Here is a 288,358-nt window from a genome sequence, read left to right on the forward strand (position 1 = left end):
TTTGTCCATGTCATGCATTTCATATCATGTCATCATGCGCATCTCATTTGCATACATGTTCGTCTCATGCATCCGAGCTTTTTCCCCGTTGTCCGTTTTGCAATCCGACACTCCTACATCCTCCGGCGCCCCCTTTTGCCTCTTTTCATGTGCGGGTGTTAAATTGTCTCAGAATGGACCAAGATTTTGCAAGTGGCCTTGGTACACTACCGGTAAACCGCCTGTCAAGTTTCGTGCCATTTGGAGTCAGTTTGATACTCCAACGGTTAACCGGGGAACCCTAAAGGCCTCGTGTGTGTTGCAGCCCAACACCCCTTCAAAACGGCCCAATAACCCATCCAAACTTGACCCATGTCCTCCGTCGTCAGATCACGATCGCGTGGTCGAAAACTACACCTCATTTGGACACTCCCACCTCCTTCTATGTATAAATATGTCCTCCCCGTCCAAATCCGGGTTGAAACCCTAGCTTCCCTTCCCCTCGCGCCGCCGGACATGTCCGTCCGAGTCGGACACGTCCGCGCCACCGTGCCCGGCGAATCGCCTCCCGCCACATCAGCGCTCATCGCCCCCACATCGCCGGCCCCCGCGGCCCGTTTCTCCGCCGCCGCCGCCCGCGGGTGACCGCGCCCGAGGCCGCCGCCCGTCCCGCGCCTTCGCCGCCCTACCGCCGCACAGCTCCGCCGCGACCCCGCCCACCGGTGCACCACCGCCACTCGCCCCGGCATCGCCTCCGCCTCCGCACCGCCCCACTCCGGCGTCCGTAGCCCGGATCCGGCCGATCCTACTCCGGCGACTCGGATCCGGCAGGTTCCACCGCCACCGCGACCCTGAACTCCGGCGAGCCTCTGTTCATCCTTGATTCGCGTGCCATGAAGAACCCTAGATCTAGAGGTCTATTTCATCTCTAAGTCTTTTCCCCTAGCATTTTCAACCCCTGTTCATCATGCCGTAACTTATTGTGTGGTGCTCCGTTTTGTGCATGCAATATATCAAAGTGTTCATCATGATGTGCTCTTAATTTTGTTCCATTGTGCCATGCTTGTTTGAGTACATATTAATGCCCAAATAGTTGATGCAAGAGTGCTATAAATTGTTAGGTGCTGATTCTTATCAGAGTATGAGGATTTGTCATTTTTGCTACATTTGTTGTGTGCTGCATATGGGCATGAGCTCTACATGTGTTTTGGTCTATGCCATGCCATCTTTACAGGGGTTTATGCCATGTATTTTTGTGATCTTTGTGGTGACTAGCACAAGCATGCAAAGTAGCCTTCATGGTATTGCTGATTTCAGGGACTTTGGATTTCACAAAGTCATTGCTCTGTTGTTATTTTTATGCCATGTATTCATGTTGCTACAGTGAGATCCATGCTTCTTTTGAGTATCTTCAGTAAGGATGTTTTGGACATATGGTTGTGCTCTATCCATCCATGCCCCTGTTTGCAATTATGGAGTTCTCTAGCATGTCTTGATCCTGCTCTACTTTTGCTATAAAATGTTCCTGGTAGATTGTTTACATGTTAATCAATTTTGCCATGGTTGTTGTAGTTGATCCAAGCATGCTATAAACTTGTTCTTGCTTTGGTTAGCGTCATGATCATGTCTTCTTGCTGTAGGTATGCTTAGCTTGTCATGCAATTCCTTGTGATGAGTGAATCGAGCTCACAAAGATGCCTTCATATCTCTGTTTTTGCCATCCTAAGTTTTTCTCCTAAGTCTGAATCTGTTAACGAAACTTGCTATGTTTACATGGGTGCCATCATATCTTTTGTGCCTTTTTGGCTCATGGTCAGAAAGGGACTTTTCTTCTATGCTTTGAGTAGATTCATGCTATGCCTTTGATTGCTATGATCTGATCCTGTATCATGTTGTTTGCCTGCTCTAAACATTGCTTCCTGATGTTAATTCCTGACATGTTAATATTTTAACCAAGTCTGTGATGCTGATATCTTTTGCACTTTTGCCATGCTTGTTTGAACCTGTTATAGTGTGATTTAGACATAGCTCAGTGTTCATGTTTTGTCAAGCATCTTGAGTAGATCACTGGCATGTGATTTGTTGTCATGTTGGAGTGCAGTAGCTTAGTTTCTTGTTGCATTCTAGATGGCATCGTGCTGTTAATCGCATAATTGTGCCATTATTGTTTTTCTTGCCATTTGCAAACCGTGCATCCAATTCCGGTGATCTTTATATCGATTTTGACTGAAATCAACTCATCTTTTCAGCGGCACACGTGGTTTGCCAATTTGATGCCTTGATCAATCTTTTCCTTCCGGAGCTCGCATATGCATTGCATATCACATTTCGGATATCATACCATGTTTTGCATCATGTTGCTTGTGCATTGCACCATGATTGATTGTTGGTCCTTTGCTTGTGTTCTTTCTTTGGGTAGATCCGGGAGATGAGTACGTGATCGAGGAAACCGTTGAGTACGCTTACGAAGATCAAGCTTTCGTCAACTTGGAGAACTTTGCAGGCAAGATGACCATACCCTCGAAATCACTTCTATCTTTGCTTGCTAGTTGTTTGCTCTATTGCTATGCCACGATACCTACCACTTGCTATATTATGCCTCCCTATTGCCATGTCAAGCCTATAACCCACCTTTCCTAGCAAACCGTTGTTTGGCTATGTCACCGCTTTGCTCAGCCCCTCTTATAGCGTTGCTAGTTGTAGGTGGAGATGAAGTTTGTTCCATGTTGGAACATGGAGATTATTGGGATATCATTATTATATCTTGTTTACTTTAATGCATCTATATACTTGGTAAAGGGTGGAAGGCTCGGCCTTATGCCTGGTGTTTTGTTCCACTGTTGTCGCCCTAGTTTCCGTCATACCAGTGTTATGTTCCTAGATTTTGCGTTCCTTACGCGGTTGGGTGTTATGGGAACCCCTTGAGAGTTCGCGTTGAATAAAGGTCCTCCAGCAAGGCCTAACCTTGGTTTTACCATTTGCCACCTAAGCCTTTTTCCCTTGGGTTTCGCAGACTCAAGGCTCATCTTTATTTTAAACCCCCGGGCTAGTGCTTCTCTAAGTGTTGGTCCAACCTGAGTGATGTCCGGCGCCCCCTGGGAAACCAGGTTCTATGCCAACCCAACGTCTGGCTCATCCGGTGTGCCCTGAGAATGAGATATGTGTATCCCCTATCGGGATTTGTTGGCACATTCGGGCGGCTTTGCGGGTCATGTTTTACCATTGTCGAAATGTCTTGTAACCGGGATTCCGAGTCTGATCGGGTCTTCTTGGGAGAAGGAATATCCTTCGTTGACCGTGAGAGCTTGTGATGGGCTAAGTTGGGACACCCCTGCAGGGTTTTGAACTTTCGAAAGCCGTGCCCGCAGTTATGGGCAGATGGGAATTTGTTAATATCCGGTTGTAGAACACTTTACACATAACCTAATTAAAATGAATCAACTGCATGTGTAGCCATGATGGTCTCTTTTCGGCGGAGTCCGGAAAGAGAACACGGTCTCGTGCTATTCTTGAACGTAACTAGTTTTCAGGATCACTTCTTGATCATTTTAGTTTCTCGACCGTGCTTTGCTTCTGTTCTCGCTCTCTTTTGCGTAAGTTAGCAACCATATGTGCTAGTGCTTGCTGCAGCTCCGCCTGACTACCCCTTCCTACCCATAAGCTTAAATAGTCTTGATCGCGAGGGTGTGAGATTGCTGAGTCCCCATGACTCACAGATTAGTTCCAAACAGATGCAGGTGCCGATGTTGCCAGTGTAGGGGACGCTACCAAACTCAAGTGGGAGTTCGACGAGGATTCGGGTCGTTACTATGTTTCTTTTCTGAATGATCAGTAGAGGAGCCTAGTTGGGGCGATCGGGGATCTAGCATTTGGGGTTGTCTTTACTTATGTTGGTTCCATAGTCGGACCTTGATTGTATTATGGATGATGTATGATATATTTATGTATTGTGTGAAGTGGCGATTGTAAGCCAACTCTTTATCCCTTTCTTACTCAGTACATGGGATGTGTAAAGATTACCCCTCTTGCGACATGCCTAGTATGCGGTTATGCCTCTAAGTCATGCTCCGACACGTGGGATTTATAGCCGCATCGTGGGTGTTACAATATCCAAGAAGGATATAATAAAAACTTTCATGAAGATCATTGGACAAAATAAACTTGATTCTTAGTAATAGTTTTGAGATATCATGATGTGATATGTGATTCATCTTGATGAGTAACTATGCTTTAGTAAGAATATTGGTGTTAAGGTGTGTGATTCCCTATGCAAGCATGAAAGTCAATAGTCATGCAATGAAATTATATCCTACTTGTGGTGCATTATTCGGTGTTAATTATGCTTAATGCTTGCTTATGAGATTATTCATTTCTTGGTTGGTCGCTTCTCAATATTTTGGTAGCCTTCGTTTTGCACTAAGTATGATCTCTACTTGTGCATCCAAAAACCTTTAACCCAGTTTTGCCACATGAGTCCACTATATCTACCTATATGCGGTATCTTTTGCTATTCTAAGCAAATTTGCATGTGCCATCTCTAATTTTCAAAAAATAAACTTCTCTTTTGTGTGTTCGTTTCGCTCGCGGAGTGGTGAAAGGTGGCTAATATTTTCCATGCTAGATGTGCTATTCTCAAGATGAGTGTTTATTCACTTGTCATTGCACGAGAGTAAGGCAAAGGTATTTGGGATGCCCAGTACCGAAATGAAAAATGAATTTACTTTATGTTGTCAAATAATAAATTCCTTGGAAAGTGTTGGTATGGAGGGCAACCGTGGATACGGCTAGCCATGGAAAGTGAAAGTATGGTGGAAAAAGGAATAAAATTTATTTTCCATTTGGGAACTACCTATGATATATCTTAGCATGGAAAGTATTGGGAACTCTAAGTCGTTTTCCTTGCTGGGATGGATACACCTCCCAAAAAGTTTTTATCTCTAAGTTTTTCGCTTTGAGCTCTGGCACCTCTACAAATCCCTACTTCCCTCTGCGAAGGGCCTTTCTTTTACTTTATGCAATTTTTATTTTTGAATTTGAGTCTCCATCTTCTCTTATAAAAGCACCAACTAGGAGGCAATATGATCGTACTTAAGTATTGGGTGTAGCTAATATTCGAGTGTGTTTCATGAATGGATCAATGATTGAGCATGATGGGCTAGGGATAGCTTATTTTAGCATTGATATTTTGAAAGACATGGTTGCTTGTTGATATGCTTGAGTATTTAAATTATCATGTCAAAACTAGACTATTTCTTTGAACAATATAAAAGTCCAATTGTCCATGCTATAAAGAAAAGAATTTGATAACTAAACTATTGCTTTGAACAATATAAAAGTCCAATTGTCCATGCTATAAAGAAAAGAATATGATATGACATGTTAGGAAGCATTCCACATCAAAAATTATGTTTTATCACTTACATACTCGAGGACGAGTAGGAGTTAAGCTTGGGGATGCTATGTCGGTGGGAACGACACCTATGGGATCACTGGGATCCCTTCTACGGTTGGCGGGCACGGGGTTGTGCAAAGAGCGGGTCTAGTAGCCAGCACAAAGATCGTTTACCCAGGTTTGGGCCGCAAGGATGCGTAATACCCTAGTCCTGCTTTGGTGTATATTTGAGTGTGCTTGAGATTTTCGAACTAGCTGCGGTGCATGCGTAGTCCAAAAGATCCGAATCCTTCTCCAGTACGCCTCAGGCCTCCTTTTATAGTCAAAAAGGGGTCGCCACAGTGGCACATAGGAGGTGGAAAGGTAAATATCGTACATGCTTATCGCCTGTCATTACGAGACAAGGCGCATTAAATGCGCCCCTTAGGTGTCCCGTTGCTTTATTGGGGACAGTAAGGAAGCCCGTCCCGTCCGTCGCCGTTCCGCATCGCTCCGACACGCGTCTAGGCCAACGAGGCATGCAGCGCCACGTAAGCTGGCAGGCTGCTGAGATGGCGTGGTGGTAGGGTCTTCACGAAGATCTACATGCCACCATGCAGGTGCTTGACTAGCTGGATTAGCATCCACGTACTGCCACGTGGGTACTAGCTTCAGTTGGTGGGTTGGCCGTTGAGCTGGGGTAGTGACGGGGCGATAAGGTCTTGTCGCGGCCCCGCGTATATTCCCGGCAAGGGTCTTGCCGGGGTCTTGTGGTCGCCCTCGGCAAGAGTCTTGCCGGGGTCATGCGAGTGTTTTCGGCATGGAGCCTTGTCGGGGCCTCGGGGGCATCCTCGGCAAGGGGGCGTGCGATTGTCTTGTCTTCTGGTCATCGTCTAGTCTTGTGGACTCTTTATCTCCACAAAGATTTGTATGTTACCATGGAGGTGCTTACCAAGCCTTGGGTCCAATGCGGTCGATCATGTTGGAACCCTTGGGCTCAAGGGCGGCGCGCTCCGCCGGCGTTGGGTAAGTTGCCCCGACAAGGCTCTTGCGGGGGCTGCGGAGGCTGCCCCGGCAAGGGTCTTACCGGGGGAGTCCACCTCACCCTATTGCTCTTTGTGTCTCTGGTCTTGGCATTGTTCTAGTTTTCTTGTGCTTGTGTTTCCTCCCTTCGCCCCGCTAAGCATGGCCGCAGGCGCGGCTCTGACAGCACGTGCACAAGTAGAGGGGTAAAAAGGAGAGCCCCTACTTTTGTACACCGACTGGAGCTCCCGGGCCTGGGCCACACATAAGCGTAACGCGTTGTTGGGCCGGGCCCAGAACGGTGCGCGAGCATGTGGATGGAGGTTTACTACGGTAATTCCCTCGCCCGTCGCGCTTCCCCATGACCCATGTTGAATACGTGACGTGGGGGTCGTGCGCGGAATGACCGCAGCATGCTTGCGTCATCCATGGTGAACAGTAAAGAGGCAACTTGCATGTTCTCTCAAAACGGTGGAGCCGCCGCTCATTTACTCTCTTAGTCTCGGAACCGTCGTTCCATGTTTCCCACTATGCGTACTCTTTACGCCATATACGCCACATGCATAGCACGGGGTAGGTGACAGATGCATGGAATATGGGAAGGCGTGCGTGGGTCGATACTCATGTGCCTTCTATTAGGCGGGGAGGGCGGTCGATGGCCTCGCTTGTTGCCACTTTAATGAGCCGGATTCGAGCGGGCTCTTCAGGGGCGTAGAGCTAGCCTTTCGGCCTCCCCTCCCCAACTATAAAAAGGGAACTCAGGGGCAGGAGGAAGAGCATCTCCCTGCATCTCTCCTTCGTCTCCATCCCTACTCACGGTCATGGAAAGGGGGCGTGGCCGCGGCTGTTCTTCTGCGGAGGCGACTAGGTACTCCTCCCGCCAGAGGGCTGCGGTGGCCAAGGAAGAGCCGGATGCCCAGGGTGACGACCATGCTCGAGGCGGGGCCGCCGGACGGGGCCGCGGTCAGCGAGGCGGTCGAGGCAGGGGCGGCCGTGGAAGGGGGATGCCTGCGTCGTCTTCGTCTCCGTCGCCATCTCCTCCGCCAACTCCTCCTGCTTCGCCAAGTGGCCATGTCGGGGATTCGGGGTTCGAGTTTATCCTGCAGCTGCGTGGGCCGCCGCGCCGCCTCCTTCGTCTTCCCCGGACGTCCGCGAGGGTGCTGGAGATCGACCAGCCACCGCGGCTGAGGCTTCACATGAAGGGGTGTTGCCATGCCGACATGTGGGTGAACACAGGGTTCCCCGCCCCTCAAGTGATGCTCCTTCGCCGGGGTTGGAAAACTTTTGCATGTGCACATTGCTTAATGTATGGGCACGTCCTCTGCTTCAAGCTAGGGAAGAGCGGTTTGCTCTCCGTCAAGGTCTTCGGGGGCTCGGGACACAGGCTAGGGTGCTGTGCAGAGAGCTCGACTGATGGCGAAAGCTCCTATTTGGGCGAGAGTGACGAGGAGGACAGTGACAGCGACGACGAGGGTAGTGGGCAGGAGGATGACGGGTCCGACTAGGCATCGGGCACACCGTTCCTGGGCGACACCAGCAGCACCATCATCTTGGGCGGTTGGCGTTGGAGGGATGGGGAAGACGAAGAAGGCGGGTGGTGGGCTGTCAAGTCGCAGTACGATGGCCTCGACGCCTTTGTCGCGTATTGCCGAACCGCTGCCTCATCTTCCGGCTCTTCCTCCGGCACCGTCATCACCGACCTCTTTTTGGATGATCGCCGATATGTTCTCTTGGCGTCTTCTGCTACTCTTACCTCGCCTAGGCACTCCTTTTACCCTATCGTGATCTTTTTCTGTTTCCTGAGGGGAGGGACAAGAAAGGGATTACGGGCATCTTATCTCTTTTTAGTTTTTAAGCCTACGGGCATTTGTAAGATTTAAATCTCATAACCCCCTTGCTCATGTATGCATTCCGTACGAATTGTACTTGTAAGCAACGTACTAATGAGGAGAAGGGTGTTTTCCGGGTTTTGTTTGCGCGTGGGAGAGGGCCACACCAAGGAACAAGTCCTCGTTATCTTAAGATAAACACTGTACCCCGGCAATAGGCCTTGCCGTCTTTCTTCTCTATAGCTCGGCTACACTCACGCCCTTGGTGGAGGTAGGGGCTGAGTAGGATTAGGCCCTTCGCCCGTCCTCTTCCCATCGCACTACAACCAAGTTCTGGCCCAAAGTAAGGTTTCCGGACACGGGACAGGGGGAGAAAGATGGTATGAGAGCAAGTGAAGTCTTGTACGTTCAAGTTTCATACGGAGGCACAAAGTGGGGAAAGAAACTTATCTGATGTCGCAACCCCCGGCAACCTTGGCTTGCCGTGATCGGATCCTTAGACCTGCAGCCCCCGGCAACCTTGGCTTGCCGGGGTCGGGGCGTCGGCCTGTTCTCTTTCTTCAAAAATAGCTCAGTAGTAATGTCCATGCACCCTGCGAACCAAAAAGGACAGGAAGGAACAGAGAGATGCATACTCGACCTCTATGCTATGGGTTAGTTGCTGCCAAGCACTATCAACCCTAACACAGAGAGAGACTCAACCTAGCATTGCATGCTAAATCTTAGGGCGCCACGCTTCATTTATTTATGCTCAGGGTCTGCGCCTGGCTTTGGACAAAGGGTTACATGCCTTGCCGACAAGGCTTGTACAAAAGGTGGTTTGACGGAGAGCCCGATAAACCACGCCTTATGAGTAAAACTTGCGAAGATGTTCAATGTTCTTGGAGTTGTTCACTGGAATACCATCTTCGGTCTCCAGGCGGACTGCGCCGGGCATGGTGACTCGTATTACCCGATATGGTCCTTCCCACTTCGGCGTCAACTTGGAATTCTTGGCCGACTGAATGTGCCGAAGAACAAGGTTGCCTTCCTCAAGGCTTCGGGCATGAACCTTGCGGATAAGATAGCAGCGCAAGGCTTGCAGGTAGCGTGCGGCTCGCATAGCCGCCCGAAGACAATCTTCCTCAAGGAGCGTTGCGTCATCTTGCCACAACTGCTCTTGCTCAAGCTCATCATAAGCGAGCACTCGAGGTGACCCATGCATGAGTTCCATGGGGAGAACTGCTTCTGCCCCGTAAACCAGGGAGAAAGGGGTCTGGCCGGTGGCTCAATTGGTGTCGTTTTGATTGACCAAATAACCACTGGCAATTCATCAATCCAGCACCGTCCGCACCTGCATAGCCTGTCAAAATTTCTTGCCCGGAGGCCTCGCAATACATCAGCATTCACCCTCTCAGCCTGGTCGTTGCTTCGTGGGTGTGCAACAGAAGCAAAACAGACCTTGCTGCCAAGGTCCTGGATGTACTACATGAAGGTGCGACTCGTGAACTGCGTGCCATTGTCGGTGATGACTCTATTTCTCACACCAAAATGGCTGACTAGTCCCATGAAGAACTTGAGGACCGACTGTGCTGTCACCTTTCTCACTGCTGCCACCTCCGGCCAATTTGTGAACTTGTCAATTGTGACGTACAAGTACTCAAAAGCCCCTGACAGCACGGGGAAAGGGGCCCAGTATGTCGAGACCCTAGACTGAGAATGGCAGGAAAGAGGGATTGTCTAGAGAGCTTGGGCTGGTTGACAATGCTTCTTTGGATGGAACTGGCACGCTTCACACTTGGTTACTAAGGCCGTTGCATCCTAGAGGACAGTGGGCCAGAAGAAACCTTGCCAAAATGCCTTGCCGCCAAGGGCCCTTGACCCTATGTGGGAGCCACATATGCCTCTATGGATCTCTACCAATAGCTCCAGTCCTTCTCCCAGGGAATGCACTTCAATTTCAAACCGTTCGGTCTTTTTCTGTACAGAACGTCATCGACGAACTGGTACATGGCAGATCGACGGGCTACTTTCTCCGCCTGTTCCTGCTCCTCAGGAAGTTCCCCTGTTTGGAGGAATCGGACGGTATGCTGTGCCCATGCCGGAGCCTGAGGCTCGACCACAAGGGCTAAAGGCGTTTCCTCTGCCATGGGAGCGGCTGTCTCTACGGCCAGGGCTCGACGCCCTGCCGGAGGCTGTTGCACCATGGCAAGCCCAGTGTCTACAGCAACGTCTTTGTCGGCGACTCCTGGGAGCTCAGCGGGAAAGTACTTGCCGGGGCCTAATTTCCTTCGCTTCTTCTGCCGTGTCGATGGTTCAAAAGATGGTTGAGTTAAGCAAAGCACAAAAGTACCTGGTTCCATAGGCAATTTGAAGGCAGCGCATTTTGACAAGTAGTCGGTGAACATGCTCCGCTTGTATACCGTCAAAACACCCTTCCAGCTTCCTCACTTCATCTACGTAGGCCTCCATCAATGGGCTTTGATAATCTTTGTTAACTTGCTTGACGACAAGCTGTGAATCACCCCTGACGATGATCCTCTTGATTCCGTGGTCTGCCGCGATCCTGAGACCGACAAGTAACCCCTCGTATTCAGCAGTGTTGTTTGTTGACATGTCCCTGGGAAAGTGAATCTAGAGTACATACTTGAGGTGCTCTCCGCTGGGTGAGACGAGAAGCACACCAGCACCGGCGCCTTGCAGCGAGAAAGCCCCATCAAAGTACATAATCCAGTCGCGACTTGTTTCCTTGCCGGGGAGAGTGGTTTCCTGAATCTCATCGTCGGGCGTTGAGGTCCATTCCACAATGAACTCTGCCAAGACTCTACTCTGAATTGTCGAAGTGATTTCAAACTTCAAACCAAAGCTTGACAGTTCCAAAGCCCATTCCACAATCCTCCCGGTTGCATCTGGGTTATGCAATATCCTTTTCAACGGGAAGCGGCCGGGTGACGACAGTCATTTCATGTGCTTGGAAGTAATGACGCAGCTTCCTCGAGGCCATGAGGAGGCCGAAGAGAAATTTCTCCTCACCGGAATACCTTGACCTAGCCCCCTGAAGGTGGAGCTGACAAAGTAAACCGGGTGCTGCATCATCATTTTCTTCTGCACTATTTCATTCGGCTGCGTCGCTTCTGCTTTGCCAGCGCCAGGCTCTGCCGAGGGCCTTGCCTTACCGGCACCAGGCCCTGCCGGGGGAGCTCCGGTTTGCCATCCGCCAGCCCTGCTATTGCCATTGCCTCTTCGTCGACATCCCTCTGTGCCACTAGCACGACGCTGACCACTTGGTTCGTTGCCGCTAGATATAGCAGCAACGGTTCTTGTGGTTTAGGCGCGACCATTATTGGCTTAGAGGAGAGGTACTTCTTCAAATCCTGTAGGGCCGCCTAGGCCTCTAGGGTCCATTCAATGGGGCCCGTCTTTTTCAAGATTTTGAAAAAGGGAAGGGCACGTTCAGCAGACTTGGAGATGAATCTGCTCATGGCGGCAACGCAGCCAGCAAGCCGACGCACATCCTTGATCTGCCTAGGTGCCTCGATCTGCTCAATGTCCTTGATTGTGTCTGGATTCACCTCGATCCCACGTTGTGACACAAAGAACCCGAGAAGTTTGCCGGACGGAACACAAAGAACACACTTCTCAGGATTCAGCTTGAGGTTGATCTTACGCAAATTTGCAAACGTCTCTTCCAAATCTTGTACGAGTGTCGCCCTGTCCTTGGTTTTGACCACTATGTCATCCATATAAGCTTCCATGTTTCTATCTAGCTGGGGCTCAAAACCAATTTGGACTGCTCTTGCAAACGTTGAGCCTACACTCTTCAACCCGAAAGGCATTCATAAGAAACAATACGTACCACATGGGGTGATGAATGTTGTCTTCTCTTCATCTTCTCTCGTCATGAAGATCTGGTGGTATCCTGAGTAGGCGTCAAGGAATGATAACAAGTCGCACCCGGTCGTGGAGTCAACAATCTGGTCAGTGCGTGGCAACGGGAAAGGGTCCTTCCGACATGCCTTATTGATATCTGTGTAATCAATACACAACCTCCACTTCCCATTTGCCTTGCGCACCACCACCGGATTGGCCAACCATGTCGGATGAAGTACCCCCCTAGCCAAGCCTGCCGGTTCTAACTTCCTGATCTCCTTCGTGATGAACTCCTATCGTTCCAAAGCCTGCTTCCTGACCTTCTGCTTGACGGGTTCCGCATGAGTACAAACAACAAGATGGTGCTCAATCACCTCCCTGGGAACGCCGGGGGTGTCGGATGCTCGCCATGCAAACACATCGACATTCGCCCGCAGGAAGGTGATGAGCGCGCCTTCCTATTTGCTGTCAGGGAAGGAGCTTATGGTGAAGGCCCCTTCCGTGCCATCCTCCTTGACGGACACCTTCTTGGTCTCTAGTGGTGCAGCTCTGGATTTCTTGCTGTTACCGGTGGAGCCGTCTCGCACGCCCTCGATGGGAGCACATCACTCCAAAGAGGTGCGCTTGCCGGAGTGGGTGCGAGAGGTCTTGCCGGTCTTCTTTCCTCCCGGGGCTTTGGCGGCAGGAGCAAGTGCCTTGGCGGCAGTCGCTGCAACTGCCTCCTGGTAGAGTTGGTCAACACAGATCAGCGCATCCTTCTCGTTGAAGGGGACGGTGATGATAGTCATCGGCCCAGGCATCTTCGGCATGTTGTAGGCGTAATGTGAGGCCGCCATGAACTTAGCTAGTGTCGGGCGGCCGAGGATCCCGTTGTAGGGCAAGGGGATCTTGGCTACATCAAAAACAATCCTCTCTATCCTATACTTTAACTCGCCTCCAAACGTCACGGGCAGCGTGTTCTTACCCTTCGGTTGACTCCTTCCCGGGTTGACCCCTTGAAATGTTCCCGTCTCTTCGAGGTCTCCATCAGGAATCTGCAGCTTTTTGATCACAGTAGGTGAGATCAAGTTCAGACCAGCCCCGCCGTCAACTAGCATTTTTGTCACCTTGAGGTTGCGTATTGTTGGCGAAACCAACAATGGCAAACACCCTTCCGCCGTTGTGCGATCAGGGGGGTCCTCGGTGTAAAAAAATGATAGGTGTGCTAGACCACTTCAATGGCTTTTGAGCATCGAATGATGGTTCCGCTACTGTGATCTCACGCATCCACTGCTTGAGCTGGCGGTGAGAGGTGTGCAGCGAGGCGCCACCATCGATGCACATGGCCTCCATAGCTTTCTAGAACACATGCTCGCCGGACTCGCCGTCCTCTTCATGACCGTCGTCTTCCTGCTTCTTGTCGCAGCCCCGGGCGGGCCTTTCTTGCTGGTTATCCTCGCCGCGGTGACCTCCTTGGCCGCCACGCTTCTTGCCGGATCCTTCGGCACCATCCTGACCCTTCTCGTTGTCCCGCCTCTCATACTCAGCTTTTTGCTTCTCAGCAAGCAGCTCAACTTGTCGGCAATTCTCGAGGTCATGGCCCTTGGTGCGGTGAATCTTGCAGTACTGCTTGTCGGTTCCTCCTGGCTTGTCGGCAGCTGCCAAGGCCCGGCAAGCGGCGCACCCGGCAATTTCCTTGCCACGGACGTCTGCCTTGGCCTTCTTGGCAGCGCCGGTGTCCTCGGATCCCTCGACGGCAAGCATGGTTTTGCCCTTGTGCTTCCTGTTGCGGCGCTGGCCTTTCTTTATTGGGGTGGCTGTGTCTTCGTCTGTGGAGTCGGTTTCCGCACTGGCGTCCTCGCCGGGGTACTTCCTCCCCTCTTCAGCTCGAGCGCACCTGTCGGCCAGAACATAAAGTTCGACCACATCCTTGACCTTGTTCATCGCTAGCTCTTCATGCATCTTGCGGTTGCGCACATTCTAATGGAATGCGCTGATCACGGCGGCAGGATGAACATCTGGGATGTTGTACTACACTCGGCTGAACCTCTATATGTACTTGCGCAGGTTTTCACCTTCCTTCTAGGGGATGATATGCAAATTGCTTGCCTGGCCATGAGCTTGGTGGCCTGCAGTGAAGGCGCCAACAAACTCATGACACAAATCCGGCCAAGATGAAATGGAATCCGCTGGCAAGTGCATCAACCTTGACATTACATTGAGTTTACGTGCCAACGGGAAGTAATTGGCAAGAACCTTGTCATAGCGAGCACCAACAGCTTGCATCGCAATGGTGTAGATGATGAGGAACTCCGATGGGTGGGTCTTGCTCCTGTACTTCTCGCCAACGTCGGGCTTGAACGTTCGGTGGGTGGGCCACTAGAACTGCCACAGCTCACGGGTAAAGGCTGGGCAACCCACCTCATAGGGTAAGCCGCCAGAGCCTCCCGGTGCTTGGTAGTCCATAGTGGCCCCCCCGCCAATCTAACTGGTGGCGTGCTTCGCGCCGGCACTCAATGGTGGTTCGAGCATCTTCATGGGCTCGCTCCCAAAGAACTTGGCACTGATCGCAGTGGGTCCATGGGTCGGACAATGCTATGGAAATGTTATCACAAGTGTCACCACGATGGGCCGACGCCCGCGGTGGCTGGCGTGGGGGAGGCGAGTGCACCGTGGCCGCAGCACCCCCGGTCTTAACACCACCGCCATGCGGTGGCTCGACGGAGCGCTGGTCTGACGGCCCTACTAGTCGTGGCTCATATTTGTTTGCAACGCCGACGAGGCTCTGGATCGTGGCTCTCCACTCGTCGAGCTTTTCTGCAGCAGGAGGAAAGTCAAGGAGCAACTGCGCGCGCCAAAGCTTCAGCTGCCGTGGGTGGCGACGAAAGCTGCGTGGACCGTGACGCGCTCCGACTTCTAACCACGTTAGAAGGAGCTCTATCATGGCCTTGCGGTTGTGCGCCATTTTCACCAGCACCTCGGCGTGCATGCTGGCCTTCTACATCCCACGAACTAGGCGCAAGACTCTTCCCACAGCGGTGCCCGCGGTCATAAGCGTGGTGACGCTTCTCGTCGTGCACAACCTGGGAAGAGCGCGTCGTGGGCACCGGAGTAGGCATCTTGGAAGTCGCCGTGGCACCTATGGGTGGCACGACGACATCCTTGGAGGGCCCCGCGCTGCCTGTGGGGGGCCCGACTCCGTCTTTGGATTTGGCAGCATGCGGCCTGATACGTCTCCGTTGTATCTAGTTTTCCAAACACTTTTTTCCTTGTTTTGGACTCTAACTTGCATGATTTGAATCGAACTAACCCGGACTGACGCTGTTTTCAGCTGAATTGCCATGGTGTTATTTTTGTGCAGAAATAAAAGTTCTCGGAATGACTTAAAAATCAATGGAGAATTATTTTGGAACATATAAAAAATACTAGAAGAAGAATCCACGTCAGTGGGGCCTCCACCTGTCCACGAGGGTGGGGGGCGCGCCCTCCTGCCTCGTGGGCCCCCTGACGCTCCACCGACCTCAACCTTGACTCCATATATTCACTTTCAGGGAGAAAAAAACGAGAGAGAAGAATTCATCGCGTTTTACGATACGGAGCCACCGCCAATCCCTAAACTCTCTCGGGAGGGCTGATCTGGAGTCCGTTCGGGGCTCCGGAGAGGGGAATCCGTCACCATTGTCATCATCAATCTTCCTCCATCACCAATTCCATGATGCTCACCGCCGTGCGCGAGTAATTCCATCGTAGGCTGGCTGGACGGTGATGGGTGGAATGAGATTTATCATGTAATCGAGTTAGTTTTGTTAGGGTTTGATCCGTAGTATCCACTATGTTCTGAGATTGATGTTGCTATGACTTCGCTATGCTTAATGCTTGTCACTAGGGCCCGAGTGCCATCATTTCAGATCTGAACCTATTATGTTTTCATCAATATATGAGAGTTCTTGATCCTATCTTGCAAGTCTATAGTCACCTACTATGTGTTATGATCCGGCAACCCCAAAGTGACAATAATCGGGACCACTCCCGGTGATGACCGTAGTTTGAGGAGTTCATGTATTCACTATGTGTTAATGCTTTGGTCGGGTACTCTATTAAAAGGTGGCCTTAATATCCCTTAGTTTCCAATAGGACCCCGCCGCCACGGAAGGGTAGGACAAAAGATGTCATGCTAGTTCTTTTCCATAAGCACGTATGTCTATATTCGGAATACATGCCTACATTACATTGATGAACTGGAGCTAGTTCTGTGTCACCGTAGGTTATGATTGTTACATGATCGATCGCATCCGACATAATTCTCTATCGCCGATCCAATTCCCACGAGCTTTTCCATATATTGTTCTTCGCTTATTTACTTTTCCGCTGCTACTGTTACAATTACTATAAAATACCAAAAATATTACTTTTGCTACCATTAGCTTTTGCCACCGTCACCACTACTATCATATTACTTTGCTACTAAATACTTTACTGCAGATATTATTTTCCAGGTGTGATTGAATTGACAACTCAGCTGCTAATACTTGAGAATATTCTTTGGCTCCCCTTATGTCGAATCAATAAATTTGGGTTGAATACTCTACCCTCGAAAACTGTTGCGATCCCCTATACTTGTGGGTTATCAAGACTATTTTCTGGCGCCATTGCCGGGGAGCATAACTCTATTCTTTGAGTCACTTGGGATTTATATCTGCTTATCATTTTGAAGAACTTGAAAGATCAAAGAACCAAGATTTTCCCTCAACTACGAGGGGAGGTAAGGAACTGCCATCTAGCTCTGCACTTGATTCAACTTCTGTTTTGAGTAAGCTTGCGACACTTAAACCTGCTTCTGCTATTCATTCTGATATGTCGCATGTTATTGATGATGCCACTTCTGCTATGCATGATACTTATGATGAAACTACTTATATGCTTGATACTACTATGCCACTTGGTGAATTTCTTGATGAACAACTTATTAGGGCTAGAGAGAATGAAATTATTGAAACTGATAATATTGATGAAAGTCATGATGAAGATTCTGCCCCTAGATATGAATTACCTGTTGTTCCTGAAGGTTATGTTATGGATGAAGAAACTGCTAGAGACTTTCTTGCTTGTAATGATAGGAGTGATCTTAAGAAACTATTAGCTAAGCTGAAAAAAATCTCTGAATTCTAGAATGAAATATGATCCTGCTTATGCTACTTCACCTATCTTCGTTACTCATAAGGATTATGATTCTCTGTTGACCCTGATATATTTACTTTGGTTGAATCTGATCCTTTTTATGGCTATGAGTCTGAAACTGTTCTGGCACATCTTACTAAACTAAATGATATAGCCACCCCATTCACTAATGATGAGAAAACTCGCTACTACTATATCCTTAAAACATTTCCGTTCTCATTAAAGGGTGATGCTAAGATATGGTATAATTATCTTGATCCTAGTTGTGTGCGTAGTCCCCAGGATATGATTTAGTACTTCTCTGCTAAATATTTCCCCGCTAATAAGAAACAAGCTGCTTTAAGGGAAATATATAATTTTGTGCAAATTGAAGAAGATAGTCTCCCACAAGCTTGGGGGAGGCTTCTCCGATTACTTAACGCTTTGCCTGATCATCCTCTCAAGAAAAATGAAATACTTGATATCTTTTATAATGGACTAACCAATGCTTCCAAAGATTACCTAGATAGTTGTGTTGGTTGTGTTTTCAGGGAAAGAACAGTTGATGAAGCTGGAGTTCTATTGAATAATATGTTGACTAATGAAAATAATTGGACACTCCTTGAACCAACTCCTCAGCCAACTCCGAAGAAAAGGGGTATTCTATTTCTCATTCCTGAAGATATGCAAGAGGCAAAGAAATCTATGAAAGAAAAGGTATTAAAGCTGAAGATGTTAAGAATTTACCTCCTATTGAAGAAATACATGGTCTTAATTTGCCGCCTCTTGAGGAAATACATGGTCTTGATAACCCGACACAGGTAGTAAAGGTAAATTCTCTCTATAGATTTGATAAAGGTGATATTCCTCATTATAAGTCTGTTAGCCAATGCATAGATGAGTTTGATAATTTTATTGTTAAACAAGGGAACTTCAATTCTTATGTTGGTAGACAATAGAAACATAATGCTTACATGATTGAACACTTGAGTGATTATATGGCTAATGTTAAATGTGAACTTAAACTTATTAGTAAACATGCTTCTATGGTTACCACTCAAGTAGAACAAGTACTTAAAGCTCAGAATGATTTGCTCAATGAATTGATAGTAAAAATAATGACTTTGATGTTAGAGTTGCAACTAGAGGAGGTAAAGTGACTCGGGAACCTTTGTATACTAAGGGCCACCCTAAGAGAATCGAGCAAGATTCTCAGAGAGCTAATGCAGATGCACCTAGTCCTTCTAAAAGGAAGAAAATAAAAATGATAGGACTTTGCATGTTTCTAGTGAACCTGTTGTAGACACACCTGAGAATCCCAATGATATTTAAATTTCTGATGCGGAAACACAAGCTGGTAATGAACATTAACCTAGTGATAATGTTAATGATGATGTTCATATTGATGCTCAACCTTGTAATGACAATGATGTGGAGATTGAACCTGTTGTTGATCTTGATAACCCACAATCAAAGAATCAACGTTATGATAAGAGAGACTTTGTTGCTAGGAAGCACGGTAAAGAAAGAGAACCTTGGGTTCAGAAACCCATGCCCTTTACTCCTAAACCATCCAAGAAAAAGGATGATGAGGATTTTGAGTGCTTTGTTGGAATGATTAGACCTATCTTTTTGCGTATGCGTTTGACTAGTATGCTTAAAATGAATCCTTATGCTAAATATACGAAGGAAATTGTTACTAATAAAAGAAAGATACCGGAAGCTAAAATTTCCACCATGCTTGCTAATTATAATTTTAAGGGTGAAATACCAAAGAAACTTGGAGATCCGGGAGTACCAACTATACCATGCTCCATTACAAGAAACTGTGTTAAAACTGCTTTATGTGATCTTGGAGCCGGTGTTAGTGTTATGCCTCTCTCTTTATATCGTAGACTTGATTTGAATAAGTTGACACCTACTGAAATATCTTTGCAAATGGCTGATAAATCAATTGCTATACCTGTCGGTATTTGTGAGGATGTGCTTGTTTTGGTTGCAAACATTACTATTTTAATGGATTTTGTTATTCTTGATATTCCCGAGGACGATAGTATGTCTATTATTCTTGGAAGACCCTTTTTGAATACTAGAGGGTCTGTTATTGATTGCACCAAAGGCAATGTCACTTTTCATGTCAATGGTAATGAGCATATGGTACACTTTCCGACGAAACAACCTCAAGTCCACAGTATCAATTCTATTGGAAAAATTTCAACAATTACTATTGGAGGTTTTGAATTTCCTCTTCCTACTCTGAAGAAGAAATATAATATTCTTATTGTTGGGGACATGCATATCCCCATTGAGGTAACCTAGTGTTATTCGAAATTTCTTTGGTTTCATTTTGCTCGAAATGAGTTTGTTAACAAGACCTGATCAACCTTGTTAGTGGATTCCTTTTGATGAGCATGAGATGGATGAAGTTAGAAGGCACAACTCTCTGTACCCTCTTTTTACTTTCTGTTATTTATATTAAATAAAGCAAACATAGTATTTTTCTGTCTGTTTTCTGAATTATCAATGCAATTAAAAAATACAAAGAAAATAAAAGTTCTCCAAATGCCTTGAAAATTAAATATGATTTTTTCTAGAATATTTGAGAATATCTGGAACTGAGAACACAACACGGGGAGCAAGCACCTGGCCGCCAGGGTCCAGGGTGCGCCCACCCCCCTGGTGCGCCCCTGCCTCGTGGGCCCATGGTGGCTCCCCTCCACTTATTCCAGCCACCACACACTCCTTCTTCCTCCCAAAAAATCACTAACCAGCTCAAGCACGAGTTCTAGCTCATCTTGTTGCCATTTTCGATCTCCTTGCTCAAAGCTCCATTCACAAAACTGCTTTGGGGGATTGTTCTTTGGTATGTGACTCCTCCAATGGTCCAATTAGTTTTTGTTCTAGTGTTTTATTAATTGCAAATTTTTGATGCTTAGATGACCCTGTTCTTGAGCTTGGATGTAAAATTTATATGGTCAAAAGTAGTTTTAATGCATGATATTGCCTCTAGGCACTTGTAGGAGTAGTTGCTATAAATTTTGTTGAGTTTGGTTCACTTTTATTTTGAAGTTACTAAAAATTTCAAAAAATTTCAGAAAAAGATGAAGAGATTTTTGAGGGGCTCTTCGAGCCGAAGCTCGAAGGATAAACAAAGTGAAGAGAACATGAAGCCCAAGTATAATCTCCCTCACACCGCGGAGGTTCGGTCGTGTGAATGGCCTTGTGATGATTTCTTGAGAGCAGCCGAGATTTATGATGATTTCTATGAATTGGCTGAGAATGCAGGCCTCAACGCCTTCCTCCACGACCAACGTGAACAGTATCTTTTACTCACCAATATCTTTGTGCAAAACTTTCATTTCCATGCTAGGAGCTCACCACCTACGGTGGAATTTTATTTATATGATGAGCATAAGGAGATGTCACTTCGTGATTTTTGTCGGGTTTGTTTGATACCTTTTGAGGGCAGCGTAGAGGAACCACATCGTGACGATGTGGAAGGGCTTATTGATATAATTGCTGTAGGGGGAACGAGGAAAGTTTCCGATGCAAGAATTACTAGCATACATTTTCCTATTTTACTTTACTTCACAATATTTGCTAGTAGATGCTTAATTGGTCACGGAAACTGTGGCAACCTTAGTGCCCCTGATATTGTTATTTTGTGCCATGCCTTGTTCCGTGATGACACATTGAGTATAGGCACTATTGTTGCAAAGCGGTTAAATCTTAACCGTACTAAGGGCCCCGTCCTTGGAGGAATCTTCGCCTCACGCCTCGCTGCACACTTTTACATACCTATTAGGGATTATGAGAAGGAAGAGAAGGTGCTACCTCCCGTTTTTCTAGACTATAAGAGTATGGTAGCACATGATTTTATCGTTAACAATAAGGAGAAGATGCTTAAGTGCAAGATGATATTTGATAAAAATCACCCTGAGACTATTACTTTGCATGCTCCTTCCTTGTTGAATTATCTACAGGCAACTACCTTGTTCCACCGGAGGCCATTCATGCCTACCAAAACCCCACACCAGCTACAGAGCCAGAGCCGGAACCACAATTTGATCCTCACCGGCAGTCTGTTTATCAGTGGAATCCAGAAGAGATTGCCAACCAGTGGCACTAGGGGGATCCTTCTCAGTACGACCCCAACTACAACTTTGGATATCCGCCAGGACAGCCGTGGCCATATACCAACTTAGGCCAAAATCCTAAGCTTGGCGGAGTACGTATTTCTAACCGACATTACAGTTATGTTCACACACCCATGCTAGTTGTAGGTGCTCATACTTTTTCACTGTATCATCCATGCTAAGTTATTTCCTTTTTATGCTTTCTTCTTGTGTGTTTGATAAACCTTAAGAAAAATAAAAAAATTAGTTGTAGCTTTTTAGCTAGTTTACTTTCCATGCCTGTAGTAGTAGTAATTAAAAAGAAAACCCAAAAAGATTTCTCGTTCTTCTTTTGCTTGTTGGGAGCTTTCCCGTGTAAATAGTTTTATTTCTTTTCTTTTTCTTTGAGGGTTGAGAGGAGAAGACCATGATTAAAATGTTGAGTGGCTCTCATATGCATTATTGTTGATCTAACAAAGATCCCATATTACCTTGTCTTCTCTCTTGAATTGAATGCTTGCAGATTCCAGCTTAGTCCAATGCACGGGCACTATTATTATTATCCACACTATTCGGTTGTGCAAGTGAAAGGCAATAATGATGATTATATGTTGAACTTATTGAGATGATAAAAGCGGATATGAACTCGACCTCTCTTGTTTTTGTAAATATGATTAGTTCATCATTCCTGATTCAGCCTATTATGAATAAACATGTTTGCAATGACAATTAGAGATTGTAGTTGCTTATGCCATGCTTAATTATCTAGGAGCTTATAATGGTTTACCTTGCGTGCCAACATGCTATTAAAATGGTTCTGATGTGGTATGATAGGGTGGTATTTCTCTTTTGAACGATTCGAGTGGCTTGACTTGGCACATGTTCACGCATGTAGTTGAAACAAAATCAACATAGCCTCTACGATATTTATGTTCATGGTGCATTATATCCTACTCATCATTGCATTCGGTGTTGATTAATTTTAATGCATGTTCATGACTGTTGTCGCTCTCTAGCTGGTCGCTTCCCAATCTTTTTCTAGCCTTCACCTGTACTCAGCGGGAATATTGTTTGTGCATCCAATTCCATAAACCCCAAAGTTGTTCCATATGAGTCCACCATACCTACCTATATACGGTATCTACCTGCCGTTCCAAGTAAATTTGTATGTGCCAAACTCTAAACCTTCAAATAAACATTCTGTTTTGTATGCTCGAATAGCTCATGTATCAACTAGGGCTGTCTGTATATTCCATGCTAGGCGGGTTATTCTCAAGAGGAGTGGACTCCGCCCCTCACTCACGGGAAAAGGGCTGGTCACCGGGATGCCTAGTCCCACGCTTTATGCAAATCAAATCAAAATAACTGCAAACAAAACTCCCTCGGGACTCTTGTTAGTTGGAGGCACTCGTTGTTTCAAGCAAGCCATGGATTGATGCTTGTTGGTGGAGGGGGAGTATAAACTTTTCCATTCTGTTTGGGAACCGCCTATAATGTGTGTAGCATGGAAGATATCGATATCTCTCGGTTGTTATGTTGACAATGAAAGTATACCGCTCAAAATATTATTCATATCTATTTCAAAACCGAGCTCTGGCACCACTACAAATCCCTGCTTCCCTCTACGAAGGGCCTATCCATTTACTTTTATGTTGAGTCATCATCCTCTTATTAAAAAGCACCAGTTGGAGAGCACCGCTGTCATTTGCATCTATTACTTTTAATTTACATTTAGTATGACTTGACTGGATCTCTTTTACCATGAATTACAATGTCTAGTTAGTCCTTGATCTTTAAAGGTGATCTGCATTTATGTTTTGCGGTCTCAGAAAGGGCTAGCGAGATACCATCTTGTTATATCATATCATGATTGTTTTGAGAAAGTGTTGTCATCCGAGATTTATTATTATTGCTCACTAGTTGGTTATGCCATTGGCATGGGTAAACACGAGACCTAAGTGTTATTGTGAATATGGTTAGTTCATAATGTTTGCTGAAAACCTGAATGCTGGCTTTACATATTTACAACAACAAAAGCAAACGAAGTTTGTAAAAGTTTTTCTTTATCACTTTCAGTTTATCAACTAAATTGCTTGAGGACAAGCAAAGGTTTAATCTTGGGGGAGTTGATATGTCTCCGTCGTATCTACTTTTCCAAACACTTTTGCCCTTGCTTTGGACTCTAACTTGCATGATTTGAATGGAACTAACACGGACTGACGTTGTTTTCAGCAGAATTGCCATGGTGTTATTTTTGTGCAGAAATAGAAGTTCTCAGAATGACCTGAAAATCAACAGAGAATTATTTTTGGAATATATAAAAAATACTGGAAGAAGAATCCACGTCAGGGGGCCTCCACCTGTCCACGGGGGTGGGGGGCACGCCTGCCCCCCTGGGCGCGCCCCCTGCCTCGTGGGTCCCCTGACGCTCCACAGACCTCAACCTTGATTCCATATATTCACTTTCGGGGAGAAAAAAAATCAGAGAGAAGGATTCATCGCATTTTACGATACGGAGCTGCCGCCAAGCCCTAAACTCTCTCGGGAGGGCTGATCTGGAGTCTGTTCGGGGCTCCGGAGAGGGGAATCCATCGCCATCATCATCATCAACCTTCCTCCATCACCAATTCCATGATGCTGACCGCCGTGCATGAGTAATTCCATCGTAGGCTTGCTGGACGGTGATGGGTGGGATGGGATTTAACATGTAATCGAGTTAATTTCGTTAGGGTTTGATCCCTAGTATCGACTATGTTCTGAGATTGATGTCGCTATGACTTTGCTATGCTTAATGCTTGTCACTAGGGCCCGAGTGCCATGATTTAAGATCTGAACATATTATGTTTTCATCAATATATGAGAGTTCTTGATCCTATCTTGCAAGTCTATAGTCACCTACTATGTGTTATGATCCGGCAACCCCGAAGTGACAATAATCGGGACCACTCCCGGTGATGACCGTAGTTTGAGGAGTTCATGTATTCACTATGTATTAATGCTTTGGTCCGGTACTCTATTAAAAGGAGGCCTTATTATCCCTTAGTTTCCAATAGGACCCCACTGCGACGGGAGGGTAGGACAAAAGATGTCATGCAAGTTCTTTTCCATAAGCATGTCTGACTATATTCGGAATACATGCCTACATTACATTGATGAACTGGAGCTAGTTCTGTGTCACCCTAGGTTATGACTGTTACATGATCGATCGCATCCGACATAATTCTCTATCGCCGATCCAATGCCTACGAGCTTTTCCATATATTGTTCTTTGCTTATTTACTTTTCCGCTGCTACTGTTATAATTAATATAAAATACCAAAAATATTACTTTTGCTACCATTACCTTTTGCCACCGTTACCACTACTATCATATTACTTTGCTACTAAACACTTTGCTGCAGATATTAAGTTTCCAGGTGTGGTTGAATTCACAACTCAGCTGCTAATACTTGAGAATATTCTTGGGCTCCCCTTGTGTCAAATGAATAAATTTGGGTTAAATACTCTACCCTCGAAAACTGTTGCGATCCCCTATACTTGTGGGTTATCACGGCCCGTCGTCTCGCGCATGAACGATGCCGCTCGCCAGGCTTTGACTGCCAGAGCGATGTGGGTCTTCGCGGGCCGTGCCTTGGCTTCCGTCTGCGAGCACCCCACCACTCACCTGCACTGGTACGGGCCGTTCGGCTCCCGCTGAACCGATCGTCGTGATTGTCTTCTTCTTGGGAGCCAAGGTGATGAAGAACTGCTAAACTAACCGGTAGACCAGATTTTCACAACAGCAGCCCCTACCTGGCGTGCCAGAGATGTCGGTGGGAACGACACATATGGGATCACTGGGATCCCTTCTACGGTTGGCGGGCGCGGGGTTGTGCAAAGAGCGGGTCTAGTAGCCAGCACAAAGATTGTTTACCCAGGTTCGGCCGCAAGGATGCGCAATACCCTAGTCCTGCTTTGGTCTATATTTGAGTGTTCTTGAGCTTTTTTGAACTAGCTGCGGTGCGTGCGTAGTCCAAATGATCGGAATCCTTCTCCAGTATGCCTCGGGCCTCCTTTTATTGTCAAAAAGGGGTCGCCACAGTGGCACACAGGAGGTGGAAAGGTAAATAGTGTACAAGCTTACCGCCTGTCATTACAGGACAAGGTGCATTAAATGCGCCCCTTAGGTGTCCCGTTGCTTTATTGGGGCCGGTAACGAAGCCCGTCCCATCCGTCGCCGTTTCGCCTCGCGCCGACACGCGTCCAGGCCAACAAGGCATGCAACGCCACGTATGCTGGCAGGCTGCTTAGATGGCATGGTGGTAGGGTCTTCACGAAGATCTACATGCCACCATGCAGGTGCTTGACTAGCTGGATTAGGATCCACGTACTACCACGTGGGTACTAGCTTCAGTTGGTGGGTTGGCCGCTGAGCTGGGGCGTTGACGGGGCGACAAGGTCTTGTCGCGGTCCTGTGTATATTCCCGTTAAGGGTATTGCCAGGGTCTTTTCGTCGCCCTCGGCAAGAGTCTTGCCGTGGTCATGCGAGTGTTTTCGGTAAGGAGCCTTCACTACAAAAAAAAGACACATCCATGACATTTTTGGGCCGAACAAAATTTTTTCTGTCATACTTATGACACTTCTATGACGATAATTGTGACAAAACCCGGTATCATCATATATGTGGTGGGGTCCTACTTCTATGACAAAAAATCATGAGAGAAAATGGGCTTTTTGTCCTGGGCAGGCCGGAGACGCAGCTGCATGACATTCTTTGGGCCGTCCATGACGGAAAAAACCGTGGTAGTAGCTAGGGCGTGGAAAATATCAGGGAGTCCTTGGTTACGGTGGGTGGTCGGGGGCCGAGCGATGCGCGTTTCTCTCGTAAGTACGCGTGTGTGTGCGAGGCATTGGGCTCTAACTGAACCCGAGCAAGGCATTGGGATCTAACTGAACCCGAGCGATTGCACTGCTGGCTACGCGTTACCGAACCCGAGTCATCAATCGATGGCTGTTAACTGAACCCGATCAAGCGATTCCTTCGCTACTGCTGCTAACTGAAGCCGATCGATGGTGCCTGGATCAACAATGAGCGTTGCTGGGGGGGTTGGATGAACAGTTCCCATTGGGGGTGGATGAACAGGACCCCATGGTGTTGCCTCTGGATGAACAGTACCGCGATCGATCGAGCCGGTTTGGGCTGGAAGAACAGGACCACCCCGTGGAGGGTAGGATGAACAGGACCACCCCATGGAGGACAGGATGAACAGTAGACTGTGGAGGGAAGGATGAACAATAGCCCGTGGAGGGGTGGTTGAACAGGAGCGCGTGGAGAGGGCTGGTTGAACAGTAGCCGGTGGAGTAGCGCGCGGTGGAGGATGGATGAACATGAGCCCGTGGACGAACAGACGCAGTTGGAGGCTGGAGGAGGTCGACGGTGGATGAAGAGTAGCCCGTGGAGGCTGGAGGGGGTCAACGGTGGAGATGAACAGTATCCGTGGAGTCCCGTTTTGCGGTACGCCACACCCCTCCCGATGAACAGGACCCCCGTTTTGACCGTAGCGCTCCAACACAAGTTTGTTTCCTCCGTTTTGCGGTACGTCACACCCCTCCCGATCAACAGGACCCCCGTTTCAACCATAGGAGCTCCGTTTCCTCCGTTTAGTGGTACGCCAGACCCTTCCTGATGAACAGGATCCTGTTTCGAACGTGGCCGGTCGAACACAAGGCCGTTTCCTCCGTTCAGCGGTACGCCAGGCCTCGTTTCCATAGGCTGTTCCGTCCAAGCCCTCCCGATGAACACGATGACGAATTCCGTTCTGACCCAGCCGGTTGTCTCCCCATGAACACGACGATGATGTTGTTGCTCCGTTCCGACCCAGCCATGTACACGAGCCCTGTCCGTACGTATGCCCGAGTAGGTGTTCGAGACCCTTCCTGTATGTATGTACGTGGGCGTATTTTCTTGCTTGCACACTGGCCGATGTACGTACGTGTACATGGTACATGTGCGCCTCTACTACGACACGTGCGCTCTTCTACATCGACCAGTATGTACGTACACGTTCGCGACCAGAATGACAACGCTACATACACTTCGACCTGGTGGGTCCCGACTGTCAGGCACTTCCTTGCGTGGGAAGATGTAGCTGGTGGGTCCCAGCAGTCAGGGGGGCGAATCGTTTTTTTTTTGCCCAGACGCACTTCCTTGCATGCGAAGATGTAGTTGATGGGTCCCAATAGTCTGGGGGAAACGTTTTTTCGCGAAATACGGTGGCCTCTCCAGTGGGTCCCCGCTGTCACGTGGAGGAATAATTATTTTGCGCATAATAAGGAGGCACTTCCTTGCTGCGGCCGTGGACCCAGCTGTCAGCCTTTCCACATACAGTCCATGTCCGATGGAAGCCGTTCCTTGACCACGTCGACCATGCCGTGCCGAGAGCACCAGGGCGGTGGACGACAGCGAGGCCTAGCAAGGGGACGACACAGAGCCGGGGAAGACGCGGCACTGGAAGCCCGCGCGGAAAGGAGTATGAGGGTTCACTAGTTCGGCTGCGGTGTGAGGCTGCCGTCGCCGCAGGGCCTGGCCAGCGGTGGGAATAGTAGGGGGCGGTGAGGCATCCTCTGCAACGCAGCCGGCCACGGGAGGCAGGAGCATGCGGCACGACCGGTGCTGCTTTGGGTGGCTGGAGCAAGAAGACCAGAGGTTGAAGAAGCACAACGGCCATTGGATGGACATCGTACGCTCACTAGATCTAGAATCGTTGATATTGACTAAGTTGACAAAGCACTCCATCCCCGTCAACTTAGTAGGCCCACAAATTAGCCTCCCACCAAGGTGGGTCCCAACTAGCAGGGGGAGTATTCATTTTTTTGTGCGTAATAAGAAGGTACCTCCGGTGGGTCCGAGCTGACAGCAAGGGAACGTTTTTTCGAGAAATACGCTGGCCCCTCCGGTGGGTCCCAATAGTCAGGGGGAAACGTTTTTTTGCCAAATACGGTGGCTCGTCCGGTGGGTCCCTGTTGTCAGGTGGAGGAATAATTATTTTCCGCGTAATAAGGAGGCACTTCCTTGTGGCTGCCGTGGACCCAGCTGTCAGCCTCTCCACGCACAGTACTCTTCCGATGGAAGTCGTTCCTTGATCATGTTGACCATGCCATGCCAAGAGCACCAGGGCGGTGGACGACGGCGAGGCCTTGGATGGGGACGACACGAAGCCGGGGAAGACGCGGCAGTGGATGCCCACACGGAGAGGAGTACGAGGGTTCACTAGTTCACTGTGGTGTGAGGCTGCCGTTGCCGCAGAATAACAGGGGGTGTGGGTGAGTAGAGGGATGGCCTGGCATGCGTGGGAGTAGTAGGGGGCGGTGAGGCCTCCGCCGCATCGCAGTCCGGTGCTGGTTTGGGCGACTGGAGCAAGAAGACCAGAGGTTGAAGAAGCACTACGACCGTTGGATGGACATCGTACAGTCACTAGATCTAGAGTCGTGCATATTGACTAAGTTGACAAAGCCCTCCGTCCCCGTCAACTTAGTAGGCCCACAAGTCAGCCTGCCACTATACTTGGTCCCAGCTAGTAGGGGGAGTATTCATTTTTTTCTACGTAATAACGAGGCACTTCCTTGCGTGCGAAGATATAGTTGGTGTGTCCAAGCTGTCAGCGGTGGTAACGTTTTTTTGACGAAATAGAGAGGCCCTTTCGGTGGGTCCCAGATGTCAGGTGGAGGAATCATTATTTTGCACGTAATAAGGAGGCATTTCCTTGTGTGCGGCCGTGGACCCAGCTGTCAGCCTCTCCACGTATAGTCCACTTCAGATCCATGTTGGTCGTTGACCACGTTGACCAGGCCGCGCCAAGAGCACGAGGGCGGTGGACAATGGGGAGGCCTAGGAAGGGAACGACACGGAGGCAGGGAAGACTCGGCAGTTGTTTCCCACACGGAGGGGAGTATGACTGTACGAGGGTTTACTGGTCTGTCTGCCATCACCGGAGAATAACAACAGGTGTGGGTGAGTAGAGGGATGGCTAGGCCAGTGATGGGAGTACGGTGGGGCGGTGAGGCATGCGCGATAGCACAACCGGCCGCGGGGAGGAGACAGCAGGCAGTTCCACCGGCGCTTGTTTGAGCGGCTGGAGCAGGAAGAGCAGAGATTGAAGAAGCACAACGACCGTTGGATGGACATCCAATAGTCACTGCTTGTGCGTCAACCTTTTTTTAGGAAAGCCTCAAATCTGTGGAAAACATCATATAGCCCATCTGCCATTATTTCTAATAATTTATAGCCCATTTGCTAATTCTTAAGGTTTTTTGTGGAGCCCATATTCTTTTTGTTAGCATTACAGCCCATATTGTGGCCACAGTTAAAAAAATATACAAAATTTTGTATATTTCGGTGCGGTCCGAACTGTTTTTAATCCCAAAATTTTGAGTCACGTTCAAACTGATTTTAAAAATAGATGTATATCAATATAAAATAAATCCAACAAATTGTCCACACATAAAATTAGTGCAATTTAAAATCTCGAAAAAAAAATTGAAACTAATTGTCAGTTTGATGTGTTTTAAAAATGTACATCCCATTTCTCATTACTGATAGGCCATTTTCTCAGCCAGCTGAATGAAGCTCTCCTCGTCTTGAAAGATTTGTAACCCAACAGGCCTGACAAAAGCGACGTACTTGGCAAATCACAACAAAACTGGGCTGTGGCCGTGGACCCAGCTGCGGCCGTGGACCCATCTGTCAGCCTCTCCACGTACAGTACTCTTTCGATGGAAGTCGGTCATTGACCACATTGACCACGCCGCGCCGAGAGCACGAAGGCGGTGGACGACGGCGAGGCCTAGGAAGGGGACGACGCGGAGCCGGGGAAGACGCGATAGTGGATGCCCACGCAGAGAGAAGTATGAGGGTTCACTGGTTTGGCTGCAGTGTGAGGCTACCGTCGCCGCAGAATAATAGGGGGTGTGGGTTGAGTAGAGGGATGGCCTGCACTACAAAAAAATACACTTCCGTGATGATACGTGTTTGTCACAGTAGGTCGCGTTTTCTGTCATGCATGTACATCCATGACGATTCTATGACAGAATCAAGATAGTCATACCTGTGCTGTCGTAGAAGTGTTCCATGACATTACCAAAATTATCATCACAGAAGTGTCCACTTCCATGACGATAAATCGCGCGTCACAGAAGTGCTTTCGTTAAGGGTGACCGACACATGGCATCCACCGTAACGGAACGTTGTTAAGCTATCGGGTCGGGATTTGGATCCCATAACGCGTTAACAGCCCCGACCAATGGGGATTTTCCACGTGTAAAATCATCATTGGCTGGAGGAAACACGTGTTGGCTCATCGCTGGGACAGATGTCATCCACTCATTGGACAGAAGGCGCCTATGATACGTCGACACATGGCACAGCCCAACAGAGGCCCATTCCTGTGAAAAGGCGAGCCCGTTTCACTTGGTAAAAAGGTGGCGGGCCGGCCCATGGAAAGCCAGTTAACGGCGTGTTCGCATATAGCCTCTTTACAACCCGCTAACCCAAGGCCCGTTACGCCCTATTCGAATTAGGCCCAGTAGCGTCATCTGGGCCATGCAATATGATTCCAGCCCGTTTTCACTTCTGGCCCATGTATGGCCCATGACGTCTTTCGGCCCATATGAGGCCCTACGTAACTCTTGGCCCATTAACGTCCCGTGGTGAAACTGGCCCGTAATGAATAGTGTATCACTTTACACCCATTAACGGCCCGTGGTGAAACTGGCCCGTAAAGAATAGTGTATCACTTTATACCCATTAACGGCCCGCTATTCCATTGGGCCGTTTCCAGCCCATGTTATCTTTCGGCCTTCCCAGAGCCCATTTATTCTTGGGCTATTTTCCAGCATTCATTTATTTACGGCCCATTACTGTCATTTTCTGCTTGTGGGCCAAATTCATCCCATGGTTACAGTTGGCCCGTTTGTGGTCCGTTAATACGTTGGGCCGTTTTCATAGTGTCATCAAATACGGCCTATTAACGAGGGCCCATTATGGTCGGCCCATGAACGGACGATTCCAACTCTAGCCCGTTTACGGCCAGAATGCGGTCTGTTTGGCCCATGTTTGGCCAATCGATCATACGGCCCGTATAAGGCCCATTGATGATACGGCCCATAGAAGGACCGTTGTTTCTACGGCCCGTAGAAGGCCGGTTGTTTCTACGGCCCGTAGAAGGCCCACTATTTATATGGCCCGTATAAGGCCCACTGTTTCTACGGCCCGTAGGAGGCCCAGTGTCACTACAGTAAATATTAGCCCATGGTTATTGTGGCCTAGTTTTAAAAAATAGGTTATTTCAGCCACTAGCAAACCGCAGAAAAAGAACTGCACTGACTACAAGCAAACAAATAAACAAGACAACAAGGAAATAAATAAGCAAGCAACTTACACTAGGCTATCACGGCTATTACACGTATTACATCCACTGGGCATCAAAGTTCGCCACTAGTGCAAATGTAGGGAACACAGCAACATATAAACGCCGCAGCAAAACAAGTCCAGAACTGAAACCACTTCAGAAGAGCTAAAGAAACAATATCCTGGGTACCCATAATGCTGGCAAGATGCTTAGCAAGCTTATTAACTTTCTCTCGTTTGGCACTTATGTCCTCCAGCGCTTGTTGTTGCACCAGAAAGTATGCATCTGAATTCTGCAGGGACTTCCTCAGTCCTCTGGCTTCCCGTCGCATAAAATCTGATCGATGTCTTTCAACTTGAAGTTGAGACTCAAGAAGCCGAACTGATTCCGGCAACGAGTTCGAAGAGCTGGTGCCAGCAGTGGTAGCCTAACTCGAACACTACATCAAGACAGGACTTTGGGGTTGTCTCAGTGTCTTCAATATCATTTTTATCAGCTTTCTTGGAGACCAACAGGGATGTCTCACTATCTTGAACCTTATCTGCATTACTTCCTTTACCATTGCATAACAGGGTACTCTTCTCCAATATTTTATCCGCGTTCTAAAAGAGAAACAAACAAACACATCTCAGGTTTACAATGTAGTATATGAAACTCATTTTGGTAAACCAGTTCATTAGTAAGGTGGACAGAATAACAGCATGAAACAAACATATATCTATGTAGTATGGTCACTGTATGGTCTATATCATTCTAGTTTATGTTGCCAAATCAAGATAGATACAGTTCGAATCATATCTATTTAAGACAAAGCAGCATAGATAGAATATAAGTGTGGGAAACTACACAACAATAACAACACTTGTAATGTGCATGGCATGAGAACATAACTGCTTATTCGATTGAAACTGAAATCAACATAGAGCAAGTTACAACAGCAAACAGCCAAACACGTTGAAGAAACAGGTTTAAAACATACCTGTTGCGCCATTGGAGTTTCAATTGCATCCTTCAAATTTGAAATTAGTTTGTATCAGTAAATACTGTGATGCAAGAGCAAAGTAGTATGAACCATAGCTACGGAACCTGACCTGAGAACAATTCTTCTTCTGCTTTAAGCGTTGAATTCGAGTTCAGAGTGGTGGTCCTCATGATTTGGGCACTGCAATTGCCTTACTAACTGCTCGTGTTTGGGTGCTCTATGGTGGAGACGGTGTTGTGTCAATGGGAACTGGGTGTCTATCTGCTGGGGTTGGGGTTAGAAGGAGTGTTGCTGGTTCTCTGTCCAACTGGGTAGGGGTACAATCTGCATGAGTGTGGGTTATGTGTGGTGGGGCTGGTTCTTGGGCAAGTATAACCGTGGTTCTATCTGCATCGACAGGTAGCACGATCTTTTCTGAAGACCGTGTTTTTACTCCCGCAGATACTTCCATCACTCCCTCCAATTGAAATGGCTGATAAACAAGAAAAGTAATTGAATGTACAGACATTGTAAGATAGACAGGTGTAGGTGCAATGGATAGTAGGCAAGAAAACAGGGCATGGAATAATTCACATTTATGTTGTCTAAGCAAACAAAATAGCAGGACATAATTTCACATATATGATGGCTAATTAAACAGGATAGCATGACACAATTTCACATGTATGATGGCTAACTCAACAGGATAGAATGACATACTTCAAAATATGATGACTATGTAAACAGGATGCCATGATATAACTATACGATGCGTCTATTAAAGTGGTTGGCATGCCATAAATCACAAACATGCCGTCGATGGAAACATGATGGCATGATATAATTCACGGACAGAATGACATAATTTGAAATATGATGACTATGTAAATAGGATGAGATGATATAACTATATTATGTCTTTAAAAAATGGGTTGGCATGCCATAATTTACATAAATTCTGTCTATGTAAACATCATGGCATGACATAATTCAAATATATGATTTATATACTAAGGAAGTGAGCAGAGGGCAATCGCATATATGATGTGTCAACTAGGGAGATGGCATTCAATATTGTGTATATGATGTAAAAACTAAGCATTGAAATACAACATATGCATTATATGAGTAATATAACCCTGCCAAGTTTGAGCATACACTTCAGGGGGATAATAGGACTAGTCATCTGCCTCTGAATCCTCCTCTGAAGAGCTATCTGTAACCAGCAAGATATCTGCTTTAGCAGGTAGCATTGTCTGCTCTGAAGACCTTGTTTTCACTCCAGATTTCTCCATCACCAATTCAAATGGCTGATGCATAGGAAGAACAGTTGAATATACAAACATTGTCGACAAAAGCAATGAGAAATACAAAAAAGGACGACATGATATAATTCACATATATGACGCTTTCCTAAACAGCATGGCATTGCATAATTCACATACATAATGCCCTGCAACAAGATAACATTGCATAATTCACATATATAATGTCTTGCAACAAGATGGCATTGCATAATTCACATATATGGTAATTAGACACTAAACATGTGGCTTTCACACAAAGCATGTCTAAACTAAGAAAATGACATAGCAATGCAAGATACCATACGCACGATATGAGCAACATAACCCTGCCAAGTTAGGGCATGCACCTCGGGGGGGGGAATATGACTGGTCATCTGTCTCTGAATCCTCCTCTGAGGAGCTAACAGTAACCAGCAAGACATGTGCTTCATCAGATAGCATTGTCTGCTCTGAAGACCTTGTTTCCACGCCAGATTTTTTCATGACCATGCCGAATGGCTGATGCACAGGAAGAGTAATTGAATGTACTAAAATTGTTGACAAATTTAACAAGTAATAAAAAATGATGGCATGATATAATTCACATCTAAGATGACTGGCTAACCAGGGTGGCATTGAAAAATTCACATATATGATGCCTGGCTAGACAAGATGGCATTGCATGATTCACATATACGATAAAGAAACTAAACAGATGGCATTGACACAAAGCATGTCTAACCTAAGCAGATGACATCTTTAATGTATACAGTAAGCAATGCAAGGCACCATATGCATGATATTACCAACATCAGCATGCCAAGTTAGAGCGAAGACCTCATGGGGTAAATAGGAGTGGTCTTCTCCTTCTGAATCACCCTCATAACAGTTATCTTCCTCTTGATTACGATTCAAAATGGGTGGAGGGGGCGCTACCTTTGCGCCCACCATGGAACGACGTCTGCATGAAATTTTATTGCCACGCAAGGCTCGTCTCTTTTGCTCTACATGATCAGTTCCATTCTGTACAATAACTGGCATGCATAGGAATAAAACATAGTGAGATTATGTAAGGAGTGCATGCACAAATCCAGAGTGATGGTAGCAAACTGTGGATAGACCCAAAACCAATGATAGCAGGCGGATAATAGCTTTAGTTGAAAAATACAGATAATGGCTCCTTTAATGTTTGTTTGCACCCAACATGAAACTCATAGTAGACACAGGAGATTAACCAGATAGTAGACAGATAGTACTGATTGCTGCCCCAATATGTACCCCACAACCCTTTAAAAACTCAAGTTTTAGCATTAGTTTGGACCTGACTCGGAGTCTAATAGGTGAACACGACGATAATGTAGCATGTCATCATATTAAGCGACGCATAACGTAAGCAGACACGGAAGAGTGCGACCTCTCTTGTCCTCAAGGTCATCTGCTCAGTTGATGATGGTAATGCAGTTGCCGTGGCTGCCGGCGGCGGGGAAGAATATCTGAGGCTGCGAAAGATAGTCTGGAGAGTGGATCCCTCCTGTGGTGAACCCTTCCGTCGTTGGAGCAGCTGAGATGGGGTGGAACACAGCGCCGCAGGAGCAGGACAAACCACACAAGGTTTTCTTTGACACATATCTGTAACAGAAGTAATTGAGTAAGGGCTTGTTTGAATTTGAGGATTCTAACAATGCAGGGATAGGAAATAGACATGTATAGGATAGGAATGCACCTGCAAAACAGAGAATTTAAAAACACAGGATTTCTGCCAATCTGGGTGTTTGATTCACACAAATTGGAAGATCACATGATGCAAAAAAGCATGGTGAGATTAAGTCAAACCACAAGAAAATGTACGGTTATAATGCTATTATGCTACTATCTCTAAGTCTTGTGCTTGATTAATAGGAATATGAAAAGGAGGAGAAGTGGAAATTAGAATTCCTATGGTTTTTCTTTCAAGGAGACACTAAAGGAACAAATCCTACAGTTTTCCTTTGCTCCATTTCTTTGCACCAAATTCATAAAAAGTAGTACCATAGGAAACTTTCCAATTTCGATGTTTTTCATTCACTTTTCCTTTCAAGCACCGGCGATTCTAGTAGGCAGGCTTGAGCAAGGAAAATCCTACACTAAAAAAATGTTTTTGTGCTATTTCTATTACTTTGGACCCATGCCACTGCCATACTAGCTCAACTCCGAGGCCCATCGACAAATGCACAACTCAAACACGCAGAGATAAATAATGATGGCGTTCAAGAGAGTCCATCACAGATAGCTAAGTTGCCTGGTACCTCACTTCTTGTCATATAGTAGGATAAAATAATCGTATTTCCTGTTACTACGAGTGCTCAGTGGACAATATATATAACATGTAGAGTAAAAAAGAGATGCAACAAGTGTACAACCTCTTTGGCGAAGCCATGTCGATCTCAGCGTGATTGGGTTGGCCGGTGAGGATGCTCCGGCTAACTTGGCTGTCGGAGGAGGGGAAGAAGATCTTAGGCGTCTGGAGATGGAGCCCGAGGTACTGCTCCGCTGTGATGGAGGGTTTCGTCATTGGAGCAGCTCCGGTGAGTTGTACGATGCTGAGGCTGAAGTAGGACAAGAGAGACAACGAACAACGTTAACCTGAGTGGAATTCGAATAGCATCTCCAATACATCACGTAAAATACATAACCACAAAGTGCTAGATGTAAAATACATCAGCCGCTCATCTCTGAACTTAACTGTCGAAACTGAATTTAACTGTCAAAACTGAACTTAACTGTCAAAACTGAATTTTTCTATCGAAACTGAATTTTGCTATCGAAACTGAATGCACTAGCAAGGTGAGGCTACAAGTTGGTCGATTGACTTTTTCATCTCTGGTCAGTCGATTTTGCAGCCGTTGGATACGAAATCAAGGTCCTCCGGTTCATCTTCAACCTCCACCCCCTGAGCCGCCAGCCACCACCGGCCAAACAGCAGCCCCCCGCCCGCCTCGAAAACACTCCCCACCGCCGGTCCACCGCCGCCCTGGCCATCCCTCTGGGCCCCCCCGTGCAGAGCTTTTTCTCCGGCGATCCCCACGCCACCGCCCCACCAACGCCGGCGATCACCGCCCCCATCCTGAACCCTAAGATAGATAGTGGGGTACCTCTCTGGCGAGCCCCCCTCCCCGTTGCGGCTGGTTCTTCCTTCACCCCGGCGAGCCCCCCCACGCCCTGAAAATCGACTGACCCAAAAGTCGATTCAGCTGACAGAAGTGTAGATAAATCGGAGCAGCATCGCAAGCAAGAGCAGGAGCGAGAGGAGCAGCACGAGCAAGAGCAATAGCAAGGGCAGACCAGGCAGGGGACCAAGAGAAAGAGCAGAGCAGCAGCGCGAGTGAGAGCTAAAGCAGCAACAACTTCTACTGATGTGGACGTCGCCGCCAAGGGAGTGACGCTGTGGAGGAAGTGGCCGGCGATGCCGCCGTGGATGGAGCCGCGCCGTGTCGGCTCGGGACCGAGCGCCGGCAGCACCGTGAGATCAAATCAAGAAGAAAATGCGGCTATTAGTGTACAACCTCTTTGGTGGTGCCAATTAGGTCGCGACTTCATCTGAGGAAACGGTGATGATGATGCTCTTCCGGTGGTGCAGGTGAAGACAGCGGTGTGGGAATGGAGGTGGCGCGAAAGACGAGGGGAATGTCGGGGGACCTCCTTAGAGGTGGAGGATGGGGTGGCTGAACCGGCGGGACGATGAGATCGACGACGGATCCTCATCCAGTACGGTGGATGAGGGACGTCGAAGTGTTGCTGTGGACGACGTCGTCGGGGAAGAGGCTCCGGCTAGGTGGTGGACGGAGCAGGGTGTGGGGTTTCGTCACGGGTTTTCGCGGCCTCGGTGTATGAATGGGTGGGCGGATGGGATGGCAGTGGGGAACCATGGCTTAGAGACGCGCTTGTCTGAAATGTGGGGTAAGTTACAAAACTACCCCCACCGATTTGAGGCGGTTCTTTCAGTTCAAGGGTACCACGGGGATTTCATGTGTCGGGATTTCACAGGAGGTGGGAGTTTTCGCGCGCGTTTTAATTTCGGAATAGCAAGGCGCGGGTTAAGATGGAGGGAGTTGTCGGAGCACAACGAGACAAAGATATATCTTAAATATTTCGGGCTAACAAGGCGCGGGTTGATACCTCTCCAACGTATCTATAATTTTTGATTGCTCCATTCTATATTATCTACTGTTTTGGGCAATATTGGGCTTTATTTTCCACTTTTGTATTATTTTTGGGACTAACCTATTAACCGGAGGCCCAGCACAGATTTGCTGTTTTATGCCTATTTCAGTGTTTCAAAGAAAAGGAATATCAAACGGAGTCGAAATGGAACGAAATCAACTGGAGAAGTTATTTTTGGAATGAAAGCCACCGGATAGACTTGGACTCCACGTCAGGAGATAAGGGAGGTACTCACGAGGGTGGGGGCGCCCCCTAGGGCTCGCCCCTGCCTCGTGGGGCCCCCGTAGCTCCTCCGATGTACCTCCTGCACCCATATATACCTACGTAACCTAAAACTTCCAGAACAGAGATTAGATTGGGAGTTCCGCCGCCAGAAGCCTCCGTAGTCACCGAAAACCAATCTAGACCTGTTCCGGCACCCTGCCGCAGGGGGCAATCCATCTCTGGTGGCCATCTTCATCATCCCGGTGCTCTCCATGACGAGGAGGGAGTAGTTCTCCCTCGGGGCTGAGGGTATGTACCAGTAGCTATGTGTTTGATCTCTCTCTCTCGTGTTCTTGATTTGGCACCATCTTGATGTATCGCGAGCTTTGCTATTATAATTGGATCTTATGTTTCTCATTCCCCTCTTCTCTCTTGTAATGAATCAAGTTTCCCCTTTGAAGTAATCTTATCGGATTGAGTCTTTAAAGATTTGAGAACACTTGATGTATGTCTTGCTGTGGATATCTGTGGTGACAATGGGATATCACGTGATTCACTTGATGTATGTTTTGGTGATCACCTTGCGGGTTCCGCCAATGAACCTATGCATAGGGTTTGGCACATGTTTTCGTCGTGATTCTCCGGTAGGAACTTTGGGCACTCTTTGAGGTTCTATGTGTTGGTTGAATTCATGAATCTGAGATTGTGTGATGCATATCGTATAATCATACACACAGATACTTGAGGTGACATTGGAGTATCTAAGTGACATTAGGGATTTGATTGATTTGTGTCTTAAGGTGTTATTCTAGTACGAACTCTAGGGCTGTTTGTGACATTTATAGGAACAGCCCAACGGATTGATTGGAAGGAATAACTTTGAGGTGGTTTCGTACCCTACCATAATCTCTTTGTTCGTTCTCCGCTATTAGTGACTTTGGAGTGACTCTTTGTTGCATGTTGAGGGATAGTTATGTGATCCAATTATGTTAGTAGTGTTGAGAGGACTTGCACTAGTGAAAGTATGAACCCTAGGCCTTGTTTCCACACATTGCAATACCATTTACGCTCACTTTTATCATTCGTTACCTTGTTGTTTTTATTATTTCAGATTATAAATACCTTTATCTACCATCTATATACCACTTGTATCACCATCTCTTCGCCGAACTAGTGCACCTATACAATTTACCATTGTATTGGGTGTGTTGGGGACACAAGAGACTCTTTGTTATTTGGTTGCAGGGTTGCTTGAGAGAGACCATCTTCATCCTGCGCCTCCTATGGATTGATAAACCTTAGGTCATCCACTTGAGGGAAATTTGGTACTGTCCTACAAACCTCTGCACTTGGAGGCCCAACAACGTCTACAAGAAGAAGGTTGTGTACTACACATCAAGCTCTTTTCTGGCGCTGTTGCCGGGGAGGTTAGTGCTTGAAGGTATCTCTTTAAATCTTGCAATCGATTCTTTTAGTTTCTTGTTTTATCACTAGTTTATTCTATAAAAGAAAAACTATAAAAAATGGAATTGAGTTTGTCTCATACGCTTCACCTTTTTAATATCTTTTGTGAGTATGATGGAAAGGATAATTGTGCTCAAGTGCTAGAATAACAGATCTCTAAAATGATTGGCACTAAATATTTGAATGATGAGCATGATTGCAATGTTGTTAGTACGAATTCTTTGAATATCCATGATGCTAGTGATGATTGCACTAGTTATGATGAAAATACCTCCTATAAACATGTCAATTTTCGTGGAGTAGACTGGGTTTGCAATTACACACCAAATAGGGAAGTGCAAGAGGCATAAGTACTTAGAAACCAAATTGTTACAAGAAGAGCTAGATGAATGTGCTGAAAATTTAAGATATCTTACCCATACTTGCGAACTTTGCAATGAACATGGTCATTTAAATATCAAATGCAAATTGTTTCATGACCGTATCGTGTCCAAAAATTGTGATGACTTGATTTCCCTTGCACATCATAATGAACTTAGTTTGCTCTTGGGTTATGAAGAAATGAAACGTATAACTGAGGGTATTCCAAAATTTAATCTCGATAAACTTCTTGGTTTTGATCTAGAGAAGATTTTTATGTATTGTGCGGTGAATTGCATTGGAAATCCTTATATTGCCAATTACATAAAGAAAAGAAAACAAATAGACGATGAAGAGAATGCTAACAAAAGGGAAGAGACTTCCCAATATTCTCCTATTAGTTCTTATGATAAATCAGGTAACAAAGAGGAACCCTCTATTCAACCAATCGCATTAATAAGGAGCTCCAAAAAGAGGATTGAACCCACACATGATGTGGTGAAGAAGAAGAAAAGAAAAAGGAAGAGAGGTAAAAAGATATCTCTCCAAAATAATGCTGCTCCTATTACTATTGTGCCTCATGAAAATATAATTGTGGAAGGTAATGATACTTCTTATGATCTCTTAAATTTTGGCACTTGCTTGGAAGAATATGATAATTGCTATACTCTTGGTGCTATCCACACTATTAATGATGAGAGTGATTATGCCTATAATATGAAAAGGCCCAAGCTTGGGGATGCTATGTTTGATGAAGATGATATTTTTGAGAATATATTTACTGCAATTAATGTTTGTCCCAAGCTTGGGGAAGCTATGATTAATGAAGACAATATTTTTAGTCTCCCAAGTTTTGATATGCATGTTTATAATGATGATAGCATGCCCCCTACTTATGATGACTATTGTGATGATACTTATGCTATAAAAAGTAGTGATTATATTTATAAAACTTGTCATGATTATGATTACCCCTTCTCTGAACCTTACTCTTTTAATATGGAAACAATTTATAGTATTTGAGTTTCCTATGATACTCCCACTATCTCGAATGAGAAGAATTTTGCTTATGTGGAGAGTAATAAAATTTCTATGCTTATAGATCATGAAAAGAATGCTTTAGGTGCTAGTTATATTATTGAATTCATTCATCATGCTATTGAAAATTATTATGAGGGAGGAACATATGCTTGTAGGAATTGCAATAATGTCAAGTTTCCTCTCTATATTCTTCATGATGCTCTCTTTATGTTTCAATTCTTATCTTTTATGTGAGCATCATTGAAATCATCATGCCTAGCTAGGGGCATTAAACGATAGCGCTTGTTGGGAGGCAACCCAATTTTATATTTTTTAGTTGCTTTTTGCTCCTGTTTAGTAATAAATAATTCATCTAGCCTCTGTTTATATTTGGTTTTATGCTTTTAATTAGTGTTTGTGCCAAGTAGAACCTTTGGGAAGACTTGGGGGAAGTCTTTGTGATCATGCTGTAAAAAACAGAAACCTTAACGCTCACGAGAATTGCTGCCATTTTTATTTGGAGAGTGCTATTTAGTTAATTATTTTTTGGAGATGATTAATAGATAAATTACTCAGGTCCAGCAATTTATTTGAGAAGTTTATGAGTTCCAGAAGTATACGTTTGATCAAGATTACTAGAGACTGTTCTGTTTTTGATAGATTCTGTTTTTCATGTGTTGTTTACTTATTTTGATGAATCTATGGCTAGTAAAATAGTTTATAAACCATAGAGAAGTTGGAATACAGTAGGTTTAACACCAATATAAATAAAGAATGAGTTCATTACAGTACCTTGAAGTTGTATTTTATTTTCTTATACTAACGGAGCTTACGAGTTTTCTGTCAAGTTTTGTGTTGTGAAGTTTTCAAGTTTTGGGTAAAGATTTGATGGACTATGGAATAAGGAGTGGCAAGAGCCTAAGCTTGGGGATTCCCAAGGCACCCCAAGGTAATATTCAAGGATATCGAAGAGCCTAAGCTTGGGGATGCCCCGGAAGGCATCCCCTCTTTCGTCTTCGTTCATCGGTAACTTTACTTGGAGCTATATTTTTATTTACCACATGATGTGTGTTTTGATTGGAGCGTCAATTTATTTTGTTTTTGCATTCTGTTATTTATAACAATGTTTTGCATCTTTTATTTCAATAAAAGTGGCATTGATAGCCTTTACTATGCCTATGTTACAAGTATACATGTTGCTGTTTGAAAACAGAAAGTCTACCGCTGTTGCAATCATTCCCTAGAAAATTCAGAATGGGATAAAATTCTGAAACCTTTTTCATATTAAGCTCTGATAAATTTACTACAGTGGGAATTTTCTTTCATAATTTTTGGAGCTAGGGAAGTATGGATATTGCTGCATTCTTTACAGACTTTCCTGTTTAGGCAGATTGCTGTTATGTTTGCATTGTTTGCATATGTTTGCTTCTTTAATGATTCTATTTGAGGATAGGACTATTAAATATGCAGAGGCATTTAGTATGCAATGCTGAATAATAATTTTAGTGGTTTGCTACAGTAGAGTATGATAAGGTTTTGGCAATGGTTTATACTAACTTATCTCACGAGTCCTTGTTGAGTTTTGTGTGGATGAAGCTTTTGAGATTTAGGGAGACCTTGATATGAGAGGAATTAAGGAGACACAAAATCTCAAGCTTGGGGATGCCCAAGGCACCCCAAGATAATATTTCAAGAAGTCTCAAGCATCTAAGCTTGGGGATGCCCCGGTTGGCATCCCACCTTTCTTCTTCAACAACTATCGGTTAGTATCGGTTGATCCTAAGTTTTTGCTTCTTCACATGATGTTTGCTATTCTTAGATGTCATTTTATTTTGCTTTTCTTTCTGTTTGAATAGAGTACCAAGATCTGAAATTATTAAATGTTAGAGAGTCTTCACATGGTTGCATAATTATTCGACTACTCATTGATCTTCACTTATATCTTTCGGAGTAGTTTGTCATTTGTTCTAGTGCTTCACTTATATCTTTTAAAGCATGGTCGTAGTTTTATTTTGAAGAAATAGATGAACTCTCATGCTTCACTTAGATTATCTTGAGAGTCTTAAATAGCATGGTAATTTGCTTAAAATCCTAATATGCTTGGTATACAAGATTAATAATAAAATTCTCTTATGAGTGTGTTGAATACTAAGAGAAGTTTGATACTTGATGATTGTTTTGAGATATGAGGATGGTAATATTAGATTCATGCTAGTTGAGTACTTGTGAATTTGAGAAATACTTGTGTTGAAGTTTGTGATTCCCGTAGCATGCACGTATGGTGAACTGTTATGTGATGAAGTCGGAGCATGATTTATTTATTGATTGTCTTCCTTATGAGTGGCGGTCGGGAACGAGCGATGGTCTTTTCCTACCAATCTATCCCCCTAGGACCATGCGCGTAATACTTTGCTTTGATAACTTCTAGATTTTTGCAATAAGTATGTGAGTTCTTTATGACTAATGTTGAGTCCATGGATTATACGCACTCTCACCCTTCCACTATTGCCAGCCTCTCTAGTACCGCGCAACTTTCGCCGGTACCATAAACCTACCATATACCTTCCTCAAAACAGCCACCATACCTACCTATTATGGCATTTCCATAGCCATTCCGAGATATATTGCCATGCAACTTTCCACCATTCCAGTTATTATGACACACTCCATCATTGTCATACTGCTTGGCATGATCATGTAGTTGACATTGTATTTGTGGCAAAGCCACCGTTCATAATTCTTTCATACTTGTCACTCTTGATTCATTGCATATCTCGGTACACTGCCGGAGGCATTCATATAGAGTCATCTTTGTTCTAGTATCGAGTTGTATCATCGAGTTGTAAATAAATAGTAGTGTGATGATCATCATTCAATAGAGCATTGTCCCAAAAAAAGGAAGGCCAAATAAAAAAAATCCAAATAAAAAAAGAAAGGCCAAATAAAAAAAGGAAGAAAGGCCAAATTAAAAAAAAGGGACAATGCTACTATCCTTTTACCACACTTGTGCTTCGAAGTAGCACCATGATCTTCATGATAGAGAGTCTTCCATGTTGTCACTTTCATATATTAGTGGGAATCTTTCATTATAGAACTTGGCTAGTATATTCCAATGATGGGCTTCCTCAAAATGCCCTAGGTCTTCGCGAGCAAGCGAGTTAGATGCACACTGACTAGTTTCTTTTGTTGAGCTTTCATATACTTATAGCTCTAGTGCATCCGTTGCATGGAAATCCCTACTCACTGACATTGATATCTATTGATGGGCATCTCCATAGCCCATTGATACGCCTAGTCGATGTGAGACTATCTTAGCCTTTTTGTCTTCTCCACAACCACCATTCTATTCCACCTATAGTGCTGTGTCCATGGCTCATGCTCATGTATTGCGTGAAGATTGAAAAAGTTTGAGAACATCAAAAGTATGAAACAATTGCTTGGCTTGTCATCAGGGTTGTGCATGATTTAAATACTTTGTGTGGTGAAGATAGAGCATAGCCAGACTATATGATTTTGTAGGGATAACTTTCTTTGGCCATGTTATTTTGAGAAGATATGATTGCTTAGTTAGTATGCTTGAAGTATTATTATTTTTATGTCAATATGAACTTTTGTCTTGAATCTTTCGAATGTGAATATTCATATCACAAGTAAGAAGAATTACATTGAAATTATGCCAACTAGCATTCCACATCAAAAATTATCTTTTTACCATTTACCTACTCGAGGACGATCAGGAATTAAGCTTGGGGATGCTTGATACGTCTCTAACGTATCTATAATTTTTGATTGCTCCATGCTATATTATCTACTGTTTTGGGCAATATTGGGCTTTATTTTCCACTTTTATATTATTTTTGGGACTAACCTATTAACCGGAGGCCCAACCCAGATTTGCTGTTTTATGCCTATTTCAGTGTTTCGAAGAAAAGGAATATCAAGCGGAGTCGAAACGGAACGAAATCAACTGGAGAAGTTATTTTTGGAACGAAAGCCACCGGATAGACTTGGACTCCACATCAGGAGATATGGGAGGTGCTCACGAGGGTGGGGCGCCCCCCTAGGGCGCGCCCCCTGCCTCGTGGGCCCCCCGTAGCTCCTCCGACGTACCTCCTGCACCCATATATACCTACGTAACCTAAAACTTCCAGAACAAAGATTAGATCAGGAGTTCCGCCGCCAGAAGCCTCTGTAGCCACCGAAAACCAATCTAGACCTGTTCCGGCACCCTACCGGAGGGGGCAATCCCGCTCCGGTGGCCATCTTCATCATCCCGATGCTCTCCATGAAGAGGAGGGAGTAGTTCTCCCTCGGGGCTGAGGGTATGTACCAGTAGCTATGTGTTTGATCTCTCTCTCTCTCTCGTGTTCTTGATTTGGCACGATCTTGATGTATCGCGAGCTTTGCTATTATATTTGGATCCTATGATGTTTCTTCCCCCCTCTACTCTCTTGTAATGAATTGAGTTTCCCCTTTGAAGTTATCTTATCAGATTGAGTCTTTAAAGATTTGAGAACACTTGATGTATGTCTTGCCATGCGTATCTGTGGTGACAATGGGATATCACGTGATTCACATGATGTATGTTTTGGTGATCAACTTGCGGGTTCCGCCCATGAACCTATGCATAGTGGTTGGCACACGTTTTCATCATGATTCTCCGGTAGAAACTTTGGGGCACTCTTTGAGGTTCTATGTGTTGGTTGAATAGATGAATCTGAGATTGTGTGATGCATATCGTATAATCATACCCACGGATACTTGAGGTGACATTGGAGTATCTAGGTGACATGAGTGTTTTGATTGATTTGTGTCTTAAGGTGTTATTCTAGTACGAACTCTAGGGTTGTTTGTGACACTTATAGGAATAGCCCAACAGATTGATTGGGAAGAATAATACCCTACCATAATCTCTTCATTCGTTCTCCGCTATTAGTGACTTTTGAGTGACTCTTTGTTGCATGTTGAGGGATAGTTATGAGATCCAATTATGTTAGTATTGTTGAGAGGACTTGCACTAGTGAAAGTATGAACCCTAGGCCTTGTTTCCACACATTGCAATACCATTTACGCTCACTTTTATCATTCGTTACCTTGCTGTTTTTATTATTTCAGATTATAAATACCTTTATCTACCATCCATATACCACTTGTATCACCATCTCTTCGCCGAACTAGTGCACCTATACAATTTACCATTGTATTGGGTGTGTTGGGGACACAAGAGACTCTTTGTTATTTGGTTGCAGGGTTGCTTGAGAGAGACCATCTTCATCCTATGCCTCCTACGGATTGATAAACCTTAGGTCATCCACTTGAGGAAATTTGCTACTGTCCTACAAACCTCTGCACTTGGAGGCCCAACAACGTTACAAGAAGAAGGTTGTGTAGTAGACATCACAGGTTGAAGAGGCGGGAGTTTCGCACCACGATAGACAGAGACGCTAGCTTGACTTTTCGGCATAACAAGACGCGGCTTGAAATTTCGGAAGAACAAGCTTACCGTGTACCCAAAAAAAGACAATTTGCACCTCAACACGCACAACACACACACAAACACCATTTAGACTACAGTAAGGTACACGTGCATTGCATGCATGAGATTTGGCAACCAAATTATGAATAAATACCACATTATAGCATGCAAGCTTTGAGTCATATATGCATGATGTAGATGTTCGTTTAATTCTTATAGTTCATTTCATTCAAAATCATCTAGTTTTTATAAGAAAGCTAATCTATTTTAAGATTCATGAAATTGTGTGTCGTAAGACATAAAGTAAAAACAAATAACGGCAAATCATGTAGAACAACATTTGGGCAATTCTGATATGAAAGATTCTAGAACAAATAAGAAGTGCTTGTGTTTTGATGTTTGTGCATTACGCTTAAGTTCAACCATGGAGTCTTCTAGATTATACATGTGGCAAAATCTGGTGGAATCTAGATGATATCCAATGGCCAGTAGTGCTCAAATTTGCCATCTTTGGACCATCGGATTCGCCTCATCCAACGATCATCTTTCAAAGTTAAAGTTACCCGCACACAATGTAAAAAAATATAAAATATAATATATATAGGGGTATAGATATAGATATGTGATGCGAAAGCCGCCCATCAACTCCAATTAGACTAGTGTGTCCATGCACGGATGCGACGTGGCCAAATGATGTCTGCCATCGGTATCTCAAATTCAAATCAGTCTGACCTTGTTCAGTGTGTATACATTACAACATGGTCATTTCCAAACCACACCGCACAGATCTCCGTTATATTCATGCATGCATGGGTTTCAAACATCAGGATCTCTTATTCAAATATTTGAATTCAACTTTCCATTGATTATGACCTCACCTATTCTTTTACACCCACACATTAGTCTTCTCTTTATAATTGTACCACTAACTTTCTCTCGTGCATGCATCCACACACACTACCAGTCGGCATTATCCATCGCACGCATGCAATCTTTTTCTTCAGGTCGGTCTCCCATGAAGGCACACACCCACACACATCCCCCTCTCCATCATATCGGGCATTCTTTATCTCTCACGCATGCATGCGCAACGATCGATGTTCCTCTATGTATGTGTGTATATAGCTAGGTCTTTTATAGTTTTCCGCACAAACTGATCAATCGATATATCCAGTGAGGTCTCACCCTCTTTCCCACGTCCACATCGATCAATCTATACCTCTCTATATAGGATTAACATATATAGCTAATACACCCACATTAATTATATATCCAACGTCCCCCTCTCATCATCCATGCCTTCCGCTTCATCTCTCAGACGTGTGCACATTGGCGAAGACAGGGGCAGTAAGTGCCTGCCCCCTCCCCCCTAACATCACTATATATCGAGGCTAATATGAATGTGATCATTAGATAATTGCTGCTAAAAATGGTTTAATTTCATGAATTTACCCTCCTCGTAAAGGATTAGCAATGCTTGGCCCCCTAGCTCATTTATTTTTCATGGCTCCGCTGCTGCGCGCAACAGAGCACGTGTTCGCCCCCTCTCTCTAAATATCGATCTCGCACTTGTGCATTCCTTCATAGTCTCCCTCCACTCGGCCCCTCGCACCATCTTCTAGCCCCCCACCAGATTTTGCCACATGTACAATCTAGCAGACTCCATGGTTGAACTTAAGCATAATGCACAAACCTCGAAACAACAGTGGTTCTCTTTTGTTCTAGAATCTTCCGTATCATAACTGCCCAAATTTTTTTTCTAGTTGAATTGCCATTATTTGTTTTTACTTTATGCTTTACAATGCACAATTCCAAGAATCATAAAATAGATTAAGGGCTTCTTTGATTCAAAGGATTCTCAAAGGAATTTTGGAGGATTCTAATCATTAGGAATTTTTCCTATCTTGCTTGTTTGATTCGTAGGATTGTAAACCATAGGAATTTTTCCATATGATTCATTTGCACTAGATTTCATAGGAAACATCCCATCCACTCAAACCTCTTTGAAGGAATTCTGCGTTTTTTCTATGCACAATCAAACACTCGTACAATCCTGTAGGATTCAAGACGACATTCCACTATAATCCCATGTTTTCCTATTCCCGCATTGTTAGCTTTTTTATAAAAACTAATTGATTTTGAATGAGATGAACTATAAGAATTAAACGAAGGGATACATCAGGCATATATGACTCAGAGCTTACATGCTATAGTGTGGTATTTATTCATAATTTGGTTGCAAAATCTGATGCGTGCAATGCACGTGTACCTTACAAGTACTTCGAGTATGTGCAAAACACGTAAATTAGAATACCAATGGCACGCTACACAGTGTCTCTCTTACAGTTCATGAAGCCACGTGGCACATGTGGAGGCGTTGTCCCGACCTCCTTGCGTGGATTGATCACATTGATGTGCTGCTGGTTCCAGAAGAATGTACTCGTCCTCCCTGAGCCATACTGGCGGTACATGCACGAAGCGAAGATGTGCACGCATGCCACGCACACACTCATTCCCTCGCACGCACACGCGGGTACACGGGCGGACACAATTTTGTACCAAGATCCACCCCATGTGATAATTTGACACATGTAAAGTCGTTCACTTCATTGATGGTCAATTAATACAGCGCATGCAAATTGAGTGGACGTGAGGGCGGAAGAAAGACATTATTACTCCACTGCCCGCATGCGAGTAGTTAAATCGTGGGTTTCTAGTACTACTTCCATTGGTCTCCTTCGTATTTTGTGCCAATTTTTTACAGTAACATAATTTTTACGCATTTGAGCAATGTAGTACTTGAAATTTATGTTCTGCTAAACTCATCGGGAGCCGTTTCGGGCTTCGAAACCAAAACCATCAATTAATCTTTACCTGCTAGTTGGGACCCACCTTGGTGTGTGGCTGACTTGTGGGCCTACTGAGTTGACGGGAACGGAGTGCTTTGTCAACTTAGTCAATATGAACGATTCTAGCTCTAGTGACCGTATGATGTCCATCCAACAGCCGTAGTGCTTCTTCAACCTCTGGTCTTCTTGCTCCAGCTGCCCAAAGCAGCGCGATCATGCCGCATGCTCCTGCCTCCCGTGCCCAGCTGTGCTGCCGCGGAGGCCTCACCGCACCCTACTATTCCCACCGCTGGCCAGGCCCTACGGCGACGGCAGCCTCACACCGCAGCTAAACCAGTGAACCCGCCTACTCCTCTCTGCGTGGGCTTCCACTGCCGCGTCTTCCCTGGCTCCGCGTCGTCCCCTTCCTAGGCCTCGCCGTCATCCACCGCCCTGGTGCTCTCGGCGTGGCATGGTCAACATGGTCAAGGAATGGCTTCCATCGGACGTAGACTGTACGTGGAGAGGCTGACAGCTGGTTCCTCCGCCTTCCTTATTACGCGCAAAATAATTATTCCTCCACCTGACAACGGGGACCCACCGGACGGGCCACCGTATTTCATGAAAAAAACGTTTCCCCCTGACTGCTGGGACCCACCAGCTACATCTTCGCACGCAAGGAAGTGCATCCGGGAAAAAAAACGATTCACCCCCTGACTGCTAGGACCCACCAGCTACATCTTCGCATGCAAGGAAGTGCCTGACAGTCGGGACCCACCTAGTCGAAGCGTATGTAGCATTGTCATTCTGGTCGCGAACTTGTACCAACATACTAGTCGATGTAGAGGCATGCATGTGTCGTAGTAGAGGTGCGCACGTAGCATGTACACGTGCGTACAACGGCCAGTGTGCAAGAAAGAAAACACAGCCACATACGTACATATGGGCAAGTTCTCGAACGCCTACTCGCGCATACGTATGGCCAGGGCTCGTGTACATGGCTGGGTCGGAACGGAGAAACTGCGTCGTCGTCGTGTTCATGGGGAGCCAACTGGCTAGGTCGGAACAGAATGTGTTGTCGTGTTAATCGGGAGGGCTTGGACAGAACAGACGATGGAAACGAAGCCTGGCATACCGCAGAACGGTGGAAACGGCCTTGTGTTCGACCGGCCACGGTCGAAACGGGATCCTGTTCATCAGGAGGGGTCTCACGTACTGCAAAACGGAGGAAACAAACCTCCTACAGTCGAAACGGGGGTCCTGTTGATTGGGAGGGGTGTGGCGTACCGCAAAACAGAGGAAATGGACTCGTGTTGGAGCGCTACGGTCGAAACGGGGGTCCTGTTCATCGGGAGGGGTGTGGCGTACCGCAAAATGGGACTCCACGGGTGTCGGTGTCAAAACCGGTGGATCTCGGATAGGGGGTCCCGAACTGTGCATCTAGGATCGATGGTAACAGGAGGCAGGGGACACGATGTTTACCCAGGTTCGGGCCCTCTTGATGGAGGTAATACCCTACGTCCTGCTTGATTGATATTGATGATATGAGTATTACAAGAGTTGATCTACCACGAGATCGTAGAGGCTAAAACCCTAGAAGCTAGCCTATGGTATGATTGTTGTATACGATCTATCGACTAGCCTGGCCTCGGTTTATATAATGCACCAGAGGCCTAGGACAACAAGAGTCCTAGCCGAATATGCCGGTGGGGAGGAGTCCTTGTCTTGATCACCAAGTCTTGTGGAATCTTCCATGTATGCGGCAGCTGTCCAAACAGGCCCATGAGTATACGGCCACGGGGGTCCTCGGCCCAATCTAACAGATCGGGAGACGGTGTGGCGAGTACCCCCTAGTCCAGGACACCCTCAGAAGCCCCCTGAACCGGTCTTCAAGTTAGGGACGCTCCTCGATTCTTCCTAACTGTTCTTCATCTTCGGTTGTCGGTCTTGAAAACTGGTTTGAACAAATCTTGTCATCTTCGATCTTGACGATCGCCGAAATGCATTCGATGAGTTTACACGTCGGGTATCCGAGGAGCCCCTTTAAGTTTCCGGACTTTATCAAGTCCTTGTTATTTTTATGCCACACCTCGGGTTTGAAGTTGTTCCTGGGAGGCAGTGTCCTCTTGCGTCTGAGCTCTAATGCCGGACTGCATTCAAGGTATCTTTTGCAGCCGAGCACCAATGCCGGACTGCTTCCGAGCTCCAATGCCGAAATGTATCCGAGCTCCAACGTCGGACCGTGTCCAAGCTCCAACGACGAACTATGTCCAAGCTCCAACGCCAGACTATATCCAAGATGTCATAAATCATCTTGGTCCAAAAAAGTTGAAGGAGTTTAGCCAAGCTTAATGCTGGAAATGCCCTCTATGGAGCCAGCCACTAGCGCCCGAGCTTTATGCCGGACTGCTTCTGAGGTGGTGCACCACCCCGACTGTGGGCCAATTTTCTGTCAATATTTTTGATTGGTGCAATTTATTCTCTGCCAAGATATATAGCCAGAAACCCTCAACGTGTGTATCGGCTTAAAACCCGAGATGCACTTGAAGGATGATGTAAGGCTACTGATCCCAGTAGCCACTGAGACTCAGGTTGATTTGCAAAATCGGCCTGAGGATCAAGTCCTAGCTCGGCAGAATACATCGGGATACAAAAAGCGGCTTGCTCAGTCCTCGAAACTCAGGTTGGGTGCGGCCGACCAACCTGAGGATCATAATCTCCTCGGAAACTGTATTGCACTTAAAATTTTCTGCATTGGATAGGCAATGCAGTAGCCCCCAAGACATTGGTCGGGTGGCAACACCAGATCAGGGGATTGATGTGCCCCTTTAATATTTGTAAATAATAAGCCCGAATCCCAGTAGCCCCCGAGCCTTAATGCAGGCACGGGTGGCCGAATTAAGGATCGATATCCATCACAAATTATGGGTAATGACTCTATGTATCCAAGTACTTTACATCCTTAATGCTCGGATCCGCATTGTACAAAACATTGTTGACCGACCATCGGCTTCCACCTCCTCGGCTAGTAGCCAAGGAGTGTTTGTCCTACTTTATAAAGCCTTTATGAGGGCAAAGATTTACGAAAAACAAGGCAATCTGGCCATACGGTTTTATAAACAAAGATACGTAGAGAGATATGTTATATTACTGTTTAACATAAGAAATGTCTTCCAAAGAAAATAGTCCCGCTATCGGTTCCTTTATTTGGGTTGTCATGCTAAGCATGATCATGAAACCTCAGCTCTAATGTAAGAGCAAAATATCGAGGATTTAATTTGGGAGGCCAGTTAATAGCCCCCGGTAGTGTTCGGCGACAGTCGAGGTTAAGCCGTAAACACTTCGGCCATTGTTATGAATGGCCCATCATTTAACACTGTCATCGGACTGCTAACCAGTTTACGCTTATTGTGACCGTCAGTTTTCGGCTTTCTCCACTGAGGTTCTTAAACATGTGAGCTGGAAGCAAAATCGCAGTGGTTCTCCCTTTGCACACCTAGCCGAAAAAGTGGAATGTAGGAGGCAAGCGCAGGAGCCAGACAACCCAACTATTGATCGAAGACACAATTCGAAACCAATGCATATATAGTGAGATCTGAGAATGTTTTTACTGAATCTATAAATGTGTCTGGCATTGCACTGTGAGAGTTGTGCTAGAAACACACAAATAGTTTAAAAGTGCCAAAAAGCTTGGAAAACCAAAAAACGTCAGTAAAAACATGACGTCCGAACAAGATCAAGTGTTCGGTGCCAATCCGAAAATTGGAAGAGAAAGAACAAATTTTGCTTCTGTCGTGTTTTGACAACGACCAAGAAGAAAACACATTTACAGCTCAGATATAAATTTTAAGAGCCCCCAAGTGACTTGGGTAAGAATTTTATGTATAATTATTGTATGTACCGAAGTACTTATATCATATTTGTGTTCACCCGAACTTTAAACGCGTCTTAACCGACCGTCGGCTTCTCCCTCTTCGGCCAAGGGCCGAAAAGTGTAATGTACTCCGCCTGTTGAGAGTATCGACGGTGTTTTCGATGACCAAGCAATCAGGCCATAAGGCTGTAACAGACAAAGCGCGCTCAGGGAACTTATGCTATATTACTAACGAAGTGTAAGAAGCATCTTCGAAGAAAATAGTACCCCCACCGATACCTTTCTTCGGTGCTCATTATTACTATGAGACTTGTGCAATAGATTTTTTGTACTCATGAGTTCCGTTGTGTGCCGAGCATGATTGAAAATAATAAGAGCGCTAGCTTTCAGCTTCACCCAGTCTGAGGTCAGAGCTCGGATGACCCAGTCGTTACAATCTCAGAGGTGCTCCCTTTACTCCCTAGCCGAACAATCGGGAACGTAGGGGTAAGCACAGGAGCCAGGCAACCCAGCTTGCAAATCGCTTAGGTCAATATGGTACATATTGTGGCGTAATACATGAACAAGGAACGAAGTCATACAAGTATAATCATATGCAAGAGGAAAAGCTCCATCAAGGGAGCCCCCAAGTAAACGGGGTATTTGAATTTGTGTGTCAAAAACAAAGTTTTGACAAGGAGATTCTCTACAAGCAACTTTTTTTCAAAAAGGTATAATGCTTGGTCGAACTGAACACAAGTTAAAAATTCAAAACTTTGAGCATGAAGGCAACTTAGCTGGTTAATGTGTTCGGTATTGATGACGCGGCCCGAGCTTGATACGGGACAGGGTTCCATCCCCCAAGCCGTTCCCAAGGTGGCGGAGCAAAGAGCTCGGCACTCCGAAGTGGTGACATAGCATGGTCAATGTGGGCCGGCAGAGTGATGCCGAAGTCCCTAGCATGGGGTAATGAAGTGTTGACGAAGCCCCCCGTCCAGCCGAGGTGATATGGTATGTCAGTACGCCGAGTTGACGATACTGCCCAACCCGGACCATTTTCCTGTGCACAAAAAATAGTGCAAACCGGAGATAATAGTAATAATAATAATTAAAAGAAGTCATTGCATAATAAATAATTTATGCAAAGTGAGTAATAGAAGAAATATGGCCTGGCGCCGAAGTCAATGTCGATGCAGGGCGTCAGCGTGATGCGGTAATGGCGTGGCAAAGCCTGAATTTACAGGTCGGTCCGAGTTCCGGATGCAGCGTTCGCCCGACCATGTACGGAAACTGACCAAACCACCATGCGGCCGTCGTTAATGCGGCCATCATTTCATAGACCTGTGTACATATGATGAACAAACCAAAGTAATAATTCCTTGGGAAAAATGAACCCGAACAAGCAAAAAATACTAGGATTACTAGCACCTGGTTTATTTGTTGTAGCAATCCGAAGAAAGATGATTTCGAAAATTGGGACTCGATCCGCACACCCATTGCCTGATGGGCGATAAAGCGACGTTATGGCGATGCTGGCAAAGGTTGGCTCGCCGAGGCAAAGCCCTCAGTCCAGCTAACGTGACAGAGCTGGTTGGCTAGTGACGCCGAAGTCTCGGAAGTAGGTTGATGAAGAGATGGTGAAGCCCCTGGTCAAGCCGACATGTCGAAGCCTCGATGTCAGCCGATGAGTCGAAGTAGGTCAGCTTGATGGACACCAGCTTGAAGAAGCAGTGGTGCAGCCCTGCCGATGCAGGTCGTGACGTGGTCGATGCCAGCTTGATGAAGTGACCGTGCGGCGATGCCGGTATGCCTGCTCTGTGTAATCCGTGAGGCGGCGATGTTGGTGATGATTTATCCTTCGCGATGCCAAAATCTTGTTCGGCTTGCCGAGATGATGATCCGAAGAAGTTGAGCTCGGCTCAACAAAGTGACGACGTGTCTAGCGCAGGTCGGCAGCCTTGGAGCAATGTTGCTGGACTGGTTTGACACCAGCATGATGATGAAGATGACCTCAGGGGAGGCTTAAAAATTTACGGTCACGTGTTTAAAAACAACGCACAATATCTTAGAAGAGAATTCCTCTAAAAAGGTTGTCCAATATCACGTTCATAAAGAAACATTAATTCGGGTCAGATTCGTATTCGCGCAGAAAAGGGATCCGAAAATTGGTCCACTCATCAGAAGGTTCCCGAAGTTTGAACCATCGGATCGAGCTGAAATTTGGAGGGGTGGTAGATATGGAAATTCCGCAGTAGATGAACGGATGGATCTGCCAAAGGACCTCCGAGCTGGGCTCCGGAGACCACGCCCTAAACTCGTCCAGATTCCCATCCAGATTTGACAGGGCTCCGGTATATCGTAGATTGTCGGAGATTCCTCCATCGAAATTCGACGAAGTTTTGCATGGCTTTTGTAGACGTAATTCCGAACTATTACACAGAAACAATCGTCAAACCGACGATCGAGGAGGTGGTGGCGGCGAGTATAAGTTCGCTGTCCATAAAAACAGCACGGCCGCCCGAGGGCAATGTTGACGTTGAGCCCTCGAACTCCATGGATGACTCCTCTATGATCATGATAGAGATCGGAGTTGATGTTGAAGAAGGCTCCCGTCCGAACATGATGATTGGAGATGGAGCACGGTCCTTGGTCGAGCCAAGGTGACCAGTCGAGCCAGCGACGAAGATGCCAGCGTCGCAGTTGACCTGCGGGCGAGCCATTGATCCTTATGCCGATCACACAGTGGAACTCTCAATGAAAGCACCAATGTCGGTGTCAAAACCGGTGGATCTCGGGTAGGGGGTCCCGAACTGTGCGTCTAGGATCGATGGTAACGGGAGGCAGGGGACATGATGTTTACCCAGGTTCGGGCCCTCTTGATGGAGGTAATACACTACGTCCTGCTTGATTGATATTGATGATATGAGTATTACAAGAGTTGATCTACCACGAGGTCGTAGAGGCTAAAACACTAGAAGCTAGCCTATTGTATGATTGTTGTATATGATCTATCAACTAGCGTGGCCTTTGTCGGCATTCTGGGAACGGGGGTCCCCAGACTTGCCTGCCTGCGGCCTGCGGCGTGGCTCAAGTGGGGGCCCAGCGCGACCCATCTTCATCAGCTCAAGCTCAAGACCCTCGCGAGGGGCCAAGCCTCACGGGGCGGACGACAGAAAGCTTCCTCAGAGGCAGCCTCATCAGGCAGGCTCGTGAGGAGGCGGAGAGATCAAGGCAGGGGCACCTCGCGAGGAGCCCGTGATGCAAGACATGACGACCGAGACCAGGCGGGTGCCAGGCGGGCACCGGCCTGCGTAGTGTCCTTGTTTCCCCTTTGGTGCAAAGGGGGCAAGCACAGGCCAAGGCATCAGGCAAAGGTTACCATTCCGGTGCAACGAGACCAAGACCAACAGAGCGGCAGGACGGAGGTCACCGTGGAGCCCAAGACGGCGTCATCACTAGTGCTTTTGGCAGCCGAAGACCACCTTTGGTCAGGATAACTTGTACTAGACGTTCCCCTTCAAAATGGCCAATTGTTGGCGCCCTTCCCGATCATTATTTGGGGATAGGCCCAGGGCTTCTATAAATAGAGCTAGCCACCACTGAGTAGGAAAGAGGAAGGACATCTAAGGATCGGACATCTAGGGATCGAACATCTAGAGGTCTCCTAGAGACCTAGCAGAGAGAGAGAGGCGACTGAACTCACCAAAGCAGTCCATCGTACCAGCTCAAGAACACCTCTCGTGAGGCTGTTCTTCCCTAGTACTGTTCATTATCAGCCCCTGAGGCAATCCACCACACGACACACTGGAGTAGGGTATTACACCATAACGGTGGCCCGAACCAGTATAAACCTCGTGTCCCTTGTGTTGTTTGTTGTTTCCAGCCTAGATCACGCGAGGAGATTGGACATAGATCGGTAGGGGAGAGATCTCCGCGCGCACCCCAGTGTTCGAACCTCAAGCGTCTGCCGGAACCCGAAATCCGACATTTGGCGCGCCGGGTAGGGGTGCGCCGGAATCTTTCTTCCGCTGTTCGCGTGTGATCTTCCGTCGTGTCCATGGCTGACGCTCGTCGGGCTCGCGCCGAGCGCTGGGCTGCTCTCGCCACCCGCGTTGCCTAGACGGCGCCCGCCGGCGGACGCCCTCGTCGTTCCCCGTCGCCTGCCGCCAACGCCTCCACCGGCCCAGCGGGGAACGAGCAGCAGGCCTCGTCCCAGCTTCCTTCGGTACGGCGGGAGGGCCGCACCGCCACACCGTCGCTGACTCCAGCCACTTCGTCGTCCCACGCCCGTCGCGCCCCCATGAACGCGCATGTAGCACTGCTCCTGGCAAGAGAGCTCCTGCACTACCGCCCCGTCGACGACCTCTACGAGGACTGGCTCGCCCGCATCACCGAGCTCGTCAGTGCCGCAGGGGGCTCCCCCTAGTCATCCCTCTCGCTACCTCGCCCACCATTCCGCACAGGAGGCGGGGATCAGGAGGCGCCTCCACCACCTCCTCCCCAAGAAGGCGCCCTGACTCCAAGGCGCGCAGCCCCAGGGCGAGACCCTCTGCGTCCGGCACTTGCGTAGCAAGAAAGGAGCTGCCAAGAGATCCCTCGTCCCCAAGAAGGTGCTTGCACGCTCCCGCGCCGGTGCGCCAAGATCGCGTCACTACACCTCCACGCCAAGACCCCGCGCTGCTCCAAGCGGCGGGTGCGGTAATCCCCAGGAGCAAGCCCACTACCAGCAAAAGGCACCGGTGGCCACAGCAGGCTGCTGCGCCCTCACCCCCGAGCTACGCGGCGTCGCATGGCCAGGCAAGTTCAAGCCTGACCTGCCCCTCGCTACGATGGCACGGCGGACCCCGCGAAGTTCCTGCAGCTCTACGAACTATGCATCGAAGCCGCCAACGGAGACGAAAGGGTCATGGCGAACTAGTTCCCATGGTGCTCAAGGACGGGGCCCGCACCTGGCTCCTGAACCTGGCTCCTGGAACAATCTCCACCTGGGACAAGATGCGCACTCGCTTCATCGCCAACTTCCAGGGCACTCACGACCGGCCCCCGGCCGTGAGCGATCTGCGCCGCATCAAGCAGTAGCAAGGGGAAACCCTGCAGAAATACATCCAGCGCTTCAACAACGCTCGCCTCAAGATCCCCAAGGTGACTGAAGAAGCCATCGTCTCGGCCTTCTCCGATGGCGTGCGTGACATCAAGATGAAGGAGGAGCTAGCAATCCAAGAAGACTTGTGCACATCCCTGGAGCTGTTCAACTTGGCGACCAAGTGCGCCAGGGCGGAGGAAGGGCGCCTTTCCCTCCTCGAACTCCCGGCTGCCGACCCAGAAGAGAAGAAGCCCAAGGCCAAGGACATGAAGCGCAAGGGGGCTGTCGTGCTTGCAGCGGAGCCAGACACCAAGCGAGGCAGGGATCAGCCTAAGTCATCCAAGGGCAGCCGGTACTGCATGTACCAGGACCTCCACACCCACAACACCAACGAATGTCAAGAGCTCAGGGCCGTGAGAGATGGGCGTGTCGGCCGACGCCCCGAGCGCAACGACAGGGGATATGGCCGAGGAGGAGGAAGAGGTGGCGGACGATGGGAAGACCGTGGCCCTCGCCAAGGGTGGTGTGACCGACCTCGCGAGGATCGCTGGCAGGACCAGCCTCGCGAGGGAGGCTGGAGAGATCATCCTCGTGAGGATCGCACGCACGGCAATGCAGGCCTACCTCCTCTGCCGCCACCACCAAGGAGGAACGGAGGCCAACATCAAGACGAGGGAGCTGGGGGCTTCCAGGAGCCGCGCGCGATCGCTTGCATCTTGGGTGGCGCGCAGGCCCCAGCCTCACAGCGCATCTTCAAGCAGTTTGCTCACGAGGTGAATGTAGTCCTCCCCAAGCTTGAGGCCACGCGCCCTCTTAGGTGGTCTGCGTGCACTATCACGTTCAGCTCAGCGGATCAGCTCAAGTGCGCGGCAACAGCTAGAGTCCTCCCGATGCTTTGCTCCCCGGTCATCAGCAACGTGCAGGTCACCAGGACCCTCATTGAGGGCGGAGCAGGACTCAACGTCCTGTCCATCGAGACGTTCGACAATCTCCAAGTGTCGTACGATCAGCTTCAGCCGACCAAGCCCTTCTCAGGAGTCACTGATGGTTCCACTGTTCCAATAGGGCAGGTTCGCCTTCCAGTCACCTTCGGGCAGCGCAACAACTACCGCATCGAGCTCATCGACTTCGACGTCGCCCACATCCGTCTGCCATACAGCGCCATCCTCGAGTACCCAGCCCTGGCCAAGTTCATGGCAGTGACTCACCATGGATACAAATGTCCTCAAGATGCCAGGAAGCAGTGGAGTCATCACCGTACCCTATGAAGAAAGGGACGCAGTGTGTTCACTTGAGCGCGCGTTCCAAGCCGCAGCAATCGAAGACCCGGACCACAAGAACGAAAGACTTCCCAAGGCGACCCTTAAGAAGAAGAAGGTTTCGCCTGGCCCAAGCCATAAGGAGGAAGGCGCCTCCGGAGGTGTCGCGTCAGGATCTACGCCCAATCAGGGAGCGCCACCCTCTCTCTCATAAGAAGGCACGCCCGGCGCCCTCCTCAGACAGGGCTCGGGGGCTCTTTCTTGGAGAGCCACCGACCTTGCCAAGGTCGCGAGGGAGGCGCTCGGGCACCACTTGGAGGGGTGCTTCCAGGCACGTTTCCCTCAGGAGGGTACAAGGCAAGGAAGACCAAACCCTCAGGAGTTCATCGCAAGAAGCACCGAGGAGCTACAGGAGTCGAGAGTCATGCGCGGCAGCCGCTGCTTGCCCACCGTGGCCCCACATCCAGGCGAGGATGGTGGGCTGCGCGTCTGCATCGACGTGCCAGGGCTCAACCAAGCGGCGTCTCAGGAGCGCCTCTGGCCTTCGTGCATGGGGCGTTGCGAGGGTCCACCTCACAGCTACGTTCGCTTGCCTTTCGGCCTGCCGAACGCGGTCGTCGCTCATCAGCACCTGCTGAGGAGCATTCTGGAGGCTCAGGAGGTCAGGCATTGTGTGGTCCTGACGGAGATGGAGATGGCCCTCGGAGACTCACCTGCGCCTCCAGAGCCCCTCGAGGCTCCTGGGCCTGGGGGCTCGTGAGGGTCGACGTCATTATCGCGCATCACCCACTTCTTCAACATCACTTCATCTTCAACGGCACCAGGTGACATCTTTCTAAGTTCCGTTTTTAGCTGGGAGCGCCCACAGGGCCGCATCATTCCCAGGTCACGTGGGTCCGTCCCTGCGGCATGTATCCGTTTTGCTTATGCTCTTTACTTACCTTGTTGGGAGCGCCCCTCGGGCTGCATCATCCCCAAGCTGCTCGGGCCTGGCCCAGCGGCGTTTGCTTTTCCTGCGTCTACTTAAAATGAATTTCCTCGTGCGTGCTTAACGTACGCGACCTAATCGCCTGCTGGATTGACGCCTCCCTATGGAGCCGCTCACTCTGGCACGGCATTTGCGCGCGGGTCCGTCCGTGCAACGCCGATAAATCTGAGTGGTCGAGCTCTGGCCGCGGCAGCCCCGCAAGGTGCCACCTCACCAGGCCTTCAGTGCCCCAATCACTTCCCTGGAGCGACCAAAGGTTGGCTGGCGACCGTAACAACAGGTCTTGTTTCTCTTCATGATTGGTGTGCAGGACCTACTCCAGGAGCAGCGCTAGGGACGTCGCGAGCTGCCTCTCCCTCTCTTTGGCACGGACCGCTTGCTCGTTAAAAGGGGGGCGCCTGAGCATCACGACTCATGGGCTCCTACTGGCTCTCCAGCCCTCACCCCCTGGCCTTGACACACGGCATCGCGACCTATCATACCAGCGGCGGCTGAGCTCGCTCGAGGGCCGGGACCTGAGGACGTAGATCATTAAGGAAAGTGCGGGGGGGGGGGGGGGGAAGAAGCTCGCGAGGACCTAACCCAGCAGTGCCTCAGCTGCCACCACTCGGGCCGGGCGCTTCGTCGAGGAACTACACCAGACTCAAGAGATAAGCCACGCCCTTACAGGAGTTGGACCAATGCAGCGCAAAACCCTCGCCCAGTGCGGCTCTGTCACGACGACGTTGCCTTCCTTTCTCGCCCAGCGAGGGCTGCTTGAGCGCTAAAGGGGACCTCCCGAGCATCGCGACTCGGGGGCTCTTACCGGACCTCGGGCCGCTCACCTCCTGGCCTTGACCACGACATCGTGACTGGCATACCAGCGACGGCTGAAGCCTGCCTGGGGACTGGGACCTGTCAGCGTACAGCGCCAAGTCCTCGTGAGGATAGAAAGGGGGAGCGGAGTAGAGACAGGACAAGCACCTCGCATTGATTCATATTAAGACACAATGTTCGCAAAAGACATGGCAGGCGCCTTACATACCCCCACGGGGTGTTGCTTCGATTCCTCGCAGGGAACAAAAGTACTAATCCTAAGGAACACTAATTGCCCACACGTCCACAAGGGACGCCATCATCAACAGTGGGCTGCCCAACGTCGGCGCCAACCCCATCCAGATCAGTGGCGTCGGCGGCTGGACGCAGCTGCCCCGCTCCGAGCACGGCGTGAGCTCGGGGGCTCGTAGCTGTCGTCGCTCGTCTCTGGAGTCGCAAGGAGCTTGGGGGAGCCGCTGGATTCCCCAGCTCCTCCGCTGCTGCCTGAAGAGCTGCTGGAGGACCGATGAGCGGGCCAAGTTCTCGCCAGTTCGTTTCCCCTGCCGCTCTCCCTAGGGCAGCACTCCAGCCGGCGTCCTTCAGCATCGAAGACCTTGAAGAACATCAGGGAGGTGCCGTCGTATTCAAGATGAATTATGAGGGCACCTACCATCCGGCAGACCCGGGCGATTTCGCCCCAGCCCCGGGTCATGAAGACCTTGCCCGGAGCAACGACCGCGACCTCCGCTCCAGTCGCAAGGGTAGTGCAGTCAGCGTGCTGCAGCCAGAGCTCCAGAGCCCCGCTCAGCGGCATCTCGAAGGCGAAGGAAGGAGGAAGGCGAATCCAAGAGCTTGGAGGCATGGCGGCGTGGAGCACGAGCTCGCGAGAGGAGCGCTCGGCGTGGACTCCAGGAGGAATGACGCGCACCACCGTGACTCGCCGGCGTCGATGGCGGCACCGTCGATGTCGCTCGACGCCTTCTCCCCCAGGACCCACGACGCGGGCGTACAAGGGTAGCGGAAACCTAGGCGGCGGCCAGTCGTACCAGGGCCTCGATGCCTCCTGCTGAGCACCCTCATATCGGTGGTAGAGGACCAGCCGCTTCTTCGGCGGAAGTGGGTCAGGACTCTCTCGGGGGTCTTTCCCTTCTCTTCTGCAGAAAACCGGCGGATTAGTGCCATTGGCGTAAGGAGGAGCAAGAACAAGGAAGAAGAAATAAAGGAGCAGCAGGAAGGGATGGACTGAAGGGGCTCGAGCAGCCCCGTACTTATAGCCGGAGGAGGCCAACCGCCGAGCACCACGATTGCAGGTAATCATGACCGGTTTCTCTGCATGCAGGGACTTGTCAAGTCGTGCGGTCGCCGAGGCGTCGTGGGGAAGCGCAGACACCCACGTCCAATCAATCGCCACACGACGCCCAAGGCCGCAGGCTGTTGGGGCCTGCGGCGCTTCACGCTCGCCCCTTCGCTTCCCTGCTAGGCCAAGCCCGGGCGCGCCTTGGGCCCGGGGGCTACTGTCGGCATTCTAGGAACGGGGGTCCCCAGACTTGCCTGCCTGCGGCCTGCGGCATGGCTCAAGTGGGGGCCCAGCGCGCCCCATCTTCATCACCTCAAGCTCAAGACCCTCGCGAGGGGCCAAGCCTCGCGGGGCGGACGATAGAAAGCTTCCTCAGAGGCAGCCTCATCAGGCAGGCTCGCAAGGAGGCGGAGAGATCAAGGCAGGGGCACCTCGTGAGGAGCTCGTGACGCAAGCCATGACGATCGAGACCAGGCGGGCGCCGGCCTGCGTAGTGTCCTTGTTTCCCCTTTTGTGCAAAGGGGGCAAGCACAGGCCAAGGCATCGGGCAAAGGTTACCATTCCGGTGCAACGAGACCAAGACCAATAGAGCGGCAGGACGGAGGTCACCGTGGAGCCCAAGGCGGCATCATCACTAGTGCTTTTGGAAGCCGAAGACCACCTTTGGTCAGGATAACTTGTACTAGATGTTCCCCTTCAAAATGGCCAATTGTTGGCGCCCTTCCCGCTCATTATTTGGGGAGAGGCCCAGGGCTTCTATAAATAGAGCTAGCCACCACAAAGTAGGAAAGAGGAAGGACATCTAAGGATCGGACATCTAGGGATCGGACATCTAGAGATCTGATAGAGCCCTAGAAGAGAGAGAGAGAGGCGACTGAACTCACCAAAGCAGTCCATCGCACCAGCTCAAGAACACCTCTCGCGAGGTTGTTCTTCCCTTGTACTGTTCATCATCAGCCCCTGAGGCAATCCCCCACACCACACACTGGAGTAGGGTATTACACCACAACGGTGGCCCGAACTAGTATAAACCTCGTGTACCTTGTGTTGTTCGTTGTTTCCAGCTTAGATCACACGAGGAGATTGGACATAGATCGGTAGGGGAGAGATCTCCGCGTGCACCCCAGTGTTCGAACCTCAAGGGTCTACCGGAACCCGAAATCCGATAGCCTTGGTTTATATAATGCACCAGAGGCCTAGGATAACAAGAGTCCTAGCCGAATACGCCGGTGGGGAGGAGTCCTTGTCTTGATCATCATGTCTTGTGGAATCTTCCATGTATGCGGCAGCTATCCGAACTGGCCCATGTGTATACGGCCACGAGGGTCCTCGGCCCAATCTAACAGATCGGGAGACGATGTGGTGAGTACCCCCTAGTCCAGGACACCGTCAACGGCATACTGTTCATCTCAACCATTGACCCCCTCCAGCCTCCATGGGCTACTGTTCATCTACCGTCGACCTCCTCCAGCCTCCACCTGCGACTGTTCATCCATGGGCTCCTGTTCATCCAGCCTCCACCGCGCGCTACTCCACCGACTACTGTTCAACTAGCCCTCTCCACGGGCTCCTATTCAACCACCCCTCCATGGGCTACTGTTCATCCATCCCTCCATCGTCTACTATTCATCCTGCCCTCCACGGGGTCGTCCTGTTCATCCAGCCATCCACAGGGTCCTGTTCATACAAACCCAACCGACTTGATCGATCGGGGTCCTGTTCATCTAGAGGCAACACCACGGGGTCCTATTCATCCACCCCCACCGGGAACTGTTCATCCAAACCCCCCAGCAATGCTCACTGTTCATCTAGAGGCAACACCACGGGGGCCTGTTCATCCACCCCCACCGGGAACTGTTCATCCAATCCCCCCAGCAACGCTCACTGTTCATCCAGAGGCAGCATCGATCGGCTTCAGTTAGCAGCAGTAGCGAAGGAATCGATCGATCGGGTTCAGTTAACACCCATCGACCGATCGCTCGAGTTCAGTAATGCATAGCCTGCAGTGCAATCGCTCGAGTTTAGTTAGAGCCCAACGCCTCGCTCGGGTTCAGTTAGAGCCTAACGCGTCGCGTGCGTGTACGAGAGAAACGCGCATCGCTCGGCCCCGACCACCCACCGTAACCGGGAACACCCCGATATTTCCCTCGCCCTCGCTTCTACCATGGGTTTTTCCATCATGGACGACCCAAAGAATGTCATGCAGCTACGTCTCCGGCTCGCCCAGGACAAAAAGCCCATTTTCTGTCATGATTTTTTGTCATAGAAGTAGGACCCCACCACATCTATGATGATACCGGGTTTTGTCACAATTATCGTCATAGAAGTGTCATAAGTATGACATAAAAAAAATTGTTCGGCCCAAAATGTCACGGATGTGTCTTTTTTTGTAGTGCCAGTGCTTGTCATGGCGGCTTACATCACCGGCTTATAATTACCCATATATCATTAGGCACCATTTAAGCCACCATTCGGAGTATATACTGTAGCTTTTTACTTCCGGCTTAATGAATCAACTTAACATGGCAAAAAAATTCTTTCCTTTAGGCTTCTCTCTTCACAATGCTGCCAAAGACAGTCACTTCATGCAACTGGGTTAAGTCCATTGTTACCGAAGACACTCTCAATGATTTTGTCAAAATCGGGTACTTGCCAGCAAAGAATGCCATGTATTATCACGCCCCCAATCCAGGCGAAGAAAGACCTCAACTAAAGGATGGTGAAGTCATTGTTTTCACTGACCACATGAACTGGGCTTCTCACCACCCGTCTCTAAATTTTTTCGAGATGTTCTGCACTTCTTTCAACTCCATCCGCAAGACATTGGACCCAATTCCGTGTCAAAGATTTGCAACTTTCAAGTCTTCTACGAAGTATACCTTCAAGAGGAGCCCAGTGTTGAACTTTTCAGAGAATATTTTTATTTGAACCGCCAAAACGAATTCACGAACGGGCCCAACTTGGAACTCAGCGCAATCTCAATTCAACGAAGAAGAGATGCTAACTTCCCCTATGCTTAATTGCCGAGTCATACCAAGGACTGGAACCAGACATGGTTTTACTTCAAAGATTCCTCTCCGGATGACGAGAATCCATTGCCAGGTTATCGTGTCGAGCGCCTGGACCCAAAACATCTTCTTCCTGAGAAGTTTACCACTGCCGAACGTGCAAAGCTTGCCCCCACCACTGCAAAGGTCAAGGCTCTGCTGGGAAACAGGTTAACTGGCATTGACTTGGTTCGGTGCTGGGTTTCTTCGCAAATTATACCCTTGAGCCGCTGGTTCGGCTTAATGTGTACTTACACAGGTGGTATAAAGGATCCACTGCGCCACAACTCTGTGCTCTTAACTGACGAGGCAATCAATTAAATGACCAAGTCCCTTCTGAATGAAGATCTGGAAGATTGTAGCAAAGTGGGTCTGAACCCTTTCTACAAACTTAACCTGCCACCAGATGTGAGTCTCCAATTTTCTTACCTTAACCTCATCATTTAAATGCTTTATTAACTCAACTTTGATGACTTTTCAAAGGTGACTCTGATTTTTGGAAGAAGAAATACGACCATGAAGTTGCCAAGAAGGCCAGGGCTCCCAAGAAAGCCGCCAAGAAAACCATTAAGAAAAATAAGAAGAAATCAAGCGCCTCCAGCATGTTTGAACTGGATGACAGTTCTGAGTCCGAGGTAGCCCTTGACTCCCTTGGCTCCTTTTTCAATCACCTTATTGACACTGATTATGCTCAGGATGCCATGGGGGCCAGCCAAGCAGCTGAAGAAGAGGTAACAATTATTTCGTCCGACTCAGAGCCTTTGCCAAGACAAAAAATTCAACGGGTAACCCGAAAAGTAAGCTTTTCGCACCCCTTAGCTCATTTGGATCCTCACTTTCTTTTGAGGCAACAACAGCATGAGAGCCGGCGACAAACTCAGACAAGCGGAGGTGAAGAGTTATCGTCCGGCTTACCGAATACTCCAGTTCCACGAAAATGGCAAAACGAGGTCTTTCCAAACTTAACTCTTTTTACCCCCTGGTGGGTCTCATTCGTCAGTCACTTACTCCTTTCAATCCAACCTTATCAGGAGGTTTTTCGCTCTTCCTCCGGCGATTCATCTCAAACCCAGCTACCAGATTTCAAGACTGCCCCTAGGTAACATCTCTTTTGCTTTCTATCTCATTATGCTCTTATACTTGTACTAATCTCTCATGAACCATGTAGTGGAAAAGCAAAAGCCTAACAAGACGACAAAGGTGATCAAGCCGGCTGAAGATCCCAAAGTTCCTGAGCCGGAACAACAAATTCCAGCATCCGATACCTCCGTGGTACCACCCGACGAGCCTGTCCTTGACGATCCACCAGAAATTCCTGACCTCTCCAACGACCAGACAAGACTCAATCCTTTGAATACTGAAACATCAAGCCCACTTAAACCGTCAGAGACTCATACTAATGGTGTTACGATCACTGGCACCGGCTTTACAGAACCGGGAAATCCAACTTTCTTGGCTCAACACTCCGCTAAACAAGAGTTCATTGAAAAGCGGAAAGTGAGATTTGATGTCACCCATTATTCCCAATTGAACAGCAGTGAAGTACACTCTGGCTACCTCAACCAAGTACGTACCAGTTGAGATCTTGAAACTGATATGGTGAAACAAATGCATAAAAAATGTGAGGTATGAATTTCGGCTTAAATACATCATGCATATCCTGTCAGCCCCCAAGGCTACTATATATAATAGAATTGAATATGCTATAGACTTAGAATAGCAATCAGTGTAAAACATCTTTGATAAACAATCCTTCAAAAAGCCATCTTTCACGTAAACCGAATTTTAATGATCAACATTGCATCCATAGCCCCCAAGGGCCGGTTTAATAAGCATGAATAAACAGGTACTTACCAGTATTTACAGATCCGAACTTACTCATGCAGCCCCCATGAGCCGGTTGTGGTTGTCCATGGCACTGGCGGATCATCATAAATTAGTAATGAAAGATGAACAAATATGCATTAGCCCCCAAGTGCTAAGTACCGTTCCTTGCAAAGTGCTTGGGACTTAGTCATATAAACCGTTGTAGGAAGAATTCTTCAGTAGGCATTAGCCCCCAAGTGCCAAGTGTTGTTGCTTGCAAAAGGCTTGGGAATTATATTCCTGTAACCTAGATATAAATGTGTTTGTAACTCTGTGTTTGTACAGGAAGCCACCGCTAAACTTCAATCACAATTGGCTGATGCAAAGACCCTGCTGGAGATTCAAGAGTCTGAGACCCGGAAAGCCGATTCAAAATTCAAGTTTATTCTGGAGGAAACGGAAAAGTTAAAGACCGATTTTCACGCTGAAAGAAACTGCTAGGCCGAAGAGAAAACCGCTCTAATGCAGCGCGCCGAAAAGGCTGAAGCTGGTCTGGAAAAGGGACCACTGAGCTTACCGGTTTAAAATTTCGGGTGTCTCAGATGGTTTCTGCTATCTTTGGTAAGTCGCCATGTCAACATTGAAATTGAATCTCTTCCGTGATTGTATAAACCGCCACCGATTACTTCCACGATTGTCACATAGGTCCAAGGAGCAGTAATCTTAATCAAGATGTGCTGGTGAAGCTTAAAGACGTATATACGCTGGTTGAACAGCTATATACGGGAACTCAGCGTACAATAGCCACAATTTCTCCAACAAATCAGGGATCCAACCTGCTATGTGATGTGTTGAAAAAATTGTCATTTCTGCCTGCGAGGATTCAAGAGATAGAACGGTCATGTAAGAGAGCCGGCACCGTGACGGCCTTGAGCCGTGCCAAGGCATGGTTACCGAAGCTAGACTCGGCCGAGGTAGCTACTGGGTATCCAAGCCGGAAAGAAGATGGCACTCCTTTTGACCAGCAAGACTTCGTCGCCTGTGTTAAAGAAATTCATCCTCATGCGACAGTAATTGCTGATGAAACAAATCTCTCAAAATATCATCTGGCTTATGATGCAGAAAACCAGAAGATGTCTATGCCAACTTTTAAAGTGATGGATCTGATTCCTCCAATTCGTAAGCATACTTTCGCCCCTGAAGTTGACCCGTCGAATCTTATTGATGATGAAGATGAATTCCACGCCTTACATGGCATTGATTGGTCAACACCAAACTTTCATACGGCAGAGGAGGACGAAGAACCGGAGAAGGATGATCCAGAAGGCTCAAGTCGGCAAGGCCAAGATGAATAATCAGCCGGGCGGTTTATATATTTGATCCTTTGAAAACACATGATCTTGTTTGGCTCACGGAGTCATGTAATAGGCTAGTAAACTTTGATTTGTCGTGCCATCGTGCACGTTCTTGCTTTGTGCCACATTGTTTGATCCTCCATTTGAAGAGCGTATCACTTTATGCTTATGATAACATCAATTTGTGCAGATGAGATTTTATCATGACCCTGCACACAAGTAAATCATAATTGCCCTGGCAGTTTACCGCACGGGTCATAATACCCAAATTAAACTGCTGGGGACAAATAGTCCATAACCAGGGCCGGGATGATCACAACTTTTATATAATATAATATCATACCTGTGGTATTTACGTAAGCTGCTAGCTTATCAGCTCCATGCAGTTAGAGCTTTGAGAGGCATAACTCTCAGCATAAGATTATTATTCTCTGGCGACTTAAAGTCTGCCATCCTGGCTGGTTGCAAAGAACCGAAGATGCTTCAAATATGAGCCATAAATAGGGCATTTTGGCCCGATTTGTAAAAACCATATAGAAAGGAAAAAGAGATTATAAAAGGCAAAAAAAATAAGAAAATCAAAAAATTCGAGGCTTTTGTAGGCCGCCAAGCCAAAGGTTCTTCTTCAATGAAACTAGCCTGATGGCCACTGGAAGGTATGCGCTTTCTGTGAGCCGGATCTCACATGACCCAATCGACATTTGAACCCAAATAAGTGCAGGTCTTATTTAAAGATAGACTTATCAGAGGTACGCGGGGTCGGAGTAGCATCGTGCATCACAGGTCGATTTATCCAAGTTTTCAAGGAAGACGGCTTATGATCCTTGATACGTCTCCAACGTATCTATAATTTTTGATTATTCCATGCTATTATATTATCAACCTTGGATGTTTTATATGCATTTATATGTTATTTTATACGATTTTGGGACTAACCTATTAACCTAGAGCCCAGTGCCAGTTTCTGCTTTTTCCTTGTTTTAGAGTATCGCAGAAAAGGAAAATCAAACGGAGTCCAATTGACGTGAAACTTCACGGAACTTATTTTTGAACCAGAAGAAGCCCACGGAGTATAGAAGATGGACCAGGAGAGTCCCGGGCTGCCCACGAGGGTGGGGGCGCGCCCCTGCCTCGTGGACAGCCCGGAGATCCACCGACGTACTTTTTCCTCCTATATATACCCATATACCCTAAAAACGTCAAGGACGAGAATAGATCGGGAGTTCCGCGTGGACAGCCCAGTGACTCTTTGTTTCATGTTGAGGGATAGTTATGTGATCCAATTATGTTATTATTGTTGAGAGAACTTGCACTAGTGAAAGTATGAACCCTAGGCCTTGTTTCAACGCATTGCAATACCGTTTGTGCTCACTTTTACCATTAGTTACCTTGCTGTTTTTATATTTTCATATTACAAAAACCTATATCTATTATCCATATTGCAATTGTATCACCATCTCTTCGCCAAAATAGTGCACCTATACAATTTATCATTGTATTGGGTATGTTGGGGACACAAGAGACTCTTTGTTACTTGGTTGCAGGGTTGTTTGAGAGAGACCATCTTCATCCTATGCCTCCCACGGATTGATAAACCTTAGGTCATGCACTTGAGGGAAATTTCCTACTGTCCTACAAACCTCTGCACTTGGAGGCCCAACAACGTCTACAAGAAGAAGGTTGTGTAGTAGACATCAAGCTCTTTTCTGGCGCCGTTGCCGGGGAGGTTAGCGCTTTAAGGTATATCTTTAGATCTTGCAATCGAATCTTTTTGTTTCTTGTTTTATCACTAGTTTAGTTTATAAAAGAAAACTACAAAAAATGGAATTAAGGGTACCTCATATGCTTCATCTTTTTAATATCTATCATGAAAATAAGGATTCCGATAATTGTGCTTAAGTGCTAGAAGAAGAATGCATTAGAATGTTTGGCACTAAATATTTGAATGATGAGCATGATTGCAATGTTGTTAGTATGAATTCCTTGAATATCCATGATGCTAATGATATGCAGAGCCACAAGCTTGGGGAAGCTATGTTTGATGAAGATGATATTTTTTGTCCCCCAAATTTTGATGAGCAAATTTATTATGATGAAAGAATGCTTCCTATTTATGATGATTATATTGATGAAAGTAGATTTGGAGAGGTCATGACTTTATTTTGTGATGAATCCACTATTTCGGAAGAGATTGCAATTGATTATGAGAACAAAGTTGCTACTTATGATAATTACTATGATGATACATATGCTATAAAAAGTAGTGATGATCATATTTATAAAACTTGGCATGATTATGATTACCCTTTTTCTGAGCATTACTCTTTTAATGTGGAAACAATTTATAGTATTCGAGTTTCTTATGATACTCCCACTATTCCGAATGAGAAGAATTTTGCTTATGTGGAGAGTAGTAAATTTTCTATGCTTGTAGATCATGATAAGAATGTTCTATGTGATGATTACATTGGTGAATTCATTCATGATGCTACTGAAAATTATTATGAGGGAGTAATATATTCTTGTAGGAATTGCAATAATACCAAGTTTCCTCCCTATGTGCTTAAAGTTTCAAAGTTATGCTTGTTTTGCCTTCCTATGCTAGTTGATTATTGCTCCAATAAATTGTTAGCTCACAAAATCCCTATGCATAGGAAGAGGGTTAGACTTAAATGTGCTAGTCATATTCTTCATGATGCTCTCTTTATGTTTCAATTCTTATCCTTTATGTGAGCATCGTTGAAATCATCATGCCTAGCTAGGGGCGTTAAATGTTAGCGCTTGTTGGGAGGCAAACCAATTTAATTTTTGTTATTTGCTTTTTGTTCCTGTTTAGTAATAAATAAATTATCTAGACTCTGTTTTGGTTGTGTTTTTGTGTTTAATTAGTGTTTGTGCCAAGTAGAACCGTTGGGAAGACTTGGGGAAAGTCTTTTTGATCTTGCTGCAAAAAACAGAAACTTTAGCGCTCACGAGAATTGCTGCCATTTTTATTTGGAAAGTGGTATTTAGTTAATTATTTTTGCATATGATTAATAGATAAATTCCTCACGTCCAGAAAGTTATTTTAGAATTTTTGGGGTTCCAGAAGTTTGCGTTAGTCACAGATTACTACAGACTGTTCTATTTTTGAAAGATTCTGTTTCCTATGTGTTGTTTGCTTATTTTGATGAATCTATTGCCAGTAAAAGAGTTTATAAACCATAGAGAAGTTGGAATACAGTAGATATTACACCAATATGAATTTAGAATGAGTTCACAACAGTACCTAATTGCTGATTTATTTTCTTATACTAACGGAGCTTACAACTTTTCTGTTAAGTTTTTGTGTTGTGAAGTTTTCAAGTTTTGGGTAAAGATTCGATGGACTATGGAACAAGGAGTGGAAATAGCCTTAGTTTAGGGATGCTCAAGGCACCCCAAGGTAATATTCCAGGACAACCAAGAGGCTAAGTGTAACGCCCCGATACCGATGTGCCAGGTGTCCTCCAGTTATTCGCTGTTGTTGCCTTATCTTTGCTTGCGTGTCATGCATTGCATATCATGTCATCATGTGCATTTCATTTGCATACATGTTCATCTCATGCATCCGAGCATTTTCCCCGTTGTCCATTTTGCATTCCGGCGCTCCGTTCTCCTCCGGTCGTCATTTCTACCTTTCTTTCATGTGTGGGGGTTAAACATTTCCGGATTGGACCGCCTGTCAAGTTTCGTGCCATTTGGACTTTGTTTGATGCTCCAGCGGTTAACCGAGGGACCGAAAAGGCCTCGTGTGTGTTGCAGCCCAACACCCCTCCTTTTTGCCCCAAAACCCACCTAAACCTCTTCCATCATCTCGGTCGTTCGATCACGATCGCGTGGCCGCAAACCGCACCTCATTTGGACTCTCCTAGCTCCCTCTACCTATATATATGTGATCCCCTCCCCAAAAATCGCGGTACAAACCCTAGATCTTACCTCTCTCTGCGCTGCCGGACATGTCCGCCCGCCGGCGGACGCGTCCACCCAGCCGGCCACCTCACCACGCCCAATGAGGCCGTGCCACCTCAGCACTGCCGCTCCCGCGCCCAATCGCGCCTTGCCACTTGGCGCCCCGCCGCCCGCGCCTCCCACCGGCCCGCGAGGCCCGTGCCTGGCCCGCGGGGCCCGTCCTCTTCGCCGCCGCCCGGCTGCGCGCCTCCCGCGTTGGGTCGCCGCGCCGTCCGCCGTCCGCCAGCCGGAGCTCGCCACCGCCTCAACCGTCGCCGCCGCGCAAGCTCGCCCGAGCACCCGCGCCTCCATGACGGCGGTCGCCGCCGCCGCCTTGGAGCTCGCGCCTCATGCCATGCCGGAGCTCCGCCGCCTCGCCGGCGTCGTCCGCCGGTGCCGCCCCCACACGCTCGCCGGAGCCTGAGCCACCCCGCCGGATTTCGTCCTCGAGCTCGCCGGAGTTACTCCGGCCGGATCCGGAGGGAGTGGGATGAGATCCACCACTCCCCCGATCCAAACGACTTTGTCCCGATCCGGAACCATCCCGTCCCGGATCTCCTCGTCCACCCCGTCCCCGAAATTCCCAGATTCATATGCTCATGTTGATCGCATTGTAACTTTGCATCCGTAGCTCAGTTTTGGGCATATAGCATATCAAAATGTTCGCCTCAGAGAGCACATCATTTCATCTCACTGCATCATTTTCATTTGAGTTCATCTTGATGCCCGAAATGCTGCTGGAAGTATGCTAGTTGAGATAATTGTCAGATCTGCTGCTCCATTTAGATATTTGTCATTTTTGCCATGATTATTGTGTGCATGATATGCCCCTGAGCTCTACATATGTTTTGTTATAGGTTTTGCCATCTTTCCAGTGGTGCCATCCATGTATTTTTGTGATGTGTGTGGTGACTAGCACAAGCTTGCAAAGTGTTGCACTTGTTAATGCTGATTTCAGGGACTTGCCATTTCCACTAAGTCCTTGGTCTGTTTATCTCATTATGCCATATGTTCATGTTGTTTCCTAGTGATCCGTGCCTCTTTTGAGGATGATCAGTAAGGATGTTTTGTTAATCTTGTAGTGCTCTATCCATCCATGTCCTTGGTTGCAATTATGGAGCAACCTAGCTTGAGATAATCGAGCTCTACTTTTGCTATTTCGTGAATCTGGGCAGATTGTCTACTTGTTAGCGATTTTGCCGAGGATGTTGTAGTTGATCCGGGCATGCTATGTTATTGTTCTTGCCATGTCTAGATTGCATAATGTGTATTCTTGATGGGTGTATTATTAGATTGTCATGACTTGCTCTGTAGTGAGTGCATCGAGCTCGTAAACATGCCTACTTGATATCTGTTTCAGCATGCTCCAGTTTTTCACTAAGTCTGTAATCTGAGTATGTTTTTGCCATGTTCACATGCTTGCAATTGTATTTTCTGATCCCTTTTGGCTCAAGGTCACTAAGGGACTTTTGTTAAGCTCTTTGAGTAGCTCCATGCCATGCTTTACTTTGCCATGTTCAGGTCCCGTAGCATATAGTTTTGTTGCTCCAAAGGGTGCTATCTGATCTGAAATTCCAGACAAGTGTTAATTTCACAAAGTCTGAAATCTGTTTGCCAAATGCATTTTTGCCATGCTTTTTTAAACCTGTTAATTGGTGAATTGGCCGTAGCTCAGTGCTAGTCTTTTGTTAAGCATCATGAATGGATCCCTGCCATGCATTTTGATGCCATGTTTGGGTGCTGTAGCATGTTCATTTTGTTGCATTTATATGGCTACTTGCTGATTATCGCAGACCGGTGCCATACTTGAATTGTTTGCCATTTCCAAATCGTAACTCCGATTCCGGTGTTCTTTATATCGATTTCAACCGAAATAACCTCACCTTTCTAGTGGCACACTTGGATTTCCATGTTGAGGCCAGTTTCAATCATCCCTTGTCAAATCATGCATATGCATCGCATACCGCATCCCGCATATCATACCATGTTCATGTGTGGTTTGTTTACTATGTTGTGTGCTTCTTTCCGGTGTTTGCTTCTTCGGGTTGGTTCCGATAACGTCGCGTTTGTGGGGACCCGCTCGACTACATCCGTTTGTCTTCTTCATGGACTCGTTCTTCTTCCTGGTGGGATCTCAGGCAAGATGACCATATCCCCGAAATCACTTCTATCTTTGCTTGCTAGTTGCTCGCTCTTTTGCTATGCCTATGCTGTGATACCTACCACTTGCTTATCATGCCTCCTATATTGTTGAACCAAGCCACTAACCCACCTTGTCCTAGCAAACCATTGTTTGGCTATGTTACCGCTTTGCTCAGCCCCTCCTATAGAGTTGTTAGTTGCAGGTGAAGATTGAAGTTTGTTCCCTGTTGGAACATGGAGATGTTGTTCCTTGTTGGAACATGTTTACTTGTTGGGATATCACAGTATACCTTATTTAATTAATGCATCTATATACTTGGTAAAGGGTGGAAGGCTCGGCCTTATGCCTAGTGTTTTGTTCCACTCTTGCCGCCCTAGTTTCCGTCATATCGGTGTTATGTTCCCGGATTTTGCGTTCCTTACGCGGTTGGGTGATAATGGGAACCCCTTGACAGTTCACCTTGAATAAAACTTCTCCAGCAATGCCCAACATTGGTTTTACCATTCGCCACCTAGCCTTTTCTTTTCCTTGGGTCGGCCAGGCCAAGGGTCATCTTATTTAAACCTCCCCTCGGGCCAGTGCTCCTCTGAGTGTTGGTCCGACCGAGTAGACTGCGGGGCCACCTCGGGGCAACTTGAGGTTTGGTTTTACTCGTAGGATGTCTCATCTGAGTGTGCCCTGAGAACGAGATATGTGCAGCTCCTATCAGGATTTGTCGGCACATTCGGGCGGTGTTGCTGGATTTGTTTTAACTTGTTGAAGTGTCTTGTAGAACCGGGATACCGAGCCTGATCGGAATGTCTCGGGAGAAGGTCTATTCCTTCGATGACCATGAGAGCTTGTCATGGGCTAAGTTGGGCCCCCTATAGGGATTTGAACTTTCGAAATCCGTGCCCGCGGTTATGGGCAGATGGGAATTTGTTAATGTCCAGTTGTAGAAAACCTGAAGTTGATCTTAATTAAAATACAAAAACCGCGTGTGTAACCATGACGGTCTCTTTCCGGTGGAGTCCGAGAATTGAACACGGTGTTGGAGTTATGCTTGACATAGGTTGTTCTAGGATCACTTCTTGATCATAGTTCCTCGATCGTGCTTTGCCTTCTCTTCTCGCTCTCATTTGCGTATGTTTAGCCACCATAAATGCTAGTCGCTTGCTGCAGCTCCACCTCTTACCTTTTACCTTACCCATAAGCTTAAATAGTCTTGATCGCGAGTGTGCGAGATTGCTGAGTCCCCGTGGCTCACAGATACTTCCAAAACCAGCTTGCAGGTGCCGTTGAACCGTGCTGATGACGCAACCAAGCTCAAGGAGGAGCTCGATGAAGATCTTGTCCTTTGGGTTGTTTCGTTCTAGTTGATCAGTAGTGGATCCCAGTTGGGGTCGATGGGGGACCTTGTCGCATTTGGGGTTCTTCTTTTATTTTGGTTCCGTAGTCGGACCTTGATTGTATCTGGATGATGTAATGCTTTATTTATGTATTGTGTGAAGTCGCGATTGTAATCCAACTATGTATCTCTTTCCCTTATGTATTACATGGGTTGTGTGAAGATTACCTCACTTGCGACATTGCTTTCAATGCGGTTATGCCTCTAAGTCGTGCTTCGACACGTGGGAGATATAACCGCATCGAGGGCATTACACTAAGCTTAGGGATGCCCCGGAAGGCATCCTCTCTTTCGTCTTCGTTCATCGGTAACTTTACTTGGAGCTATATTTTTATTCACCACATGATATGTGTTTTGGTTGGAGGGTCATTTTATTTTGTTTTGTTTTTCTTTCTGTTTTAATAAAATATCAAGATCTGGAATTCTTAAATGTTAGAGTCTTCACATAGTTGCATAATTATTCAACTACTCATTGATCTTCACTTATATCTTTCGGAGTAGTTTGTCGTTGCTCTAGTGCTTCACTTATATCCTTTTAGAGCACGGTCGTGGTTTTATTTCATATAAATAATTGATCCCTCATTCTTCACTTATATTATTTTGAGAGTCCTTTAGAACAGCATGGTAATTTGCATTTGATATAATAAAAAACTTTCATATAAGTGCATTGAATACTAAGAGAAGTTTGATACTTGATGATTGTTTTGAGATATGGAGATAGTGATATTAAAGTTGTGCTAGTTCAGTAGTTGTGAATTTGAGAAATACGTGTGTTGAAGTTTGCAAGTTCCGTAGCATGCACGTATGGTAAATGTTGTGTAACAAATTTGAAACATGAGGTGTTATTTGATTGTCTTCCTTATGAGTGGCGGTCGGGGACGAGCGATGGTCTTTTCCTACCAATTTATCCCCCTAGGAGCATGCGCGTAATGCTTGGATTTTGATGACTTGTAGATTTTTGCAATAAGTATGTGAGTTCTTTATGACTAATGTTGAGTCCATGGATTATACGCACTCTCACCCTTCCATCATTGCTAGCCTCTTCGGTACCCTGCATTGCCCTTTCTCACCTTGAGAGTTGGTGCAAACTTCGTCGGTGCATCCAAACCCCGTGATATGATACGCTCTATCACACATAAACCTCCTTATATCTTCCTCAAAACAGCCACCATACCTACCTATTATGGCATTTCCATAGCCATTCTGAGATATATTGCCATGCAACTTTCCACCGTTCCGTTTATTATGACACACTTCATCATTGTCATATTGCCTTGCATGATCATGTAGTTGACATCATATTTGTGGCAAAGCCACCATGCATAATTTATCATACATGTCACTCTTGATTCATTGCCCATCCTGATACACCGCCGGAGGCATTCATATAGAGTCATATCTTGTTCTAGTATCGAGTTGTAATCATTGAGTTGTAAATAAATAGAAGTGTGATGATCATCATTAATAGAGCATTGTCCCAAAAAAATAGAAAGGCCAAATATAAAAAGGAAGGCCTAAAAAATAATAATAATAATAAGGGGCAATGCTACTATCCTTTTCCACACTTTGTGCTTCAAAGTAGCACCATGATCTTTATTTTAGAGAGTCTCTTGTTTTGTCACTTTCATATACTAGTGGGAATTTTTCATTATAGAAATTGTCTTGTATATTCCAACAATGGGTATCCTCAAGTGCCCTAGGTCTTCGTGAGCAAGCAAGTTGGATGCACACCCACTTAGTTTCTTTTGTTGAGCTTTTATACATTTATAGCTCTAGTGCATCTGTTGCATGGCAATCCCTACTCCTTGCATTGACATCAATTGATGGGCATCTCCCTAGCCCATTGATTAGCCGCGTCGATGTGAGACTTTCTCCTTTTTGTCTTCTCCACATAACTGCCTCATTATATTCGATTCCACCCATAGTGATATATCCATGGCTCATGCTCATGTATTGCGTGAAAGTTGAAAAAAGTTTGAGATTACTAAAGTATGAAACAATTGCTTGGCTTGTCATCGGGGTTGTGCATGATGAGAGAATTCTTGTGTGATGAAAATGGTGCATGACCAAACTATATGATTTTGTAGGGATGAACATTCTTTTGCCATGTTATTTATAGAAGACATAATTGCTTAGTCATTATGCTTGAAGTATTATTATTTTCATGTCCATATTAAACTTTTGTCTTGAATCTTATGGATCTGAATATTCTTGCCACAATAAAGAATTACATGGATAAATATGTTAGGTAGCATTCCACATCAAAAATTCTGTTTTTATCATTTACCTACTCGAGGACGAGCAGGAATTAAGCTTGGGGATGCTGATACGTCTCCAACGTATCTATAATTTTTTATTGTTCCATGCTATTATATTATCAACCTTGGATGTTTTATATGCATTTATATGATATTTTATATGATTTTTGGGACTAACCTATTAAATTAGAGCCTAGTGCCAGTTTCTGTTTTTTGCTTGTTTTAGAGCATCACAGAAAAGGAAAATCAAACGGAGTCCAATTGACCTAAAACTTCACGGAACTTATTTTTGGACCAGAAGAAGCCCACGGAGTATAGGAGATGGACCAGGAGAGTCCCGGGCTGCCCACGAGGGTGGGGGCGCGCCCACCCCCCTGGGCGTGCCCCTGCCTCGTGGACAGCCCGGAGATCCACCGATGTACTTCTTCCTCCTATGTATACCCATATACCCTAAAAACTTCGAGGACGATAATAGATCGGGAGTTCCACCGCCAGAAGCCTCCGTAGCCACCGAAAACCAATCTAGACCCGTTCTGGCACCCTACCGAAGGGGGGAATCCCTCACCAGTGGCCATCTTCATCATCCTGGCGCTCTCCATGACGAGGAGTGAGTAGTTCTCCCTCGGAGCTGAGGGTATGTACCAGTAGCTTTGTGTTTGATCTCCCTCTCTCGTGTTCTTGAGGTGGTACGATCTTGATGTATCGCGAGCTTTGCTATTATAGTTGGATCTTATGATGTTTCTCCCCCTCTACTCTCTTGTAATGGATTGATTTTTCCCTTTGAAATTATCTTATCAGATTGAGTCTTTAAGGATTTGAGAACACTTGATGTATGTCTTGCCGTGCTTATCTGTGGTGAAAATGGGATATTCACGTGATTCACTTGATGTATGTTTTGGTGATCAACTTGCGGGTTCCGCCCATGAACCTATGCATAGGGGTTGGCACACGTTTTTGTCTTGACTCTCCGGTAGAAACTTTAGGGCACTATTTGTAGTACTTTGTGTTGGTTTGAATAGATGAATCTGAGATTGTGTGATGCATATCGTATAATCATACCCACGGATACTTGAGGTGACATTGGAGTATCTAGGTGACATTAGGGTTTTGGTTGATTTGTGTCTTAAGGTGTTATTCTAGTAAGAACTCTATGAGAGATTGAACGGAAAGAATAGCTTCATGTTATTTTACTACAGACTCTTGAATAGATCGATCAGAAATGATAACTTTGAGGTGGTTTCGTACCCTACAATAATCTCTTCGTTTGTTCTCTGCTATTAGAGACTTTGGAGTGACTCTTTATTTCATGTTGAGGGATAGTTATGTGATCCAATTATGTTATTATTGTTGAGAGAACTTGCACTAGTGAAAGTATGAACCCTAGGCCTTGTTTCAACGCATTGCAATGCCGTTTGTGCTCACTTTTACCATTAGTTACCTTGCTGTTTTTATATTTTCAGATTACAAAAACCTATATCTATCATCCATATTGCAGTTGTATCACCATCTCTTCGCCAAACTAGTGCGCCTATACAATTTACCATTGTATTGGGTATGTTGGGGACACAAGAGACTCTTTGTTATTTGGTTGCAGGGTTGTTTGAGAGAGACCATCTTTATCCTACGCCTCCCATAGATTGATAAACCTTAGGTCATCCACTTGAGGGAAATTTGCTACTGTCCTATAAACCTCTGCACCTGGAGGCCCAACAACGTCTACGAGAAGAAGGTTGTGTAGTAGACATCATGCCTGGATCTATCCTGACTATCTGTAAGCCATGCTCTCACATGACAAACCGGCATTTTAACCTTAAAAAGCTCAAGACCTTTGGCGAATACACCGTAAAAGACTGATTGTTAAGAGTTCGGCGAGTCAATCTAGATTACCTGATGAAGAAGCAGCTGGTATACAGGTAGGATGACCCAGAAAGGTTATGTTCTCTTTGGTGAATACACCTATGTTTGAACAAGATAACCAGGTCAAGAGGGTAGTAATGCTATGTTCTCTTTGGTGAATACACCTATGTTTGAACAGGAAGCCCCCAAGTGATATTCTTATGAGTTGTGCTCATCGGGAACCTATGTTTGAGCTATGCTATGCATCCAACTCTCTTTGCTCCCTGTAATTTGGGCGTCAAGCCTCTTAAGAGAACATGTAAGACGATGATAAAGACTCAGCTTCAAAGAAGTGAAACGACAGAGGCCCTGAATTATTAGGGATGCCAGATTTATTATACTATTTATAATATATAAATCATCAAACTATGTACATCATGAGAGCCGGTGGCTCAAGTATAGTAGGGCCAAAGATGAGCAATATTCCACGGCCGACGGGTCTCCTCCTCTGATGTGCGTGAGTCTTGTGATCTCGAACGTCGATAAGATAGTATGACCCATTATGCAGATTCTTGGTGACCACAAAAGGTCCTTCCCAAGTTGGGGATAATTTATGCATATCAGTGTGATCCTGGATAAGCTGGAGCACCAAATCACCTTCTTGAAAGGTTCTGGTTTTAACTCGGCGGCTCTGATAACGATGCAGGTCTTGTTGATAAATCGCTGAACGAGCCGCCGCGAGGTCGCGCTCCTCATCCAACAGGTCAAGTGCATCTTGACGTGCTCTTTCATTATCCGCTTCAACATAAGCCGCCACACGAGGCGAATCATGACGGATGTCACTAGGGAGAACCGCCTCTGCTCCATAAACCATGAAGAAAGGTGTGTAACCCGTAGATCTGTTGGGGGTTGCATTGATACTCCATAATACTAAAGGTAACTCATCCACCCAACAACCCGGCGTTCTTTGCAAAGGAACCATAAGCCGGGGCTTGATGCCTCGCAGAATCTCTTGATTAGCTCATTTCGCTTGACCATCGGACTGGGGGTGAGCCACGGAGGAAACATCAAGTCGAATATGCTCTCGTTGACAAAATTCTTTTATAGCACCCTTAGACAGATTAGTGCCATTATCCGTTATAATGTTGTGGGGAAGCCAAAACGGAAGATCACCTTCTTAATAAATTGAACCGTCGTTACTGCATCATAGTTACAAACCGACTCTGCTTCAACCCACTTAGTAAACTTGTCAACTGCCACCAAAAGGTGGGTCTTCTTATCTTTGGACCTCTTGAAAGGCCCAACCATATCAAGCCCCCAGGTCGCAAACGGCAAAGTAATTGGAGTCATCCTCAACTCTTGAGCCGGAACATGAGCTCGTCGTGAAAACTTCTGACAACCATCACATCTGCTGACCAAATCCTTCGCATCAGCATGAGCCATCAACCAATAAAACCCATGACGAAAAGCCTTGGCTACGAGAGATTTAGAGACGGCATGATGACCACAATCTCCTTTGCGAATCTCTCGAACAATCTCACAGCCTTCTTCCGGAGAGACGCAACGCTAAAACGCTCCTGTGACACTGCGATGGTGTAACTCCTCATTGAAAATCGTCATTGACTTAGACCGCTGGGTTATCTGCCTGGACAAAATCTCGTCCTCAGGCAACTCGCCCCTGGTCATGTAAGCCAAATACGGAACTGTCCAACCAGGAATGGCATGAAGAGCCGCCACCAATTATACTTCTGGTTCAGGAATAGCAAGATCCTCCTCTGTAGGTAATTTCACTGAAAGGTTAAGCAGAATATCCAGGAACGTGTTAGGTGGCACCGGCTTACGCAGAGACGCTAACTGGCTTAAAGTGACAGCCGCCTCATTCTTCCTACGATCAATATGCTCAACTTGGTAACCCTTGAAGTTAGGGTTGGAATTCGAGCCAAGTCGAGCCAGCTCGGCTCGACTCGCTAGAGCTCGTTTCGTTAACGAGCTAGCTGGACTCGACTCGTTATTATAACGAGCTCAAATCCAAGAGTGGCTCGACTCATATAACTCGCGAGCTGGCTCGTTTAGCTTGTTAAGCTCGTTAAAGATATGAACATAAAACCATCAAATATTATAAGAATGATTATGTATATATTAAACATATATATCACTAAATAATAGTAATTTCCTTGTAACGCATGAGTCTCCTATTCGGTTGGGCCTTCAACGGCTAGGCCTTATGTTGTGTGCCTAGGACATTGGGCACTGAGTGGCTGGTCTTTTTTTGTATTGGGAGTGGCTGATCTTTTGTATCGAGCCTAACGAGTTATACGAGTACTCGTGAGATTAGCTCATTTAAATTGGTCTATTAAAGATCTTAAAATAAAACTCAGCTCGACTCGTTATTCTTCGAGTTCGAGTCAATTCGAGCCAAGTCACGAGCTACTCGTTTAGCTCGCGAGCTTCGAGCTTTTTTTCCAGCCCTACTTGAAGTGACCTGCAATGGCATCAACCACTCGACGATAAGCCGCCATGAGTGGATCCTTAGAATCCCAAGTGCCAGAAACCTGCTGAGCTACCAGATCTGAGTCACCGAAGCACCTCACCCGGCTTAAGTTCATCTCCTTAGCCATCCGAGGATCATGGAGCAAAGCTTCATATTCAGCCGTATTGTTAGTACAAGGGAACATTAACCCGAGAACATAAGAAAATTTATCACCTCATGGGGAAGTCAAGACAACTCCATCCCCCGAGCCTTCAAACTACTTGGACCCATCAAAGTGAATAGTCCAATATGTGTTATCTGGCTTTTCCTCAGGCCTCTGCAACTCTGTCCAATCATTGATAATATCCATGAGTGATTGTGACTTGATGGCCGTACGAGGCACATACTTTAAACCATGGGGTCCAAGCTCAATGGCCCACTTGGCTACCCGATCGGTGGCTTCTCTATTTTGGATGATATCCCCCAAAGGAGCAGAGCTAACCATAATAATGGGATGACCCAGAAAATATTGCTTGACTTTTCGGTTGGCCATGAAAACCCCATACACAAGCTTCTGCCAATGAGGATACCTCTGCTTGGACTCAATAAGTACCTCTCGCTGATGTAGTAATCCGGCCATTGAACCAGATACTCTTTGCCTACCTCTTTCCTTTCCACCACAATGGCCACACTGATAGCCCGACCATTGGCAGCCACATACAACAGCAAAGGCTCCTTATCAATAGGGGTAGCAAGAACCGGCGGCTCAGCTAGTTGCTTCTTAAGCGCCTCAAATGCCTTAATAGCCGCATCACTCCAGACGAAATCATTTGTCTTCTTCATCATCTGATACAGAGGAATAGCATTTTCTCCTATGCAGCTTATGAACCGGCTCAAAGCCGCTATCCGACCCGCCAAGCATTGGAGGTCATTAACACAGTTTGGCTTAGCCAGGGAAGTAATAGCCTTGATTTTCTCCGGGTAAGCTTCAATACCTTGGTCCGAAACCAAAAAAACCCAAAAATCTTACCCGCTGGTACACCAAAAACACATTTGACCAGGTTAAGCATCATTTTATAGACCCGGAGATTGTGAAACGTCTCCTTCAAATCATCAATCAGGGTCTCCTTCTTCCTGGATATCACCACAATGGCATCTACATAAGCATGGACATTATGCCAGATCTGATTGTGAAGGCAATTTTGCACACACCGCTGGTAAGTCGCCTGGGCACTCTTGAGCCCAAAAGGCATGGACACATAGAAGAAGGCTCTGAACAGAGTAATGAAAGTTGTCTTCTCCTGGTCCTTAACTGCCATCTTGATCTGATGATAACCAGAATAAGCATCCGAAAAACTCAAACACTCACAACCCGCCGTAGCATCAATGATTTGATCAAGACGAGGGAGAGCAAACGGATCAGCCGGACAAGCCTTGTTTAAGTCTGTGTAATCCACACACATTCGCCAAGTGTCGTTCTTCTTAAGCACCAATACCGGGTTAGCCAACCACTCAGGATGAAAAACTTCAATGATAAACACGGCCGCCAAGAGCCGGGCCATTTCTTCACTAATGGCCTTCCCCTGCTCCTCGTTAAAACAATAGAGGAATTGCTTGACCGGCTTAAACGTCGAATCAATATTAAGAGTGTGCTCAGTGAGTTCCCTCGGTACACCTGGCATGTCTGAAGGATTCCATGCAAAGATGTCCCGGTTCTCACGGATGAACTCGATGAGCGTGCTTTCCTATTTCGGATCCAGATTACCACTGATGCTGAACTGCTTAGATGAGTCGCCAGGAACAAAATCAACCATTTTAGTGTCATGTGCCGACTTAAACTTTAGCAAAGTATCATGCTCTGTGGCTAGCTTTTTCAAAGACGCCATGTCCGCTGGGTCAACATTATCCTTGTAAAATTTCTGCTCCTCTGTTGCACAGACAGACTCAACGTAAGCAACATCGCCTTCTTCACACTCCAAGGCCCTTGCGACTCCCATGCACTGTGATGGTACCCTTATAACCTAGCATCTTAAGCTGCAAGTAAACATAACAAGGCCTCGCCATGAACTTAGCATAAGCTGGCTGCCCAAACAGAGCATGATAAGGGCTCTCGATTTTAACCACCTCAAAAGTTAGGGTCTCGGATCTAGAGTCATGCTCATCTCCAAAAGCAACCTCCAAAGATGTCTTACCCACTAGATATGCCGACTTGCGCGGCTCCAGACCATCAAAAACTGTGTTTGACGGCATAAGATTTTTGTTGGTCAATCCCATGCGACGGAAGGTTTCATAGTAAAGTATATTAATGTTGCTGCCTCCATCCATGAGCACCTTAGTAAATTTATAGCCCCCAACCTGAGGCGCCACCACTAGAGCCAGGTGACTCGGATTGTCAACCCGTGGCGGGTGATCCTCACGACTCCACACAATAGGCTGCTCCGACCACCGCAAGTAACGCGGCACTGCTGGCTCGGTAGCATTCACTACCCTATTATGAAGCTTCTGATCCCGCTTACACAAGCTAGTGGTGAAGACGTGGTACTATCCACTATTCAATTGCTTCGGGTTGCTCTGATAAGCAGACTGTTGTTGCTGCTGATTCTCCTGATTATTCTGCTAGTTGTAACCGCCTTGATTGCCTTGGCCCTGAAACCCGAAATTTGAGCCGCCGCCTCCATGACCCGGACCATGAGGGCCGGACCCTGAAACGCCATTCGGACCATGGTTGTGTTGGAAAGACTCCCTGAAATGTCTCATAATGGTGTAATCCTTCCACAGATGGGTAGACGATTTTCTCCTTTGTCCCATGCTTCAGACATGGCTGATTCATTATCGCTTCAACATCAAAATTTGTCCTTTGAGCCGGTCCCCCCTTACGATGCTGGTTATAATTCTGTGCACCGGTGTTAGCCACAAAATCGTCAGCTTTGCGCTTACCATTACCGCCCTGATTGGCCGGGTTGTGCTGCTGTCCTCTTCTTTCCCTTTCCCGGTCGTTCATCCTCGGAGTTGGGGTCCTTGATACTATCAGGGTTGGCATACTTGACAAGAGCCGCCATGAGATCACCCATGTCACTGCAATGACGTTTAAGCCGCCCTACCTTCTGCTTGAGTAGAAGGAAACGACAATTCTTCTCCAACATTAAAACTGCTGAGCCGATGTTGATATTATCTGAAGAATGTATGATGGTCGAGACCCGGCGCACCCAGCTAGTTGTTGACTCTCCCTCAACTCGAACACAAGAAACTAAATCCACGATCGACACAGGCTGCTTGCACGTATCTTTGAAATTTTGGATAAAATGGGCCTTCAGCTCTACCTACGACCCAATGGAGTTGGCGGGCAGCCGTTTTCAACCAAGTGCGATACGCCCATTCCAGCATCATGGTGAAATAATTAGCATATGCAGCTTCTCTAACATCCAACAACTCCATAGCCATCTCATAACTCCCACCGAAGCCTCTAGGGGCTGATCCGCTGTGTAATTAGGCACCTTACGAGGGCCCTTGAAATCCTTGGGCAAACGCTCATTTCATAAAGCCATCGTTAAACATGGCACACCCCAAGCTCTAGAAGTCACACCTGCCTCCACTGAAGTTCTCAGGTAAACCGGCACGTGCTTATGAGCCGCCAGTTGAGCCGCCAACTCGGCCTCCTGGCGCACTCTGCCCTAGTCCACCAAATTCTGTGCCTCGGCACCATTGCGCGCCGAGTCATGCCCACGAGGCTAGTTACGGTGCTACTCAATTCTCGAAACTGCTGGCGAGTCAATGTGCCTACTATAGTTGTGGCTTGGACGAGGGGTTGAATGAATCCGGTCACAACTATAAGAATAAGCCTGCTACTGTACTAGTGCTGTTTGAAGAAGTTCCCTTGCCCTTCAGGTTTCAACCATCGTCGGAGTCTCGCCCTCAACTGGCAAAGCCACCAATCGCGTAGCTACAACAATCATATTGTCCAAAGGGGCGGAATAATGACCAGACGGCGTCACCACGTGCTGAGGTGGGATATTATTCACATGCGGAGAGCCTGTTATGCGGGGCTGAACCAGCGCTCCACCCCCTGGCGCTTCAGCCATCTGGTTTATCACCGGCGGGTTACTGTTCCCTGCTCCCAATGTGTGGAAGAGGTTCCTCGACTCATAAACCAAAGGCAGACGACTCCGGTGCTTTCTCCTGAAGACTTCGTTTGAAGCGTTATGATCTACCGTGACCCGGTATGAATCCGCTTGAATTCGATGTGCTTGAGCGTTCAAAACGGCCCGCTCTGCAGTCATCCTAGCGTTCTCCGTCGCCAGCTCTACCTTGGCTTGCGCTATCTCATCACGCAGCCTAGCCACATCCACCTTGTGTTGTTCCTAGTTGTCCGGGGTTATCTCCACCACCATCAGAGTTGCCAGAGCCTCCAGCACATTTTTTAAAACCTAAGTCGGCGGCCGTGCTGACCCGCCAGCACCTGCTTCTATTACCACCGCTACTCTAGAAGTCATAGCCGCAGTGGCTATTGAACCAAGAACCGGCTGGGTGCCAGCCATGAAAATCGTCACCCTGTTCGGCGGCTCATAGGGGTTTGGAATACTGTCACCATCGGAATAGCCCCCAAGCCATCCGTCTTGTAGTTGATACATTGAGCCGGTCTCGCCCGTGGATGATTCACCATCAGAGTGGATGGCCATCTCACCGCCAGACACAGAGCCCTCCAATTCAGCCCCTTGGATAAATCCAACAAAGGCACACTTCACAGCTGGTTGAACCCGGGCGGGTCCTGCTCGTTGAGCCGTCTCATGATGTCGGTGCAGATGTCTAGCTCAGGGTCCAGTTCTCTGATCTTGCCGATGAAGACGTGGATTCTGCTGAAGGGGACCCGCGGTACCCGTACTCAATTGAGCCGGCCTCAGGGCTCGAGCCTACGTCGTCGATGTAGAGCTTGCCGTGACGACTCTTGGTCATCCGGCCCACAGCGTATCCCTTGATCCCTTCAAAGCTGCCCTTCAAGAACTGAAAACCATCATGTGTAGGCCCCACGGTGGGCGCCAACTGTCGTGGAATTGTCACGGCAGTTGTCCTAGTGGAAGGACTTAGTTGTGGAGCCATTGCGACATAGTTAGCTTCAAGGGGTTAAAACGGGACAAATGACACAAGGAGTTTATACTGGTTCGGCCCCTTACGGTGAAGGTAAAAGACTAATCTAGTTTGAGGTGGTATTTCTAGGGTTTCGATTACCAGGGAGCGAATACGCTTAGCCTCACTTTCGATCTGTTCTTTCTTGCCCTAAGCTGCTACCGGGTCGTCCCCTTATATACACGGGTTGACGCCCCGTGGCTTACAGAGTCCCGGCCGGCTCATACAAACGTGTCTGGCCCAGTGACTTATCTTACATGCCTTTCAATGCAAGTCACGTATACATGGCGCTTTACACTTAAGGGCCATAAGCCGCATTTGGACTTTGGGCCCTTTAACAAACCTACTACATGAACCGCCATCCTCAACATCTTCATGGGCTTGGCTTATGAACCACCATTGGGATAACCCGGCCTCTCCTGGGCGGATCATATCCAATAGTCATATCCCCAACACAAGGTGTTCCTCGGTATTCGGGAGTTTCATAATCTCATAGTCAGAGGAATATGTATAAGTCATGAAGAAAGAAATAGCAATAGAACTTAACGATCATTATGCTAAGCTAACGGATGGGTCTTGTCCATGACACCATTCTCTAATGATGTTATCCCATTCATCAAAGGACAACACATGTCTATGGTCAGGAAACTTAGCCATCTGTGGTTAACGAGCTAATCAAGTAGAGGCATACTAGGGACACTCTGTTTTGTCTATGTATTTACACATGTACTAAGCTTCCGGTTAATATAATACTAGCATGAATAATAAACATTTATCTTGATATAAGGAAATATAAATAACAACTTTATTATTGTCTCTAGGGCATATTTCCTTCAGTCTCCCACTTGCACTAGAGTCAACAATCTAGATTACATAGTAATTATTCTAACACCCATGGAGTCCTGGTGCTGATCATGTTTTGCTCGTGTAAGAGTCTTAGTCAACAGGTCTGCAACTGGAACTGATTTATGTGATGAACTACTTTCCAATTCGGGAGAAGGTACAATTACCTCATCAAGTTCTACTTTCCTCCCACTTACTTATTTCGAGAGAAACTCCTTCTCTAGAAAGGATCCATTCTTAGCAATGAATATCTTGCCTTTGGATCTGTGATAGAAGGTGTACCCACAGTTTCCTTTGGGTATCCTATGAAGACTCATTTCTCCGATTTGGGTTTGAGCTTATTAGGCTGAAGCTTTTTCACATAAGCATCGCAACCCCAAACTTTAAGAAACGACAGCTTAGGTTTCTTGCCAAACCACAGTTCATATGGAGTCATCTCAACGGACTTAGATGGTGCCCTATTTAACGTGAATGCATCCGTCTCTAAAGCATAAACCCAAAACGATAGTGGTAAATCGGTAAGAGACATCATGGATCGCACCATATCTAATAAAGTACGATTATGACATTCGGACAGACCATTACGCTGTGGTGTTGCAGGTGGAGTGAGTTGTAGAACTATTCCACAATTTTTCAAATGAAGAACAAACTCATAACTCAAATTTTCGCCTCCGCGATCAGATGTAGAAACTTTATTTTCTTGTTACGATGATTTTCCGCTTCACTCTGAAATTCTTTGAACTTTTCAAATGTTTCAGACTTATGTTTCATCAAGTAGATATACCCTTATCTGCTCAAATCATCTATGAAGGTCAGAAAATAACGATACTCGTCGCGAGCCTCAATACTCATCGGACCGCATACATCAGTATGTATTATTTCCAATAACCAATAAGTGAGTGGCTCGCTCCATTATTCCTGAGAACGGCTTGCCCATGAGGCATGGTTCGCAAGCATCAAGTGATTCCAAAAGCCCGTCAACATGGAGTTTCTTCATGTGCTTTACACCAATATGACCTAAACGGTAGTGCCACAAATAAGTTGCACTATCATTATTAACTTTGCATCTTTTGGCTTTAATATTATGAATATGTGTATCACTATGATCGAGATTTGACAAAAATAGACCACTCTTCAAGGGTGCATGACCATAAAAGATATTACTCATATAAATAGAACAACCATTATTCTCTGATTTAAATGAATAACCGTCTCGCATCAAACAAGATCCAGATATAATGTTCATGCTCAACGCTTGCACCAAATAAAAATTATTCATGTCTAAAACTAATCCTGAAGGGAGATGTAGAGGTAGCATGCCGACGGTGATCACATCGACCTTGGAACCATTTCCGATGCACATCTCACCTCGTCCTTATCCAATCTTCGTTTAATCTGTAGCCCCTGTTTCGAGTTGCAAATATGAGCAACAGAACCAGTATCAAATACTCAGGTGCTACTATGAGCATTAGTAAGGTACACATCAATAACATGTATATCAAATATACCTTTCACTTTGCCATCCTTCTTATCCGCCAAATACTTGGGGAAGTTCCGCTTCCAGTGACCAGTCCCTTTGCAGTTGAAGCACCCAGTTTTAGACTTAGGTCCAGACTTGGGATTCTTCCCTTGAGCAGCAACTTGCTTGCTATTCTTCTTGAAGTACCCCTTCTTCCCTTTGCTCTTTTTCTTGAAACTAGTGGTCTTGTTAACCATCAACACTTGATGCTCTTTCTTGATTTCTACCTCTGCAGCCTTTAGCATTGTGAAGAGCTCGGGAATTGTCTTTTCCATCCCTTGCATATTATAGTTCATCACGAAGCCTTTATAGCTTGGTGGTAGTGATTGAAGAACTATGTCAATGACACTATCATCAGAAGATTAACTCCCAGCTGAGTCAATTGGTTATGGTACCCAGACATTCTGAGTATGTGTTCACTGACAGAACTGTTCTCCTCCATTTAGCAGCTATAGAACTTGTTGGAGATTTCATATCTCTCAACTCGGGCATGTGCTTGAAATATTAACTTCAACTCCTAGAACATCTCATATGCTCCATGACATTCAAAATGTCTTTGAAGTCCCAATTCTAAGCCGTAAACCATGGCATGCTGAACTATCGAGTAGTCATCAGCTTTAGATTGCCAGCCGTTCATAACGTCCGGGGTTGCTCCTGCAGTAGGCCTTGCACCTAGCGGTGCTTCCAGGACGTAATTCTTCTATGCAACAATGAGGATAATCCTCAAGTTATGGACCTAGTCCGTGTAGTTGCTACCATCATCTTTCAACTTAGCTTTCTCTAGGAACGCATTAAAATTCAAGGGAACGCTAGCACGGGCCATAGATCTACAACAACATAGATATGCAAAAAAAACTATCAGGACTAAGTTCATGACAAATTTAAGTTCAATTAATCATATTACTTAAGAACTCCCACTTAGATAGACATCCCTCTAGTCATCTAAATGATCATGTGATCCGTATCAACTAAACCATGTCCGATCATCACGTGAGATGGAGTAGTTTTCAATGTTGAACATCTCTATGTTGATCATATCTACTATATGATTCACGTTCGACCTTTCGGTCTCAGTGTTCCGGGGCCATATCTACATATGCTAGGATCGTCAAGTTTAACCCGAGTATTCTGCACGTGCAAAACTGTCTTACACCCATTGCATGTGAACGTAGAGCTTATCACACCCGATCATCACGTGGTGCCTCGGCATGACGAACTGTAGCAACATTTCATACTCAGGGAGAACACTTATACCATGAAATTTAGTGGGGGGTCATCTTATAATACTACCGCCGTACTAAGCAAAATAAGATGCATAAAAGATAAATATCACATGCAATCCCAATAAGTGACATGATATGGCCATCATCATCGTGTGCCTTTGATCGCCATCTCCAAAGCACCATCATGATCTCCATCGTCACTGGCTTGACACCTTGACCTCCATCGTAGTGTCATTGTCATCTCGCCAAATATTGCTTCTACAACTATCGCTACCGCATAGTGATAAAGTAAAGCAGTTACATGGCGATTGCATTTCATACAAAAACGACAACCATAAGGTTCCTGCCAGTTGTCGATAACTTTTACAAAACATGATCATCTCATACAATAACTTATATCACATCATGTATTGACCATATCACATCATAACATGCCCTGCAAAAACAAGTTAGACGTCCTCTACTTTGTTGTTGCAAGTTTTACGTGGCTGCTATAGGCTTCTAGCATAAACTGTTATTACCTACGCATCAAAACCACAACGATTTTTCGTCAAGTGTCCTGTTGTAACCTTGAACAAGGACCGAACATAGTCAAATTATATTCAACTAAAGTTGGAGAAACATACACCTGCCAGCCACCTTTATGCAAAACAAGTTGCATGTCTGTCAGTGGAACCGGTCTCATGAACGTGGTCATGTAAGGTTGGTCCGGGCCGCTTCATCCAACAATATCGGCGAATCAAAATAAGACGTTGGTGGTAAGCAGTATGACTATTATCGCCCACAACTTTTTGTGTTCTACTCGTGCATATCATCTACGCATAGACCTGCTCGGATGCCACTATTGGGGAACGTAGCATGCAATTTCAAAAAAATTCCTACGATCACGCAAGATCTATCTAGGAGATGCATATCAACAATTAAAAGGGGCAGAATGTATCCACGTACCCTCATAGACTGAAAGCAGAAGTGTTAGGTTAATGAGGTTGATGTAGTCGAACATCTTCACAATCCAACCGATCTAGTACCGAACATATGGCACCTCCGAGTTCAGCACACGTTCTGCTTGATGACGTCCCTCGAACTCTTGATCCAGCAGAGGGTCAAGGGAGAGTTTCGTCGGCACAATGATGTGGTGATGGTGATGGTCATGTGATCCGCACGGGCTTCACCTAAGCACTACAACGCTATGATCGGAGGAGTAAACTATGGAGGGGGCACCGCACATGGCTAAGAGAACAACTGTTGTGCTCTGGGTGCCCCCTTGCCCCTGTATATAAAGGAGGGGAGGAGGAGGCCGGCCACCAAGGGGGCGCGCCATGTGGGGGTCCTACTAGGACTCTGATAACCCACGAGTATAGGGGATCACAACAGTTTTCGAGGGTAGAGTATTCAACCCAAATTTATAGATTCGACACAAGGGGAGCCAAAGAATATTTGAAGGTATTAGCAGCTGAGTTGTCAATTCAACGACACCTGGAGATTAATTATCTGCAGCAACGTGATCAATAGCAAAGTAGTATGATTGTTTTGATAATAGTAGCAACAGCAATGGTAACGGTGACAGTGATAGCAATAGTTTTGTAACAAGTGCAATAGTAATGATAGCAGTAGTAACTTAGCAAGAACAATATAAGATAAATTTGTAGCCATTGGATCCGCGATTTGTTGGATGGTATTCATCATGTGACAGTCATAACCTAGGGCGATATGACACTAGCTCTAGTTCATCAATATAATTTAGGCATGTATTCCATAAATAGTCATACATGCTTATGGAAAGAACTTGCATGACATCTTTTGTCCTACCCTCCCGTGGTAGTGGGGTCCATACTGGAAACTAGGGGATATTAAGTCCTCCTTTTAATAGAGAACCAGAACAAAGCATTAACGCATAGTGACTACATGAACTCCTCAGATTATGGTCATCACCGGGAGTGGTCCCGACTATTGTCACTCCGGGGTTGCCGGATCATAACACGTAGTATGTGACTATAACTTGCAAGATCGGATCTAGAACATGGATATAATGGTGATAACATAAACGGTTCAGATCTGAAATCATGGCACCCGGGCCCAAAGTGACAAGCATTAAGCATGGCAAAGTCACGACAACATCAATCTTAGAACATAGTGGATAGTAGGGATCAAGCACTAGCAAAAGTAACTCGATTACGTGATGAATCTCATCCAACTCCTCACCAACTAGCAATCCTACGAAGGAATTACTCACTCCCGGTGGGGAGCATCATGGAATTGGCGATGGAGAAGGGTTGGTGATGACGAAGAACGAAGACGCCCCTCTCCGGAGCCCCAAACGGACTCCAGATCTGGCCTCCCGATGAAGAACAGGAGGTGACGGGGGCTCTCGGCTAGGGGGTCCCGAACTGTGTGTCTAAGGCGGATGGTAACAGGAGGCAGGGGACACGATGTTTTACCCAGGTTCAGGCCCTCTTGATGGAGGTAAAACCCTACGTCCTGCTTGATTTATTCTTGATGATATGAGTATTACAAGAGTTGATCTACCACGAGATCGGAGAGGCTAAACCCTAGAAGCTAGCCTATGGTATGATTGTATGTTGTCCTATGGACTAAAATCCTTCAGTTTATATAGACACCGGAGGGGGCTAGGATTACACAAGGTCTGTTACAAAGGAGGAGATATCCATATCCGTACCGCCGAGCTTGCCTTCCACGCCAAGTAGAGTCCCATCCGGACACGAGACGAAGTCTTCAATCTTGTATCTTCATAGTCCAATAGTCCATCCAAAGGATATGGTCCGGCTGTCTGAAGACCCCCTAATCCAGGACTCCCTCAGTAGCCCCTGAACCAGGCTTCAATGATGATGAGTCCGACGCACAATGTTGTCTTCGACATTGCAAGGCAGGTTCCTCCTCCGAATACACCATGGAAGAATTTGAATACAAGGATAGTGTCCGACCCTGCAAAATAAGTTCCACATACCACCACAGAGAGAATAATATTTCCACAAATTGTGGCCCGATGATTATCCGAACTATTTCCTTTAACTAGCCCCGCACATAACGCGAGGCAGTTTCTTGACATGTCTTGTCAAAGCAGAGATCGTGTCCCCCTTATTACGGGATCCTCATAAATACAAGTGTGGGTAACCCAACCGTGCCTAGGACTCCTAGATTTTAGGCAAGTCCCAAACAGCCATGAGGAGGATGCTTGGTATTCACCCTCTTTATAAAGGGACAAGGCTTTTACTTTTTTCCTCCCGTGCTCAATCGAATCCTTCCCCCGCCTCGAGTTCTAACACCCAAAGCCCAGGTCAGGTGCTTCGGACCTTCAATCATGTCCGGATCCAGCCTCCAGGGCCGGTGGATGCCCTCCTCCGTCACGGAAGAGGATATCAAGAAGTTGAGGGAGGCAAGATACCTGACCGCCAAAGTTTCGCATCAGCTGCCTGCCCGAGGGCAGGTCGTCCCTACTCCTGAACCCAATGAAGACGTCGTGTTCATCTCCCACTTCCTCCGAGGACTAGGGTTCACTCTGGATCCCTTCGTTAGTGGTTTGATGTTCTATTACAGGCTTGATTTCCACGATCTAGCCCTGGATTCCTTTCTCCACATCTCGGCATTTATTATCGTATGTGAGGCCTTCCTTCGCATTACCCCTCACTTCGGCCTGTGGCTCAAGAACTTTGATGTGAAGCCGAAGACGGTTGAGGGGCAGCATGCAGCGTGCGGAGGTGCATTAATAAGCAAGATCGCTGGAGCTCCGTGGCCAAAGGGTTCCTTTCTAGAGGTGTCTAGATTGTGGCAGCGGGAGTGTTTCTACGTCACCGCTCCCAGAAGTGCCAAGTGGTTAGCTTCCCCCGCCTTTTACTCGGGCCCTCCACCACAACTGATGTCATGGATCAGCAGGGTGCTGAGCTGGGGTCCAGCCAAGGATGCGCCCATACTGCAGAGGCGCATCCGAGATCTCTTCGAGGGAGATTTTAGTTTGGTTATGGTAGTGCAAGTCATGCTGGTTCGTCGAGTCTAGCCTTGCAAACGCTGGCCCCTCCGGTTGTGGGAATTCAGCCTAGAAGGACCATGCGCTATTCAGAATTTCCTCGGCCTGACGCGTGAGGAGATGTACAAGTCGTTCTTCGGAGCCCAAATAGACTGCCCGGACACCACCGAGGACATGGGCCTGAGTAGCAACCGCACCGCGGCCCAAGTAAGTAATCGTCTAGTCAAACACACTGTCTTTCTTTTATCATGACATCATTCTGAAGAATCACTCTTTGACCAGGACTGGATAATAAAGGCGAAGATGATCCGGTGTTCGGCTCTCCTTCCCAAAGGCTTGGACAATCCGGTGCTGGAAAAGATGCTCGAGCCAGCACCTTGCCCGGTGCCCTCAAGAGAAGACGAAGGGGAGAATAAAGGGGGCGAAAGCGAACCTCCACTGCTACCTATTCCAACCGAGGGAATGAGCACCTCCGTGAGGGAGGATAACCAAGGGGAAGAACCTGACGTTCCATCGCCCCAGGGGAGGAAGAGGACTACCTCTGAAGATCTGGAAACCAAGGTGTCCAAACGGGAGAAGAAAACTCCACCAGAGGGTCCTGCCTCGGAGGGTGCTCTTGCCGCACAAAGTCCATGCGGGGATTAGCCCTCTAACGAGCTATAAGTGATCAAAAAGTACTTAATAGTGAAGATATACTACCTTACTTCTGAGAAGAATAACCGAAGCATTTATCTTGCAGTTCAGATCTGAGCCCTTCAGCAGAGCTCGTCTTCAGGAGATCTTCTCCCGGAGATGATGGAGAGCGAAATGCCTCCCCCGGACTCCCCCGGTCAAGAAGCGGGCGACCTTGAAGTGTCGTCGCGGAGGGTCACCCCGGATCCGGTGAGGCCTGAAGATAATCCTATGGTCACCCGAAGTCCCCAGTATTCGGCTCTTGAAGAGAGCAACCAAAAGAATCCGGCACCGTCTGGTATGCGGTCGGACGCACTGAGGGATCTTCTAGGACGAGCCACTATCTCAGAAGAGCACCGTACATTGATGGGTACGGTGATTGAAAGGATCTCTTCCGCCGAAAGCGGGTTGCATGAAGCCTTTATGAGTCTACTGACGAGCTTTGAGGTACGTAAAAAGATATGCATTTGTGGTAGTACCGCACATTTTTAGGTGTGCCGGGTGCAGATAGTAGCCCCTGAGACTCTGGTTGTCGTCGAAAACGGCGGCGAATAGAGGATCGTAGTCCCAGGTAATAACCGGACCTCCTTTATGTGCAGGTGTCTGAAGCTCCGGTGGCTAGCCGGACTGATGGGGTTGCCGAACTAAAGCGGCGACTTGATGCGGCAGATGCCGATATCGAGCTTGTTAACAAGCGGCTTGAAGAGGCACATGGTAGGTGATGTTTATAGTGAATGTCACATAGTAAGAGCAGCATGATGCCAATATCTTTAATATGTTGTGACTGCAGATGGAGCTGCGTCCGTGGAGGCCCTGCAGGCGGAGCTTGCCCGAGCCAAGTAGCAAGCAAGGAGTAGTAATGCAGCCGCTTTGAAGCCGGGCGAAGAGTTGAGAGCCGAGAAGGCCGCGCATAGCGAGAGCAAAGAAAAAATGGTCAAAATGGAAGTGATGTTAAAAGACACTGCCGACCGCTACCAGTTTCTTGAAAAATAAAGTCAGGCGAAGGCTACGGACCTCGAAAAGGCCACAATGGCGACCGAAGACACCCGCTCTGCAATGAGAGAAAAGGAGGAACTGCGTGAAGCCGGGGATATTGTGGCTGGGAAGCCCTTTATGCTGCGGAGGATGTTCGGCGATCCGCGGTATGCCCCTCTGGATCGGCTGTGGAGTTCGGCCGACGCATATATGGACTTGCCGGCGAGCGCTGTCGATGCGGCCGTATACATCCGAGATCAAACAGATCGTGAAGTGGACAAGTTGTTTTGGTTGCAATTTAACGTTCCAGAGCATCCGCTTCCATTGACTGATCAGCTTGCGGAATGGGACGAACTTAATAGATTGTCCGGACTCGCCATGAGGTCTATCGTGGATAATCTGTGGCCGGAAAGGCCAAAGCCGAACAACTATTTTAGCTTGGTGCAGCAGTTCCTTGGTGCGGTGCCACGCATTAATGCGATGAAGAGGTCAGTGTGCATAGAAGGCTCGCGGATGGCCCTTGCCTGTGTCAAAACATACTGGGCGGAGATGGATACCACAACTATCGCGGCACAAGGTTCGGCCATAGGCCAAGTGGCTGCCGAGCACTATTTTGAAGAAGTTCTTGAGGGCGCTCGTTCGATAGAGGCCCAGTGCTCGAAGAATGTTATGTTTGAGTGACATGTATTCCCATTGGAAAAACAACGTTTTATTGAATTTATCAAGGCTGTATTTATACTTTTGCCCAAATGTATTATGATTCCTCCTATGCGGCCGTTTATGTATACATGTATATAGCCTGAAAGATCGCAGTCGACGGCTTCGGCCCCCTCGCATATAATGCGGGGGTGTTCGCAGAAGACGCGTGTTCACACTTAATCCAACGTCTTGGTCCTATTAAGGCGGTGATAGCGTAGCGAACTAGGCAACCGGACTATAATGCTTTAACACTTTCACTTAGCCAGAGGAGTTTGACAGTGGGGCTACTATATAGCCCTTGGTGGCTCCGCACTCGTCCGGATTCGGGGTGCGTACATGCCTGGCCGGGAAACAGCCCTTCGTTAATGCGGAGGAATCCCAAAGATTCCAATAGGTCATCGAGTCGTTGACCAGTCTCATGCTATATCATGATAGTCAGTTTTCGGCTTTCTCTATTGAGGTGCTCGTCCGGATGAATCAGGGCACAATCGCAGTAGTTCTCTTGGTGCCGCCTTAGCTGATAGAGCGGAACGTAAGACACCAAAACACAGGAGCCGGGCAAACCCAACATTTGACCAAAGACATGATTCGGATCTGATGCATATAAGGCCAAACTCGCGACGCCGAACACTCCCTAAGGTATTCGGTCTTTATGATGTAAACCAGGTCCAAACATTACCCTTTGTAATAAGCCCCTGGTGTCCAGGTATGTGCATTATTCTGGCGTGGCCACATGCCAGGACGTCAGCATCCTTCTCGATTGTACCGAGAATCCGTGGGATGTAAATCAACAAGAGACAGTAAAAAAGGTTTACGCAGGGTCTTAATCTACAAAGAATCCTTGGAAAGGGTCCCTGCTGCACGTCTGCGCCTATGTCTCCGTTGTGCCGTATCCTAGACGGGTGTAGCACGATGGTCATCTGAAAAAGAGAGGAACTCAATTGAAAAGTTGCCATGCCAAAGTTAAGTTATAATAAATAAACAATATATAGTTCCAAATGGGTAAAGGTGAGCCTTATTGCCACTTGTGCGCGCGCATTGAGCCCCTTGTATTCTAATAGGGGTATAGCCATCAAACTTGTATTAATTACATATAGCTGAACCGAACTCGTCTAGCCGTGTCTGTGGTCTTAACGACCTGTCAAATGCTTGAGTTGGTGAGGCCGTTTAGTGCACGGCGGCCAAGGCGGCCGCACCGTCTTCGGCGCGCAAGGAGCACTCAATATTTCCATTTACTATAATGATGCTGCGTGGACTAGGCATCTTGAGCTTGAGGGAAGCGTAATGCGATATTGCGTTAAAGCGAGCGAAAGCTTCGCGTCCGAGTAGTGCTTGATAGCCACTTTGGAACGGAGCGAGGTGGAAAGTTAAATTTTTGCCGCAGAAGTTATCGGGGAAGCCGAATATAACCTCTAGTAGCATGGAGCCCCTTTTGGGGAACGTTGTAGAAAACAAAAATTTCCCTACTCGTTTCACCAAGATCATCTAGGAGTTCAACTAGCAACGAGCTATCGGATGCATCTACATACCTTTGTAGATCGCGCACGGAAGCGTTCAAAAGAACGGTGATGATGTAGTCGTACTCGACGTGATCCAAATCACCGATGACCAGCGCCGAACGGACGGCACCTCTGCGTTCAACACACGTACGGGACGGGAGACGTCTCCTCCTTCTTGATCCAGCAAGGGAGAAGGAGAGGTTGATGAAGATCCAGCAGCACGACGGCGTGGTGGTGGATGCAGGGCGTCATAGTAGCAGGGCTTCGCCTATACTACGAAAAGGAGACGTAACGGGGAGAGAGGGAGGCGTCAGGGGCTGGTGTGTCAAGTCCCTCCCCTCCCCACTATATATAGGAGGGCCAGGGGGGGTTGGTCCGCAGCCTAGGAGATCTGATCTCCTAGGTGCGGCGGCCAGGGGGAGGATTCCCTCCCCCCCAAGGCACCTTAGAGGTGCCTTCCACCACTTGGACTCCTCCCCCATGGAAACCCTAGGCGCATGGGCCTAGTGGGGCTGGTTCCCTTGGCCCATGCAGGCCAAGGCGCACCCCCTACAGCCCATGTGGCCCCCCGGGACAGGTGGCCCCACCCGGTGGGCCCCCGGGACCCCTCCGGTGGTCCCGGTACAATACCGATAACCCCGAAACTTGTCCCGATGGCCGAAACAGCATTTCCTATATATAATTCTTTACCTCCGGACCATTCCGGAACTCCTCGTGACGTCCGGGATCTCATCCGGGACTCCGAACAACATTCGGGTTACTGCATACACTTATCTTCACAACCCTAGCGTCACCGAACCTTAAGTGTGTAGACCCTACGGGTTCGGGAGACAAGCAGACATGACCGAGACGACTCTCCGGTCAATAACCAACAGCGGGATCTGGATACCCATGTTGGCTCCCACATGCTCCACGATGATTTCATCGGATGAACCACGATGTCGAGGATTCAATCAACCCCGTATGCAATTCCCTTTGTCAATCGATATGTTACTTGCCCGAGATTCGATCGTCGGTATCCCAATACCTCGTTCAATCTCGTTACCGGCAAGTCATTTTACTCGTACCGTAATGCATGATCCCGTGACCAGACACTTGGTCACTTTGAGCTCATTATGATGATGCATTACCGAGTGGGCCCAGTGATACCTCTCCGTCATACGGAGTGACAAATCCCAGTCTTGATCCATGTCACCCAACAGACACTTTCGGAGATACCCGTAGTCTACCTTTATAGTCACCCAGTTATGTTGTGACGTTTGGCATACCCAAAGCACTCCTACGGTATCCGGGAGTTACACGATCTCATGGTCTAAGGAAAAGATACTTTGACATTGGAAAACTCTAGCAAACGAACTATACGATCTTGTGCTATGTTTAGGATTGGGTCTTGTCCATCACATCATTCTCCCAATGATGTGATCTCGTTATCAATGACATCCAATGTCCATAGTCAGGAAACCATGACTATCTGTTGATGAACGAGCTAGTCAACTAGAGGCTTACTAGGGACATGTTGGTGTCTGTTATTCACACATGTATTACGATTTTCGGATAACACAATTATAGCATGAATAAAGACAATTATCATGAACAAGGAAATATAATAATAATGCTTTTATTATTGCCTCTAGGGCATATTTCCAACAGTGCCTGTTGGAGAACGTTGCAGTGAGCCTCCGGGCCTGGCGTTACTCCTTTAAAGGTAGCATTGCTGCGGCAAATTTTTGGTGGGTTTATCCACATTTTGTGGACTGTGTCCTGATATATCAGATTTAAACTGCCGCCGCCGTCCATCAGGACTCGGGTGAAGTGGTATCCGTCAATTATTCGATCTAGTACCAAGGAAGCCCATCCTGCACGCCGGATACTTGCCGAGTAATCCCGATGGTCGAAGGTGATCGGTTGGGACGACCAGTGGCGGAGCTCCGCCATGATAGGCCCTGGGGCATGTTCATCTAAAGGTGCCGCTTTGTTTCTCCCTTTTATCACGTGTAACACGTTGACTGTTTTGATGACCGGTGGGAATTTCTTCTGTTCCCCTGTGCTTTGCTTGCGAGCCTCATCCTTGTCTTCACTTGGTGTATCCTGCCCCTTGTGTTCGGCGTTGAGCTTGCCGGACTGTTTGAAGACCCAACATTCTCTGTGGTATGATTTGCAGGTTTATCCGGGGTGCTATGGATCTGACATATTTGGTCCAGAATTTTGTTTAGGCTGGACATTTCGTCTCTGTTGCCTTTGGAGGGCGGCTTCTGCTGCCCTGGCCGAGAGCTTCTAAATCTGGCGTTTACCGCCGTGCTCTTCGGGCTGTCTTCTTTATTCCGATGATTATTCTTGCTGCGTCGTGATTTCCCGTTTCCATCCCTGACTTTGGATGTACTTGGGTCACTGGTGCTGCATCGGGCTAACTAGATGTCCTTGCCCGCGAAAAAACGGGTCATGAGGCTTGTTAATGCTACCATTGTTCTCGGCTTTTCTTGACCGAGGAGTCTGGATGGCTGCTAAGGCTTCGGTGTCCGGACAGTCAACTATTTGGTTCTTTTTAGTGAGGAACCTATTCCATAGTTTTCGGCTGACTCACCGGGCTGTTGACTTATATGACTTAAATCGTCTGCATCCGGTGGTCGGACATATGTCCCTTGAAAATTTGCCCGAAAGGCGTCTTCGATCTCTTCCCAGCTTCCGATGGAGTTTTCAGGGAGGCTTTTAAGCCAGTGCCGAGCTGGCCCTTTGAGCTTGAGGGGTAAGTACTTGATGGCGTGGAGATCGTCTCCTTGAGCCATATGGATGTGGAGGATGTAGTCCTCAATCCAGACCCCAGGGTCTGTTGTTCCGCCGTACGCCTCTATGTTTACGGGTTTGAATCCCTCTAGAAATTCATGGTCCAGCACCTCGTCGGTGAAATATAGAGGGTGTGCGGCACCCCTGTATTTGGGCGTACCGTGGTGTTCGGATGTTTGTTGTGCATGTTGCATTGTATGTTGGAGCGCGCCTGCGTGGTCCATAGATGGATCTGGTTGTGTCGTCCTTTTGATGCGAGCCCTTAAGCGGATCGCATACTGGTTTATGTGCGGCGTTGTTTGCCGCTTTATGTTGGCTATGAGGCCGTCTATCTGATCGGATGGCCGTTTTATTTTTTAATTGTGGAGGATCTAAGGCCTCCTCATCAAATTCAGGTAGCAACTTTCGCTTCACATAGCTCTTAGTGTGGCGATTACGGCCGTACTTCGCTAAAGTGTTGAGTACTTCACTCCATTTGATTTTGAGTGTGTCTTGTGCAGCCTTGAGCCTTTGCTTCTATTTTTTCAGACTCCTCGCCGTGGCAACAAACCTTTGGTGGGAATTATGTTGCTCCTGGTGCCTGTCCGGTGTGATGTCGTCCAGACTGTTATCTTCAACGGAGTCGGGTTGTTCGGTTTGATTCCCCGTGTTGCCCTGGTCGGGCGATGGTGCACCCTGCTCTATCGCTGGGTCTATATGATTGTTATTTCTGCCGAGGCGGGATTTGGAGCGGTGTTTACGCTGCCGCTTTGATTGCTTATCGAGGGAACAACCCTTCACTGCGTCCTTCCGTTCCTCGTCGTTGTTTTCTTTGGGTGTGTCCACCATGTATACGTCATGTTATGAAGTGGGCGTCCAGTGCCCTGTGGGCAGTGGTTCCACTTCGCCTCCCGCATCGTCGTCCATACCGTCGATGTCTTCGGAGTCGAAGTCGAGCATGTCGGTTAAGTCATCGACAGTGGCTACTAAGTGGGTGGTGGGTGGGTGGCGAATTTCTTCGTCATCCGCATCCCAATCCTGTCGAAAGTAGTTCGGCTAGGACTCTCCTGACAAGGAGAGAGACCTTAATGAGTTCAGTATGTCGCCAAAGGACGAGTGCTGAAAAATATCCACGGAGGTAAAATCCATGACCGACGCCCAATCGGATTCGACAGGAATGGGCGCAGGCGGTTTAGAGTCCATGGCCGGAGAAGGATCCGTCAGTTTAGCAACACGGCTCTCTTGAAGGGTAAGGTCGATATTCGGCTTGATCGCCGCAGAGGATACGACCTCCGTGGTGGGGTCTATCCACCCGTCCATGGATGGTGCAACTGGCTCTGAATTGAGGGTCGGAGCGGCTGCCGGTGTGATTTCTCGAACACTGTCCGATGGTAGAGCTAAATCATGCTCATCGTGACCGCGTGGTGCACAAGGCAGGAGCTCGAATCCGTCGAAGATCAAGTCTCTGCGGATATCGGCCGTGCAGTTTAAGCTTCCAAACCTGACCTAGTGGCCAGTGGCATAACTTTCGATCTGCTCCAGATGGCCAAGTGAGTTGGCCCGTAGTGCGAAGCCGCCGAACACAAAGATCTGTCCGGGGAGAAAAGTCTCCCCCTGGACTGTATCGCTATCGATGATCGTAGGAGCCATCAAGCCTAACGACGACGACACAGAGGAACTCTCAATGAAAGCACCAATGTCGGTGTCAAAACCGGCGGATCTCGGGTAGGGGGTCCCGAACAGTGCGTCTAAGGCGGATGGTAACTGGAGGTAGGGGACACAAAGTTTTACCCAGGTTCGGGCCCTCTTGATGGAGGTAAAACCCTACGTCCTGCTTGATTTATTCTTGATGATATGAGTATTACAAGAGTTGATCTACCACGAGATCAGAGAGGCTAAACCCTAGAAGCTAGCCTATGGTATGATTGATGTTGTCCTAAGGACTAAAACCCTCCGGTTTATATAGACACCGGAGGGGGCTAGGGTTACACAAGGTCGGTTACAAAGGAGGAGATATCCATATCCGTACTTCCTAGCTTGCCTTCCATACCAAGTAGAGTCCCATCCGGACACGAGACAAAGTCTTCAATCTTGTATCTTCATAGTCCAATAGTCCGGCCAAAGGATATAGTCCGGCTGTCCGGAGACCCCCTAATCCAGGACTCCCTCAATGGCAAAGTCATGGCAACATCAATCTTAGAACATAGTGGATACTAGGGATCAAGCACTAACAAAACTAACTCGATTACATGATGAATCTCATCCAACTCCTCACCAACTAGCGAGCCTACGAAGGAATTACTCACTCCCGGTGGGGAGCATCATGGGATTGGCGATGGAGAAGGGTTGGTGATGACGAAGAACGAAGACGCCCCTCTCCGGAGCCCCAAACGGACTCCAGATCTGGCCTCTCGATGAAGAACAGGAGGTGACGGCGGCTCTGCCTCGTGGATTGCGATAATTCTTTCTCCCTAATTTTTTCTGGAAAAATAGGATTTTATAGCGTCGAAATCAGGGTCTGCGGGGCCACCAGGTGGGGACAACCCACCTGGGGGTGCCAGGAGAAGGAGCGCGCCCTGGTGGGTTGTGCCCACCCAGGTTCCCCTCTCCGGTGGATCTTGGCTCCAGAAATTCTTATTTATTGCATAAAAATTTCTCGCAAAGTTTCGTTCCATTCCGAGAACTTTCATCTCTGCACAAAATTAACAACACCATGGTAGTTCTGCTGAAAACGTCATCAGTCCGAGGTTAGTTTCATTTAAATCATGCAAATTAGAGTCCAAAACAAGAGGAAAAGCATTAGGAAAAGTAGATACGTTGGAGACGTATCAACTCCCCCAAGCTTAAAACTTTGCTTCTCCTCAAGCAATTCAGTTGATAAACTGAAAGTGAAAAAGGAAAAAAATTACGAACTCTTTTTCTCTTGTTTGCATAAATAAGCTTAAATAGCACCTGATACGTCTCCAACATATCTATAATTTTTGATTGCTCCATGATATATTATCTACTATTTTGGACATTATTGGGCTTTATTATCCACTTTTATATTATTGTTGGGACTGGCCTATTAACCAGAGGCCCAGCCCAGAATTCTGTTTTTTTGCCTATTTTAGGGTTTCTAAGAAAAGGAATATCAAATGGAGTCCAAACGGAATGAAACCTTCGGGAACGTGATTTTCTCACCGAATACAACTCAGGAGACTTGGACCCTACGTCAAGCCAATCAACAGGAGGCCATGAGGTAGGGGGTGCGCCCTCCACCCTCGTGGGCCCCCTGTTGCTCCACCGACGTACTTCTTCCTCCTATATATACCCACATACCCCCAAACGATCAGATACGGAGCCAAAACCCTAATTCCACCACCGTAACTTTCTGTATCCATGAGATCCCATCTTGGGGCATGTTCCGGAGCTCCGCCGGAGGGGGCATCGATCACGGAGGGCTTCTACATCGACGCCATAGCCTCTCCGATGAAGTGTGAGTAGTTTACTTCAGACCTACGGGTCCATAGTTAGTAGCTAGATGGCTTCTTCTCTCTTGTTGGATCTCAATACAATGTTCTCCCCCTCTATTGTGGAGATCTATTCAATGTAATCGCCCTTTTGCGCTGTGTTTGTTGAGATCGATGAATTGTGGGTTGATGATCAAGTCTATCTATGAAAAATATTTGAATCTTCTCTGAATTCTTTTATGTATGATTGGTTATCTTTGCAAGTCTCTTCGAATTATCAGTTTGGTTTGGCCTACTAGATTGATCTTTCTTGCAATGGGAGAAGTGCTTAGCTTTGGTTTCAATCTTGCGGTGTCCTTTCCCGGTGATAGTAAGGGCAGCAAGGCACATATTGTATTGTTGCCATCGAGGATAACACGATGGGGTTTTCTTCACATTGCATGAGTCTATCCCTCTACATCATGTCATCTTGCTAAAGGTGTTACTCTATTTTAACATAATACTCTAGATGCATGCTGGATAGCGGTCGATGAGTGGAGTAATAGTAGTAGATGCAGGCAGGAGTCGGTCTACTTGTCTCGGATGTGATGCCTATATACATGATCATACCTATATATTCTCATAACTATGCTCAATTCTATCAATTGCTCAACAGTAACTTGTTCACCCAGCATAGAATACTTATGCTCTCGAGAGAAGTCACTAGTGAAACCTATGGCCCCCGGGTGTATCTTTATCATATCAATCTCTTACTACTTAGTTATTTACTTTGCTATTTTACTTTGCCTTTATTTTACTTTGCATCTTTATCATCAAAATACCAAAATATTATCTTATCATATCTATCAGATCTCACTCTCTTAAGTGGCCCTATAGGGATTGACAACCCCTATTTGCATTGGTTGCGAGGATTTATTTGTTTTGTGCAGGTACGAGGGACTCGCGTGTAGCATCCTACTGGATTGATACCTTGGTTCTCAAAAACTGAGGGAAATACTTACTCTACTTTGCTGCATCATCCCTTCCTCTTCGGGGAAAACCAACGCAGTGCTAAAAGAGATAGCAAGAAGGATTTCTGGCGCCGTTGCCGGGGAGATCTACGCAAAAGTCAACATACCAAGTACCCATCACATACCCTTATCTCCCGCATTACATTATTTGCCATTTGCCTCTCGTTTTCCTCTCCCCCCAATTCACCCTTGCCGTTTTATTCTCCCTATCTCTGTCTATCCTCCCTCTCTTTCTCTATTTGCCCTTTTTTTCCACTTGCTTTTTGTTTGCTTGTGTGTTAGTTTGCTTGTTTGTCGCGATGGCTCAAGATAATACAAAATTGTGTGACTTCACCAATACCAACAACAATGATTTTATTAGCACTCCGATTGCTCCTCTTACCGATGCTGAATCTTGTGAAATTAATACTGCTTTGCTGAATCTTGTCATGAAAGATCCGTTCTCTGGCCTTCCTAGTTAATACGCCGCTACCCATCTTAATAGCTTCTTTGATTTGTGTGACATGCAAAATAAGAAAGATGTGGATAATGATATTGTTAAATTGAAGTTATTTCCTTTTTCGCTTAGAGATCGTGCTAAAGCTTGGTTTTCGTCTTTGCCTAAAAATAGTATTGATTCATGGAACCCGTGCAAAGATGCTTTTATCTCTAAGTATTTTCCTCCTGCTAAGGTCATCTCTCTTAGAAATGATATTATGAACTTTAAGCAACTTGATCATGAACATGTTGCACAAGCTTGGGAGAGAATGAAATTAATGATACGTAATTGCCATACTCATGGTTTAAACTTGTGGATGATTATACAAAAAATTTATGCCGGATTGAATTTTGCTCCTAGAAATCTTTTAGATTTGGCCGTGGGAGGCACTTTTATGGAGATCACTTTATGAGAAGCTACTAAACTCCTAGATAATATTATGGTTAATTATTCTCAATGGCATACTGAAAGATCTACTAATAAAAAGGTGCATGCGATAGAAGAAATTAATGTTTTGAGTGGAAAGATGGATGAACTTATGAAATTATTTGCTAATAAGAGTGTTTCTTCTGATCCTAATGATATGCCCTTGTCTACTTTGATTGATAATAATAATGAATCTATGGATGTGAATTTTGTTGGTAGGAACACTTTTGGTAACAACGCGTATAGAGGAAATTTCAATCCTAGGTCTTATCCTAGTAATCCCACTAATAATTATGGTAATTCCTACAAAAATTCTTATGGAAATTATAATAAGATGCCCTTTGATTTTGATTCTAATATTAAAGAATTTATTACTTTACAAAAGAATTTTAATGCTATGATTGAAGAAAAATTGCTTAAGATTGACGATTTGGCTAGGAACGTTGATAGAATTGCTCATGATGTTGATTCTTTGAAACTTAGATCTATTCCACCTAAGCATGATATCAATGAGCCTCTTAAAGCCATGAGAATTTCCATTGATGAGTGCAAAGAAAGAACTGCTAGGATGCGTGCTAAGAAAGATGCCTTTATAAAAGCGTGTTCTTCTGGTTCCTATGAAAATAATGATGAAGATCTAAAGATCATGAATTCTATGCTTTATGTGATTTGGGTGATAGTGTTTCCATGATTCCAAAGACTTTGTGTGATTTGTTAGGTTTCCGTGATTTTGATGATTGCTCTCTAATCTTGCACCTTGCGGATTTCACTATTAATAAACCTATGGGAAGAATTAATTATGTTCTTATTGTTGCAAATAGGAATTATGTGCCCATAGATTTTATCGTTCTTGACATATATTGCAATCCTTCATGTCCTATTATTCTTGGTAGACCTTTCCTTAGAACGATTGGTGCAATTATTGGTATGAAGGAAGGAAATATTAGATTCCAATTTCTGTTAAGGAAAGGCATGAAACACTTTCCTAGAAAGAAAATTAAATTACCTTATGAATCTGTTATGAGAGGCACTTATGGATTGCCTACCAAAGATGGCAATACTTAGATCTATTCTTGCTTGTTGTGCCTAGCTAGGGGCGTTAAACGATAGCGCTTGTTGGGAAGCAACCCAATTTTATTTTTATTCCTTGCTTTTTGCTTCTGCTTAGTAATAAATAAATTATTTAGCCCCTGTTTCGGTTGTGTTTTTTGTGTTTAATTAGTGTTTGTGCCAAGTAGAACCGTTGAGAAGACTTGGGGAAAGTATTGTTGAACTTGCGGTAAAAAACAGAAACTTTAGCGCTCACGAGAATTGCTGTCATTTTTATTTGGGAAGCGCTATTTAGTTAATTCTTTTTGAATATGATTAATAGATAAATTCCTCACGTCCAGCAATTTACTTTAGAATTTTTGGGGTTCCAGATCTTGCGCTAGCTACAGATTACTACAGACTGTTCTGTTTTTGACAGATTCTGTTTTGTGTGTGTTGTTTGCTTATTTTGATGAATCTATGGCTAGTAAAATAGTTTATAAACCATAGAGAAGTTGGAATACAGTAGGTATGACACCCATATGAATAAAGTATGAGTTCATTACAGTACCTTGAAGTGGTCTTTTGTTTTATTTCGCTAACGGAGCTCACGAGATTTTCTATTTTAAGTTTTGTGTTGTGAAGTTTTCAAGTTTTGGGGAAAGATTTGATGGATTATGGAACAAGGAGTGGCAAGAGCCTAAGCTTGGGGATGCCCAAGTCACCCCCAACATAATCTAAGGACACCTAAAATCCAAAGCTTGGGGATGCCCCGGAAGGCATCCCCTCTTTCGTCTACTTCTATCGGTAACTTTACTTGGAGCTATATTTTTATTTACCACATGATATGTGTTTTGCTTGGAGCGTCTTGTATGATTTGAGTCTTTGCTTGGTAGTTTACCACAATCATCCTTTCTGTACACACCTTTTGGGAGAGCCATACATGATTTGGAATTTGTTAGAATACTCTATGTGCTTCGCTTATATCTTTTGAGTTATATAATTTTGCTCTAGTGCTTCACTTATATCTTTTAGAGCACGGTGGTGGATTTGTTTTATAGAAACTATTGATCTCTCATGCTTCACTTAGATTATTTTGAGTGTCTTAAATAGGATGGTAATTTGCTTAAAATCGTAATATGCTTGGTATGCAAGATTAATAATAAAAATTCTCTTATGAGTGTGTTGAATACTATGATAAGTTTGATACTTGATAATTGTTTTGAGACATGGAGATGGTGATATTAAAGTCATGCTAGTTGAGTAGTTGTGAATTTGATAAATACTTGTGTTGAAGCTTGTGATTCCCGTAGCATGCACGTATGGTGAACCGTTATGTGATGAAGTCGGAGCATGATTTATTTATTGATTGTCTTCCTTATGAGTGGCGGTCGGGGACGAGCGATGGTCTTTTCCTACCAATCTATCCCCCTAGGAGCATGCCGGTAATACTTTGCTTCGATAACTTGTAGATTTTTGCAATAAGTATATGAGTTCTTTATGACTAATGTTGAGTCCATGGATTATATGCACTCTCACCCTTCCACCTTTGCTAGCCTCTCTAATACCGCGCACCTTTCGCCGGTATCATACACCCACCATATACCTTCCTCAAAACAGCCACCATACCTACCTATTATGGCATTTGCATAGCCATTCAGAGATATATTTCCATGCAACTTTCCACCGGTCCGTTTATGACACACTCCATCATTGTCATATTGCTTAGCATTATCATGTAGTTGACATAGTATTTGTGGCAAAGCCATCGTTCATAATTCTTTCATACTTGTCACTCATGCATCATTGCATATCCCGGTACACCGCTGGAGGCATTCATATAGATTCATATCTTGTTCTAAGTATCTAGTTATAATTATTGAGTTGTAAGAAAAATAAAAGTGTGATGATCATCGTTATTAGAGCATTGTCCCAAGTGAGGAAAGGATGATGGAGACTATGATTCCCCCACAAGTCGGGATGAGACTCCGAACAAAAAAAGTGGCCATAAAAAAAGAGAAAAGGCCCAAATAAAAAAATAAAAAAATGAGAGAAAAAGAGAGAAGGGACAATGTTACTATCCTTTTACCACACTTGTGCTTCAAAGTAGCACCATGATCTTCATAGTAGAGAGTCTCTCATGTTATCACTTTCATATACTAGTGGGAATTTTTCATTATAGAACTTGGCTTGTATATTCCAATGATGGGCTTCCTCAAAATTTCCCTAGGTCTTCATGAGCAAGCAAGTTGGATGCACACCCACTTAGTTCTTTTTGAGCTTTCATATACTTATAGCTCTAGTGCATCCGTTGCATGGCAATCCCTACTCACTCACATTGATATCTGTTGATGGGCATCTCCATATCCCGTTGATACGCCTAGTTGATGTGAGACTATCTTCCCCCTTTTTTTCTTCTCCACAACCACCACTCTATTCCACCTATAGTGCTATATCCATGCCTCACGCTCATGTATTGCGTGAAGATTGAAAAAGTTTTGAGAATGTCAAAAAGTATGAAACAATTGCTTGGCTTGTCATCGGGGTTTGTGCATGATTTAAATATCTTGTGTGGTGAAGATAGAGCATAGCCAGACTATATGATTTGGTAGGGATAACTTTCTTTAGCCATGTTATTTTGAGAAGACATAATTGCTTTCTTAGTATGCTTGAAGTATTATTATTTTCTATGTCAATATGAACTTTTGTCTTGAATCTTTCGGATATGAATATTCATAACACAATTAAGAAGAATTACATTAAAATTATGCCAAGTAGCACTCCGCATCAAAAATTCTGTTTTTATCATTTACCTACTCGAGGACGAGCAAGAATTAAGCTTGGGGATGATTGTTACATCTCCAACGTATCTATAATTTTTGATTGCTCCATGCTATATTATCTACTGTTTTGGACATTATTGGGCTTTATTATCCACTTTTATATTTTTTTTGGGACTGACCTATTAACCGGTGGCCCAGCCCAGAATTGCTGTTTTTTGCCTGTTTTAGGGTTTCGAAGAAAAGGAATATCAAACGGAGTCCAAACGGAATGAAACCTTCGGGAACGTTATTTTCTCACCGAATACAACTTAGGAGACTTGGAACCTACGTCAAGCCAATCAACAGGAGGCCACGAGGTAGGGGGCGCGCCTGCCCCCCCAAGCGCGCCCACCACCCTCGTGGGCCCCTTGTTGCTCCACCGACGTACTACTTCCTCATATATATACCCACGTACCCCCAAACAATCTGATACGGAGCCAAAACCCTAATTCCACCGTCGTAACTTTCTGTATCCACGAGATCCCATCTTGGGGCCTGTTCCGGAGCTCCGCCGGAGGGGGCATCGATCACGGAGGGCTTCTACATCAACGCCATAGCCTCTTCGATGAAGTGTGAGTAGTTTACTTCAGACCTACGGGTCCATAGTTAGTAGCTAGATGGCTTCTTCTCTCTTTTTGGATCTCAATACAATGTTCTCCCCCTCTCTTATGGAGATCTATTCGATGTAATCTTCTTTTTGTGGTGTGTTTGTTGAGGCCGATGAATTATGGGTTTATGATCAAGTCTATCTATGAATAATATTTGAATCTTCTTTGAATTCTTTTATGTATGATTGGTTATCTTTGCAAGTCTCTTCGAATTATCAGTTTGGTTTGGCCTACTAGATTGATCTTTCTTGCAATGGGAGAAGTGCTTAGCTTTGGGTTCAATCTTGCGGTGTCCTTTCCCGGTGACAGTAAGGGCAGCAAGGCCTGTATTGTATTGTTGCCATCGAGGATAACAAGATGGGGTTTTCTTCATATTGCATGAGTCTATCCCTCTACATCATGTCATCTTGCTTAAGGCGTTATTTTGTTTTAACTTAATACTCTAGATGCATGCTGGATAGCAGTCGATGAGTGGAGTAATAGTAGTAGATGCAGGCAGGAGTCGGTCTACTTGTCTCGGACATGATGCCTATATACATGATCATACATAGATATTCTCATAACTATGCTCAATTCTGTCAATTGCTCAACAGTAATTTGTTCACCCACCATAGAATACTTATGCTCTCGAGAGAAGCCACTAGTGAAACCTATGGCCCCCGGGTCTATCTTTATCATATCAGTCTCTTACTACTTAGTTATTTACTTTGGCTTTATTTTACTTTGCATCTTTATCATAAAAATACTAAAAATATTATCTTATCATATCTATCAGATCTCACTCTCGTAAGTGGCCCTATAGGGATTGACAACCCCTATTTGCATTGGTTGCGAGCATTTATTTGTTTTGTGAAGGTACGAGGGACTCGCGCATAGCCTCCTACTGGATTGATACCTTGGTTATCAAAAACTGAGGGAAATACTTACGCTACTTTGCTGCATCATACCTTCCTCTTCGGGGAAAACCAACGCAGTGCTAAAAGAGGTAGCAGCACCCAGGTTTTCGGCCAACATTATAGCTAACCAAGCTGACAATAACTCTTAAAGATTATATTAACTCATATCAATGACATAATCAGCTAACGAGCAATAATAAGATATCTCAAATGGCAACACATTGTTAAAACAACGATGATATAATATGACAATAGTGGTATGTCGCTAGCCCTTTCAGTGTAGCGACCCGACCCGAATGGATCAAGTGCTCTGTGCTCAGGTGTCATCCCTGGATCAGTAATGCTGACACAACACAGTACATCGAAGGATTTATAGCAGAGTGGCAATCACACACTTATTACATCGTTGTCTCAAAGAGAACTTATTACAATAAATATGGCTTAAGGCCATCTAATAACGATAACAGCGGAAGACTTGGAAGATAAATGGGTCCATCAACTCCAACGACATCACTGAGTATAGAACCACGACCTAAAAGCACCTTACTTGTCGTCTGAAAAGTCTGCAACATGAGAAGTTGCAGCCCGAAAACGGGTCAATACATGGAATATGCTGGCAATGTAACACATAGAGAGTAATGGAATGAAACAGCTATACTATATGCATATATGGCTGGTGGAAAGCTCTATGGTTACAGTTTTGCGTAAAGTCAGTTTTTCCCTACTGCAAAGGAATAAATTTATTTAACTATCATGGTAGTTGTTAAACATCGAGAATGGTTGACAGCATTCCGATCCCAATTAAGTGAACAATTAAAACCCAACAACATTAATTAGAGTAACATGTTGAGATTCACATGATATTCAAGTACTAGATACTCAAGTTGTCCATAACCGGGGACACGGCTAATCATGATTAGTTTGTACACTCTGCAGAGGTTTGCGCACTTTTCCCACAAGATTCGATCGCCTCCGTTTGGTTTCTCGCACTACATGGTGTTTGAGAAGACGGATGACCGAGACACAGTCTTTCAGAAGCGCTAGCACCTTACATGTGGGTAGACCGGTACACCTACTTTCCCCTACATCTGCTAGTCTACCCATAAGAGTTCGCACGACTTAGTCAACTATGCCAGAGCCCATAATGGCTTGTGGCTGCACAAGGAAGTTTCTAGCATGAAAGATCTTATGATCCCTTTGAGCCTGGGTGGCGGTCCAAAATAAAACAGGCAAGTCCTGATAGACATCAGGTGCCTCAATCCACCCAGATGTGTGTTTAAGTGGCCACCTTAGATAAACCATTAAAATTATCAACTCACATCTGTCATGGATATCACTCACCCAATCCACGTCTACTAGCATAGCATGGCATAATAAGCAACGTAGAAGTAACTCCCAAAGGTTTCATAATAATACAGGTAATAGGTACTACCTCATCTACTTCCCATCCCTCAATTTAATTAGATCCTAATCATGCAATGTGAGAGGATTGATCTAATGCAATAAAACATGGGTTGTAGAAAAGGTATGATCAAAGTGTTACTTTCCTTGCTGATGATCCGCGAGACCTAGGGAATCGAAGTAACAAGCGGCGCAATCCGGGTGATCTATCGCAGACAAACAACAAGCACACAATAAGTACTCATCTAATGCACAGGTAAAACTCGAACAAGAGAACGAACCAGAAGGTTCAACTTAAGAACTCCAGTTGCAAAGAAAGAACGAACCGAACAAAGAAACAGAAAACAAACGGCGGATGAAAACAACTCGGTTCTAGCAAGTTGAAACTAGGTCAAATTTTACCAGGGCAAAAACTTGTTTAAGTTGATTAGTCGGAACGGCAGTTTCGAGACGAAACTCCAGGCGCTTGAATCACCTGATTCCGATAAACGAGCGAGAAGAAAGACTAGAACGAAGATCGGATCCGAGATCACGATCGCGGAAAAGACGCGGAATAAATCCGACGAGAAAGGAAATGAAGAACGGTTAAACGAACGGGCGTCGTTAACCGGGGAATAATCGGTGATCACGTTCGTTGAGACGAACGGTCCGAAAGAAGAACGAAAACCGATCTAGGGTTTTTCGGAAAAGAAAACCGAAACAAAGAACGAAAGAAAACCGGAACGGTTAAGAAAGAACCGGAACGGTTTAGAAGAAAAACTGAACCGAGGGGAGAAAAGATACACGGCGCGGGACAACCTCGGCGAGGCTCCGGCGAACGGCGGCGACAGCGGCTATAGGGCGGCGGCTATAGGGCGGCGGCGGCAGGTGAGGGGCGCGGGGTGGGGCGCGGATAAGGAGGAGAGGGGCTTGGGATTGATGTGAGGAGAGGGGGGGTGGTTTGGGGTGTATTTATATAGGTGGGGGGGATTACTTGGGGTAGGGGGCAAGCAAAAGAGGGAAAACAAAACAAGGAAAAAGGGGGGGCTAACCGGCCTAGAGTCCCTCTGGGACTCGGCCTAGAGCGAGGGAGGCGGCGGCCTGGCGCTGCGCCTGGCGCGCGCGCTGGCTAAACAAAAGAAAACTAAACTAAACGAACTCCAAAATTACTAAAGTAAATTTTCCCCGACTCCTAAAAATGAGTCGAACAAAATGAACTTTAGTCCGGACCTAGAATGCAATTTTTGAAAACACGCATTTTTCCCTATCCAAAAAAAAGCAAACAAAACTCCGGCAAAACTAAAATTGGATTGATTCATTAAATCTTCATTTTTTTCCTGAATTTGGGAAAGTCATATTATTCCCTCTCTTATATTTTTGATATTGGAAAAAATTATTGAAGATGAAATAAATAAATCAAATGATCCTCTTTTCAAATTTGAGAAAACTCTCAAATATGAAAATAACGAAATCTCTAACTCTCCCTGTGGGTCCTTGAGTTGCGTGAAATTTCTAGGATCAACCAAAATGCATGAAAATATGCTATGCATGATGATCTAGTGTATAACATTCCAAATTGCAAATTTGGGATGTTACATTCTGAGACCGCAAAACATAAATGCAGAGCACCTCCAAAGTTCAAGCAGCGACTAAACATTGTAATTCATGGTAGAAAAGATCCAATCATGATGCACCCAACATGAGCTACACACAATGCATAAGTCATGACAGGGGTGCTCTCAGGTTCTAGCGCTTGTTTTAGAAGGTGATGACACAACATAAAAGTAAATAGAAAGTCCCTTCGCAGAGGGAAGTAGTGATTTGTAGAGGTGCTAGAGCTCAAGTTTTTAAAACAGAGGTAAATGATATTTTGAGACATGCACCCTTCTCATTTACTTCACGACTATCATTTATTAATATTTTCCATGCTAAGCACACTAGTGGCGGTTCCCAAGCGATAAAAGTAAAGGTTTACTCCATTGGGAGTTTTTGTTTGATTATTTGTAAGATTTTTCTGTTTGCAGTTTGGGACTACGCATCCCTATTACCGCCCTTTTCTCATGCGATGGTGAGTGAATAAACACTCGACCTGAGAATAACCTGCTTAGCATGGAAGATATCGACCACCTCCTGTCGTTCCATGAATGATCCAGACACACAAAATGGATATTTATTTAGAAGTTTTTAGAGGTGGCACATGCAAATTTACTTAGGACGGTAGGGTAATACCGCATATAGGCAGGTATGGTGGATTCATCTGGAATAACTTTTGGGTTCAAGGTTTTTGATGTACAAGCAGAATTCCCACTTAGTACATGTGAAGGCTAGCAATTAGATTGAGAAGCGGCCAGCTAGAGAGCAACACCGATCATGAACATGCATTATGCATAAGTAACATTGGACACTAGCATGAGTAGGATATGAACACCATGAACATAAATATCATAGAGGCTATGTTGGTTTTGATTCAACTACATGCATGAACATGTGCCACGTTAAGGCACTCGAACATTCAGAGGAGGATACCATATCATCATACTACATCACAATCATTTTAACGCAATATTGATATCCAAGATAAATTATTATCCACTCCCAGCTACTTATGCATGTCATGAGAAACTATAATCTCTAATTGTCATTGCAAACATGTTTAATCATAATGGGATGAATCATGGATACTAGGTTAAACATATTTACACAAACAGAACAAGTCGAGTTCATACCAGTTTCTCTCTGCCACGGCCAGTTCATTGAGTGTCGTCATTATAGCCTTTCACTTGCACGATTGAACGGTATGAAAATAATAATAATAATAATAATAATAATAATAATAGTGCAAGAGTGTCGTGGACTAATCTGGAATCTGCAAACATTTTATTCAACAAGAGAAGACAAGGCAAAATGGACTCTTTATTAGTTCAACAATCATTCATATGAGAGTCACTCAACATATTTATCGCGGTCTTCTCCTCAATACAAATCGAATAAACAGAAAAGAAATTCAGAGAAACACATAGAAATATTTTTGGAGTTTTTGCTTTTCTTAAACAAGCAATAAAAAGGGAAAGCAAAAACGAGAAAAAACTATTTACACGGGAAAGCTCCCAACAAGCAAAAGAAGAACAAGGAAATCTTTTTGGATTTTCTTTTTAATAATACTACTAAGCATGCATAGAATGTAAATTAACAACAACTATTTTTTGGGTTTTTCTAAAGTTTTTCAAACACACAAGAAGAAAGCAAGAAAATAAATCTAAGCATGGATGATACAATGAAAAAGTGTGAACACCGACTGATGAAATAAGTGTGCATGAATGTAATGTCGGTGGGAAACACGTACTCCCCCAAGCTTAGGTTTGATAAGTAGCAAAGTAGTATGTTAGTTTTGATAATAGTAGCAACAACAATGGTAACAGTGAGAGTGATAGCATTTGTTTTGTAACAAGTGCAACAGTAACGATAGCAGTAGTAACTTAGCAAGAACATATAAGATAAATTCATAGGCATTGTATCGGTGATTTGTCGGATGATAATCATAATGTGACAGTCATAACCTAGCACGATACGACACTAGCTCCAGTTCATCAATATAATGTAGGCATGTATTCCGTAAATAGTCATACGTTCTTATGGAAAGAACTTGCATGACATCTTTTGTCCTACCCTCCCATGGCAGCAGGGTCCATATTGGAAACTAAGGGATATTAATGTAGCGATCTGACCTCAAACGGTTAAATCTCTGTGCATAAGTGTCATCCCTGGATCGGTAATGCTGGCACACATAGTACTCGAGGATTTATAACAGAGTGCAATCACACACTTATTACATCGAATATCTCAAAGAGAGTACTTATTACAATAATATGGCTAAAGGCCATCTAAATAAGATAACTGTGGAAGCTTCGAGAGTAAATGAGTCCGTCAACTCCAACGGCATAGCTGAGTGCATGACAACGACCTAGCCCACCTTACTCTTCGTCTGAAAACTCTGCAACATAATATGTTGCAGCCTGTGTAGGTAAGGACAAGGAATATGCTGGCAAGATAACACTATAGAGCAATGAAAAAGTAACAACTATAACTATATGCAAATATGGCTTGTGGAGGCTCTATGGTTATCAGTTGTAGAAAGCTAGTTTTTCCCTACAACAAAGGAATATGTTTTTATCTAACTACCAAGTTTGTTGAAAACATTGAGAATGGTAACCCCATCTCAATCTCAAATTAATAATCAATAACCCGATAAATCAATTAAGTAGAGTGATGAGATCAACATAATAATTCAAGCACCAGATACTCAAGATGTCCATAACCGGGGACACGGCTAATCATGATTAGTTTGTACACTCTCCAGAGGTTTGCGCACTTTTCCCCACAAGAATTGATCTCCTCCGTTGAATTTCTCGCACTACATGGTGTTTGAGAAACGGATGACCGAGACACAGTCTTTCAGCAGCATTAGCTCGTTACGATGGGTAGACAGTACCACCTACATCCCCTACATCTGCTAGTCTACCACTTCAAGAGATCACACAACATACTCAACTATGCCAGAGCCCATAATGGCTTGTGGCTGCACACAGAAGTTTCCAGCATGAATAACATAATGATCCCTTCGAGCGTGGGTGGCAAACCATAGGATGATCATACGGATTCCCCGGGATCTCCTTGGAGAACACTAGATTCCCCAGGTGTCCACAAACCAATCCACCCAGATGGTGTTAAAGTAGCCACCTTAAGTTAAACCTTAGTTAACAATAACTCTCACAACTTTCATGAATTCTCTCAAAACCAAACCATGTCTATACGAGCATAGCATAGTAATATAAGCATAACGTAGTAACACCCAGGGTTTGAATAAAAGGCAATAGGTTCCTACCTCATCATCTACTTCCCAATACCAACATGTTATCAAAACGTACTCACGCAATGTTTGAGGGTTTAAACTAATGCATAAAAACTGGGTAAAAGGGATATGATCAAAGTGTTACTTTCCTTGCCGACGATCTAAAAACCCTAGTGACTCGTAGTAGCACGCTTCGCACTCCGGAAACTCTATCGGGAACAAACAATAGCATACATAAGAACTCAAGCATAAGATGCAAGGGTAAAACTAAATAGAAAAGATCTAAACTGAAAGTTCAACTGAAGAGCTTCGATTTGCAAAAAGAATCAATCGAATCGGGGCTACGAAACTCAAACTATGATCAAAAGAAGTTCAAATTAAAATCTGCTTGAAACCAAATTTTAAATTGTCAAAATCATGTTCAATTTGGTTATCTGGAAAGAGGGGAACAAGATGAAGATTTAGGCGTTGGTTTCACTAGATTTGGATAAACGAGCAAAAAGTAACGAGGGTTTGAAGATCAGGGACTAATCTATGATAAAAGTATTCACGGATAGGTCCATGGCTGAAGCAAATAAAAAGAAAACCCTAACGAACGAACGTTTGCTAGTAGGAACTAACGAACGAAAACGTTCGCTACCGCGGATTAACGGACGAACGTCCGCTAATTACAACCGATCAGAAAAAAAGAGAAAACCCTAACCCTAAAAATAAATCGAAAGAAAACCGAGCAAAACAGAACGGTTTTTACCGGTTAACCGTAGAAAAACGACGGCGACATCTATGGTGAGATCTGGCGCGGTGCGGCGGCTGCAGGGTTCAGCGGCGTGGGCAGCAGCGATAGCAACGGCGGGCGGCGGCGGCGATGTTTGGCGGTGGGTGGTGGGGAGGAGGTGGCGGGGAGGCTCGACCTTATAAAGGCCCGAGGGGGGTGGCGCGAGAGACAACGGCGGCGGCGCGGAGTCCGACCCGGACTCCCCTCGCTGGAGTCCGGCACCAGCACGAGCGACGAAGGCGGCGCGACGTCTAGGCGTGGATCGGCTGGGCCTTCGGCCCAGTCGGGCGAAGAGACTTAAATAAATTTGCCGGAAAGAAAAATCCTAATAAAATATAAAACAATTCTAAAAATACCAGAAACAATTTTTACTGTCCAAACCTAATATTTAGGACAAGGTGAACATTTTTCTGGCAAAAAAAGCAATTTTCAAAAATGCATATTTTTTCTAATTGAAATAAAATGGCAAACAAAATTCAAATAAATAATTATTTGATTTTAAAATTTCTTCTCCAATATTCCTCTCTTTTGAAGAAGTCATTTTATATTGTCTCATTTATTTTTATTATTGGAAATAATTGGAGAGAAAAATATTAAAATCAAATTGATCCTCTTTTCAAATTTGAAAAAAATTCAAATATGAAAATTTGCGAAATCTCCAACTCTCTCCTTGGGTCCTTGAGTTGCTTAAGATTTCTAGGATCACAACCAAAAATGCAAATAAAATATGATATGCATATGATGACCTATGTATAACATCCAAATTGAAAATTGGGATGTTACAAACCTACCCCCCTTAAGATGAATCTCGCCCTCGAGATTCAGGTTGGCTAGAAAATAGGTGTGGGTGGTCTTTCCGTAGGTCTTCTTCTCGCTCCCAGGTGGCTTCTTCCACGGTATGGTGGCTCCACTGAACTTTGCAAAACTTTATAACCTTGCTGCATGTAACTTGGCTGGCAAACTCAAGAATCTTGACGATTTTCTCCTTGTAGGTCAGGTCACTCTCCAACTGAATTGCATCCAAGGGAACTATATCTCTTAGAGGAATATCGGCCATCTCAGCATGGCACTTCTTCAACTGGGAAATGTGAAACACATCATGTACTCCTGACCATCCTTCGGGTAACTCCAAATTGTAGGCAACTTCTCCCATACGTTCCAAAACTCGGTATGGTCCTACAAATCTCGGGGCTAACTTTCCTTTAACTCCAAATCGTTTAACTCCTCGGAGCGGTGACACACGGAGATATGATCTGTCTCCAATTTTGTAGACTACCTCCTTGGATTTAGTATCGGCATAACTCTTATGCCTGGACTAAGCTACCTTCAGTCTATCTCGAATCAACTTAACCTTCTCTTCAAACCCCTTAATTAAATCTGGTCCAAACAACTAACGGTCTCCAACTTCATCCCACATTAACGGTGTCCTACACCTTCTTCCGTACAAAGCTTCAAAAGGCGCCATCTTCAAACTAGCCTGATAACTGTTGTTGTATGAGAACTCTGCGTAAGGAAAATTGTCATCCCAACTAGATCCATAATCCAGCGCACAAACTCTCAACATGTCCTCCAGAATCTGATTGACTCTCTCGGTCTGTCCATATGTGTGCGGATGAAAGGTTGTACTGAACTCTAGCATGGTACCCAAGGTCTGGTGTAACTGATTCCAAAACTTCGAAGTAAATTGTGTTTCTCTGTCTGATACGATGGTGCTTGGAACTCCATGCATACATATGATCCTGGTCATATATATCTTGGCCAACTTCGCGCTCATATAAGTAGTTTTCACGGGGATACAGAGATCCACTTTGGTCAAGTGATCAACTACTACCCATATAGAATCATATTCCGATCATTTCCTAGGAAATCCGGTGATAAAATCCATGCCAAATTTATCCCACTTCCATTCTGGTATTGGCATAGGGTGAAGTAATCCTGCTGGCTTCTGATGTTCTACCTTCACTCTCTGACATACATCACATACTGCTACATACTTGGCAATATCCTTCTTCATACCTGTCCACCAGAAACGTTCCTTCAAATCCAGATACATCTTGGTGTTTCCGGGGTGAATCGAGTATGCCGAGTCATGAGCTTCCTGAAGTATTAAATTCCTGATCTCCGCATTATTGGGCACATATACACGATCATCAAACCATAAACTTGTGTGCTCATCCTCAGGAAAACCCTTGGCTTTTCCTCTGATCATCTTCTCCTTTATCTCAGCAATTTCCTTATCATCCTTCTGAGCTTCTCGAATCTTTCCCAATAATGTGGATTGAACCGCCATTGCTGCAACAAGACCTCTTGGAACTATCTGCAAACGAAGTTCCTTGAGATCGTCGACTAACTCCTGTGGTAATCCTCCGCTTATGAGGGTAGTGACATAGCTCTTGCGGCTCAAAGCGTTTGCTACAACATTGGCATTTCCTAGATGATAATGTAGCTTCATGTCATAATCCTTTATTAGCTCCAACCATCTCCTCTGCCGGAGATTCAACTCCTTCTGTGTGAAAATGTACTTTAAACTCTTGTGATCCGTGTACACATCACAATGGTTTCCAATAAGAAAGTGTCTCCAGGTTTTGAGCGCATGCACTACGGCTGCTAACTCCAAACCATGTGTGGCATAATTCAACTCGTGAGGTCGAAGCTGAGGTGAGGCATATAAAACACCTCTTCCGTCCTGCATAAGTACACCTCCAAGTCCTAGGCGAGAAGCGTCGCAATAAACTTGGAAATCCTTGCATATATCCGAAAGAATTAGCACTCGGGTTGTAACCAACCGTTTCTTCAACTCCTAGAAACTGGCCTCACATTCTTCGGTCCATTTGAATTTGGTGTCCTTCTTCAACAACTCTGTCATGGGTTTCGCAATTTTGGAAAAATTCTCAATGAATCTCCTATAATAACCTGCGAGTCCCAGAAAACTGCGGATCTCTCCAACTGAGGTGGGTGCCAACCACTCAGTGACAGACTGTACCTTGGAAGGGTCTACTGCTATTCCTTCTCCTGATATAACATGTCCAAGAAATCCAACTTACTTCAACCAAAACTCATATTTTCTGAACTTGGCATATAGCTGATGTTCCCTGAGCTTCTCGAGAACTAAGCGCAAATGCTCCTTGTGTTCCTCTTTATTCTTCGAGTACACCAATATATCATCAATGAACACCCCAACAAACTTATCCGAAAACTCCATGAACACGTTGTTCATCATACTCATAAAATAGGCAGGGGCGTTAGTCAATCCAAATGACATGACCGTGTACTCATATAGCCCATACCTTGTGGTTAAAGCTATCTTAGGTATATCCTATTCTCGGATCTTCAGCTGATGGTATCCTGATCGAAGATCGATCTTGGAGAATACTTTAGCTCCCTGCAGCTGGTCAAACAAATCATTGATCATCGGTAGTGGGTACTTGTTCTTGATCGTCACTTCATTCGATGCCCGATAATCAACAAACATTCTCAAAGATCCATCCTTCTTCTCAACTAACAGCACTGGGGCTCCAAACGGTGATGAACTTGGTCAGATATAACCTTTCTCCAATAATTCCTTAATCTGGTTCTTGATTTCCTCCAAATCATTTGCGGGCATCCGATATGGTCTCTTCAATATAGGTCCGGTGCCTGGCAACAGCTCTATTAAAAACTCTATGTCTCGATCTGGAGGCATGCCCGGTAATTTTTCCGGAAATACATCCAGGTAATCCCTCACAACAGGCACTTCTTCCTGAACAACTCCCAAGAGGGAATTCACTTGGGTCCTCCTTGGCGCATGCCTAGATACATACTTGATCCTCTTTCCCTTAGGGGTGGTGAGTAATATCGACTTGCTAGCACAGTCCATGTTTCCTCCGTACTTTAATAGTCAATCCATGCCTAGTATTATATCCAATCCTTGTGACTCCAAAATTACTAGTTCTGAGGGGGAAACGTGGCTACCAATGGTTAACGGTAACCGATCACACCATCGGCTGGCCATATATTTTGCTCCTGGCGAGCTTACTAACATGGGTTACCTAAGGGCTAAGGTTGGAAACTTGAACTTGTGCACAAATCCCCTTGATATGTATGAATGCGATGCACCAGTGTCAAAAAGAACGAGAGCGGTAAATGACTTAATCAAAAACATACCAATCACTGCGTCAGGCTGATCTTCAACTTCCTCCACGTTGATGTGGTTCACCTGACCTCGGGTGAAGGGATTGGGCTTCTTCCCAGAGTTTCCATTTCCATTGCCATTTTTCAACTCAGAACAATCATTGGCGTAGTGTCTAGTGTTTCTGCACTTGTAACATGTGACATGACTCAGGTCCTTCTTAGCGGGTGTTGCTGGGTTGGAACGGTTCTGGCTGCTGCTTGCTCCATTCCCATTTCCATTCTTAGGGCCACTATGGTTATGTGGAATTCCTCCATTGTGAGTGTGGCCCCCATGGTTATGGGTGTATCCTCCCGAGTTTGGCATAAAACGAGGTTTTTGTTGGGCTCCAGACTTGTACTTCCCATGGCATACTTCCTTTTGTGGCTCTCTATCTGCTGTTGCTTGCCTTTTATCATAAGAGCCCTGTCTACCAACTCCTGGTAGTTGGTGAATGTTGAAACCATCAACTGCATACTGAGCTCATCATTCAGCCCTTCCATAAACTTCTCTTGTTTTGCGGCATCTATGGCCACATCATCTGGGGCATAACGAGCTAACTTACTGAACTCATCCACGTACTGCCCCACAGTATGATTTCCCTGGCGTAAGTTGTGAAACTCACGCTTCTTCATACTCATAGCTCCGGTTGAGACATGGGCTATGCGGAAAGCTTGCTGAAACTGATCCCATGTGACATTGGCTATGGGGAAAGTGGTGGTGTAATTCTCTCACCATGAGGTTGCGGGTCCATCCAATTGATGTGTGGCAAAGCGCACCTTCTTAGCATCTGTGAAACCTGCGGTGGTCAGCTCCCTTCCAATCCTACGGAGCCAGTCATTAGCAACAATCGGCTCGGTGCTACTGGAAAACACCGGCGGATTTAACCTCAAAAAATGGGCTAGGTTTCAAATGGAGGTGGTGGCGGTGGGTTGTTGTTGTTGTCTTGGTTCTGGACTAGCAACTGCATCAAGGCATTCTGCTGTTGGATCAACTAAGTGAGCTCTGGTGGGAAGACAAATCTAGGGTCATGTCTCGAAGGCATCTGATAGGTTTAGAGGGGTGAGAATAGAATAGAGTGAGGTCTAAAGGGAAATCACTATCCATATGCACATGAGACAGACACATTCATTCATACCACTCAATTCAAACAAGATCATAAAATTGATCTAATCTACTGTTACAAAATACTTGGACTACTACTATATACATGGGGGAATACTACTGGTAATATGGTGGTCGACTAGATATTTTGATCGGAGGAAGACTCCATGATATCCGCTCTAGCTTCGTCTTCATAATCATCATCACTGTCGTAGTCGGAGTCGATGTCGTCGATAATGAGAAAGTCTTCAAGGTGGTTGCCCTCCTCAGGTTTGGGATCTCCCATCAATATTCCTAGCTTCTTCTTCAGGCCTTCATTCTTCTCTAGTAGTACTGCAATTTCTTCTTCGTATCCATCGCGTGTAGACTTGAGTTCCTCTTCTAGCTCCATGATCCTAGTCATCACCTTCTTCATGTCTATCATGCTGGCGCACATCTGGTTCTCTTGACGATGAATGTGCAGGTTCAGCTCCTGGACGTAGGCTGCAATGGATTTATCCCTCCTGGTGCAAATCATCTCCCATTGCTCATGTCGGCGTCCACATATCTGGTAGACGGTGTCCTTAAGATCCTTGTGGTATACTTCGCCGATGCATCCAATGGGGATGTGGGCTGCCATGGTCTTTCCTAGAATCCAGGTTTGTGCATCAAAGGAAAACTCTATGGGTTGAGTAACTAGTGTGAATGTCCTTCCTGGAACATGTACTCGAACTGTCCAGCGCTCTTCTTCAGGTAGAGTGGCGGTGTAGGTCCCCGTGAAGCTTGGTATTCCGATGCTTAGGTACTTAGTGGCCTCCTTCAGGTGTTGTCCAAAATGGTGTCATCATCCGGTTGAGAAAACTTGTTCCTTGGGTCCGCCATCTATAGAGTAGAAAAGGGAGAAGAGTCAGAAATGAGTAGAGAAGAATGTCCTATGGCTCATCCTAGTGTTCGCGACCTACACTCAACATGTGCTCTGATACCATCTTGTAGCGATCTGACCTCAAACGGTCAAATCTCTGTGCATAAGTGTCATCCCTGGATCAGTAATGCTGACACACATAGTACTCAAGGATTTATAACAGAGTGCAATCACACACTTATTACATCGAATATCTCAAACAGAGTACTTATTACAATAATATGGCTGAAGGCCATCTAAATAAGATAATTGCGGAACTTCGAGGGTACATGAGTCCATCAACTCCAACGGCATAGCTGAGTGCATGACAACGACCTAGCGCACCTTACTCTTCGTCTGAAAACTCTGCAACATAATACATTGTAGCCTGTGTAGGTCAGCGCATGGAATATGCTGGCAAGATAACACTATAGAGCAATGAACATGTAACAACTATAACTATATGCAAATATGGCTGGAGGAGGCTCTATGGTTATCATTTGCAGAAAGCTAGTTTTTCCCTACAACAAAGGAATATATTTTTATTTGACTACCAAGTTTCTTGAAAACATCGAGAATGGTAACCCAATCTCAATCCCAAATTAATAGTGAATAACCCAACAAATCAATTAAGTATAGTGATGTGATCAACATAATAGTTCAACCACCAAATACTCAAGATGTCCATAACCGGGGACACAGCTAATCATGATTAGTTTGTACACTCTGTAGAGGTTTGTGCACTTTTCCCCACAAGACTCGATCTCCTCCATTGAATTTCTTGCACTACATGGTGTTTGAGAAAAGGATGACCGAGACACAGTATTTCAGAAGCATAAGCTAATTACGGCGGGTAGACAGTACCACCTACATCCCCTACATCTGCTAGTCTACCACTTTAAGAGATCACATAAGATACTCAACTATGCCAGATCCCATAATGGCTTGTGGCTGCACACGGAAGTTTCCAGCATGAATAACATAATGATCCCTTTGAGCCTGGGTGGCAAACCATAGGATGATCACACGGATTCCCCGGGATCTCCTTGGACAACAGTGGATTCCCCAGGTGTCCACAAACCAATCCACCCGGATGTGTCTTAAAGTAGCCACCTTAAGTTAAACCTTAGTTAACAATTACTCTCACAACTTTCATGAATTCTCTCAAAACCAAACCACGTCTACGAGCATAGCATAGTAGTATAGGCATAACGTAGTAACATCCATGGTTTGAATAAAAGGAAATAGGTTCCTACCTCATCATCTACTTCCCAATACCCACATGTTTTCAGAACCTACTCATGCAATGTTTGAGGGCTGAAACTAATGCATAAAAACTGGGTAAAAGGGATATGATCAAAGTGTTAGTTGCCTTGCTGACGATCTGAAAACCCTAGCGACTCATAGTAGCATGCTTCGCACTCCAGAAACTCTATTGGGAACAAACAATAGCACACATAAGAACTCAAGCATAAGATGCAAGGGTAAAACTCAAGAGAAAAGATCTAAACTGAAAGTTCAACTGAAGAGCTTCGATTTGCAAAAAGAATCAATCGAATGAGAGCTACAAAACTCAAACTGCGATCTAAAGCAGTTCAAATTAAAATCTTCTTGAAACCAAATTTTTAATAGTCAAAAAACATGTTCAATTTGGTTATCTGGAAAGAGGGGAACAAGACGAAGATTTAGGCGTTGGTTTCACTATATTTGGATAAACGAGCGAAAAGTAACGAGGGTTTGAAGCTCAGGCACTATTCTGTGATAAAAGTATTCGTGGATAGGTCCCTGGATGAAAAATAAAATAAAAAGAACAACCTAACGAACGAACATTCGCTAACAGGAACTAACGAATGAAAACGTTTGCTAACGCGGATTAGTGGACGAACGTCTGCTACTTAGAACCGATCGAAAAACCGAAAAAAACCCTAACCCTAAGAATAAACCGAAATAAAACCAAGGAAAACCGAACGGTTTTTACTGGTTAACCATAGAAAAACGACGGCAACATCTTGGGCGAGATCCGGCATGGCTTCGGAGTGTGCGGCGGCGGCTGCGGCGGCGGGGTTCGGCAGCGCGGTTCGGCGGCGCGAGCAGGAGCGGCAGCAGCGGCGGGCTGCGGCTGCGGCGACGGGTGGTGGGGAGGAGGTAGTGGGGAGGCTCGGCCTTATAAAGTCCCGAAGGGCGGGCTTGAGCGAGGGGTAACGGCGGCGGCGCAGAGTCCGACCCGGACTCCCCTCGCGGGAGTCCGGCGCCAGCACGGGCGACGAAGGTGGGGCGGCAGCTGGGCCTGGCTCAGCTGGTCCTTCGCCCCAGTCGAACAAAGAGATTTTTTTTAAATAAATGTCGCCCGAAAGAAAAATCCTAATAAAATATAATTCTAAAAATACCAAAAACAATTTTCACTATCCAAACCTAATATTTAGGACAAGGTGAACATTTTTTTGGCCTAAAAAATGCAATTTTCAAAAATACATATTTTTCTAATTCAAATAAAATACAAATAAAATAATTATTTGATTTTAAAATTTCTTCTCCAATATTCCTCTCTTTTGAAGAAGTCATTTATTTTTATTATTGGAAATAATTGGAGAGAAAAATCTTAAAATAAAATTGATCCTCTTTTCAAATTTGAAAAAATATTCAAATATGAAAATTTGCGAAATCTCCAACTCTCTCCATGGGTCCTTGAGTTGTTTAAGGTTTCTAGGATCACAACCAAAAATGAAAATAAAATATGATATGCATATGATGACCTATGTATGACATCCAAATTGAAAATTGGGATGTTACAATTAAGGCCTCCTTTTAATAGAGAACCGGAACAAAGCATTAACACATAGTGAATATATGAAGTCCTCAAACTACGGTCATCACCGGGAGTGGTCCCGACTACTGTCACTCCGGGGTTGCCGGATCATAACACATAGTAGGTGACTATAACTTGCAAGATCGGATCTAGAACATGGATATAATGGTGATAACATTAACGGTTAAGATCTGAAATCATGGTACCCGGGCCTAAAGTGACAAGCATTAAGCATGGCAAAGTCATAGAAGCATCAATATTAGAACATAGTGGATACTAGGGATCAAGCCCTAACAAAACAAACTCGATTACATGATGTATCTCATCCAACTCCTCACCAACTAGCGAGCCTACGAAGGAATTACTCACTCCCGGTGGGGAGCATCATGGATTTGGACTCCTCGTCCACTTGCTCGACTTTGTCCTTGTCCCTCTTCCTCTTGGTCGATACTTCTTTGCTTGAACCGCACACTTGGCTCTCGCTCTTCATCCAACCCTTGTAGATATTGAAACAAAAGTGGGAATCCATCACAACTTATTATACGACTCTGTCGTATCTATAATTTTAGATTGTTCCATGCCAATATTATACAACTTTCATATACTTCTAGCAACTTTTATACTATTTTTGGGGACTAACATATTGATCTATTGCCCAGTGGTAGTTCCTGTTTGTTGCATGTTTTTTGTTTCACAGAAAATCCATATCAAACGGAGTCCAAACGGGATAAAAACTTATGGAGTTTTTTAGGAATATATGTGATTCGGGGGAAGAAGAATCAACGCGAGACGATGCCCGAGGGGGCCACGAGGCAGGGGCCACGCCCCAGGGGGTGGGCGCGCCCTGACCCTCATGGCCACCCCGTAAGGTAGATGGTGCCCTTATTTCGCCGCAAGAAAGCCAATATCCGGATACAAATCGTGTTAAAATTTCAGCCAAATCAGAGTTACGGATCTCCGGGGATATAAGAAACGGTGAAAGGCCATAATCTGGAACACAGAAACAAAGAGAGTCAGATCAAATCTCGGAGGGGCTCTCGCCCCTCCCATGCCACGGAAGCCAAGGACCAGAGGGTAAACCCTTCTCCCATCTAGGGATAAGGTCAAGGAAGAAGAAGAAGAAGGGGGGCCTCTCCCCCTCTCTTCCGGTGGCGCCGGAATGCCGCCGGGGCCATCATCGTCACCGCAATCTACACCAACACCTCTGTCATCTTCACCAACATCTTCATCACCTTCCCCCATCTATTGACAGCGGTCCACTCTCCCGCAACCCACTGTACCCTCTACTTGAACATGGTGCTTTATGCTTCATATTATTATCCAATGATGTGTTGCCATCATATGATGTCTGAGTAGATTTTTGTTGTCCTATCGGTAATTGGTGAATTTCTATTATTGGTTTAATTTGCTTGTGGTTATGTTGTTGTCCTTTGGTGCCCATCATATGAGCGCGCGCGTGGATCACACCATGGGGTTAGTTTTATGTTGATAGGACTATTTATTGGAGGGCAAGAGTTACAGAAGCTTCAACCTAGCATTGAAATTGATGCATGCGGGATTGAAGGGGGACCAATATATCTTAATGCAATGGTTGGGTTTTACCTTAATGAACGTTAACAGTTGCGGATGCTTGCTAATAGTTCCAATCATAAGTGCATAGAATTCCAAGTCAGCGATGACATGCTAGAAGTGGCCTCTCCCACATAAAACTTGCTATCGGTCTAGTAAAGTAGTCAATTGCTTAGGGACAATTTCGCAACTCCTACCACCACTTTTCCACACTCGCTACACTAACTTTATTGCTTCTTTACCTTAAACAGCCCCTAGTTTTTATTTGCGTGCTCTTTATATTCTTGCAAACATATCCCGTTACACCTACAAAGTACTTCTAGTTCCATACTTGTGCTAGGTAAAGCGAACGTTAAGCATGCGTAGAGTTGTATCGGTGGTCGATAGAACTTCCGGGAATATTTGTTCTACCTTTAGCTCCTCGTTCGGTTTGACACTCTTACTTATCGAAAGAGGCTACAATTGATCCCCTATACTTGTGGGTTATCAAGACCTTTTTCTGGTGCCGTTGCCGGGAGTCATAGCGTGGGGTGAATATTCTCGTGTGTGCTTGTTTGCTTAATCACTAAGTAGTTTTCATTTTGTGCTCTTGTTTTCTATCTTTAGTTATGGGTAGGAAACACAAAATACCAAAAAAATAGTTTTACCTACTACACTAATGGTTGAAGAACCACTCAAAATCTATCACACCCCTAAAGCTTTTTACTTGGATCATCTTTGATCCCTATGTGCTCGTGCTGAAACCCCAACTAGCTTAGTTAAGGGCAAATCTTTAGATGAGCATGCTTGTTATGTGCGACACCGCTTCTCTCAAAAAGGGAAACTTTTACTGGATCAAATTCATCGTTTGAAGTGTTATGCTTGGAATTTATGTGAAATATATGATTTTACTTGTTGTTCTGAAGACCCTAAGAAAAACCTTCCCTACAAATGTGAGTTTAGTGATAATGGAATCGTATCTTCGTATGCTAATGTTGTTTACAATTACTATGATGTTCAACAAATTGAACAATTTGTTGCTTTTAAGGGTGCTTATGAAATTGCTTCTTTGATTGGAAAGTATGATGCTACTCTTTACAAATCTGAAAATTTTTGCCATACTTAAATATTGCTATGATAATTATGCTTCTAATGCCTATGTTAAACCATATATTGAGGACTCCTCTGTTGTCCAAGAAGAGACTAATATTTTGCAGGAGTCTATGGAAGAAGGAATTGATGAAACTGTGGGCTCATTGGATGAAAGAGATGATGATGAGAGCGAAGAACAAAAGAAGGAAGAGCGGATTAGCTACCCGTGCCCACCTTCTAATGAGAGTAACTCTTCAACTCATACATTGTTTAATTTCCCTTCGTGCTTACCAAAGGATGATTGCTATGATGATTGCTATGATCACGTTGATTCGTTTGAAATATCCCTTTTTGATGAACTTGATGCTTGCTATACTTGTGGCCAAGATGCAATATGAATTATGCTTATGGAGATGAACTTGCTATTGTTCCTTATGTTAAACATGAAATTGTTGCTATTGCACCCACGCATGATAGTCCTATTATCATTTTGAATTCTCCCGACTAAACTATATCAGAGAAGTTTGCCCGTATTAAGGATTATATTGATGGGTTGCGTTTTACTACTACACATGATGATTTTGATGAATATAATAGGCATGTGCTTGCTGCTCCTACTTGCAATTATTATGAGAGAGGAACTACATCTCCGCCTCTCTATGTTTCCAACACGATAAAATTGCAAGAAACTTCTTATGCTATGCATTGTCCCTTACTTGATGTTCATGAATTGTTCTTATATGACATGCCGATGCATAGGAAGAGAGTTATACTTCGTCATTGCTTGACATATTCTGCTTTGTGCTCACTACTAAATTCTAAATCATTGTTGATTCAAATTGGCTTTGATATACCTTGGGATCCGGGTGGATCCATTACCTGAGCACTATATGCCTAGCTTAATGGCTTTAAAGAAAGCGCTGCCAGGGAGACAACCTGGAAGTTTTAGAGAGTCATTTATTTCTGTTGTGTGCTTTTATAAAGTTTAAAAACAAGAATAATGTGCCAGGATTTGCCTTTAGGATGTTTACATTGCTTGTTTGTTTGTGCGGTGCAAGACAGAAACTTTGGCTGTAGTGCGCGATTTTACATTTTTTACTAGAACATTAGACGGTTATGAAACTTTTTGCACTGTATTTCTATACAAATTTTTTATTTTTCATAATTTTTCAGAATTTTTGGAGCACTAGAAGTATGGTGAATGTTCAAATTACTACAGACTATCCTGTTTAAGACAGATTCTATTTTTGATGCATAGTTTGCTTGATGAAACTATCGATTTCTATCAGTGGATTAATCCATGGAAAATTTATATTACAGTAGCTAAAATGCAAAAACAAAATATGAATTGGTTTGCAATAGTACTTAGAGTAGTGATTTGCTTTGTTATACTAACGGATCTTACCGAGCTTTCTGTTGAGTTTTGTGTGGATGAAGTGATCAAAGATCGAGGAGGCCTCAATATGAGGAGAAGGAGGAGAGGCAAGAGCTCAAGCTTGGGGATGCCCAAGGAACCCCAAGTAAATATTCAAGGAGACTCAAGAGTCTAAGCTTGGGGATGCCCCAGAAGGCATCCCATCTTTCTTCAACAAGTATCGGTATGTTTTCGGTTTTGTTTCGTTCATGTGATATATGCAAATCTTGGAGCGTCTTTTGCATTTAGTTTTCACTTTTCTTTGATTCACCATGCTAGTATGAGATAGTCCATGGTTTATTTATAGAATTCTATTTGCACTTCTCTTATATCTTTTGAATATGGCTTTATAGAATGCTTCATGTGCTTCACTTATATCATTTGAAGTTTGGATTGCCTGTTTCTCTTCGCATAGAAAACCACCATTTGTAGAATGCTCTTTTGCTTCACTTATATTTGTTAGAGCATGGGCATATCTTTTGTAGAGAGAATTAAACTCTCTTGCTTCACTTATATCTATTTAGAGAGATGACATGAATTGGTCATTCACATGGTTAGTCATAAAATCCAACATAAAACTTGTAGATCACTGAATATGGTATGTTTGATTCCTTGCAATAGTTTTGCGATATGAATGTGGTGATATTAGAGTCGTGCTATTTGAGTAATTGTGAAAATGAGAAATACTTGTGTTGAGGTTTGCATGTCCCGTAGCATGCACGTATGGTAACCGTTGTGTGACAAATTTGAAGCATGAGGTGTTTCTTTGATTGCCTTCCTTATGAGTGGTGGTCGGGGACGAGGATGGTCTTTTCCTACCAATCTATCCCCCTAGGAGCATGCGCGTAGTGCTTGGTTTTGATGACTTGTAGAATCTTGCAATAAGTATGTGAGTTCTTTATGACTAATGTTGAGTCCATGGATTATACACACTCTCACCCTTCCATCATTGCTAGCCTCTTCGGTACCATGCATTGCCCTTTCTCACCTTGAGAGTCGGTGCAAACTTCGCCGGTGCATCCAAACCCCGTGATATGATATGCTCTATCACACATAAGCCTCCTTATATCTTCCTCAAAACAACCACCATACCTACCTATCATGGCAATTCCATAGCCATTCCGAGATATATTGCCATGCAACTTCCATCATCGTCATATACATGACTTAAGCATTTATTGTCATATTGCTTTGCGTGATCGTAAGATAGCTAGCATGATGTTTTCATGGCTTGTCCATTTTTTGATTTCATTGCTACGCTAGATCATTGGACATCCCAGTACACCGCCGGAGGCATTCGTATAGAGACATATTTTTGTTCTAGTATCGAGTTGTAATATTGAGTTATATGTAAATAAAAGTGTGATGATCATCATTATTAGAGCATTGTCCCATGTGAGGAATGGATGATGGAAGCTATGATTCCCTCACAAGTTGGGATGAGTCTCCAGACTTTACAAAAAAAAGAGGCCGAAGAAGCCCACAACAAAAATAAAAGAGGCCAAAGAAGCCCATCAAAAAAGGGAGAAAAAGAGAGAAGGGGCAATGCTACTATCCTTTTACCACACTTGTGCTTCAGAGTAGCACCATGTTCTTCATATAGAGAGTCTCTTGAGTTATCACTTTCATATACTAGTGGGAATTTTTAATATAGAACTTGGCTTGTATATTCCGATGATGGGCTTCCTCAAATGCCCGAGGTCTTCATGAGCAAGCAAGTTGGATGCACACCCACTTAGTTTTCAGTTTGAGATTTCATACACTTATAGCTCTTAGTGCATCTGTTGCATGTCAATCCCTACTCCTCGCATTGACATCAATTGTCGGGCATCTCCATAGCCCGTTGATTAGCCGCGTCGATGTGTGACTTTCCCCTTTTTGTCCTCTCCACACAACCTAGGCACTTGTATGAGTAGTTGCTACCAATATTATTGAGTTTGGCTTACTTTTATTTTGAAGTTACTAAAAAATTTCAGAAATTTTTCAGAGAAAGAAATGTGCTTAGGAAAATGTACCAAGGTGGTTCTTCAAGGAAGCAAGGGCCCAGGCTTGCAATGCGTGATGTTGATGAAGAGCCACCAAGAGACGCTCCAGTGCGTCCTTGTGAATGGCATTCTAAAAACTTTATGGATCGAGCGGGAATTAAGGAAGAATTTAACGCATATTTGCGCAACGCTGATCTTGTGAGCTTCGAGGAAGAAAAGTTCCGCCAGTACCACTATCTCACCAGTACCTTTGTGAGGAGGTTTGAATTTTCATCTTCACGTAATTCTCCAACTGTCCTGTTTGATCTCTATGAAAAATCTTATACTATGGACTTAGAGGATTTTACCATAGGGAGCATTCACTTTCCTGCTATACATTATTTTGCTCTCTTCATATGTAGGTGCATAAATGGTAAAGATGAAGCATGTCACATGTGTGTCCCTGACGTTAGTATTCTTAGGAGTGCTGTGTTAGGAGATAAATCTTATAATTTGGGAGCCATTGTTGCACGTAGGTTGCATAATAATAGATTTAATGGAGATTTCTTCAGTGGAATTTATGCAACCCACTTAGCTGATTTTCTCGCAGTAACCATACGTGAGGATGATATTGAATTGCCTCCCGCTTACCTAGATTTTAATGCTATGGTTCACCACCAGTTTGTTGAGAGGAGTGAATCACCTCTCCAGTATCGACTAATCTTTGACAAATAGCGTGCTGTCCGTATTACTCTCCCTGCTCCTACCTTCTTTGATTATCAGGCAAAAGGAAGATATGTTATTTCCAGAGGGGAGGCACATGACTACGAGAGGAGGGCGGAGGCCGCTCGTCGCCATGCTGCAACTCAGGAGGCGATAGCCGCTGCATCTCAGTACGACCCCAACTATTATTATGGATATCCGCCAGGCCAGCCGTGGCCATAGACCAACTTAGGCCAAAAGCCTAAGCTTGGGGGAGTACGTATTTCCCACCGACATTACATTTATGTTCACACACTCATTGCTAGATGTCAGTGCTCATACTTTTTCATTGTATCATCCATGCTAGTTTATTTCCTTTTTATGCTTTCTTCTTGTGTGCTTAATAAACCTTAAGAAAAAAAATTAGTTGTAGCTTTTAATTAGTTTACTTTCTTTGCTTGTAGTAGTAATTAAAAAGAAAACTCAAAAAGGTTTCTTGTTCTTCTTTTGCTTGTTGGGAGCTTTCCTGTGTAAATAGTTTTATTTCTTTTCTTTTCTCTGGGGGTCGATAGGAGAAGACCATGATTAAATTGTTGAAGTGGCTCTTATATGCAGTATTGTTGATCTGACAAAAGAGCCCATATTGCCTTGTCTTCTCCTGTTTATTGAATGCTTGTAGATTCCAGCTTAGTCCAATGCACATGCACTATTATTATTGTTGTTGTTGTTATTATTATTATTATCCACATCGTTCGGTCATGCAAGTGAAAGGCAATTATGACGATATATGATGGACTGACTGAGATGAGAAAAGCTGGTATGAACTCGACCTCTTCTGTTTTTGTAAATATGATTAGTTCATCATTCCTGATTCAACCTATTATAAATAAACATGTTTGCAATGACAACTAGAGATCATAGTTTCGTGTGCCATGCTCGATTAGCTAGGAGCTTATAATGGTTTACCTTGCGTGCCAACATGCTATTAAAATGGTTATGATGTGGTATTATAGGGTGGTATCCTCCTCTGAATGATTTAAGTGACTTGACTTGGCGCATGTTCACACATGTAGTTGAAACAAAATCAACATAGCCTTCGCGATATTTATATTCATGGTGGATTATATCCTACTCATGCTTGCATTCGGTGTTGATTAATTTTAATGCATGTTCATGACTATTGTCGCTCTCTAGTTGGTCGCCTCCTAGTCTTTTGCTAGCCTTCACCTGTACTAAGCGGGAATACTGCTTGTGCATCCAATCCCATAAACCCCAAAGTTATTCCATATGAGTCCACCATACCTACCTATATACGGTACCTACCTGTCGTTCCAAGTAAATTTGTATGTGCCAAACTCTCAACCTTCAAATAAATATCCTGTTTTGTATACTCGAATAGCTCATGTATCAACTAGGGCTATCCGTATCTTCCATGTTAGGCGGGTTATTCTCAAGAGGAGTAGACTCCGCTCCTCACTCACGAGAAAAGGGCTGGTCACCGGGATGCCCAGTCCCATGCTTTATGCAAATCAAATCAAAATAATTGCAAACAAAACTCCCACTGGGACTCTTGATAGTTGGAGGCACTCGTTGTTTCAAGCAAGCCATGGATTGATGCTTGTTGGTGGAGAGGGAGTATAAACTTTACCATTCTGTTTGGGAACCGCCTATAATGTGTGTAGCATGGAAGATATCGCCATCTCTTGGTTGTTATGTTGACAATGAAAGTATACCGCTCAAAATATTGTTCACCTCTATTTCAAAACCGAGCTCTGGCACCTCTAAAAATCCATGCTTCCCTCTGCGAAGGGCCTATCTATTTACTTTCATGTTGAGTCATCATCCTCTTATTAAAAAGCACTAGTTGGAGAGCACCGCTATCATTTGCATTCATTACTATTAGTTTATATTGAGTATGACTTGACTGGATCTCTTTTATCATGAATTACAATGTCTAGTCAGTCCTTGATCTTTAAAGGTGCTCTGCATTTATGTTTTGCGGTCTCAGAAAGGGCTAGCAAGATACCATCTTGTTATATCATATTATGATTGTTTTGAGAAAGTGTTGTCATCCGAGATTTAGTATTATCGCTCGCTAGTTGATTATGCCATTGATATGAGTAAAAATGAGTCCTAAGCGTTATTGTGAATATGGTTAGTTCATAATATTTGCTGAAAACTTGAATGATGGCTTTACATATTTACAACAACAAGAGCAAACAGAGTTTGTAAAAGTTTTTCTTTATCACAGTCAGTTTGTCAATTGAATTGCTTCAGGACAAGCAAAGGTTTAAGCTTGGGGGAGTTGATACGTCTCCGTCGTATCTACTTTTCCAAACACTTTTGCCCTTGTTTTGGACTCTAACTTGCATGATTTGAATGGAACTAACCCGAACTGACGCTGTTTTCAGCAGAATTGCCATGGTGTTATTTATGTGCAGAAACAAAAGTTCTCAGAATGACCTGAAACTTCACGGAACGTCTATTTCGAAATAATAAAAATGCTTGCAAAAGATGAAGACCAGGGGGCCCACCACCTGTCCATGAGGGTGGGGGGCGCGTGCCCCTACCTCGTGGCCCCCCTGGAGCTCCTCCGACCTCAACTCCAACTCTATATATTTGGTTTCAGGGAGAAAAAAAAATAGGGAGAAGGATTCATCGCGTTTTACGATACGGAGCCGCCACCAAGCCCTAAAACCTCTCGGGAGGGCTGATCTGGAGTCCGTTCGGGGCTCCGGAGAGGGGAATCCATCGCCATCGTCATCATCAACCTTCCTCCATCACCAATTTCATGATGCTCACTTCCGTGCGTGAGTAATTCCATAGTAGGCTTGCTGGACGGTGATGGGTTGGATGAGATTTATCATGTAATCGTGTTAGTTTTGTTAGGGTTTGATCCCTAGTATCCACTATGTTCGGAGATTGATGTTGCTATGACTTTGCTATGCTTAATGCTTGTCACTAGGGCCCTAGTGCCATGATTTCAGATCTGAACCTATTATGTTTTCATCAATATATGAGAGTTCTTGATTCTATCTTGCAAGTCTATAGTCACCTATTATGTGTTATGATCCGTTAACCCCGAAGTGACAATAATCGGGATACTTACCGGTGATGACCATAGTTTGAGGAGTTCATGTATTCACTATGTGTTAATGCTTTCGTCCGGTACTCTATTAAAAGGAGGCCTTAATATCCCTTAGTTTCCGTTAGGACTCCGCTGCCACAGGAGGGTAGGACAAAAGATGGCATGTAAGTTCTTTTCCATAAGCACGTATGACTATATTCGTAATACATGCCTACATTACATTGATGAATTGGAGCTAGTTCTGTATCACCCTAGGTTATGACTGTTACATGATGAACCGCATCCGACATAATTCTCCATCACTGATCCATTGCCTACGAGCTTTCCATATATTGTTCTTCGCTTATTTACTTTTTCGTTGCTATTGCTATCATTACTACAAAATACCAAAAACATTAATTTTGTTACTATTACCACTACTATCATATTACTTTGCTACTAAACACTTTGCTGCAGACATTAAGTTTCCAGGTGTGGTTGAATTGACAACTCAGCTTCTAATACTTGAGAATATTCTTTTGCTCCCCTTGTGTCGAATAAATAAATTTGGGTTGAATACTCTACCCTCGAAAACTGTTGCGTTCCCCTATACTTGTGGGTTATCATTTACCTAAAATAGCCCCTAGTTTTTATTTGTGTGCTCTTTATATTCTTGCAAACCTATCCTGTTACACCTACAAAGTACTTATAGTTTCATACTTGTTCTACGTAAAGCGAACATTAAGCGTACATAGAGTTGTATCGGTGGTCGATAGAACTTGAAGGAATATTTGTTCTACCTTTAGCTCCTCATTGGGTTCGACACTCTTATTTATCGAAAGAGGCTACAATTGATCCCCTATACTTGTGGGTTATCAGCGTAATGGATGTGGTCTCTATCTAGTACATTCCACCGCCATGCAACATGAAACTTGGGTCGGGCTTTCATCAGTTTACCATACGAAGGATCAACCATGGATGCTGCCAGGGTCAGCATTTAAGGTTGACAGGAGGACACCAGCCAATTCCTCTAGAGGTCGAAGGGCTGGCCTACAACGAGGCCTATCCGATCCAGGACTTCTATGTTATTCGTAAAGTCTAAAGAAACGAATTTGACTTTGCCGCCCGCGAGGAAGTTCTTAAAATCCTCGCACCCAACATTGGCATGGCATATGTGGTAGACCAAGCACAAGTTATGCACGCAAACCTGGATCATGGCAAGCTTCTTCTTCTCTTCCTCCTTTAAATTCTTATCTTTTCACAGGACTGTGGTGTACTCAACATCTATCCTAGCGACTCACTGATCACCCTTTGACTTTTCGAACATGCGTCTGAAGCGAGCAAGGCAACCTTTCACCATTGCAGAAGAACGGGTGTGGATGACATCGAACTCATCGCCGGTGATAGTTCCAACCTTGTACTCACCATCGATCATGGCGATTTGGGATGCCATGGATTTGGGAGGAGGGTTAGGATTAGTGGAACTGTTGTAATGTGAAAGGACGGGACGGCTAGGAGCGAACTGCCATAATGTTAAAGGATGGCCGGGGACAAGTAGGAGCGAACTGCTAGCGGTTCTTTGATTGTAAAATGCTGAGTGGGGCGTGCGAACGGCAGTGTAGTGGCTTGCCCGGTGGATAAATGGGTCCATGCACAGTACTATGGGGCCCAATTAGATGTCAAGTCTACTAGACGCCCAATTAAATGGCTTCATGCATCTGCGTGTTTGCACGTCAAGCATCAGGAAAATTGTAGGTGATATGAAGCTTCCCATGCTCCCATGATACGGGCTTCCGAGAGCCCTTGGATCTGTGATCGAATGGTTGCATGGCATGATTCTAGATATATGGGTGAATATCCTATCCTGGAGGGTTATTCTGCAAATTTTCAGCAACTTAGCATGCGACCGTTTGATCTCAGATCCAAGGGCTGTCATCAGCCCTTATCATGGTCGCTCCTACCATGACCGTCGCCTCGCTCGCACGGTCACGCCCTTGGTGATTTCAGACGGCTATGAATGAGCATTTTTTGCCTATTTCGCATGCATGAAACTACTTCCTCCGACTACGTGCGTTAGGCTATCTGATGTTGGCATGTCATACATAGTCATCACTTAGTCACTCATACAACAAGGTTAGCTATAAGGTTGGCTATAAGAGTATTTTTTACTTCGCTCTATCTCTTTCTTCATAGTATTTATTGCATTTGCCAAGGAGTAAGGAGTACAGTACTTGGCACCTATATACCATGGAGGTGGTCATGAATCGGCAGACTCACGCCAGTCGTAGCGCCGCAGTAATAATGATAATGGAAAGTCAAGTCACAGGGCCCCACCTATCCAGTAGTAATGTGCCGACAAATCACACAGCCCTACATTTACAGTAGCCTCCCTCATCTTCTCGCCTCTCTATTGAACCGACTAGGCGGAACTGCCCCACCTACTGCATGGGAAAAGCCCCGCCCTCGATATTTAAATATAATTTTGTATCCATGGAGCAAAGCTTCAAGAAAACGGTTGTACACATGTATACAACACGCCCGTCGCATTCGCGTTGCACCCTAGACAGTTGGTCGGTCTAGCACGCCGCTCTCCAAATTGAACGCGCGTCATATTGCGTTTGCACACACATGTGGGACCGCAATTGAGAACCAACCATAGGCACACTCCCCGGCCCTGCAAGTTGGCTGAGTTAATAGAAAAGAGAGACGAGCAATAGTACTGGAGCAGTGTTGTACAAACGTCGGTGCTTGGACGATCTCTGCATGACACATGACATCAGTTCATCCATGCATGTGACTAGACTCCAGTAGACGGCTGGATTGGCTATCGTCTACATATCATGCAGGCTCTGTTGTACAGGGCTGTAGTTCTGATGAGAAATCTAAAAAAGGTTTCTTGTCATCTCGCAATATTAGGTGTCATGTGCTTAAGATCATTGCGAGGGTTAAACATCGAGAACTGAGTTCCTCCAAGGTGCTGGTCTTTTGGGGCACATGCTCAAAGACTACTCGGCTGCCATCTAGGTCAAGCCAGCTATGTTAATTAGGACATCTATCAATTGACCCCTTTTCTATGAGTTTGTCTCTAATTTGAGCTTTGATCCTCGTCTAGTTTGTCCGCCGAGATTCATGTTCTCTCTTGGGGCAGTGAGGTTATGGCTTCTTGTCATGTGGCATTTTTTGTGTTATATGTTTATCCAGTGCTTCAGATCGAAATGACAACAACTGCACCTCCGGGGCACGTCCATGAAGACTTCTCGACAGTCATTGACGAGGTCAAGCCGGCTCCGGTAGATAAAATAAAACTACTCCACTATATAGGCAGGAGCCTCCGCGCTTGCTTGCTAGTGTTGCTCTCTTCACACTCTCTCGTACTCTCCAGATATGAACACGACAGCGGTGGCCACACTCTCTCTCTTTGCTCACTGTTGGTCATAGGTCCAGCCGAATCTCCTCCACCGGGGAAGGTGAGAAGGTGCAATGTTCACGCGGTCGTCCTTGACGGTGGCTCTTACCCACTGCCGGCGCGTCTGGATCAGCATGCCTTTCCACTACTAGGGAAAAGCCTAGTAGTAGCACGGGTCTAAGGGCTATCAGTAACGCGGGGCACCACGCTACTGATATGACGCTATAGCTAACGTTTTGGACTAGCGCGTTTTGACATGCGCTACTACTACACGCACTACAAAAAATACACTTCCGTGATGATACATGTTTGTCATAGTAGGTCAAGTTTTTTGTCAAGCATGTACATCCATGACGATTTTAGGACAAAATCAAGATAGTCATACCTGTGTTGTCATAGAAGTGTTCCATGACATTAGCAAAATTATCATCACGAAAGTGTCGACTTCCATGACGATAAATTGCATGTCATAGAAGTGCTTTCGTCAAAGGTGACCGACACGTGGCATCGACCGTAAGGGTTGTCCTTAAGCTATCAGGTCCAGTTTTGGATCCGATAACCTGTTAACAGCCCGGACCAATGGGGATTTTCCACGTGTAAAATTCTCATTGGCCGGAGGAAACACGTGTTTGCTCCTCGGTGGGCCAGATGTCGTCCATCCATTGGAGGAGGCATGTCTATGATACGTCGACATGTGGTGGGGCCCATCAGGGGCCCATATAGGTTAAAAAGGTCGACCCAATCAAAGGCCCATAGTACTTACTCGGGTACTAGTGGGCTAGCCCAATAATGGCCTGTTTAATAAAGGCCCATTTACGGCCCGAAGCTAGATCTGGCCTGTTAATTGTTCACCAAATATTTGGGCCCAATTACGGCCCAGTGACTTTTGGCATGTTAGAGGCCCAATATAGACACGGGCCCATTTCAGCCCGCTGTGTCTTTCGGCCTGGGAATGGCCCGTTCTGCCCATGGACCATATATGGTCTGACGCGACATCCGGCCCACTAACGGCCCATGATAAATGTGGCAACAGTTCAGCCCAATGTGACTTTGGGTCTGTTAAAGGCCTGTCGTATAATTCGGCCCATTGATGCATGTACTAAGCTTTCGGCTTCTTAAAGGCCCATGATATCAATGGGCCAACTAAGGCTCGATATATGTTTCGGCCTGGTAACAGCCCATCATATAACTGGGCCAAAAAAGGCCCGGTCTACATTTCAGCCTGCTGAAGGCCCGTCGACGACTAGTGAAAATTGAGGCCCAACATGAATTTCGGCCGGCTAAAGGCCCATGGTTTCTTCTGGGCCATAACAGGCCAGCAGAATATTCAACCTGTTAATGGCCCAACGCTACATGGGTCAAACTAAGCGCTGGGTCCACAAAAGGCCCAACTAAAATTTGGGTCGAATATAGGCCGGAGTAAGTTGTGGGCCTGGCGCAAAGTGTGAAGGCCCCAATGGCCATTCGGGCCCAAGAAAGATGCAGACCGACCCAATTGTGGCCCGCTAAAAACTAGGCCCGTTACAGGCGAATGTTTCGGCCAGGTCGACTACATCAGATTTTTCTGATAGCGAATGATGGCAGTAAATAGTAGGAATTAAGAACAAACCTACTCTATACAATAAATAAATTATGGCATAGTAACTTAGAATAAACCTACACTATACAATAAAGGATTTATGGTATATTACATCCATTGGGCATCAAAGTTTGCCACAAATGATCATAAAGTGCAACAAAGAAGCAGATTACAAAAACTGGGCACCATTGCAGCGTAAAAAAATAATACTGAACTGAGACCACTTCCAAGATAGTTCAAGAAAGGTTATCCTTGTGCGGGAACTCCTGCGCAAGCTGCTAAGCAAGGGTGTGAGATGGGCCTAGCATGTCAGTCATAGCTTCCAGGTGTAGCTATTTAGCAATGAGGTTCTCATTTGTCTTCTCCACAATCTTTCTTAGAGATAGGACTTCAAGTCGAAGTTGAGTTGCAGAATGCCTTTCTGCTAGAACTTGGGACTGAAGAAGTCGAACTAACTCAGACAGCGAATTCCGTGAGCTTGTCTGACTGCTAGTCTCAAGTAACTTGAACACTGCATCAAGACAAGACTTTGGGGTTGTCTCGCTATCTTCAAGATGTTCTTGCTTCTTTGCTGCAATATATGTTGGGTTTGTCTCATAGCCTTCAGCAGACTTGTGCATGCCATCAGGTATATCACCCTAAAACAAGCAGAGAGATGACATGTTTTGCACGTGTATAAAAAAAGATCATCTGTGCTGTCAATTACATCCAATTTCAATTTAGAAAATAAAGAGTAAGTTCAAAATATCAATAGCATAAATTGGCATTGTTCATAATGCGGGGAGCTTCACCACACTACTGGATTACCATGTCAACATAACAAGCATAGATGAAGAGCAAAGACAATCATTGTATCTATTTTGGTTAATGTGCATGGCATGTTGTTCATATCATCAGCCACATCAGTAAGATAAAACAGGAGATGGCAAGGTGCAAATGTGGGCTGCTTCACCACACACTGGATTATAGATCCACAAAAACAAGCATACATATAGGGAGTATTGAGTAATGTGCATGGTATGAATATGGAATTTGGTTCTACAAGTAAAACATGGAACTTACGGTTGTTGCGAACATGCATTTTGATAGAAACAGCAAACTAAACAACAGTAAACGATAGGGAGTATGAGAAAATTAAACAGTAGTTGAGGATAAAGGCTTTAGAAGGACTGACTTACATTAACAATTAACACCGGCTTTATAATGCCCTTCTCCATGTCAAGCGAAGGATAACTCAAGAATTTCAGCATAGAATCTTCTTCATAAGCACTGCCTGTACTCTACATTTTGTAGAGAGTAATTATAGATATGATAATACTGGAAGGGACAGAGGATAATGAAGATAAGATCCATATTAATGCTACATAATCAACTACCAATCACTGGAAGTACAAGTGTTACAGGACAAAATGTACTAACAAGAACAATGGGCTACACTTTGGCACCAATACCTCAATAGGGGTAAGTACAGTGGGAGACGACGTTCAGTCCTTACAAGAGGACTACAGAGCTAAACCTCGTCAAAAGCATTAGGTTGATTCTAAATTTATTCAAGAGTCCATACATATCTTATAATGTCCACCAAATGGACGATAACGAGGCTAACATAATGAAACAACTATGAAAGTAAGTGTCGGTGTCAAAACCGGCGGATCTCGGGTAGGGGGTCCCGAACTGTGCGTCTAGGCCGGATGGTAACAAGAGGCAAGGGACACGAAGTTTTACCCAGGTTCGGGCCCTCTTGATGGAGGTAAAACCCTACGTCCTGCTTGATTAATATTGATGATATGGGTAGTACAAGAGTAGATCTACCACGATATCGAAGAGGCTAAACCCTAGAAGCTAGCCTATGGTATGATTGTTGTTGTGTATGTTGTCCTATGGACTAAAACCCTCCGATTTATATAGACACCGGAGAGGGTTAAGGTTACACAAAGTCGGTTACAATGGTAGGAGATCCACATATCCGTATCGCCAAGCTTGCCTTCCACGCCAAGGAAAGTCCCTCACGGACACAGGGCGAAGTCTTCAATCTTGTATCTTCATAATCCAGGGGTCCGGCTAAAGGTATAGTCCGGCCATCCGGATACCCCCTAATCCAGGACTCCCTCAGTAGCCCCTAAACCAGGCTTCAATGACGACGAGTCCGGCACTCAGATTGTCTTCGGCATTGCAAGGCGGGTTCCTCCTCCAAGTACTTCATAGAAGATTTTGAACACAAAGATAGTGTCCAGCTCTGCAAAATAAGTTTCCACATATTCCCATAGAGAAAATAATATTTACACAAATCTAATCTGCTGACGTATTCCGTAGTGTGACATCGCACCACGGCGAAGCCTTTATTCGAATCGTTTTATTGTCCCACCTCAGCGTGTCATGCGAGGCGGTTCCCTTGGCACGTCTCGTCGAAGGAGAGATCGTGTCCCCTTATTCTGGGATTCTCATCAATACGGGCGTGGGTAACCCAACCGCTTCAAGGACTCCTAGACTATAGGCAAGTCCAAACGGCCACGGAGAGGACGCTTGATATTCACCCTCTTTATAAAGGGGCAAGGCTTTTATTTTTTCCCTCCCGTGCTCAATCGAATCCTTCCCCCAGCTCAAACTCAAACACCCAAAGTTCAGGTCAGGTGCTCTGAACCTTCAATCATGTCCGGATCTAGCCTTCAAGGCCGATGGGTGCCTTCCTCCATCACGGAAGAAGACATCAAAAAGTTGAGGGAGGCTAGATATCTGACCGCCGAGGTTTTGCATCGGCTGCCTGCCCGAGGGCAGGCCATCCCCTCCCCCGAACCCAACGAGAACGTCGTGTTCGTCTCCCACTTCCTTCGAGGTCTAGGCCTTGCTCTGGATTGTCAGGACCCCGATTCCAAGTCACATCGATCTAGCCGGTAACACCTCATATCACTTTGCGGCCTCACGCATGGTATCCCACGGGTGTCGCTTTACCATGGCCCGGGACCGTTTGCGCCTTTTGGCTCACGTATATGATAGTGTCGCTAGCATCCATATGACAGAGAACCCGGGCCGACATGGCTAGTCGTGAACCCAAAGCGGCACAGACCTATGGAGACAGGCATACATGAATCACATCGAGCATGTCGGTCATCAGCGAGTGATTCCAGGCTGTAGCACTTGGCTAAACAGGACTCCGGGGAACCCAGGCTGTAGCAGGCTAGGCAGGACTCCAGATATCACCGCGTGACATTTCCCCGAAGGGACAGACATAGGAACAAAGTGAAACACATGCCGGCCAGTCAAGTGTCTTGAGCAGTAGTGCTGGGCTAGCAGGACTCCGGTGAACCGGGCTGTAGCGGACTACTATGGCTCGAGGAACACTAGACTACATTTCCCCATAAGAAAGGCTGCCAAGGATAAACAACTAGATTGTCGGATCCCACTCATACCAAGCATTTCAATCATACACACAATATTCCCGATATGAGTACATACAACATGGCATCACAACAAAACTCTGCAACTCAAGTACTTTATTTAAAGGCTCCAGAGAGCCATACATAACAAGTTCATATAGATAGGGGTCACATGACCCGACACTCAAGTCATACAATCATACAGGCACATGCGGAAGCAACTAGTCTGAGTACAGACTCTAGAAAGAAAGAAGGCTTCTCGAAGCCTGTCTATCTACATAGGGCCCTCCATGGCCAGGATCACCACCTGGGTGGCTAGTCACTCGTCGACGTCAAGGTCTACGTAGAACCCATCGGAGGGGGAGGTGTTGTCGTCTGAAAACAGTAATTAAGCAAACATGAGTACAAAGGTACTCAGCAAGTCTTACATCAGAACCTACTAAACATGCTTATTCTCAAGAGGGTGGTGGGGTTAATGCAGCAAGCCAGCTTTGACTCTTGGCTAAGCTATCCTACAGAACTCCACCAGTAAAATAGTTTTCGCACACGAGTCCACTACTCACCAACACAATACTTCACCGGGGATCCTCCTTCGTCATCCTACGAAAGGGCCATCCTCGGTACTCACACTTATCTTGAGTCTTTTAGTAGTATCCATTAACTTGTCTATGAACTGTATAGGCAACCAAGTAGTCCTTTACCGCGGACACGGCTATTCGAATAGTTTTATACCCTGCAGGGTGTACTTCTTCATACACGCTTTCACCACTTACCGCCGCTTACACGACATGTACTCGACAACCTTCAAGCGGAAGCCCAGCGAGGGTGTCGGCCACGGCCTACCTAAACATTTAAGTCTCTAGTCTAGGTTTATTGCCTATCCAGGTTCCATCCGCAGGGAGTCCGGCCGAGGTTTCCACATACGGCCCCGAACGATGTGAACAGGGTCCCGAGACGCCTAACGGGCGCCCGGCATACCCGGCCACGGTGTATCTACCGCAACATAGCCCACCCCTAGGGTCAGCGCTACGCACGGCCGCCAACACATAACCTACAAACACCAGAAACTATTTGCAACTCCTGGACAGAGTACTAGGGTGATTAAGAAGCCGAGAGGGTCCATTGGTTTCGGGCCCAATGTACGGTAATAACTACATCTTAAACCACACATACAAATCTCAGTTCTTAGGGACGACCTCAATGAAACAACCCACCATGTACTCCTACATGGCCTCTCATTGATACCTTTACCAAAACATGTTCAACACATCCCTCACATTACCGACATAAGCATTTCACTCTAGCCCATCACCCAGATGAACCAGACCTGACACAACTCTAAGCATAGTAGGCATAGCAAGGTAGGAATCACATACATGGCTCAATCAACTCCTACACATGCTAGTGGGTTTCATCTAGTTACTATGGCAATGACAGGTCATGCAGAGGATAAGGGTTCAACTACCGTAGCACACAGCAGATTGAAACGCGTTGTCTTAATGCAGTAATCAAGAGCAGAAGCGAGAACATGGGTTGTATCACAATGATCAATGGTTGCTTGCCTGATGGAGTGGTAGTGGGATACTGCCCTTCAGTTGGATACTCGTGAATATCCTCGGAGGCAGAACCTACCACGAAGAACACATCGGAACACAATCAACACATGACGAGATGCAACAATATGATGCATGCTATGATATGGCAATATCAATGTGCCTTGGCCTAATGCAAGCTGTAACAGAAAGGATTGAACTTATTTGAATCAAGGATTCAATTATTAACTCATTAAACATGGCCTTAATAGTGCATTTCCTTATTCTTCTTAAACAGCAAGGTAAACTTGTTTTGTCATGCATGAAACCATTACAGATGGATAGATTGAATTTTTCTGATCATTTTTCATATATAAATCTTTGCATTTGGAGCTATGGTTGATTTTCTATGATTTTTAGAAGTTTTGACTATTTTCTGGAATTAATTAACAGAGGTAATCTGATTTAGTTAACAGAGGTCAGTAGTTAATTAAGCTAATTATTTTTAGTGGGTCCCGCATGTCAGTAGTTAAGTAAGCTAATTATTTTTAGTGGGTCCCGCATGACAGCAAGGTAAACGTCCAGGTCAAACCTGACTAGTGGGTCCCGCATGTCAGTAGTTAATTAAGCTAATTATTTTTAGTTAAAACTAATCTGATTTAGTTAAAAGAGGGAGCCCACTTGCCATTGACTCAGGGGAGTCAAACTGGGGTTAAACCCATGGTCGGCGGGGCTAATCCCGCCGGCGAGGCCGAGATGGCAGAGGGCTTCGGATTTGATCCCCTGGTGACCAAATCAACGGCGGAGACGTGCTACGCGTAGCTGGGGCTCGCGCGCATCTAGTGGGGCAAGTGGGAGTAGTTGGGGTGGAGCGAGCTCGCCGGAATCGAGCTCGTGGCGGCGGCCGGAGTTCGGGCGGGGTTGGTTTCGAGGCTACGGTGCACGGGAGAAGGAGCTGGTGGTGGCTACGGGTTCCTGGTGCTACGCTGAGCTCAATGGTGGGCTTGGCTTCGAGCCACTGTGGCTCTAGCCACGACGGCGCCATGGCCGGCGGCGGGGAGCTCTCGGGTGCGGTGGAGGTGGCGGCTACAGGGGCCAAACGAGCACGGGAGCTAGGGGAAAAGGAAGAGGAGCTCACAGGGAGGTCGATGAGCAGCTCAGTGGGCTCGGGGGCGACCGGAGCGAGGCGAATCCTTGAACGGCATCCGGCGGGTACCGAGGTTGAAGACGAGGGTGAAGACGGCGTTCGGCGGCGGTTGGAGTCGGGTGGGTCGGCGGGGACGTGCAGGGCGACGAGGCGGAGCTATTGGGCTCGTCGGAGGGGCGAGGGGGTGGCTCTGGTGGCAACTACAGCGATCGGTGGCGAGGTTCGCGCTCGGCCATCATGGGGGAGAGTGAGAGAGATGAGGGGGAGAGTGCGAGAGGATGAGAGGGGGACGTAGGGGTCGCGTGGCATCCCTGGACGTCTCCAAGGCATCAGCGGAAGCAGGAGGTGGCCGGCGTGTGGCCGCGGGCGCCGGCCACGCGCTCCGCGTCCTTCTCGTGGCCGCGGGCGAAATGGCAAGAACAATGGCAAAATCGCAAACAAGTTGACGATCTGCCCAGATTCACAACGAAGAAAAAGTAGAGCTCGATTGACTCAAGCTAGGATGCTCCATAATTGCAAACAAAGACATGGATGGATAGATCAGTACAATATTAACAAAACTCCCTTACTGATCATCCTCAAAAGAGGCACGGATCACTAGGAAACAACACGAACATACGGCATCGTGAGATAAACAATCCCAGGAATTAGTGGAAATTACCAAGTCTCTGAAAACAGAATTAGCAAGTGCACCACTTTGCAAGCTTGCAAAAGTCACCACACACATCCTAAAAATACATGGGTTGCACCTCTGGATAGATGACAAAATCCTTAACAAAACATAAGAAGAACTCACGGGCATATCATGCACATATTAATCATGGCAAAAATGACAAAAGTGCTAAACGGAGTAACAGATCTGACAATTAACTCAAGTAGCCCTCTTCTAACAGAATTTCGGGCACCGAGATGAGCTCAAATGAAAATGATGCAATGGAATGAAATGATGTACTCTCTGAGATGAACATTTTGATATGCTATATGCATGAATCGGAGCTACGGATGCAAAGTTACGGAGCCACAAACATGAGCACTTGGATCTGGGATTCTCGGGACTTGGTAGAATTTCATCGAGCGTCAAATAGTTATGAGTCGCACGGGCGGGATTTAGTCGGGCTGCTCACCACTAGGCCGAGACCAAAACGAACAAGAAGCGAGGCAGGCGCGTTGTGCTGAAGACGGGGCCCCCGAAGAGGTCAACGGGGACGCGTGGATCGGGCTCCTCCCGATCGAGCGAGGCGGCGGCCACTCCGGTGCTCCGGCGACGGCGAGCGGCGCCGGTCGAAGGGCGTCGGAGGGCGAGGGATCCGGCGGTGGCGGCTCTGTTCCCGGGCGAAACCGACGATGGGAGGCGAGGCCGGCGTCGAGAGAGCTCCGCTCCGGCGAATCTCCATGGCGGCGAGGTCGGTGGAGGTCGCCGGCGAAGGTGGCGGCGTCCGGCGAGAGAGAAGGCGGCGGAGGAGAGCACCGGAGACCAGGCGCACGGCGGCGGGCGCGTCTCGTGCGGCAGGGCAGGCGCATCTCGGGCGGCGGCGGCTTGGGCCCGGGCGGGCCGGATCTGGGCGCCGCGGGCCGCGGTGGTGAGGGAGCTGGCTGGGGACGCGTGGAGGCACGCAATTGGAAGAGAGCGGCGGCGGGGGTGATGTGGCATCTCCTCATTGGACGGAGTGAGGTCGCCGGGCGGGGTGGACATGTCCGGCCGGTGAGGACGCGTCCGGCGACGCACGGGGAGGAATTTTAGGGTTTGGACTGCGGGGTTTTCGGAGGGAGACACATATTTATAGGTAGAGGGAGCTAGGAGAGTCCAAATGAGGTGCGGTTTTCGGGCACGCGATCGTGATCGAATGCTCTAGGACATGGAGCAGAGTTTGGGAGGTTTTGGGCCAAATTGGAGGGGTGTTGGGCTGCAACACACATGAGGCCTTTTCGGTCCCTCGGTTAACCGTTGGAGTACCAAACGAAGTCCAAATGGTACGAAACTTGACAGGCGGTCTACCGGTAGTATACCAAGGCTGCTTGGCAAGTCTCAGTCCAATCCGGAAATGTTTAATCCCCACACACGAAAGAAAGCTTGAAATGACCACCAGAGGAGAACGACGCGCCGGAATGCAAAACGGACAACGGGGAAAATGCTCGAATGCATGAGACGAACACGTATGCAAATGCAATGCACATGATGACATGATATGCAATGCATGACATGCAAGTAATGACAAGGCAACAACAGCGAATAACTGCACGACACCTGGCACATCGGTCTCAGGGCGTTACAACACTCCATCACTACGAGAGGATCTCGTCCCGAGATCTAGAATGGCACCGGAGGGACAACGGAAGAGAAAGAGAAGAGGTAAGACTAAGTTGCTTCTTTGACAAACGAGTGAAACCAAAGAACCTTGAAAAGGTTACACAAATTCGAGAAAAAAATACAACGAAGGTGAACAAGGTCGAAAACACTCCGTTAGAAAAGAGGTTCAAAGAACATTGCGAAAACCTTGAGGTTGAAGGGAAGATATATATTGAAAACACGCCGGTTAAGGAAGGGGATCAAGGAAGACCAAATTCGAACAGCACTCCGGTTAAAAAGAGATGAAAGACTAGATAGGAAGAAATGAGCTTGAGCAGAGGACACGACACTCCGGTTAAATGGATAAGCATGAAAAGAACATGATCTTTGACAAATGAGATGATGGGTTGAAAAGAGCAACATCACAATGCCTCCGGAACGAAAGAATAGAAAATAGTTAATTGAAATAAAAGAATGGAGAAGCAAATGTCAACCTCTGTCACAAAAAAGAGTTTGAGAAGGCATCCTTAGGAGAAGGGTCGAACGGAGTTGTTGGAACACCAACAACGAAAAGAATAATCTTGATATGGTCTTATGGCGTACATCTCAAATTACGAGATGAAAACCTGCCACTCACGGGAAAAGAATTGTATTTATTTGAACAAGGAGATGAGAAAGTATTTCACCGGGAGGATAAAGAAGAGCTTGGATCATTTATAAGCACCATAGATAGCAACAATCCTTAGGGAAGGCTTTAGGTGAAATATAACCCAAGATAATTCCCATGACGAACTTGATGGATTTAAGATTTCTCAATCTTGACAACATGTGAATCATGAACCACATAGGGAAATCATCAAGAATGACATAATACCACCTCAAATGATACGGTAGAAAGAATTGAACTCCGGATTGCAAGATGAAGAATGCTTGAGATCCTTAGAAAAGAATCTCGATGAATACTTCGAGAAGGAGTATCAAACGAAAAGAAAAAGAAGTTGAAAACACAAAGTGAAACCTTGTAATGATTTAGATGGATCTCCGTGATAATTAGAGCTTGGAACTCTAGGAAAGAATGATGAGCTATTGGAACCAAGAATAAGAATAATGAGCCACTCCGGAAAACAGGAATTAAATAAACTCGATGAAACAAGAATAAGAATTACATTATGCGTATCCTTCACCAATTAAAATTGATGACAAGCAATGGAATTGGCATACTACTTATTCTCGTAGAAAGGATTATGATAGATATAGCGTCAACTTGAGAAAGTCTTCGATGATCCACCGGTAGGATTTAAAAGAACGAAAGAATTTAATATGATAACCATGGAAGAGAATCTTGAGCAAACCATCGTAAGAATTGAAAATGAACGAAGTAAAGATAAAGAAACACTGGGAAGAATTAGCAATTACACGAAGATGCTTGAGAGGATTTAGATACATGAGGGCGAAGAGATCACGAGCCGATTAAAGATCATTTGAATGAAGCACCGGTAAAATTGGAGAATGATAACTGAAAGCTGAGAATTAATAAATCTTCTGAAATGATGGGCTCCGGATGAACAAACTGAAAAGACTCCTGAATTACTCCGGATGGTTGAAAAGAATTCTCACGATCAAAACAAATACGAGAGGATGTCAACAAGCTAGAATCACGAAACTTGAAGAGAATGGAGCAAGATTAAGAGAAAAACTTCTTCGGTCTTCAAAAGATGCGAATGACAACGAGAAACACCACCAAGAATTGTTGAGGCACCGGAATGATGATTTTTAAAGGTTGAACCAACGATGAAAATAAATGAAAGATCTTGGAGAAAGACATTTGACTAATGACAATGCATTCTTACGTAAAATTTCGAAAAGAATTTGATGGTAGCTCCGGGAAAATAGAAGAGTCAGGTAAGATCCTGGAAAAAGACCTGTGGGTTAGGGCCCACTGAAAAGATACACCGTTGAAATGATTTTAAAGAGAGGTTGCACCGGTTGACCTAAAAGACTTGAAAGAGAGAACGTCCTCGAAGATATTGAATAACTGCAGAGTGGAAACATGAATCTTCGAGATATCTTGAGAACTCCGGAACAATTAAATGGCGAGAAGTGAATGAATATGAGGTGCACCGGCATGAGAAGATATTTGAAACAAGGAAAAAGATATGATCAACACCGAAAGCTTGAATTGGTTCCACCGGAGAAGAAAAGAATGAAGAATGACGAACTAGTAGAACATCTCCTTGAGAACCACCGGGTAAGAATATTGACGAAAAAGAATGGAGTGACTTCACATGAATTGAATGGATATCCGATGAGGAAATCTGGGTCCTCGAAGAAACAAAAAGGGAGGGAGGGTGGGAAAAAGAAAGACAACTTGGATATGGATGAAATGAACGCCGTTGAGAGAGCTGATACTTGATCTTGCAGATGTTGAAATGATGAGATCCACTTGAGGAGAGACACACCGGTTGAAAAGAAATTGAAATGAGAAACTCGATGATCGAGAAGGATTAGTATTCACATAGTAATATGAGAACACCATTTGGGGAAGGTATGGAATCAACATTTGACATCGAAGCAACTCGACTACCACAACTCAAAACAAAAACAAAGGGATTGGCTTGCAGAATAAGACGGAACAAACATATGATAGAGATTTCGTCCGAAGTTTTCGTGGTGGGGCCTACACGGGCTCGATCGTACAGCACCATCATGTACAAGGCAGTGCACATGACATACGAAGCGTCCCCGAGTCGGCATAGCCAAGGACTCTCTAAGACACAACGAGACCACTGTAAAACCGACCGTGAATAGGCGGACCACTAGACGTCGAACCCCAATTTCATATCATACATCCGACGGAAAGAAATTCGAAGAGCTACTTGAATTCCCACCTATGAAACTCCCGAACCTTTCCGGTTATGCAATCAGGTGTTGGGGATACAGGGGAAGCATAATATCTTACCCAAACTAGCAAATCCTACATCCAGCTGTATCCATCCTTCAACACATAACCAAGAAAACTTCGAAAACCATCTACCTCAACCTTCGAAAAGCATCCGTTATACAAGTTATGGCGATACTCCCGAACTCCCGCCCCAGTACTGGGTGGCGTCGAGGTTATCTCACCAATGAACTACATAAAAGAGATTTTCGATGTCGGCGTACTAGACTCAGGTATTCCAGAACTGCAACGATAAAATTATGATGACAACACCTCAGAGCTCAACTCCCCGGGACACTTCCACTAAACCCCTGACAGGAGGCACCAAGACAATGTTCTCATCATAAAACCATCGGAACGATTCCAAGATACCCGCGTGATCCTAAAATTTTTTTTAGTGAAATTTGAGAAGAGAAGAGTCAAAACTCTACGTCAGGATGCCTTACCAGAGCGATAAGGAGACTGGGAAGTAAAAAGAATTCCTAAGCTCTCCGATATATAATTCCTAAATGACTCAAAACATTTTTCTAGACACAACTCGGCCGCTAAATATGATCAAGCAATGGGGCTCCTAAGGTCGGGGAAGGCTCTGATTACCAACTTGTAACACCCTCGATGCGACTATGTCTCCCACATGTCGAGGCACGACTTAGAGGCATAATCGCATTGAAGGCATATGTCGCAAGTGAGGTAATCTTCACACAACCCATGTAATATAATAAGGGAAAGAGATACATAGTTGGCTTACAATCGCCACTTCACCCAATTACATGAATAAAGCATTACATCAATCAGATACACACAAGGCCCGACTACGGAGCCAAAATAAAAGAAGAACCCCAAATGCGACAAAAGGTCCCCCGATCGACCCCAACTGGGCTCCACTACTGATCAACTAGAAAGAAGGCAACACAAAAGACAAGATCTTCGTCGAGCTCCTCCTGAGCTTGGTTGCGTCAACTGCACGGTCTCATCGGCACCTGCAAGCTGGTTTTGGAAGTATCTGTGAGCCACGGGGACTCAGCAATCTCGCACCCTCGCGATCAAGACTATTTAAGCTTATGGGTAAGGTAAAGTTATGAAGTGGAGCTGCAGCAAGCGACTAGCATATATGGTGGCTAACATACGCAAAAGAGAGCGAGAAGAGAAGGCAAAGCACGGTCGATAAAAGTATGATCAAGAAGTGATCCTATAACAACCTACATCAAGCATAACTCCAACACTGTGTTCACTTCCTGGACCCCGCCAGAAAGAGACCATCACCGTTACACACGCGGTTGATTCATTTTAATTAAGGTCAACTTCAGGTTTTCTACAACCGGACATTAACAAATTCCCATATGCCCATAACCGTGGGCACGGCTTTCGAAAGTTCAAATCCCTGCAGGGGTGTCCCAACTTAGCCCATGACAAGCTCTCACGGTCAACGAAGGAATAGACCTCCTCCCGAGACATTCCGATCAGACTCGGTATCCCGGTACAACAAGACATTTCGATAGGGTAAAACTAAACCAGCAACACCGCCCGAATGTGCTGACAAATCCCGATAGGAGCTGCACATATCTCTTTCTCAGGGCACACTCAGATTGTCCTAGGTACGGGTAGGCCAGCCCAGAGTTGCCCCTGGTGGCCACCGGTAGCTGACAGGTGGACCAACACTCAGAGGAGCACTGGCCCGGGGGGGGGGGGGGGGTTAAAATAAGATGATCCTTGAGTCTGCAGAACCCAAGGGAAATAAAAGGCTAGGTGGCGAATGGTAAAACCAATGTTGGGCATTGCTGGAAAAGCTTTAATCAAGGCGAACTATCAAGGGGTTCCCATTATAACCCAACCGTGTAAGGAACGCAAAAATTCGGGAACATAACACCGATATCACGGAAACTAGGGCGGCAAGAGTGGAACAAAACACTAGGCGAGAGGCCGAGCCTTCCACCCTTCACCAAGTATATAGATGCATTAAGATAACATAGCAATATAATGATATCCCAACAAGTAAATAAATGTTCCTACAAGGAACGGCCTCCAATCTTCACCTGCAACTAGCAACGCTATAAGAGGGGCTGAGCAAAGCGGTAACATAGCCAATCAACTGTTTGCTAGGACAAAGGTGGGTTAGAGGTGTGACATGGAAATTTAGGAGGATTTCAAGCAAGTGGTAGGCATCGTAGCAATGGCATAGCAAAAGAGCGAGCAAACTAGCATAGAAAAGATAGTAGTGATTTCGAGGGTATGATCATCTTGCCTGCACAGTTGTCAGAGTTGACTGGATCCTCACAAGCAAACTCAATGGGCTCCTCGGTAGCGAACTCGTCTCCCGGCTCTACCCAAACAAGACAAACAAGCAACAAGGACACAATCAACCACGTGCAAGGATCAAGCGATATGATGCAATGATGATATGCTATGCGGGATGCGATGCGGGATGCAAAATGCAAGATATGACAGGAAAATGCATGAACTTGGCCTCAACATGTAATTCCAAGGGTGCCTCTGGAAAGATGAGATGAAATCGCTTGAAAACGATATAAAGAACGCCGGAATCGGAGTTACGGTTTGGAAATGGCAAGCGTATCAAAAATGACACCGGTCTGCGATTTACAGCAAGTAGGCATCTAAATGCAACGAGATGAACATGCTACAGACACCAAACATGACAGAAAAATACATGGAAGGGATGCACACAAGATGCTTAACAAAAGTCTAGCACTGAGCTATGGCCAATTCATCCATTATGAGGTTCAAACAAGCATGGCAAAAACGCAAATGCAAAACAGATTTCAGACGTAGTGAAATTAACACTTGTCTGGAATTTCAGATCATATAGCCCTCTTCGGAGCAGCAAAACAACATGCTACAGGACCTGATTATGACAAAGAAATACATGGCATGGAGCTACTCAACAAGCTTAACAAAAGTCCCTTAGTGACCTTGAGCCAAAAGGGATCACAAAATATACTAACAAGCACACGAACATAGCAAAAACATAATCAGTTTACGAGCTCGATGCACTCACCACGGTGCAAGTCATGGGAAGACAAGCATACACCCATAAAGAAGGCACAAAACACAAGCTAGACATGGCAATAACAATGGCATAGCATGCACAGATCAACTACAATAACATCGGCAAAATCGCAAACAAGTTGACGATCTGCCCAGATTCACAACGAAGAAAAAGTAGAGCTCGATTGACTCAAGCTAGGGTGCTCCATAATTACAAACAAAGACATGGATGGATAGAGCACTACAATATTAACAAAATTCCCTTACTAATCATCCTAAAAAGAGGCATGGATCACTAGGAAACAACACGAACATATGGCATCGTGAGATAAACAATCCCAGGAATTAGTGGAATTACTAAGTCCCTGAAAACAGAATTAGCAAGTGCACCACTTTGCAAGCTTGCAAAAGTCACCACACACATCCTAAAAATACATGGGTTGCACCTCTGGATAGATGACAAAACCATTAACAAAACATAAGAAGAACTCACGTGCATATCATGCACACATTAATCATGGCAAAAATGACAAAAGTGCTAAACGGAGTAACAGATCTGACAATTAACTCAAGTAGCCCTCTTCTAACAGAATTTCGGGCATCAAGATGAGCTCAAATGAAAGTGATGCAATGGAATGAAATGATGTACTCTCTGAGATGAACATTTTGATATGCTATATGCATGAATCGGAGCTACGGATGCAAAGTTACGGAGCCACGAACATTAGGACTTGGATCTGGGATTCTCGGGACTTGGTAGAATTTCATCGAGCGTCAAATAGTTATGAGTCGCAGGGGCGGGATTTAGTCGGGCTGCTCACCACTGGGCCGAGCCCAAAACGAACAAGAAGCGAGGCAGGCCTAGCGAGGCCGGCGCGTTGGGCCGAAGACGGGGCCCGCGAAGAGGTCAACGGGGACGCGTGGATCGGGCTCCTCCCGATCGAGCGAGGCGGCGGCCACTCCGGTGCTCCGGCGACGGCGAGCGGCGCCGGACGAAGGGCGTCGGAGGGCGAGGGATCCGGCGCTGGCGGCTCTGTTCCCAGGCGAAACCGACGACGGGAGGCGAGGTCGGCGTCGAGAGAGCTCCGCTCCGGCGAATCCCCATGGCGGCGAGGTCGGTGGCGGTCGCCGGCGAAGGTGGCGGCGTCCGTCTTGAGAGAAGGTGGCGGAGGAGAGCACCGGCGAGCAGGCGCACGGCGGCGGGCGCGTCTCGGGCGACGGGGCAGGCGCGTCTCGGGCGGCGGCGGCTTGGGCCCGGGCGGGCCGGATCTGGGCGCCGCGGGCCGCGGTGGTGAGGGAGCTGGCTGGGGACGCGTGGATGCGCGCGATTGGAAGAGAGCGGCGGCGGGGGTGAGGTGGCCGGGCGGGGTGGACATGTTCGGCCGGTGAGGACGCGTCCGGCGGCGCGCGGGGAGGAATTTTAGGGTTTGGACTGCGGGGTTTTCGGAGGGAGACACATATTTATAGGTAGAGGGAGCTAGGAGAGTCCAAATGAGGTGCGGTTTTCGTCCACGCGATCGTGATCGAACGCCCTAGGACATGGAGCGCCGGAATGCAAAACGGACAACGGGGAAAATGCTCGAATGCATGAGGCGAACACGTATGCAAATGCAATGCACATGATGACATGATATGCAATGCATGACATGCAAGTAATGACAAGGCAACAACAGCGAATAACTGCACGACACCTGGCACATCGGTCTCGGGGCGTTACAGCGGAGGAATTCTAACATTCCAATAGGTCATCGAGTGGTTGACCAGTCTCACGTTATATCATGAAAGTCAGTTTTCGACTTTCTCTACTGAGGTGCTCGTCCGGATGAACCAGGGCACAATCGCAGTAGTTCTCCTGGTGCTACCTTAGCCGGTAAAGCGGAACGTAAGGCACCAAAACACAGGAGCCGGGCAAACCCAACATTTGACCAAAGACAATGATTCGGAGCTGATGCATATAGGAAAACACAGGAGCCGGGAAAACCCAACATTTGACCAAAGATAATGATTCGGAGCTGATGCATATAGGGCCAAACTCGCGATGCCGAACACTCCCTAAGGTATTCGGTCTTTGTGGTATAAACCGGGCCTAAATAATGGCCTTTGTAAGAAGCCCCTTGTGTCCAAGTACGTGCATTGTTCTGGCGTGGCCACATGCCAAGACGTCAGCATCCTTCTCAACGGTGGATATGTATCAACAAGAGACAGTAAAAAAGGTTTACGCAGGGTCTTAATCTAAAAAGAATCCTTGGAGCGGGTCCCTGCTGCACGTCTGTGCCTGTGTCTCCGTTGTGCCGTATCCTGGACGGGTGTGGCAGGATGATCGTCTGTAAAAGAGAGGAATTTAGGTGAAAAAGTTGTCGTGCAAAAATATAGTTTTTAAAGAAACCATGTATAATTCAAGATGAGAAGAAATTGCCACTTGTCTGCGCGCGTTGAGCCCCTTGTATTGACAAATAGGGGTGTGACCATTTATTCAGTATAAATAGCGGCGCCGGACTTGATTAGTTGTGTCTGAGGTCTTGACGACCTATTGGATGCTTTCGCTGGTCCGGGCGCCTTTAGTGTGCGGCTGCCAAGGCAGCCGCACTCTCTTCGGCGCACAGAGATCGCTTGATATTTCCGTTCACTGAAATGATGACACGTGGACCGGGCATCTTGAGTGTGAGGGAGGCATGGTGTGGTATTGCATTAAAGCGAGCGAAAGCTTCGCGTCCGAGTAGTGCTTGATAGCCACTTTGGAACAGAGTGATGTGGAAGGTTAAATGCTCGCGACGGAAGTTATCGGGGGAGCCGAATATAACTTGTAGTAGGAGGGAGCCCGTACAATGAGCCCCTGGGCATGGCGTTACTCCTTTAAAGGTAGTATTGCTATGGCGAATTTTTGTTGGGTCTAACCCCATCCCGCGGATTGTATCCTGATATATTAGGTTTAGATTGCTGCCACCGTCCATCAAGACTCATGTGAAGTGATATCCGCCAATTACTGGGTCTAATACAAGGGCAGCCCATCCTGCGTGTCGGATACTTGCTGAGTAATCGCGATGGTCGAAAGTGATCGGTTGAGACGACCAGTGGCAGGACTTCACGGTGACAGGCACTTGGGTATATTTTCCTGGGAGTGTCGCGTTATTTTTTCCCGTGATCACGTGTAACACGTTTACTGTTTTGACTTCTGGTGGAAATTTCTTTTGTTCCCCAGTGTCTTGCTTGGGAGGCTCGTCCTCGTCTGCACTTGGTGTATCCTCCCCCTTGTGTACGGCGTTGAGCTTGCCACACTGCTTAAAGACCCAACATTCTCTGTGGGTATGATTAGCAGGTTTACCAGGGGTACTATGGATCTAACATACTTGGTCTAGAATTTTGTTGAGGCTGGACAGTTCATCCCTGGTGCCTTTAGAGGGCGGCTTTTGACCTGGCCGAGAGCTTTTGAATCCGGCGTTTACTGCCATGCCCTTCGTGCTGTCTTCTTTATTCCGGCGTTTGTTGTTGCTGTTGCACCATGATTTCCCGTTTCCATCTCTAACTTCAGATGTACTGGGGTCGCTGGTGCTGCATCTGGCTAGCCAGCTGTCCTCACCCGCGCAAAAGCGGGTCATGAGGCTTGTTAATGCGGCCATCGTTCTCGGCTTATTTTGGCCGAGGTGTCTGGCGAGCCATTCATCACAGACGCTATGCTTAAAAGCTGCCAAGGCTTCGGCGTCCAGACAGTCGACAATCTGGTTCTTTTTAGTAAGAAACCTTTTCCAAAGCTTTCGGGCTGACTCTCCGGGCTGTTGAGTTATATGACTCAAATCCTCCGCATCTGGAGGTTGGACATAAGTACCTTGAAAATTTGCCCGAAAGGCGTCTTCGAGCTCTTCCCAACTTCCAATGGAGCTTTCGGGGAGGCCTTTAAGCCAGTGACGAGCTAGCCCCTTGAGCTTGAGGGGTAAGTACTTGATGGCGTGGAGATCATCTCCTCGAGCCATATGCATATGAAGGATGTAGTCCTCAATCCAGACCCCAGGGTCTATTGTTCCATTGTATGTCTCTATGTTTACGGGTTTGAATCCCTCTGTAAATTCATGGTCCAGCACCTCATCGGTGAAACATAGGGGGTGTGCGGCACCCCTGTAGCTGGGTGTACCGCGTTGTTCGGATGTTTGTTGTGTTGCATTGTATGCTGGGGCGCGCTTGCATGGTCCATAGATGGATCTTGTTGCGCCGCCCTTTGGGTGTGAGCCCTCGCATGGGTCGCGTGTTGTATTGTGAGTGGCGTTGTATGCCGCTCAGTGTTGGTAGAGGGGTCGTCTATCCGGCTAGGTGGCTGCTTTGATATTTGGTTGTGGGGGGTCTGAGGCCGCCTCATCGAATTCAGGTAGCAGCTTTCGCTTTGGGTAGCTCTTGGAGGGGCGATTGTCGCCGTACCTCGCTGCTATGTTGAGTATTTTACTCCATCTGATTTGGAGTGTGTCTTGCGCAGCCTTGAGCCTTTGCTTCTGCTTTTTAAGACTCCTCACGGTGGCAACAAGCCTTTTACGGGCATTCTGCTGCTCCGGGTGCCTGTCCGGCGTTATGTCGTCCGGACCATTATCCTTGATAGAATTTGTTTGTTCGGTTTGATTATCCGGATTGCCGTTGTCCGGCAGCGGTTTGCCCTACTCTAGCGCTGGGTCTATGTGATCATTATTTCTGTCGAGGCGGGATTTGGGGCGGCGCTTGCGTCTCCGCTTTGACTGCTTTTCGAGGGAACAAGCCTTCGGTGCGTCCTTCCGCTCCTTGTCATCATCTTTTGGTGCGTCCACCACGTATACATCATATGACAAGGTGGCTTTCTAGGGCCCAATAGGTGCTGGTTCTTCATCGTTTCCTTCATCGGCGTCCATACCGTCGATGTCTTCGGAGTCGAAGTCAATCATGTTGGTTAAATCGTCGATAGTGGCTACAAAGTGGGTGGTGGGTGGGCTTTGAATTTCTTCATCGTCCGTATCCCAACCTTGCTGACCGTAGTCCGGCCAGGGCTCTCCTGATAAAGAGAGAGACTTTAGTGTCTTCAGAATATCGCTGAAAGGCGAGTGCTAAAAGATGTCCGCAGTAGTAAACTCCATGATCGGCGCCCAATCGGATTCGATCGGCAGGGGCGCGGAGGGTTCGGAGTCCGGAGAGGAGTCCGGCTCCTTGGAGTCACGAGTCTCGCGGAGTGCGGGGCTGGTGTTCGGCTTGATCGCCGTTGGGATCGCAGCCCCCGAGGCGGCGTCCAACCACCCATCCTCGATCAGCGCAGTTGGCTCTGAATTAAGGGTCGAAGCCGTTGCGGGTGCAGCCTCCAGGGCACTGTTCGGCGGCAGAGCTAGATCATGCTCGTCGTGACAGTGCGGCGCGCTCGGCAGTGGCTCGAATCCGTCGAAGATCAAGTCCCCGCGGATGTCAGCCGTGTAGTTTAAACTTCCAAATCTGACCTGACGGCCAAGGGCATAGCTTTCGATCTGCTCCAGATGGCCAAGTGAATTGGCCCGCAGTGCGAAGCCGCCGAAGATGAATATCTGTCCGGGGAGGAAGGTCTCACCCTGGACTGCATCGTTATTGATGATTGTAGGAGCCATCAAGCCTAACGGCGACGACACAGAGGAACTCTCAATGAAAGCACCAATGTCGGTGTCAAAACCGGCGGATCTCGGGTAGGGGGTCCCGAACTGTGCGTCTAGGCCGGATGGTAACAGGAGGCAAGAGACACGAAGTTTTACCCAGGTTCGGGCCCTCTTGATGGAGGTAAAACCCTACGTCCTGCTTGATTAATATTGATGATATGGGTAGTACAAGAGTAGATCTACCACGAGATCGGAGAGGCTAAACCCTAGAAGCTAGCCTATGGTATGATTGTTGTTGTGTATGTTGTCCTACGGACTAAAACCCTCCGGTTTATATAGACACCGGAGAGGGTTAGGGTTACACAAAGTCGATTACAATGGTAGGAGATCCACATATCCGTATCGCCAAGCTTGCCTTCCACGCCAAGGAAAGTCCCTCCCAGACACGGGACGAAGTCTTCAATCCTGTATCTTCATAGTCCAGGAGTCCGGCTAAAGGTATAGTCCGGCCATCCGGATACCCCCTAATCCAGGACTCCCTCAGTAAGTATGGTCATACAAGATAAGAGTTACTCACAAGAGCAATGTAATGTAGTATAGTTGCGAGATTCTGTGGTCCCTTGAGAATGAATGTTCTTCTGCTAACAGTTTTCGTACAAGTGAGAAGTTAAGGCCAATGCAGAAATGTAGTTCAGATTGTGATGTTATATCATAGACAGTACCTTACGCTGCAGACGAGGCCAATGTGTAACAAGATTATTGCAGTCACTGTCTGATAAATGTAGCACCAAAGACTTTATAGAAAATTTGTCTGATAAATCTAGTTTAGTCCTTGCCTATTTAAAAGAATGAAATCTTGTGTCTTCTATCAGTAGAACATATGCATTAATTACCATGAATAACATTAGTACATTACTTACACGTAAGTTGTGGAGGAAGACTAGAAATTGTTCTGTGTCTGCGGTATAATCTTTCCATGAAGTAAAGATGCGCACAAAGTTCCTAACAACAATATAAGCTTCATCTACTAAACTGGTAAGAAATGGAACATGGGTCCTATTTGCTGCAATTGGGGCTCTCTCTGGTTCGAAAAGGGATTTGGCAATTGGATTTGGTGTACTCTTTGCTGGAATGGGGGTTTTGCGTCGTAGAGCTGGTGCTATGTCAACTGGCATCATCATATTGTTTGCTGTAGTTGGGGTCTGCTGAGTTGGGGCATCAGAAATGACCAGTGTAGTAGGGCTAGAGTCTGCTAGAGTTGGGGTGTTTTGTGGGTCAGGTGATATTGCAACTACACCTAATGGGCTATTTGATTTATTAGGCGTCACTTCCTTTTCCATATACTTTGCTCGTGCTCCTCCGCGATCAGCAATCGCCCTCTTCCTTTTGAATGTCTGATACACAAGAACAACATTTGAATGGATAAATATGGTATGATGACAGATGGAATATGTACTAAAAACGGATAGGCAGGCCGTATTCACTTACACGATGTGTAAGCAAAGCAATTGGCAGTGCAACAAAGTAGAAGCAATGCAAAGCATCAGTTGCAAGATATGTGTGACCAATATAACCTTGGAAAGTTAGATCAAGCACCTTGATGGGTGAATAAGATAGGGCATCTTCCTCTGACTCCTCCACTTGGGAGCTACATTGACTTAGGTCTCCCTCTAGCTCAGAATCACTGTTAGGATCATATTCTGAGCATGAATCTATAGGTGGAGAGCGTTTGCATTGCATTGCGTCCAAACTTGATCTTAGTCCCTTAATTCCAAGTTTGACAACCATGGCATTGTTCTGCTTTATTCTTTTCATGCGCACAAGCTCATAATCATTATGATGTTGTTCACAATATGAGATTCATGAAAACATAAAAAGTAGTCGGATTATCTATGGAATGCATTGCGGATTCAACTCGAAGAGTGTCTCCCTATAAACCCCTGCATATGCAAAGTTAACTCCCAACCATGCTGGCCAGACCACACATAGAAATACAAACCTCGTATGTCTCTATAACAGGCAGATACACATTTCAAGACTGAAGTAGGAATATTAGAATCATATCAAATTCATATTTCAACAAATAAACTAAGGAATTATCAGTAGCATAATGTTTAGCTTCAAGGGTGGAGTGCTGGTAGTGCGACACAAAGCAAGTAGGCAGATTGTATTCCATGTAAAAGATCATAGTCTATGTAAAAGATGGAAATGACACTTTCTTTCTATACAATGCAGTGTTTGTTGCCACACATGATGGAAGAGATCACACAGAGAAATACTATTCACTCATGTCTACGGTTCCAGTATTTTGAAACAGGGTGGTCCACCCTAAAAGAATATTGGAAACAAATATGACAATGCAAGCATAGATGTAGTGAATCAATCATTTACTTGTGACCTTACTAGGCCAAGTATGTAGAATTGTAACTATAGTAAGTGACCGTCCAAAATCTGAATCAAGAAGTATGTCTAGCACTTATTGTTTGCAACTAATCGACGTGAATAATTGGATATCATATTGAATGAGTAAGAAAGACAAGTAAAATTGTCAACAAACCTGGCCTACAGTAGTAATCTGGGTCAATGTCACTACGACCAACAATCCAAAATGACTAGTGTCTGTTAAAAGGGCCGGAATTTTGAAACCCTGTGAACTTTACAGGTAATAAAGATTATTGAAATACATCTGAACCATTAAGTGTAGGTAGCACTCAGCACACAACAAACCAGAATGACAGTCCTACCTAATGAGTAATGAATCAATTAGAAAATGGGTGATGAGGAGTGGCTGCTGAGTGTTGAGGACGTATCTCAGGATAAATCGGGTTGGCTTAGTGGGTGCTGCACGCCTGAGCCCTGAACGGACTGGGAAGGTAGGCATGGCGGCCTGCCCGAGCAACGTTGACGCTGTTGGGCGAGCGGCTCCTGGCCTCCTGTTAGTCCGGCGTCTCCTCCTAGAGTCATGCCATCTGGGGATGGCAGGTCGCCGGTGATGCAGTCGGCTAGGGGCGAGTAGAGATCGAAAGCATGCAGCATAAAAGAGAGGAATCGGGGCCTAGGCCAACCCAAAATCCCAGGGTGGGCTATGGTCCACCTGGGCACCCTATAGAGATACTCACTCGAGCGGCGAACATGCATGCATTTTTGGAACTAAATTAGGAATATTTAGCTGACCAATTAAACGACTATGTTTTAATAATATCAGATTCGTATTTGAAACAACTAAGCTTGTTTAGCTTGACGGGTGGAGCAGTGCTATTATGACACGAAGCACGTATGCTGATCGTATAGTGATCATAAAAGGGGGAAACCCTAAGCATTTTTTTGAGCAAAAGAGGTTTTCCCCTCCGATTTCTATTAAAGAAACCACCACGGAACCAACATGATCAATTAACCCTAAGAATGATCAATTAAACCCTATTATGACTATACCATGGCAGATTTAAAGCTGCAAACTAGGGAAATGCTATTTAGCATCCATTGTTTGCTTCAAACTAAGAACTAAATTCTAGGAGCTAAAAAGAAAGTACATTAACCAAGTTACGATCTATTTTCTGGTTGAGATCAAAAATTTGAGGAGATATGAAGTACCACCTCTCTTGCGGCGCCGTGTAAGCATTGGGGGTGCGATGGCTGTCGGTGGCATTGAAGCAGATCTGCGATGATAGACTGGTGCATCAGGGGATAAGTCTCATTGCGGTGGAAGAGAAGGTCATGTGAGCGGCCCCGACAAATAGGACGACGGCGCCGATGAAGCGAGAGGGCGCGATGTAAGGCTCTTGGTCCGTCGCCGTGGATGAGAAATGTCCATCTCTAGCAATGGACGATGCGGTCTTGGTAGGCGCTCCGGCATGGTGGAGGACGGTGGCGATAGATGGGGTGGAGGACGGCGGCGATGGATGGGGTGGCGGACGGAGGAGGCTGGTGTGGGGATGGTGTTCTAGCGTAGACGGTGTATGAGTGGGAAAACAGAGGGAGAGGTACGGGGAACCATGTTTTTGGGACGCGCCTGTCTGAAATATGGGAAAGTTACGAACTTAGCCCCCGTTTAAAATTTGGACGTCTCGTCGGTTGGAGATAGGATAGTAATCTCGCATCTCGCAAATGTTTTCCTAGAGCGATTTCAGCGAGGAGAGGGTGTTTTCGCACCCATGGTGTATGAACGGGGCTGACGGGTAGGGCAGTTGTGTACAAAGCTGCTCCTATTGAAAATATTTGCCTACATCGATTTCGTCCGAGTCGAGTTTGTTTTGCCGCCCACCGTGTATGAATGGGGAAATGGAGGGAGATATAGAGGTCTTTCGGACGAGCTTGAATCAAATGTGTTTTGCCGCCCATGTTTGGCGCCCATCGTGTCAGAATGGGCTCGGAGGCGGTCGTGTCACGTCTAATTGAAGTTACTAACCAACCCCTATTGAGAGAAGTGGAGGTCGGGCCGATGGATTGTCCGTGTAAAGGGTAGACAGTAATTTCCATCTCTGAAACACTTGGCTTTGGGCAGCCGACGTGGTAGTGGAAATTTGTCATTTCTTTTCAATTTTGGGACAATACGCATCCACATTTACCCTGGCAACTAAATTCGAATCCATTTTGTATTCCTATATGAATCTTTATAAATCATTCTATGTGTTTTTATATATCTTCAAAATAACGACAAAGCTGTATTCCACTGTCAAATATGAATATGATTTACAAATGCCGATACTCAAATTCAGAAGCTAGAATCCAGTTTAAGGTGAATTCGAATATTTGGAACACTTTATGTCCAACTCAAGTGTCACATGAAGCATAATGTGTAATCCCATTTAGATATGTACACAAGAGATTTATCAAGATTCAAATACCGAGTCAATCAACCAATAATGTACAAAACTAACACACATATAAACACTTATAGAGTATATGGATCAATAATATCAACTAACACACATAAGCCAGGTCGTTATACTTTTTTTGCTAGATGAGCATCCTTTTTAGCGAAGCTAGTACAACATCTTGGCCCTTTCCGATGCATGCCACTTAGGGTCCATCTATACTACTATTATTGCTGAGTGCACATTCAGCCCGATTGGCATATTTGTAGGTCTGGCACAACAATCAAAATGAAATGTCTCCGAGTCTTATCAATTAATACAGACTTGTGCTCAAATAAAATTACAAACCAAAAAACAAAAAAATTATTACATGATCTCTAAAACAAATGGCTTGATCGATTACATGAATAAACAATACAAAGGTTATTCGACGATGGAAAGAACATTTCACCTATGATTTACCAACTGGGAATTTAATTTCCTTTTTTCCTTCAGGACCTTAACAATGTGGCCAGTCTCAGCTTGCTTCGTTTTGAAATCCACCAAATATTTAATGGTTGTCTTGAGTATTGCTTGTGATTGTGTTGTTTGCTTCCTCAACATGTCAACTTCATCTCTAAGTGCAGAAGCAGAATCTCTTTCTACCACAAGTTTAGCCTCTATAGCATCAGCAATTGGCAATTCATGATGCACGATTGGGCCGGTGCCACTGCTGTGGGATGATACAACGTCCATGGGGACCTTACTCTTTGATCATGGGCTAACCTGTTTTGCCATTAAAGTTTTGATTGGATCCCGAAAAGTTGAAGTTGGCAAAACATCTCAACTAGGAGTTATAACAGCAATCCAGTTAAACAAACAAGGAATTAAAGAGTTTCAATTGGATGCTGAAAAGTAGATATTAACATCATTGTAACCAGTTGTTGCAGCAACAAAGCAGTTAAAAAAACAAGTATTGCAAAAGGTGCCTGTTGTGGCATTGGAGTTTCTCTTGGATCCTGAAAAGTTGACTAGCCAGTAACGTGATTAGAGCAGCCGGTTACAGGAGCAAAGTAGTTAAACAGACAAGTTTTGCACAAGGAACCTGTTGTGGCATTGGAGTTTCTCTTGGATCCTGAAAACTTGAGTATTCAGTAACTTGATTAGTGCAACAAGTTACAGCAGCAAACCTATTACACAAATATATTTTTGAAAATGTACCTGATGTGCAATTGGACTTCCAAGTGAATCCTGAAAACTTGAAGTTGGTAAGATGATTACAGCAACAAGTTACAACAGCAAACCAGGTAAACAAGGAAGTTTCTGAAAAACATACCTGTTGTGCCAACGGAGTTTCAGTTGGATCCTGCAAACTTGAATGTTAGCAATCAATATTAAAAGTTTTGCAATAGCCATAAGAAACTAACGTCAAACTAGTAAAACTAACCAGTTTTGGCAATGTATTTAATTACACATGAACTAATAAAACTAACAAGTTCTTGGCAACGTATTAAAGTAACAAGTCGGTACTATTTACCAGCAACACAGACATCTCTAAATTTCTTTGATGTAAGCAAAATGATTCCAACACATATATAAGTTAAAAAGACGGTGTCCCTCATATAAACCTGACAGTTGTCTATCTATGAACATGCAAACATTACTAGTGCTACAAGTGATAACAGCAAACCATTTAAACCAACAGAATATCAGAACGTAAATTACACGTGAATTCTGCTGCACCCTAGAAGTACATATGACTAGCTATCTATGTGCTTAAGTAGCTATTTAAGTTCAGGAAAACAGGTAATTCTTAACAGTAAGTATCAAACACATAGATAGGCGCAGTCTATAATAGGATTAACAGGCTATGGCATTATGTAATCAGTAGTAAACTAAATTAATCCAAGCAACGTAATTGAACAATTTTGCAATAAGTGGCTAACTAAAATTCCGAGAAGCATGTAACTAAACTTACACTAGCTCTTTGTACAGGCACACTGCAACTTCTTTTTCGCTTACAAGGTTGTACGAAGGAGTCCATGGCATCAATTGCTTGGATACGCAGTCGCAATACTTCTTTCTTCCTACACTGCATTGGTAAGTCAAATGGTTAATCTGGTAAGATGGTGCGTCCTTGATATGTTATATGATGACATGTAGTCAGACTAGTTGTAGCCACACACATCACATTGGTTTTTACTGTATATTTCATGCGATTACATTTGGCATATCGAGATCTAAGAAATCTACAATAGGATGAAAAAACCGGCATCCTTCACATTATTGGCGAACTCAGTTCATAGAAACAAGCAATTCAACCATTCTGTGGGTAAATCAAAAGCACCAATTGAATATTTTTCACTACCCCAATCATACAAGCAAAAAGGGGAGACACCGCCGTATGGGCTGGTATGGGCGGCCGCCTCGGGTGGCTGGAAAGTGTGCACCTGGTTTGAGTCGTCTAGGTTGGCCCAGGCTAGTTTTGTTCGTCCCAACGCACGAGCAGGCAATTAAAAATGAAGAAAAATGTTTCAATTTGGATGGGCCAATAACGTAAGTGCAAGGCAGGCCCTATAGCAGGCTCGCGGCCCAAACAAGCGCCTCCCATATTGATTGACATCAGGAAAAATCCTAATTACTTTTCTCCAGCATGCAGTCTGGTTCGCTCCTAACCTAGCCGTCGCTGGACAAACTGACACAGCACTTCCTCGCGCCCTCGTTGGAGGGCGGTCACCGGGCTTCAATAGAATGGAAGGACAAGAAGATGAAGATCCAACCCTGGGTGTAGCCTACATGGGAGGCAGCGGCGGCAGAACGGGCATGCATCGAGCTTGCGCAAACGGATAGTCGGAGCTTGCAAGAGCAGCATCCGCAACGAGGAGGTACATCACGTGCCTGATTATGTCTAATTCAACTGTTTAATTTCTGGCCAATAGTTAAACCTGACGGTATTGTAAAATTGCTTGTATGTAGGGAATCTATGAGAAAATGAAACCAATTTCTGCTTATTTTATAACTCCCCCAATCAATACTGAACTGACTGAATCTGATGTATCTAATCAAGTTTCTGGTGCAAACATACAAGCTCATGTTGTTCTCGATCCTGAAGTGTCTAATGAACAGGCTGCTCCTGGTGATGAACATATAGTGTCTAACGAGGGATCTAATGCAAGCATTTGGCAAGCTCCCATTGAAGGATTTAGTGTCTAATGGTGATCTGCTATGTTGAGAGAGACATAGAGATTTGCAGGCATTGATGACAAGAAAATTATAGTACATTTTCATGGCTTGAGGAAACGTCGAGGCCATCTACCAGAAAGTCCACGTATCATGAGAACGTAGCATAAATACTTTTCTAATCTGTTGTTTGAAACTATTGGCATACTTCTACAGGATAGATATATTGATATGCAGTTTGCGCATTGTTATAGGTGCAGTTACACTTCGATATTTTCAGCTAAAGAATGAATAATTCAAGAAGGTACATAACATGTTAGTAGTCCTTGTACACCATGTTGCATTTTGTGTTTTTGGTGCTTGCATCATTTAGTGTTTTATAATCTGAACAACTTTGGATCATTTGCTGGATTTCAAAGTGCGTGTAGCTTCACATTTCTCAAGTTATGTTGATTTTTGGAGTGCAAGTGACTTCGTATTTTTTAAGTTAAATGTTCACCCCTGGTAACTTGAATACGTGGATCCGCCACTGCACACAAATCATACACGCAAGCCAGTACGAACTAAATGAAATGCAGGGACTTATGCTAGCTCGTTGTACAGGCTCACTGCAGCTCTGCTTGTGCTTGGGATGTTCCATGTACAATTCCATGTTACCACTTGCTTGGATGTGCAGGCCTTGTGCTCCTTGTATCCCCCTTTGCATTTTTGACACGCTGAATGGTTGATCAAATAAGAGGAATCAACCTTGTTGTTGTACCGGGGGACAGATACTTACAAGGTTATCCCGGTGTGCGGGATGTGCACCAGATCTCGTAGCGCCATCATGCTTCGCTAAAAACTGGTTTTGCTTGTTTCAGATGATATCTCCAGAAGAAACAAGAGTTAAAGTCAGAGTTGCATAGGTGTGTAAGCTAAGAGAGCAGTGAAAGGATATCCAAACATCATCGGAATAGTGCACAAGGGAGTGATGTGTGGATACATAGTTCGGGCCGGCGTTTGGGCATGCTCGCCTAGCTAGAGTGTGGGTCACTTCAGAGCCGTTGAGGGCAATGCGATGGCGTTGGCTGGCCGTGCACGGATGCAGATCTTGAGTGCCAGCGGAGTGCTACGATGCTGTGGACGAGACCGTTCGTGAAGCCCCAACGGCCTCGGGGGCGGAGGTGCGACGATGTGCTCGGTGAAGTGGCCCCGGTGAGGTGGGAGACTACGTTAGTGAAGAGCACCTAATGCGGTGGAAGTCGGTGTCTGTGAGGAACGTCGGTTGCGGCGACCAACATTGTCAATGGACCACCCGGTGCGGTGGACGAGGGCATAGATGAGGTAGCTCCGGTGCGGTGGTGAAGCACGACCATTGTCTTCATCGTCGTCATCCGGCACAGAAGTGGGGAAAGAGACGAGACGAGGGGCGATTCAAACTTTGCTTGGGTTGGCTGTGGATTAGGGATTTGAGCATTCTGGGCGCGGAAGGGGACGGTGGAGAAGGGAGATTTTGCAGGGCTGGAATTGGGGCCGCCAGATATTTCAATCCGAAATGTTGAAGCACGAACTTATTTTGTCGTCATTCTTTTTTCGGGGGGGGGGAGGGGGTGGGTGGCCGGGTGCTAAATGTCCGTATGACACACACGGCCACCACGACACGACCCTGGTCTGCCTGGTGCGCCTACATTTGACAATGCAAATGAATCTTCTTTCATTTTCCAACGAATCTATATGTATTACCATGCCCATGTTTTCCTTGCAAATAATTAGTCATTCGAAACGAGATACTATAAATTAATTAATGAGGAGTTATTTGAAAAAAAATTGAAACAGTATCCATGGTATCCATGCTAACGTTGATTAGAGTGTGTATCACATAATTAGTTATTTGAATTAGCGTGTGTGTCACAAAGCAATCTCCAATTCTAACGTGGATTTCGCATTTCACGGTATCCATGCTAATTTTTAATGCAAATTCATATGTATATGATGAACACCATCGTAGTGAGAAAACTTTGGATGGATTCAAACATATGACCTACAAAATAGCACAACAATCGAGTCAATTGCAACTTTTCCAAACCTAGTATGGCACGAATTTGAAATAATTACCCATATGCATGGTCCTCAGTTCAAATCTTACAATGTACACCAAATTGAAACACCGATATTAAGTCTCATACTATCTACATTCAAATTTTATTTTTAGCCCCACCACCCCCTCGGCACACAAGCTACATACTTCCTATATCGGTCAATCTTCCTCTCCTAACCTCCTTAGGAAGCTATTGGTTTCCGACACACGTTCATTCTTTCTCTCCATGTTTCGGTCTCTAATTCTCTCAACTACACAAACCCCTTTTTCCACTCTGTTACCAAATGTATTTACCTCACACACCCGCCATTGCACCCCATGCCGAGCTCTCTCTCTCTCTCTCCCTCCCACCCTCTCTTGCTAGATACGTGCATTGCTTATCTAGCCCCCAACCTCTTGTGCGCACGCACGCACGTTGTCTATCTAGCTCACTCCCTCGAGACTGTCTCACTCTTTCTTCCGCAGGGCGGGCCACACTCGCTCATTCTCGCTCTCTTTATCTGAGTCTAGATTAACCTCGTTTTCTTTCACACACAATTGATATATCTCCCTGTTCGGGCCTCGATTGACACACTCTATACTCTCACACACAAATTGTCTATGTAGGCCAGTCCATCCAAGCCACCCGCACTCTTTCGACCTCATGGTGGGCTACGCTTGCTCAATCTCTCTTTCTCTCTCGCTCGCTCTCTCTCTCTCTCTTTCTCTCTCGCTCTCTCTCTGTGTATGTCTCAGTTGACCTCGCTCTTTCTCAGGCACAAATGATATATCTCCATGTTTGAGCCCAATTCGACATATTCATATTGTGTACTCTCTCACGCACATTGTCTATCTAGGCCACTCTCTCCAACCCGTCTCACTCTTTCGATCGCATGACGACCCACACTCGCTCCATCTCTGTTCCTTTATATACGTAATCGATTGACCTTGCTTCCTCCCATGCACAAAATATATCTACATGTTTGTGACTGGATCATCTCTCAAGCTCTATCTTACAGCCCTCACCCTTCCCAAAAGCACAATCCGACAATATCTCTCTAGAGCATATATATCTTTTCAATGAATGTCGGACCACACTCACTTTGTCTCTCTATCTATATGTCTCTCAATTGACCTCGCTTTCCCACGCCGTATCTTCCACACATTGATGCTACCTCTCCATCCCTCGCAAAGCCGGAGCCATTTACATTGCGAGGGGGACTCCAACCTTGGATTAATTTGTGTAGGTATTTATTCCGGTTGTCGGTGGAAAACGACACCTATGGGGTCACTGGGATCCCTTCTACGGTTGGCGGGCGCGGGGTTGTGCAAAGAGCGGGTCTGGCAGTCAGCACACAACTCATTTACCCAGGTCCGGGCCATGGAGACGCGTGAAATCCTAGTCCTGCTTCGATGTATATTTGAGTGTACTTGAGTTATTGAACTAGTTGCGGTGTCTGTCTAGTCCAAAAGATCCCGAATCCTCCTCCATTACGCCCCAGGCCTCCTTTTATAGACAAAAGGGGTCGCCACAGTGGCACACAAGAGGTGGAAAGGTGTACAGTGGCTGATTCTATCCTCTGGCATTGTCGGGAAAATGCATTTAATGCTCCGCCGACATGCCCCTCTTGCTTTATTGGGGACGGCAAAGAAGCTCGTCCCAGCTGTCGCCGCCTCGCCTGGCTCCGACGCGCGTCCAAGCTGACGAGGCGTTGTAGTGCCATGTTCGCTGGCTGCTGGGCTGGCGCGGTGGTGGAGCCTTCACGAAGATCTGCATACCATCACGCAGGTGCTTGCTGAGTTGGTGTGGAGGCCGCGCACTGCCATGCAGATGTTTGCCCAGCTGGTTGAGCTAGCAGTTGCATGGGAGCGCCGATGGAGTCTTGGCAGACGTGGGCCTAGCTGCAGCCCCGCAGACGTCCTCGGCAAGGGTCTTGCCGAGGGCCCGGCAAGGGTCCCGCTACGGCACCGCGGTCGTCCCCGACAAGGATCTTGCCGGGGGTCTCGTGGATTTCCTTGGCAATAAAATCGCCAAGGATCGTTGAGGGAGTCCTGGATTAGGGGGTATCCGGACAGCCGGATTATATCCTTTGGCCGGACTGTTGGACTATGGAGATAAAAGATTGAGGACTTCGTCTCGTGTCCGGATGGGACTCTACTTGGCGTGGAAGGCAAGCTAGGCAATACGGACGTGTATATCTCCTCCTTTGTAACAGACCTTGTGTAACCCTAGCCCCCTCTTGTGTCTATATAAACCAGAGGGTTTTATTCCGTAGGACAACATACAATCATACCATAGGCTAGCTTCTAGGGTTTAGCCTCTCCGATCTCGTGGTAGATCAACACTTGTAATACTCATATCATCAAGAATAAATCAAGCAGGACGTAGGGTTTTACCTCCATCAAGAGGGCCCGAACCTGGGTAAAACATCGTGTTCCCTGCCTCCTGTTACCATCCGCCTTAGACGCACAGTTCGGGACCCCCTACCCGAGATCCGCCATTTTTGACACCGACATTGGTGCTTTCATTGAGAGTTCCACTGTGACGTCGCCAGAAGGAAGGATGTCTCGTCTCGTCTTTAAAGACGGTACTACTGTTGGGGGAGCTTTGGCTGTCAGCCAAACTCTCCGGCTAGGCGGTTTCATCATGACCGCCTGTTCGGCCACCGCGCCGATGATGACTTCTCAGGTCATCGAAAATAACCTCCACGTCAAATCGGCACTCGCCGAGCAGAGGGATCCAATGGAGCTCGCCTCCCTAAACGAGCTCTTGGATCGCATCGCCGCCCTGGGAGTCGCTATGGACTATGATCAGATTGAGCTTAAACCCGATCAAAGGGAGATTAACTCTCTACCGGTCACCCATCATATTGCAGTGGTGGAGGAACAATGCGCGACCACTCCTCCATATTGAGGACCAACTATGTCCGGATTCCTGAGCTCTCCGAGCCAGATACCCGTTCGCGGGAGGACAACATCCAATCCCTGAACTTAGAGTCAGGCAGCAGGCCAGGATTATCGGGCAACACCTCGGAACCAGAATTTCCAAAATTGGAAATTCCTCGGCCCCTGGATCCTAGATCGGGTAAGGGTTTGGATTCAATTCCACCCACCCACCCAAACATAAGCGATCTTTCCCACATGAAGCAAGAGCCCCAGGAAACAGTACATCACTATTGGGCTAGATTCCTCCTTGCGATCAACAAGGTCAAGGACTGTCGCGAGGAAGACGCAGTCTCACTTTTCTGCAATAATTGCACAGACAAGGGAATCCTTAATGCCTTAAGTCGCCGTGACATATCACGCTTCGGTGACTTGGCGTACATAGTACGAAAGTACTGTGCGATGGAAAACGCCTGGAAAACTGAAACAAAATTTTGGGATAATTCGGCTCCAAATACACACCCAGTCCGAAGTAAAAGGGTGCACTATTGTAAGACACCCGAGCTTGTTGCAAAGAAACAAAAATCCCCTACAGGGCATGGAACCGTACTGGAGGGATGGCTTAACGGACCCTGCAAAATTCATAGTACAGCGGATACAATACCAACGCACAGCCTTAGAGCATGTTGGATACCCCGGCAGGTGGCCAAAAGTGGTGAGGATCTTCTTATCCCAAATGCCACAGAGCACCATCCCGTGGATAACAATATAGTGTTAACAGTCTTTGAGACATTTGTGTCAAATAATAGGCGCCAGCGAACACTCCGCAGATTGGCCGAAATCTGCCATGTAGCAGCAATAAATCCATGAAGTGACACAGCTATTACCTTCAATGCCACTGATGAACCTAAATTCCGAACAGCCCGAGCACCAGCCGCACTGGTCCTTAGTCCAATTGTGGACGGCTTTCGACTCACCAAAGTACTCATGGACGGCGGCAGCGGATTAAACCTCATCTACGAGGAAACTCTTCAAAAAATGGAAATAGATTGGAACCGCATTGAGAAAAGTAGCACAACCTTCAGAGGAATCATACCCAGTCGGGAGTCACGATGCGCTGGGAAAATCACACTAGATGTGGTATTCGGTACGCCAGAGAATTATAGGTCCGAAGAAATTACATTTCAAGTGGCCCCATTTAGCAGTGGATACCACGCCCTTTTAGGACGTGAGGCGTTCACAATCTTCCAAGCTATACCCCATTATGGGTACATGAAGCTCAAAATGTCCGGGCCCAACGGAATGATCACTCTCGCCAGTGATCCGGACACAGCACTCCGCGCCAAAAACAAAACAGCCGCAGTGGCCCTCGAGGCATTAACCGAAGCCCTCTCGGCCGAGGAATTAACCATGCTACGCTCCACAGTGGACAGGGACGATGTGATACTCGATAAGAGATCCAAGTCGACCTCTTTTAAACTAGCAGATGAAATAGTCAAATTCCAAGTCCATGCAACGGACCCTACAAAAATAGCCTCCATCGGGGCACAGTTAAACCCTGCCGTGGATGCCGCACTACGAGAGTTCCTGCGCGAGAATTGGGACATATTCGCCTGGCACCCCTCAGACATGCCAGGAATCCCACGCAGGCTGGCCGAGCATAGCCTCAATATCCTAAAGGGATTCAAGCCGGTCAAGCAAGCTCTTCGGTGTTTCTCCGAACCTAAGAGACAGGCCATGGGAGAGGAAATAGCCAAGTTATTGGAGGCCGGATTCATCATAGAGATAAAACACCTGGACTGGCTAGCAAACCTAGTGATGGTACCAAAGAAGGATAAATCTTGGTGCCTTTGTGTCGATTTCAAGGACCTCAATAAAGCTTGCCCAAAGGATCCCTTCGCCCTCCCCCGCATCAATCAAATTATCGATGCTACCGTAGGACACGAATCATTGTGTTTCCTCGATGCATACTCCGGTTACCACCAAATCAAGATGGCGGAGTCCGACCAATCCGCAACGGCATTCATCACACCATACGGTCCCTTCTGTTTCAACACAATGCCTTTTGGGCTCAAAAACGCTAGCGCAACATATCAGCGCATGATTCAGACATGTATGAAGAAACAAATCGGCAAAACAGTAGAGGCATACGTAGACGATGTGGTCGTCAAAACCAAACACATCGACTATTTGATAGATGACTTGAGGCTCACATTCGACAACCTCCGAACATACGACATTATGCTCAATCCGGAAAAATGCGTTTTTGGCATACCAGCCGGAAAGCTCCTAGGTTTCATTGTCTCAAGTAGAGGTATTGAAGCTAACCCGGCCAAAATCCGAGCTTTGTCACAGTTGGCTAGCCCAACAGACCTCAAACAAATCCGAAAGTTAACAGGATGCGTGGCAGCTCTAAGCCGCTTTATCTCCCGCTTAGGAGAAAAGGCTTTACCCCTTTATCGCCTCCTCCGGCACACCGAACACTTTGAGTGGACGGACGCTGCCACAGTCGGATTGGAAGAAATAAAGGCCATTTTGGCAACCAACCCTATCGGTGTCAAAACCAGCGGATCTCGGGTAGGGGGTCCCGAACCGTGCGTTTGGGCCGGATGGTAACAGGAGACAGGGGACACTTTGTTTTACCCAGGTTCGGGCCCTCTCGATGGAGGTAAAACCCTACACCTGCTTGATTAATATTGATGATATGGGTAGTACAAGAGTAGATCTACCACGACATCAAGGAGGCTAAACCCTAGAAGCTAGCCTATGGTATGATTGTTGTGTATGGAGTTGATTCTCTCCTACGGACTACAACCCTCCGGTTTATATAGACACCGGATAGGGTTAGGGTTACACAGAGTCGGTTACAATGGTAGGAGATCTTGAATATCGCATCGCCAAGCTTGCCTTCCACGCCAAGGAAAGTCCCATCCGGACATGGGACGAAGTCTTCAATCTTGTATCTTCATAGTCCAGGAGTCCGGCTGAAGGTATAGTCCGGCTACCCGAACACCCCCTAATCCAGGACTCCCTCAGTAGCCCCTGAACCAGGCTTCAATGACGATGAATCCGGCGCGCATATTGTCTTCGGCATTGCAAGGCGGGTTCCTCCTCCAAGTCCTTCATAGAAGATCGTAAACACCAAGAGTAGTGTCCGGCTCTATAAAATAAGTTTCCACATATTGCCGTAGAGAGAATAATGTTAACACAAATCAAATCTACTGATGTATTCCGTAGTGCGCTATCACACTACAGCCAAGTCCTTTACTCAAATCGTTTTTAATTTTCCACCTCAGCATGTTTTGCGAGGCGGTTTCCTTGGCACATCTTGTCAAAGCAGAGATCGTGTGCCCCCCTCTTTACGGGATTCTCATCAATACAGACATGGGTAACCCAATCGTGCCCGTTAGCATGTTTTCTCAATTAAAGGTGAGTCCCAAATGGTTACGGGGAGGGCTCCTAGTATTCAACCTCTTATAAAGAGACCAAGGCCTTACTCCTTTTTCTAATCTCAAACGAGTTCGCCCGTCGCCTCGAGTTCCAACTCCCTAGGCTCCAGATTCCAGGCGCTTCGGACCTTCGACAATGTCCGGTTCCGACCTTCAAGGCCGATGGATGCCCTCCTCCGTCATGGAGGAGGATGTGCTAAAGTTGAGAGAGGCTAAGTTCTTGACCGCTGAAATTTTGCATAGGTTGCCTGTTCAAGGGCAGGCTATTCCCAATCCCCAGCCCGGTGAGACCGTAGTGTTCATGTCTCACTTCCTTCGGGGGTTAGGCTTCCCGATAGATCCCTTCGTGAGGGGGCTGCTATTTTATTACGGGCTGGAATTTCATGACTTAGCTCCGGAGTCGATCCTCCACATTTCCTCAATCATCATTGTGTGCAAAGCGTTCCTCCGTGTTTACCCCTCACTTCGGTTTATGGCTCAAGACCTTTGGAGTGGAGCCGAAGATGATCGAGGGACGGCACGCGGAGTGCGGAGGTGCCGTCATTAGTAAGAATGCCGATGCTCCATGGCCGGAGGGCTCCTTTCAAGAGGAGCTCGGCTTGTGGCAACAAGAGTGGTTCTATATCACCGCTCCCAGGAGTGCCAAGTGGGTGGCGCCTCCTACCTTTCGCTCGGGTCCCCCATCACGGCTAGCGTCATGGGTCAACAAAGGATTAGATTGGGGGTTACCCAAAGATGTGCCCCTGTTGCAGGGCCGCATTAGGGATCTCTTAAAAGGAGACCTCAACCTGGTCAAGGTGACGCAGGTCATGCTGATTCGCCGAACATTGCTTGGCAAACGTTGCCCCCTTTGCCTGTGGGAGTTTAATCTGGAGGGACCACGAGTTCTCCAGAATTTTATGGGTGCAACGCCCGTGGAGATGTATAGTCTGTTCTTCGGATCACAAGAGATGTGTCCAGATTTAACCGAGGACGCAGGCCTAAGCTGCAATCGCCCGGATACTCAAGTAAGCAACCTTGTGCCCGGACCTTCTATTCGTATAATTGTCATAAACTTGCCCCTAAAAGAGCCGTCCTTTTAAACAGGAGTGGATAGCAAATTCGAAGCTGATTAGGTGTCCGGCTCCCCTTCCTGAAACCAGGCCGGATCCTGTGCTAGTCAGGATGTTGGAGATAATGCCTTTGGAGGGGGAGGACAAGGAAGCTATGGCCTCCTCGAAGGAGGCTGCTCCGAAGGGAGGAACCGACAATTCCTCTCCTAAGGGGAAGAAGAGAGCCGCCTCTGACGACCCGGAAACCATGGTCTTGAAACGGGGGAGAAAATCCTCGTCAGAGGGTCCTGCGCCGGGGAGTTCCTCAAGGGGATCAGCCCTCCAGCGAGCCGTAAGTGGAGAAAAGATTTTCCTTTTGAGGGATGAGAGAAATCCTTGATTTTATTTCCGAGAAGATTAATCGAAACTTTACCTTGTAGCTCGGACCTCAGCCCTTCGCAGCAGAGCTCGTCTTTGGGGGATCTTCTTCCGGAGATGATGGAGAGCGGGACGCCTCCCCCTGCCGTGCCGCCCAGCGAGGCAGGCAACCCTGAGGTGTCGTCGCGGAGGGTTTCTCCGAATCCGACAGGGGCGGAAGGTGGCTGTGCGGCCTCCCGAGGTTCTCCGCGTCCGGCCTTTGAAATAGGCCATAGGACAAGTTCGGCACCGTCTGGTGCTTGGCCGGAGGAGCTAAAGATTCTGCTGGGGCGAGCTTCTATTTCAGAGGAGCACCGTGCATTGATGGGCACGGTGATTGAAAGGATTTCATCCGCAGAAAGCGGATTGCATGAGGCCGTCAAAATTTTACTAACGGGTTTTGAGGTACGTTAGATAATGTACACTTTTGTTAGTTGCGCATAAGTAAGATGCGCCCTGTGTAGATAGTAGCCCCTGAGACTCTGCGCATTGTCAAGAAATGACGGCACGCAGAGGATCATAGTCCCAGGTCTAAGATGTCGCCTTTGAATATAGGTGGCGAGGTGTCCGGAATCAAGCCAAATTGATGATGTTGCCGAACTAAAGCGGCAACTGGACGTGGCAGATGCCGACATCATGCTTGTCAGCAAGCGGCTTGATGAGGCTCAAGGTATGTAATTCTTCGGGCGGCATCAGGTAAGAGGAGCTTCATGCTAGTGTCTTACAATGTGTGTGCTTGACGCAGATGGTACGGCCGCCGTGGAGAATCTTAGGGCAGAACTTGCCCGAGCTAAGGAGCAAGCCAGAAAAAGCAACGCGGCTGCCAAGAAGGCCCTTGAAGAGCTGAGAGCCGAACAGGCTCCTCACTGCCGAAGCAAAGAAGAGATGACCGAGATGGCCGAGAAGTTAAAGAGCGCTGCAGACCGTTGCAAACTTCTTGGGAAAAAGACCGGGCGAGACAGACGGACTTAGAGAAGGCCGTTGCCGATGCCAAGGACGCTCGCTCTGCGATGAGAGCTGCGAAAGAGGAGCTGCGTCAGGCCGAACAGATTGCGGCTGGAAAGCCCTTTATGCTGCGGAGGGAGGTTTGTGATCCGAAGATTGCTCCGTTGGACCGGATGTGGAGTGTGGAGGACACCTATCTGGATTTGGTAGCAAGTGCTGCTGATGCGACCGAACACTTTCAAGATCTGGAAGATCGCGAAGTGGAAAAGCTTTTCTGGTCACAGTTTCACAATCCAGAGCGTCCTCTGGAAGTCGACGATTGCCTGGCTCAATGGGCCGAGCTGAATAGATTGTCCGGACTCGCCATGAAGTACGTCATGGGTCATCTGTGGCCGGGGAGATCGGAGGCGAAGAGTTATTTCAGTTTGGTGCGGCAATTCCTTGACGCGGTGCCGCGTATAGATGAAATGAAGAGATCAGCATGCATAGAGGGCGCAAGGATGGCTCTTGCCCGTGTCAAGACATACTGGGCAGAGATGGAGACCACCGTTGTTGCGTCTTGAGATTCGGACAAAAGCCAAGTACCCTCCGAGCACTATTTTCAGGAAGTTCTTGAAGGAGCTCGTGTAATAGAGACGCAGTGCTTGAAAGATGCTATGTTATGATAGCATATGTAATTATAAAGTAATATTTTGATTACCTGTAGTGGCCTTTTTTATACTTGTGGCTCCAAGTATTGGGAACACCTTCTATGCGGCCGTTTTAAGATATATATATATATATATATATATATAGAATCTGAAAGATGGCAGTCGTTGGCTTCAGCCCCCATGCACATAGTGCGGGGGTGCTCGCAGAAGACGCATTTTCACACTTAACCCAGCGTCTTGGTCCTACAAAGGAGGTGATAGCGCAGCGGGCCAGGCAACCGGACTATAATGCTTTAAAACTTTCACTTAGCCATAGGTGTTCGGCAATGAGACTCTTTAGGTAGCTCCTTGGTGGAAACTGCGCTCGTCCGAAATCGGGGCGCGTATGTGCCTGACCGGGAAGCGGTCCTTCGTTAAAGCAGAGGAATCCGATAGATTCCGATAGGTCATCGAGTGGCTGACCAGTTGTCACGACCGGATTTTCCAGACATTAATTTCCAAAAAATGGCTGTCGTGCTCACCCGCCCCAGGATTATTGTTAGCTGATGAGGCACCAACTTGATACAGAAATTCCAAGCAAAAGTACAAAATATGTAGTACAAGACCATTCTGGCCTATGAGTACAACAATTGGGTTTCTAGTGGTCGATGGCGGAAGCGGTTTTTGAGTCGTCAGTGTCTATGGGACTCCATTTCCCACAGGAATAGCTGACCAGATCAACTCCTATCTTCGCGAGGCTGCTATCACCGTTGCTTAGTTTCCGGGGCTGTCACCGCAATGCTCCTCTCCAAGCAGAAATCTGGCCAAGACAATAGCCAGGGACAAGCCAGTGAGTACTTTGAATGTACTCGCAAACATTATGAACACTGGGATAATATAATTGATAATCATTCACTGAAAAATTCTATGATCACATCGTCAGTCATAAATAAAACATCTTTTATGCATGCAAGCAGGTTGTTTATATGCAACATGAATAAGCAATAATGGAGTGGGGAATAAAATGCCGCAGTCGGGCGTCTGAACGACACCACCTAAAGGGCTTATAAAGTAAATAAATAACAAGCAATGCCACAGTCGGGCGTCTCAGCGACACCACATAAAGGGCTTATAAAATAGATAAATAACAAGCAATGCCTCAGTCGGGCGTCTCAGCGACACCACATAAAGGGCTTATAAAATAAATAAATAACAAGCAATGCCACAGTCGGGCGTCTCAGCGACACCACATAAAGGGCTTATAAAATAAATAAATAACAAGCAATGCTACAGTCGGGCGTCTCAGCGACACCACATAAAGGGCTTATAAAACAAATAATCACAATGAATATCCAGGACGTAGAACCGTCGCAGGCATACTCAATGATATAATGGGTTCGTCCAAAATAATAATAACCATAATCTTCACAAGTCACAATCCAAGTTCTGGTTTTATCAATTTTCTCCTCCGAAGACCGACACTAAGACCAACCCTTGACCCATCCCAGACTGTAATCCTTAACCATGGACACGGCTATTCGAATAGGTTTAATCTCTGCAGAGGGTGTACTCTTTACCCACGAGTAACGGATTCCTTTAGTCCATCGGGACTAATTCCGTCTACGGCCTTTTTGTTGAAAACACGCCTAACTTGCACACACCAGCTTAACTCATCGGTGTCTGGAATCACCCACGACACTTGTTAAGCAAAACTCTAAGTGGGGAGGCTACAACCTCGTGTAGCATGGGATCAAATTTATATCGCGCGCTCTAAGGGGTGGCCTCCCCTCTCGGTCCCAACCGGAAACACCCATGCCCCCTGACTAGGTGGCATGCCTACCGGCTACAACCGACATCCTCCACCATGGCCTCTCTGTACGGTGTGTGCCAAGACAAGGGTTAACAACTTACTGAACCGTACCCTACCTCTGGCAGGGACAAGTGGTAGTACGAACACGTATGGGGGTTACCGGAACAAGACTCGATCTACGGTCGACTCAGGAGGTTTATAAATTCCCTGCATGACATGTATATCAAATATATTTCAACCGACGAAATCACCACCCATTATACCTTACTATGCCATACCGGACATAACCGTCCCGACGGGGACCGGCGACAAGCTCACTCCTACCCAAGGCAGAGGCTTTCCCGGATTCCTTTCCGGCATGCATGCAAGGCACATGAGGATGATTACCATCACAAGTATATTCATTTCCAACAGCAAGGAAATCACTAATATGCCTTCATGCAAATGATCACATCGCCACATAAAATAACGAGTTCTCCGAAATGAGATGGTGTTATAAACGAGTCAACTAACACACCAAAAATATTATGCCGGGGTTCAGAATGCTTGCCTTCATGGTGTGGAAGGGCAGGGTGCACTCCAAATCTTTTGAAAGCTTTCTTCTCTTCCAAAATCCTATTTTCAAAAATATGCAAATAACACATATTTCAAAAATAGTACAAAAAAAAGTTGTTTGGAAAATTTTCAAATAAATCTCAATAGACAGAATTTGAGGGATGTAGGAAAAAGAATCAACTCATTTGGAGTTGTATTTAAAAAGTTAAGCTCAGTCAAAGTTTTGGTCAAAATCTGTTATTTAAAATTAAAACAAAAAAAAGAAAAACGTTTCGAATATACGTACACGTCGAAGGCGTATTCTGGAAACGCGCCTCCACTTATCCAGCGTGGACCGAGAGGGGGCGGAACTCCGGTGACGCTCGCCGGCGAACGGCAGCGCCGTTTGAGAAGCAGAGGTCACCCGCGGGCTCAGGGGGCCGAGGCGGTCACTCCGGTGGTCACTTTGGTCTCTGGGGTGGACGGAGCTGCCGGCGGCGAGCTCCGCAGCAGACGGTGGCCGTCGGGCGAAGTGAGTTTGGGGCTACGGTGGTTCCCGATCAAAATCGAGTAGGGGGATGGGTTCACGGGAGGAAGAGAGAGCTCCTGGTGAAGAGAACGGAGGGGGAAAGGCTCTGGTAGCGCTGGAATGGCCGAGGCAGTGGCGGCGGCTGCGGTTGCCAGAGATGGGGAAGGATACCTCCCCGGGTCGATTGGCTGCCAATGGGGGTCCTAGGGAGATGGCTTGGGACTGCCTGCGTGCGGAGACGAGCTCGGGGCTCCTTAAATAGGCGATCGGGGTCGGTTCCGACGGTGGCCGCGGATAAGGTCGCCGGTGACCGCCATTTTGTAGCTAGGGCGTCGTGGCAGCGACGAACGCTAGTGGACTTGCTTGTGGATGAGCTCACGTTGTTCCACGGGCCAGGTGGCGAGCGGGAGAGGCTTGGGCGGCGTTGAACTGAGCAGGGGCTGTCGGCGGCCGTGGCGGCTAGCTCCTGGCTTGCCGGAGCCGTGGCGAGGGGCTCCTGGCGCGTTGTGGTGAGAAGGGTAGCGCGTGGCGCGGATCTGCAGATCGAGCCAAACCCAGGGGCGCAACGCGGCGGCTCGGGCGCGGCACGTGCAAAACGCGTGCTCTGCTCACGCCCAGAGCACGCACGGAACGTGCTCGACAAAATGCCAGGGCATGCTAGAGGTCTCGGGTGAGGTTGGGGTTTGACAGACCTAGGTTAAAGTCATCTAGAGGCTTAGTGGAGAGGTTAGTTTGATCAGAGGTGCAAGTTCACAGTGCAATGACAAAATTCATGTCAAAGCTGTTCATGCGCTCTAGGTGTTTGACAAAATGCCACAGGCACCTAGGCATTTCTTGGAGTGGCCAAAACTTCCAGAGTGGGGTCTCTTTAGATGAATAAGAGGGTGGTGAGGTTAGTTTGTGAAAAGCACAAACTTGTTAGTGCAAGTTTTGCAAAACTACAATTCTGGACAGGAGATAAATGGCATTATTTCATGAACCAAAAATATTCAAATGGGTGCATGCTCCTGGACTTAGGGGTCTTGTAGGGTTGACTACAAGTAGGAGAAGGCACAAGGTCACTGGAGCAAAAATAAATAGGGTTGTAGTAGAAATCACAAGGCTGGACCAGAATGAAAATGAGGTTGAGTCACTCAAAATTTTCAAATAACATCACTGGGTTTTTGCATAAAGTTGAATCATATGCTACTACCAACATCCCATAATTTTGGTGAAGGCCAGAAAGAAATATTTAAATGGGTTGTAGTGCAAAATTGCACTCTGGACCAGAGAAGAAAAATGGATGCAGAGCTCAAAATATTACATGAATAAAAGATATTTTTGTATAAAAGTGATTTAAAAACATCACATGACATCTCCAAATTTTGGTTGGAATTTTAGGTGAATTTGTCAAATGGTTGTAGTTCAATTATGGCCATATAACCTTGGAAAACCATTTTTCAAGAAAATAAAGATCAAGCAAATTAATTATGTAATTAGTTGTACTGATAAAAGAAAAGTTTTTCTTGAGAGGTTAAACAAGTCCAATAACATATTTGAAAGGTTTTCACTTTAGGGAACAACTCAATGATAATAAGAAAGGAAATGTTTCAAAAAATCAAAAGGGAGTCCAAAAATCAAAGTTTTAATTCCTCGCAAAAAATTTAATTCAATAAAACAAGGCCAAAATTTTTTTTGGGGTGTCACACCAGTCTCACGCTACATCATGACAATCAGTTTTTGGCTTTCTCTACTGAGGTGCTCGCCCTGGCCGAACCGGAGGCACAATCGCAGTAGTTCTCCTGGTGCTACCTTAGCCGATAGAGCGGAACGTAAGGTAGCCGAACTCAGGAGCCGGGCAACCCAACATTTGACCAAAGACATGATTCGGAGCTGATGCATATAATGCCAAAACTCGCGACGCCGAACACTCCCTAAGGTGTTCGGTCTTTATGAGTGCGGGCAAAACAACACTCTTTATTAAAAAAGCCCCTAGTGTCTAGGTACGTGCAAAAATTCTGACATGGCCACATGCCAAGACGCCAGCCTCCTCTTGGTTATACTAGAAAGAAAAAACCAGGGGATGTGTAGCAACAAGAGACAGTAAAAAAGGTTTACGCAGGGTCTTAATCTAAAATAATCCTTTAGGACGGGTCCCTACTGCACGTCTGCGCCTGTGTCTCTGTTGTGCCGTATCCTGGACGGGCGCCGCACGACGTTCATCTGTAAAAAAAGGAACTGAGTTCAAAATGAGTCGTGCCGAAAAGGTTTAAAATAAGCAAAGTATAAAGTAAGATATAAGTTTGAACTTTATTGTCTCTCATTGTATATGCGTGGAGCCCCTAGTGCGGGGGTATATGGCTTCTAGGCCTGCATCAATGATGATTTTGCACCGAACTCGTCTATCCGCGTTCATGGTCTTGAATGACCTATTTCGAAGTTTTTTGGCCAGTGAGGCCATTTTCCTGTGGGGCTGTCAAAGCGGCCGCACAGCCCTCCGCTTGGGGAGGCGCACTTTAGTGCTTCCCCTTCAAAGAGATGATGCCTCGTGGACCGGGCATCTTAAGCGTAAGAGATGCATAATGCGGTATTGCGTTAAAGCGAGCGAAAGCTTCGCGTCCCAGTAGTGCTTGATAGCGACTTGAAAACGGGACGATATGGAAGGTCAGCTTTTCGCGGCGGAGGTTATCGGCAGAGCCGAATGTGACTGTGATCAGGAGTGGGTGTCCGGACCCGGTATTACCCCTTGAAAGGAGGTTTTGCTACGGTGGATTCTTGCTGGGTTTATCCCCATGTGCTGGATTGTATCCTGATATATCAGGTTTAGTCCACTGCCGCCGTCCATATGGACATTTGAAAGCTTGAGTCCGCCAATTATTGGATCATGTATCAAGGCAGTCCAGCCTACATTCTTGATATTCCTAGAATAATCTAGCTGATCGAAGATGATCGGTTTTGACAACCAGTGGCAGGACCCTTTGGGCCGTGTAGTGCGTACCTTTACGGACGCCGCACGTTTTGTTATGTGAAGTGAGTTTACTGTTTTTACTTCTTGTGGGAAGTTCTTTTGTTTCCTGGTGCTCTGCTTTTGGGGTTCGTCCTCGTCTTCGCTTGGTGTGTCGAGCCCCTTGTGTTCGGCATTGAGTCTGCCGGATTGTTTGAGAACCCAACAGTCTCTGTGGGTATGGTTAGCAGGCTTCCTGGGAGTACTGTGTATCTGACATATCCTGTCCAAGATTTTATTCAGGTTGGATGGATCATCCCTCTTATCCTGGGGGGGCTTTTTCCTGATTTTGTCATGAGCCTTTGAATCCGGCGTTGACTGCCGTGCTCTTCGGATTTTTTTCCTTAGTCCAGCGATGGTCCTTGTTGCGTCACGGTTTTCCGTTTCCATCCCTAGTTTCGGATGTACTTGGGTTACTGGGGCTGCACCTTGCCAACCAGCTGTCCTTCCCTGCACAAAAGCGGGTCATGAGGCTTGTTAGTGCGGCCATTGTTCTTGGCTTTTCTTGGCCGAGGTGTCTGGCGAGCCATTTGTCTCGGACATTATGCCTGAAAGCTGCTAAGGCTTCGGCGTCCGGGCAGTAGACTATCTGATTCTTTTTAGTGTGGAATCTATTCCAGAACTGCCGAGCTGATTCTCCGGGTTGTTGAGTTATGTGACTAAGATCGTCTGCATCCGGAGGCCGGACATAGGTCCCTTGAAAGTTTGCTCGGAAAGCATCCTCGAGCTCCTCCCAGCTTCCAATTGAGTTTTCGGGAAGGCTTTTAAGCCAATGCCGGGCTGGCCCTTTAAGCTTAAGGGGTAGATATTTTATGGCGTGGAGATCATGTCCTCTAGCCATGTGTATGTGGAGGATATAATCCTCGATCCAGACTCCAGGGTCTGTTGTTCCATCATATGCCTCTATGTTTACGGGTTTGAATCCCTCTGGGAATTCATGGTCCAGGACCTCATCGGTGAATCATAGGGGGTGTGCGGCGCCCCTGTATTTGGGTATGCCGGATTCTGATGATGGCTTCATAGTGCTGCTTACGAGAGCTTGCTTTCTTGGCCCGTAAATGGACCTGACTGGGCCATGATGCGGATCCTTAACAGGGTCACATGCCGATTTAGGTGCGGCACCACTTGCCGCTTTATGGGTTCGCCTATCCGACCGTGCAGCTTTTTCATTTTTTGAATGCGAGGGCTTTGAGGCCTCTTCGTCGAATTCGGGCAGTAGCTTTCTTTTCGGATAGCTTTTAGTGCGGCGACTGTAGCCGTACTTATCTGTGGTATTGAGTACTTTGCTCCATCTAATCCGGAGGGCATCTTCCGCTGTTTTTAGCTTCTGCTTTTGCTTTTTTAGGCTGCGTGCGGTTGCAACGAGCCTCTCGTGGAGATTCTTCTGCTCCATAGGTTTATTTGGTGTGAGGTCGTCCGGGATGCCGTTTTCACCGGGGGAGGGATGTTCGGTTTCCCTATCCGTGCTGCCTTGTTCGGACGGCTGCTCTAAGGCCTGCTCGTCGTCTACCGGCTCGTCCTGCTCTATGGCTGGGTCTTTGTTGAGGCGAGGCCTGGATCGTCGTTTGCGCCGACGCTTTGATTGCTTTTCGGGGGGTCGATCTCCCGTCCCATCCCCTTTTTCCTCGTTGTCGCTTCCTTTAGGGGTATCCACCATGTACACATCGTGAGACGAGGTGGCTGTCCGATGCCCTATGGGCGTTGGTTTGTTGGTATCTCCTGCATCGTCATCCATACTGTCGATGTCTCCGGAGTCGAAGTTGAGCACGCCGTTTAAATTGTCGACGGTGGCTACCAAGTGGCTGGTGGGTGGGCTTTGAATTTCCTCATCGTCCGTATCCCAATCTTGCTGACCGCAGTACGGCCAGAGCTCTCTTGATAAAGAGAGAGACTTTAGAGAATTCAGGATATCACCGAAGGGCGAGTGCTGAAAGATGTCCGCGGCGGTGAACTCCATTATCGGTGCCCAATTGGATTCGATCGGCAGGGGCGCGGAGGGCTCGGGGTTCGGAGAGGAATCCGGCTCCCCGAAGTCACAGGCCATGCGGAGTGTGGGGATGGAGTTCGGCTCAATCGCCTCTGAGATCGCAGCCCCTGAGGCAACGTCCAACCGCTGATCCTCGATCGGTGAAGTAGGCTCCGAATCAATGGTCAAAACCGATGCGTGCGCGGCCTCCAAGGCGCTGTTCGGCGGCAGAGCTATATCATGCCCATCGAGACAGTGCGGCGCGCTTGGCTGTGGCTCGAATCTGTCGAAGATCAAGTCTCCGCGGATGTCAGCCGTATAGTTTAAGCTTCCAAACCTGACTTGATGGCCAGGGGCGTAGCTTTCGATCTGCTCAAGGTGGCCAAGCGAATTGGCCAGCAGAGCGAAGCCACCGAAGACGAAGATCCGTCCAGGGAGAAGAGTCTCACCCTGGACTGCATTGTTGTTGATGATCGAAGGAGCCATCGGGCCTAAAGGCGACGACATAGAGGAACTCTCAATGAAAGCACCAATGTCGGTGTCAAAACCGGCGTATCTCGGGTAGGGGGTCCTGAACTGTGTGTCTAGGCCGGATGGTAACAGGAGACAGGGGACACTTTGTTTTACCCAGGTTCGGGCCCTCTTGATGGAGGTAAAACCCTACTCCTGCTTGATTAATATTGATGATATGGGTAGTACAAGAGTAGATCTACCACGAGATCAAGGAGGCTAAACCCTAGAAGCTAGCCTATGGTATGATTGTTGTGTATGGAGTTGATTCTCTCCTACGGACTACAACCCTCCGGTTTATATAGACACCGGATAGGGTTAGGGTTACACATAGTCGGTTACAATGGTAGGAGATCCTGAATATCGCATCACCAAGCTTGCCTTCCACGCAAAGGAAAGTCCCATCCGGACACGGGACGAAGTCTTCAATCTTGTATCTTCATAGTCCAGGAGTCCGGCTGAAGGTATAGTCCGGCTACCCGAACACCCCCTAATCCAGGACTCCCTCAAACCCAATCCTGGCCGTGCCAAATATCAGCGAACCAATGCTGTTGTACATTGCGGCAACCCATCAAGTTGTAAGCGCAGTGCTCATCGTCGAACGAGAAGCTGATGAACATAAATTCCCTCTTCAAAAGACGGTATACTATGTATCCACTGTACTCACTCCATGCAAATCACGGTACCCACATAATCAAAAGATAGCCTATGCGGTATTCATGGCATCCCGGAAGCTGCGACACTATTTTCAAGAGTGTTCGATTACAGTAGCCCCGGAAGTGCCACTTAATGATATTATAAACAACCGCGACGCTACGGGCCGGATTGCCAAATGGGCTATTGAGCTCCTCCCGTTTGACATAACATACAAACCTCGATGAGCCATTAAGTCGCAAGTATTGGCCGACTTTGTCGCCGAATGGACGGAGGCCGAACTCCCTAATGAGTACGGCGCATACTCCAATTGGATCATGCACTTCGACGGTTCTAAAATGATCGCTGGTCTAGGGGTTGGCGTCGTCCTGACGTCCCCAACCAGATATACCGTTCAGTACGTACTGCAAATATTCTACACAGACTCCAACAACGCAGCCGAATACGAAGCCCTATTGCATGGTCTTCGGATGGCGGTCTCCATGGGAATTCAACGCCTGGAGGTGGGCGGGAATTCAAACCTTGCAATATCCCAAATAAATGGAGACTTTGATGCCAAGGATCCGAAAATGGCGGCCTACCAAAACTCCTTCCTAAAAATGTTAGCTCGGTTCGAGGGACTCGAATTTCACCATGTGGCCCAGGAAAACAATCAAGCGGCGGATATCCTCGCCCGCATCGGTGCAAAACGCGATGCGGTCCCCCCAACATATTTATGGAAAGTCTGTTCAAGCCATCCGTAGTATGGGAAGGGGACACCGGTAACAATAGTCCGGACCCGGCCAAAATGCCCGATACCGAATACTCTGACACAATCGGAGGCTCCTCCACCGAAATAACACCTTCAACCCATGTAATAATGGCCATTATCGCCCCGTGGACAGAACCATTCCTGGCCTACCTAACTAGGCAGGAACTTCTGAAGGACCAAAATGAGGCACGTTGCATAGTGCGGCGATCTAAGGCCTACAGGGTCCATGAGGGAGAAATGTATAAAAAAGCACTACCGGAGTTCTTCAAAGGTGCATCTTCGAAGAGGAAGGGCGGAACCTTTTGGCAGAAATCCATGCCGGACTCGGCGGTCACCATGCCGCAGCCTGGGCTCTTGTAAGCAAGGCCTTCCGTACAGGATTCTATTGGCCAACGGCCCGGGCAGATGCACAGGACTTGGTGCAACGTTGCGCCGGTTGCCAGCTCTTTGCAAATCAAAGCCACATGCCACCCACCGCCCTCCAAACAATCCCCATTACATGGCCCTTCGCGGTCTGGGGGCTTGACATGGTTGGACCCCTTAAAGGGGGAACCCACAAGAAAAAAATACTTATTGGTCATGCTGGACAAATTCACCAAATGGATAGAGGCCAAACATGTTAAAACAACCGAATCTAGACCAGTGATAGACTTCATATCTGGGGACGTACACTGTTATGGCGTCCCCCACAGCATCATGACTGACAACGGCACAAACTTCATATCCGATGAGGTAAAACTCTGGTGCAGCAAAATGGGCATCAAGCTCGATTATGCTTCAGTCTATCACCCACAAACCAACGGTCAAATCGAGCGAGCAATCGGTCTTATAATGAGCGGCATTAAACCCAGATTAGTGCGTTCCTTAATGGAGTCTAACACCCACTGGGTAGAGGAGCTCGACTCCGTACTCTGGGGGCTGTGGACCACGCCGAATCGTAGTACCGGATATACACCGTTCTTTATGGTGTATGGCGCAGAGGCAGTCTTGCCCTGTGACATAATTCATGACTCACCTTGAGTGTGCATGTACGAAGAAAGAGAAGCTGAGCTCGATCGGTAGGACAGTCTGGACACCATGGAGGAGGAGCGCGATGTAGCCAAAGCCCGTTCCGCATTTTATCAGCAACAGGCTTGCAGATACCAAAGTAGAGAAGTACGGGCCAAAACTTATAACGTTGGCAAACTAGTTCTACGCCTGCCAGATAAGAAAAAGAACAAGCTCAAGCCCAAATGGGAAGGTCCCTTCATTATTGACCAAGTTCTGACCGGTGGAGCGTACCGACTGCGGGATGCATCGACTAGTCGACTCGAGCTGAACCCATGGAACGCGACCAGGCTCCGAAGATTCTACGCCTAGTCTTGTTTTTTTTCTTCCTTTCTTTTATTCTTTTTCTAGGCCTTCAAGGGCCAACTTGTGCCTCACTTGCACATTAAAGATGCGCTAGCCGCGCTCATCATACCTGGGGGCTTCTTTCACAGAATCTTAATTATTTATCTGGGCCTCAGGCCCCGCACATGTGTCATGCTTCCGCATGTACCTTTTTTCGCCATTATGTGCATCGATATGACTTAAGTTTTGGCCAAGCTGGCTTGCCTGGCTCTTGTATTTATGCCCTACGTTCCCGTTAATTCGGCTAGAGCATAAGGGGAGCACCTCTGCGATTGTTACTGCCGGGTCAGCCGGATGTGTACCTCAGACTGGGTGAAGCCGAAAGCTAGCGTTCTTAAGGAAATATTCGGTCAGTGAACAAAAGATGATTTTTATTATGTACATATCTGCCCCCAGATGTTTTTCCTGCATTTCCTATCGCAGTCTAGACATGCACTTTAGGGCATCCTTACCCAGGGAAAGGAACCCTTAACGGAACTATTCTCCCTGGAAGATGTTTCTTACTACCCATGTAATATAACATAACTAGTTGGGCACTTGTCTGTTCAAGCACTAATGACCCCTACGCCTGGTCTCCGCGCATACCCCGGTTCTTATATAACTGAGCGGGTATTCAGATACACTCTGGATTATCGGGTCCCGAGGTTGAAGCGAAAAGGTCCGCCAAGACAAATGATCTACAATCCGGCTAGAAGGCATTATACATGTCACTTTAATTACATAGTCATGCAGACTGACTAAATTCCTCTTCTATACCATCCAACAGGTGGTCTAGCTTACAATCCTGTTAGGAATACTTTGCGGCTAATTCTACTTGCCCATAAACTAAGCGAACGAGGATCTCTTTTCCGTCGGGCCCCACAGGTCCGACCTCGGCCATGTGATTTGGGTCTACCTTGGTATACTGCATCTTCACCATGGCCCAGGCTTCTCTGGCACCCTGTCGGCAGGCTGATATCTTCCATAATCGGAAGCGCCGCCGTGCTCCCTTGAGCTTCTCCGCAAGCTCTGCAACGCCCGCTGGCAGGGAGACGGACAACCACAAGGCCTCGGCAACACTCTGCATCACATGCCGAACTTGTTCGTGTAGATGTGATAGCTCGGATAGAAGATCACCCGCAGACCCGGGAATTTCCTCCACGGGACGACCCGTCAGCATACCTACAGACATAACGCTGTTAGTCGGCTTCTTCGCCGAACTCCTTTAAAAGGATTCGTTCAAGCACTTACTGAAAATGCCACGCCGAAGCCGCTTATTCTCCTTCTCGGAGTCTGCAAGCTGGCCCCGAACGTCTTTTAGTTCCACGCTCAGCTTAATATTGGCGTCTTGGAGATTGTTTTTCTCCCGCCTAACCTCAGTCAGCACGCGTTTGCTAGCCTCTAGCTGTCGCATATCATGCTGGTCCTCCGGATTTTCTCCGGATTCATCTGCAACATTTGTTGTTAGATCTGCAGCCATGCCGCACATTATATGGTAACCATCATTCTTTAAAGTAAATGTTACCAGTAGGCGACTTTTTTGGTTCCTGCAATGCGGCCACGGCGGCCCGCAGTTGGGTCTTGCATTCCTCTAGCTCCTGTGACAGCCTAGTATTCTTCTTTGTAAGAACCTGCACAATTAGGATGATCCTTAAATCAGTTCTACTAACTGTTTCAAGTCTCAGGGGCTACTGATACATATAAATCGTTAGATTTACTTACCCGTACATCCTTTACATACTGATCCGTGGCTCTGGCTAGACCATCTTGAGCAACTCGGAGGTACGCCTCTCCAGAATTGAAGGCATCAAATGCCTCTGGTGAGAAACAAGCGTCACGGAGTACGGCCCGGCGGCGCCTATGATTCATGGCGGTTTCCACCTCTGAGTTTGTAGCTGATAATCTATCTGCGTCCTTTGTAGGGGGATTATCCGGTGCCCGCCCCATATCGGCTTCCGCCTCTATTTCCGGTCCTGGCGCCCGGCTGGTGGAAGCGTGATTAGTAACATTGCCGGACATATTCCGGCGAGCATTTTTTCTGTTAAAGAAACACGGGCGTCATTATTTTTCGAGAAAGATGACAACCATGGAGCGGGGTTTGTTATACCTTTGCGCGGGCGTCTCCGTCCTGACCGCCTTCCTTTTTGGCCTACTCGGCCTCGGTGCCTCCTGTTGACGCGTTGCTGCAGGTTCGGCAGGGCGTCCCGAATTCCTTCCCTCTAAAAATGCCATGTCTATATGGTGGGTGAAGTGTCTAAAAGGGGATCCTAGTTTTGGAATTGGGATCTTTGGTTTTTCTTACGTGCGATGCAGGGAGCAATCCGGGATAGTCGGCTGTAATGGCCTCCATGGCATTGTCGCAGCTTAACTCATAGAACTGCCGGTCTACCAGCTCCACGAATATAACCGAATCTTCTTCAAGTCCGGAGTCGAGGGCCCGGTCAAGGTCCTCTGGTTGTGGAGAAGGGCTGCTGACCTCCTTTATGGCTTTTCGCGGTTCCTGCCGCAAAGTGGCAAGGTGAATACTTACGACCAAGAATGCGGGAAAAATGGAGCAGGGAGATATAACTTACCCAACTTGGAGGATTGTACATGGAGAATCCATCCCGTGGCTTGACGCGGGTGAACTCCTCTTCCTCACCCTTGAACAATTCAGACAGAATTTTCACTAAAGCGGCAGCATTACCCAGACCCTTACTCTCGCAATGGGCGGCGTCATCCGCCCCGTTATAACACCACAAGGGGTGCCCACGATATTGAAGTGGTTGCACTCCCCGCATTATGCAAATCGACATAACTTCGATTACTGTCAATCTTGATCGAGCCTTTTCTTTAATTCGGTTCATCAGATAGAGGACTTCTCCATTGTCTTCCACCTAGGGGCTCCGTGGGCGCCAACTTCGGAGTTTCTTCAGAGGAGCATTGTTGAACTCAGGAAGACCCCACCGAACAGGGTCCGGAAGGGGAACGTACTCCATATAAAACCATTCTGAAGGCCAGTATTCGGGTGACTTCTTCGGAGTACCGGACAGGTATCCGGTATCGATGATGCGCCATATTTCGGCTCCGCCCACTTGATAAAGTGACCTCCTCTGTGTGCTAGGGACGAGGCAAATAGCCTTTTCCACGGCTCGAAGTGAGCCTCGTAGCCCAGGAACAACTCATGGTGATATGTAGGATGGAGGCGGGGTGAAATTGTGTAATTGGAGGCCGTAGAACTCCAGAAGCCCGCGGAGCAACAGATGAATTGGAAATCCGAGTCCCCTTAATAGATAGGGAACAAGGCAGACCCGTTCCCCCATAGAGGGACAGGGAAAGCTCTCCGCTTTCTCCCCGCCATTATAGGTGGCAAACCCGGCTCAAATGGGCACCATGTACGCCGGAGGGAGAAATCCCTTAGTCTACAGTTTGACTAAACGACTGTGTGGGACTGAACACCTCTCCCAATCACCGGGCACGAGGAGCTGCGGAGGTCGGCCATGCTGGAATGGATCTTTCTGGAACGCGCTCTGATGGACTCCCACTGGGGGAGGATGGTATGGATTGGATCTAAGGATCCCCATCCCTAATTTATTTATTTGGCTAGGGGGGCGAATGTAAAAATGCCCTAGCGCCTCGTATTCATTCGACGCGTGGGAGAAAGCCCTTATTGGGCACAGAAGCCAAGATGTCCAAACATTTATGGGACCGGACACTGCTTTACAAACATTCGAAAGATGGAGAAGAACCCGCCTTGCAATGTCGAAGACAATACTGCGCGCCGGACTCATCGTCATTGAAGTCTGGTTTAGGGGCTACTGAGGGAGTCCTGGATTAGGGGGTATTTGGACAGCCGGATTATATCCTTTGGCCGTACTGTTGGACTATGAAGATACAAGATTGAAGACTTCGTCTCGTGTCCGGATGGGACTCTACTTTGCGTGGAAGGCAAGCTAGGCAATACGGACATGTATATCTCCTCCTTTGTATCCGACCTTGTGTAATCCTAGCCCCCTCTGGTGTCTATATAAACTGGAGGGTTTTAGTCCGTAGGACAACATACAATCATACCATAGGCTAGCTTCTAGGGTTTAGCCTCTCCGATCTCGTGGTAGATCAACTCTTGTAATACTCATATCATCAAGAATAAATCAAGCAGGACGTAGGGTTTTTTCCCCATCAAGAGGGCCCGAACCTGGGTAAACATCATGTTCCCAGCCTCCTGTTACCATCCGCCCTAGACGCACAGTTCGGGACCCCCTACCCGAGATCCGCCGGTTTTGACACCGACAATCATCGTCTTCTGGTTCTCATATGATCTTGTGTATTTATGATCTCTAAAAATATCTGCATGCCACCACGGAGGTGCCTCCCGAGACTTGGTTTCAATGTAGTTGATGGCGTTGGAAACCCTTGGGCTCAAGGGTGGCGCGCTCTGCTAGCGTCAGGCAAGTTGCCCCGGCAAGGATCTTGTCGAGGCTGTAGAAGCCACCCCGACAAGAGTCTTGCCGGGGGAGTCCACCTCCCTCTTGCTCTCTTTGCATCCCTGGTCTTTGCGTTGCTCTGGCAGTCTTGCGCTCCGGCATCCCTCCTCAGCCCTGCTCAGTGCGACCGTGGGCACGGCTCTGACTGCCCGTGCACAAGTAAAGGGTTGCAAAAGGAGAGCCCCTACTTTTGTACACCTATAGGAGCCCCTATGACTGGGCCACTCATAAGTGCGACGCGTTGTTGGGCTAGGCCCAGAACAGTGTGCGGGCAGGCGGGGCGGATTTTTACTGCAGTAACTTCTCCGTCCGTTGTGCATCCCCACAACCTGCATTGAACGCGCGACGTGTGGGGTCATGCGTGACGTGGGGATCATGCATGGGGTGGTTTTTGCACGCATGCATCACATCATGGTGGATGGGAAAGAGGCGGCTCGCGCCTTCCCCGTAAAAAGGAATAATCACGGGCGCGCTGCTCATTTACCCTCTGTGCCTTCTCCAATCTCGGAACTGCCGTCCCCTCCTTCCTCCTCAAGCTCTTGGTCTCGCTCGCCACCTCCGCGTTTTCGCTGCCCTTCTCCCTTCACCTCTCGCAACCACCAAGGCACCAAAAGCAGCAAAGGCAAAGGAGTGGCTAAGGACGACGGGGGGACGGAGCGGTCAGAGAGTGAGTCGGCGGCGCGGCGTATGCAGCTCGCCTACTTTCCCTCGACGGTCGATGCGGTCCACCTTCGGGACAACTTCAAGCCCCTGTGGGGGTGCAAGACGGGGGGAGAGACGATGGGGCATCCAGCCACGCGCGTCATCCCCGCCGATTGCGCCAAGGCCGCCCCGAATCGGTACCCATTCTTCGTTGAGTACTTTTCCTGCGGTCTCTGCCCCCTTTCTCTAATTTCTTCAACGATGTCATGCACACCTATGGTTTCCACCTTTTGGATTTCACTTCAAATGCCGTGGCGTGCATGGCCCTTTTCGCCCATCTCTGCGAGGGCTTCACCGGAGTGCATCCCAACATGGTGCTTTTCCGCCACTACTTCTATCCTTGGATCTAGAGGGGAGGCGCCATTTCCGGTTGTGTCGCCTCGATCCCGAGGACCCTAGAGAAGGGGACATATCTAGAGGGCGCCCAGAAGGATAGGTGGGAGGAGTGGCAGAGCCGGTGGTGCTGGATTGAGGAGGATGACCCACAAGAGTTTTGCCAGGTTCGCCAGGTGCCGCAGTTCGTAGAGATGACTGGGGTGATGTCGACGCCCAGGATGGTAAGCTCACGGTAGCCATCACCAGAATCCACCGCATCGCCGTTGTTGGGCTCACCCTGGAGACGATTGGGGTGGATTTCATCCACCGCTGCATCGCTCCTCTGCACAAAAAGGGGATGTCGGCCTGGCTCTTCAGGAATGCGACTGACATCATGTGGCTCCGCCCCGGCCTGAACCACAACTTCACGGTGATGGGGCACGCTCACTTCTGCCAGCAGCTCTTTCAACTCAGCGTGAACCGCGATAGCAGAGCCAAGAGGACCAGCAAGTTCACGAAGGCCGGCAAGGTCGCCAAGGGGACCCTGTTCGGCTTGCCGCCGGGGGTGGTTCCGCTGAGGAACAACTCCCGCCAAACCGACATCATCGCCATGATGTCGGACTGTAATGCGCACGGCCTGGACCCAAATTGGGTCGGGCTGGAGGAGGATTAGGTGCAGGAGTTCTTCGACACCCTGTCAGAGAAGTATGTCCACGAAGAGCCATTGCTCATCCAGGACACCACCCAAGCGGAGCTAGACTATATCGCCGTCGGGGCGGCGGAGGCGGCGCTCGCCAAGGAGGACGGCAGCGCTAGCGGCGTAGAGGACGAGGCTGTAGCGGCCGCGGAGGAGAAGGAGCTTGCCCAATGGGCGGAATCCACTGGGGAGGCCCCTCTCATTGAACATGAGGCCGATGAGTCGTCCAGGAAGGAGGTCGAGGCTATCAACCCCCTAGCCACGGGGAGATGGCATGTCCTGCGACGGGCCATCTCTGGTAAGCCGGTCCGGCCCGACAGGGCCGCACAACCGCAACAACCTCAGGAGGCGTCCATGCGTCAGACGAGAGCCGCGGCGGCTGGGAAGGCGGTGAAGGCTGCGGTGGCGAAGAATAAAGCGGCTGCCCCTTCTCCGTCCAAGCGTCCTCGGACTCCATCTACTTCCCCTCCTCCCGTAGATGACGACACAGAGGTCTTCTTCGACCTCGGGTCTCTTAGCTCGAGGAGGAAGAGGAAGGCAGCGGAAGAAGAAACAGAGGATGAGTAAGTATCTCGTCTTTTGTCATCTCCGTCCCCTCGAACCTTGCCGCTTTTCTTTACTTGTCTTCATCTTTGCAGGGATAGGGAGACGCTGGCCCGGAGGGTGGTGAAGAGGGCCAGGGCCTCGACGGGCGGCGAGCCCCCGGCGGGCACCTCGAGTACGCCGCTGGTGGTGGTGGAGAGCAACCCGGAGAGCAGCCCCCGGGTGTAGCCCCCAGGGTGCGTTCATCACTCGCTTCCCATCGACGTGTGCTAGGACATGATTTGTTGGTGCTGACCTTGTCGTGGTTGCAGGAGGAGGACGGCAGCAGGAGGAGCCACTAAGGGCCATCCCCAATACGCCGCCCCGAGGGGTGTCCCCGGCAAGGTCGCCAAGCACAGAGCCCATGCACACGAAGGAGGAGGAGGCGAACCTGGGCACCGGCGGCTCCGTCCCGGCACCGAATGTTGGTGGGGAGGGGGCCACTTCATCCCAGCTCGGCAGGGGTGAGTTGTTTGCCTCCTGTTCCTGCTCGTTTTTATTCTTTCGAATTTTTGATCTTGACTTCGCCTCATTCCCCTTCTCGGTACCCAGATCCTTCCCCGCGGACCGGAGGACGTGGACACTGTCATTAAGGAGGTCTCCAGGGGGGCCGCGGCTGAGGCCGATGAGATTGCCACTGAGGAGGCCGCCAAGTATGTTGCTGAGGAGATGCCAAGGGGCCTACCAGGGAGGCCGGCAAGGCTGCCGCCGAGGAGGCCGACAAGGGGCCTTGCCGGGGAGGCCAGCAAGGCTGCTGCCAAGGAGGAGTTGGTTGACGACCATCCTTCCTCCTCTGCCGCCCCTGGCTCGGGAAAGTATCTGAAGGTGAGTGACAACCTGTTCGTCCACCTCCCATGGACGGCGAGTACCAGGGCGCCCGTCGAGGGGGAGGTGTTTGACGATGAGGTGCTTGCCGCCGCCGGGCTCGAGGTCGTTGACGAACCAAGCGTCGGTGGCAGCGGTTCCCAGGAAGAGCGGCTCCTCCAGAGCATGAGCGCCAACTTCCACAAGCTTCAGGCGCTCCATCGTGCCCGCCTGGACAAGGCCAAGTCCAGGATGGTGGCAGTGGACAAGGCGAAGGCGGACCTCACGGGGTGCGTTGCCGAGACGCAGGCTTGGTTCCGCTAGGCCTGTGAGGAACAGAAGACCACCCAGGACCTGCTGGTCAAGCGCAAGCTGGAGCTTGTTATGAAGCATGCCGATATCGAGAAGGCCCAAGAGGCGGTGAGTCAACAGGCTGCCAAGGAGGAGGCCGCTTGGCATGAGCACCAGGCTGAGCTGAACTCCCAGGGGGAGGACCTTGCCGCTCGCAAGGAGATACTCGCCACGACACTCTGCGACAAGGACGAGGAGGTCCAGGAGCTTGCCGTGCAGCGGACACAGGAACTAGAGCAAAGGCACGAGGAGGCCCTCAATGCTCAGGCCCAGGTCCATGCGGGCAAGGTGAACGAGCTAGAGGTGGAGCGGACGGGGGAGAGGGACGCGGCCAAGGGCGCCTTGGCTGACGCGCAGGTCGCAGTCCTCGACAAGGTCGATCTGCTCTCCAAGGCCAATGAGTCCATCAAGGACCTGGAGCTGAAGCTGGAGGGTCTTGAAGGGATGCTCTCGGAGGTCAGGGCCCGGGAGGAGACCCTGACCAAGAATCTGGAGGAGGAGAGGCAGCTGCGGAAGAATGATGCCGTCAGCCACACAGATTTTGTGGCGGGCGAGAAGCTCTGGGTCAGCCGCCTTGCCAATGTTGCCGGCAGGATCACCATGCAATTGGCTACCATGGGGATGTCCAACGTGAGGTACGTCCCAGAGCTGAAGTGAGTCATAATGCCAAGCTGACTCTGTTCTTCGAGGGTGTTCTTGGTGCCCTGTAGCGGCTCCGCTCCGACAGGGCGACCTCTCTGGCCGAAGAGGCCCGGAGGCTTTGCCGGGGTGCCATGACCAAGGTCCTCACCAAGATGGCGTACTGGAACCCTGACCTCGACTTTGAAGCTTCACTAGATAGCTTGCCACACGACATGGAACCCGCGCCGCTCGAGGAGCACATCGAGCCCATCATCAGCCACATCGACGGAGTTCGAGGGATAGAAGGCCAGTGCCGGGACTAGGCACCCCGTTTATTATTGCTGCTGCAGGTTCACAACCAAGTCAATTTATATCTTTAGATAGAACTGCAGCAAAAATTGATGTAATATAACTCTGCGGTGCTTTTGAAACGATGCATGTTATTTTCTCATTTGATCTCCCTTTGTATGTCCACCCTACGTTAATCGAGTAGGCTTGCCGGCGCGGAAACCCAGGTTGCGGCGCCTTGCAGGACGGATCCTCAATGGCATGCCGGGTATGCTTGCTGCCGGGCAAACCACCTCACTGCTTTTAACGTGGCCGCTCGAGCTGTCGAGCGGACTCGATACAGAACGAGAGCATTGCCAATCACAGAAGGTCACCCTGCCGTTCTCAACGCAGCCGCTCGAACTGTTGAGCAGACTCGAACAGAACGAGGGTGTTGCCAATAGTGGCAGGGCCCCATTGCGTGCAGGTTTTCCATACACAGGGCAAGATCATCGAGGTCGATAACCATACACATAAAACACTAGTCCTGCTTCATGTATATTTGAGTGTTCTTGAGTTCTTGAACTAGCTGCGGTCTCTGTCTAGTCTGAAAGATCCCGAATCCTCCTCCAGTATGCCTCGGGCCTCCTTTTATAGACAAAAGGGGTCACCACAGTGGCACACAGGAGGTGGAAAGGTGCACAGTGGCTGAGTCTATCCTCTGGCATCGTTGGACAAACGCATTTAATGCGCTGCCGACTTGCCCCTCTTGCTTTATTGGGGACGGCAAGGAAGTTCGTCCCAGCTGTCGCCGCCTCGCCTGGCTCAGACGCGCGTCCAAGCTGACGAGGCGTTGTAGCGCCACGTTGGCTGGCTGTTGGGCTGGCACTGTGGTGCAGCCTTCCCGAAGATATGCATGCCTCCACGCAGGTGCTTGCTAAGTTGGTGTGGAGGCCACACACTGCCACGAAGATGCCTGCCCAGCTGGTTGAGCTAGCAGCTGCATGGGATCGGCGATGGAGTCCTCATAGACATGGGCCTGGCCGCGGCCCTGCAGACGTCCTCGGCAAGGGTCCTGCTGCGGCACCGCTGTCGTCCCTGGCAAGGATCTTGCCAGGGGTCTTGTGGATTTCCTTGGCAAGGAACTCACCAAGGATCGTCGTCTTCTGTTTCTCATCTGATCTTGTGTATTTATGATCTCTACAAAGATCTGCATTCCACCACGAAGGTGCCTCCCAAGCCTTGGTTTCAATGTAGTTGATGGCATTGGAAACCCTTGGGCTCAAGGCTGGCGCGCTCTGCTAGCGTCAGGCAAGTTGCCCCAACAAGGATCTTGTCGGGGCTGCGGAAGCCACCCCGGCAAGAGTCTTGCTGGGGGAGTCCAGCTCGCCCTCTTGCTCTCTTTGTGTCCCTGGTCTTGGCGTTGCTCTGGATGTCTTGCGCTCCAGCATCCCTCCTCTGCCTTTCTCATTGCGACCGTGGGCGCGGCTCTGACTGCCCGTGCACAAGTAAAGGGGTGCAAAAGGAGAGCCCCTACTTTTGTACACCGACACCGGTGAGTTTAGATTATATTTTCGTAGCATTCGGCCCACAACTACTCCGAACACCATTGCAACCCCGCACCTCCCCCAATTGATTTCCCTCTGGCCGGTCATCGCTCTCTCACATGTCCATTCTCTCCTTCAACGTTGCACCATGGTATTATTGCAAAAAACTCTGTTGTTCTCTTTAATTATTACAAATAAGCTACAAAACTACACACTGATAGTCCACCTGGAATGGAACAAATTTCGACCCACAAATTAAAAGTGCTACAAACTACACACCGAGGGGCCACCTGTCATGAAACAAATTTGGGCCCATATAAAAATTAAAAAATAAAGGACGAGGATCGAACATGCCACCAGGGCCTTCAAGCTGCACGTCAATAGGCAACATACGTTGAACAACAATGTTTGTTGTACCCCCCTTTGTTCATATAATGTTTTTATATTACCACAACCTATTTAATGGATAACATGTAATATTATTTTTAGTACATTAATGGGACCGGCTCGTTAGCACATACTATTCGCCTTCGCTTACTGGTGTGTTCCATGTGTGCTCTCTCTCTGCCCCTTTTTCATTTACACGCACGGGCAAACACGAAGACTCATGGGCAATGTTGTCCTTGACCATATCTGGACGCGTTCACAAGTTACGGCACCAGTTTCACGTACTAGTCAATGTGTACGTGCAATGCACGTTAATTTGGAAGTATACTAAGTGCATGTGGATACTAAGTAGCATATTATTTGCTTGCTATTATGTGATTAGCACTATTTTTGGCATGAAATTAACTGCACGCTAAGCATGTTGAGCACTCAACATTGAAGTAGTCTAGGTCGTTGGATGACAAGGAATACATGTGGCTTGATGACGTTTTATATTTAATTTCATACAGCTCTAGCAGAACATTCAATTGATCAAACCATAGATTTCATTCAGTCTGACTCTGACTTTACATTCATACAATGATCGATCTAAAATGAACGAAAATGATAAACGTTTGGATTTTAAGCATGGCAATATGAACATTTTTCATGGAAAATTTAGATTATGCGGCAGTGGAGGGGGCGTCTTGCGGTGGGAAGCGGCTCCTCTGTCGTGCTCTATATGTCGTCGGGCCACTGACCGACAGCGACGGCGGCGTCTTGCGCCGTTGTTGGCGTACTCCTGGACGTTGGCCCTAGCTTTAAGGAAGGCCACAATGTTCTGGACTTCGGTCCCCAGGAGTGAGTCAACTGGCACAAGGAGGCAACTGGCGTTGGAGCAAGGAAGCGGTCAACGGAGGCCATCCATGCCGTTAAGGGGGGCACTGGCACCCGCGTGGGGACAGGCGCTGGCAACGGCGCGGTGGAGATATTCGTGTGCACGGGCACCGACACGGGCGCACACGTCAGTGCACGCACAGACGCATGCGCTGGCAGGTGCACAGGCGTGCGCATCAGTGCACGCGCAGGCGCATGAGCTAGCACGTGCACGGGCGCGTGAAAGTCGGCGAGGACCTCGTGGAACGCCGTGGCATCAAGCTCGGCAACAATGTGCGGCTCCCAGCCCATTAATGCTATGGGGATGGGCGCTGGCACAATCGGGGCGACGGGAGCCGGAACGGGAGCGGGGACAGGCGTGGCGTCTTCCCGCAAGGCCGATTCAAGCTCGTCCAAAGCTACTTATGTTCTTGAGACTCCCGCTGGGTGTCTTCCTCGAGAAACTAGAAGATTAAGGGAAGAGAATTGTGATGTGGCATGGTGTACGGTCAGGTCAGGCTGGTTGGAGGTAGACAACAGGAGAATCGGAGAGGAAGAGAGAAGATTGTAGCGATACTGGGTAGTGCGGGGTTGATTTTGAACTGCAGCGTCGGCGACATTAAAAGTGGGAGTAGTTGGGACGAAGGTGGGTGGTGGAGCCTGTTCAAAGGGCTCACCTCCTGGTGAGCCTGCACAGCAGTCTGCTCGCACGCCTCCCTGTCAGCCGATGTAGCGGTCTGGTCGCATGCCTCCCGTCGACTCACACGCTTGGTAGGAGAGCACCTGCCGACGAGAAGCAGGACTCGTGACGGCACGTAAATGCCCATGGTTTCAATAGTGAAAGTGTTCTCCTTAACGTGACAGGTCTTTGTTCCAAAATACCTTGGCTCTTCATTTGTGCAACTTCTCATATGCAGCTTGTCTCAAATTGAAGAAAAAAATCATGTAGGAATATTTGTGCGATATCACGTGACCATGCTCAGTTTCATGAATTTCTGATCACTTTTGGATTTTCTGAAATTTAAAATCTAGGATTCGAAACAATATCATAACCTGCATCATGCAATAAATTTTCAAGCGATACATCTTTCCTGTTGTATTTCTTAAGAAAGGATTTTGTCAAACATTTTGCCTAGTTAGAGTTCAGACAAGTTATATATGCAGAGTAAAAGGATAATCCCTCTGTACCGGTGCATTGCCTGATATATTAGTACTAGGCACGAACAAATGGGCTCAATTCTGTGGTCATCCTGGTGTAGTACTCCTATTAGTACTAGGCAATGCAGTTGACGGGTGACCTTGGGTAGCGGCAACCGAGGGAATTGAACCGTGCTCGGTGTCGGTGTCAAAACCGGCGGATCTCGGGTAGGGGGTCCTGAACTATGCGTCTAAGGCAGATGGTAATAGGAGGCAGGGGACATGATGTTTTACCCAGGTTCGGTCCCTCTTGATGGAGGTAAAACCCTACGTCCTGCTTGATTCATTCTTGATGATATCAGTATTACAAGAGTTGATCTACCATGAGATCGGAGAGGCTAAACCCTAGAACCTAGCCTATGGTATGATTGTATGTTGTCCTACGGACTAAAACCCTCCGGTTTATATAGACACTGGAGAGGGTTAGGGTTACACAAGGTCGGTTACAAAGGAGGAGATATACATATCCGTATTGCCTAGCTTGCCTTCCACGCCAAGTAGAGTCCCATCCGGACACGAGACAATGTCTTCAATCTTGTATCTTCATAGTCTAACAGTCCGGCCAAAGGATATAGTATGGCTGTCCGGAGACCCCCTAATCCAGGACTCCCTCAATAGCCCCTGAACCAGGCTTCAATGATGATGAGTCCGGCGCGCAGTGTTGTCTTCGGCATTGCAAGGCAGGTTCCTCCTCCGAACACATCACAGAAGAGTTTGAATACAAGGATAGTGTCCGACCCTGCAAAATAACTTCCACATACCACCGTAGAGAGAATAATATTTCCACAAATCTAATTTGCTGACTTGTTTTGGCAACATGACATTAAGCCATGGCCCAGTGATTATTCAAACTGTTTCCTTTAACTAGCCCCGCACATAACGCGAGGCAGTTTTTTGACACGTCTTGTCAAAGCAGAGATCGTGTCCCCCTTATTACGGGATTCTCATCAATACGGACGTGGGTAACCCAACCCCGCACCATCGATTACGGTGCTTGGGGGATAAGCGAGTTTTACCAGGCTAGTGGGGGCGCATAGTTTCGGCCGTCCTTATAAAGGGACAAGGTTTAACCTTTTTCTACCCACGCCTTCTTCCTCCCTGCTCATCCACTCTTGCGCACTCGAGCTCCAGCGCCCAAGTCCACATTTCCCACCTCAACCTTCTCCAACCATGTCGGGAGCGGGAGGCAGGTGGATGGTCTCCTCCTTCACGGAGGGACACATCAAGAACTGAGGAGAGCCGGATACCTGCCCGACGACATCGCGCACCGGCTCCCAGATGAGGGGCAGCTCATCCCCACCCCCAGGCCCCACGAGAGGGTAGTGTCCCTTACCCATTTCCTCCGTGGACTGGGATTCCCTCTCCACCCATTTGTCCGGGGGCTCATGTTCTACTATGGCGTGGATTCCACATTCTGGCCCTGAACTTCATCCTCAACATCTCGGCATTTATAACCGTGTGCGAGGCCTTCCTCCGCATCAAGCCCCACTTCGGCTTATGGCTGAATACTTTCAATGTCAAGCCGAAGGTAGTGAGCGGCAGCCATGCGGAGTGCGGAGGTGCCATGGTGGCCAAGATGCCCAATGTCACATGGCTCGAGGGCTTCTTCGTGGAGACCATAAAGGGGTGGCAATCGGGGTGGTTCTATACCACCGAGCCGCATGACACTACATGGGCAGCGGCCCCCGAGTTTCGATCTGGCATCCCCACGTGGCTCACCTCCTGGCAAGAGAAGGGCCTGTCCTGGGGTAGTTTGGGAGAGCTGGCCGGACTCCAAACATGTATCCAAAACATGGTGAGCAATAAGCTCAAACTCATGAACGTAGTCCAGGTCATGCTCATCCGCCGGATCCTCCCGTGTCAACAACGGGCTTTCAACTTGTGGGAGTTCGACCCGGCCCAGCACCAAACTCTAAACAGGCTCTTCGACACAACACACGAGGATGCCTAGAAGGTGCTATTCAAGGGATCTGAGGTTCCCCCTCCCACTAGCGAGGATAGCGGATTCTGCGCGAAGTGCCAAGCCAGCGCGGTAAGCTGTTCTACCTCTTACAGGATACTTGTTTTTCATAGTTTGACTCTATGCGGGATCTAAGCTCCCGTACCTTTGACAGGACTCACAGGAGACGGCCGGACAGATCGACTGTCTGGCTCCTTTGCCCGAAGGCCCAGCAGACGCTCTCCTGACGGAGATGCTGACTCCGGCTCCTTACAAGGTGCCGGAGAAGACCAAGAAGGCCAAGGGAACCCGAAAGAGTTCCTAGCGCCAGGTGATATCGGACTCATCGTCCGAGGACTCCTTGACGCAGTCCTCCCACGAAGACGAGGAGGAAGATGAAGACGCTCCCCCTCTAGTCGGGGGAGACAAGAAAAGGAAGGCCGCCCCAACTAGGTGGGCGAATGGTCCAAGAAGGCAAGGCTCCCCTTCCGGACAGTTCCACCACCACTGCCGAAGGCGAAGACGAGTGGCTACCCAGGGGCAAGCCCCTGGGGAAGTCATAAGTATTCAGATACCAGAGTAACTCATAGAATTTCTTTGTCGCACTGCTTCTCCTAACGCCGAACTATGACTATGCAGACCGCCACGAGCCCGTATCGTCGGACGGCTCCCTGGGCTCGTCGGATATGGATAGCGATCCACTTCCGACCTCAACCTCCCCTTCCCCTACGGACAACACCGAGGTATTTCTCAAGAGGCACCGGGTCGAGGGGAGACAGTCCCGGAGGCGCCTCAAGGCGACCTTCCGGACTCGGGGAGCAGAGGGGACAAGGCCCCCGAGGGCTCCGAGTTCGGCCCTCAGCCGAACACCGTGCCGGAACCTCCAGCGGTTCCGGACTCGGGCAGGCGACCTCCTTCCAAGAGGGGCAAGGCGCCTACGCCGGTGACCTCTGTCCATCCAGAGGCACCGGACAATCTACTGGGAGCGCTTCACAGCGCTTCCATCGACGAGGAGCACCGCACTATTATGAGTGCGGTGGTCCAGAAGGTTCAGTCCGCCAAGAGCGGACTGACTGAAGCCTGTGCCAGCCTTCTAATAGGCTTTGAGGTAAGTGTTTGAAATATAGGAAAAATATTACCGCATAGACAGTAGCCCCTGATGCTCTGTTCGGTGTTCAAAAAGAAAAGCCGAATAGAGGATCAAACAACATCGTAGGAGTCTAACATAAGAATGTCTATATGCGTATGCAGGATTTGCTGCTAGCCGCTGTCACACAGACTGCGGAGGTTGCCGCATTGAAGGAGGACCTCGAGGGGTCCAAGAAAGAGCTCAGCCTTGCCAAGAGGCAGCTCGAAGAGAACAAGGGTAAGTAATACCCTGTCTATAGATATGTATATATAAAAGAAGACGCGATTGCAAAATGACAGGATCATCGTATATTTGCCAGGGGCCACGACCGAGGTGGCGACCCTGAAGCAAGTGCTATCCGAGGCCGAAGAAAATGCAGCCAAGGAGCGCACCGAGCGGGAAAGGCAGGAGGCACGGGTGGGCTAGGTGCAGCAAGAGCTCCAAGCTCTCGTGTCGAAGCATGAGGCGTTGGAGCGTGACTCAAAGACGCGAGAGTCCGAGCTTGCCGCGGCCCTCGAAAGCGCGAAAAATGCCAAGGCTGAAGCCCAGAAGGCCCTCCAGGAGATTGATGCGATGAAGAAGATAGCGGCGGGTAAGGCATTCTATATGCAAAGCAAGCATGTGAAAGTAAATTACCTGTTACTTACCCGAATACGGAGCTCTCCAGGAGCATTCGCAGATTTGACCCACAGCATGTCGGATGCCGCACAGTTTTGCCAGGCCGAGGAGGGAAGCTCATCGGAGCAGCTGTTCTGGTCACAGTATACTGGGACCGAACACCCGATGCCTCTGAGCGACCAGCTAAAGCAGCTGGTTGAGCTACACAAGGCGGCCGAACAGGCCATGAAGGGCTTTATAGTCCGGCTGTGGCCTGGCAACGGCCTTCCGAACAGCTACTTCGTCCTAGTGAGGCGGCTTGTGGATGCCTGCCCATGGCTGGAAGTCGTCAAGCGGTCCATCTACATCGAAGGTGCACGCCGGGCTTTCGCCCGTGTGAAGGTGCAATGGGCCAAGCTAGACATTGTGAAGCTGGTCAAGGAAGGGCCGCCGCAGGGCAAGGAGCATCGCCACCCCAAGATGTACTATGAGGGTGTCCTGAAGGGTGCCCATCTCATAGCGGACGAGTGTGCAAAAGATGAACTTGCTCGTGTAATCCTGTATTATGAAAACTTGTTCATATGCGCTATGCAACGCTTGTTTGAATTTAAAATATTACCTTCTGTTCGGCTGTTTATCAAATCTGAGAGATGGCTAGTCGTCGGCTTCTGCCCCCATGCCACGAGTCCTAGGGTGTTTGGGATAAACCTGAGCACTCTTGTTCCCATTTTTGGGTCCTTCGAGGGAAGTACTCAGCACAACGAACAGGGCAATCAGACTATGATGCGTTATCACTCTCACTTAGCCATAGAATTCTATAATTTTAAATTTCGGTGAAGCCCCTAGTGTTCGGAAGGCCGAATTCGGGGCGTGATACACGCCTTAAGCCGGACAGGGCCGACTCCTCGCTCTAAGCGGCATAAGTCTTTAAGGACTCGAAAACCTCTCGAACAGCGACCAGTCTCTCACCTTATCATGACAGTCAGTTTTAGCTCTCTCTATGGAGGTGCTTAGCCCAGCCGAACCGGTGCACAATCGCAGTAGATATCCCAGTGCTACCTTAGCCAATATAGCGGAACGTAAGGTACCAAAACATGGGAGCCGGGCAAACCCAACTATTGACCCAAGACATGATTCGAAGCTGATGCATATAATGCTATAAGTTCGGGGTGCCGCACTTGTGAAAGTGTCCGGACTTCTCACACCATATTGTGGGGTACTTAAGCCCCTGGTGTATTAGCCATACCAGAGTGTATGGGTGCTGGATGTCACGAATGAACATATATAAAAAAAAGAAGAATGCAATAAAAGCCTTAATGCAATGCATTCTTTATTCAAAAACGTGAGTTAGAGCAGAATGATACATGCAGTGCAATAAGAAAAAAGTAGGACTATGTCCCTCCAAGGGCAAGCTGCGGAATAATATTAAAGCAAGTATTTCACTCGTTATCGTAATCCACCTGGGAGCTCCGTGGTGTGATGTAGCTTTCTGCCTCCTTGGTTGCTGCATCATGTGTTCGGCAATCATGCTGCCAGACAGGGTTTCCAGAGATTAATGTCCTGAAAGAGAGAAAAATAACAAAGCAGGAAGCCCCTAGTGCGGTTTAAGCCGCGTCTTGGGGCGTGTCATAGTCGTGCCCCCTCCCTACATGTGCCCATGGTACTTTTAATGCGTAATTATGTACGCGTGGCACGAGTTTCGCCATTTGGCTTGGGCCGGGGTGGGGGCCACGTTGCTATGCGAGCTCGGAAGGTGCCAGGCGGTCATGTTGCCGATTACTCCGGGCGCGCTTGAAGGTGTTCGGGTCCTTAAACGCCGAACTAGTGGATTGCCTTAAGAGGCTGCTTTGCGCTTCCGCTGCAAGGGCCGGAGTGTGCTCCTCCGTTCGGAGAGAGCGCTCTGTGTTTCCATTAACTGTAATGACCCCCTGAGGTCCTGGCATCTTGAGCTTCAGGTATGCATAATGCGGTACCGCATTGAATCTCGCAAATGCGGTTCGCCCGAGCAGTGCATGATAACCACTGCGGAACGGGACTATATCGAAGATTAACTATTCGCTTCGGAAGTTATTCGGGGGTCCAAAGACCACTTACAGCGTGACTGAGCCTGTGCAATGGGCCTCTACACCTGGTATGACGCCTTTAAAGGTCGTTTTTGTGGGTTTGATCCTTGAGGGGTCTATACCCATTTTGCGCACTGTGTCCTGGTAAAGCAGGTTCAGGCTGCTGCCGCTATCCATAAGGACTTGAGTGAGGTGAAATCCGTCAATGATTGGGTCTAGGACCAGTGGCGAATCTGCCATGACGGATACTAGTGGGGTGGTCCCTGCGATCGAAGGTGATCGGACAGGAGGACCATGGGTTGAACTTTGGGGCGACTGCCTCCATCGCATATACGTCCCTGAGCGCACGCTTCCGCTCCCTCTTGGGGTTGTGGGTTGCGTATATCATGTTCATCGTCCGCACTTGTTGGGGAAACCTCTTCTGTCCTCCGGTGTTTGGATGCCGGGGCTCTTCCTAGTCATCGCTATGTGGCCCCTTATCTTTGTTTTCGGCATTTAACTTGCCGGCCTGCTTGAATACCCAACAATCCCTATTGGTGTGGTTAGCTGGCTTGTCGGGGGTGCCGTGTATTTGACACGAGCGATCGAGTATGTGTTCCAAACTGGACGGGCCCGGAGTGCTTCTTTTAAATGGCTTTTTCTGCTGACCGGGTTTAGAGCCTTTGAATCCGGCATTGTCGCTGTTAATGCGGCGCTTATGTTTGTTGCGATGTGACCTTCCATTGCCGTCCTTGGTATCCGAAGTACCAAGGTTCTTTGATATGTTATTACTGCGAGCCAGCCAGCTGTCTTCTCCCGCGGAAAAGTGGGTCATGAGTGTCGTGAGGGCTGCCATAGATTTCGACTTTTCCTGGCCAAGGTGCTAGGATAGCCACTCGTCGCGGATGTTGTGCTTGAAAGCTGCTAGAGCCTCTACATCCGGACAGTCGACGATTTGATTTTTCTTTGTTAGGAACCATGTCCAGAATTGCCTGGCCAATTCCTCTGGCTGTTGAATTATGTGGCTCAAGTCATCGGCATCTGGTGGTCGCACATAAGTGCCCTAAAAGTTGTCGAGGAATGCGGCTTCCAGGTCTTCCCAACACCTAATGGATTCTGCTGGCAACTTGTTGAGCCAGTGCCGAGCTGGTCCTTTAAGCTTGAGTGGGAGGTATTTGATGGCGTGTAGATCGTCTCCACAGGCCATGTGGATATGAAGGAGATAGTCCTCAATCCATACCGCAGGATCTGTCGTGTAATCGTATGATTCAATATTGACGGGTTTGAAACCCTCTGGGATTTGATGATCCATTACTTCATCTGTGAAGCATAGCGGGTGTGCGGCGCCTCTGTACTGGGCTATATCACGACGCAGCTCGAATGAGTTTTGTCTATTGTGTTCGGCCTGGCCAGATTTACTTTTACTGTATCCATGTGACGGTTATCGTCTCGTGTCGTGGGGCGTCCACGCGATCCGTAGATCAATCTTGTTTGCCTTGCTTTGTCCTCCAGTACATCTCGCAGGTCTGGCGTATTTCCCCATGCCTTTTTATTTGAAACGTCGGGCTGCAGGCTGGGCTTTTGGCTGGAATGCCTCTCTATCGAGGCCACGAGGTGGCCGATCAGCCGTGTCATACGCTTCTTCCTCCAGTCGGGGTAGCAACCTGCATTTTGGGTAACTCTTGGAGGGGCGTTCGAGTTTATATTCCTCGGCCGCCAGGACTTCAGTCCATCTGTCAGCTAGCAGATCTTGGTCAACTTGAAGCTGCTGCTGCTTTTTCTTCAGGCTATTTGCCGTGGCTATAAGCCGGTGCTTGAAGCGCTCTTGTTCGACGGGATCGTCTGGCACGACGAATTCATCATTGTCGAGGCTTGCCTCGTCTTCGGACGGAGGCATGTAACTGTCATCCTCCTCCTTTTCATCTGCCACTCTCTCAGGAGGGCTGGCCTCTCCATCCTCCTGTCCCAGATCGTGCTGGAGGGGATTGTTGCCATCTTCGGCAGTATCCAGAGTATTATTATCTCCTGTGCCGGTATTGCCACTTTTGCTTTTGCGGGACTTAGAGCGGCGCTGCTGACATCAGCGCTTGGGTTGCTTCTTGGAGGGGTCATCCTCCGCTGTCTCATCGCCATTGCCTTCTTTGGGTGTGTCCACCATTTATATATCGTATGATGAGGTGGCTGTCCAGTGCCCTGTGGGAAGTCGTTCCTCTTCGTCTCCCGCATCATCGTCCATATCGTCGATGTCTTCGGAGTCGAAGTCGAGCATGTTGGTTAAGTCGTCGACAGTGGCTCCTAAGTGGGTGGTGGGTGGGCAGCGAATTTCTTCGTCATCCGCATCCCAATCCTGCCGGACATAGTTTGGCCAGGATCCTCCTGACAAGGAGAGAGATCTTAATGAGTTCAGTATGTCACCAAAGGGCGAGTGCTGAAAAATATCGGCGGAGGTAAACTCCATGATCGGCGCCCAATTGGATTCGCTAGGAACGGGCGCAGGCGGTTCGGAGTCCGTGGCTGGAGAAGGATCCGGTAGTCTGACAACACGGCTCTCGTGCAGGGTAAGGTCGATGTTCGGCTCGATCGCCACTGAGGGTAAGGCCTCCGTGGCGGGGACCATCCACCCGTCCATGGACGGTGCAACTGGCTCCGAATTGAGGGCCGGAGCGGCTGCCGGTGTGATCTCCTGAACATTGTCTGATGGTAGAGCTAAATCGTACTCATCGTGACCATGCGACGCACAAGGCAGGGGCTTGAATCCGTCGAAGATCAATTCTCTGCGGATATCGGTCGTGTAATTTAAGCTTCCAAACCTGACCTGATGGACTGGGGCGTAACTTTTGATCTGCTCCAGATGGCCAAGCGAGTTGGCCCGTAGTGCGAAGCCGCCGAACACAAAGATCTGTCCGGGGAGAAAAGTCTCACCCTGGACTGCATCGCTATCAATGGTCGTAGGAGCCATCAAGCCTAACAGCGACGGCACAGAGGAACTCTCAATGAAAGCACCAATGTCGGTGTCAAAACCGGCAGATCTCGGGTAGGGGGTCCCGAACTGTGTGTCTAAGGCAGATGGTAACAGAAGGCAGGGGACACGATGTTTTACCCAGGTTCGGGGCCTCTTGATGGTGGTAAAACCCTATGTCCTGCTTAATTCATTTTTGATGATATGTGTATTACAAGATTTGATCTATGACGAGATCGGAGATGCTAAACCCTAGAAGCTAGCCTATGGTATGATTGTTGATACGTCTCCGTCGTATCTATAATTTTTTATTGTTCCATGCCAATATTATTCAACTTTCATATACTTTTTGGCAACTTTTTATATTATTTTTGGGACTAACATATTGATCCAGTGCCAAGTGCCAGTTCCTGTATGTTGCATGTTTTTGATTTCGCAGAATATCCATATCAAACGGAGTCCAAACGGGATAGAAATGGAAAAAGCTTATTTTTGGAAAATATGGAAAATTCGGAAGGAAAATCAACGCAAACCAGTGCCCGAGGTGGTCACGAGGCAGGGGGCGCCCCCCCCAGGGCGTGCCCCTACCCTTGTGAGCCCAACGTAAGGTAGTTGACGCTCTTCTTTTGCTGTAAGAAAGCTAATATTCGGAAAAAAAAATCACGGTGAAGGTTTCAGGCCAATCGGAGTTACAGATCTCCATATATATACGAAACGGTGAAACAGAGCCAGGGGAGAACGCAGAAACAGAGAGAGATAGAGAGATAGATCCAATCACGGAGGGGCTCTCGCCCCTCCCATGCAATGGAGGCCAAGGACCAGAGGGGAAACCCTTCTCCCACCTATGGAGGAGGTCAAGGAAGAAGAACACGAAGGGGCCCCCTCTGCCCTTCTCTTCCGGAGGCGCCGGAACACTGTCGTGGCCATCATCATCAGCACCGCGATCTTCACCAACACCTCTGCCATCTTCACCAACATCTCCATCACCTTCCCCCCTCTATCTACAGCGGTCCACTCTCCCGCAACCCACTGTACCCTCTACTTGAACATGGTGCTTTATGCTTCATATTATTATCCAATGATGTGTTGCCATCCTATGATGTCTGAGTAGATTTTCGTTGTCCTATCGGTGGTTGATGAATTGCTATGATTGATTTAATTTGCTTGTGGTTATGTTGCTGTCCTTTGGTGCCCATCATATGAGCGCGCGCGTGGATCACACCATAGGGTTAGTTGTATGTTGATAGGACTATGTATTGGAAAGCAAGAGTGACAGAAGCTTCAACCTAGCATAGAAATTGATGCATACGAGATTGAAGGGGGGCCAATTTATCTTAATGCTATGGTTTGGTTTTACCTTAATGAATGTTAGTAGTTGCGGATGCTTGCTAATAGTTCCAATCATAAGTGCATAGAATTCCAAGTAAGGGATAACATGCTAGCAATGGCCTCTCTCACATAATACTTGCTATCGTTCTAGTAAAGTAGTCAACTGCTTAACGGACAATTTCGCAACTCCTACCACCACTTTTGCACACTCGCTATATTTACTTTATTGTTTATTTATCTAAACCGCCCCTACTTTTTATTTACGTACTCTTTATTATCTTGCAAACCTATCCAACAACACCTACAAAGTACTTCTAGTTTCATACTTGTTCTAGGTAAAGCGAACGTCAAGCGTGCGTAGAGTTGTATCGGTGGTCGATAGAACTTGAGGGAATATTTGTTCTACCTTTAGCTCCTCGTTTGGTTCGACACACTTACTTACCGAAAACTATTGCGATCCCCTATACTTGTGGGTTATCAAGACCTTTTTCTGGCGCCGTTGCCGGGGAGCAATAGCGTGGGGTGAATATTCTCGTGTGTGCTTGTTTGCTTTATCACTAAGTAATTTTTATTTGCTGTTCTTAGTTGTCCTTTATCTTTAGTTATGGATATGGAACAAGAAATACCAAAAAAATTAGGTGTACTTGCTACTCATGGAGATGGGGATCCTCCTAAAACCCTCGATGCTGGTTATGTGAAAGATATTATGTACTACTTTAATAATCCTGAGAAAACCCCATTCAATTATGTAATGGGATTAACGTTGGATCAACGTGAATACTTTAGGGATTACTGCTTGAAACAAAAAGGGAAACTATTACGGGATCAAATTTATATATTGAAGTGGTATGCTAGACAACTATGCTCAGAATATGATTATACTTGTTGCTCTAGGATGAATTCTCCACACCTCCCCTTTTCGTGCAAATTTAATGATAGTGAAACCTTGGCTTATTATGCTAGAGGTATATATGATTACTATGATGCGGAACAAATAGAAGAATTTGTTGCTTTTATGGGTGCTTATGAAATTGAATCTATATTTAAAGAGTTTGATGATATTGATGATGCTTGTTATAGATCTGAAAATTTAGCTATCCTCAAATATTGCTATGAGAATTATGAATACAATTATGAAATTAATGCACTTTTTAAGAAAGTCTCCGCTATCCAAGAAGGGATTAATATTTTGCAGGAATCTATGGAAGAAGAAGTTGATGACACTGTGAGCTCATTGGATGAAAAAGATGAGGAGGAGAGCGAAGAACAAAAGGAGGAAGAGCGGATTGATCAGCCATGCCCACCTTCTAATGAGAGTAACTCTTCAACTCATACATTGTTTAATTCCCCTTCATGCTTACCGAAGGATGATTGCTATGATGACTGTTATGAGCCCTATGATTCTTTTGAAATATTCCTTTTTGATGATGCTTGCTATGCTTATGGCCAAGATGCCAATATGAAATATGCTTATGGAGATGAACTTGCTATAGTTCCTTATGTTAAACATGAAATTGTTGCTATTGCACCCACGCATGATAGTCCTATTATCTTTTTGAATTCTCCCAACTACACTATATCGGGGAAGTTTGCACTTAATAAGGATTATATTGATGGGTTGCCTTTTACCATTGCACATGATGATTTCGATAAATATAATATGCATGTGCTTGCTGCTCCTACTTGCAATTATTATGAGAGAGGAACTATATCTCCACCTCTCTATGTTTCCAACATGATAAAATTGCAAGAAACTGTTTATACTATGCATTGGCCTTTACTAGGTGTGCATGAATTGTTCTTTTATGACATGCCGACGCATAGGAAGAGAGTTAGACTTCGTCATTGCTTGATATGTTCCTTTGTGCTCACTACTAAATTACAAATCATTGTTAATTAAAATTGGCTTTGATATACCTTGGGATCCGGGTGGATTCACTACTTGAGCACTATATGCCTAGCTTATTGGCTTTAAAGAAAGCGCTGCCAGGGAGACAACCCGGAAGTTTTTAGAGAGTCATTTATTTCTGTTGAGTGCTTTCATATAGTTTAAAAACAACAAAAATAAAGAGGGGAACCCAAAACTTTTCAAAAAGGAAAGTGAAAGTGAGAAAGACAAGCACTGTTGAAGTGGCAGAGCTCCTTGAACTTTGTTCATGCTCACGGCAACTTTGTGAATCTTGATTACAGAAACTTTTCAACAAAAATAATTATCCCCTTGTACAATTCCATTGTATTATAAAAATAATGTGCCAAGGTTTGCCTTTAGGATGTTTACGATGCTTGTTGGTTTGTGCGGTGCAGGACAGAAACTTTGGCTGTAGTGCATGAATTTTAATTTTTTACTGGAACGTCAAATGGTTCTGATTCTTTTTGCACAGTCTTCCTATACAAATTCTTTATTTTTCCTCATTTTGGTAGAATTTTTTATTTATCAGAAGTATTGTGAATGTTCAGATTATTACAGACTTTTCTGTTTTAGACAGATTCTGTTTTTGATGCACAGTTTGCTTGTTTTGATGAAACTATCAATTTATATTAGTGGATTAAGCCATGAAAAAGTTATACTACAGTATACACAATGCAAAAACAAAATATGAATTGGTTTGCAATACTATTATAGTGGTTATTTGCTTTATTATACTGACGGATCTTACCGAGTTTTCTGTTGGAGTTTTGTGTGGATGAAGTGTTCGATGATTGAGAAGGTCTCAATGTGAGAAGAAGGAAGAGAGGCAAGAGCTCAAGCTTGGGGATCCCCGAGGCACCCCAAGTAAATATTCAAGGAGACTCAAGCGTCTAAAGTTGGGGATGCTGGGGAGGCATCCCCTCTTTCTTCAACAAGTATCGGTATGTTTTTGGATTCGTTTCGTTCATGCGATATGTGCAATCTTGGAGCGTCTTTTGCATTTAGGTTTCATTTTTATTTTATGCACCGTGCAGGTATGAGATATTCCTTGGTTTATTTATAGAATTCTCTTTGCACTTCACTTATATCTTTTGAGTATGGCTTTATAGAATGCTCCATGTGCTTCACTTATATCATTTGAAGTTTGGATTGTCTGTTTCTCTTTACTTAGACAACCGCCATTTGCAGAATGCACTTTTGCTTCACTTATATTTGTTAGAGCGTGGGCATATCTTTTTTAGAAAGAATTAAACTCTCTTGCTTCACTTATATCTATTTAGAGAGATGACAGGAATTGGTCATTCGCATGGTTAGTCATAAAATCCTACATAAAACTTGTAGATCACTGAATATGATGTGTTTGATTCCTTGCAATAGTTTTGTGATATAAATATGTTGATATTAGAGTCATGCTAGTGGGTAGTTGTGGATTGTAGAAATACTTGTGTTGAGGTTTGTGATTCCCGTAGCATGCACGTATGGTGAACCGTTATGTAACGAAGTCGGAGCATGATTTATTTATTGATTGTCTTCCTTATGAGTGGTGGTCGGGGACGTGCGGTGGTCTTTTCCTACCAATCTACCCCCTAGGAGCATGCGCGTAGTACTTTGTTTCGATGACTAATAATTTTTTGCAATAAGTATGTGAGTTCTTTATGACTAATGTTGAGTCCATGGATTATACGCACTCTCACCCTTCCACCATTGCTAGCCTCTCTAGTACTGCGCAACTTTCACCGGTACCATAAACCCACCATATACCTTCCTCAAAACAGCCACCATACCTACCTATCATGGCATTTCCTTAGCCATTCCGAGATATATTGCCATGCAACTTCCATCATCATCATATACATGACTTCAGCATTCATTGTCATATTGCTTTGCATGATCGTAAGATAGCTAGCATGATGTTTTCATGGCTTGTCCGTTTTTTGATGTCATTGCTACGCTAGATCATTTCACATCCCGGTACACCGCCGGAGGCATTCATATAGAGTCGTATCTTTGTTCTAGATATCGAGTTGTAAGTAAATAAAAGTGTGATGATCATCATTATTAGAGCATTGCCCTAGTGAGGAAAGGATGATGGAGACTATGATTCCCCCATAAGTCGGGATGAGACTCTGGACTTTACAAAAAAATAAAAGAGGCTAAAGAAGCCCAAATAAAAAAGGGAGGCCAAAGAAGCCCACCAAAAAAACAAAAAACAAAAAAAGAGAGAAGGGGCAGTGCTACTATCCTTTTTCCACACTTGTGCTTCAAAGTAGCACCATGTTCTTCATATAGAGAGTCTCTTGAGTTATCACTTTCATATACTAGTGGGAATTTTCATTATAGAACTTGGCTTGTATATTCCGATGATGGGCTTCCTCAAATGCCCGTGGTCTCCATGAGCAAGCAAGTTGGATGCACACCCACTTAGTTTCAGTTAGAGCTTTCATACACTTATAGCTCTAGTGCATCCGTTGCATGGAAATCCCTACTCACTCACATTGATATCTATTGATGGGCATCTCCATAGCCCGTTGATACGCCTAGTTGATGTGAGACTATCTTCTCCTTTTTTTGTCTTCTCCACCATCATATTCTATTCCACCTATAGTGCTATGTCCATGGCTCATGCTCATGTATTGCGTGAAAGTTGAAAAGGTTTGAGAATGTCAAAAGTATGAAACAATTGCTTGGCTTGTCATCGGGGTTGTGCATGATGTGAATATTTTGTGTGGTGAAGATGGAGCATAGCCAAACTATATGATTTTATAGGGATAACTTTCTTTGGCCATGTTATTTTGAAAAGATATGATTGCTTTATTAGTAGGCTTGAAGTATTATTGTCTTTATGTCAAAAGATAGATTATTGCTTTGAATCACTCGTGTCTTAATATTCATGCCATGATTAGACATATGATCAAGATTATGCTAGGTAGCATTCCACATCAAAAATTATCTTTTTATCATTTACCTCCTCGAGGACGAGCAGGAATTAAACTTGGGGATGCGGATACGTCTCCGTCGTATCTATAATTTTTGATTGTTCCATGCCAATATTAATCAACTTTCATATACTTTTTGGCAACTTTTTTATATTATTTTTTGGACTAACATATTGATCCAGTGCCTAGTGCCAGTTCCTGTTTGTTGCATGTTTTTGGTTTCGCAGAATATCCATATCAAACGGAGTCCAAACGGGATAAAAACAGACGGAGCTTATTTTTGCAAAATATGGAAAATTCGAAAGGAAAATCAACACGAACCAGTGCCCAAGGTGGTCACGATGCAGGGCCCCCCCCTAGGGCGTGCCCCCTACCCTCGTGAGCCCATCGTAAGGCGGTTGACGCTCTTCTTTTGCTGCAAGAAAGCTAATATTCGGGAAAAAAATCACAGCGACGGTTTCAGGCCAATCGGAGTTACGAATCTCCATATATATACGAAACGGTGAAACAGAGCCAGGGGAGAACGCAAAACAGAGAGAGATAGAGAGATAGATCCAATCTTGGAGGGGCTCTTGTCCCTCCCATGCCATGGAGGCCAAGGACCAGAGGGGAAACCCTTCTCCCATCTAGGGAGGAGGTCAAGGAAGAAGAAGACGAAGGGGCCCCCTCTCCCCTTCTCTTCCGGTGGCGCCGGAACGCTGCCGTGGCCATCATAATCAGCACCGCGATCTTCACCAACACCTCCGCCATCTTCACCAACATCTCCATCACCTTCCCACCTCTATCTACAGCGGTCCACTCTCCCGCAACCCATTGTACCCTCTACTTGAACATGGTGCTTTATGCTTCATATTATTATCCAATGATGTGTTGCCATCCTATGATGTCTGAGTAGATTTTCGTTGTCCTATCGGTGGTTGATGAATTGCTATGATTGATTTAATTTGCTTGTGGTTATGTTGTTGTCCTTTGGTGCCCATCATATGAGCGCGCGCGTGGATCACACCATAGGGTTAGTTGTATGTTGATAGGACTATGTATTGGAGGGCAAGAGTGACAGAAGCTTCAACCTAGCATAGAAATTGATGCATACGGGATTGAAGGGGGACCAATTTATCTTAATGCTATGGTTTGGTTTGGTTTTACCTTAATGAATGTTAGTAGTTGCAGATGCTTGCTAATAGTTCCAATCATAAGTGCATAGAATTCCAAGTAAGGGATAACATGCTAGCAGTGGCTTCTCTCACATAATACTTGCTATTGGCCTAGTAAAGTAGTCAATTGCTTAAGGGACAATTTCACAACTCCTACCACCACTTTTCCACACCCTCTATATTAAATTTATTGTCTCTTTATCTAAGCAGCCCCTACTTTTTATTACGTACCCTTTATTATCTTGCAAACCTATCCAACAACACTTACAAAGTACTTCTAGTTTCATACTTGTTCTAGGTAAAGCGAACGTCAAGCATGCGTAGAGTTGTATCTGTGGTCGATAGAACTTGAGGGAATATTTGTTCTACCTTTAGCTACTTGTTGGGTTCGACACTGTTACTTATCAAAAACTGTTGCGATCCCCTACACTTGTGGGTTATCAATTGTATGTTGTCCTACGGACTAAAACCCTTCGATTTATATAGACACCGGAGAGGGTTAGGGTTACACAAGGTCGGTTACAAAGGAGGAGATATACATATCCGTATTGCCTAGCTTGCCTTCCACGCCAAGTAGAGTCACATCCGGACACGAGACGAAGTCTTCAATCTTGTATCTTCATAGTCTAACAGTCCGGCCAAAGGATATAGTCCGGCTGTCCGGACACCCCCTAATCCAGGACTCCATCACTCGGCACGGTATGTAACGTTGTCTAGTTACTAAAGCATCCCTCCACTGTTCATCGGTAGTCATTATGGACTGGGGACATGAGGGGAATTTCCTAGGGCTTGAATTCTGGCCGCCAGATATTTCGACTTGAAACGCGGAGGCTCGACTGGTTGGGGTTGCCGAATGTGTGTACCACGCACGCCACCAGAAGGACACGAGCCCGTTTTTTAGGATCAACACGAGCCAAGGTCTGGCTAGTACGCCGTTGGGTCCTACCATTCGAGAGTACGAAAGTAATCTTTTAAATTGCCGAACGAATCTATGTGTATTACAATGCCCGTATTTTCCTTGAAATAGTAATATCAACGTGGTAATTGATTTATGACGAGTTCTTGAATTAGAGTGAGATTGTGATATAGTGATCTCAACGTGGATTTCACATTTCATGCTATCCCTAGTAAGTTTTTCATTGCAAATTCAAATTTAAAAGATGAACGGTATGGTGGTGAGAAAACTTTGTATGTATCAAGCATATGACCACACGCGCGCGCGCGCGCGCGCGCGCGCACACACACACACACGAACACAACAACAATCCAATAAGTACAGTGCATCTATTTTTCCAAACCATGCATGTATGACACAAATTGAAAAATACTCCTTTTGTTCCTAAATATTAGTCTTTTATAGATTTCAACAAGTGACTACATACAGAGCAAAATGAGTGAATCTACACTCTAAAATATGTCTATATACATTTGTTTGTGGAAGTCCATTTGAAGTCTCTAAAAAGAGTAAGGCCTCCTTTGGTTTAGAGGAATCTTGTAGGAATTTCATAGGATAGGATTTCTATAGGAAAAATTCCTTTAGAACCCTTTGGCTTGTAGGAATAGAATCCTATTCCTATGAAGGAATACTTCCTATCCTCCACATTTCATAGGAAAATAAACATTATCCTAAACTTAATGGGAAAAAATCCTATGATGTGAATCAAAGGGCATCTCCTTTCCTACTCCTACTCATAGGATTTGAGATACATGTCATCTCATTTGCTATGACTTTCCTATTCCTACGATTTTCCTAGCCTATGAACCAAAGAAGGCCTAATATTTAGGAACGAACGGAGTAAAATGTAAGACATGCATGGTCCTCAATTCAATATTTAAAATGAACAGGAAATTGAAACATGAATATTAAGTCTAGTACTATAGTACATGCAAATGTTGTGTTTAGGCGGAGCTGTGCAGATTGTCGGGGGTTAACCCCTCGACCTTAGATAAAATTGTGAAGTTGTGTTTAGGGATGTTTAGATTATATTTGTCCCCACCCTCCCAAACGTCGATTGGTTCTACACCCCCTCCTCCCCGGGAGAATATCATGTGCCCCCACACCTTAGATGCTATATGCTGATACGAGTTGCTTGGAGCTTGTAGATCTAAGATATGGCAGCTCACAGGATAGCTTAATATTTTTACACAAAACCATAACGAGTTTGAGAATTGCACACAATTTGTACAAAAACTACTCAGGTGCCCTTGGATCCCATATCCAATGACCTCGAAGCTCGTATCACCGTAGCATCTAAGATGAAGGAGGACATCATATTCTCATGTATGTATATCATGTGCTACCACACCTTAGATGCTTTGGTGATACAAGATCTTCGGAGCCGTTGGATTTGTGACCCAAAAACTCCTGGGTGGTTCGAATGTTTTTTTAGCAGAAAAGCCCCCAAAGAGTTCGGTCACTGCATACAAGCACAAAGACTGCTCATATGCCATTGGATCTCAGATCAAATGACCTCGAAGCTCGTATCACCGTAGCACCCATGCTGTGAGAGCACCTGATGTTTGCTCACACGGGAGAACATGAGGTGCTCCCGCACCGTAGATTCTATGGTGATACGAGTTCACGGAGATATAATGGCTCACAGTAGGAGGTTTGAATGTTTTTGCAGTATACGCCTGAGAAAGTCTGGGAATTGCGCAGAAAGTACAAGTACTATGCATGTGGCATCTGATCACAGATCATACGACCTAGATGCTCGTATCACTGTAGCGGCTAATTAAGCTATGGGGAGCACCTAATATGAGCAACGAGGAGCCATTGGATCCAAGATGCAGCAGCACACACAAGGCCTGGATGTTTTATTTGCGTAAAAAACCTTGGAGAGTTTGGAAATTGCGCATAATTACAAAGACTACTCCCAAGCCATTGGATCAAAGTTCCAATGATGAAAAAACTCGTATCACCATAGCATCTAAGCTGCAGGGTGGATTTGATTTTCTATGCCGCTATCATTTTGTTCGTAAACTTGCTAAATATGTCTAACTCGTGTCGTTACTAGTCTAACCGCGCAAAGTGTTTTTTCAAAAAAAAACATCCTACACTAGAATATCGGAACAACACACGGGGGTCCCACTTATCATTGATCAAATTTGGACCTAAAACTAACAAATCTGAAAGACGAGATTCGAACTGGCAACCTGGACTACAAAGCGTAAGTCGATAGCCTGAAACAACAATGGTTGTTAGCTTTGTCCCATAACTTGATTTTATACAGTATTACGTTGAGTAGAGTAGAGGGAGTGGCTCGTCAACACGTGCATGACCGTTGACCCACTTACTGGTGGGTCCCAGGTCTGCGATCTCTCTCTCCTCTCCTTTAGATGCGCGGGCACACAGAAAGAGTGGCGCTAGCTTGAAGTGGTGTTATTATAACTAAAAAAAGCTTGGAAAAATAGAAGAATCGCCTAGAACAAGAGATGTTGTGGATGGTCGAGACGGAGCTAACCACACCTATCCTCCATGCCATGTTAGCATGATGAAGTTGTGTGGCTAGTGGGGTGTTTTCGACCGACTGGCTGGGTCCCGAAGTCGAACCATAGGTACTACGTCTGATACGGTATATTTTTACACGCACATTTTTCCTCCGTGCCGAGACGTGGCACACCCTACTGAGCGGTTTCGGAGTCCTCCCGGGTGGTGCACGCATATATGCTTCCTTGCCGAGACGTGGGATGCCCTACCGCGCATTTCCTAGGTCCTCCTCGGTCATAGCGCCAAAGCAAGTAAATGACTCATCAAATCACAAAAGACCACCTTTCCCGCCGAGTACATCAGTGAAGCACCATGGCTAGCTAGTTGGGCTAGTGCGACCGATTAGCTATGCCGCCGCCACATTTGTTTTTTCACCCTTTTTATCTCCTTGCCGGCAGGTAAATTTAAATATCCACCGCGGCATTTCTCTGGTGTTTGGGTGCGGCAGGCGTGACAGGATTTTTAATTTTTTGATTGACGGGAGCAGGCGCGGTAGCAATTTAGTCACGATGACTCCTCCTGTAAAACCCATTGCTCGCTAATGTGAAAAGCCGTCGACTGGTGTTTTTCCATGGTGAAAACCAAAAGATTCACCCTTCTCCTCGGCTGGCTCCCTCCTCCTTCACGTAGATTGCATTGCCTTTCAGCCATTTCGCCCCCTTTGCTTCCTCTCCCCAATGCTTCTACCTGGTGCCATGGCGGCGCAGCAGATCACGGAGTCTGTGGTGAGGCACCTGACACAAGAGCTCCAGGCCAAGGATGTGGAGCTCAGGGCCAAGGACGTGGAGCTCCGTGAGCTCAAGGAGGAGAGGAGTGCCATGCTGCTCCGTTATGTGCGGGAGTTCACGGAGCTTCAAAAGCGGCAGGCGTCCACCACAAAGATGCTCGAGGCATCGATGGCGTTGCTGTAGAAAGCGGGAGATACGATAGCCCATCAGGGGAGCTGGCTGAAGCGCGAGCGGGCCGATCGTGACGAGGTCCAGGATCGCCTCAGCCACTTCGTGGACCAAGTTGCCATGCACTTGTGGCGGCTGCACGATGCCTACCATCGTGCTAGCACGACCATGCCGGCCGTCGGGCTAAACCCGTTCGACCACCCCGTCGACTTCAACGAGCTGCGGCTTCCTAACCTGGTCTCCTTCTTCACCTATATCTCCGAGGAGCTGAGCCGTCTCCACCTGATGGTAACGGCGGAGTTGGACAAGGAGGGGTTGCGGGCTGCCGTCGCCATTGCCGGGTGAATCCTCTTAGGGCTCTGTCAGCGGAATCCATTCATGCCATCAGACGCCGTCTTTGACGAGCTGGCTCCCGTCGACCGGGAGTGGACTCTGCGGGCGGTTGCACCCTGCATCACCAACACTGTGTGCCTCGAGAAGCAGAGGGACTATGGTGGTGTTTAGGCGTCCTCTATATGGGCATGTCCATGTCTCGGCGCAACATGACCGTTGGATCAAACTCAGACGGTGCAGATCAGTCACTGTAGCACAAAGTGTGTGGGTGTGTTTGGTTGCATTCTCATCTCAATATAGTTGTTCCCTCTTCGTGTATTTGTGTTAACCTACTAGTGTGGACTCATGCACCCTTCATGCACTCTGCCAAACACCCAAAAGTGGGTCGAGAAGGGAACTTTTGCTCCCATCCCGTGCACCCTTCATACACCCTGCCTAACACTGATTCGTGCTTCATATGGTTCATGTTTCGTGAAGTACTATAGCACCGTACTCTCCGTGCGATGTACACCTAGTTCTGTTAACATCGATCTCACCGTTCATTCTCGACTGGACAGTCGAAAAAGCGGTACTATGTTACATTACTGTTCATATAGTTGACATGCGCACAACATCATTTGTTATCGTCATATCTTCCTACACTAGCAACAAGACTATATAGTACTGACATATGAACCACTACACATGCCTAGTAGTAGGAGCACTGTGTTTGTTCAAGTGGCTGTCGTGTTTCGCACTCCTTCGTCCTAAGACTGGAAACGCTTGTTGTAATCATTTTTTTCTTTAGAAAAATAGTGGGCACGCTCTACCGTGCGCATCCTCCTCGACGGTCGTCGAGAACCTTGCTACTCACTTTTGCCGATGTGTGGGACAACCAGCATGGCGGTCCACCGGCCATGCACTAAATTACTCCGTAGTAGAGTGCCCAACTGCATGATAGACTACCCCGATCGAAGCGCTGCAGTAATGCCTAATGAGCCGTCAAATCACAAAACCCCCTCCTTTCCAGCAGTAAGTTGGACGGACGAAGCAACCATCATCTCACTCTTCTCTCTCAACTTCCTATCTTGAAGAAAACCCCCACTCCCTTCTCCCTCATCTTGTTCCTCATTTCTTCAAGAAAACCCCCGACCTGCTTCTGCCATTGTTCTTCTCTCCCAAAGAAGGAAAATTGAGCCCATCAATGGTGTTGATTCTGGCCAAGGCCTGGTCTTTTAACCCCGAGACTGATCCTATAACTCCCTCTATTCTTATTTTAGGTTTGTGATTATGGTTACTATTCTTCTATTTCTATTTGACAATTTCTTGATGGACGCTAGAGCACCGCCGAAGTGATGTCTATGGATCTGGCCAAAACCGTCGAGGCTCATGGTACGAAGAAGCGCAAGCACCCCGCCGGGACTACCGCAGACAAGCTCAAAGCCATCGCCCTGTCCAAGCCCCCCTCTCCGGGATCCCTCATTAAGCAAGTCTAGGTAATATCTCTCCTTGACGATCTTTTTCTCGATCTTGATGATGTTTGGTAGTGGTACATGTTGGTGATGGTCTTCGGTGCCTGACTATAGTCTGTTTCGAGTACCATTGTTACGCATGTTCCTTTGCATCCAGTTGATTAAATACTTGCATGGTAGTTTTATCGTTATGTTATTACATGGTATTTATTGTTGATGTTAGTGGTCATGTTATGCTATGGGTAGTGTTCCAGTTGTCATATCCATGCTCGTCAGTATGCCATGCTCATCTAGATATATGGTTAAATGTTGTTGTTATGCTCGTTGATTGGGGATTCACCCCCATGCTTATGTTAATATCGTGTTCATGCATTGTAGTTGCATCATGTTATTCTTTTTATCATGACTTGGCATATTGCATTCAAGTTTAACCGGGTTAAATTGAACCTAAACAACTGTTGGCTATGTCATGGTGCCACCATATCGAGCTGACCAGTGCAACCACGCTTACCCTATGGGGGGGTTCTAACTGGGTCTATTGTCATGCCTCTCACCGGTGCCTCCCGCGAGGGAAGGTTATGCGCGGGCGCTACCTTGGCCAGGTAGGATGGCATAAGCCTTGTGTGCCTGTTGATTTTGTAAGGATCCTTGTCCCCGTTTGGGACCGTTTTACCACGACGGTGGCCGTTGGTGCCTTTGGTAGGCACGGGGCCACCCAGGACGTAGCCCAAAGGGGAGTTGGTCGGAGTGGCCGGGAGAGTTTCATGGCATTAGGACGGTTTTGTCAGAATGCCGTTGGTCCACCTGAATGGGAGTGCGAGGCCATGGGTTCTGTGGTGTGGGTACAGTGTGCTAACCTCTACAGATGTGTGTGTTAAATCTATCGATAGCCGCGCCCGCGGATAAGGGCCCAGTTCGTGTCGGACACACTATGGGTCAACAGTAATAATAATGATGTGCTTAATAACAACCCTTGTTCGACGATGAAAGAAGTTGGTTGATATTTATGTGATCATAAAGGATCACTGTGATATCGGGAGTACCAACTTGATGGATATTTGTGATGTTATGCGAGAGTCAAGGGTAAAGGTCAAGCTCCTTGTGGTCATAAATGATTACTACGGTATTGTTAATACCAAGATTAATTGGATCCTGAGATGATCGTGTGATGTCCATGGTTGTAAGTGATGCATGTGATGGTTACGAGGTAACCCGAGCAGAGTAAGTTGGTGCATGATAGTTTCATCATGTTGCATGCTAGTCTCATAATGTTCATATGTTTATGCCATGCTCGTATTGTTCTAGTTGTATTATGTTATACATGCCATGTTGTTCTGATAGTATCGTGTTCATCATTGTTTAATAATCTACAATTGCCATGCTATTGTTTGTCTTGATTGCTTTGGTTGCTGTAAGCTTGCAAGTACATTAAATGTACTGACCTGGCGTGTCATCCCAGTTTGCAGTGCATGCCAGATTTTATTTCTTGTTTGCCGTGGATTCCTTGTTTGCGAGCTAGGATAAGCGTTCTAGCCAGAGTCCCTGTGGAGTGGAGTTCACCACCGCCGATGTTATCCCGCTGCCAGTAGTCATTCCGCTGCATCGTGTTGTTCTGCTCTTGCATGGAGCAACCGTGGCAGGCATAGTGTCGTCGTGCCGATGCAATCCCCTTGTACCCACATAGATTATAATAAAGAGCGGAGTTGTTCTATGCTAAGCCGTGCTATATTCCAGAAGACTTCTCCTCGATCTCTAGGCTGGAATACAGGACGTTCCGGTTTCTCTGAGCCGGGGTTCCACAGGCTTGGTATCAAAGCAGGTCTGGCTGTAGGATGCCCTAGCCCATGCGAACGCTAGAATGCGGTAATATAGAGCCCCGCTGGTTTGTTGCACTTGATAGCTGCATTTGTTTGTTGCATAGCATGCATATAGATTATTACCTGGTCGCTAACGGTTAATCTTGTGAGTGTAGGTGGCATCGTTTTCGATCCACTACCTACACCCTCTTTCTTAGCATGTCTGCTCCTCGGTGTGATGCGACCACATCATCGTCCCGGCCCTCCATCTCGTTCCCTTGGCAACCCTTGTTGATCTTTGTTATCAGAAAAGGGAAATGCCATTTGACCCAGTCTTCCACTGTTATCTTGCCTTGTCATTTCATTCTTTGGACTGGTACGATTCCCTTCGTACGCTTGATGATGAGGTAGTCATGACCTCCGTGTCTCGCTACATGATCGCCAAGTCCGTCCTCGCCTTTGTATCCATCCAGATCCAGCCGGTGTTCAACTAGTGCTTGGTGTAGCCTTGGCTACGCCAACTCTTTCCACACACAGACTCACTTTCGTGCACACCGCCACAGCATATTAGGCCGTAGTACCAGAGCTTTAGCGAGTATTGTGTGCTTAGGTGTGCATGCATATTATTGTGTGAGTAGCAGTAATATGTGCTGATTGCTTTATATTATTAGTATGCTCGTGTCCTTTTATTTTCGCCGTTTCTTTCGTTTCTTTCTTTGGGCCTTCGGTGTTACAAATTTTCCCCTTATAAAAGTTGCTCATCAACCGACACCGGACCTGAAGAGTCAGCAAGGAATGCATATATTTGGAAACTCAGCTAAACAGAATGGAATTATCAGCATACTGCAGTGAAATTGGAATATCTTGTTTGAATGCAAAAGAAATCCGGGATGGACGGTCAGTATCAAGTTTGCATTAGTATGGAATTCTCAAACGATTGCATTGAGATCTAGGGATATCTGATCGTGATACAGATAATCAGGTTTGCCTCAGTGTGCACTCTTCATACCAGAAATGATCATGAAGATAAGCTATGTGCAAGATTGACAGTATATGGCAGTACATCTCAAGAATCAGATCTGCAACAGTTCAGTCAAAAAGCAAATCTGCCTCGGGAATCAGATTTTCATATATAAGCGGTCAACATACCACCAATGTCTTGCAAGTCACTCGAAAGCAGATTTGACGGGCACATGAGGATTGTTAAAAGAAGGAAGCCAGCTATACACCACAGTGTGACAAAGGAATGAGCTCAGTACAAATACTTGTGAACATGGAAGATGATCATGATGAGCCCTTGTCTTCTTTCTCCAGTAACAGCACCATGCCTGTGATCTGAGCCATTTTTAGCTATCCGGGGTGGATGCTGATTTCTATTTCTCTCTTCAATGACTGTCATGAGTTCTGAGCTACTTTTCGGTCGTCTCATACAACTGTTGAGTTTCTTTTTGTGATACTAGCCCTATAGCTGCTTTTGGCTATTTTAGGGAGATGCCACTTTCTTCTTATCGACCCGGTCTCATGCTCTGAGCGGCTTTTTAGCCGTCATGAGCCGTGGTTGAATTATCTCAGCAATGTCCCAGATCTGAGTTTTTTTGCTGATTTCTTGCAAGGGTTCGGAAGATCATTGTTCTACATCAGAACTTGAGAGGTGATGAACCGGCAATTTGAATAATGCTACCATGTCAGGAAATGAGAATAAGAGTACGCATGTCAGAATATCGCACCCGACAGAATCCATGGTCACACGAAGAAGCAATATGACCAAGCTCTTTAAGCCAAGGATCAAGACAAGAAAAATAGTAATGGAGTAGGAAGACCGGTGATGCAGTTATGAAAATGGTTGCAAGGCCCACATGGTGTAGATACCCGGGCAGTCTGTGTCAGTACGGATCACCATGGATATTCACCTAAGGTGGGTCTGCTCAATTTTGGTAAGGGCTTCATATCCAGGCAACCCGCTCAGTCAACAGCATATGCTTAGATTTGTCAGCATCAAATATCCAAATCTACAAAGTCAGACCAAAGGTCAAATCAACAGTGTGACTCCAGCAACTGTGGTAAAGCATCGCCCAACCTACTATCCCCAAGGATATGCCGACAGAATGAATAATCAGGATGTTGAGTAACAGTCTTGAGGCATGTGCCCACACTTATGAGGATTATCAAAGGATAGCCTGTCGTGAGCCAAATTCTTCTGCCAGACCCACAGTCAGTCGACTCTGCGGATATCATCATCATACCCCTTCATGCTGGCCCCGGCAAGCGACAGTTGAAAATTTGGAACGGATCTGATACTCCAGAAGATGGAGCCAGTTAAGATGATTCAGAAACATCTGTGATGGGTTAGAATCTGTCAGGAAACGGTTATGCCTCAACTCACAATTTGGAACCCAAAGGACCTGCATTTAGTGAAGAAACCCAATGCAAGCAGTTAGAGCTTGGGTGTTCACCAGGAAAATGTGGCCACAACTTCATAGAAGGTTGTCAGTGCTGGATGACACACCCATCAGAAATCACTCTCGGATTTGTGAGACACACACAGATTTTAGTCATGGAATCTCAGCTAAGTCAGCGGATATGAAAATAATTGGAGCCAGTATAAGCATGAACAAGCCAGGTAAGATCTGTCAGAATATGGATACAGTAAATCAGACCACCCAGAGCCAGTCAGTAAAAAATTAGTGGGAACAACAATAAAGGAAAAAGGAGACCCGAGTTGGAAACGGTTTCCTTAAGTCAGTATATTCATATTTGTTCCCTGAGAAACCAAATCTCGAGGATGAGATTTCTTTAAGGGGGTAAGGTTTCTAACAACCTGATTTTTGGCCCTTTCTTTTTCTTTTGATTTTGAGGTTTTTGCCTGGGTTTTATTTTTTCGTGGCTTTGTGGTCTGGAAACTAAAGAAGATGCCCTCTTCTTTGCTTCCAGAGTGGCTTGTCATTCCCGAATCCTTCCCTACACCTTTCTATTTTCATCCTAGCCCAAATCCCAATAGCCTTTTTATTGGGGATATTCCTTTTGTATTAAAGGAATAACTCAATTTGCCCTAGGTTGTGAAGAAACCCATATTTCCATCACTCATAAAATTCCCAAATAATTCTCATAAATAGCTTGGGTCATATATTTCTCAAATATGCCAAAACTTTTCATTGCCATGTTCAAAAATATTCCACCAATAATTCCTTTCCTATTCTGTCCTGAATGGCAGATTGTGAAGCAAGTGCCATTTATATTTGCCCAATTGACTCCAAACTTCTTGGACATCTTTTCATGTACAAATAATTGACTCATGAAAAATTTCAACTTAATTTTCCTAGAAAATATTCCTGAGCAATTTTCAAAGTTCATGTCTGAGGGAATTGGTTGTGAAGGAAGTGCTAGCTAGGTTAACCCAATTGAGTTGAAATTTTGCATGGTCTTTCATATCATCAAATAAAATCTCTCCATAAGATTTGAGCTCATTTCATGCCTCCATGAGGGCACAACTTCAAATCTTTGTTTCTGTCCAAATTTTCAGTTAGTGAAGCAAGTATATTTTATATTGCTCCATTATGGCTGTAAATTTTCCTAGGCCTTCTCTTATCCATATAACCTATCTCCACCCAATTTGGTCATATTCCATCTAGCCAATTTTCCTCAAGAATTTTTGCAAGTTTCTAGTCAGTGGAAATGCTTGTGAAGGAAGTACCATTTTGGTTTATCAAAACGGTATGAAACCTTTTTCAGCATCTTCATATGGCCAAATAACCCTGCCTTGCCAAATTTTGGATCAAGTTGATACTCCATGTGAGTGCATCAACATGATCTTGATTCTGGAACCTTTTGGTCAGTTGCAAAGCAACTATCTTAAGCTTTGGTCTATTTGCCTCCAAACTTCACATGACTATTTTCCTTCCTATCATAAACACACCAGACAACTCATTTGTCTCCAAGCTCTTCGCTGTTGATCACTGTAACCTGATTCAGTTTGATACAGCAATCTTCAAAGGAGTAATCCCATCGATCCAGAGCTCATTTCTTTGATCCATCACTCCCCTCAGCCTCAGTGATGCAACGACTCATCACTAGACAAGTCGCGGCAGTCTCTTGCATCCCCTCCTTGCCGGGCACAAGGGTGACCGCATGTATTTTTGCCTGTAAACGCGCTCTGGATGCAGCAAACGCGCTCTGGATCCATCTTGGCATTGTGCTCGTCCGTTCTCCCCTCGTCCCGACCCGCAGCCCTGTCCAGTAGACTCCTCGTGATCGACTGTGTCGCCCTGATCCCTTGCCCCCTCCGTCCTCTTCCCCGGTGAGTCGTCCCCATCATGAACAGAGTGCATCCATGGACGCGCTATAGATTGGTCGTATTCCTCCTTTGTTTGCTTCTTCCCCGTGCCCCTCGTCGTCTCCTGCCCGTGAGCCTGCTCCCTGCTCCCCTCTATCGTCTTCCTTTGAGCTACCGAGCATGCACACACGTTCGTGGCACCAGACACGCGTCTGCAGTGGCACCCGAGCTCGAACCACCTCGCCCAGCCTATTTAAGGCCACCCCGAGCCCCTCCGAGCTCACCATCAGCCTCACCTCACTCCCAGGAACCTACCTAGCCTCTTCCCTGAGCTCGAGCAGCTCTTCTCGCGACCTTTGCTTGCCACGGCCGCTGTTCCCTCTGCCCTAAATTCTTCTGAACCGAGCCCTCTCCCTCCTTTTTGTCACCACCAGAAGACTCCCCGAGACCCTGCGTGCCTCCCCACATCTTCGCTTCATCCCCGAAGTGCCTTTGGGCGCGGCTGCAAGTCCGGCCGGCAACCTCGTCCGCGGTCACCTCAAGTTGCCGCTGCTCTGGTCTTCGTGGGCATGCGTGGTCGGTCGGGATGGATGATGCGCCTCGTTCCATGCTCGCCGGTGTGCGAAGCTCCTCCGGGAGTGACCCGAGCCACCGGGACGGTCGCCGGCGCCGGACCTCGCCTCTGCTCTATGGGCGCTGACGGTGTCCTGGACTAGGGGGTACTCACCATGTCATCTCCCAATCACTTGGATTGGGCCGAGGACCCCCATGGACGTATGCTCATGGGCCAGTTCGGAAAGCTGATGTATACATGAGGAAGATTCCAGAAGACTTGCTGATCAAGACAAGGACTCCTCTCCACCGGTGTATTCGACTAGGACTCTTGTTATCCTAGGCCTCTGGTGCATTATAAAAGCCGAGGCCAGGCTAGTCGGTAGATTATTATGACATTACTCATCATACCTGTAGGGTTTGGACCACAACATATGATCTCGAGGTAGATCAACTCTGTACTTGATACTCCATCAATATAAACAAGAGCAGGACGTCGGGTTTTACCTCCATCAAGAGGGTCCGAACCTAGGTAAACATCGTGTCCCCTGTCTCCTATTACCCATCGATCCATGATACACAACTTGGGACCCCCTACCCGAGATCTGCTGGTTTTGACATCGACAATGGTGCTTTCATCGAGAGTTCCACTGTGTGATCGGCAAAGGATCAATGGCTCGCCCGCAGATCAACTACGATGCTGTCATCTTCGTCGCTGACTCGACTGGTCAACTTGGCTCAACCGAGGACCGTGCTCCATCTCCGATCGTCATGTTCGGATAGGGGCCTTCATCAACATCAACTACGATCTCTATCAAGATCATGGAGGAATCATCCATGGAGCTCCGGGGCTCAACGTCAACATTGCCCTCGGGCGACCGTGCTGTTTTTTCGAACATCAAACTTGTATCCGCTGCCACCACCTCCCCGAGCATCGCTTGGACGATTCCTTTTGTGGAATTGTGCGGAATTGAGTCTACAACAACCATGAAAAATTTCGTCGAGTTCCGATGGAGGAATCTCGGGCAATCTACGGTATACCGGAACCCTGTCAAATCTGGACGGGAATCAGGATGAGTTTAGGGTGTGGTCTCCAGCATGTAGCTCGGAAGTCCTTTGGAAGATCCAACCGTTGATCGGCTGCAGAATTCCTATATCTACCACCCCTCAAAATTTCAGCTCGATCCGACCGTCCAATCTCCGAGAACCTTCCGATTAGTGCGTCCCTTTTCGGGCCTGTTTTCTGCGCGAATACGGATCCGACCAGAATTCATGTTTCTTTATGAACGTGATATTGGACAACCTTATTCAAGGAATTGTCTTCTATGGTATTGTGTGTTGTTTTTAACATGTGCCCATAAAAGTTTAAGCCTTCTTTGAGGCACTCTTCACCATCTTGCTGGTGTCACACCAGTCCGGTAACATTGCTCCATGTCTGCCGACCTGCGCTAGACAAATCGCCGCTTCATCGAGCCAAGCCTAGCCTTATCAGATCATCAGCTCGGCAAGCCGAACAAGAGTTCGGCATCGCGAAGGATAAATCATCACCAACACCATCGCCCCACGGATTGCACGGGTCAGGCGCACCGACATCGCCGCTCGGTTACTTCATCAATCCGGCATTGACCGCATCACAAGTTATGACAAGCGTCGGCATGGCCGCACTGTTGCTTTTTCAAGCCGATGTCCATCACGCCGAAATGCTTCAACACCTCGGCTGACATGGCAGCTGCAATGTCTCCTTACTGACCCGCTCCGTCATCTCGGCTAGACCGGGGACTTTGCTATTTCTTTATCAACATACCCCGGTGACTTCGGCGTCACCAGCCGACCAGCTTCATCACGTTAGCTGGACCGGGGGCTTTGCCTCGGCGAGCCCACCTTTGCCGGCACCGCCATGCCATCGCTTTAACGCCCATCAGGCAACGGGTGTGCAGATCGAGTCCCAATTTTGGGAGTAACCTTTCTTCAGATTGCTACAACAGATAAACCAGGTGTTATTAATTCTAGTACTTTTTCTTGCTTGGGTTTATTTTTCCCAAGGAATTATTACTCTTGTTTGTTTCATCAGTTGTACACAGGTCTATCAAATGGTGGCTGCATTAACACTGGTCGTGTTGTGGTTCAGTCAGTTTCTGTATACAGTTCGACGAATGCCGCATTCGGAACTCAGACCGGCCTGCGAATTCAGGCTTGGCCACGCCTTCACCGCGTCATGCCGACGCCTTGCATCGACATGACTTCGGAGCCAGGCCACATCTCTTTCAATAATTTTTTTTTCGAACAACAATTATCCTTTTAGGACTGCACTATTTTATGTGTGTAGGTGATCGACTCCGACTGCGTCATGCGATCACTTTGGCAAGCCGACGTCATTGTTCCAATCGACTCGCGTGATCCAAGAAAGGAAGGACTCTCCTTCCGGACTGCTCCACCACCGCCGCCGAAGGCGAAGATGAGTGGCTGCTCAGGGCCAAGCCCCTAGCGAAGTCGTAAGTATTCGGATACCAGAGTAACTCATAGCAATCCTTTGTCGCACTGCTTCTCCTAACGCCGAATATGATTATGCAGACCGCCCCAAGCCCGTATCGACGTATCCTCGTCGGACGGCTCCTTGGATTCGTCGGATATGGATAGCGATCCACTTCCGAACGCCTCCTCCCCTTGCCCTACGGACAATGCCGAGGTATTGTCTCAAGGGGCACCGTGCCGGGGGGAGACAGTCCCGGAGGCGCCTCAAGGCGACCTTCCGGACTCCAGGAGCAAAGGGAGCAAGGCTCCCGGGGGTGATGTCCACTACACAACCTTCTTCTTGTAGATGTTGTTGGGACTCCAAGTGCAGAGGTTTGTAGGATAGTAGCAAATTTCCCTCAAGTGGATGACCTGAGGTTTATCAATCCGTAGGAGGCGTAGGATGAAGATGGTCTCTCTCAAGCAACCCTGCAACCAAATAACAAAGAGTCTCTTGTGTCCCCAACACACCCAATACAATGGTAAATTGTATAGGTGCACTAGTTCGGCAAAGAGATGGTGATACAAGTGGTATATGGATAGTAGATAAAGGTATTTGTAATCTGAAATTATAAAAACAGCAAGGTAACAAGTGATAAAAGTGAGCGTAAACGGTATTGCAATGCTAGGAAACAAGGCCTAGGGTTCATACTTTCACTAGTGTAAGTTCCCTCAACAATGATATCATAATTGGATCACATCACTATCCCTCAACATGCAACAAAGAGTCACTCCAAAGTCACTAATAGCAGAGAACGAACGAAGAGATTATGGTAGGGTACGAAACCACCTCAAAGTTATTCTTTCTAATCAATCCGTTGGGCTATTCCTATAAGTGTCACAAACAGCCCTAGAGTTCGTACTAGAATAACACCTTAAGACACAAATCAACCAAAACCCTAATGTCACCTAGATACTCCAATGTCACCTCAAGTATCCGTGGGTATGATTATACGATATGCATCACACAATCTCAGATTCATCTATTCAACCAACACATAGGACCTCAAAGAGTGCCCCAAAGTTTCTATCGGAGAATCACGACGAAAACGTGTGCCAACCCCTATGCATAGGTTCATGGGCGGAACCCGCAAGCTGATCACCAAAACATACATCAAGTGAATCACATGGTATCCCATTGTCACCACAGATACTCATGGCAAGACATACATCAAGTGTTCTCAAATCTTTAAAGACTCAATCCGATAAGATAACTCCAAAGGGGAAACTCAATTCATTACAAGAGAGTAGAGGGGGGAAGAAACATCATAGGATCCAATTATAATAGCAAAGCTCGCGATACATCAAGATCGTATCACCTCAAGAATACGAGAGAGAGAGAGAGAGATCAAACACATAGCTACTGGTACATACCCTCAGCCCCGAGGGAGAACTACTCCCTCCTCGTCATGGAGAGCACCGGGATGATGAAGATGGCCACCGGAGAAGGATTGCCCCCTCCGGCAGGGTGCCGGAACGGGTCTAGATTGGTTTTCGGTGGCTACGGAGGCTTCTGGCGGCGGAACTCCCGATCTATTGTGCTCCCCCATCGTTTTAGGGTATATGGAGATATATAGGCAGAAGAAATACGTCAGGGGGGCACGAGGGGCTCACGAGGGGGGTGGGCGCGCCCTCCTGCCTTGTGACCTCCTCGCAGATCCCCCGACGTGCACTCCAAGTCTTCTGGGCTTCTTTCTTTCCAAAAATGAGTTCCGTGAAGTTTCAGGTCAATTGGACTCCGTTTGATTTTCCTTTTCTTCAGAACCCTAAAACAGGGTAAAAACAGAAACTTGCACTGGGCTCTGGGTTAATAGGTTAGTCCCAAAAATGATATAAAAGTATATAATAAAGCCCATAAACATTCAATACAGTAGATAATATAGCATGGAGCAATCAAAAATTATAGATACGTTGGAGACGTATCAGCATCCCCAAGCTTAATTCATGCTCGTCCTCGAGTAGGTAAATGATAAAAACAGAATTTTTGATGCGGAGTGCTACTTGGCATAATTTCAATGTAATTATTCTTAATTGTGGTATGAATATTCAGATCCATAAGATTCAAGACAAAAGTTCAATATTGACATAAAAATAATAATACTTCAAGCATACTAACTAAGCAATTATGTCTTCTCAAAATAACATGGCCAAAGAAAGCTATCCCTACAAAATCATATAGTCTGGCTATGCTCCATCTTCACCACACAAAATATTTAAATCATGCACAACCCCGATGACAAGCAAAGCAATTGTTTCATACTTTTGGTGTTCTCAAACTTTTTCAATCTTCACGCAAATACATGAGCGTGAGCCATGGAAATAGCACTATAAGTGGAATAGAATGGTGGTTGTGGAGAAGACAAAAAGGAGAACATAGTATCACATCAACTAGGCATATCAACGGGCTATGGAGATGCCCATCAATAGATATCAATGTGAGTGAGTAGGGATTGCCATGCAACGGATGCACTAGAGCTATAAGTGTATGAAAGCTCAAAAAGAAACTAAGTGGGTGTGCACCCAACTTGCTTGCTCACGAAGACCTAGGGCATTTTGAGGAAGCCCATCATTGGAATATACAAGCCAAGTTCTATAATGAAATATTCCCACTAGTATATGAAAATGACAACATAGGAGACTCTCTATCATGAAGATCATGGTGCTACTTTGAAACACAAGTGTGGTAAAAGGATAGTAGCATTGCCCCTTCTCTCTTTTTCTCTCATTTTTTTAATTTTTTGGGCCTTCTCGTTTTTATGGCCTCTTTTCTTTTTTATTTGGGCTTCTTTGGCCTCTTTTATTTATTTATTTTCGTCTGGATTCTCATCCCGACTTATGGGAGAATCATAGTCTCCATCATCCTTTCCTCACTGGGACAATGCTCTAATAATGATGATCAACACACTTTTATTTACTTACAACTCAAGAATTACAACTCGATACTTAGAACAAGATATGACTCTATATGAATGCTTCCGGTGGTGTACCGGGATGTGCAATGATGCATGAGTGACATGTATGAAAGAATTATGAACGGTGGCTTTGCCATAAATACAATGTCAACTACATGATCATGCTAAGCAATATGACAATGATGAAGCGTGTCATAATAAACGGAATGGTGTAAAGTTGCATGGCAATATATCTAGGAATGGCTATGGAAATACCATAATAGGTAGGTATGGTGGCTGTCTTGAGGAAGGTATATGGTGGGTTTATGGTACCGGCGAAAGTTGTGCGGTACTAGAGAGGCTAGCAAAGGTGGAAGGGTGAGAGTGCGTATAATCCATGGACTCAACATTAGTCATAAAGAACTCATATACTTGTTGCAAAAATCTACAAGCTATCAAAGCAAAGTATTACGCGCATGCTCCTAGGGGGATAGATTGGTAGGAAAAAACCATCGCTCGTCCCCGACCGCCACTCATAAGGAAGACAATCAATAAATAAATCATGCTCCGACTTCATCACATAACGGTTCACCATACGTGCATGCTACGGGAATCACAAGCTTCAACACAAGTATTTCTCAAATTCACAAATACTCAACTAGCACGACTTTGATATTATTACCTCCATATCTCAAAACAATCATCAAGCATCAAACTTCTCTTAGTATTTAATACTCTATATGAAAGTTTTTACTAATCTTGTATACCTAGCATATTAGGATTTTAAGCAAATTACCATGCTATTTAAGACTCTCAAAATAATCTAAGTGAAGCATGAGAGTTCATATATTTCTTCAAAATAAAACTACCACCATGCTCTAAAAGATATAAGTGAAGCACTAGAGCAAATGACAAACTACTCCGAAAGATATAAGTGAAGATCAATGAGTAGTCGAATAATTATGCAACTATGTGAAGACTCTCTAACATTTAATAATTTCAGATCTTGGTATTTTATTCAAACAGCAATCAAAACTAAATAAAATGACATCTAAGAATAGCAAACATCATGTGAAGAAGCAAAAACTTAGGATCAACCGATACTAACCGATAATTGTTGAAGAAGAAAGGTGGGATGCCAACCGGGGCATCCCCAAGCTTAGATGCTTGAGACTTCTTGAAATATTATCTTGGGATGCCTTGGGCATCCCCAAGCTTGATATTTTGTGTCTCCTTAATTCCACTCATATCACGGTCTCCCTAAATCTCAAAAGCTTCATCCACACAAAACTCAACAAGGACTCGTGAGATAAGTTAGTATAAACCATTGCAAAAACCTTATCATACTCTACTGTAGAAAATCACTAAAATTATCATTCAACATTGCATACTAAATTCCTCTGCATATTTAATAGTCATATCCTCAAATAGAATCATTAAAGAAGCGAACATATGCAAACAATGCAAACATAACAGCAATCTGCCTAAACAGGATAGTCTGTAAAGAATGCTGCAACATCCATACTTCCCTAGCTCCAAAAATTGTGAAAGAAAATTCCCACTGTAGTAAATTTATCAGAGCTTAATATTCAAAATGTTTCAACATTTTATCACATTCTGACTTTTCTAGGGAATTATTGCAACAGCCGTAAACTTTCTGTTTTCAAACAGCAACATGTATACTTGTAACATAGGCATAGTAAAGGCTATCAATGCCACTTTTATTGAAATAAAAGATGCAAAACATTATTATAAATAACATCAAGAAAATCCTAAGAAAATAAATTGACGCTCTAAACAAAACACATATCATGTGGCGAATAAAAATATAGCTCCAAGTAAAGTTACCGATGAATGAAGACGAAAGAGGGGATGCCTTCCGGGGCATCCTCAAGCTTAGGCTCTTGGTTGTCCTTGAATATTACCTTGGGGTGCCTTGGGAATCCCCAGGCTTAGGATCTTGCCACTACTTATTCCATAGTCCATCGAATCCTTACCCAAAACTTGAAAACTTCACAACACAAAACTTAAAGTAGAAAACTCGTGAGCTCCGTTAGTATAAGAAAATAAATCACCACTTCAAGGTACTGTAATGAACTCATTCTTTATTTATATTTGTGTAATATCTACTGTATTCCAACTTATCTATGGTTCATACCCTCCGATACTACTCATAGATTCATCAAAATAAGCAAACACCACATCGAAAACAGAATCTGTCAAAAACAGAACAGTCTGTAGTAATATGGATCAAACGTATACTTCTGGAACTCATAAAATTCTCAAATAAATTGCTGGACCTGAGGAATTTATCTATTAATCATCTTCAAAACGAATTAACTAAATATCACTCTCCAAATAAAAATGGCAGCAATTCTAGTGGGCGCTAAAGTTTCTGTTTTTTACAGCATGATCAACAAGACTTTCCCAAAGTCCTCCCAAAGGTTCTACTTGGCACAAACACTAATTAAATGCATAAAACCACATCTGAACATAGGCTAATGAATTATTTATTACTTAACATGAGAAAAAAGCAAAGAACAAGAATAAAATTGGGTTGCCTCCCAACAAGCGCTATCGTTTAACGCCCCTAGCCAGGCATGATGATTTCAATGATGCTCACATAAAAGATAAGAATTGAAACATAAAGAGAGCATCATGAAGAATATGACTAGCACATTTAAGTCTAACCCACTTCCTATGCATAGGGATTTTGTGAGCAAACAACTTGTGGGAACAATAATCAACTAGCATAGGAGGGTAAAACAAGCATAACTTCAAAACTTTAAGCACATAGAGAGGAAACTTGATATTATTGCAATTCCTACAAGCATATGTTCCTCCCTCATAATAATTTTCAGTAGCATCATTAATGAATTCAACAATATAACCAGCACCTAAAGCATTCTTTTCATGATCTACAAGCATAGAAATTTTATTACTCTCCACATAAGCAAAATTCTTCTCATGAATAATAGTGGGAGCAAACTCAACAAAATAACTATCATGTGATTGAAAATTAAGATCAAGATGACAAGGTTCATTGTTATTATTATTCTTTAAAGCATACATGTCATCACAATAATCATCATAGATAGGATGCATGCTTTCATCATAATAAATTTGCTCATCAAAACTTGGGGGACAAAAAAAATCATCTTCATCATACATAGCTTCCCCAAGCTTGTGGCTTTGCATATCATTAGCATCATAGATATTCAAGGAGTTCATACTAACAACATTGCAATCATGCTCATCATTCAAATATTTAGTGCCAAACATTTTATAGATTTCTTCTTCTAGCACTTGAGCACAATTCTCCTTTCCATCATACTCACGAAAGATATTAAAAAGGTGAAGCATATGAGACAAACTCAATTCCATTTTTTATAGTTTTCTTTTATAAACTAAACTAGTGATAAAATAAGAAACTAAAAGACTCGATTGCAAGATCTAAAGATATACCTTCAAGCGCTAACCTCCCCGGCAACGGCGCCAGAAAAGAGCTTGATGTCTACTACACAACCTTCTTCTTGTAGACGTTGTTAGGCCTCCAAGTGCAGAGGTTTGTAGGATAGTAGCAAATTTCCCTCCAGTGGATGACCTAAGGTTTATCAATCCGTAGGAGGCGTAGGATGAAGATGGTCTCTCTCAAGCAACCCTGCAACCAAATAACAAAGAGTCTCTTGTGTCCCCAACACACCCAATACAATGGTAAATTGTATAGGTGCACTAGTTCGGCGAAGAGATGGTGATACAAGTGGTATATGGATAGTAGATAAAGGTATTTGTAATCTGAAATTATAAAAACAGCAAGGTAACAAGTGATAAAAGTGAGCGTAAACGGTATTGCAATGCTAGGAAACAAGGCCTAGGTTTCATACTTTCACTAGTGTAAGTTCCCTCAACAATGATATCATAATTGGATCACATCACTATCCCTCAACATGCAACAAAGAGTCACTCCAAAGTCACTAATAGCGGAGAACGAACGAAGAGATTATGGTAGGGTACGAAACCACCTCAAAGTTATTCTTTTCAATCAATCCGTTGGGCTATTCCTATAAGTGTCACAAACAGCCCTAGAGTTCGTACTAGAATAACACATTAAGACACAAATCAACCAAAACCCTAATGTCACCTAGATACTCCAATGTCACCTCAAGTATCCGTGGGTATGATTATACGATATGCATCACACAATCTCAGATTCATCTATTCAACCAACACATAGGACCTCAAAGAGTGCCCCAAAGTTTCTACCGGAGAATCACGACGAAAACGTGTGCCAACCCCTATGCATAGGTTCATGGGCGGAACCCGCAAGTTGATCACCAAAACATACATCAAGTGAATCACGTGGTATCCCATTGTCACCACAGATACTCATGGCAAGACATACATCAAGTGTTCTCAAATCTTTAAAGACTCAATCCGATAAGATAACTCCAAAGGGGAAACTCAATTCATTACAAGAGAGTAGAGGGGGGAAGAAACATCATAGGATCCAAATATAATAGCAAAGCTCGCGATACATCAAGATCGTATCACCTCAAGAACACGAGAGAGAGAGAGATCAAACACATAGCTACTGGTACATACCCTCAGCCCCGAGGGAGAACTACTCCCTCCTCGTCATGGAGAGCACTGGGATGATGAAGATGGCCACCGGAGAAGGATTGCCCCCTCCGGCAGGGTGCCGGAACGGGTCTAGATTGGTTTTCGGTGGCTACGGAGGCTTCTGGCGGTGGAACTCCCGATCTATTGTGCTCCCCCATCGTTTTAGGGTATATGGAGATATATAGGTAGAAGAAATACGTCGGGGGGGCCACGAGGGGCTCACGAGGGTGGAGGGCGCGCCCAGGGAGGGTGGGCGCGCCCCCCTGCCTCGTGACCTCCTCGCAGATCCCCCGACGTGCACTCCAAGTCTTCTGGGCTTCTTTCTTTCCAAAAATGAGTTCCATGAAGTTTCAGGTCAATTGGACTCCGTTTGATTTTCCTTTTCTTTGAAACCCTAAAACAGGGTAAAAACAGAAACTGGCACTGGGCTCTGGGTTAATAGGTTAGTCCCAAAAATGATATAAAAGTGTATAATAAAGCCCATAAACATTCAAAACAGTAGATAATATAGCATGGAGCTATAAAAAATTATAGATACGTTGGAGACGTATCAGGGGGCTCCATGCTCGGCTCTCAACCGAACACCGCGCCGGAACCTCCAGTGGTTCCGGACTCGGGCAGGCGGCCCCCTTCCAGAAGGGGTAAGACGCCCGTGCCGGTGACCTCTGTCCATGCAGAGGCATCGGACAACCTGCTAGGAGTGCTTCGCGGAGCTTCCATCGACGAAGAGCACCGCACTATTATGAGTGCGGTGATCAAGAAGGTTCAGTCCGCCAAGAGCGGACTGACTGAAGCCTGTGCCAGCCTTCTAGCAGGCTTTGAGGTAAGTATTTAAAATATAGGAAAATTTTTACCGCATAGACAGTAGCCCCTGATGCTCTGTTTGGTGTTCACAAAGAAAAGCCGAATAGAGGATCAAATAATATCTGCAGGAGTCTAACATAAGTATGTCTATATGCGTATGCAGGCTTCGCTGCTGACCTCTGCCGCACTCACTGTGGAGGTCGCCGCACTGAAGCAGGACCTCGAGGGGTCCGAGAAAGAGCTCGGCCTTGCTAAGAGGCAGCTCGAGGAGAACAAAGGTAAGTAATACCTAGTCTATATATATATATGAAGATGCGATTGCAAAATGACAGGATCATCACGAATTTGCCAGGGGCCATGACCGAAGTGGCGACCCTGAAGCAAGCGCTGTCCAAGGCCGAAAACAAAGCGGCCCAGGAGCGCACCAAGCGGGAAAAGCAAGAGGCACGGGTGGGCGAGGTGCAGCAACAGCTCCAAGCTCTCGTGACGAAGCATGAGGCGTTGGAGTTTGACTCGAAGACGCGAGAGTCTGAGCTTGCCGCGACCCTTGAGAGCGCAAAGAATGCTAAGGAGGAAGCCCACAAGGCCCTCCAGGAGATTGAGGCGATGAGGAAGATAGCGGCGGGTAAGGCATTCAATATGCAAAGCAAGCATGTGAAAGTAAATTACTTGTTACTTACCCGAGTCCGGAGCTCTCTAGGAGCATTCACAGATTTGCCCCGTAGCGTGTCGTATGCCGCAAAGTTTTACGAGGCCGAGGAGGTAAGCTCGATGGAGAAGCTGTTCTGGTCTCAGTATACTGGGACCGAACACCCGATGCCTATGAGCGACCAGCTAAAGCAACTGGTCGAGCTGCACGAGGCGGCCGAACAGGCCATGAGGGGCCTTATAGTTCGGATGTGGCCTGGCGACGCCCTTCCCAACAGTAACTTCGGCCTGGTGAGGCGGCTTGTGGATGCCTGCCCACGGCTGGAAGTCCTCAAGTAGTCCGTCTGCATCGAAGGTGCACGCCGAGCTTTTACCTGTGCGAAGGTGCACTGGGCCAAGATGGACGTCGAGAAGCTGGTGAAGGAGGGGTCGCCGCAGGGCAAGGAACATCGTCACCCCGAGATGTATTATGAGGGTGTCCTGAAGGGTGCCCGTCTTGTAGCAGACAAGTGTGCGAAATATGTAATACTTGAATGAACTTGCTCCTATGATCCTGTGATGTGAAAACTTGTTCATATGCGCTATGCAACACTTGTTTGAATTTAAAATATTACCTTATGTTCGGCTGTTTATCAAATCTGAGAGATGGCTAGTTGTCGGCTTCTGCCCCATGCCACGAGTGCTGCGGTGTTCGGGATAAACCTGAGCACTCTTGTTCCCATTTTTGGGTCCTTCGAGGGAGGTGCTCAGCGCAACGAACAAGGCAATCAGACTATGATGCTTTATCACTCTCACTTAGCCGTAGAATTCTATAATTTTAAATTTTGGCGAAGCCCCTAGTATTCGGAAGGCCGAATTTGGGGCGCTATACACGCCTTAAGCCGGACAAAGCCGACTCCTCGCTCTAAGCGGCATAAGTCTTTAGGGACTTGAAACCTCTCGAACATCGACCAGTCTCTCGCCTTATGATGACAATCAGTTTTAGCTTTCTCTACTGAGGTGCTTAGCCCAGCCGAACCGGGGCACAATCGCAGTAGTTCTCCAAGTGCTACCTTAGCCGATATAGCGGAACGTAAGGTACCAAAACATGGGAGCCGGGCAAACCCAACTATTGACCCAAGACATGATTCGGAGCTGATGTATATAATGCTATATGTTCGGGGTGCCGCACTGTCGAAAGTGTTCGGAATTCTCACGCCGTAATATGGGTTATGCTTAAGCCCCTAGCGTACTGGCCGTACCAGAGTGTACGGGTGCTGGATGTCATGAATGAACATATACATATATATAAAAAGAAGAATAGAGAATGCGATAATAGTCTAGTGCTACGCATTGTTTATTCAAAAAGGTGTGTTAAAGCAGAATGATACAAGTAGTGCGATAAGCAAAAAGTAGGACTATTCGACATGTCCCCTCCAAGGGCAAGCTGAGGAATGGTATTAAAGCAAGTATTTCACTTATTATCGCAATCCACATGGGAGTTCTGTGGTGCAACGTAGCTTTCTGCCTCTTTGGTTGCTGCATCATGTGTTCGGCCATCATACTGCCGGACAAGGTTTCTAGAGATTAAAGTCCTGAAACAGAGAAAAATAACAAAGCGGGAAGCCCCTAGTGTGGTTAAGCCGTGTCTTGGGGCGTGCCGTAGTCGTGCCCCCCTCCCCACCTATGCCCATGGTATTTTCAATGCGTAATTATGTACACGTGGCACGGATTTCGCTGTTTGGCTGGTACTGGGGTGGGGGCCGCATTGCTATGCGAGCTCGAAACGTGCCAGGTGGTCTTGTTGCTGATTACTCCGGGCGCGCTTGAAGGTGTCCGGGTCTTGAATCACCGAATTGGTGGAGTGCCTTAAGAGGCTGCTTTGCGCTTCTGCTGCGAGGGCCGCAGTGTGCTCCTCCGTACGAAGAGAGCGCTCTGTGTTTCTATTAACTGTGATGACCCCCCGAGGTCCTGGCATCTTGAGCTTAAGGTATGCATAATGCGGTACCGCATTGAATCTCGCAAATGCGGTTCGCCCGAGCAATGCATGATAGCCACTACGAAACGGGACTATATCGAAGATTAACTCCTCGCTTCGGAAGTTATCCGGGGATCCGAAGACCACTTCCAGTGTGACTGAGCCTGTGCAATGGGCCTCTACACCTGGTATGATGCCCTTGAAGGTCGTTTTTGTGGGTTTGATCCTTGAGGGGTCTATACCCATTTTGCGCACTGTGTCCTGATAAAGCAGGTTCAGGCTGCTACCACCATCCATAAGGACTCGAGTGAGGTGAAAGCCGTCAATGATTGGGTCTAGGACCAGTGCGACCAATCTGCCATGACGGATACTAGTGGGGTGGTCCTTGCGATCGAAGGTGATCGGACAAGAGGACCATGGGTTGAACTTTGGGGCGACTGGCTCCAACGCATATACGTCCCTTAGCGCACGCTTCCGCTCCCTCTTGGGGATGTGGGTTGCATATATCATGTTCACCGTCCGCACTTGTGGGGGGAACCTCTTCTATCCTCTGGTGTTCGGCTGCCGGGGCTCCTCCTCGTCATCGCTATGTGACCCCTTATCTTTGTTTTCGGCTTTTAACTTGCCGGCCTGCTTGAACACCCAACAATCCCTGTTGGTGTGGTTGGCTGGCTTGTCGGGGGTGCCATGTATTTGACACGAGCGGTCGAGTATACGGTCCAAACTGGACGGGCCCGGAGTGCTTCTTTTGAATGGCTTTTTCCGCTGACCGGGTTTAGAGCCTTTGAATCCGGCATTGACTGTCGTATCCTCGGTATTGTCGCTGTTAATGCGGCGCTTGTGTTTGTTACGACATGACCTGCCATTGCCATCATTGGTATCCGAAGTACCATGGTTCTTTGACATGTTATTGCTGCGAGCCAGCCAGCTGTCTTCTCCCGCACAAAAGCGGGTCATGAGTGTCGTGAGGGCTGCCATAGATTTCGGCTTTTCCTGGCCAAGGTGCCGAGCGAGCCACTCATCGCGGATGCTGTGCTTAAAAGCTGCTAGGGCCTCTGCATCCGGACAGTCGACGATTTGATTTTTCTTTGTTAGGAACCGTGTCCAGAATTGCCTGGCCGATTCCTCTGGCTGCTGAATTATCTGGCTCAAGTCATCGGCGTCTGGTGGTCGCACATAAGTGCCCTAGAAGTTGTCAAGGAATGCGGCTTCCAGATCTTCCCAACAGCCAATGGACTCTGCTAGCAAGTTGTTGAGCCCATGCCGAGCTGGTCCTTTAAGATTGAGTGGGAGGTATTTGATTGCGTGTAGATCATCACCGCGGGCCATGTGGATGTGCAGGAGGAAATCCTCGATCCATACCGCATGATCTGCCGTGCCGTCGTATGATTCTATATTTACGGGTTTGAAACCCTCTGGGATTTGGTGATCCATCACTTCGTCTGTGAAGCATAGGGGGTGTGCGGCGCCTCTGTACTGGGCTATATCGCGACGCAGCTCAAATGAGTCTTGCCCACTGTGTTCAGCCCGGCCGGATTTACTTTTACTGTATCCGGCATGACGGTTATCGTCTCGCATAGTGGCACGCCCTCGTGATCCGTAGATCGATCTTGCATGTTTTTCTTTGTCCTCCAATGCGTCTTGTAGGTCTAGCATGTTTCCCCGCGCCTTGTCATTTTTATTTGAGTGGCGTTGGGGTGCGGGCTGAGTTTTTGGCTGAAATGCCTCTCTGTCGCGGCCACGAGGTGGCCGGTCAGCTGCATCATGTGCTGGAGATGTAGAATTGAGTGCTTCATCCTCCAGCTGGGTAGCAACCTACGCTTTGGGTAACTCTTGGAGGGGCATTCTGTCACAGCCCTAGCCTTAGCCTTTGCTTGACCTTGCATGATCATCATGTCATCATGTTTAAGTTTTATGAAACTCTGAAATGGGGATGATCAAGCCCCAGCACAAATGCAATTCAAATAGTTCCAAATAAAAATATTTTTAATGAACTCAAAATGCCTTTTAAAAATGCTCATCATCTCTGGTTTAAGGTGGAAGCATCTACCCAAGATGATTTGCATTTTTGCTGGACACATTTGGGCTTTGAATTAAATCCCCAGGTATTTGAATTTGGGCATTTAATCAATATAAATATTTTAAATTCTCGAATAATCCTGGAAACAATTTTGGGTAGTTGTAAATATTTCAAATAGAGCCCAAAATATATTCTAGGATTTATGGAAATGAGTTAGTATTATTAATATTCAAAACAAATCAAAGAAATAGAAAACAGAAAACTAATAGAAAGAGAGAGAGAATTTCCTTACCTGGCGCCCACCTAGCGGCCTAGCTGGCCCAGCCAGCCCACCAGGGGCACGGGCGTCTTCTTCCCCGCGCCAGCGCATGAAGCAGCTCACTGGAGCGCGCCGACGATGCGCTGGCCACCTCCTGCTTGCCGCCGAGCGGTTGGACGCGTCGCTGAACCACCTCGACGACGACCCGAACCCGCCTGGCCCGTCTTTCCTCTCCCTCACTCTCTCCCTCGCCCCTGCTCGCCATGGCCGACGCTGTCGCATCCGCGTCACCGTGAAACCGCGGCCACCGCCTTCCCCATGCCCCGCCGACATGCCCATGGGCTCCGCGGTGTCGCCCACGTCCTCTCCGCCGAGACGGGCAACGCCGAACGCCGCGAAACACTGCCACCGCCATCTCCTTCAACGCTGGCTGCCGGAGATCGCCGCCAAGGCCACGACCCCGTCTGCGCTTCCCCAAGCCCATTGGCCTGCTCATCATGACCGCCGTGAGCCCCTGTCCGTTTCCCCTCCATCAATTTCTTGCTTCCCGTACCGTAGCACCCTCGCCCACGTTACCGAGCGCTGCCGTCCGCCATTGCCGCCGTGCCGCCGTTGCAGCCACTGCCGCTCGCGTCCGAGCGCGTCGCCGCGCTCCCCGTGGTCCCAGGAGCACGCAACACTGTTCGCCTACTCTTCTAGCACACTGCAACGCTGTCCCTGCTCGCGCCCGAACTCTGGCGCCGCCGGGAGCTCAGTTCCAGCGAGCTCCGGCCACCCTGTGACCCGCTACTGCCTCTGCTCGATGCAGCCGAGCGAGGGCTCCCCTCTGGTGCCCTCAGCACACCCAGCCACCGCCCCTAGCGCCATTCTAGCGAACTTCCGCCGCGTTCCTGGTCTCCGCCGACGTAACTCCGGTGAGCTGATGTGGCTTCATTAGTTTAGCTCTAACCCCTGCCACTTAGGCCTCAACAGACGCTGACAGTAGGCCCCACAGTGGGTCAAAGCGTTAGCATCGGGTTTGACCCGAGGTTGACCTCTGTTTGACCCTTGAGTCACTGACATGCGGGCCTCGCCCGGCTAACCCAGTTAGTTAGAGCTAAACTTAATTAAGTTAGTTTAGTTAGTCACTGACCAGTGGGCCCAATGTTGTTTAGTTAGTCTAGTTAACCCAAATAGTTAACTGTGAGACTGACTAGTGGGGCCCAGCCATCAGGTTTGACCTGGGCTGGCGCCTTTGACCTGCTGACGTCACTCAGGCATCATGCTGATGCAGTAATGTTTTCTGGGATTTAACATAAATCAGGAATGATTTATTTATTTCAGGAAATGCCCAAAACTTCTAAAAATCATAGAAAATAATCTATAACTCAGATGGAAATAATTTATATATGAAAAATGATCAAAAAATCCAAGGAATCTGTTTATGGCATTTTCATGCATGTTAGAGCAACTTATATCCTCTGTTTAGGACAATTCAAGTATATGACATTTAAGAAAGCACATATGGAGTTTGAATTTGAACCTAGTGTTCAAACCAACTTCATTTAACTTGTTGCTAGTTGCATTAGGCCAATCAACAGCATATTGCCATGTCACATTCATGCATCATATTGTTGCATTGCATTGATTGTGTCCTTCTCTGTTTGCCGGTAACCGTCCCCTCTGAGTCGACGAAGTTTCTGACGACGTGATCGAACACACCGATGAAGAACTATATTATCTTCAGAAGTGCCAGGCAAGCAAAACCCCCTTGTCCATTCCGATACAATTCCACTCTCTCGCTCCTGCTCTCTTTTACTGCATTAGGACAACAATGATTCAACTGTTACATGCTGCGGTAGTTGAACCCTTTTCCTCTGCATGACCTATCATTGCCACAGTAAATAGATGAAACCCACTAGCATGAGTAGGAGTTGTTTGAGCCCTGATGTGCCTACTCATTCATGCTTGTTTGTCATGCCTTCTATTGCATAGAATTGTGTCAGGTCTGATTCATCGGCGATGAACCAGAGGTGTGTGAACATGTCCTACTGTGTGTGAGCTAAGTGTGTGAACACGATTTGGTAAAGGTAGCGGTGAGAGGCCATGTAGGAGTACATGGTGGGTTGTCTCATTGAAACCGTCCTCAGGAACTGAGTTCTGTGTTTGTGATCCATGAACAACTACTACCACACATTGGGCCCGAAACCAATGGACCCTCTCGACTTATTCACTGCCCTTGCCCTCTGTCTAGGAGTTGCAACTAGTTTCTGGTGTTTGTAGGATATGTGTTGGCGGCCGTGCGTAGCGCTGACCCTAGGGGTGGGCTATAATGCGGTAGATACACCGTGGCACGGTGTACTGGGCGCCCGTTTGGTGTCTCGGGAACCCTGCACACATCATTTGGGGATGTGAGCGAAACTCCGGCCGGATCTCCTAGCGGATGGAACCCGAATAGGCGATAAACCTGGACTAGAGACTTGTGTGGTTAGTCAGGTCGTGGCCGACTCCCTCGCCAGGCTTCCGCTTGAAGGTTGCCGAGATACACGACGTGTACATGGTGGTAAGTGGCGAGAGCGTGTGTGAAGAAGTACACCCCTATAGGGTTATAAATGATCTATTCGAATAGCCGTGTCCGCGGTAAAGGACTTCTGGGTTGCCTATAACAGTTCATAGACAAGTGAAAGTGGATACTCTAAAACTCGCAAGATAAGTGTGAGTGCTGTGGATGGCCTTCTCGTAGGGAGACGGGAGCGGATCCATAGTGGTGTATTGAATGGTGAATACGTGGACTCGTGTGTGCCACCTCAAAAGAGTTGCTTGCAGTCGTAGTTCAAGTTAGCCACTGAGTCAAAGCTGGCTTGCTGCAGTTAAACTCCACCACCCCCTTTGTTGATACCGATGCATATGTAGTTAGTTCTGATGTAAGTCTTGCTGAGTACAATTGTACTCACGTTTGCTTAATTTATGTTTTGCAGAGAGACATCAGTCTCGCTAGTAGTTCCGTGTGGGCTTCGACGTTTAGCTTGCTACCTCAGCTACGATCTTGTGCCCTCGGCAGGATCTAGTAGATAGTCAGGCTTCTTAGCCTTTTTCATTTGTAGATGTCTGTACTCAGACATGTTAAGCTTCCGCATGTGCTTGATTGTATGCTATGATTGTTGGGTCATGAGACCCATGTTTGTAATATCTCGCTCCTCGGAGCCTAATGAATAAATGTTTGAGTCGTATAGTCTTGTTGTGATGCCATGTTGTATTTACACATGTCGAGCATATTGTGTGTATGATTGAAATGCTTGGTATGTGTGGGATCCGACAATCTAGTTGTTTATCCTTGGCAGCCTCTCTTATGGGGAAATGTAGTCTTGTTCTTCCATGAGCCATAGTAGTCCGCTACAGCCTGGTTCACTGGAGTCCTGCTAGCCCAGCACTACTGCTCCAGAACACTTGACTGGCCGGCATGTGTTTCACTTTGTTCCTGTGTCTGTCCCTTCGGGGAAATGTCACGCGGTGACGTCCGGAGTCCTGCCTAGCCTGCTACAGCCCGGGTTCCCGGAGTCCTGTTAGCCCAGTGCTACAGCCCGGATTCACACGCTGCTGACCGACATGCTCAATGTGATTCATGTATGCATGTCCCCATAGGTTAGTGCCGCTTCGGGTTCACGACTAGCCATGTCGGCCCGGGTTCTCTGTCATATGGATGCTAGCGACACTAGCATATACGTGAGCCAAAAGGCGCAAACGGTCCCGGGCCATGGTAAGGCGACACCCGTGGGAATACCGTGCGTGAGGCCGCAAAGTGATATGAGGTGTTACCGGCTAGACCGATGTGACTTGGAATCGGGGTCCTGACAGTTTTGGTATCAGAGCCTGACTGCCTGTAGGATTACCAAGCCAAACTGGTCGAAGTTGAGTCTAGAAATGCTTTAGTTATATAAGGAAATTGATTGTGGGATGGAACGTAAGGCTCTTTTTACTCGTTATATCTCATGCCCTCTGATCTGAGTCACCCTCTTCCTTTATATGGGGTTAAGAAACCAGGCCTTCTCATCTATCTATCAGGATGACGTGTTACTAACCCGTTGACTTATAGGATTGATGGATTTGTGCCGCACTTCAGTTTCCAGTACTTCCGTGTGTTCATAATTGGTCTTGGAACCTTGATATTGTGATGTTGAGTGGTTATGCCACCATTTTGCAGGATGTCTCAAATCTTTTGAGCATTTACAACCGTTATGCTGTCCGAGTCATCCCAGGTCTCTAACTAGTCTGATGCATTTGCAATCCTTTCTTCCCGTTTCCGATGTCCTTTTGGGCCAGATTAAGCACACTAACGGTCTGTTGAGGTACTCTACTACCTCGACATATATGTTGGAGCTATTATTATGACCCTAGGTGTTTTAGGGAGTCACCTAGTAATCTAGCCATGTTTTGTGTTCCCGGTGTGATGATTCTGGCCACCATTCTCGAAAGCATCCCGTGATGCCATTTAGTAGTAGGTATTCTACTCCTGGGTTCTCGACCCAAGATTCACCCTACTTACCTCATGTCGATAGTGTTGCTAGTTCCTTTAGGATATTAGTAACCTTTGCGATAGTCCTCGAGGTTCGTGGTACATCCTTCTTCCAATTATCATGAACCATTCTTGGCAGGAGTTCTTTTGAACCAAAAGGTCACGTCAGAGTGCTCCTGATGAGTTCTCCATTCTATGTTGTGACTCTGCCAACCCTACCTTTCTGCATGGGTTATCCGGAAGAAATATGTTGAACTCGTTCGACATACTAATCTATGCATCCACAACTCAGAAAGTTATATGTTCCTTTGAGTTGTCCCCCTTCCGTTATATTTCGACCTTCATCTATCAATTGATAGTCAAGAGTATGTGAGCATTTGTTCATCGGTGCCTATTATTCTTGTGGTCCGTCGAGCCATTCTATTTCAGAATGACTAGGAGAAACAAACCCCAGTACGTCATCCATATCTAGGAATGGGTCAAAGTAGTTGTATCCCGCAGATCTAAATGCCAATCCAGCTTTTGTTCTGTTCTACCTTGGAGTGTTGCCCTCTTTATGTCAAGAATATCATAGGAATTGTGCCATCTCTTATGAATTCTTGATGCAGTGATACTTCTCACCATCATCATTCATTCCTCGATCATCGTGTTGTCGTAACCGGAATGCCGACAAGTGAATCGTGATGTGTGAAATCAATACTCCGAGCAACTCGTTGCTTGGTAGTAAATGGACAATATTCTCATTCTTAGCGTGATGGTTACTGAATCATCATTCTAAGATTGATCGTGCTACCTAGTCCTTATTTTCGGTGCACTCTCCGATCAATGAGATAGGATTTTGGAAATCCATCACTCTCTTGGTCCCATCGTCTTGCCCTGAAAAGCAAGAATGTTCTCGAGTTTAGTAACATATCGGTGGTTCTGATTTTCTGAATATCTTCTTGGAAGTATCACCAGGTTGTTTCCCGACTGTTATGTTGAGCTCGTGATGAAGTCGGTTTTCTTGTAAGCCACCCTTTCTCCAAGAATCTGTGCCGGACACCCTGAGCTAGTTGGTTAAGCTAAACAACAACTTGGAGAGTTGGAAGATAAAAGCTTGTCTGACTTAGTTCATGTTAAGGGATATCTTTTGTGCGTGTGTGTGTGTGTTGAAGAAAGATGATATCTCCATTGATTGGTCCTCGTGATCAGTTGTTGGATCTATTGCCTTGTCAAGACTTTGACTTGAGTATGGGCTATCGCCAAGTCAAATCAGAACCAACGATTTTCGTAATGTTGTCTTACTCGTGGTTGATCCCTTGAGCATACACTATTACATCTTTTGGTCTGACCAATGCTATCACCGTGTTCACATGATGGTGGAAGTCCAGTGATATGGAAAATTCTGATGAGTTGTTCTTGAGCCCATCAGCAGCATTTTTCTCCCCCATGATTCATGTTGAACATCAACCTAGTGTTGAAAACCTTGTAAGCAATGCCTTCGTGTTCCGTTCATGAAGCTTATGCTTGGATGAAAGAAGCGACTTTCTCCAAGTTCACGTGCACTAGGTGTAAGTTGCCGCCATGAATTTGAGAAAGGTTTGTTTTGTTTCCCTCGGAATCATCCCAATTCAATCATGCATACGTGCGAAGTATTCTATGGTTTGGAGACTTGCAACCTTCATTCTATAGGTATCCCTAGCACACCAAGCCACTGATTGATTTGTTCAAGCAGAAGAAGTTTCTTCTTAAGAGCTAGACTTACGCAAGGACTTCGATATCCTCGATGATGGTTCCCCATCTGGACTTGGTAGTGTTTTATTATAAGACTACTATGTGGTCATGCTTGTCTGGGACAGCGTGTTCACAGGTTTGTAGCAAAACCGGCTCATGTTTTGGAGCTTACTATCGTAGTTCATTTTCTGAGAATCTCGCAACGTCATCTCGTCGGTTTGTGTTGCAAACTTTCTTTTCCAGACATGCTGTCTGAAATATCCTATTACCAACCAGATCTGAATCTCAGGAAGATATGATGGTTGGAACTTTTCCAGGATCTATGATGTAGGTCCCGACAGGGTTGATGTTCTGGTCAACACACCTAGCCGGGAGACCTGTTATTGTAGTATCTTGATTGGAAAAGTTGGCCACCTCCCCATAAGGATTTCGTAGGATTTACTCCGATAGTTATTCCTTATGGATTTTTGTGCTCCCGAAGTCCGACCTTGTACTTGATGTTCTAGATATCAAACCATATCTATAAATGGGTTAAGCTAGCACATCAAGGGGAACATTATAAGCGGAGTGCTAAATGTCTCTCGGTCGATCGTCCAGATTTCGTTCCCTTGGCCTCGCAGTGAAATCTGGGAAGGTGTCGTCTTCCTTTGCATTTGCATTGTCCACCACCAGTCATCGTGGTAGTAAGATGTGTTGCCAGGATCCTCGTCACGGATGTTGGTAAGACCTTGATGAGTATGGGAATGCTCAAGTTCTTGAGAGCATGCTCAGGCACTAAGTTTTGTCGCTGGCATTAGCTGGAACGTGCCTCCGTTCTCTCAATTGTCTATAGCTATCCAACTAGTGGAAGCACCCTCTACCGGTGAACCCTCTCCCGGGTTACTAGAATCATTCCGAGCACTTGCATTTTGTTCCCAGCCTGCACCGCCATGGTGCCATTCTACTGTGGTCCGACTTTCAATAATTGTTTAGGATCATTTTCAAAGTGGTCTTACTTTGGGTCCTAATCATTCTCGATGATAAGCAGAAATCCTCCATTGTGTTGTCTTCAAAGAGGTAGTCCACATCGTCCACTCTAGTCAGAGTGTGCCATTCTTTCCAACTCCATCAAACAATCGTTTGTGATTCGCCTTAGGCTGGTATAGAGAGTTTCAATGATCTAAGTATCAAACGTAATTCTTTTTGCCACTTAAGGGAATAGTTCTACAAGTCACCTTCCCTAAGGTGCCCCGTTATGGAATCGTGGCAACTTATCTCCTCGCCACGTTGGCACATACCCACCATCTACATAAGCGTGGAATTGTTGCCTACCAATTTGAACCTTCGACGTCTGTTTCCTCCATCCCACTTATTGTGTGATTTGTGTCTGAACTCGAGAGATGTTATCATGTCTCACACCATGAGTTGGTCGTGAGTTGCTCGTGGTTTTGAAAGATTGATTCCTAGAGATTTTCTTTTTGTCATCATCGTGTTGGGTGAAACCCTCGAAGGCAAAGACATCAAGTTCAAGATGATGTAATGATTCAACATCTTCAAGAAGGGCAGTGGGATCATGAAGATTGTGTTACCTTGTATCCCCTCTGTCTTCTCACCCTACGTCTGAATCTCGGGACGAGATTCTTGTTTAGTGGGGGTGAGTTGTCACAGCCCTAGCCTTAGCCTTTGCTTGACCTTGCATGATCATCATGTCATCATGTTTAAGTTTTATGAAACTCTGAAATGGGGATGATCAAACCCTAGCACAAATGCAATTCAAATAGTTCCAAATAAAAATATTTTCAATGAACTCAACATGCCTTTTAAAAATATTCATCATCTCTGGTTTAAGGTGGAAGCATCTACCCAAGATGATTTGCATTTTTGCTGGACACATTTGGGCTTTGAATTAAATCCCTAGGTATTTGAATTTGGGCATTTAATCAATATATATTTTTAATGCTCGAATAATCCTGCAAACAATTTTGGGCAGTTGTAAATATTTCAAATAGAGCCCAAAATATATCCCAGGATTTATGGAAATGAGTTAGTATTATTACTAATTCAAAACAAATCAAATAAATAGAAAATAGAAAACTAATAGAAAGACAGAGAGAGAGAGTTTCCTTACCTGGCGCCCAGCTGGCGGCCCAGCTGGCCCAGCAGCCCACCAGGGGCACGGGCGTCTTCTTCCCCGCGCCAGCGAACGAAGCAGCTCGCTGGAGCGCGCCGACGACGCGCTGGCCACCTCCTGCTTGCCGCCGAGCGGTTGGACGCGTGGCTGAACTGCCTCGATGATGACCCAAACCTGCCTGGCCCGTCTTTCCTCTCCCTCACTCTCTCCCTCGCCCCTGCTCGCCATGGCCGACGCTGTCGCGTCCGCGTCGCCGTGAAACCGCGGCCACCGCCTTCCCCATGCCTCGCCGACATGCCCATGGGCTCCACGGTGTCGCCCACGTCCTCTCCGCCGAGACGGGCAACGCCGAACGCCGCGAAATGCTGCCACCGCCGTCTCCTTCAACGCTGGCCACCGGAGATCGCCGCCAAGGCCATGACGCCGTCCGTGCTTCCCCGAGCCCATTGTCCTGCTCATCATGACCGCCGTGAGCCCATGTCCGTTTCCCCTCCATCAATTTCTCGCTTCCCGTACCGTACACCCTCGCCCACGTGACCGAGCGCTGCCGTCCGCCATTGCCGCCGTGCCGCCGTTGTAGCCACTGCCGCTCGCGTCCAAGCACGTCGCCGCGCTCCCCGTGGTCCCAGGAGCACGCAACGCTCTTCGCCCACTCTTCTAGCACACTGCAACACCGTCCCTGCTCGCGCCCGAACTCTGGCGCCACCGGGAGCTCAGTTCCGGCAAGCTCCGACCACCCTGTGACCCGCTGCTGCCTCTGCTCGATGCAGCCGAGCGAGGGCTCCCCTCTGGTGCCCTCAGCACACCCAGCCACCGCCCCTAGCGCCATTCCGGCGAACTTCCGCCGCGTTCCTGGTCTCCGCCGATGAGTGGGCCCAGTGTTGTTTAGTTAGTCTAGTTAACCCAAATAGTTAACTGTGAGACTGACTAGTGGGGCCTAGCCATCAGGTTTGACCTGGGCTGGCGCCTCTGACCTGCAAACGTCACTCAGGCATCATGCTGACGCAGTAATGTTTTCTGGGATTTAACATAAATCAGAAATGATTTATTTATTTTGGGAAATGCCCAAAACTTCTAAAAATCATAGAAAATAATCTATAACTCAGATGGAAATAATTTGTATATGAAAAATGATCAGAAAAATCCAAGGAATTTGTTTATGGCATTTTCATGCATGTTAGAGCAACTTATATCCTCTGTTTAGGACAATTCAAGTATATGACATTTAAGAAAGCACATATGGAGTTTGAATTTGAACCTAGTGTTCGAACCAACTCCATTTAACTTGTTGCTAGTTGCATTAGGCCAATCAACAGCATATGGACATGTCACATTCATGCATCATATTGTTGCATTGCATTGATTGTGTCCTTCTTTGTTTGCCGGTAACCGTCCCCTCTGAGTCGATGAAGTTTCTGACGACGTGATCGATGACACCGATGAAGAACTATATTATCTTCAGAAGTGCCAGGCAAGCAAAACCCCCTTGTTCATTCTGATACAATCCCACTCTCTCGCTCCTGCTCTCTTTTACTGCATTAGGACAACAACGATTCAACTGTTACATGATGCGGTAGTTGAACCCTTTTCCTCTGCATGACCTGTCATTGCCACAGTAAATAGATGAAACCCACTAGCATGAGTAGGAGTTGTTTGAGCCCTGATGTGCCTACTCATTCATGCTTGTTTGTCATGCCTTCTATTGCATAGAATTGTGTCAGGTCTGATTCATCGGGGATGAACCAGAGGTGTGTGAACATGTCCTATTGTGTGTGAGCTAAGTGTGTGAACACGATTTGGTAAAGGTAGCGGTGAGAGGCCATGTAGGAGTACATGGTGGGTTGTCTCATTGAAACCGTCCTTAGGAACTGAGTTCTGTGTTTGTGATCCATGAACAGCTACTACCACGCATTGGGCCCGAAACCAATGGACCCTCTCGACTTATTAACTGCCCTTGCCCTCTGTCCAGGAGTTGCAACTAGTTTCTGGTGTTTGTAGGATATGTGTTGGCGGCTGTGCGTAGCGCTGACCCTAGGGGTGTGGTATGATGCGGTAGATACACCGTGGCACGGTGTACCGAGCGCCCGTTTGGTGTCTTGGGAACCCTGCACACATCGTTTGGGGCAGTGAGCGAAACTCCGGCCGGATCTCCTCGCGGATGGAACCCGAATAAGCGATAAACCTGGACTAGAGACTTGTGTGGTTAGTCAGGTCGTGGCCGACTCCCTCGCCAGGCTTCCGCTTGAAGGTTGCCGAGATACACGACGTGTACATGGCGGTAAGTGGCGAGAGCGTGTGTGAAGAAGTACACCCCTGCAGGGTTATAAGTGATCTATTCGAATAGCCGTGTCTGCGGTAAAGGACTTCTGGGTTGCCTATAACAGTTCATAGACAAGTGAAAGTGGATACTCTAAAACTCGCAAGATAAGTGTGAGTGCTGTGGATGGCCTTCTCGTAGGGAGACGGGAGCGGATCCATAGTGGTGTATTGAATGGTGAATACGTGGACTCGTGTGTGCCACCTCAAAAGAGTTGCTTGCAGTCGTAGTTCAGGTTAGCCACTGAGTCAAAGCTGGCTTGCTACAGTTAAACTCCACCACCCCCTTTGTTGATACCGATGCATATGTAGTTAGTTCTGATGTAAGTCTTGCTGAGTACAATTGTTCTCACGTTTGCTTAATTTATGTTTTGCAGAGAGACATCAGTCTCGCTAGTAGTTCCGTGTGGGCTTCGACGTTTAGTTTCTTACCTCATCTATGATCTTGTGCCCTCGGCAGGATCTGGTAGATAGTCAGGCTTCTTAGCCTTTTTCATTTGTAGATGTCTGTACTCAGACATGTTAAGCTTCCGCATGTGCTTGATTGTATGCTATGATTGTTGGGTCATGAGACCCATGTTTGTAATATCTCGTTCCTTGGAGCCTAATGAATAAATGTTTGAGTCGTAGAGCCTTGTTGTGATGCCATGTTGTATTTACACATGTCGAGCATATTGTGTGTATGATTGAAATTCTTGGTATGTGTGCGATCTGACAATCAAGTTGTTTATCCTTAGCAGCCTCTCTTATGGGGAAATGTAGTCTTGTGCTTCCATGAGCCATAGTAGTCCGCTACAGCCCGGTTCACCGGAGTCCTGCTAGCCCAGCACTACTGCTCCGGAACACTTGACTGGCCGGCATGTGTTTCACTTCGTTCCTGTGTCTGTCCCTTCAGGGAAATGTCACGCGATGACGTCCGGAGTCCTGCCTAGCCTGCTACAGCCCGGGTTCCCGGAGTCCTGTTAGCCTAGTGCTACAGCCCGGGTTCCCGGAGTCCTATTAGCCCAGTGCTACAGCCCGGATATACACGCTGCTGACCGACATGCTCGATGTGATTCATGTATGCATGTCCCCATAGGTTAGTGCCGCTTCGGGTTCACGACTAGCCATGTCGGCCCGGGTTCTCTGTCATATGGATGCTAGTGACACTATCATATACGTGAGCCAAAAGGCGCAAACGGTCCCGGGCCATGGTAAGGCGACACCCGTGGGAATACAGTGCGTGAGTCCGGAAAGTGATATGAGGTGTTACCGGCTAGACCGATGTGACTTGGAATCGGGGTCCTGACACGTTCGAGTTTATATTCCTCGGCTGCAAGGACTTCAGTCCATCTGTCAGCTAGCAAATCTTGATCAGCTTGAAGCTGCTGTTGCTTTTTCTTAAGGCTATTTGCCGTGGCTATAAGCCGGCGCTTCAAGCGCTCTTGTTCAACGGGATCCTCAGGCATGACGAATTCTTCATCGTCGAGGCTTGCCTCGTCTTCGGAGGGAGGCATGTAATTATCATCCTCCGCCTCTCCATCTGCCGCTCTCTCAGGAGGGCTGGCTTCTCCATCCTCCTGCCCTAAATCTTGCTGGAGGGGATTGTTGTCGTATTATGCACTGTCTGGAGTGCTATTATCTCCTGTGTCGGGGTCACCGCTTTTGCTTTGGCGAGACTTAGAGCGGCGCTGTGACGCCCCGAGACCGATGTGCCATGTGTCGTCCAGTTATTCGCTGTTGTTGCCTCGTCATTGCTTGCGTGTCATGCATTTCATATCATGTCATCATGTGCATTTCATTTGCATACATGTTCGTCTCTTGCATCCGAGCATTTTCCCCGTTGTCCATTTTGCAATCCGGCGCTCCTATGTCACCCGGTGTCCCTTTCTACCTATTTTTGTGTGCGGGTGTTAAATGTTTTAGGATTGGACCGAGACTTGTCATGCAGCCTTGGTTTACTACCGGGAGACCGCCTGTCAAGTTTCGTGCCATTTGGACTTCGTTCGATACTCTAACGGTTAACCGAGGGACCGAAAAGGTCTCGTGTGTGTTGCAGCCCAACACCCCTCCAAAGTGGCCCAAAACCCACCAAAACCCCCTCCATCCAATCGGTCGTTCAATCACGACCGCATGGCCGGAAACCGCACCTCATTTGGACTCTCCTAGCTCCCTCTACCTATAAATATGTGGCCTCCCCCGAAATTTCGCGCAGTACAAACCCTAGATCCAACTCCCTCCACGCCGCCGGACATGTTCGTCCACGCCGGACGCGTCCACCCCAGCCGGCCACCTCACTCCGGCGAATCACGTCGCGACACGTCATCACCGCCGCCTCCCACCTCCAATCACGCCTCGCCACCTCATCCTGCCGGCCCTCTCTCTCTCCCCGCGGCCCGCGGAGCTCATCCGGGGCCCGCACGGGCCCAAGCCGCCGCCGCTGAAGCCCGGCTTCACCGCCTCGCTCGCCGCCCGCCGGAGCCTCGCCGGACTTCGCCGGAGAGACTCCGCCCACCGCCGCCTCACCAACGGAAGCTCGCCCGCCGCCATGCTCCGCGCCCCGCCGCCTCGCCCGCTCGCGCCGAGCCACCAGCGCGCGCCGCCGGCCGTCGTCTTCGTCCGCCCTGCCGCCCCATGCCTCAGCGCTGCCGCCTGGCTTCCCGCCGGCGAGCATCTCCACCGCCTCGCCGGCGCTGCATCGCCTCGCCTCCCTGCCGCGCCTCGCCGCCCTAGCGCCGCCCCCTCGTCATGGCCAGATCCGGCCCCGAGGAGCCGAGCCCCACCGGATCCGGCACTCCCTTGCCTCCCTGCCTCGTCGGAGGTTCCCCAAACGCCTCGCCGGAGTTCCTATCGCGCCGCCGCCGGACAGGATCCAGAGAGCCCCGATCTGCCCCCTCCGTTGACCGCGCCACCGCGTGGGCCGCGCCCCGAGTCCGGCCCAGTGCAGCCGCTCCCGCCGGCCTGCCTTCTCCTCTTCCCGTGGGCCGAGCCCAATGGTGAGCAGCCCAGCTATCCTCTGCCCCGTGCAATTTTTACTATTTGACGCTCACTGAGATTCTGCCAAGTCCTTAGTATTTTCAGGCTTTTTCATTGCATCATAACTTCATCATCGTAGCTCCGATTCGTGCGTGTGGCATATCAAAATGTTCGCCTCGACGAGTACATCATTTCATCTCATTGCATCATTTCCGTTTGAGCTCATCTTGATGCCTGAAATGCTGTTGGAAGAGGGCTATGTGATGATTATTTCAGATCTGTTTCAGCAAATGGCCTTTTGTCATTTTTTCCATGATTAATGTGTGCATGCTATGATCCTGAGCTCTACATGTGTTTTGAAGAATGCCATGCCATATTTACAGGGGTGTATGCCATGTATTTTTGTGATATTTGTGGTGACTAGCACAAGCATGCAAAGTAGCTTACTCAATGATGCTGATTTCAGGGACTTAGAATTTCACTAAGTCCTTGCCCTGTCATTATTTTTATGCCATATGTTCATGATGTTTCCTAGTGATCCATGCCTCTTTTGAGCATGATCAGTAAGGATGTTTTGTAGATAATGTTGTGCTCTATCCATCCATGTCTTTGTTTGCAATTATGGAGCACCCTATCTTTAGTCAATCGAGCTCTACTTTTGCTATAAAATGTTCCTGGCAGATTGTTGACATGTTTAGCGATTTTGCCGAGCTTGTTGTTGTTGATCCGTGCATGATATGTTGTTTTTCTTGCCATGTCTAGCTTCTATGCCATGTCTATTTGCTGGTTGTATGCTAAGTTTGTCATGCAATGCCTCATAGTGAGTGCATAGTGCTCTTAAACATGCCTACTTGTTAATCTGTTTTGCATGCTCCAGTTTTTCACTAAGTCTGAATCTATTTATGTTTTTGCTATGTTCACATGCTTGCAATTGTATTCTCTAATCCCTTTTGGCTCATGGTCACTAAGGTACTTTTGTTATATGCTTAGAGTAGCTTCATGCCATGCCTTGCTTTGCCATGATATGTTCCTGTAGCATATAGTTGTCGTGCTCTAAACATTGCTTCCTGATGATAATTCCTGACTTGCTGTTAATTTCACCAAGTCTGAAACATGTTATCTTTTGCACTTTTGCCATGCTTGTTTGAACCTGCTATTGAGTGAATTAGTCGTAGCTCAGTGTTTCTTTTGTCAAGCATCTTGAGTGGATCCCTGCCATGTATTTTGTTGCCATATTTGAGTGCAGTAGCTTATTTATCTTAATGCATTTAGAAGGCTACTTGCTGTTAATCGCAGACTGGTGCCATATTTGTTTTGCTTGTCATTTCCAAACTGTGCATCCGATTCCGGTGATCTTTATATCGATTTCAACCGAAATCAACTCACCTTTCCAGTGGTGATCTTGGATTTCCAAGTTGAGGCCAGGTTCAATCATTCCTTTCCAATCATGCATATGCACCGCATACCGCATCCCGCATATCATGCCATGTTCATGTGTTGGTTGTTTACTATGTTGTGTGCTTCTTTCCGGTGTGGCTTCTTCGGGTTGGTTCCAATAACGTCGTGTTTGTGAGGATCCGTTCGACTTCTTCCATTTGTCTTCTTCATGGACTCGTTCTTCTTCCTTGCGGGATTTCAGGCAAGATGACCATACCCTCGAAATCACTTCTATCTTTGCTTGCTAGATGCTCGCTCTTTTGCTATGCCTATGCTTGCATACCTACCACTTGCTTATCATGCCTCCCATATTGCCATGTCAAGCCTCTAACCGACCTTGTCCTAGCAAACCATTGTTTGGCTATGTTACCGCTTTGCTCAGCCCCTCTTATAGCGTTGTTAGTTGCAGGTGAAGATTGGAGCTTGTTCCATGTTTGGAACATGGTTATTTTGTTGGGGTATCACAATATCTCTTATTTAATTAATGCATCTATATACTTGGTAAAGGGTGGAAGGCTCGGCCTTATGCCTGGTGTTTTGTTCCACTCTTGCCGCCCTAGTTTCCGTCATATCGGTGTTATGTTCCCGGATTTTGTGTTCCTTACATGGTTGGGTTATAATGGGAACCCCTTGACAGTTCGCCTTGAATAAAACTCCTCCAGCAATGCCCAACCTTGGTTTTACCATTCGCCACCTAGCCTCTTTTTCCATTGGGAGTCGCGCTCCTGAGGGTCATCATTATTTTAACCCCCTCGGGCCAGTGCTCCTCTGAGTGTTGGTCCAAACTAGAGCCCTGTGCAGTGCCCCCTCGGGGAAACTCGAGGTTTGGTTTTAGTTGTATGGAGCGCTCATCTGAGTGTGCCCTGAGAATGAGATATGTGCAGCTCCTATCGGAATTTGTCGGCACATTCGGGCGGTGTTGCTGGACTGGTTTTACCATTGTCGAGGATGTCTTGTAACCGGGATGCCGAGTCTGATCGGATTGTCTTGGGAGAAGGAATATCCTTCGTTGACCGTGAGAGCTTGTGATGGGCTAAGTTGGGACACCCCTGCAGTGATTGAACTTTCGAAAGCCGTGCCCGCGGTTATGGGCAGATGGGAATTTGTTAATGTTCGGTTGTAGAAAACCTGAAGTTGATCTTAATTAAAATACATCAACCGCGTGTGTAACCGTGATGGTCTCTTTCTGGCGGAGTCCGGGAAGTGAACAAGGTGTTGGAGTTATGCTTGACGTAGGTTGTTCTAGGATCACTTCTTGGTCATAGATTCTCGTCCATGCTTTTGCCTTCTCTTCTCGCTCTCATTTGCGTATGTTAGCCACCATGTATGCTAGTCGCTTGCTGCAGCTCCACCTCATACCTTTTACCTTACCCATAAGCTTATATAGTCTTGATCGCGAGGGTGTGAGATTGCTGAGTCTCCGTGACTCACACATACTTCCGAAACCAGTTTGCAGGTGCCGATGATACCGTGCAGGTGATGCAACCAAGCTCAAGGAGGAGCTCGATGAAGATCTTGTCCTTTGTGTTGTTTCGTTCTAGTTGAATCAGTAGTGGAGCCAGTTGGGGTCGATCGGGGATCTGTGTAGCTTTTGGGGTAGTCTTCTTTTATTTTGGTTCCGTAGTCGGACCTTGATTGTATCTGGTTATTGTAATGCTTTATTCATGTATTGTGTGAAGTGGCGATTGTAAGCCAACTATGTATCTCTTTCCCTTATGTATTACATGGGTTGTGTGAAGATTACCTCACTTGCGACATTGCTTTCAATGCGGTTATGCCTCTAAGTCGTGCTTCGACACGTGGGAGATATAGCCACATCGAGGGCGTTACATGTTGGTATCAGAGCCTTCCCCGACCTGAGGAGCCCCCTGCTTGATCGAATTGCTGGCGTTGTTGAGTCTAGAAAAATGTTTTGAGTCATTTAGGAATTATATATATCGGAGAGTAGGATTCCTTTTACTCCTCAGTCCCTTCGTCGCTCTGGTGAGACATCCTGACGTAGAGTTTTGACTCTTCTCTTCTCAAGTTTCACTAAATTTTTTTTAGGATCACGCGGGTATCTTGGAATCGTTCCGATGGTTTTGTGACGAGAACATTGTTCTTGGTGCCTCCTGACATTTAGGGGTTGTGGCAGTGTCCCGGGGAGTTGAGCTTCGAGGTGTTGTCGTCACAATTTTATCGTTGTAGTTCTGGAATACCCGAGTTCGCCGACATCGAAAATCTCTTTTATGCAGTTGTTGGTGAGATAACCTCGACACCACCCAGTACTGGGGCGGGAGATCGGGAGTATTGCCATAACTCGTATAACGGATGCTTTTCGAAGGTTGAGGTAAACGATTTCCGAAGGTTTCTTGGTTATGTGTTGAAGGATGGATACAGCTGGATGTAGGATTAGCTAGTTTTGGGTGAGATATTATGCTTCCCCTGTATCCCCAACACCTGATTGCATAACCGGAAAGTTTCGGGAGTTTATAAGTGGGAATTCAAGTAGCTCTTAGGAGATCTTTCCGACAGATGTATGATATGAAATTGGGGTTCGACGTCTAGTGGTCCGCCTATCCACGGTTGGTTTTACAGTGGTCTCGTTGTGTCTTAAAGAGTCCTTGGCTATGCCGACTCGGGGACGCTTTGTATGTCATGTGCACTGCCTTGTACATGATGGTGCTGTACGATCGAGCCCGTGTAGGCCCCACCACGAAAACTTCGGACGAAATCTCTATCATATGTTTGTTCCGGCTTTTTCTGCAAGCCAATCCTTTGTTTTGTTTTGAGTTGTGGTATTCGAGTTGCTTCATTGTCAAGTGTTGATTCCATACCTTTCCTAAGCGGTGTTCTCATGTTCCTATGTGAATACTAATCCTTCATGATAATCGAGATTGTCATGAAAACCTTTCTCAACCGGCGTGTTTCTCTTCAAGTGGATCCAATCATTTCAACGTTTGCAAGATCCAATCTCAGTTTTTCGTCAACGGTGTTTGCTTCATACGTCTCCAAGTTGCCTTTGTTTTCCCGCCCTCCCTCCCCTGTTTTCTTCAAGGACTCAGATTTCCTAATCGAGTATCCATCTTATTGATGTGAACTATCTCCATTCTTTTCCTTCATGTTCTTATCCGATGATTCTCATGAAGATTCTAATGAAGCTTCAAGTTCATCATTCTTCATTCCCTTTCTTCTCCGGTGGATCAAATTCAAGTTTTTGGTGTTGACCATATCCTTTCCTCGTTTCAAATGTTTTTCCATGCCAGTGCACCTCATAATCATTCACCTCTCGCTATTCAATTGTTCCGGAGTGCTCAAGATATCTCGAAGATTCTTGTTCCCACTCTGTTCGTTCAAGATCTTTCGAGGATGTCACCTCTTTCAAGCCATTTAATTCAACCAGTGGAATCTCTCTTTTCAAGCAATCATTTCAATGGTGTTTCTTTTGAGTGGGCTCTAACCCACGGGTCTTTTCCCAGGATCTTACCCCACTCTTCTTATTTTCCCGGAGCTATCCTCAAATTCTTTTCGAAGTTTGACGTAAGAATGATTTATCATCAGTCAAATGCCTTTATACAAGATCGGTTAAATTCTTCTCATCGTTGGCTAAATCTCTTTGCTTTTGATTCTTCCGGAGTGCCTCTTCAATTATTGGTGGTGTTTCTCGTCGTCATTCTCAGATTTTGAAGATTGAAGAAGAGTTTTTCCTCCATATCTTATCCATTCTCTCAAAGATTCGTCATTCTAGCTTGTTGCCATCCTCTCATAGCTGTTTTTGGATGGTGAGAATTTTTTCTCACCCATCTGGAGCAATTTAGGAGTCTTTTCAGATTGATTATCCGGATTCCATCAATTCAGGTTTATTCATTCTTAGCTTTCAATTATCACTCTCCAACCTTACCGGTGCATCGTTCAAGTGATATCTAATCAGTTCGTGATCTATTCGTCCTCTTGTATCTAAATTCTCTCAAGTATCTTCGTTCATTTCATAATTCTTCCCGGTGTTCCTTTATCTTTTCTTCGGCCATTTTAATTCTTACGGTGGTTCATTCAAGATTCTTTTCCTTCGTTTATCATATCAATTCATTCGTTGTTTCAATCCTACCGGTGGTTCATTGAAGACCTTCTCAAGTTTATGTTATATCTCTCTTAATCTCCTTTACGAGAATAAGTAATATATCAAATCCGTTGATTGTCATCAATTTAATTGGTGAAGGATACCCATAATGTAATTCTTATTCTTGTTTCATCGAGTGAACTCAATTCCCTATTTCGGAGGCTCATCAAATTCTTGTTTCCATTTGTTCATCTTTCTTTTCCCGGAGTCCCAAGTTCTCTCAATTACCTCGTCATGGAGATCCATCTAAATCGGTACAAGGATTCACCTTGTGTTTGCAACTTCTCTTTCCTTCCGTTTGAGCATTCTTTTGTTACCGGAGTTCTTCATGAAGGCTCTACATGATGGGTTCATCAAGGATTTAATTTCCTTCTCGAAGTGTTCATCAAGATTCTTTTCAAAGGAGCTCAAGCATTCTTCATCTTGCAATTCGGAGTGCAATTCTTTCTTCCGTTTCATTGGAAATGGTATTATGTCATTCTTGATAATTTGAGTTCATGTTTCATGATTCACATGTTGTTAAGAATGAGGTATTTTAAACCCATCAACCAATTCGTTGGAATTATTTGGGATATATTTCACCTAAAGCTTTCCCGAAGGATTGTTGCTATTTATGTTGCTCATGATGACCCAAGTTCTTCATTTATCCTCCCGGTGAAAAAACTTTCTCGTTTCCTTGTTCTTATCATTCTAATCTATCGTTTTCGTCAGTGACAGAATTTCTACTCAGTTTTGAGATGTTTTTCATAAGCCCACTTAAAGCTTATCTTTTCATTGTTGGTTTTCCAACAACTCCGTTCGACCTTTCGCTTAAGGATGCCTTTTCAAGTTCTTTGTGACAGAAGTTGGCATTTTCTTCTCCATTCTTTTCTTTCAATTATCTATCTTCTATTTCTTTCTTTCGGAGGCATTGTGAAGTTGATCTTTTCAACCCATCATCTCGTTTTGTCAAAGATCATGTTCTTTTCATGCCTACCCATTTAACCGGAGTATTGTGCCCTTTGCTCAAGTTATTTTCATTTATCAAGTCTTTCATCCCTTCTCAACTGGAGTGTTGCCCGAATTTGTTCTTCTTTATTCCTTTTTCCTAACGGAGCACTTTCAACTTCGTTCATCTCCGTTGTATTCTTTTCTCGAAATGGCTTAACCTTTTCAAGGTTCTGCGGTCTCACTCGTTTGTCAAAGAAGCAACTTAGTTTTACCTTTTCTCTTTCTCTTCCGTTTTCACTCCGGTGCCATTCTAGATCTCAGGACGAGATCCTCTCATAGTGGTGGAGTGTTGTGACGCCCCGAGACCGATGTGCCAGGTGTCGTCCAGTTATTCGCTGTTTTTTCCTTGTCATTGCTTGCGTGTCATGCATTTCATATCATGTCACCATGTGCACTTCATTTGCATACATGTTTGTCTCTTGCATCCGAGCATTTTCCCCGTTGTCCATTTTGCAATCCGGCGCTTCTATGTCACCTGGTGTCCCTTTCTACCTTTTTTCGTGTGCGGGTGTTAAACGTATTCGGATTGGACCGAGACTTGTCATGCGGCCTTGGTTTACTACCGGTAGACCGCCTGTCAAGTTTCGTGCCATTTGGACTTCGTTTGATACTCCAACGTTTAATCGAGGGACCAAAAAGGCCTCGTGTGTGTTGCAGCCCAACACCCCTCCAAAGTGGCCCAAAACCCCCTCCATCCTCTTGGTCGTTCGATCACGATCGCGCGGCCGAAAACCACACCTCATTTGGACTCTCCTAGCTCCCTCTACCTATAAATATGTGGCCTCCCCCGAAATTTCGCGCAGTACAAATCCTAGATCCAACTCCCTCCGCGCCACCGGACATGTCCGTCGGCGCCGGACGCGTCCACCCCAGCCGGCCACCTCACTTCGGCGAATCACGTCACGACACGTCATCACCGCCGCCACACGTCATCACCGCCGCCTCCCACCTCCAATCACGCCTCGCCACCTCATCCTGCCGGCCCACTCTCTCTCCCCGCGGCCCGCGGAGCCCATCCGAGGCCCGCACGGGCCCAAGTCGCCACCGCTGAAGCCCGGCTTCACCGCCTCGCTCGCCGCCCGCCGGAGCCTCGCCAGACTTCGCCGGAGAGACTCCGGCCACCGCCGCCTCACCACCGGAAGCTCGCCCGCCGCCATGCTCCGCGCCCTGCCGCCTCGCCCGCTCGCGCCGAGCCACCAGCGCGCGCCGCCGGCCGCCGTCTTCATCCGCCCCGCCGCCCCATGCCTCAGCGCCACTGCCTGGCTTCCCGCCGGTGAGCATCTCCATCGCCTCGCCGGCGCTACACCGCCTCGCCTCCCTGCCGCCCCTCGCCGCCCTAGCGTCGCCGCCTCGTCATGGCCAAATCCGGGCCCGGGGAGCCGAGCCCCGCCGGATCCGGCACTCCCTTGCCTCCCTGCCTCGCCGGAGTTCCTATCGCGCCGCCGCCGGACGGGATCGGGAGAGCCCCGATCTGCCCCCCTCCGTTGACCGCGCCACCGCGTGGGCTGCGCCCCGAGTCCGGCCCAACATAGCCGCTCCCGCCGGCCTGCCTTCTCCTCTTGCCGTGGGCCGAGCCCAGTGGTGAGCAGCCCAGCTATCCTCCGCCCCGTGCGATTTTTACTATTTGACGCTCACTGAGATTCTGCTAAGTCCTTAGTATTTTCAGGCTTTTTCATCGCATCATAACTTCATCATCGTAGCTCCGATTCGTGCGTGTAGCATATCAAAATGTTCGTCTCGACGAGTACATCATTTCATATCATTGCGTCATTTCCGTTTGAGCTCATCTTGATGCCCGAAATGCTGTTGGAAGAGGGCTATGTGATGATTATTTCAGATCTGTTTCAGCAAATGGCCTTTTGTCATTTTTTCCATGATTAATGTGTGCATGCTATGATCCTGAGCTGTACATGTGTTTTGAAGAATGCCATGCCATCTTTACAGGGGTGTATGCCATGTATTTTTGTGATCTTTGTGGTGACTAGCACAAGCATGCAAAGTAGCTTACTCAATGATTCTGATTTCAGGGACTTAGAATTTCACTAAGTCCTTGCCCTGTCATTATTTTTATGCCATATATTCATGATGTTTCCTAGTGATCCGTGCCTCTTTTGAGCATGATCAGTAAGAATGTTTTGTAGATAATGTTGTGCTCTATCCATCCATGTCTTTGTTTGCAATTATGGATCACCCTAGCTTGAGTCAATCGAGCTCTACTTTTGCTATAAAATGTTCCTGGCAGATTGTTTACATGTTTAGCGATTTTGCCGAGCTTGTTGTTGTTGATCCGTGCATGCTATGTTGTTGTTCTTGCCATGTCTAGCTTCTATGCCATGTCTGTTTGCTGGGTGTATGCTTAGTTTGTCGTGCAATGCCTCGTAGTGAGTACATTGAGCTCGTAAACATGCCTACTTGTTAATCTGTTTTGCATGCTCCAGTTTTTCACTAAGTCTGAATCTGTTTATGTTTTTGCTATGTTCACATGCTTGCAATTGTATTCTCTGATCCCTTTTGGCTCATGGTCACTAAGGGACTTTTGTTATATGCTTAGAGTAGCTTCATGCCATTCCTTGTTTTCGATGATATGTTCCTGTAGCATATAGTTGCCGTGCTCTAAACATTGCTTCCTGATGATAATCCTGACTTGCTGTTAATTTCACCAAGTCTGAAACATGTTATCTTTTGCACTTTTGCCATGCTTGTTTGAACCTGATATTGAGTGAATTAGCCGTAGCTCAGTGTTCATCTTTTGTCAAGCATCTTGAGTGGATCCCTGCCATGTATTTTGTTATGATATTTGAGTGCAGTAGCTTATTTATCTTATGCATTTAGAATGCTAATTGCTGTTAATCGGAGACCGGTGCCATATTTGTTTTGCTTGTCATTTCCAAACCGTGCATCCGATTCTGGTGATCTTTATATCGATTTCAACTGAAATCAACTCAACTTTCCAGTGGCATTCTTGGACTTCCAAGTTGAGGCCAGGTTCAATCATTCCTTTCCAATCATGCATATGCACCGCATACCACATCCCGCATATCATACCATGTTCATGTGTTGGTTGTTTACTATGTTGTGTGCTTCTTTCTGGTGTGGCTTCTTCGGGTTGGTTCCGATAACGTCGCGTTTGTGAGGATCCGTTCGACTTCGTATGTTTGTCTTCTTCATGGACTCGTTCTTCTTCCTTGCGGGATTTCAGGCAAGATGACCATACCCTCGAAATCACTTCTATATTTGCTTGCTAGATGCTCGCTCTTTTGCTATGCCTATGCTAAGATACCTACCACGTGCTTATCATGCCTCCCATATTGCCATGTCAAGCCTCTAACCCACCTTGTCCTAGCAAACCATTGTTCGGCTATGTTACCGCTTTGCTCAGCCCCTCTTATAGCGTTGTTAGTTGCAGGTGAAGATTGGAGCTTGTTCCATGTTTGGAAAATGGTTATTTTGTTTGGATATCACAATATCTCTTATTTAATTAATGCATCTATATACTTGGTAAAGGGTGGAAGGCTTGGCCTTATGCCTGGTGTTTTGTTCACTCTTGCTGCCCTAGTTTCCGTCATATCGGTGTTATGTTCCCGGATTTTGCGTTCCTTACACGGTTGGGTTATAATGGGAACCCCTTGACAGTTCGCCTTGAATAAAACTCCTCCAGCAATGCCCAACCTTGGTTTTACCATTAGCCACCTAGCCACTTTTTCCCTTGGGAGTCACGCTCCCGAGGGTCATCATTATTTTAACCCCCCCGGGCCAGTGCTCCTCTGAGTGTTGGTCCAAACTAGAGCCCTGTGTAGCGCCCCCTCGGGGAAACTCGAGGTTTGGTTTTAGTTGTATGGAGCGCTCATCTGAGTGTGCCCTGAGAACGAGATATGTGCGGCTCCTATCGGGATTTGTCGGCACATTCGGGCGGTGTTGCTGGACTTGTTTTACCATTGTCGAGGATGTCTTGTAACCGGGATGCCGAGTCTGATCGGATTGTCTTGGGATAAGGAATATCCTTCATTGACCGTGAGAGCTTGTGATGGGCTAAGTTGGGACACCCCTGCAGGGATTGAACTTTCGAAAGCCGTGCCCGCGGTTATGGGCAGATGGGAATTTGTTAATGTCCGGTTGTAGAAAACCTGAAGTTGATCTTAATTAAAATACATCAACCGCGTGTGTAACTGTGATGGTCTCTTTCCGGCAGAGTACGGGAAGTGAACACGGTGTTGGAGTTATGCTTGACGTAGGTTGTTCTAGGATCACTTCTTGATCATAGATTCTCGACCGTGCTTTTTCCTTCTCTTCTCGCTCTCATTTGCGTATGTTAGCCACCATGTATGCTAGTCGCTTGCTGCAGCTCTACCTCATACCTTTTACCTTACCCATAAGCTTATATAGTCTTGATCGCGAGGGTGTGAGATTGTTGAGTCCCCGTGACTCACAAATACTTCCAAAACCAGTTTGCAGGTGTCGATGATACCGTGCAGGTGATGCAACCAAGCTCAAGGAGGAGCTCGATGAAGATCTTGTCCTTTGTGTTGTTTCGTTCTAGTTGATCAGTAGTGGAGCCCAGTTGGGGTCGATCGGGGATCTGTGTAGCTTTTGGGGTAGCCTTCTTTTATTTTGGTTCCGTAGTCGGACCTTGATTGTATCTGGTTGTAGTGCTGCTTTATTCATGTATTGTATGAAGTGGCGATTGTAAGCCAACTATGTATCTCTTTCCCTTATGTATTACATGGGTTGTGTGAAGATTACCTCACTTGCGACATTGCTTTCAATGCGGTTATGCCTCTAAGTCGTGCTTCGACACGTGGGAGATATAGCCGCATCAAGGGTGTTACAGGCGCTTGGGTTGCTTATTGGAGGGGTCATCCTCCGCTATCTCGTTGCCATTGCCTTCTTTGGGTGTGTCCACCATGTATATATCATATGATGAGGTGGCTGTCCAGTGCCCTGTGGGCAGTGGTTCCTCTTCGCCTCCCGCATCGTCGTCCATACCGTCGATGTCTTCGGAGTCGAAGTCGAGCATGTCGGTTAAGTCGTCGACAGTGGCTACTAAGTGGGTGGTGGGTGGCCGGCGAATTTCTTCATCATCCGCATCCCAATCTTGCCGGACATAGTTCGGCCAGGACTCTCCTGACAAGGAGAGAAACCTTAATGAGTTCAGTATGTCGCCGAAGGGCGAGTGCTGAAAGATATCTGCGGAGGTAAACTCCATTATCGGCGCCCAATCGGATTCGATAGGCACGGGCACAGGCGGTTCGGAGTCCGTGGCCGGGGAAGGATCCGGCAGTGTGGCATCACAGCTCTTGTGAAGGGTAAGTTCGATATTCGGCTCGATCACCACTGAGGATACGGCCTCCGTGGCGGGGTCTATCCACCCGCCCATGGATGGCGCAGCTGGCTCCGAATTGAGGGTCGGAGCAGTTGCCGGTGCGATCTCCTGGACACTGTCCGACGACAGAGCTAAATCATGCTCATCGTGACCGTGTGGCGCACTAGGCAGGGGCTCGAATCCTTCGAAGATCAAGTCTCCGTGGATATCGGGCGTGTAGTTTAAGCTTCCAAACCTGACCTGATGGCCAGGGGCGTAGCTCTCGATCTGCTCCAGACGGCCAAGCGAGTTGGCCCGCAGTGCGAAGCCGCCGAACACAAAGATCTGTCTGGGGAAAAAAGTCTCACCCTGGACTACATCGCTATCGATGATCGTAGGAGCCATCAAGCCTAACGGCGACGACACAGAGGAACTCTCAATGAAAGCACCAATGTCGGTGTCAAAACCGGCGGATGTCGGGTATGGGGTCCCGAACTATGCGTCTAAGGCGGATGGTAACAGGAGGCTGGGGACACGATGTTTTACCCAAGTCCGGGCCCTCTTGATGGAGGTAAAACCCTACGTCCTGCTTGATTATTCTTGATAATATGAGTAGTACAAGAGTTGATCTACCACGAGATCAGAGAGGCTAAACCCTAGAAGCTAGCCTATGGTATGATTGTATGTTGTCCTACGGACTAAAACCCTCCGGTTTATATAGACACCGGAGGGGGCTAGGGTTACACAAGGTCGGTTACAAAGGAGGAGATATACATATCCGTATTGCCTAGCTTGCCTTCCACGCCAAGTAGAGTCCCATCCGGACACGGGACGAAGTCATCAATCTTGTATCTTCAAAGTCCAATAGTCCGGCCAAAGGATATAGTCCGGCTGTCCGGAGACCCCCTAATCCAGGACTCCCTCACCCGTGTTGTGCCTGGCCCAAGGCGGGCCGTGCCGGCGTGCTCACGGGCCGGCCCAAAAAAACCGGCCCATTTGGCCAGCTATAGGTGAGAGAAAAGAAAAAAAAACACATCTGCCCGCACGACCGAGCTTCCCAATCCCATCTCCCCACTCCAGCGCACCGCCACCTCCCGCCCCGCCTCGTCGCATGCCGCCGGCCCGACCCCGTCGCCACACACAGCCGCCCCCCGTCGCCACCCTTCGCCGGACCAGCCCCCGCCGCCGCGCTCCGCCACTGCCTACCATTGTCGTTCTCCTCCACCACCTACCCCGTCAACGTGCCTACCCCCACCCAAGCGTCCCCACACCCGCAGCCTTCCACCACCAGCGACCCAACGACGGCTTTCCACCGTCGGCAACTCTCGACGCTGCGGTGATGAATCCCCCGTCCCTGCTACCATGGCGCCGTCAGGACTCCTCCCCGCTGCTTCCACATCGACAATGGTTTCCTCAACCCCACCGGCTTCACCACCAGCCACTCCTTTCCGGCGTACTCGGCCCGCCGTCGGACCCATCCGCTTGGCTCCCGCGGCGAGAGATCTGATCGACAGAGAGGCCAAGGGGGAGTGTTGGCGTAGAGGTCAGGCCGTCACAGGCAAACAAGTCGCTCGCTAGAGGTGGTCTATGGTGTCGACACTCCGATGGACAGAGTCATCATACACACATCTAATCCCACTGATGAACCTGGCTGTGGGTTAGCTTCTACCGGGAAGGTGACAAAGGAGAGAGAAAAGAAGCTTGTGGGGGCGGCCTGATGGACATGAAACGAGAGGGTGACGCTGGCCTGAAGATGAAGAAGGGACGAGAGCATGGCCACGGTGCAAATTCCTCTATATCTTTCCATGGCTGTTTTAGAGCATGGCCATGGTGCAAAATCAGCTGTCTCCCTGGTCAAAGCAGATGCTCGGGGTGAGGCCAACTTATGAATTGACCGAGACGTCTTTACCTTGCATTGCAATGTCTTAATCTTGCATCTTTTGTCAAGCTTGCATTAGAGAAAATTCATACTATGATGGGGGGATTATGAATCAGTTGACACCCACGAATTAATGTGATACATTTATGGGCCTGGCGCCAGAATTTAGCACTAGAACTTATCATTCCTTGATGGCATCTGCAACTCACCACAACTGTGTTAAGCAGTACCTGAGGTGCCCGGATTTTACTTGCCTGCTATAAGAAGGAAGGGTTCTCATCCAGAATCTCCATCGGGTTGCCTCTTTGGACCATAATCACCATCAAATCCCGACGAAAATTTCGTGAAACGTACAATGTCGCCATCGAGTTCGCCGGAGGAAGAATGTAACACCCACGATGCGGCTATATCTCCCACGTGTCGGAGCACGACTTAGAGGCATAACCGCATTGTAGGCATGTCGCAAGAGGGGTAATCTTTAGACATCCCATGTACTGAATAAGAAAGAGGTACAGAGTTGGCTTACAATCGCCACTTCACACAATACATAAATATAGCATTATGATACGTCTCCAACGTATCTATAATTTTTGATTGCTCCATGCTATGTTATCTACTGTTTTGGGCAATATTGGGCTTTATTATCCACTTTTATATTATTTTTGGGACTAACCTATTAACCGGAGGCCTAGCCCAGAATTGCTGTTTTTTCCTATTTCAGTGTTTCGAAGAAAAGGAATATCAAAAGGAGTCGAAACGGAACGAAATCAACTAGAGAAGTTATTTTTGGAAGGAAAGCTACCGGATGGACTTGGACCCCACGTCAGGAGCCAAGGGAGGTGCTCACGAGGGTGGGGGCGCCCCCCAGGGCGCGACCCCCTGCCTCGTGGGCCCCCCGAAGCTCCACTGACGTACTTCCTGCACCCATATATACTCACGTACCCTAAAACTTCCAGAAGAGACAATAGATCGGGAGTTCCGCCGCCAGAAGCCTCCATAGCCTCCGAAAACCAATCTAGACCCGTTCCGGCACCCTGCCGGAGGGGGCAATCCCTCTCCGGTGGCCATCTTCATCATCCCGGTGCTCTCCATGACGAGGAGGGAGTAGTTCTCCCTCGGGGCTGAGGGTATGTACCAGTAGCTATGTGTTTGATCTCTCTCTCTCTCTCATGTTCTTGAGGTGATATGATCTTGATGTATCGCGAGCTTTGCTATTATATTTGGATCCTATGATGTTTCTTCCCCCCTCTACTCTCTTGTAATGGATTGAGTTTCCCCTTTGAAGTTACCTTATCGGATTGAGTCTTTAAAGATTTGAGAACACTTGATGTATGTCTTGCCGTGCGTATCTGTGGTGACAATGGGATACCACGTGATTCACTTGATGTATGTTTTGGTGATCAACTTGCGGGTTCCGCCCATGAACCTATGCATAGGGGTTGGCACATGTTTTCGTCGTGATTCTCCGGTAGAAACTTTGGGGCACTCTTTGAGGTTCTATATGTTGGTTGAATAGATGAATCTGAGATTGTGTGATGCATATCGTATAATCATACCCATGGATACTTGAGGTGGCATTGGAGTATCTAGGTGACATTAGGGTTTTGGTTGATTTGTGTCTTAAGGTGTTATTCTAGTACGAACTCTAGGGCTGTTTGTGACACTTATAGGAATAGCCCAACAGATTGATTGGAGAGAATAACTTTGAGGTGGTTTCGTACCCTACCATAATCTCTTCGTTTGTTCTCCGCTATTAGTGACTTTGCAGTGACTCTTTGTTGCATGTTGAGGGATAGTTATATGATCCATTTATGTTATTATTGTTGAGGGAACTTGCATTAGCAAAAGCATGAACCCTAGGCCTTGTTTCCTTTCATTTCTATGCCGTTTATGCTCACTTTTATCATTAGTTACCTTGCTGTTTTCATATTTTCAGATTACAAAAACATATATCTACCATCCATATACCACTTGTATCACCATCTCTTCGCCGAACTAGTGCACCTATACAATTTACCATTGTATTGGGTGTGTTGGGGACACAAGAGACTCTTTGTTATTTGGTTGCAGGGTTGCTTGAGAGAGACCATCTTCATCCTATGCCTCCTACGGATTGATAAACCTTAGGTCATCCACTTGAGGGAAATTTGCTACTGTCCTACAAACCTCTGCACTTGGAGGCCCAACAACGTCTACAAGAAGAAGGTTGTGTAGTAGAGATCAAGCTCATTTCTGGCGCCGTTGCCGGGGAGGTGAGTGCTTGAAGGTATATCTTTAGATCTTGCAATCGAGTCTTTTAGTTTCTTGTTTTATCACTAGTTTAGTTTATAAAAGAAAACTACAAAAAAATATGGAATTGAGTTTGCCTCATATGCTTCATCTTTTTAATATCTTTCGTGAGTATGATGGAGAGGATAATTGTGCTCAAGTGCTAGAAGAAGAAATCTATAAAATGTTTGGCACTAAATATTTGAATGATGAGCATGATTGCAATGTTGTTAGTATGAATTCCTTGAATATCCATGATGCTAATGATATGCAAAGCCACAAGCTTGGGGAAGTTATGTTTGATGAAGATGATAATTTTTTGTCCCCCAAGTTTTGATGAGCAAATTTATTATGATGAAATCATGCCTTCTATCTATGATGATTATTGTGATGACACGTATGCTTTAAAGAATAATGATAACCATGAAACTTGTCATCTTGATCTTAAGTTTCAATCACATGATAGTTATTTTGTTGAGTTTGCTCCCATTATTATTCATGAGAAGAAATTTGCCTATGTGGAGAGTAGTAAATTTTCTATGCTTGTAGATCATGAAAAGAATGATTTAGGTGCTGGTTATATTGTTGAATTCATTCATGATGCTACTGAAAATTATTATGAGGGAGGAACATATGCTTGTAGGAATTGCAATAATATCAACTTTCCTCTCTATGTGCTTAAAGTTTTGAAGTTATGCTTGTTTTGCTTTCCTATGCTAGTTGATTATTGTTCCCATAAGTTGTTTGCTCACAAAATCCCTATGCATATGAAGTGGGTTAGACTTAAATGTGCTAGTCATATTCTTCATGATGCTCTCTTTATATTTCAATTCTTATCTTTTATGTGAGCATCATTGAAATCATCATGCCTAGCTAGGGGCGTTAAACGATAGCGCTTGTTGGGAGGCAACCCAATTTTATTTTTGTTCTTTGCTTTTTGTTCCTGTTTAGTAATAAATAATTCATCTAGCCTCTGTTTAGATGTGGTTTTATACTTTTAATTAGTGTTTGTGCCAAGTAGAACCTTTGGGAAGACTTGGGGGAAGTCTTTGTGATCATGCGGTAAAAACAGAAACTTTAGCGCTCACGATAATTGCTGCCATTTTTATTTGGAGAGTGCTATTTAGTTAATTATTTTTGCAGATGATTACTATATAAATTACTCAGGTTCATAAAATTATTTTAGAATTTTATGAGTTCCAGAAGTATACGTTTGATTCAGATTACTACAGACTGTTCTGTTTTTGACAGATTCTGTTTTTCATGTGTTGTTTACTTATTTTGATGAATCTATGGCTAAGAGTTTATAAACCATAGAGAAGTTGGAATACAGTAGGTTTAACACCAATATAAATAAAGAATAAGTTCATTACAGTACGTTGAGGTGGTGTTTTGTTTTCTTTCGCTAACGGAGCTCACGAGTTTTCTACTTTAAGTTTTGTGTTGTGAAGTTTTCAAGTTTTGGGTAAAGATTCGATGGATCATGGAATAAGGAGTGGCAAGAGCCTAAGCTTGGGGATGACCGAGGCATTCCAAGGTAATATTCAAGGATAGCAAAGAGCCTAAGCTTGGGGATGCCCCAGAAGGCATCCCCTCTTTCGTCTACTTCTATCGGTAACTTTACTTGGAGCTATATTTTTATTCACCACATGATATGTGTTTTGCTTTGAGCGTCAATTTATTTTGTTAGGATTTGCTTGCTGTTATTTAGAACAATGTTTTTCATCTTTTATTTCAATAAAAGTGGCATTGATAGCCTTTACTATGCCTATGTTACAAGTATACATGTTGCTGTTTGAAAACAGAAAGTTTACCGCTGTTGCAATAATTCCCTAGAAAAGTCAGAATGTGATAAAATGTTGAAACCTTTTGCATATTAAGATCTGATAAATTTACTACAGTGAGAATTTTCTTTCATAATTTTTGGAGCTAGGGAAGTATGGATGTTGCTTTTTTTTACAGACTGTCCTGTTTAGGCAGATTGCTGTTATGTTTGCATTGTTTGCATATGTTTGCTTCTTTAATGATTCTATTTGAGGACAGGACTATTAAATATGCAGAGGCATTTAGTATGAAATGTTGAATAATAATTTTAGTGATTTTCTACAGTAGAGTATGATAAGGTTTTGGCAATGGTTTATACTAACTTATCTCACGAGTCCTTGTTGAGTTTTGTGTGGATGAAGCTTTTGACATTTAGGGAGACCTTAATATGAGAGGAATTAAGGAGACACAAAAGATCAAGCTTGGGGATGCCCAAGGCACCCCAAGATAATATTTCAAGAAGTCTCAAGCATCTAAGCTTGGGGATGCTCCGGTTGGCATCCCACCTTTCTTCTTCAACAATTATCGGTTAGTTTCGGTTGATCCTAAGTTTTTGCTTCTTCACATGATGTTTTCCATTCTTAGAATGTCATTTTATTTTGATTTGCTTCCTATTTTAATAAAATACCAAGATGTGAAATTATTAAATGTTAGAGAGTCTTCACATAGTTGCATAATTATTCGACTACTCATTGATCTTCACTTATATCTTTCGGAGTAGTTTGTCATTTGCTCTAGTGCTTCACTTATATCTTTTAGAGCATGGTGGTAGTTTTATTTTGAATAAATAGATGAACTCTCATGCTTCACTTTGATTATTTTGAGAGTCTTAATAGCATGGTAATTTGCTTAAAATCCTAATATGCTAGGTATCCAAGATTAGTAAAATTTTCTTATGAGTGTTTTGAATACTAAGAGAAGTTTGATGCTTGATGATTGTTTTGAGATATGGAGGTAATAATATCAAAGTCATGCTAGATGAGTAGTTGTGAATTTGAGAAATGCTTGTGTTGAAGTTTGCAAGTCCCATAGCATGCACGTATGGTAAAACGTTGTGTAACAAATTTGAAACATGAGGCGTTATTTGATTGTCTTCCTTATGAGTGGCGGTCGGGGACGAGCGATGGTCTTTTCCTACCAATCTATCCCCCTAGGAGAATGCGCGTAGTGCCGAGGTTTTTGATGACTTGTATATTTTTGCAATACGTATGTGAGTTCTTTATGACTAATGTTGAGTCCATGAATTATACGCACTCTCACCCTTCCATCATTGCTAGCCTCTTCGGTACCGTGCATTGCCCTTTCTCACATTGAGAGTTGGTGCAAACTTCGCCGGTGCATCCAAACCCCGTGATATGATACGCTCTTTCACACATAAAACTCCTTATATCTTCCTCAAAACAGCCACCATACCTACCTATTATGGCATTTCCATAGCCATTCCGAGATATATTGCCATGCAACTTTCCACCATTCCATTTATCATGACACATTCATCATTGTCATATTGCTTAGCATGATCATGTAGTTGACATAGTATTTGTGGCAAATACACTGTTCATAATTTTTCATACATGTCGCTCTTGATTCATCGCAATCCTGGTACACCGCCGGAGGCATTCATATAGAGTCATACTTTGTTCTAGTATCGAGTTGTAATCATTGAGTTGTAAATAAATAGAAGTGTGATGATCATCATTTTCTAGAGCATTGTCCCAAGTGAGGAATAAAAAAAGAGAAAGGCCATAAAAAAGAGAAGGCCCCAAAAAAAGAGAAAGGCCATAAAAAAGAGAAGGCCCAAAAAAAAGAGAAAGGCCATAAAAAAAGAAAAGGCCCAAATAAAAAAATGAGAGACAAAGAGAGAAGGGACAATGCTACTATCCTTTGCCACACTTGTGCTTCAAAGTAGCACCATGATCTTCATGATAGAGAGTCTCTTGTTTTATCACTTCCATATACTAGTGGGAACTTGGCTTGTATATTCCAACAATGGGCCTCCTCAAGTGCCCTAGGTCTTCATGAGCAAGTAAGTTGGATGCACACCCACTTAGTTTCTTTTGTTGAGCTTTCATACATTTATATCTCTAGTGCATCCGTTGCATGGCAATCCCTACTCCTTCCATTAACATCAGTCGGTGGGCATCTCCATAGCCCATTGATTAGCCTCGTTGATGTGAGACTTTCTCCTTTTTGTCTTCTCCACATAACCCCCTTCATTATATTCTGTTCCACCCATAGTGCTATATCCATGGCTCGCGCTCATGTATTGCGTGAAAGTTTATGAGTTTGAGATTACTAAAGTATGAAACAATTGCTTGGCTTGTCATCGGGGTTGTGCATGATGAGAGCATTCTTGTCTGACAAAAATGAAACATGACTAAACTATATGATTTTGTAGGGATGAACTTTCTTTGGCCATGTTATTTTGAGAAGACATAATTGCTTAGTTAGTATGCTTGAAGTATTATCATTTTTATGTCAATATGAACTTTTGTCTTGAATCTTTCGGATCTGAATATTCATACCACAATTAAGAAGAATTACATTGAAATTATGCCAACTAGCATTCCACATCAAAATTCTTTCTTTTACCATTTACCTACTCGAGGACGAGCAGGAATTAAGCTTGGGGATGCTTGATACGTCTCCAACGTATATATAATTTTTGATTGCTCCATGCTATGTTATCTACTATTTTGGGCAATATTGGGCTTTATTATCCACTTTTATACTATTTTTGGGACAAACCTATTAACCGGAGGTCCAGCCCAGAATTGCTGTTTTTTGCCTATTTCAGTGTTTCAAAGAAAAGGAATATCAAACGGAGTCGAAACGGACCGAAATCAACTAGAGAAGTTATTTTTGGAAGGAAAGCTACCGGATGGACTTGGACCCCACGTCAGGAGCCAAGGGAGGTGCTCATGAGGGTGGGGGCTGTCAGGACCCCGATTCCAAGTCACATCGATCTAGCCGGTAACACTTCATATCACATTGCGGCCTCACGCACGGTATCCCCACGGGTGTCGCCTTACCATGGCCCGGGACCGTTTGCTCCTTTTGGCTCACGTATATGATAGTGTCGCTAGCATCCATATGACAGAGAACCCGAGCCGACATGGCTAGTCGTGAACCCAAAGCGGCACAGACCTATGGAGACAGGCATACGTGAATCACATCGAGCATGTCAGTCATCGGCGTGTGAATCCGGGCTGTAGCACTGGGCTAACAGGACTCCGGGGAACCCGGGCTATAGCAGGCTAGGCAGGACTCCGGATGTCACCGCGTGACATTTCCCCGAAGGGACAGACATAGGAACGAAGTGAAACACATGCCGGCCCGTCAAGTGTCCTGAGCAGTAGTGCTGGGCTAGCAGGACTCCGGTGAACCGGGCTGTAGCGGACTACTATGGCTCGAGGAACACTAGACTACATTTCCCCATAAGAAAGGCTGCCAAGGATAAACAACTAGATTGTCGGATCCCACACATACCAAGCATTTCAATCATACACACAATATGCTCGATATGTCTAAATACAACATGGCATCACAACAAAACTCTACAACTCAAGTACTTTATTTAAAGGCTCCAGAGAGCCATACATAACATGTTCATACAGGTAGGGGTCACATGACGCGACACTCAAGTCATACAAGCATACAAGCACATGTGGAAGCAAATAGTCTGAGTACAGACACTAGAAAGAAAGAAGGCTTCTCGAAGCCTGTCTATCTACATAGGGCCCTCCATGGCCAGGATCACCACCTGGGTGGCAAGTCACTCATCGACGTCGAGATCTACATAAAACCCATCGGAGGGGGCGGTATTGTTGTCTGAAAACAGTAATTAAACAAACATGAGTACAAAGGTACTCAGCAAGTCTTACATCAGAACCTACTATACATGCTCATTCTCAAGAAGGTGGTGGAGTTATTGCAGCAAGCCAGCTTTGACTCTTGGCTAAGCTATCCTACAGGACACCACTAGTAAAATATTTTTCGCACACGAGTCCACTAATCACCAACACAATACTCCTCTGGGGATCCTCCCTCGTCATCCTACGAGAGAGCCATCCTCGGTACTCACACTTATCTTGAGTCTTTTAGTAGTATCCATTAACTTGTCTATGAACTGTATAGGCAACCAAGTAGTCCTTTACCGCGGACGCGGCTATTCGAATAGATGATGTTAACCCTGCAGGGGTGTACTTCTTCATACATGCTCTCACCACTTACCGGCGTTTACACGACATGTACTCGGCACCTTCAGCGGAAGCCCAACGAGGGTGTCCGGCACGGCCTAACCTAACATTCAAGTCTCTAGTCCAGGTTTATCGCTATCTAGGTTCCATCCGCAGGGAGTCCGGCGTGGTTTCCACATACGGCCCCGAATGATGTGAACAGGGTTCCCGAGACACCAAACGGGTGACTCGGTACACCGTGCCACGGTGTATCTACCGCAACATAGCCCACCCCTAGGGTCAGTGCTACGCACGGCCGCCAACACATAACCTACAAACACTAGAAACTAATTGCAACTCCTGGACTGAGTACTAGAGTGATTAAGAAGCCGAGAGGTCCATTGGTTTTGGGCCCAATGTATGGTAGTAACTGAATCTTAATCACACATACAGATCTCAGTTCTTATGGACGGCCTCAATGAAACAACCCACCATGTACTCCTACATGGCCTCTCATCGATACCTTTACCAAAACATGTTCAACACATCCCTCACATTACCGACATAATCATTTCACTCTAGCCCATCACCCAGATGAACCAGACCTGACACAACTCTAAGCATAGCAGGCATAGCAAGGTAGGAAACACATACATGGCTCAATCAACTCCTACACATGCTAGTGGGTTTCATCTAATTACTGTGGCAATGACAGGTCATGCAGAGGATAAGGGTTCAACTACCGTAGCACACAGAAGTTTGAAACGTTGTTGTCTTAATGCAGTAAATGAGAGGAGAGGCGAGAACATGGCATTGTATCGATATGATCAATGGGTCTGCTTGCCTGATGGAGTGGTAGTAGGGTACTGCCCTTCAGTTGGATACTCGGAGATATCCTCGGAGGCACGACCTACAACGAAGGACACACAGAACATAATCAACACATGACAATATGCAACAATATGATGCATGCTATGACATGGCAAAATGATGTGTCCTGCCTAATGCAATGTGAAACAAGTTGAAATGGGTCCATTTGAACCAAAGATTCAAATGGAAGTTAAAGTTCCTCTGCATAATAAGTGTGTTAGCTTCTTTCACCTAAACAGCAAGGTTAAAGTGGTTTGTCATGCATGAAACCATTACAGATGGATAGATTGAATTTTTCTGATCATTTTTCATATATAATTTGTTTGATTTGGAGCTATGGTTGATTTTCTATGATTTTTAGAAGTTTTGGCTATTTTCTGGAATTTCCTAGATAAAAAATAAATACAGAAAATGAATAATTGCGTCAGCACTGCGTCACTGTGACGTCAGCGAGTCAAAGGCGCCAGGGCCAGTCAAACCTGATTTGTGGGCCCCGTCTGTCAGTGTTTCAGCTAACTAACAGAAGTTAAGTTAGTACTAATTAACTGTCAGT

This window comes from Triticum urartu, chromosome 3 (genome assembly GCF_003073215.2).
Source record: "Triticum urartu cultivar G1812 chromosome 3, Tu2.1, whole genome shotgun sequence".
Lineage (NCBI taxonomy): Eukaryota > Viridiplantae > Streptophyta > Magnoliopsida > Poales > Poaceae > Triticum > Triticum urartu.